This window comes from Patagioenas fasciata, chromosome 2 (assembly GCF_037038585.1).
Source record: "Patagioenas fasciata isolate bPatFas1 chromosome 2, bPatFas1.hap1, whole genome shotgun sequence".
NCBI lineage: Eukaryota > Metazoa > Chordata > Aves > Columbiformes > Columbidae > Patagioenas > Patagioenas fasciata.
Window position 1 is genome coordinate 34,859,397 of NC_092521.1, and position 288,358 is coordinate 35,147,754.

Sequence of the window (288,358 nt, forward strand, 5' to 3'; positions counted from 1 at the left end):
GGCACCGCATTGCAGATTTCTAGTGACAGGACCCAAGTGAGGGCCATGTCTCCTTAGGAAATACATGACGACAAAAGAACAGGCTCAGTCCCTTCCAACCCCAGCCAACAGGCTGGGAAGCCCTGGAAGGAAGGGCATTAATCAATAATTAATTGATGCCTGATCTATGGGCTTTCAGTGACAGTGCCAAAGTTCCCAGTTTTTGTTCTAGTGCAGAACAAAAATATGCGTCACAACCTCTGTGTTTCTTGCGAGATGCAGTTATGGTTTTGATTAGTGTTTCCACCATGAACTGATGAAGAGAAAGTAATATTACATTTTGCAATTCTGGTACCATTTCCTGAGGAGGAAATAGTGCTGAAATATTGAAAGGCAGCCACTTACTTGCATGAAACCGATTTGAAAATTCAGTGCGTATTTATGAAAGTATTTTCAGTTGTGGATTCTGTTGTGACCATAGATTAAGTCTGCTAGTATTTCAGTACTTGGATGAAAACTTGTAAGTGCTGAAAGTGCTCTTGGAAAGGTAATTTGAGTTATTTTATCGGGGGGAAGTTTACTGGGTGACAGGCTAAAAATGAATCAGCTCTGTTAACATCTGGTCATGAATATATCCATTAAAAGTTGATATTTCATTTGAAGAAAGCTACAGGTTAGAGAGTTAAATATGCAAACTCCTTTTTTTCAGATGATCAGGGCCTGGAAAGTGACTTGCTGTCACCAAAGATAAAGAAGGAATTTTTTTGTAGACACTCACCATTGCCTGTGCAGGCAATTGAGGCCTGTAGTCTGTGAGGTACTTTGAAACCTTTAAAAACCCAACCTGCTACATAATGCAATATAGTCTTATTCCCCCCCCGCCCCTCTGATTTTTAAGATAGAAGAATGGACATGGATTTCTAGAGACCAAAAAATGGTCTGAACAAATTTTACCGAACTTGTGATTTAGTTTTTTCTAGACTCAACGAAAAATTGCTTTCACAGAGTCAGCAGAAACATGTTTTAAGACTATACAGTAAATTAAGGTTTAACATAATGATACCCTGAATATTTAGATTGTTTTCTTTCCTAATAGTTGTATTAGAAATGCTTGAAGTTTTCCTCTGAATAGATTAGAGGGACACCTTTATGCTAACCTAGTGGCATCTCAGTACTTTGTCACTATGATCTCTATGACTTGCTCTGTTCCTGGTCTATCAGGAGTATTTTTTTCTTTAGGACACAGTCCCAGCTTTGCATAAAATAGTTTGCCTGCTTTCTAGCTGCATTTGTGTTTAGCCACAGGTCAGATTGCACCAAGAAACTTGTGCAGATTTTCTGTATTTTCTTGCTAGCATCAAGTCCATTCCTTTCCTAGGCTGTTACGGAGTTGGCATGAGATGCTGGGGTGCTGGATATTGTTTTTTAAATGAGCTCCACAAGAAAGAATAGAGGGAGAAGATGGGAGAAGATGAAATACCTCAAATAGAAAGATCTCATCTCGCACATGATCAAAGACGTTTTCATCTGTGTCTGAACTGCAGTGGTGTATCCTGGTCCTTTGACTGTTGCAACTCAGTGATTACTGGAAAATGCTCCCACTTTGTTTCTCCTATGTGGCTTAGTCTCCTTTCTGTGCTGCCAAAACTTGGAGGGTCAGAGGACTTACACAAGGCCCAGGCCTTGCTGCAGGGTGGAACCATGGGGCAGCTGGAATGTCACTTGGAACTGCAGTTGTGGAGTTACCTTTGGGTACCATGGAGAGATGTGTGGGCTGCAGGCTGCTTGGTTATTGAATAATATATAAAACTCAAAATTCTTTATTTCAAATGAATTATCCAGATCAACGGCAAGAGGAAGAGACTAGGAGAAGCAATAAAAAGAATGTGGGTTTTGTTTTTAAAGAAAGAGGAGATTTGGAACGTGTTTGAGGTAGGACAGGAAGATGGAACAAATTTACATTTATGAATAGTGCTTCACATTCAGAGAGGGAACCCTTAGATTAAAAGCTAAAAGGGTGAAGTTCTGCAGTGCAGTGAACTGTGTCTTGAGGTAAGTATAGCACCATGGGGTTGTGAAGCTAAAGCGTGCCTCTGAGCTCTCTCGTAATAACTATAATCAGCAAGCTCACCAAAGGGCCAAGTTTGGTCCTCCATTTTTTTTTCATTGTAACAGCATTCAGATATTGAAAATTAAAAATAGCTTTCTATTTTGAAAATGAGGAAATAATATTCCTTATTTTCTGAATGGTAAAGATGGTCTGTTGTAGTTGCATTTGAAGCAAAACTTTACCTGTAAAACAAGCCAGTTATTTCCATGACACATCTTGAAAGAGGAAAATTCCCAGTACAACTTTTATTTTCTGTCCCAGTTTTTGGGTTATAAAATAATTGGTCCACTTTAGGCAAAAAGGTGTTGGGGTCCAAGCTAGGTTGTTGTTTACTAGAAGATGAACAAGAAACTGGTTTTTATCTACCACCTCTGAATATCAGGCTGAGTTACCTTGGCTTGACTATCCAAAAAAGGCTACTAAATCTTTCCAAGCTTCTGCTTTCCGTTCTGCAGGCAATAATGTTTACTCACCCTTGTAAAGCCATTTGAGGTCTTCTATCTATGTCAGTGTGAGTAGTAATTAGCAGTAATGCTGAACAGAGAGGAAAATAAAAAGGCTTAGAAGCACTGTATTTCATTTTTTGTAAAAAATAATGGATTCTGACTTTATTTGCATAGCCAAATGAGTTATTTCTGTACACATTGTCTGCCAGAGATCCCTGTATAATATTGTCAAGTAATGAAATCTAAAGACACTATGGATTACTGCTTTGGTGTATATGCAATGTTCAATGTAAAGTGGTTTCATGCAGAGAACTGAAATGAGACACAGATGATTCATTTACACATTTATTTACTATCCTGCTTATTCTATCAGACTGAAATGGAGAACAATGCATTTATTTTACAGACATTTGACATAAATTAAACAGATATTTTGATGCTGAACAATTGTACAGACTACAACATGCATATTAATATGTAGATCGGTGCAGAAATATTTAGTTGATCAGCAAAAGCTAGTATGACAAAATAATAATCACATTTCCTTTTTTATGAAGTTAAAATGCAGGTGATATGGAGACATTGATACGAATACCACTAAATGTGAGAAGTTATTAGTCTAATGGAATCAGATGGTTAGGTGAAAAAATAAAGCTACTATCAAACAGTCTTATCTACAAAAAGAAATTAAATAAAAATGTTTCTAACAAATACACTAATAATGAAAAAAAGCATGTTTGATGCAATTACCATTGCAAAATGCCCTACTATTCCCTTGCCCCAGCCCCAGATACAAACAGCACATAAAGCAAAAGCAGCATATTCTCCCACAAGATGTCTGGGGCATTTTGTAAAGGCAGATGAATGAGATTAGACAAGACTTATCACATACGCTTTTATCTCCTAGTGACAGTTCTTTCAAAGAAAGGTATGTTGTTAATATAGCAATTTATGATGAAAATTTGCTAACTCTGTAAAATTGAACAATAGTGAAGACACTAGTATCGCGCCAAGAGAACTTGAAAAAATACTGTTGTGCTTTTTTTTTTGTTTGCAGCATTCAGAGCATTCACAGAGGAATACAAAGTAAAGTTCATTAAACTCAATAAAACTAATAACTGTCATGCTACTGTATCTATGAAACTAACACAGTAATAACATAAACATGAATTAGTACACATTTTTAGTTGATATTTACAGTGATCTTAAAGCAATAGGCTATGTGTTCGACTTTCAGGTTCTTTGTACACTAATCCATTCATATTTCAGCTTATCAGCATGGCTCCTTTGACTTTTGAAAGAGTTATATAGGTAAAAATCTGCATAACTCTTTGAAAATTTAGAGGTATAAATCCAGAACTCTGCATCTTAGCAGAAGTACCCCTGATTATCCCCAACAGTGCTTTTTCTTTTTTTTTTCACTTTGTAATACGTGTTACAGACTGTTCCTCTTGCCTAAAGCTATAATATATTGCTCCATCCTTCAGTTTTATACAGGCAGAATTCCCATTGGCGTTCTGCTTAAGGACTTCAAGAACAGGCATAAATGTTTTGTATTCTGAACTTCCACTGAGAGATGCTATCTGAGCAAAACTTAGAGCAAAAATAGCAGTAGAAGACATATGTCCTTCACCTTGAAATCATTAAAAAAGATAGGAATAGGCTTTTTGTTTCTTGTATTACCTTTAATAAGATATGTCCTAGACATCAGAGCAACTAAGCACACTATCAAAACCCTATGAGCCCCCCGATTTAAATAAATTTCAGCTGATGATCCCAATAGAAAGATACCTAGACATGATGGACTGGCACAAAATTCTCAGGCTGGGCTTCTGGTCCTGCATCACTGCTCAGCCATTTGCACAGCCAGTTGCTTTTATTCATGCCAGTATAAACGAAGAGTTACTGTTAAGTGAAACAGGGCTACTTGCAGTCAGTTTAATCATTCTGCCGATTTAATGATTTTGGAGTGAGAGTCAATCTAGTGCTGTCTGTACTGCCTTAATCAAATGTAACACCAACTTTGGAGTAAATTGACTATAGAAATACGCAGTGTTTAAAAGTGTGGTCCAAACTGCAAACCACAACCATCCAAGGGTTATAAAAAATTTATTGTTTAGGTGATTCCACTTGGGTTAAGATAGAGAACACACTGGGGACAATTTCATCTTTGGCTCTATATTGCTCTTTTTATGCAATATCACTGATGACAAGAGCAAAATTTGTTTGACTAAGGGATTTAGCAAGACTACATGGACTGTAGGTAATAACCATGGGAGAGATAGTCTATGTCTACATTAGCAAGTAGTGCAACGCAATAGACGCAAATTTGTTGAGGAAAACAGTTTGTGCTGACAATTTACCCCATGTATATCAGGGGTACTATTTGGGACTAGATCTAGTCTGGTACCAAGACCTGAGTGCTTTATACTGGTTGCAGCACAGGAGGTGCCCTCATGGAGCAAGTTTTCTGGTTCAGCTTCATCTAAAAGTAATCCAGTTCACATGGTCCAGGATTGCTCAGTGATGTGAACCGAAGCATGAGAAGCCGAAATAGCTGAGAGATTCACGTCAAGAGAGCTCTCCTGATTTCCACCATAATGCCAGTGTAAACACAGCCATAGACTTCCCAGTTTAGAAGTATACATTACTCCTGCTCATGTTAAAAAATTATTTAAATGCTTACTTGAGGTAAAAAATTACTCTAATGAAATTAATCACCTGGACTGCTCTTAGAGTCAGGGTTTACATTAACCACAGGACCACAGTCAATGTCTAAGGTAATGACATGTCACCTTTCTGTTTGGTTCATGCATATAATTAGGATAATCTTACCTTTTTGAATTAAATGTTAGCTAATAGCAGGTTCTTCAGCTACTTTTAATTTAAAAGAGCAATAATACCTGTGTGCTACTTCTTTGTTCTACAATGGGATCCATCTGGATCTGTGTTACATGTCATAAAAGAAAATTAAATAGCAATCAGTAAGAATATAGGACTATAAAGTATCGCTGTTGTTTTGAAAGAAATCTCCATTGCACTAAAGGGCAATACTTCTTAAATATCGTAACACCACACTTCCAAAAAATACTATCTAAACCTGCAACAGAACTAATACAAAGACAAGTACATTGCTCCACCTGCAGATGTCACATGGTGTATGATTATTGAACAAGAAACCATCAGATGATGAAAACAGTTTTGTCTCTGCCTGCCAGTCACTCAGCCTTTCTTCATAAAGGAAACCAATAGTGTAGCTGCGAAGGATCTGGCTCCCACAACACCTGATCTGTTTTAGAATGTGAAAGCGTTTCAGCTGGAGTTTAAACTGAGTACCACTAAAGAATAAAAAACATATTGGACAAGAGACAAATATTCACACTTCCACCTGTGGCTCTCTTAATAGCATTTAGCAGTCAACTGCTTTTACAAAAGCTCTTGCAAAAGCACTGAACAAATGCACTGAAACCTATTGCAGGTTGAGGGAGACACTGGAGGCAGTCGGACCATTAGAATACTAGAAGAGATGAAGCTGTGAGATGCTATGGCTGCAACAGTAACGGAAGGAAATGACACTCAGTTCTTGCTCCTGTGTTCAAATACAATAGAATCCACCTGGTCATTTCCACCAGACCACCAAAATGCTTTCCTGATAAACAAGACACATCAACTCGTTTGGTGGGTTGCCTTCTAATTGCTCCCAAGAAGAAGAGAAGGTTGGTGTTTGGAGGGCAATGAGAAGAGATCGAAAGACAGACAAAGGTTAGAACGCACAGTATCTTCTTTTTCAGGAAAGTCTTCTGAAAAATGATTACAGATTGGATGTTCATGTAGCTCACAAGTGGTTAAAAACATTACTAAAAATCTCAGTAGAGACCTGTTGATTCTAGGATAAAAATTAAAATGGAGTAGGACTGCAATTAAATAATTTGCTATTAGCTTTTTTACCTCATTAAGTGTGAGCAAGGAGTATTTTATATATGTTTTACTGTATCTCTTGTTTATATAGTATATTAAAACATGCCTTGTTTTCTGCCTTTCTTCCCCCCTTTGCTGTTTCTTGCTTGATCTATGCTCTCTACTTTGAAAAAAAACACATTTCTTGCTTTTTTTCCTTTTAAAATATTTTTTTTCATTATCACAATGTGAAACTTTATTCTCTATCCAAATGATTCAAAAAATATATGAATGAAAAGAAACAGTCAGGTAGGCCCTGGACATTTTTACCAAGCTGACTGTATTTGCAAAAGGGCTTGAAAAAGACAACTGGCTTTTGTACTAGACTGCAGTTTAGATATGAGGTTGAAGAAGTTAATTAAATAATTTGAAGGAAAACCTCATTTCAAATAGAGCTAAGGAAACAGAAGCTCTGTCTACATGTTGGGGAAGAGATTGACTTTTAAAAGAACTGGTTGTTTTTCACGGAATAAAAATATGTAGCCTGGTGTTACCGGTAAGGAAAAGGCTCAAGAAGCCAAATATCATTTTGATGTATGTATGTTATAGGCAAAAATACCATTTTCTGTACACACTTCTGGTTATGTGGTATTGTGCTATAAAGCTCTTCAAGTCAGTTGCTCTAGTGTTAGATCAGACATCACCTCTCTGACGTCACTAATGTTTGAATTTGAGACCAATTTTGAAGTGAGGACACAGTGCATTAGATTGCTGCATTAGCACAGAGGCTACTATGTTCTATACAATGAAGCATTAAAAGGCCTTTTGTGTTTTTATTTTAAAAAGTGTATTTTATATAAATTCTGTAGTGCAATGACTTCCCGTACCATGTTACATTCGTTAACGTTATATGCTTCCCCTGTAAACAGCTTTCCTTCATGAACTTCCTTTGCAGTTTGTGCGATATATTATTCCCCTCACCCTAGATTTGTATGACTGTGACTATTTACTCAAAAATTGTTCTGATTACTCTATGAACATCTTTTAAATGTATACATTTGGTTCCATCATTGAAAATGAATTAAAACTTTGATTCAGGATTTTGCAGTTAGTATAAAATATAAAAAATAGACTGATTGCAAAGCTATCTCCCTGAACAATCTTCATTTTCCAGTGATACAAAGAGTCAGACCCCTTTCAGATGCACAGGGGAGTAACTTCATCTTAAGATTCCTTAAGTTGTTTTGAAATTCTGCAGCTGTTGGAAACTTGACTCCAGAACTCAAAACCAACCTTCCCCTTACTCTGGTGAATGGGTAATAAGTCTGAAATGGCTTCAAAGTTTTGGAAAACCAGAAAAATACACTCAGGTAATTTTGCATAATTTGCTACATAGCAATTCATGATGAATGAAGTGATCCTGGACTGCACTTCTTACACCTGCTGCACTGTAACGAAAGCTTGGGCCAGTCCTGCAACTGCTCAAGTAAATATTTTGATCAGGAGTTAAACCTGAGCTCGGTGTTTAGGAGTGGATCCCGTGTATGCAGTCAAGACTGGAAAAAATGGATGTCTCAACCTGTGCTTCTGGAAATGATATTCAGCATAGTCAAAAGTATATAATGAAATTATACCAAAAGCACTTCTAAAGCTTGATCCTTTTGCTTCCAAGATTAAAAAAAAATACATCTGTTAATAAAGAGAATTGCATTTCCTTTGCCTGTAAAATTTCAAAATAAATGTGCTTCTCTGAAAACATTTAAAATATGGCAATCAATAAGGGCCTAGTCTTCTCATTTGATTTATATAGTTAAAGCTCCTGTTGATTTTAATCAAGAGAGAGAGACTCTTGCCATCCTCATTTGTATTTCAGTCAGTCCGTTTTTCCATCAGATTCCCATTGGTTTCAGGGGAAATTCATCTGCATAAGGATTGAGGCTTTGATTTTACCACTGTTGACTTGTTAGTGATTTTAATAGGGCAGAATCAGGTTTGCATAAAGTTTAGCTCAGGAGAGCTTAAGGAATCAAATCTCTGCTCCTGCCATACGTTCCCCATGGCTGGACTCCTCCTTTTCTACCAAGTGGCACAGATCTGAGGGAGCTTTTCCAAAGCATAAGGGTCACCTGGGGGTAAAAGCACATGGTAGGAACACAACACAGACCTCAGTCTTGCCAGAACAATGTCATTATCTTGAATGGGATTTTTCTGTGGATCCAGAGCATGGGATCAGATCCCATTTGGACTTAGTTTGGTCTTCTTTAATTCACTAGGATGTAAAGGCAGATCGAACAGGCCCATGTGATTTCCTAAAACTGCACATAGAAAATACAGACCACCACCTTAGGCATATAAAAATTGACTGGCATTTAGTTTTAGTCACTGAAAATATCTAGGAAGAAAAAAATAAAAATAAATATAGAAGATTAATGACTATAAAATACTCAAGAGCTAAGTTTTGGAACACTGAGACACAACATGATTGAAACATGTTAAGCAGAATGCCACAGAAATCGGTAAAACTGAATGCAGCAAGAAGTTGCAATGAACTGCAACAAAAGACAAAAAAAAATTTTTAGTTTGAGAATTAATGACCAGACATTGTTCAGAAAAAATAACATTATATTCCCAGTTTTTCAAATGACTGAAAAGACACCTCCACATTATCTTGTTAAGAAAATTAGAATACTTATGGAAAGATAGAGAACATTCTTTTGTTTCTTTGTTTGTTTTTTAGTTTAAACCAAAGGATTATGCTGGACTCATTGTTTGGCTTAGTCATCAGAATCTGTATTTTGGGGCTTTTCAAAGTTGCCTCGTTTCCATGGGCCAGGCCTGAGTGAGGTCTGTGGCATCAGCCCAGCCATTTCAAGCAGAAGGCAACATTGCAACAAAAATGCTTGCTCTTTGACATTAAATGCATTAGGTGCTGACTTTTACTTTTTTAAGTGACAGAAAATGACACATAAGTAAAAATTAACCTAGGTGCACTACACAAAGTAGAAGCCTGCTGTTACAAACCACATGTTGGTTGATCTAAAGTGCTTTTAAGGCTTCCATTCTTGCTGTCTCAGTGTCTTTGCAACAGCGCTGATCTGGAAGAAGCATTTGCCCCATCCTGTGCACGAGGATGTGCGAGGCCCCAACTCCAGCAACCAGCCTCAGGAGCAGCAGGGAACCGATGCCGGAATTTCTAAACACCTCCTCAGACTTGGAACTGCTGGACCCTCTGGTTGTCCTCTGTGAGGCTGGACTGATGCTCTTACAAAACTATTGTAAGGGAGTATCCAATCTCAGCAGAAAAACAGAGGACAGCAAAACCAGACCTGTATTCTGTTTTCCTAAAAAAAATATATATAAAAGTAACATTTTATAGGACATGCCTCTGTAGCAGCATACTTTTGCTTATGATTAGGATGATGAATTTAATAAACTTTTTATGATTTAAAGAATTAAAGCGATCTATAGGCTTTTTTGTATTATAGCATAGGAAGCTATTGGTGCTGGATAAAAAATTAATAGCTTTTTTCAGATAGTGGTTAGATGGCTGTAGTTCACCATCTTTCTTTTACAAAGCTGGAGAACGTCAGAGAAACCAAAGATGCTTTGGCAGGATTGACATTTCCCTTTATTTAAGCACAGGGGAAAGCCTATACTCTACGTTTGGAACAGCCATGAGCATATGGGTTGAGGCAAAGTTGGTGAGTCAGGTGATACCTTCTGTCAGTCCAAATGACTGAATTGAAAAGCACAGACAGGCTTCAGGGCATGGAAGACCTGGGGCAAGTCACATGTACTTGAAACCTGCTTTTTCCAGCTGCATGATCTGTGATAATACAAGGTACTGCTTCCCCCTACAAAGCTTGTCTCTTATGTCCTTGCACCACAATGGCTTCAAGAACATTGCCAGTATTAAAGTGTGGGCACTGCATGTAAAGAAAAGGGAAAGAGAGCTCAAAGATCATGTAGAACCAACTATTGTTAAATCAAAGGAAAAAAAGAATGTGGATTTTAAATACCAAATTAAAGAGATTGAGAAGTTTTGGATATGTCTGTATAGCCATTTGGCACTATTTATTGCCATAGAAATAACTAATTTTTTTTTAATTTTAAAATGGAATTTTTTCTTAGTTATGAAATGTTGGCAATTTTCTATAAAAATATCAAATGCTTCAAATTCTGGTCATTAAATCTTTACGTTTCCTTACAGGATCATTGATTAAATTGACAAATGCAATAACTAAAGCTCTGCAAATAAAAAAAAAATTCTGATTTACAGCACGGATAAACTAAAATACTCTAGTCCTTAATTAACAGATATACTCATGAGCTTTTAAACAGAAAGCAAGATACATGAGATGCTTTAAGTAGAAGTTGCAACTTTGCAACATAAGTCTGTACAAAACCTCCAGGCAGCACGCTGTGAAGGAAGTACCTGTGTCCCAGGAAATGCTTTTTCCATAAATCCTTGTTAACAGTAGCTTTCCCCCCAACCCCAAACTATTTACAAATATATGCATTTTGCAAGCTCAAAGCACCTTGTTTCACATCTTTATGAATGCATGCATTGACATTTCATCCTTTCATGTGCAAATTCTAAAATTCGTTGTAACCAAGAAAACAAAACAAGTTAAAAGAGTTCAAAATCTGTCTACAATCATTAGTGAAAGGATCAAAAATGTCAGATGTTGCAGAACACCGGCTCCTAACGGAGCTTGCTTTATTTTATTCACTGTTCTTGAGTAATTTTTTTCTTTTTTTTCAGTTTGTTACAAAAAGCAGTCTATTTTTTTTCTTTTAAATTAAACAGTATTTAAACTAAATGACTCTTCATGCCATGCAAAAATAACATTTTATGCACTTTTTTTTGAGGCTTTCCATGTTTTAGTTCATAGGCATTACTAACTGTGTTTTAAGAAAAGTTATTTTTATTGCTTTTGTAACTAGTCACATACTAGTTTCGCGTGTGGGACAGTAACCAGTTTCTCCTGGACTTGAGTGAATTTCTGGGGCAAATAAGTGGTTTTCCATTTTGTGACCTTCTTGGTTACTGTCTTTCTTTACCTCACCCCCAGCATGGTAAATGTCTTGGGTACAGTTGTGGCTCATGCTTTTGGGTGAAGAGCTGACCTGTGGCTCCTCTGTTAAATGGTTGCCATCACGGTGTTTATCCCCACAGCAATTTGTCTTGATATCCTGTTGCTTTTCGTGTTTTATACCACGTAACTCCATAAACTCTTCTTCTTCTCCCGTGTCTATTTCAGTGAAGCTCCTCCTCTCTTTTGAAGGGAAAGTGAAAACCTTTTGTCTGGGAAAGAGAGGGGATGATTTTTTAACAGGTCCCTGACAAAGTGCTGATGCGTCAGCACCAAGTAAAGGTCGTTCACCTTGGGGTGAATTTTCTTCTAGGAGAATGGTGCTGATGTGCTGAGGGGTGGCCTGGGTGAAGTCTGCTTCTGCCGTCACTGGCAGTGGCCTCGCAGTGCTCGGTGGAGTTGGTGGAGCACCAGCTCTATTGTCTTTAAAATTAACTTTAAGGGATCTAGATTTTAATGGGTTGCTGCCTTTCAGGGAACTTTTGGGGCTTTCCGTGGCAGTATCTATATGCAAATGACCATGCAAACCAGTTTGGGATCCACTGCTGTCACTGATAACAGCTCTGTCGATTGGATTATAGTCAAAGGTGACATCGGTTGGAGAAAACATTGTGTCTTTTGTGAATGATATAAATTGAGAACTCCTTACTCTTTGGTTGCCTTCCAGGTTAACAGCATCAGCTGGAAATCTCATTTGCAAGTGAGAGCCAGGAAACAGAGAAAGGGGAGACCTCTCCGTTTCTGTGAAGTCGGTTGCACAACTGGCAAAACTGTCAATACTGGATGTGCTTCTCATGTCTGTTACGATGTCCATAGGTCCAGTCGGCAACAGATCTCTCTGACCTGAAACTTCTTCCATTTCTATTTCTTCTTCATAGACAGGTGGCTTTGCTGACTGGTCTTGGTAACCAGCATTAAGATTAGGCTGAGACTGAGTTTTAGTAATTTCATTATACAACATCTCCAGTTTTTGGGCACTGAGGTGCTGTGGGCTGGAGGATGCTGCGGCGTTGTTTAATTGCTCGTGGGAGTCCTGTTGACTAACTTCTTGATATTTGTTCTCATAAGACTTGTTTGAGCTCGTTTCAGACATTGTCCTTCTGGCCCACTTCCACCGGCTTGGGGACAGGTGGTTGTCATCAGGTGTCTCCTTTGGATTGTCTACTTCTCCAGGTTTACCTGAATCTACTGCTACATCTATCATTTCCATGCTGCGAGCAAAGGCATCTTTCAGGTTCATGGAGACAATACTGCCATTTCTTTTAGCTCGCTCAAGTGCTTCTCTCCTTTTAATTGCCTTCTCCTGTCTTTTCTGCTCCTTATAAAACTCTGAGAAATTGTTCACAATAATTGGTATGGGCAGGGCTATGACCAGCACTCCAGCGATACAACAAAGTCCTCCAACTATTTTACCTAATAATGTCTTAGGATAAATGTCACCGTATCCTACAGTAGTCATAGTGATTGTTGCCCACCAGAATGATGCAGGGATACTGGTAAATTTTGTAGCATCCTCATCCTTTTCAGCAAAGAATACAAGACTTGAAAATATCATTATTCCCATGGCTAGAAATAATATCAACAAGCCTAATTCATTGTAACTCCGCCTCAGCGTAAAACCTAAAGACTGAAGGCCTGTTGAATGTCTGGCGAGCTTAAGAATCCTTAGGATCCTCATAATACGAAATATCTGAACCACACGTCTGACGTTTTGGAACTGCAGGACACTTTTATTGGACTCCGTGAGGAAAATGGTGACATAGTACGGCAAGATAGCCAATAAGTCAATGACATTTAACGGGCCTTTGAAGAACTTCCACTTATTTGGTGAGGACAGAAAACGCAAAAGGTACTCCATGGTAAACCAAGCAATACACACAGCTTCAACGTGTGCTAGCTGAGGGTTGTCATTTGGCTGCCCAAATTCATCTATTTCTTGAAGCTCTGGCAGCGTGTTAAGAGACAAAGCAATAGTGGACAGTACGATGAACAGAATGGACACAATGGCCAAAATCTGTAAAACAAAATAAACAATGTTTTGGTTAGACTGATACAGGTGTATTTGTCAGGGCCTGCTCAAATCCTTTCAAATGTGCATGAGTCAAATAAATTCAGAATGGTGGAAGCTGTTTTGGCCTCTGCATTCATTATTTGATTTTCATGTTCGGATTTCTGCACAGACAGAAAACATTAGAAGCATTTTAGACTGGTCAAAACCTGATGGTTTCACTGCCTGCAGTAAACCAATTCATTTCAGAAAGCAAGCCATGACTGGTCTTGCCATGTTTAAATTACAATGGGAGGTGCTATGAATTCTTGCAAGTTGCCGAGTGAAGAATATAAAGTTCCTGCCAATGTGCAGAACATTATTAGTTTCCTGCATTAAGTGTAATTATGTAAAACTTCACACAGTGTGGGGAATTGAGTGGGAAATACCATGTGCAAGCTCTCAATTTAGTGCTACATAGTGTACACCTTCCTAAATTATGAGACAAAAGTCAAAATTAAGAAGAACAAACAAGAAACATCATTCAGGAGACTAGTCTTGCCAAACTGTAATGTCTAGATAAATTTCAGGTGTGACAAGAATTGAAGGTACTGGCCCTGATTTGGGTTGAGAGAGGAAGATGTTGAAAAGTAAGCACTAGTATGAAGATGAACCCAGTTTCCCATCATGATTAAAATGTGCAAGTAGAGGAATGCTTCCTAGAAATAGCATTTCAATTTCTGTCTCAGGAGATAGGTTTTCTGAAATTTTTGCAGTGCAATTTGATAAAATTCAGGCACCTCCATACCTCACAGCCTTTCATTTTGCTTGGAATAGCTGGTCATTCTCATTTACAGAATCAATATTATGAGAAAAGAAATGAATGAATGAGAGAACCTAATGATTTTCCTACAAAGTATAGTTATTCATACTTGAAGGAATATGGGCAGCTTTCAGATAGCATGTGAAGTGTTGAAGTGATGCAAGAATTATTAAAACACTTTACTTGGGAAAATAATATTGTTTTGGTTAGGAATCCTAAATGAATCCAGGTTTCTATTAGAAATATTAAAAAATTGTTTTCTGTTTTAAAGATCAGTTTAAGCTCATTCATAAAAGCATTTGCTCTCATTTCTCAGAAACTGTACTGTTAAATCCATTTGGTGGTGTTTGGTGTTCTTCCAAGGACTTACTAAGTCTGACAAAATTGCTGTAACACCCAAGAAGAGCGAAATACAGCCAAGCAGAATGCAGGTGTGAGGAGTACCTGGGGAGAGATTGAGGTAGCCTTTCCATTTCTGGAGCTGTATCACCACTGTGACCACTCTAGCTTTGAGAAAAATGGCAGTGAGCCTGTTCCAGCTCTGGGTTACTAAGCACACATTCAGCTCTCTAAACACAATCTGAAATTGCTCATGGTCCCTATTTGGCATAATCTGGTACTTATGTGCTATCTTTTGGCCTTTTTCAGCTAATAATGGTACAGAACAGGTAGCATCTTTCATATTTTGAAGTATTCCAAACAGATTTGTATCTCTCCCTCTCTCCCTACCAGTGCTGCTTCTGCTTTTCTGCCTTTTTTTAGCCATATTTATTGGAGGAATAAAATCCATTCATTTCTCCTGCCAACTGAGTTGTGGAGTGCCTATCTTCATTCTTCAAACAGCCCACCCAGTAAACATACTCTAGTTAATCTACCTCATTTAGGAGGGCTGTACATCCCTTTAAAACAGCAGCAAAAGAATCCAGTCTTAGTAAAGAATGAAGGCAATAATACTGCATACCTAGGCAGGGCTGCTTAATTAAATTTGTGATGTTCCATAGCTAGGACAGAGGCAAAAAAAAGGCAACACTATCGGAGAGAAATAACCACCTTTCAAATTGTGAAAGTTACCTGTATGAGATTTCACTGTGAAAAAGTTTGAAGCTTAAATAAAATACACTAGCTTCTCCATTTCACTGACATTACCGTGAAATAACTAGTGCCTGCTTGAGTTCTCTTACATGCTCAAGAACATAATTATACTTTCAAAATGTGAAGAACGAATAAACATGGCACATATCTGAATTGTTGAGCTTGCAGTTTCTGTCGAACTGATGGCTTCCTCATTGGGACAGGCATTGGAAAGGAAATAATAGTATAGGAAAAAGCTGTATAATACAAGGACATGATTACCTGACATGAGTTTTCTTAAAAAAGAAAATCATGAGAACGTATGTATCTGCATGTCACCAAAGCAGCTTTGATTAGGAATCAATGGTGTTTTAGTCTGTCATGGGGAATTTATTTTATGCCTAAATGTTCACCAGCATACAAAAGATCCTAGAAAAGAGTCTTGAACACAAAACTTCCCCGTTCAGAGTTGCCACCCAGGGTGTTTTCTTGGCAACAACCATCTGTTTGTTCCAGCCATTCATTCATATGCTGGTAACATGCAAACCTTAACTCTGCCAGCTATTTCAATAACATATACAGGATAGCAGGCCTGGATTTTTAGTGTACTGTCTGTAAGCATGAGTCTGTTATTGGTGAGAAAAATTTATTTACAGCAAAGGAAAGTTTTTTGCTTTCTTCTAATGTAAGAATCCCAAGCTTTTATTTGTCTGGGGCTTTGTTGTGTAATTAAAGTTGTGCATCATTCCACACACAGTATGTTTTAATTATTGCAATTGATTAGATTTTACAACTCATTAGGCAAAGAATGGCAGGGGATCACTAGGAAGAAGAATAGCAACTATGAGAAAAAGAAGAAGAAAAAAAAAGGTTTCCATATTCTGAGTCTACATAAAGAACACTTTGCAGATAGTGCTATGCTGGTAAATCCTCATAAAACAGATGTAGCTTATACTAACAGAAGAAGTGAATTTATAAGAAAGGCCTGTAGCAACCTGCTAGATCAGCTATGCTGATACAAAAGCTGAATCTTTCCCAGAACAAATTCCAGTATTCTGGGCATGTTTCTGGAACTGTATTCTGGACTGAAATGCCTTGAAAATATTGCGTACTCCAGGTAATAAATCTATGACCACAGTTAAGCTATATAATTCTTGACATACTAGTTTTAATCTGCATTTCAGAATATGTACAATATTCTGTTTAAATGAGAGATTCTGGCAGTTTATGTCATTTAGCTATGGTTCTACATGGGCGGGGGATAACCTGATGGAATTTAACAAGGGAAAGTGTAGAGTCCTGCATCTGGGCAGGAACAATCCCAAGTTCCAGTATAGGTTGGGGCATGACCTATTAGAGAGCAGTGTAGGGGAAAGGGACCTGGGGGTCCTGGTGGACAACAGGATGACCATGAGCCAGCACTGTGCCCTTGTGGCCAGGAAGGCCAATGGCATCCTTGGGTGTATTACAAGGGGGGTGGTCAGTAGATCGAGAGAGGTCCTCCTTCCCCTCTACTCTGCCCTGGTGAGACCCCATCTGGAATATTGTGTCCAGTTCTGGGCCCCTCAGTTCAAGAAGGACAGGGAACTGCTGGAGAGGGTCCAGCGTAGGGCAACAAAGATGATTAAGGGAGTGGAGCATCTCCCTTATGAAGAAAGGCTGAGGGAGCTGGGGCTCTTTAGTTTGGAGAAGAGGAGACTGAGGGGTGACCTTATTAATGTTTATAAATATATAAAGGGTGAGTGCCACGAGGATGGAGTCAGGCTCTTCTCAGTGGCAAACAATGATAGGACAAGGGGCAATGGGATCAAGCTGGAACACAAGAGGTTCCACTTAAATTTGAGAAATAACTTCTTCTCAGTGAGGGTAACAGAACACTGGAACAGGCTGCCCAGGGAGGTTGTGGAGTCTCCTTCCCTGGAGACATTCAAAGCCCGCCTGGACACATTCCTGTGCGACCTCACCTAGGCGTTCCTGCTCCAGCAGGGGGATTGGACTAGATGATCTTTTGAGGTCCCTTCCAATCCCAAACATACTGTGATACTGTGATACTGTGAATCCAACTCTCATTAAACATTAAAAATACTTCCTTATAAACTGCAAAATGTTTCTAAAAGAATGGGTATAGTTAAATTGCTTCTTTATGGGCTCGATATGAGACATATGAATCTGCTGCTGATACAATGAATAATAAAACATTCCTTAACAATGCAGTCTTAACAGGCTGCTCCAGGTTTTTGTGGGGGGCAAGGACTGGTAGCAATCTCCTGAAAATGTAGTGGTTTGCCGGTATTCAACTGCCACTAAAACATGGCTTTTTGTTCTGTGCACTCATCTCATAATTCATTACTGCCAGAACTGTGAGGATTTCTGCATAGAATAAGCATACAAAATAAGGCAGAAAATAATGGTGTGATGGAATAGGCTTTAGATTGCTCCTTGCGTTTCTGCAATAACTGACATTGTGAAAAGGGTTCTGACATAGCTGTCATGCCAGTGTTATTGTTAAATGAAGCAGAGCAAAAGTATACATCAGGTTCACATAGCTGCTCAGGGGAAGTTCAGTTGAGCCATATCTGACAGCCAGTGCAGTATATTTGATTAATATAGGTAATCAGGTAAAGCTGTATTAGCAATGTTGTTTCCTTAGTTTTTGTTTCAGGGTAGGATCTGGACCATTTCAGTAACAGACAAATACAGTCTCACTACTTTTTAAATCTCTAGCCTTCACAGGCACTGAAGTATATCACACTGTTACATATTCTTCTCTTTCTGCATTTAAATATATGATTTTTATTTTCAAATAAAGTGCTCTGGCTGTAGAAAAAAACCTCAGAGAAATAGTCATCACTTAGCTTTTGAAAGACTTCTGATAGCAGTTTCTGGAGAACCGTATCAGGTTTCTTGGGCACTAAGCTATATATTCTCAGAAGCATCTGCTCTTGGGAAAGAGGTGTCTAGATCTAGTTTTGGGCAGATAGATGGCTAAGGTTGGCCTAGATTCTTCAGAGAAACCTGAGAGCTACCAAGTGTGGTAGCCAGCAGCTGTATCTTGCATGAAAGTGTCCTTAGCCCATAGCACAATGCTCCCAGCTTGCCCCCCGGCTGTTCACCCACTCAGAGTCATGCTGGCAGAAGCAGAAGGTCAGATCGTGGAGGTTTTCATATCTCTGAGGGAGCAAGCCCATGAAAGTGGAGGACATATTTGTAGGCTTGACGGGAAGTTTATGAAAATCATTTTACACCAGCAGCATCCTTTACTGGCAACAGTCTACAGACTGTGATACTGAGTTCACAATGGAACAAAAAGTTTTGCTCAACAGGAGCACTGTCTTGTACCTCTGCCTAAATCTGTCTGTGTTGTATTCTTAACACCTGGGAATATCTAAATGAGATGCTCATTGGAGCAGCAAAGATAACACTACAAATTGAGCTGCCCTCCAACCATAAGCATTATCACGCAAGCAGTTTCAAGGACAGTCAGGACATCAGTCTGGAGATATTGAGGGGAAGGGCCCCTTACACTTCCCTTCAGCAGTGCGAAGGAAAAACACATTCTTACATTTGTACAAACTGAATAAGTACATGGATATTGTACCAGCTGCTAGTAGCATGTATCAGTACAGCACCATAGCACTGCCTTCAGCAGCTGCCACTGCTGTTCCTTGCTAGACATTGCAGAAGAAGGTAATGAGACAGCATCTCTGTCGCTGGTGTCTTCATTGTGTCCCATCATTGGGTTCCTGGGACTTCCCAGTTACAAGCATCACCTCTTCCTTCTGGCTCAGCATTCTACATTGTGCTGCTCTGCAGAGAGGACTGTATTCAGCTCACACCTGCCTGCTGGCAATTCTGCACTCAAAATGTGTTCCAGTGTGTCACAGCTCCCACCGTGATCAGTCTGGCAGACTTAGGGTCTGTTACTTTGAATCTGAGGCCACAGTGACAAAGTTCAACAGAGGGGCAATACATTTTGGTACTGATAACAGGGTATGGCCCTTACTGGCTAATGCTTCTTATTAACATAAGGTCCTTGGCCAGGAGACATGAAAAAAGGAGACAAATAGTGACAAAACCTACTTGGATTTGGTCCAAACTGGAACATAATGGAGTTATGGCAAGTCTTAAGCATGCCAGTTCTTGCCAATCTTAAGAGTTCTGCAACACTGAAAATTATGGAAGAGCAGATGTCTTGTGTATGTTTGCAAATACTTAATGTCAGGAAAAATTAATTGCCAGTTACTAAAATTAGACTTAGGTACCAATTTAAAATGATCCTAAAACTATTACTGAGAAATAAATAAGACATCAGCCTCCAGTTGGGTCAGGTACTCTGACCTCAGCCCCCGCTTTGTCATTATTAGATCTGAATCAGTATGTGCAAGAGTGAAGACAGAATTTCTTGATGTAGTAAGAAAGAAGTTTGTATCATTTTCTCATAAAGTCTCAGAACAGACATCCTTGTAGTTACCTTACAGGGCCTGCAAACCATCATTACTAGGGGAAAACTGCCACTGCTTGTGCGCATCTACCCTTTCAGAGTACACCTGTCATCTCTTTTTACCTTTCTAGAATAACCTCTGATTGCAGACTCCTGGCACAGGTCTAACAGCTCCATATAGAATACAGTGCTTAATTTTTGAAAAAGAAGATGGAGGAGAGGGGAATAATTTAACAGAATAACATAAATTTACTTCAGCTTACAGCTCCATCACAGTTGCCCTTTCAGGAGCACATCTGATAATGGCTCTGACAGCATGTGTAATCACTGAACAGCTTCTCTCTGCTACTCTCAATCTCCTTTTTTGATGACATTATTTAGAATTCTGAACTTCCACTTCCATTTTTTCCTAGATCATGATTATTAATATTTTTAAGGACTCCATTTGAATGTTCTGCATTGATCTTCCAGGGATATTAATTAAAGCTGACATTAACCTCCATGTATGAGGGCAAAGCTCTTAGTGTTGCACTTATGCGGCACTCTAGTGATGCACAGTCTTTTCTTCCTCTTTGCACTCGAATGAATGTCACCTTAAAAGCTCAGAAATGCTCTTTTAGGAGGTTTTTCACTAAAGATTTCATGACTAGTTCCACAGACACTCCTTATCATATCTTTAGAGATAAGAAGTGGCTACTAGTTCATCAGTAGATGAGCAGCTGCTGCTCTGCCTTCAGTTCAGCTTGACAGCCCCAAGTTCCCATTAAGCCAGTGACTCAAGGACTCAGTGACTCAAGGACTACTGGATGTTTACTCATGGTTCCATTAAGTTCAGACTCTACCTAAGTAGCCATTTCTCAAGTGGCAGATGTCCAGGGATGTGCTGTCCTATCAAGATCACCCAGACTGGGAGCCAACAAGTACAGTAGTGAGGCTGAAGGCAGGTAATCAGACAGACTTGCCTTTGCTTGTCATGTGGTGTCCTTTGCTCTGTGTCTCAGGAGGCTCAAGGGGGGTAGTAGTTTGCTGCACACCAATTCCAGTACACATGGGACACTAATGGTGATAAAATCAGTATGATCATAATGATGATCAGTCTAGCAGAAGGGGTAATAACAGGTAGTTAAAGCTGAGATTTTATTGCTAGGTCACTCAAACTTCTTCAAGCACAGTTATATCTAAGCTGGTATTTTGAAACTGAATCTGGTAGATTTACCTGACCTGGGAAACTAATATGGCCTTGGCACATCCTTCACCCCAGACCTTCAGTCATAAAGCCTTTCTCTGTAGCTGATATCCTTCCTGCTTGAGAGCTCTGCGTGAACTCCTTTACTTTTTTCACAAAGCCCTTCCATACCTCTCTCTCTTCTACTTTGTGCTGACCTTCCTATTCCACAGACTAATATTTGCTTTAGAAGACCTAGACCCGCATGGGACATTAATCTTCTCAGGGAATGATCCCATGTTCTTTGAGGGCAGCCTGGTATACTTCTGATTTAAATTAACAGTAATATTAAATATTAATAAAATAATACATCTCTTCTGCATCGTGTTACAGGTAAATGACGGGTTTTTGTACTTATGCTATTAGGATAAGAGTAATAGAATACATCCCTCCTGCACTCTGTGGTGGCAAACTGCATTTGCTTAATGACTTGATTATTCCTTTCAGGAAGGATGACCTTGGGGTTTATACCACCTAGAATTTCAGCATCAGGATTTAGTAAAATGCGGGTTTGAGCATTTGATTATGGCTGAATGTGGCTTGATGGCTTGATGGAAGGCAATATTCCAGTGAATAATATAGGAAAAGGAGAACCCTGGGAATGTGGACTGAGTCTATATGAATCTGAGCATGGGGGCCCTTAAAATCTGTTAGAACACTAGTGGTACATTAGCTACATCATAAAAAATCAAGTACAATATTACTAAACACAGTATTACTAAATATTGTGACAAAAAAGTGGTTACAGAGATCCTGCAGACCAGAGAGATGGCACTAGGCACAAGTAAAAGGTGAAAGATTGCACATGTGGCTATTAACTGGGCCTCAGCACAGCCCTGAATCAACCTGCTGTAAAGATGTGAGACCTTAAGTAGTCACAGAGGAAGGTAATCTTCATGGCTTGGGAAGAGGCATATATATTCAGTTCAGCATGAAAGGAGTCAACTTGGAATACTATTTATTTAGCATAAAGCTAATGATCATTAATTTGGGCTTGTTAACAGATTAAAATCCATATCAAGTCAGTTCTAATATTTTTTTAGTTAAACAGCAAATGGCTATGTCAGCTGGAGACATGAAATCAATCATTTCATGATAAATAGCAAACTGCCCACTAGTACTTAATGTATTCATAGAAGAAATGGCAGACCCAGAGTCACGTTAAGTGAATGGCAATTGCTTTAATTTTTTCACGAAGAATTGGATAAGCCCATGAATTTGTCTGTCATATTATTGACAGAAGTGGAGCTATGACTTTTTTGAAATTAGAAGGCAACTAGTTCAAGCAATTAAATAATTTCATGTAACGTATGTTAAAGTGAAAATTAAAAGTATATCTAGCTAAAGCTTTTTACATTACAGATAGACATACACAAAAAAATAACTTAAAGAGGCATGTTAAAGGCTTAATTTATAAAACAGCTTTGTGTCTGCAGAGCTCTTTGACCTCTCTAAATACTACTTTTACATGAAAGAATTTACCCATATGTGTAAGAAAAGTCAGGTAAATTTATCAAAAATAAGTTAGATGTCTTCATTAAATCTGTGCATGTCCTCATTAAGAAGTTTTTCAAACCTTTTGATGACCACAGCTGGCATGTTTCTTATGTTTAGGTTGTGTTTTGCACTCACTGTCTAATTTTGAGGTAGTGAAAGCTGATTATTAGTACTTAGATGAATGTGCTAGGATCTTCCAGACTTCCATCTAAGTCATGACACAGAGCTCACAGTTTCCAACTCTTTTGCACAGCAGACCATAGACAAGGCCTGTTCTGCATTCCTTGCACACACAAAACATTGGCTACATGAGCACCAATTACACGTTAAGAACAAAACCCACACCACAAACCGCTACCCCACCCCTCAGCCCAGCGCGGAGGTTCCCGCTCTCCCGGAAGCGGCGGGTCCGGCCGCGGGAGCTGTCCCCGCCACGGTGCTGAACCGCGGGCCCGGCGCACCCCCGGTCGCTGCAGAACGTTTTATCCCATCACCTTAAACACACGAAGGTATGGAAGTGTGTCATTTATCAAAATAACACTCGGAAACAGAAGTAATGCTGGCACAAGATTTTTTCCTCTGGCAGAATACCATTGAAGTAGGCTGGAAAATGCCGCCAGAGGGGAGAGATTTCTTTTTACTGCTTGCCTTTAAATAAGTTATTAAAAATGCCCAGCAAATCATGGTGGAGTTAAACAAGCAGAAGCAATGAAAAATCAAAGCTCAATTGTTTAGCTCTAAAAAGTTCTAGTATAGGCTGTTGAATGGATGTAATGGGGACAATCAACACCCATGATGTACATATTTACTCATTTTGATATTAACATATCATATTAACTTAAAACAGAAAGCTGGATGTAACTGATTTCCAACAGAAATACTTTGGAAATTAGAAATTAAATTTATTGGTTCTCCCTGTTTGTACTTGGCATTTAGTTTTAACTGAATTTGTTTACAGTGGAGAGCTCAGATTATTAACCAGGACTGTACACTTAAGTCTAATTTGCTGACAACTATATTAAGATTATTGTTTAAACTATTCTCATTCTGTCATATTTTTACTGTTGATTGAGACTGTCTTTTAGTAATATAATGTAATGAGTAAGGATGACCTTCCACCTGAAGACTGCTGTTGTCTATCAAAGAGATGTGCTACTCAGCCTTATTTGAAATTATGACAGGCACAAAATTCAGACATAATCTTTACTCACACTTTAAAAATAACTTTTCTATCTTGGCTTCATGTAAATTTCTACATATATTTCAGAACTGCTGCTCCATATAAAACATCTACATCAATCTATAGGTTTATATAAAGCTTATGCCAATATTTCCCACACTTGTAGAATCAGAGAAATTGTTAGGGAAATGAAACCAGCCTGTTGTTTCCTCTTTTGCAATACAGTCATGTGCAGTTAAAGGCCTGCATATCTTAACTGTCTTCTTTTTACTAACTGTAAGGTGACTTTCCTTTCTTTCTCCCTTTTCCCTATAACCATTTTAGACTTCTGTTGGAAATATACATAGGGTCACGTTAATGACATTTAAAATATTAACTATAGCTTCCACAGAATGAACCTTTCATATAATATCACGTTTTAGGATGCTGTGAAATTCTAGCAGACAGTGATTTATTAGTTACACTCATTTCATGCTTCAAAGACTATGCCCATAAACATGGGAACTACGGACTTACTAAATGTAAATTAAAAAAAGAGAGAGAAAAAAAGAGAGAGATCAGGCTGAAGAAAATAGATACTTATCAGCCTTTAGGTTTTTTTGCATCTCTTGGAGAAATCGCCATCTATACATTTTCCATTCACAACCTCAAGAACTTAATTCTATGTGGGATTTTCAGGTCCTTGAATTAATAAAATGTACTATAAATATACCCCCAAAAGAATATTAATTCAACTTTAGAGTAGAGTCCTGACATATCATGTTTTTATTTTATGCCTATCTTCTTATAAATCATTAAACAATATTCAATTGCCTGTAATTAAAATTTCCTCTTTTCAGTATGTTTTATTAAGAAAATATTTAATATGCTTTAATTTCTTTAACAGTAAGTTTAATTATTCTAATTATGCAACAACCCTACCAAATCATATTGATAGTACAGTCATCAAATTCTATAGTACGATGATGCCTTGATAATCCATTCATAACTCCCCTAAGAAAGAAGGAACTGCCTAACTGTTATTTTAAAGTATCTTTTCTGTCCATGGTTCACTGCATATTGGTCTTGATTAATTTTTAAATTGTAGAAGCTCTTTACTTAGATAAAACTCTAAAAGTTAAATACATTGTTAGGAAAAGTTAATTCTAGGGGATGAAAGATGCACAGCAGTTTAAATAAGATTCTAGTCAATAGAATCAAGAAAGAAAACTGATTTGGTTAGATGTAGATGTGTTATAAAAATTTCAGTTTCAGTACCATGAAGACATGTTACTGAGAAGCAAATCTGACAACTTGAGAAAACAGAGAAGAAACTAAGTAGTTAGTAAAGCCAAAGTATTCTGTAAAAGCAAAGTGAAAGCTAGCATTCATAGGCTATGTCTACACTGCAGACTGAGGTGGAGTGGAGCCCTGTTTAGATTAGTTCTAAATAAACTACCAAGGACAGCAAAGCCAAAGCAGTTGTTGCAGCATGGAAATTGTGATTCTTACATAAAATATTTAAGCAGCTTAAATATCAACATCATCAGAAAACAGATGGAGAACTCAAGTGAGGGCTCTTTAGACTAACACCATAGCAGAAAGCAACCTGCTGAATAAACTCATGGAACTCAACCTCTGATTTCCCCTACCATGACCCAAAGCATCTGTAGAGCTGATTAAATTAGTTGGGTGAGAGTTAGCCTAACACAAGTAATTTGGATGATGGATTTTTTACAACATTTTTGCCTTAATCTTGTTTCTGTTAGAAAGGATGTAGGTCAGGAAGAATGGCTTTTGCTGCTGACAGCTAAAATGGCACTCCAGAGCATTCAACAGCTTGGTGGAAAACAGGAAACTTTAAGAAAGGTCTAAACTAGGCATGGGTTCAGAGAACCTCTGAAGATGAAATAAATATTTGTACTGAACATCCTGTCTCTATCAGATAATTTAAGGAGGTAATATAATCAGATCTTATTGCTATTACTGGTAATGAATCCGGTGATTAATAACTTCTAATCTTTAAACTTCAGCAGCTCCTGGAATTCCAAACATTCAGGAAAAGATGGGGTCACATTCTTTGAAAGCTGATGCCAATGATGGCCAACCTTTATTGGAGTCCTCCTATTTTGGACTCTTTATTTTTAACCCATGGGAACACAGTGCTGGTAGAGCTACCATGACAAGACTGATGGGATGGATCTAGGAAAAGAGCGACACATTTTGAGTAGACTTACTTTCCTTTTCAAGTTTGTCTTTCATGCGGGAAGAATGTCTGTTTTCTCCAGTGACTCTGAAAGCAAGGCTACTAGGAGTTTTATCCGCTGCTGTGGCTACACAGTTAAAATTTGCAAAGGTAGGCATTAGATTGAGATCAGTTATTTGGCAACAGAGTTCAGATCCAGAATTGGGGATAGAAACTCCTCCTTACATTAGATGTCCCTCCAGAATTACTTTCAAAACTTCATCTGCAATACTCCAGTTTCAAGCCTTTATCAAGGTGTGGTGTATTTTGTAACATATCCACAGAGTACAAATGCACTTCAAACAAATATATAAATGCCTTTACATCATATTTAGAAAGGTGAAACTGTAATTGAATCAAGATCTGGTGCACAAAATTTATCTATCTATTATTAAAATATTATTGAAAGGTACTGTTCATGCTGCTGTGAGCTCAAACTAACAGTATACTAGATAGGAAAATACCTGTAAGTTGTGTGAACCTTCAATTTTGGGCTGTAATTTAGATTCCGCTTTTAGCACAAATAACTTGGGCAGGTGCTGAAGAGGGTGTTCAAGGAATGCCTGTTTTCTCCTAAAGTGTGGATTGGCCAGAAGCAGGGCTGCATATTCGTTGTGCTACAGAGAAGACCATTTCGCCTGGTTACATCTAAACGCCTATAAGGCTTCAAACATTCTCAGCCTCCGTGTGTCACAAGACCTGGTTTTGTTCTCAGGGAATCAAAGGGAAATTTGCTGTTGCCTTTAACAAGAGTGCACAAGTGGAGTTTGAGTATCTTGATAAGCTTTGTCTGGAAGGTGCTGATCACCGGGGCAAGAGGGCTGGCTGTGTGAAGAAGAGCAGGGTTTGGACCTCAGCAGTGGAGTGAGGAAGCAAAGGAAGGAAGCCTGACAAGCCTTAGTCTAGTGCCCACAAAACACATTTGGATATTTCTCCTACTTTGTAATTTAACCAGTAGATGTCCCTGTTTTATCATGCAGTTGTTGACAAGGACACAATATTCCTGTTGTCACAACACATACTTAGCAAAAAGGCATTTGTTTCTCATGGAATGAATATACGTGATTGTAAAAATGCTGTCTTAATGCTCTTGGCATAGCCTGCTGGTTTTCTGACCAACCTAAGCCCCTGGAAGCTTTAGTGAGAGCTCTGGCTGATAAGCAACTTTAAAAATCATCCTTATGGAAATGTCCTATAGGATTTTAAAAGGACAAAAGAGGAACTGGGGAGATTCTATGCACGTTCATCTGAAAAAATAATAAATTTAGTACAGCTTCTTTACTACATGCGAAGGCTCTCTGCAGCAACTTACAGAACAGTATGGAGTATTTGATTTCTACACAATGCCTCAGGAAATTCCAAGCTGTGACAGATGAATTATCTTCTCTGCTTCATGAAGAAGATAATATTATTTCTGTATCTATAGCTATAAGGAGCAATAATGTAGATGATTTGAAACATTCGCACCTAACTGAAAATATAGTGTGATGCAATTCCATTCAGACATTTGTATTTCCCTCATCATTTACAAAAAACATATAGTCTACCTATATTTAGTTTTTCTAAAATCTTTACAGAAGAGATCAGCAGTTTCAAAATTATATTAAAATTATATTATTTTAAATACATATATGTTGTGTAATTTCAGAAATCATAACATTGAATTTTAGGAATTGTCTAAGAATGTGATAAGCTTCTATTAATTGTTTCTTGGCTTTATGCTTCTTGTCCTATCAAGTACTCCATACATTTAATATGGGGACCTAGTTTTTTGGCTGTTTTCCTGGTTATGTTTATATTTGACATCCTGGATTAACTCATTAGAGAGAAAAAAACTCTGGACTTGATCTACACTGAGCCCTGAACTGCATCAGAGCTTTTTGTCTGTGGGTTGTTCCATCCTGGTCAGGGTGCTTCCTTGGTAGAAATCCCTATAGAAACTGTAAGAATTTATGGTTGTGCCTCATGCTAATTAGATTTTGTAAGCATATACCTTAGAGGAGAAGAATGTTGCCTAGCTTAGATGACAGCTGTGCCCACATGAACCAAAGTGGTACATTGGGGCAATTTTTTTTGCCATCAAGACCCTGTATTATGGAGTTCCCCTGCATGTTCACACTTCCAGACACTGTGGCTGTTCTCCTACTGTTACATGGAGCCACAGGTGAGCTACTTTTTAGTCCACGTTTATCCTCCAAATGCACTGTCATGAGAGGTGTGGATGGCCAGTCTCTTAAGAGTCATTAGTCCCATGTCATTGGTTCCATCTCCTCAGAGGTGGCCATTTCTAGAAGCCAACCAGAACAAGAAGTAATAAAAGGAAATATCAGGCCTTGCCCGGAAATTACTTATTATTAGACACAGCTGTTCTCTAAATGTATGCACAATGAGGAGCTGATTGTAGAAGGGGAAACAGTGTCAAAAACAAGCAAACAAACAAACAAACAAAAAACCTAACAAAAAAAAAAAGAAAAGAAAAAAAGTGTCAAGTAGTTGCAAAAGAAGGACCAAATTGTCTGTTGAATCTTCCCGAATGTCAAACTGATGCCCAGGCCACAGAAACCCCAGAGGTTTCCAGGACTGGAGCTATACAGCAGAGTTTCTACAGCTCAATCAAGCTTAAGACAAGAAACAAACCTGAAAATAAATTTGTCAGGTATGAGCAGCTATAATGCAGCTATTTGCAGCAAGGTTATGGACGATAAAATTCATCTTCAAAGAACCCTTGAACATGAAACAAATACATTACACTCTGGCTATGCCTCAGGAAGTATATTTTGTAGCTGACAATTTCATAATACATATATTTTTTTTCTTTTAACTGCCAGCATCTGGCAATTTATGATAAAAGACTTGGAATGGAGGCTTTGGGGTATTTACTACTGCTTCTATCTGCACACTGATTACATCTACTTCCTGAAAGCCACACACTCCCCCCCAAGAGCCCCCAAAATTTGCTGTAAGGGCAATGTGATTCTTTATTTTGCACCATCTTGATGATAAGGGATAGCACTGCATGAGAAAATCATAAAGACAAAAATTTGTGTTATTATTTAGTCAGAAGCGCTAATGAAAACAAAGTAACTTTTTCAGAAGAATCTTTTACTGTGGAATACATGAAACAAAACCATGTGACTTCTAGTAGTTTACAGAGAATCTCTCAGCAGTATTGCAAGAAGACAGTATAATTGAGGGACCTGTCAGTTACAGCTGGAATAAACAGGAACAACTGTGTATAAGGAATATACATAATATTACTATATACTATTATGTATTGTTTCTCTCAGATGCAAACATATACCTATCTTTCAAATGATTATTTATTATTGATCTTGCTTCTGTTTTATTCTTTGTCCTTCATGCTCAAATATTTTTCTGTGAATAATCTAATGAGAAACACATTTTAATGTGAATACCCATTTTACTACACCTATAAGCTAACTGACATTAATGTAGTCCACTGCTATTAATGGAGAGACGGCAATGACACCATGGCTGCATGGTGTGCTCTGGTGTGGTTTTTTTGTTTGCTTGCTTGTTTTTGTTTGTTTGTTTGTTGTTTTGGTGTTGTGTTTTGTTCCATGCGCCCCCCCCCTCAAATGACTGATCTTAGTAGTCATGGAAGTACATGCTCCTATAATAGTCCCATGCAGCTTTGAAGGAATATAAGTAGGAGGGTGGGGATTTCTTGCCTTCAGTACAATATGTTTGACATTATGACAGAAAAGTTAATGTTAGTCTGAAAGCAAATAAGTGGCAATATTGCTTTTGCTGTCATATAAGATGCAGAAATGCATGTGACGGGGAAATTAAGGAGTCAAAACATAGGAATATTTGAGGTGCATTTCAAAACTAGGGAACTTGACTTGTGAAGTAAATTCTTCAGCATCTAAGAAAACACTTCTCATCTTTGAGCTCTTGTTTATATTTACCTCTAACAGAACCCATACTATCTCATCTATTTTAATGGCAATATTTCAAAAAGAAACTAGTTTGACATGAGATTGGGATTACTTAGAAATATGTGACTGTATTAACTCCTAGAGATTGAGGGAAATATACCATCCTCCATCAGCAGCAACGTCACTGTTTGTGGATCCATTGATGCTCAAATGATTCGCTCCCTGCTTCATCTCCAAATCCTGGTTCCTTTTCAGGCTCTTTTTGGTAGCAGGTAAACATCTGCCTCTGAGATGAAACCAGGTTTCTTGATAATGTACTCCATGAGATAGCAATATGGACAAAACTCTGAAATCTAAAAGCAGGAACAAGGAAGTTTAGACCAGATTTGCCCATGACCTCCAGCTCTGCCCAAGGCACTTTTGCTGTAGATGCCCATATTGGCACTTCCAAAATGGAGGGGACTGTTGAGTGACCTGTCCATATGCTCGGCCTGAGCCAGGACAGACATTTTCATCGGTGTCACAAACACATTTTCAAATGTATGTGTTACAGCTACAATCTGACATCGAATCTGATTTATGAGAGAAAGCACTCATATAGCAACTGTGTGATGTTACTGTGCATATTGAATGCATCTGCTGGGGGAAACATGCTATATGTAACTCAACAAGATAAAAAAAGCAATTTAGATGGAATTTTATCAGCGGGAGGCTTGTTTCAGAGCAGCGTGATTTGGGTAAGAAATTCCCATAAAGGCATGAAAAATTATAAAAGAGGAATACAGTTTCCAAATCTCTCTCAATGGAAATCAAGAGATCCAAACAGTCAAATGCTGCCAGTAAAAAGAGTAACAGATGCACTTTCATTGTCTGATCCATCCACTAACAGTTAGTCTTTTAATATGATGAACATCATTGCTAACATGAAAATGTGCTAATAAAATCACTTTGAAAGTATTAAACATCGGCAATGTTAGTAGGGTCACTAGCTACACACCAAATCTGGAAGCTGATATGAAAGGGATTGGGTTATTTTTCTTCACATCAAAGGAAAACATGTCTCCGCTGAAATACCCTGTCAAACAGAAAAAGCTGTAGTCACAGAGCACTGGTTTTTATTACAATTCTTTTAGTTTCTAACTCTGTAGCTGGAAAGAAAAACGATAATTTTTTTGAGTTGCCAATTGCTTTTGAATTTGACAAATGACTTAAATTATTTGCTTATTAGATTTAGTTTGGAAATGAATTGTATATTTTTTTCCAGAGGCTGTTACAATGGCCAAGAGTTTCATCAATTTGCCATTAATGTGTAAGTCAGTGATAATGACTGAAGCAGAGGCATGATATTAACCTCTTGGTACCAGAAGTTGGGATTAGCATATTAGCACTTAAGCAACATAAGCCTTGGTCCATTGGTGAAAAGCAATTAAACTGCAGCACGCTGTGCCTGCTGTGAATGAATTTACTATACCTGGTCTCACACTTTTTCTGCAGTGCACAAATCCTCTTCCAGATCCACAGAACTCAGCTGGAATATCCTCACTAACTTCATGAGCCAAAGGCTCATGTAAAGCAGGTGTCAGGGATCAAAATCCTACCTCAGTTTGCTGTGTCTCAAACTATCTTGAAAGACTGAGCCTTTATCTGTTTCTTAAGTTTTCTCTTTCTGCACTCAATACAGAAATTACTGTGGGTTTTTTTTGCACAGGGTGGTAAATCTCAAGTTATTTATATGCACTGAAGCATAAAAGTTAGAGGTAGACAGGACCTACTAAGGCATGTTGAATACAGCTCTAATAATGTCAAGTAAATTAAAATGCCTTTTGTTGGCTGACAATGCTGGAATTGACCAAATAGGAAAAATAAAAATATATTTCTATGTCTCTAATGTTACTAGAGTAATATATAGATTTCTGATCAATAATTTATACATCAAGATATGCTTCAAAATCTGATGACCCCAGTAAACCACAGTAAGAGCCCCATTGCTTCTAACTAAAATATTTTAAAAAAGCTTTAAAAAGTGACTTGGTAGAATTATGGTGGCAGCATCATAATTTTAAATTCAGTGACTTAACATATTTTTTTTCAGTAAGATATCTGGCTTAAACAGTTATCTTTTTTTTTTTTTTAATAATAAGCAGTAAATATATAGGCATAGGTACCTTATACAAAATGCCAACATTTTCTATTATTTATTAAACATGTCATAAGTTTCATGGGAATAAAGTTATGGAGGAAATTTGTTGTTCTGCATTACTATTGCCTTAAGCTTTGATGATCTGTGAGTTATCAAAACTTACAGTTAGGTCCTGAAATTGAAAACCAGGTGGCCTTTCTAGATATGAGATGTTAAATTTTCAGGAGAAATGCAAGAGCTCCCGAGGAAGGCTGTGGAATATCACATCTACTGCCTCACTTTTCCTAGATATAAATTTCCTGTTGTATGAAACTTCTACATGAAAAGTACTGCCAACTTTACGTTTGTCTTATGAGGATCAATTAATTATGTTTGGCATTCAATAAACTTTCACAGATCAGTTCCCATTTAAATCCGAGGACCTTGTCTGCTCTCTTCCTTACAGAGGAATAAAAGATGGGGTTGTTGTTATTGTTCGTCTCCTGCCACAGAAGCACTTGGGGATGTGCTGGCCACAGTCTCAGGACCTGCACTGATATTCTTACTATCAGCTTTTAAATGGTTCTAGAAATACTACCACGCTGGACAAACCACAACTGCATTACCTCTCCAAAGTACTGGATCGCATTACATGATTTTGTGGCACAAGATAATTTGTTATATTTATAATTTATTATTCACTATTTACATTGCATTGCTGGAAGAATGTAGTTTACTTTGAAGTGGGCTCTTCACAGACAATTGGCAGACTCTTGTTTGGATCTAGCTTAAACTTGATACTGAATGAACACAATAAAAAAAGTGGAAGGATAAGAAGATGGGAATGCTATCTTTACCAGTCAAAGCTTAGTACCACATATTATCTACTTTATATGGTTTTTATATGAGTGCCTTTAGAGGAAATGATTGCCTTTATGAAGGGGCACTGTGTAGCATTAAGTGTTCTTTACATGGTTAAAAAATAAAATTTATTATTTTCAATGACCACTACGTATCATTTATGTATACGTATCACATTTATGTTTACATATCACTTGTGTAAGGCCTTTTTGCAACAGCAAGAAAGGTAAAGTGCCCTTAGATTAAATGAGAATTGGGTTATCACATTAATAATATTTTTCATTTCCTCACAGTGCAATAAATACAATCCTCAAAGACAAGGGCAAAGCTTGAGACAGAAAAACTGGTCCAAAGTTTGTGTAGTTCAACTGGTGGGAGTGGCATATATTAGTACTGTTCACGTTTTCCCACATCTCTAACAAATATATAATAATAATAATAATAATAATAATAATAATAATAATAATAATAATAATAACAATAATCTCTTCCCTTCTGAAAGCCATTTGTTTGCAGAAGTTCTGCCAAAAACCTGAAAGCAAGGATAATATACTTATTCTATACATTTTCCATGGCAGAAAAAAAGCTCTAAGTATCCCATCTGAAGAAAAGCCTATTAAAAAACTGGAAATGAAAAAAAAAAAAAAAAAAATAAAAATCACCCTTTTCCTCCGCTCTCCACTAGCCTGCCAAGCTGGAAGACTGACATTATTAGTTGTTCTCACTGGACCATCTTTTCATTACATTTTGTCAATTCATTAAAATTCCTGTTGACCAGTGTTTAAGCTTCCCCTTCAGAAGTATGTATGAAGACACAGTCTGTTTGTGCCTGTATTTGTGTGGGGTTAGCTATCTTAACTACAGCATCTACAAAAGTAGAAACCTTAATGGCCTTAATGCAATCAGGAAAGGAACTTCTGAAACCTTTCAATACGAATGCCTTATTAATGGCTTTTACAGCTGATCTGCCCAATGCTGAGTTGAAATGTGTAAGAACAGTGGATATTCTGCTGATAGACAAGAGGTCAAATCTCTACAGGGTCACATATGTTACTGCTGAAAGCTTAAGCAATTGCTTGCATGCATGGTTATTTACAGTGTTGAAGAGTAAACCAAGAGTATTTGTCTCTGATCCATATCTCAGATACATAAAGCAAACTGAATGCCAACTGAGGGAACAACAGATGCCCACGAAGCTTGTCTGGTTGACAGATGTCATTTGAATAAAGTTTATTAAATATTAATGGCCACTTAAGCAGATTTCCTCTTCTAGTTTCTCTCTGGAACAGTAAACCAAATCCCAAATGATCTGGGCTGCATTATAGCCCATGAAATACGCTACTTCAAGGTCTAGAGAAGGTCGCATCTCAGTCCCTTCGATGAAGAACCTGCCTCTTTCTAAATCTTCACAGCTGTGGAAGTCAACTCTCACTTGGAGCCTGAAGGGCTCCTGAGTAGCTGTGGAACAGGGATCACTGGCTGCAAGCATCAAAACTTCATGGTAAGAATAAAACCAACTCCAGACCATCCAAGGTCCTGGTTAGATCAGAAGTTTGAGCTCATGCATTACTTCTATCGGTTTCCCTCTAGAACAATTTTAAGTTTGATTATTCTACTTTAAGAATGTTTCTTAGATGGAAACATATGGTCCTTGGTTATGAATAAAACAGTGATGAAAATATTATGCTTAGTTTATGAATAGAAGTAGGGGTTCTTAAACTGCATAACACTTAACTGAAATGAAAAAATGCATAAATAATGCCTGGGAAGCAAGCAGCTTCCTTCTGAGCAGAAATGTGACTGGGAACTGCTTCTGTTGTTCCCAGTGTTACCATACATGAGAAGAATAAAACTGGGGACTTTTGGAAGCCTTTGTACTTTGTACCAGATCAAACGACGACATTCAGATCATTGGGCAGCATCTCTCCAGGACACAGGCAGGAGGCTACACAGTATAGAAGAAGGAACTTTATGTATAACAAGCCATTTAGCATAGCAGATTTTGTGGTAGTCTCTCATAACAGAGTAAAATACATTCCCCAGTGTGAGCTTAATTTTAAAAGACATCTGCTTACAACTCTAAGTGATATTTTGCAGTGATAGGGAACATTTGAATCACAAGCTGGAGTATTGGCTGTGACTACCTGCAATTACCATTTCAGCTTTCTCTTATGAAGATTTCATTCCAGATCTCTAGAGCTGTTCATATATTTGTGTACTGTACAGATGAGGATGACAAAGATATCCGCTCAGACTGCTTACTTACTTACACAGTCTTTTAGATACTTAGAGTAATCTAAAATGTACAAAATGTACATCTAAAAGAGCAGAATACTGCCTCAAGATTACAGACTCTGCAGCAAAGTCACCAAATCTCAGATTTACTCTTACACAAAAATGCTGTTTACAAATCCCTAGATTTCACAAGAGAAGCAGATGGTGAAAATATATTTCTAACTCATTTCTGTTGCACACAGTGGGATGAATTCTTTTTGCTGTCCTAATATGTGTCTTTCCAATATGATTGAAACATTATTTGCAAAAGCTGAAATTGGTTATGAGGTTTGTTTTTTTCCCCATTTCATTTTGCATTGCTTTTGAAGGAAAGAACAAGTAAAGCTTAACTTCACTTACATTTCAAATCCAGCACCTGTCAGCATTCATATCTATAATATAACTATACACATGTATATACACATACACATATACATAGGTATCTATGTATGTCCATCTACACAGAGAAAGATCCCTGTTAAACATCTTCAAATCTGAAAGACAAAGGCTTAATTTAGGAGCATTTACAGTTGTGGGCTACATTGCTGGCATGGTGCTAAATGCAATTTACTAAGCACTTTATGCAATGTTTTATTACACAAAAAATCACAGATGTGCCAATAGTAACAAAGCGGATTGGTTTGGAAGATTTAATGAATTTATGTCAGCTCCAAAAGCCTGAGTCAAACAGCATATTCCTGGAGCTTAATTTTGATTGCTAGTGCTTTTTAAAGTAATTAAGAGCATACAGTTAGGAGACATTTGAACTGGGCTGGAAATACTCCACTGGAAAATAGTTTTGTTACACATCTTTTCTGCCTTGTGTGATGTTGGGTTCCTTTCTTTTTTACTGCATATTGCTTTGCCCAACACTTGTACTTCACATTATGTCAATGTTCTCAGCCTCCACTGATTCTTGCGAGAATTCCAACTTTGGGACAATGGCAAGTAAGAAAAGCCCCAACATAACAATGAAAATTCCTATGTTCTATGTTAAAAATCCATGAGCTCTCAGGATTTCAGGCAGATACTTGTACAATAAATGCATACAGGGTGATTCTTTGTTAATTCAAAATGATGAAACACCTGGAACCCCTGCCCTGGGGTTCTGTTGTGTTTTTCCAGAAAAATCAATTCACAGTATTTCCTGATTTGCCTCACCAACCTGATCTCATTTCAACAGTTGTCTTTGTGAGGAAGATGGAACAGAGATCTTCCAACACAGTCTGTTTGGCTCCAAATTCAGTTATACAGAAATGTTTTTATGTAATATTGTACTGTCATTTATACCCATTTAGCAAGGCCAAGCATTAATAGAATCAAGAAAAAGAGGGAAAGAATAAAATTTATTACTAGACCGTACACTAGACCTTTTCTTCAGAAAAAAAAAAAAAAGGTCTGAAGGCTGACTTGTATATTTGAACAGTTATCCCTATAATATTGATATGTCAAAACTAGGAGTATCTGCAGAATAATAAATAAAGCCTGAAGGTACTTCACCAGTGCTTTAATGTTCATTATGTATCATAAATATTGATCACTAGAACAGATGGGTAAGCATTTACTGAGGCAAATTTTGAGTGAAATGAAAATGAAATAAATGTTTTTTCCACACATTTTCTTCTGTTTTAATGGTTAAAAAAAAAAAAAAAAGTATTTCCCAGGGATTGAGGTGAAGCTGACCAGTCTCTCTTTTCTCCTTCTTGCCCTCCTTGAAGATATCAGTGACATTTTCTTTCTTCCAGTCCACAGGAAGCTCTCCTGATCACCACAACTTTTCAATGATAATTGAGAATGGCCTTGTGGTGACATCCCCCAGCACTTATGGGTACATCCCATCAGGTTCCATCGACTTGGGTATGTCCTGTTTCTTTAAATGTTCCTTAATCTGATTCTTCTCCACTGAGGGTAAATACTTCTTGCTCCAGACATCCCCGGGATTCTCACAGATCCCAGGTTGCTGATGTTTGATCTTATCAGCAAAGACGTGATGTGCTGGCTCAAGCTGCAGTTTCAGTGCTGCTAATATGAATTGGACAATCTGTCACTAGTAGTGGATCGGTTGGAAATAATTTTTCTTGACACTGAAGTTCTAAGCTCATTTTTTATAGCCATTAGTCAGAAGACCCTCATTTATCCCTACCAGCAGTCTTTTGCATATAGAACTCTCCAGCATTGAGCTGAAGATGTAGCATTATTAACCTCAGGATATACAGCACTCTGAAGCATTACTTCTTTGCTAAACCTAATCTGATGCTACCACGTCCTCAATGCTATTAGTTCTGAACTAACTACGTTACAACCAGCAATTTCATACATGCAACAACCTCTACTATTTTTCAGAATTCCCCTGATAAGCAGATAAAAGGAGGAGAGTGGCTCATAAATAAATAATATAACATGTAGAAAGCAGTTACCATAATTTTTGGTTTTATTTTACTGCCGAAAAACTTTCACTCTGAAGACCAGTTTTATGTTCCATGTAGCAGAACATCTTGTTACCACAAAGTACTGAAAGTCACACCTTCTGACTTGCTAGATATGGCAGAAATTGATTTTAGCACAGAAAGTAAAAATCCATAGCAAAATTATCATAACTATAAATTGTATCCGAATGCCACCATTTCTTTTTTTGTGTGCCAAGCGGTAATACAGATAATAAATTCAAAAACACTTAGGAATGAAACAATTTAGCAGATAAGATAAATAAGTATTGTAAGGGTTTCCTGGAATTGAGAATGACCACAGTGAAAATAAGAATGAAACACAATTATAATAAAAAAGAATACTGAGGAAATATCTACTGTTTGGAATTTCCTGATACACTTTTATAGCTTTTTCCATGCTGTGCTAGGCTGATTGCTAAGAAATTTTTTCTTCTTAGAGGTGCCTTTCTCGCACTGTTGTTATCTGAAATCTCATAAGGAGAACGTATTATACCAAGCAATGAAAAGTCTCCTTACCAGAAAATATTTCCCAAACTTTTGTTTTGAGCTTTTCTAAGTTTAAACAAGATAACAAAGTCAAGATAACAAACAAGATAACAAGATAAACCACTGATAAGCAATCCTCAAAAAGATTTGGGAGTGCTATCTGAAAGGATACATGGAAAATCAACTGCACACAGACTTTTTCAGCATGTAGACCCATAGCAGGGATCTGGGGCACCCATCCTCACAGTGCCTGCACAGTGGGGTTGTTTGAGTGGATGGCACAAAAGGCAGGAATGGGGCGTCAGGCTTCTGCATGGCCCCAGAAAGCTTCTCCCTCCCAGTCCTGCTGTCCAGCTCCAGCGGTCAATGCCAGCGGGTGACAGTGACTAACGCAGCCTGGGATGAGCAGAGGGATTGACTGTGTTTGCTTCAGGGCAGAGATAGTATGAGCTGGGAACAGATGAGGCTCAAAAGAGAAAGAAAAATAGGAAGAGATATGCTGGAGCAGAGAGACAGCGTATTTAGAATAATAGGCTATTTTTCTTTGAGATGTAGACAAAGAGGGCCTGTTAGAAAAACTGGGGGCTTGATGTGGCAGATGCACTCAACCTCCCCCAGCCAAACTTGATTAATGGTACCCTGTCTTTGAAGCAGGGCTAAAAGCTACTTGCTTAGCACTGTATTCACTAAACAGCTCCTTTTAGCAGCTTCTGGTCAGGGAAATAAATATCTGACATTTCTGAACTGTCATTGGTGCAGTGTGGTATTTCCCCATGGTATATGGACTTAGAAAGGAGCTTGCTTGACATTGGCTGGAGTATATACTTAATTTTCTGAGCCTTTCAATATATTTACATTGTAGGACCATCACTCTACAGCACATACCTAAGGCACCAAGGTCATTAATCATCTGATATGAAAGACATAAAGTTACTGGAATAGAACATTGTCACCAGACAAATTACAGTATATTTCTGACCTTGTGTCTTAAATATTTATCATTGGTATAAGTAGATTTGTTGGACTACTCTTTTTTAATAATATGAAGAAAGCTGCAATGAAGGGAAGCTTGCCACTTGTTCTATGAATAAATGAGGCACTTCAAGATCCATCAATCCAATGCCTTCCCAAAGCAATAAATTCAGTTTGGAAAGGAAAAACCCTTCCACCTTCAGTTGCAGGTTTAATTTGTCATCATTGTACATGTATGTTTAGGTTGGTGGTTTAAAGGAAATTCTTAGTGACATAATTTGGCAGTCAATAACATTAAAAATGATCTTTAAAAAATGTAATGCTGTGCTTCACTTTGAAATCTATGTTGTTATGCTCACATGTATTTCCAGACTTTATCGGGGCTCAACACTTCTGAAAAATACAGGTCTGTAATATGTCACATCAAGCCATCATAAAAGAATGCAGTTAGGAAAAAAGGAAGGGAAGGAGGGAGAAAGTGATGTTGGGCAGTCAGTGAACAGGGTGCAAGGGACAGTGTGTGGGTGTGTATGTGTGTCTGGGTGATGTAGTGAGGCTGTTGATGACATCAGGAGCAAGAGCAGGAGCATATTACCATGCACACCAAAGAGGCATTGTGTGTCATTTATATGTAACTGATAGAAGCACATTCTGTTTTGACAGCCCACACAAATGAAATGGATCTTCCTATGTCACACAGTATGTGATTCAAAACCACCCATAAGCAATGTATTATTAACAATCCTGAAGTATTATCACGGAAAGGATAGACATGCACAGTCAATGGAAGATACTTAGTCTCACAGAGTATCTTTACCATTCAACAGCAAGTACATTTGCTGGGATCAGACTTTTGTTTCCTCCAGACTTGCACCAAGCACGCCTGCAGCAAGGAGTTAGTCGCCAAACTGATAAGCTCTGTTTTTTGTGTCATACAGAATCAGAAACATCATCCTCTATAATATAATACAATGATGAATTCCCAACCTCATGTCGTTTGAGTAGTCCCTTTGTTGGTTCCCACCAATGAACAGCAGTATTCACAAGCACCTTAGTTGATGCATTTTTGTATGTGTTTGTGTAAAAACCAGTAAGTTATATACACTGCACTGACAGCAGTGAAACTCGTTTCCTGTGCTCTATTCTTGTGTGCTCTATCATAAAGTGTAAATACAAAAATAACTTAATTTCTAGGTTCAGGTAATAGAAAAAATAATTTGTACAGAAATCTTGCTTTACCTTTCTAGTACTACCTCTATCCTTTTAGGCTCTGTTTCTGGAGCTTTTAAAATCCATCCTCATATCCATGGTCCATGTTTGTTTTAATGGCCCGGTATCAAATGCATGGCATTTAATAAAGTAACAGTCTCATAAAGCCTAAAAATGGTTCTCTTCTAAAATGCTCTTGAAGAAACATCAGATGGTTTGTCATCCTGTACCAGCAAAGAATGAGTAAGTGCTAAAAGTGGCTTCACATCCTTACTATATATAGAAATCCTATTACAATTACCCTTAACTGTCCTTTGCCTTCCTGTAGTAGCTTCCTCTGTGTCCTCTGTACCTCCATAGGTAAATACAATAAGATGCCAGGGTTTGTCTATGTATGTAGAAAGCAGAGGCAATCCCAATTTAGTGTATAGTTTGTTTCCAAGCACATGAATACTATCCTCATCTTCACCTTTGTTTCAGACTTCATATGTGCAGTGACAGTTCTTTATGCTGTACCTATTTTTACATTTTTTTCCAACAGAACTGTTGCTCAGAGCATTCTCCATTGGCAGATCTCATATTAGGAGAACAAAATATTCAGAAAAGCGTTGGGCAGCACTGATACCTTCAGAAAGCAAATCTGTGTAGAATTCATGGCCTGTATAAGGAATGAAAGTAGACTTTAGTGAAAGGATGTTAGCACATGCCACAGATGGATAATGGTTATACTAATCATCAGTGCATCTAATCACACTTTTAGCAGTTCTTTAAAAGCCTTCTTTGTTGCCAAAAGATTTTTTTTCCCCTTGCAGTAAGTGCAGAGCCTGTCCCTTTCCTTCCGAAGATTAATGGTCAGTTAATGCTCACGGCTGAGCAAGGCTCATTAAAGCAATATTCTCTAATCATCCACAACACTGCCAGTCTCTCCTTATTCTAAGCATATAATTTTGTGGAAACAGGATCAGAGATTAATTGAGTCAATTAGCAGCTAGATTTGCAGACAGTTTGGGAGACCTGAGATTTCCCACTTACTGTATTGATTTGCGTGCAAAATGGCATCTAATTTTCCACACTTCTAGGACTGGCAGGCATCCAGTCTGTTCTTTTTCCATCCTAATGGCTAAGAAAAAGTCATGTGATCTTTGCCAATAAATTGCATTTATTTAATCTTCCTTCTGGATCCAATCACTCTATTTAGGTACTTGGGCATTTGTTTAATATGTTTTCCAAAAATCAAGCTCTCTTGCTAAAATACATGCCTGGCCAGTCTCAGATCTAAAACTTCAGCTGTAAATCAGCAAGTTACGTTGGTTTTCCAACTGAGAACGGGCCAACATTTGTACTAATTGATAACTTTTACATTTCTGGTGAAACCTTGCTTTTCATAGAAGGGGATTCATTAACATAAAATTCTTCAGCATCTATATATATTTTAAAAGTTTTGGCTTGGAGAAAATATGCTGTTCTTTTTCCAAGCTTCTCTCTGCTCTCTCCCCCAATCTGGTCTCTGTTATTCTTTATCTCAAGGCAGCACTGAGACAACTGACAGACAGCTTTTGGCCATAGACGGGGATCAGGACATGGGACTGGGTTTTGAGCATCCAGAAAAGCACTGCTACCATCTTCCTGCTATGCCTAGATGCATGCAAAAACAATTTCATGAAGTTAACCACTGCTGCTTTAAGGGTGAAAACTGCAGCAGAGAAAGTCCTTTGTATTTAATCTTTCATCTTCCATCCTAATAGTGCTTAAGTACTCCCCAATCATTAACAGGAAAAAGCTCTTACTATGTCTTTACAGGATGCAGCAGAAATCAACCATTTGATCTGTAGGCTGGTTTGTGAAAAATGATGGGGAGCTCTCATACAGCAGTGTATATGGCTTTGTGGCTAGCTCTGAAAGCAGTAAGGTTGTGGGTTCTTCTCTTACGGGGTTGATCTTCCTGGGCTGTGTGGGGCCTTTGTCTGCCTGTGCCTCTTCCTCCAGGCCAGTGCCAACTGACAACACTTGCCACAGGAGAAGGTCAGGGACCCACAAACCCAGCTTGTCCTTGGTTCAGAGTAGAAACCAGACCCTGAAAGTACTGGTGAGCACCCTGTTAAACTGCTTCTGCTGAACTACGTGGCTTCCTTGATTGCTGCCTCCTTTGTTCACCCATATTTCTGAGAAGCTCTGTTCTGCGCTGCCCATCCTGCCATGGATGCCCTGCTATTTGCTTTCTTTCTCCACTGAGAATCAGTTGCTCTTTTTCCCCTCTTCTGGGGTCCTGTTGCCTTCTCCTGCTGGAATTCAGAGTCTTCCCTCAGCAATATTTCCGTTGTCACCTGACACGCAAGGAAGAGCTGTTACCTCCCTCCTTCTTGCCTTTGCTCTCCTCACTCCCCCTTTTCACTCTCCCATATGAACATTCACTTTGCCTTCTAACATAATCAACCACTTGAGGAAAACTGAAAGACACTTTCCCAGTTCTCCGTAATCCAGCATCAGGCTGTCTCAGGGAGTCTATTAACGCTGTTATGCACAACTTACTAACAGCCAAGCTGAGACCTCACTGCTGAGGAAGACCATCCCAGACAAACCATAATCTCCTCTTGCACAGGCAGAAGGTGTACATTTACTGCTGACTCCACATTTCTGTAGACTTCTTTGACCTGAAGTCTCAGGAAAAATGGTTTTGGACACAACTTTTCCTGTAGGCACCAGAATATTTTGAAGAATATTTGAAGAATATTTTCATGTAGGCATCAGAATATTTTGAGCTTGTTATGTTAAATGAGTAAAGGAGTGGACATTCATGAAGGACTGTTACACTACTCCATTTATTTCTGTCTTAAAACAGGCTAGTGAAACAGAAATTAAGAGAGAAGAACAAACTTCAGAGTCTGATCTAGATAGCATTTAAGTCATTGAGAAATGGGTGACTGATTTGAATTGGCTTTCACAGGGATGAAGAAACCTAGACTACAGAACTGAAACACATCCAAAGTCACAGAGCATGGTCACCTGCCACTCCTGGCAAATGGAACTATGCTTCATGAGGCAATCAGGCTCCACCTACACCAGTTCGTATTCTTTGTTCCCACTGTTCCTGCTCAGAGGATATGCCTAAGCACTGCAGCTCTGATAGAAACATTCTTCTCGTTTTCAGTTAAATTCATTGTTAACAAGTATAGCAATTAGTTCTTATGCCAATGTAGATGAAGTAGCTTCCTTCCTCCTTGATATTTACTTCTGTTATTTGCTTATAGATAGTCTTGGAAGGCTAAGCAAACCTTTTTGAAGCTAGGCAAGTCCTTTAGTCTCTTGTGACAGAGTAGGTTCTCTATTCCTCAGATTATAATAGTAACCCTTCCTTACCCTTCCTTAAACTACTCTTGGCTTGAGCAAGGAATCAGATCCTCAGTGTCCAACATTTTCCTCTAGAAGCCTTGTGCTGTTCATGTATCTGAAAGGAAATTGTGAGGTTTAATTTGCTTGTTCAGCAAGGTTCCTGAACAGCCTCATTATCCACCTCCTCAGTTTTCCATTGGCAGGTACTACTATTCAGCTGAGTGTAGAAGGAACAGAGCTAATTGCTTTAAAGAAAGAAAACACAAATAATGCAAGATTGCATGAGCTGGTTCATTAGTGAGTTTCCTCTTCACTTTCAAAGTGCAATTCAAAGTTCTGGGCCAGTTATGCACTTAAGTTTTTGATTCCTGGGGATTATTTGGTGAAGATGCTGGGAAACATGCTATTGTAAGAAAGCTGTGAGCTTTACTTAGTAAGTATAACAGATTCTCAGCTACATTGTGTAATCAGATTTGCTTCTTTAGCTAAATTATGGTACCACATTAGCTTTAAAAAATATGTGAAAACTTGTTTCTAACCCCAGCGGTTTTCTGCCTTTTCCTCATCTGTTAGAAAAGATCACATGCTTGCCATTTTCCTTCCAAGCATACAATAGGAAAGCATCTTCTGTGACAGTTTCTTTGAAATAAGCATTTGTAATTGACTCTTCCTTTGTTTCCTCTTATTGGCAGGTATTCTTCAAGGTGAGAAAGCACTGTAAGAGGAGCACTAGGAAAATGGGAAACTTTCAGTGGGATGAATGAACCTGAGTCAGGTGCAGCAGAAGATTTGGTGAAAATTGACCCCACAGTTGTCATAGAACAGATAATTGAGTAACCACTTATTAAAAATAGCGTGATTAGCCTCTGTCTTTCTCAAACAAGAAGGAGAAGATATCTGAAGTCTTGACACTAAACTGAATAACAGCAAAAAGCAAACCTTTCCAAAATTATGCATCTTGTAATGGAAATAAGTTTCCTACTCATAGTAACCTCTCACGTACATGTTCTATTTTTCAGTACACAACAAAGTGAAAAGTTTTCTATTCAGTGAAGCTGACTGTTTTTCACAACATTAAGGGTTCTAAGGATCAGGAATACTAACATTCGATTTTGTATAATAATAGTATCACAATAGACATTCAAGATTACAAGTAGAGAAGATCCTTTAGGTAAAAAGACATCTGTGTAGGCATAAAGGTTTCAAACAAAGTACAATTTCCCCTTTCAACCTTCTTACTCACACCTTCCAAAATTGTCGCAAAGACCATAGCTACCTCTTTAAATGTTGTCTTTTATTTCTAAGAAAATCTTTGCTATTGTGCTTCACTTCTAATAGGGTACCAATTCAGTAATATATTGTCCTGGTTTCAGCTGGGATAGAGTTAATTTTCTTCCTAGTAGCTGGTATGGTGCTTTGTTTTGGATTTAGAATAATGTTGAATAAACACTGATGTTTTAGCTTTTGCTAAGGAGGCAAGGACTTTTCAGCTTTTCATAGTGGCCTGACAGCAAGAAGGTGGGGACTGCATGAGAAGCTGGGAGGGGACACAGCCAGGACAGCTGAGCCAAACTGGCCACAGGGAAATTCCACAACATATGTCATGAACTGTCACTATATAAACTTGGGGGAAGCTGGTAAGGGAGATTGCTGCTTGGGGACAAGCTGGGCATTGGTCAGTGGGTAATGATCAATGGGACTGTACATCACTTGTTTTGTATGGTCTTTTAGTATTATTCTCTCTTCCTTTGATATCCTATTAAATTGTCTTTATTTCAACCCACTAATTTTTTTCAATTGTCTCCTCAGTCCCACTGGGAAAGAGTGAGTGAGTGGCTGTGTTTGTTGCCAGCTGGGCTTAGACCACGACATACACTCGAGCTCTCGAATCAGTGAGATGTAAGGATTTTTCTGAAGTGAAACGAAATCACAAGTTTCACCTATTTGTACTGTGTATGAGAGTGAATATTAGTGGTAAACTAGAGCACATGGTTAGAGCCATAAGAAAGTACCTTCAACTGGATTAAGGTAGCTATTAGTCACCAAAGTCCAAAATATTAAAAAAAATGAGAGTGCCGCAATGTGCCCTGCAGTCCTGCCTCTCTGCCAGTCCTGACTGAAAGACCTACTGGAAATATTTTCCTGGTAGAAACCAAGGCTCAGGGGAGCTGTGATGCAGGGGAAGGGAAGGCTGCAGTCACCCTGGTCTCATCCCAATCCATAGTCAAGCTGTAGCTGGGATGCACATGTAAACCTGAGGGCAGGATTGTGCTTTTGCATCCCACAACTGAGGTGTAGTCTGAGGTGTGGAGCTGCCGGGCAGCTTTTCTTTATTCTAACAAGAGTCATCTCCTCTGATATACAAGCCCCATAAAGCAGCAAATGTGTGTCCAGTGATGTGATCTCTCTGTTTGAGGGCCTCCTGTTCAGGTGATGAAATGGTTTGGGGTAGCTTGACATGGCTCTGATTTTCTAAATGGAACCAACACAAGGAACACAAGGAATTCAAAATTCAGCTCAATTTATTTGCCCATCTTAAAAGGCATGCTGTTAAACACACTGTAATTTAAATGAGAGGAAAAATCAGCATATCTGACCACAGTCATTCTCCTAAGAGTGGTGTGTTTAGATACAAATGATTACTCAGTAATGAAATAGCAGCAGTAGTGATGAACCTATTTCCTCTGTTCTAATTACATAGGCTCCAAAAAGGTGTAAGCTATGTTCCCTGAAAAGCTAATTATTCTAGCAAGAGCACTTTCTGCATTACAAATAACTTAATCCCTACAGGAATAGCTGAGCTGAAGTAAATGTGACAATGTTTTTCCCATAGGGAAAGACATTCACTACAGAATTTTTAACCATTCAAATACAGGAAAAGCTCATTTTATCCCCTTGAAAATAAACACATTTTGGTGAACAATTCAGATTTTGCAAGGGTCTTGTCCTTTCTCTATTTAATGATTCATTCCAGTTACCATTTTAATCCCAGATTTTTCAGAAGACATTGCTTCTGATTTTCTATCTAAAGTTACTCATTACCTTTAAGGCACCTTAATAAATGCTTTAATATGATTTATAAAAGGACTTCTTAAAAAAAGTCAAATGTGCTAAAACTGCAACAGGTATGGGACTGAAGAGTTCTTCATGTAACCTAAATGTAGTAATAAAAATTAACAAAATAAAAATTATCCAAAGTACATTGCTGTGTTACAGTCTATTGCCCAGAAGTAAAGGAAATGCTTATCAAGAGTTCAAAGTTTCTACAAAGTCAAGAGGCACAAAGAGTAATCTGGCACTTGAGTTCCAAAACCTCTGTTTAGAGACACTCTGCACAAGACTGAGTGAAGTTTTAGGATTGCTACTTTCCAAATGATGCTAAAAAGCAGGCTGCTGAAGCAGGGAGATGTGTCTGGGGTCATACGGAAGACACTGACAAACCGACGTCTACAGAAACCAAAGAACGTTTTCTGTCACAGCTTGCTTCACTCTTGAATGCTAAAATAAGATATAATTGATTTTATTTATAAAGATAGCCTCCCTCTTTTAGCTCATATGCTCTACCCCAGGCACACAAGTGACTGGACAAAGTGCCATTATGTGAAGAGCCCGAGTACCCTTGCAGTGCCTGCTGAGAAACATCCTGGCAGCTCCTTCCAAACAGTGAGAGCAGTTATATATAAACCATCACCACGTCCAAATTCTTAAAAGAGATGCCTGCCAGCCTACTGAGTGGAGTTAACAGTTACCACAGAGGGAAAGAGAAATGGTTTCTAGTGGTGTGAGCTCAGCATGAGAAATAAACTCTGCACAACTTACAGAGTAGCTGCCACCAACCAAAGTCTCCAAGTGTCTGTTTCCCATTCTGCAGAGGACAGAGAGATATTCTTTTATCTATATTGCAGAGGTGCTGAAAGGACTAACTAATAAAACTGTTTAACAATCAAATATTTTTAAAGTGAGAAGCACAAGGGGACTTTATTCACCCTCTCAGCTATCATAGATGGTCTTAAGTTCTCTGATTAGGTCATATTGCAAATTATGAGTAGAGACTATTTTAAAATAAGCTAACCAGCTTCTTCGCAGCTTTTCTTCCTGGGGTACTAACTATGTATTCTTCCTCCTCTTCACCTCTTCCTAAGATGAACAGCAACACAAGTAGAAATGAAGGGAAGCCTTTGTGGCTTGCAGGACCTCAAATTTCCACCTCATGTCCTACTGCTGGGAAGATAAATGCACTTTGTCTTCAGGAACCTAAATGGAGAGGCCAATACATCCTTGCAGGGTCAAAGGGAATAATCACATTCAGTTCTAGCAACATCTTGACAGCCCGTTCGCTTTCTAATTTCTGTTTCTTTGGTTTCTCAGCTTTGTGTATGGAAGAAACCCACTAATTCTGGATTTAAGCATGATAGTCACAGATAGTACCTTCTTGTAGCTGAAAGGCCATCTTAAGATAAGCTTAAGAAACTTCTTGAGACAAATGCCCACCAACCCATCTAAAGTAGCATTCTACTGAACTGGTTACCCACTATAAAGTTGTCACAATATATTTTAACTGAGCAAGTTATAATATGATCAGAATGGTAAATGGATTCAAATATTTAAGCTTCAACAGACAGATTGAGAAAGAGGGCTTATATTCATTGGATGTTAAGATTTTATAGTATCTAGTTTTCGCACTTGTGTTATAAAGAGGATTGATAGAACTAATCCAAACTCTTCACATACAATTAAAAAACATGAAAATGAGAGGACATATGATTTATAAATTATGAAATAATGAGTAAAGTTAGAGCTTTATGCATAGGGTAATAAGCACAAGAAATACTAATTTCAAGTAAGAGGGCACAAATGGCATGACAAAAAAAATAAGATAATGAAAATATTTGGGAAAAAAGTTCGGTGCTCCATTGTCCCTCCAACATATAGTCCTTATGGATCTTTCTGGGACATTTAACATAACTGCTCATGATAAAGAAAAGGAATGACAGTTTGTTGAGAGCTTATAGCCTTTTCATAACATTGGCATGATGCATTTGATTTTTAATATGGCAATTAGACCAACCTAAAACTTGAACTGAGATGGATGAGACTTGTGTTTAGTTTTCTCTTTTATGATCTGATCCCTACTTCTTAACTGAAAAACAGTATAAACAAAGAAAAACACAGCAGTGTAGTTGTTTTGTGGTCCATTAGATGATGAAATATGTATGCCATTGGCTAGGTAAAAGCTTTCTGGGAACTAATGAATATTCAAGATTCAGTCTGGTGGTAATGAATCTTAGGAATACAACAAGGAAAGAAAATACTAAATGCAATGTGGAAATAAAAGACTTGAGGCAAAAGCAGAGAGAATTTCAAAACCGATGAACACGTTAGTGGAATGGAAGATGCAGCCTCCTGTATAAACAAACTTTCACTGGTCAAATATGAGAATGTATGTTAAAATAACTTAGAGCAGTGAAAACCTGTGAGGAAAAACATATTTTGACATACTTTAGATTTAACCCAACAAGCTGTTAGTTAAACTAGTGAAAGTTTTTGAGCAGACCTAAGCACCATGTTCACGATTTACACTCCACCCTCATCTTTCAAGCCTTAGTTCCCCACAGGCTCTGACAACAGAAATGTCTGATGTCTCCATAACAAGCTTTAGCACTGAAGGATGCCAGCTAGAGCAGGGTGCAGAGGCGTCACAGTCACTGCAGATGTGTCAAGCCTGACTGCTGCGCTCTACACTGTTCCCTGTACAATGCAGAATCAAGTGAGGGGCACACTCATCATCCTCAAGGCACCTCCTCACTGAAACTGAGTATTCAAAAGCTGACTTAAACACAGGGATGTAGACCACATCTGACAACTCTTCTCCTCAGGTGGAAAGGAATAAGACGGCTAAAGCTCATCTCTACAGAGAATACAGCTGGCACATTCACATATTTAAATAACAGTATCAGACACCTGCAACCTGAAATAGAAAACACCGTTCTTTCATGTTATCTTCTTACGAGGGTATTACTGAGTCTCTTAGCCAACGTATATGAGTTTTCAAAACAAAACTCTCAAGTACTTATTTCTATCTCTGGGGAATAGGTAGGAAAACAAACACTGCTTGTCAGTTATTAGATACAGTGCTTAATGCAAGATAATAAGGTATAATATAATGATAAACATACTCTAAAAACTTTTAGAGAGACAACAAAGAAGAGGTTAAGATGTAAAACTTGCCCAGAGAGGTGGTAGATGCCTCACTTCTGGAGACATTCAAGGCCAGGCTGGACGGGGCTCTGAGCAATCTGATCTATTTGAAGATGTCCCTGCTCATTGCAAGGGGGTTGGACTAGATGAGCTTTGAAGGTTCCTTCCAACCCAAACTATTCAATTATTCTGTAAAACTCTCAGAAGAAAATAAGATGCAAAGTTATTGGGATAAAGGAGGAGGAGGGCAGAGAGGGAAGAAAAATGTGAAGGAAGAGACTGAGACAAGGATTTTTAAATAGCTTCCCTGTGTTTTTCTGATTTTCTTTTCTCTCTATTCATTATTCTTTCTTTTAATTGACGCAAGAAGTATTTGACAGCGCAGAACATGGAATGGGAGGAATGAAGAGAAGTGCCCTTGAACAATATCCAGCAGCAGAAATCATCTACGTCTGTCCTCTGTTTTTCAGTATCACTTATCAAGAACAAGTAAGTTTGGTTTTTTTTTTTTTGCCACTTTTGGTTTGACAGTTCTATTAAAAATGTCTGGTTGCTTTCATAATGCAAAGTTTGCTTTCCATAAGAAAGGTCTGGATGGCTCTGAACAGTGAACAATTCCATCTTAACCTTGAATGTGTTTTGTTACTAGGGCAAAGCAGATTGCCAGTCTGGCATTACAGGGAAATAAAGAATTGTTCAACAAAAGAAGGCACCTCTTTTCCATGGTACTTACAAGGGGACCAGCCTTGACAATTAAGGAGATGGCAACTGTCTCTCGCACAGGCTAGGGGGAGGTAGAATTCCTCCCCAAACCCCAGCTTCTGCATGGCCAGCGTGCTCAGGGGCTGGGAGCTGCTCATCTGTGAGGCTGGGCTTTGTGGAGAAGATCATAACCTTGTGCTTTGTCCCTCTTTGCTATGAGGGTATGTAAGGTGATCTTTGGCTTTAGCCAGTGCAGACTTAGAAACGGATTCTATTATTACCAATAGAGAAATGACAGTGAGTGCATGTAAGATTTATTGCACACCATTAATTCACTTATATATGACTGTGTAGAAAGATACTCAACATTTTTTTAGGAAAAGACCAGCATCTCACCATTTGGGAAGATCTATGGCATTACACTGCATCTGTGAGGACCAGACAGATGAAATCTAAAGTGATGAATATTTCCCAACAAGAATTTATCACCTTAGAGCAATAGTTACTGAAGAACAAATGAGATAAGAGAGAAAATTATGCTGATTCATGAAGCAACTTCTTTGGAGGAACTTGTGATTCTTCAGAGGCTGAATCAGTCAAATAACAGAGATCCTGTAAAATCTTTATTTCAAGTCCTTGCTTCCACCAAATTGGGATAAAAACCTGGCAGTTAAAAGTTTACAGGCAAGTTTTAATGGAAGAACAGCCTCCCTTCTGATGATCTCACATTTTAAATTCAAGCTCAGTAGAATACAAGCAAAACTGAGCTGCCAAGAACTTTTCCTCAGATAACTGAAATTACCATTTCAGAGTGGCATTCATCTGGACATGTTCTGTTCTTTGGTTTCTTTGCACAGGACCAGGATGGTCAACAAGCCCCCGGAATACCAGGGAGCAGCTGCAGCCACGTTGCCTGGGCAGGTTTCTGCGCTGAGGGTTGTGCTGGCTCCATCTCCACTCACTTCTGCTCCCCTCACCCATTGCTGGAGCCTTCCCAAGAAGTTCCCCAAGCATCCCTGCTAGCACCAGCTGCTGGGAAACCAAACATTTTCATGCAATCTGTTCAATTCCCAGAGACTGTGATTCATTTAAAAGCACAAGGGTGAAGGGCCATTAGTGTTAGTGGTGACACTGAAGTGAAAATCTTCTGGAGAGGGAACATGAGGAGAGAGACACATTTTTGTCCAATATTTTTCAGCTACCAACACTATTTCTAGGTAAAAATAAGTGATTCAGCCTAAGCATTTTTGTCACTTGTTTTTTAAAGGGAATTATCATGGCTTGGCATTAGTTCTGAGGTATAATTCACCATGTTTAACATAATAAATATGTAATATCCTCTTGGAAAACAGATCCACAGAAAGGGCAAGCAGATGGAGGCCTGCATGCTGTATTGTTATATGTCCAGCATTACTTACATTTAGAATCATAGAATAATAGAATCATTTTGGTTTGAAGAGACCTTGAAGATCATAAAGTCCAACCATAACCTAACTCTAGCACCAAACTGTGTCCCTAAGAGCCTCATCTACATGCCTTTTAAACACCTCCAGGGATGGTGACTCCACCACTTCCCTGAGCAGCTTGTTCCAGTGCTTTACGTCCCTTTCTGTGAATAAATTTTTCCTAATATCCAATCTGAACCTTCCCTGGTGCAACTTGAGGCACAACTCTTGAAACCCTTAAGCTTTAAATCTGGTCTTTTAAAAAATACTGTAAGATTAGGGGGGCTGCACTGATCAAGTGCTAACATTAAAAAACAAGCCCATTGTGAAGCACCTCATGAAGCCCAAGTGGAAGACAAAGGAATTGCCCCAAATCCTCAAAGACAGACCTCGAGTACATTTTTCTCTGGTTAATATGACTTCTAAAATATCAAGGGAAAGGTGTTTCTCTATCCCTCAGCAACTCCTCCACAAGAGAATAATGCGTTAGCTAATGTCAACAAAAAGATCTAGTTCATTTTATCTCTTCAGAGTCTGTAGGATTTGCACTCAGATTATCTCTAATGCATTGTGAAAACAAATACTTGTTTTATTTTTTTAAAGCTTCTTCATCTTACAGTTGAGGTAGACTGAGTGACCTGGTTGTAGATGCACAATGAAGCAGAAAATAGCAAATGAATCTCTAATTTTCAAGGGTATCTATTAAAAGTGCAATTGTGAGTTGGAGACACAATTTGTTGACACATTTTTTTAAACATCACAAAGCATTTATCCACACCTTCCTGTGCCGAAATACCTTTGCCAGCTTTCTTATTTGCAACAGGACTTTTGAAGTATTTGGAGCTGGTTTTGTAAAAAATTCAGTTTTCATTCCTCAAAAACCTTTATTTTTGACATTTTCTAAGGAAATACTTTCATTTGGTATTTGGAACTTCAATTTTAAAATAATAAAAAATAGACAATGAGATGCATCTTTTTAAGGTGAACAAAACATCCTTTTCACTCATGATGACTGTTTTCTTTAATATTTTCAAGTATGAAATTGAAAAATCTACAGCTACTAAATTTTCTTTTCTTTTCTTTTTTTTTTTTTCCACCAAGTCCCTGTGACTGTATTGATATTTACATTTCTAACTTGCCTGGCTTAGTGGAAAATCTATATTATCTTTCTAAGTTCTCCAGAGATAAAAGAGAAAATTGCTTAGAGAAGTGCTAATGTTAGTTCATTAGAGACTTGTGACTGAAGGCCTAAAGCTGAAAACGTGGTACATTTTACCCTTGAAAAGATTACCCCCATATTAATAGAATTACCTAAACATCCTTTAAGGAATATCACTTCTATCACCATTATCTTACCTCTTTATTGAAGGCAAAGCCCATGAGTGTTTAAAATGAGGCCAATTTCGCTACATTACGAATAATGATTATCAGCTATATTGAGGATAAGACTATGCCACCTTATATTAGCTGCTTGAGAAAGAATAATAGAATTAACAAGGCTTCCTCTTCTGCAAGCCTAATTATGTCAATATAATATAACTTGATTTAAAATTATCATTTTTTTTAAACTTATGAGCCAGAAGCTGGCTGGGTGGCTGGCATTTGGAAGAAAAATCTTTAGTGTGGTATATATGCTATAAATGGGATGCACTGGAGCCAACAGGAGCTCTGTTACAGACTCAAATGAGCAGTATGCTCCAACACTCAGTAAAGTTCAAAGTTGTTTACTGGCCTCTTGGCTAGTAAATATGAGCTGGATTCTGCCATGTAGCAGGCCATAGCATTCAGAATATTGCAGAAGTCATCAAGGAAAAGAAGTACAGCACAGAATTTGTCATTGACTAAACATCCATTTCAGTTTTGGTTTAAGTATGAGCACAATTAAGCTGTAATTATTGGAACAAACAACTGAAAATAGAAAATTAAGATATTGAACCCCTCTCATCACTCTACTGTGCTTCCCTCACTACAAAATGTTCTGGGACTGGAAGTCAGCTATAAGCAAAAGTTACAAAGCACTTTATTTTTTTTTTTATGTGAATGATCATCAAGACATAATGGAGAAATCCCCAGAACATCTCCGCCCCTGGCATAGTCATTTCATCAGAATGCCAGAGGACTGATGGAAGATGGAGGTGAACAAGTCTGTAAACCCATTGTAGACTCTCTTTTGTCTTTCAAAGGTTGAAACAGAAATCAATGGAAAAGCCAAACGTCATCTGAAAGGCTGACACTTTGAAGGCAGGAGTATCCATGCAGCACAGTATTTTAGAACCTGAAATTATAAAAGTGTATTCTCAGTTCCCCATAAAAACCACTGATTTTCAGATGTACAAGCACTTTCTTCTGTCCCTTGCAGTTAAGAGACCTCAGTAGCTTTGAAATTCAGAAGAGGGGATTTTGTCTTGGGCATGAAATGTACAAGAAATGAAAATTTAAAACGCGGGTTCAGAAAAAGATCTTAGCAGGGCTGGATTTGAGACCCGTTTATATTAATTCCTGATTCAGAAACACATCTGTAAGACTGTTCTCTCATTTAAAACCAATGATTTAGAAGCAAGTGAGTGATGGATATATCACAAGAACAGTAACAGAAGGCCTTCCAGAGAGGTCAGCTTTCGAGCCTAGCAACCATGAAACTGTTGCTTTCAGCAGCAGGAACTATCAGACCTCTCAAGATATTCAGTGTAAAGATGCAGCTTTTGATGCCAGTCAGATACATGCAACTGTCCGAATTCACTGGCTTTTAACCTTCACAGTTAACAAACAGCTTGGAATGTGACATTCAGACCATGATTCAGTGACCTACACACAGGCATCCAGTATCAGTTTGGATGCCCTACAGGTCCCTAACTGGCCTCCAGCTGCTGCTCCAGAAGGGCACGGATCTTCTGTTGCTCCAGTGTCACATCTGCGAGACTCATGCAGATGCTCCAGATACCTCCCAGGGCATCTCAAACAACACTAGATAGCTATATTTAGGGAAGTGAATGGAGTCCTCTCTGTAAAAAGAATTTAAGCAAAAGGATCCAAAACAGATTCCTCAGATCCGTAATTATTTTTAAATCATTATAATTATGGGAAGCTCACCAGTGATTTCAGAATGCTTCAGCTGGCAATACTGGAGTATGCAAAGTGATTTTTCAGATGCCTGCAAATAATTAGCACTGGAAGTATTCAGCAAAGTCTTCCCTCCGATGAGCATTCACAGATGAGCATTTTGGTGCAATTCTTCCACTAACAGGCTGCTTAGGAAACTGCAGTGTTTCGTGCAAATTTTGGACTGACTGCTTCAAAACCTTGACAATATGTTTAGTCTGCATAAATGAGGGAAAACATATTTTGTTTTGTTCAGCATGCTCTGAACTTTCACAGTTACATAATTATCTGCTCAGATGGTCCCACAGTCTTATTTTGACTGAAAGGGAAATTGCAAATGTTGATAGAATAAATCCAGGCTGGAAGCTTGGCAGCTCTGCCATTTCTAAGAGAGAAAAAGACCCAGGTTGAGGACTTTCTTTAGCATGGGATATTTTTCACTGCAAACTGTTCTCTGACACAGTGACAGCTACTCTAAGGATATAAGAAATGGCTGGATTATGTTTTTCTGGCCTTCTCTTGAAGAGAGATATTATGAGAGGGTTGAGTTGCATTCTGTGGGGCATGCTGAGATGCTGGCATTTCCTGCTTCCCAGAATCTGAACAAAAGTGCTTGATCTGACTTTTAAAATGAGACATCCCTTGTTTTTGTTTCAAAACTTTAAACCCTCAGAAAGTCTTGTTTTCTCTTTCTCAGTACCTTGTATGTAAAACTACATTGATAATTATTTACTTTGCAAAGCACTTAGGTGATACTAATGCTATGGACTGTTTAAGATACATGTATGATGAGTCAAAAGGGACAGCTATGATTTGAGCCAAAACAAAACAACAAAATAAAATCGAAAGTAAACATTCAGATGCTTTCCTCCTGTCAAATATTTTGACAAATCCAGTCCATGTCCATGAAATACATTTCATATTTGCCCTGCGGGAAACTTTCTGCTGGGAGTTCCTTAAAAATTGTTGTCACTTGGTTGTTCTGCACAAGTCCATACATTAAGGTGTAGTTGTTCAGGAAATGAAAGCTTCTCCTCACCAGCTCTTTGCCTCAAGACTGGGTTATAGCAGACACAAATAGTTTCATATCAGCCAAAACAAATATGGTCTAAAAGTACAACTGTAGTAATTTTATACCGTAGCAAAGAGTGAAATCTGCTTCTGAAACTCTGGTTTTAAAAGCATTATCTTACATCCCTTGTCCCCAGGTGTAAATGCCATCACGGCACCCAAGGCAGCTGAGGCTTGCATCATTAATTTTTTATGTGTGCATCAACATGTCTAGTCTTGCGGCTTACACTTTCATTGATGAGCTCTTGACATACACCTTATTCACAGGAAAATCCAAAGCATCTCCTACTGAAGCAGCAATTCAGAGGTAGGCTTTAGGCAAACCAAGGAGGGAATGCAAACACTGTATTTTCCCTGCACATATGCAGTGGTGTGGCTGCTCCCTATTCATGGGTGTGGAAAGTACAATTCGATACAGACTTCTTAACTTCTAGGACTGCCAAAGAAATGCATGGCTTTTGGCTCCTTGCATCTCAGGTTTCACAGAGAAACTTCTCTGCTTACTTGAGATTCTGCCTGTTTCACACTTTCTTCCTTATCAGAGAGGCTGAATAAAACTGTAAAGGTCATGAGGTACCACCACCTCTGACTGTCCTTTCCCAAGCCCCTCCAGCTCCCTCACTCTCCTCATGACCCAAGACCCCACTTCAGCTCCTGGAGCTCCCTCTACCCTGCCCAGGGCTCCAGACTCCGTGTCAGCTCCCAAAGGCTCCTCTGCCCTGCCCATGACCCAGGACTCCAGACTCCGTGTCAGCTCCCAAAGGCTCCTCTGCTCTGCCCATGACCCAGGACTCCATGTCAGCCCCCTGGGGCCATCAGTCTCTGCCTCACTGACACCGCAATAGGGCTGGTCTCTAGCTCCCCACAGTCCTGCTATGAGCTCTGTTGAGCCAGGTCCACCCTTGGGCCCATGGTCCAGCCTGGCCTTGGCCCGTGATTGTTCCCAGAGAGATGCCAGACGTCTGGGTCTGGGGCTGCCTATGTGCCCCCCTCAGCTGCCCTGTTCCTGCTGGGGGTGGATGGGATAAGCTGCCAGGCCCTGCCCTGTGGTGCCCTGACAAGAAGCTCTAAACTTTTATTAGTAACTGAAACTATGACAGAGTGAATCTACACCTTCATATGTTATTTTTTTGGGGGAACTCACTCTGGAAATGGTTTAACACATAATGGTCCCAGTGGATAATCACTTCAGGCACATTGCTGGCACACCAAGCTTTTGTAACTGTTACTCCATCTCATTTAACTGAGCCCAGGAAATGAAGTTCACTTTCTCAAAACATTCCCTGTCCATCCACAGTTCCAGGAGAACACTAAAACTTTGGTGAAAACTACATAATGTTCCTGTACAAAGTAAACTAAAATTGTGGGAAATAGAGAAAAGTGGAGTCGGATGCCCTCTGGATATGAATTGAACATGTATTTCAAAGGCTGGCAGCCAGGTTGCCACCACATGACATATCTCTCAGTTGCTTCCTCTGGTGTATTGACTCTTCCTCAGATTTAACTTAGGACACAGAAGCTGTGCCCACCCTGCTGCAAGAGACCATCCTGTGATGGACAGACCCACCACAACTGCTTGTTAGAGACCCTGCCCTTCAGGCCACAGCCAGGTACAGGCTGTGCCTTAGACTGTGCTGACCACCCCACGGTACCTGCCAGCAGCTTTCCACCCTTCCACAGCTCTTCTGTGCAGACTTCTTACAATTTTATAGACCTCTGTGTTTAATATGAATATAAAGCTTTAAGATCTTGAAGATCTTAAAAGCTTTTCAGAAGTCAAAGTTTGAATATTTTCCAACATGTACCTCTGGAACCATACTGTGTCCTTTGTGATGATCAAAACAGTTAACCTTGAACACTAAAATGGAGGAACTTTATTATTAACAAGAAGCGCTCTGTGCTGAGAGCACTGACAACTTTGTGTTGCTCAGGACCTCCGCTGCTCTTCCTGTATCCCAGACAGGGCTGTACTTGCAGATATCCAGGGCTAAAACAATCATAATTTTGGTGGACTAGGGAAACCCAGAAAATGTTTTTCTGTCCCTGTGCAACCTGCAAACTGGTCTCAGTGGCTTTTTTATGTGAGATATCATGCAGGTCCAGAGGTGGTACTCCTGGATTGAAGAAACTCTTTTTCTTACATGGGCCTGGATTAAAGGCATAAACTTCTCATCTAGAAGTTTTTCTGTCAATCAGACACAAATGTCAGGGCTGTAGGAACATATCAGGACATGCTTTTGCAGGACACTGCCCTCTCTCCGAGCAGGATAAAGTTAACTTTAAAAATACAGTCTGTTGTCATACTGCATAATGCTTGTGATTAAACATGACTTGCTCGTAGCTGTTAAGAGCCTGGGGCAGTCACCAAGCCCCAGCTGATAAATGTTGCTTAAATGAAAAGGCATTTTTTTTGTTGTGCTACTGGCAATTAAATAATGACATGGACAAATCTCTGGCAGGGTTACTGCCAGACCCTATAGACTTCCAAATAGCATTTTTTTTCAAATGGCAAGATAACAATAGGTCAAATCACCGATTTTTGGCCCAGAATTATATCCCACAAGGAAAAAGCTAATTTCCTTATAATTCCCTCATGACACTGAACATCCTTCTGTTTGATTTTGAAAAGCATACCAGGAACACACAAAGCCGAGGTAAGAAATAGATATACAGACCTTGATATATGGCATGACTAGTGAGCCATCTTGTTTTCTGAAAATGCCTCAGGGCCTCTAACAGGACCCGTCCTGTGTTGTTAGGTGCTATCAGCATGTAGCAATATAATCACATCTGCTCAAAGATTTTTCAGTCAGAAAAGGAGTTTGCAGCATGAAGCACAATATAATTCCTATTCCACATCCTGATGAGTTACACCTAAGAAGTGTCTTAGGTAAGGGTGAGAGGGGGATAACTTACTTCACTTGTGTGGAGATTCTAGTATTGTAATTATATCACAAATGCCATGCCATGACACAGGATGTTATGTAGGCAGGCTTGCTCATATATCCAGTTGCTGGAACTGGGAAAACTCTTCTTGATAAGTAAGTTATATTCTTTTGCAGTTTCAACTTTTAGTATCAATCATAATGTTAACAGTAATACAGTTCACGCTAATAGCAGCATTCTATAATTTAGGGATCTAAATATAGCAATTTCCTGAGGCTCTGACAGTGTGAGGTATTACTCTTTCCAGACTGGTGTACTGAATGGGACTTTCTGCTGGGAGCGGTATGAATCATGGATTTAACATATGCAAATTCTTCCATCTTTCCATGGTTTACAACCAGGCTGCTTAGACTCATGATACACATTTGATGCAGCTGTAATAAGGAGTTATGCAATATTTTTTTATGATGGCATACCATAAAGGGAAAGGGCTGTTACATTACAGGGGAAAGGTAGAAATTACGTGCTCCTCCTTGCAATAAGATATTATGAAAATGAAAAACAAATGCAATCTCTACAGTGCTATCATTTCAAATTTTTGAGTCATTAGCCTTCTAGAACAATAAGGAATAAACATCATTTAATAGGCAAAGCATAAAAAAGGAATCTTGTCAATGCATGTTTAAGTGATTAAACAGCAGTGATCAGCAGGTTTCAAAATCAGAAATAATTAAAAATAATAATTTAAACATAATTGCTTCACTCATTAGCTTGACATTTGCATTTCCAATAAATGATGATTGACTTCCCAAAGAAACCATGTTTAGAGAAGATACACACACTGTTTCTGTCACATGAAAACTCGGAAAAAGAAGATGCCCAAACCTATGCCTTACATAAAGGCTGTTGCCTAGCCAAAAAAAGAACAGACTGTTTTTGTTACTGCTATAATGTGCTGTTCCCAAAGAGGTGACAGGAACATGTTTACAGAACACACAGCATGCCTGTGGAAAACAATAATCTCTTTTACTTCTTAATCTCAGGGAGAAAGCCTGGAGCTAAGAAGGCACCCTTAAATTTAACCAGACACAAGAATTTAATCAATTTTGGGTAAGTTTAGATCTCCGTCCATGTAATCTAGTGGCAGGGTGGTGAGACAGCAGCCTTATGAAAGGACAGGAACTACTGAAGTAACGAGTTGGTGACCACAACCTGACCTCAGACTGCTTCTACATAAGCAACGTTCTCTCCTGGATGGTGTTTTCTGTAACACAGAAATGAATCCAACAAATCCAACTTGCTGTTCACTGTTTCTAACTGAGAGCATAACAGCGCTTCTTACCATTTGGTCCCAGGGGGGACACAGGCACCATTGGGACATCCTCCCTGCACTGCTACCCAGAAGCTGCTCAGAAGCATGTCAGAGTTCCTCAGCGTGCCACAGACATTGACCTGTTCCGGGGTCCTGCTGAAAACAAACTTACAACCATCAGCTCAGGAACTGCACCACCTCTTTCTCCTTTCTTACATGCAGAGGGCAATTTCTTCATTCCCCTACATCCTTTTTTTTCCCAAGAACCTGACCCATCCTCACAGAGTATTTATGGCAGTTACAACATCAGGCATTAGCAGCTTTGCCTGGACAGTCTCTGGATAACAAACCACTTATAGGTCTCCTGCTGGCATGCTTTTCCTCCTTACCCAAACAGAGTTTATTCACAGTAGTTTAGAGGGAGGAAACGCATGACTCCCCAGCTACTAGCATGAATGCTAGCTGAGATGCCTGCAAAGCACAGACCCTACAGCCTGGTCAGCTAGCAGTATTTTTGTACCCCCTCTATGAAGCATTAGGACAGAGGATAGAGGAGCACTGGGAGAGCGGATATTACTCCGGGGAACACATGGATAAAATCTATAAAACAGTCTCTTATTTGCTGTTGAAGGATGAGCAATTAATGCCAAGAATATGTTTATTACCATATGTATAAAAGAGTGCATCCCGGTATCCTGTCTGCTCTCCAGGAGTCCCACAGAAGTGTGACCCTAACTACCGGTACCATAAATTATCCTGTTGCATAGTTTAATTAATATTTTCTTTATGTTTTATATGTATACTACATGTAAAATCATAGAAAACAAATCTTATACCAGCATTTTACTAATACAAAGAGCAGAAAAAAAGAATTAAAAAATCAAGATGAGGAACAATCATTTTTGTTATGATTACTTTTCCCATATTTACCTGCTTCCCTATTCAAACTTCAAACTATTAGCTTTCCTGGATAAGCCTGTACACTGCATGGGTGTACCTGTTTCTTTAGCTCTCTATAAGATAATCTAAACAATAAAGTTCAAAAGCATTTTTACTTCTGAATGGGTTCAGTCAAGTGAAAAGTTGAAACATTATTTTAGAATGATCAAAATAAAAATGCAGTGCTGGACTTTTGAAAACCTGAAGAAATACGAACTACCCAAAATCCTAATCTAGAATGAGTTTTGAGTGACGAGCCAACTTCTAGAAATTTCTGTTTCTTATGACCAGAAGTAAATAACAAATCCCCCTTTCTTTTAAAAAGGTCTTTTTTAAGAAAAAGTAGAAGGAGTTGCACAAAGTGCTTTTCTTTCTCCTTTCCTACAAATTCACCAGAAATTACAGAGAACAGTTTAGGTGGAATTACCTTTTTTTTTTATCATCATGATCATCATCATAATTATCCTCATAAAATCATTATCCCCATAAAATACAATGCTTTGTATCCTTCTGAGTAACATTATGTGAAGTTTGCAGGACATAATAGTGCTACATCAGTCATAACCCCAACACAAACATAGGAACTCAGTAAATTGTCTACTCTAATAACATAGCCAATGGTATTTTGCCTGAGCTACACCAGGAATATGTGTTATTTATGATTCAATCACAAACATTTTTTTCTCTTTTCTTTTGTCAGTGATGGGCTGAAGTGCTTGATAACTAGGATAGGACAGGATAGAATAAGAATAGAATAGAATAAGAATAGAATAGAATAGAATAGAATAGAATAGAATAGAATAGAATAGAATAGAATAGAATAGAATAGAATAGAATAGAATAGAATAGAATAGAATAGAAAGCAGTTTCTGAAGTACTTCTGGGATGGGGCTTGGCAGAAATAGCTGTGGAATAAAATCAAAATCTAATGAAGAGTCTATGAATCCAGTAGATTTGTGACTTCATATTAAAATCCGTCTGTTCACAGATGAGGACTAGCCCACCTTCAGAAACAGGGAAGCCCTGTGTGTAGGCAGAAAACGTGTGGGAAGCCAGCGCCTGAGAGAATGTGTCCTGGAGAAATAAGGCAAGGTGGAGAAAGTAGGAGGTTTGGGACAATGAAGTAGCTGATTACCTAACTTAGGAATGAAGCTCAGAGTACAAACATTCAGCTTGAAATCAGCCTCCAACTACAGCTTTGTGAATGGTTTGAGTTTTACCATATTCATTACTCTGTTTTAGGTGAAACCCTATGAAAGTCTTCTCAGGAGCTGTAGGGATCTAAAGTGATCAGGAGCCCAAACATGCGAAATAAGACTCCTGTATTTCATTAAGAATACACACTTCTGCTCTGTGATCTAATGCATCTCCATACATGTCATCCCTGACTTTTCTAATGCTGTTTTTAAATTTTAAATTAAATATCATAAAATTTTTAAGGTAATTTACTTCAAATATTCTTAGTGGCAAAACAAGAAAAATGAGGTATATCTGTCTGAACTACTCTATGAGTGCCATTAGCCAATGCTGGTAAGAAACAATAATCAGTTTCCTCTATTTCAAGTCTTATGGGTGATTAAGAATGGGTCCTGATGGTCTTAGGGAGAGGAGGCAGTTTCCTTTAGTTGTCTTATGAAGACCTGTGGCAGGACAAAAGAAGATCAGTCCACATGGCTGCTATGAAAGCTACATCTCCACAGACTATGCCATGAAAAATATAGCAAAACCTGTCATGTCCGGGAGGTAGGAATGTTTTTTAGCATCATTCTCTGAAAACATTCTGTGGAAGCAGCTTCACAGCAAAGGGGGTTTGCTTCTTCTAAATTTTGACAAGCAGTTTGGGGATGCAATTCATCCATTTGTTAAAAGACCTGCTCAAAACCCAGATATTCTTTGTTTACTAGAACTTTTGAGAAGAAAGCCCTCTGGTACCAATGCATCAGCCCTGTGTCCACTGCAATGCATGGGAATCATGGCCGAATGAGTTTTAGCTGGATCAACACGTCTCTGTGATGTCTGCAGAGAAGACACTTTATACCTACAGAACCTCAAGTATTCTCATCCCAACAAATGAGCTGTCAAATCACTGCTCTGCAAAGAAAAAGGGAGGCTCGGAAAAACAGGGTGCCTTTGGGCAGGGTGGCAGTGTACTGCACGAGTGCCCCAGCACTCATAGCTATTATAAGGGATTTTTAGGTTTTAATTACAAACCTAACAACAGCTTACTCCAAAGATTACTTGGGCTTTGCACGATTTCATCTAAAGCCAAACTCTCCCAGCCCAACCTCTCCTTTGGTTCTAGGAACAGCAACTTTCTCACATTTTCTTCTAGGCAGACAAAATGGAAGTGTCAGAGAATGAGCTTTGGAAGGAAGCAGTGCTGGCTGCCAAGAAGAAGAAATCCAGGAAGGAGAGGCTCCTCCAGCTGTTAAGCCAAGGTAGTCTATCTAGCAAATGCTCTTAGATTCCTAGCTAAAAGGGAACTCCCCCAACCCCAGCTCCACACCACTAAATCACTTTTTGTCTTCGTATAGTTTATTCTGGGGTATTACAACCCTGAAATCATTAATGTATTACATGACAAAGCAGTGGTGCTACTGTAGCTGTGACAGTCTAAGGATACATAGCTCAGAATTGCAGGGAGAGATGGTATCTTCTACTAGATCAAACAACACAGTGGGGAAAAAAAGGATAAGCTATGGAGTGAAAAAATGTTTTTTCTGATGACTTGATATAACCATCTTTTCAGCCTCTAAAAAGTGCTACAACTGAAAAGTATTTGCCTAAGGAGGATCACTATTTCTTGACGTTCGATTATCCTGTGGTCATACACTAGTTATTTTTACAGAGTGTTTAGTAATACACTATGTTTTAATGACAAGAACAAACATTTAATGAAACACTAAAAATCAAAGGGAATGTTGCCATTTATACAGGTATTGGCAAGATTTGACCCAGTTTTCCACTATTTTACTAGTTCCAAAGGATTTGTCAAATGTTTCTTTATTTTCTTATCTCACATTGTGGTTCACAACTGAAGGACCATGAAGAGAATAAGAGATCGAAAAGGGGAAGATAATATTTTTTGAAACACAAGTCAATTATTTGTTTGAGTCAGCTGTTGTAATGAATGATGTCACATATATCTCACCTAGCAACATAATCCAAATAGCAAATATTGTTCCACTGAGTGCAAAATACTGTAAATTGTGCAGATAATGAGTTTTTAATGACTAAGTTCACTTGGTGCAGAGTCTTAGAAACGTTCCAGTAAATGTTGTGCACATTAAGTAGAGTACAGTTTACCACTCTTTACTCACTCCCTGCACTTACAGGAACACCATAAGATTTGAAAAGATTGAAATCCTGTTGTAATTAACTCACACGGAAGAGAATATTTATATCAACATTCATTGCGAAGGGATATTTTGGTAAGAATGTAAAGTTAAAGCGCTACAAAAGAGCTTAGAATCTCCTAAGCATTTTGTCCTGCTCTTGAATAGAATAGGCTACAATTTAATTCTAGATTACAACTGGAATTGCAGCTAAATAAAAACCAAAACGTTTCGTTTTGCCTGACCTTCAATTTGCTGTTATAAAGCTAAAATGAACATTTAGTGCAACTTTTTAAGAAGCGAAATAAGAACATATATACAGAAATATGCACTGTGTTAAGAAGAAGACAGAAACATGAAGCATAGAAATAATTTTAAGTCACCTCACTCTGACAGCAACTCTCAGATAGTTCAGTCAATTTTACATGTTGTAACACTCTCACTAGGGAATTAACCAATTTTGTTTTCATTTCTACTTCTCAAATTTATAATTTATTGTATAAATTAAAAAATTTGAAATAGAACATTTTTGCATTAATGAAAGATGAAAAAAGTTAATTTGTGTTCTTTGATTTATTTGTTAAATCTGTATTTTTCAATGGAAAAAGGGTATGTCTGAAATTTCCTAATTAGCTTCAGTGGTAAATACAGTACATACAGTACATAAAAATTGCATAGCAATTAGTACTCTTTTTCTCCAGAAATTTTGCATGGCATGTCAATTTTATATTTCCTAGTATATTGAAGAAAATCAGAGAAAACATTTAATCCTAGTTACATTTCTCCCAGTAAATTATCTTAAATTTTACAAATATTTTTGTCTTAGTTCTTTATCACAACTTACATTCTGTATTAAATGGTTAAAATTCTTCCCAGTGTCTTGGCTTTCCTGGTCCTGGTTTCCAAAATTTGCTGTTACACTGTTTTCACATAGCCTTGTTATCCAGTGATCACAGGCTTCCTCTGCTGTGATTTTTCTTCATTTCCCCGCCAAGCTCGTTTATCCTTAGAGAACACTTCACCAGTGCTCATTGCCACTTTGTCAGCAATTTGCAAATGCCCATTCAAGCACTGAAAAGAAATTCAGAGTCTAAAATTTTGAATGAAATTTTCTCAAGTAGCTTAAAATGAGCAGTAGGGTGTCTACAGTGGCTACATAAAAGAAAATTAGAATTAACTCTTCATTGCTAACACAGTGACTAAATGTTTGTTAGTCACCCTTTCACCTCTACTCCATCCCTTTGGCTACAGCTGATTGCTTACTCATCAACCTTTTGAACCCAATCAGCCACCACAGTAATTATCAGCAGCCCTCACAAACCCCACTAACTTTGTAACAACATACTTGGGCCATCTATTACGGGCCTTGCAATGATGAGCAACACACGGAGTGGTTTTACCCCACACTTGAAATGTGTGTTTTTGAATGCAGACAATGTGATCCACAAAAGCAATTTTGTACATAAAATGCTGCTATCACATCAGTGGAGCGGAGAGCCAGGGCTACAGCAGGGATGTCACCTCTGTGCCTCTGGGTGACTTGGAAATCACCACATTCCTGCAATGGCAAACTCAAATATTGATCTACTTTACACTGGATGCTATGAAGTCCAGTAGGTTGAGGAATTACAGCTTTGTATTGATTTTCTACTCCTGTTAAAAGGCTCAACCAGGAGTATTAGTTTTATACCATCCTTAAATTAATGACATACTAGTTTTTATAGCCTGTTTCCATTCCCAACATAAAAAACAAGGCCACAGGAAGAACAAGCCTGTTTGTTCTATATTTCAGAAGCGGCTGCAGTCATTATTTTTGACTGGGTCTGTGAAGAATAACACAAATAAGATTATACAAAAAGCAAAGATGCCACTTGACAAGAAGGTGGTTTTGTAAAACAATACATGATGGGTCAAATCTGTTAGGAAGAAAAAGAAGTCACAAGAACTGGCTGGGGTGAAGGCTTAACAGCATCCACAAATTAGCTGATGCTTTAAATGTTGCTTATTATGCTCTATTTGTCAGCTTGCAGAGGCTCTCATTTTAATTTATCATAACATTCCTCCTCAGTTATCACCCTTCTGCCTCCTTTCATTAGATTAGAAAATTCAGTTTTGTATACCCTGTTCTCCCACAGAGAAGCAGGAATTTATTTTCCTCCTCACCTTTTGACTACAATATGCATTCTTGCCTAGACCCTCCTGACTTTTAGTAGTGCAATAATTTAACGGACAACTCCCCACCACGTCGAGGATGTGCCCATGAACAACATACTGCATCTTGATTTTTCTTCCTGACAGCAGAATATTGAAATCAATTTCAAAGCTAAAAATGCTATCCAGTTTGATTCATCAAGTGGAATAAAGCCCTCTTGCTGAGAAAGCCATTTGAATGCGGGTTAACTGTGACCTGTGCTCCTCCACAGTCCTTGGAACATCTGGCCATATGGGCTGTAAGCAGATTAATCCAGCGCTTTGCACTCTCCTCCTTTAAACAGCTTAAAGGTTGCTGTTTAAATAGCACGGCATGCAATTTTTTAAAAAAAGATCAGCAAATATCTAAAATAACTGGGGCCAGACAAATAACCCCTCTCCACAGGAAACGTGCAGATGACCTGAGGAAGCAAAATACTTGAAAATTCCTTGGTTTTGTTATTTTTTTGTGTCTTAATTCGATATATCTAAATTTAATCTTTCCCAAAGTTGTCAAATCCTATCTAGCTTACATGATTGAACCAGACATACAATTTCCACTATTCCTGCTTCTGACAATTGTAATAGACAGTTTTAAAGTCCAGCTAACCAGGGAGCTGCAGGTAAGAGGGACCTGTAGTCACACCATTGTGTCTGGACGAAGCCTTTATGCCTAGATGGAACATCCCTCCCAGGGCGCTGGTGGCAATGTACTTAACTTGAAACTTCAGCTGTAGCTCCTAAAAGCTGCAAAGTTCACCCTCACAGCACTGACCACGCAGCTGGAGCCTGTTGGTGCCCAGAGCTACAGAACCATCTCACTTGACATGGCCCCTGTGGAGCAATCAGGGAGACTGGGCTCTGGCCACCTACTTCACACTTGCTGAAGCTTTTGGTCTCAAAGAGCAATTGCAACCGGATTGTACTGATGCGCTAGAGGTCATGCAGAGGACACTGATGCACAGACTTTTTTACTACTTTTTTTCATAACAGCATAATAAATACTGTAGTTGCTCAAATAACTCATATTTTAATTCAACTGTCCTAATTTTTTTTTCTTATCTTTCCACTGATAATGGCAAGCTCCCTGCAGGTGGACTTTTGATTGTTTTTGAAAACAGGAAATGAAAATACATTTTACTTCTTTTAAAATTTAAGGTTTTCTACAGAAATAATTATTCTATAAAAAGGTCAAATTGAGAGCAAATTCAAATAAATGTGAAGTCAACAACTAATGCCTTCTGTCCCCATCTCTGTTTCTAGGATTTTAATTGGTAAATGCAGAAGCTAAACCCCGCCAGCACCAAACCTTTGATGTGTTTAACATTGTACTTACACATTGTGCATTGCATCTTAATTCATGTTTTCCTGTTGATTTCCAAACATTTAATCTCTCAGTTGTTGTACTTCACAGTTACCACACCAGTGATTCAGCCTCAGCTGACTGTGCTTTATGTGTGTAGCAGGACAAGTCCTGGCCACAACAGTTATTTCTCTATGAGAGTTTGAAGAAGTTTTCTTCTTCACAGGTGCTGGTGATCATTGCTGTTCTGCAGACGAGCTGAAGTCTGATCGTCTTGATTTTGTATAGCTACTTGTTTTAATGCTGTCCATCAAGATTAGTTCTGGGACTAAATCCTGTTAGTTACCAACCAGGATGAGTTCAAGAGCATTCCTCTCAGCTTTTAGAGAGGAACACCCTTGTGTAATGCTAGATACTGTGAGGAAATTCTGCTGATACACTTTGAAACAGCACTAGAAAACAGCTTGTAAAGTTGGAAATCTTATTAACATGCAGAGAAGCACACTGTGTATTATTGTGCATTCCTAGTTAATGGGGAAATTATTAGCAGACAGCACTAAATTAAGAAAAGGAATGATATTTTGATTTAGTTATTGAACTGGCTCTACATAAGGACTCCATCACTGTGCTGACAATCCCTGCTCCTCATTTGTTGTGCATCTTCTTGGAGGGGACTCAAATGAGAGCTGAGTGCCAAAGTGTTCACCTGAAGCAGATTAAAGGAGCATTGTCACAGCTAAGGTAGTCTTCTAGGGTCTGGAGCTCACCTCTTGCATTATGTACATCAAAAGAGCAGCTCAAAACAGAAAAATGACAGCAATTCACAAACTTTTGGCCTGATCCTGTTGTTGGTGATATTCCACCAGCCAGTTCAGGTCAGATGAGTATGTGATGCATGATCTTTATTGATAATTAACAACTGACTTTGTCAAACACTGAAGCAGCAAGTAATTGTTTCTTCAAATGAAATATTTGCAGCATTGGCATATGAATTCCCTCTTTCCTTGTAATTTAATTATGATTATTCCTAGAGCTTGGCTGAAGATAGTTTTCCAGTCCTTTAAGAGTTTCCTATTTTACATTTTTCCCATTCCATCTGGGTTGAAACTGAGAGCTTTCCAGTGAAAGTCCAACCCTCAGAATATCATAAGAGGTTAGGATTCTCCTCTAAAATGGAAGATAATCCACCTGAACTTACTTCATCTTGCAATTTCTGCCAGAGATTTTTATTTTAGCAGCTCAGTTGGGATTCCTGACTACTAGATTACCAACTTGGTATCTCTTGCTGTGCTCTAGTAACTGTTCAATTATTTAAACATGGAATAGTTCCAACAGATGCTACTGCAAGAAACACACTCTACAACTGAGCAGTCAGGGCATTCATCTGGGACATGGGAAACCAAAGGTCAAGTCCTTGTACCACAGAATTCTAAAATCTTTTTACAAAGAATTAAATTTATTCCAGACAAACAACAGTATTGCTGGGTCAGTGGAACATAAGTTCAAAGGCCTGTTCTGGGCTGCATCCTATCCTAGCAGAGAATCAACTCCATCTCTGGTTATTGGAAAAATAATTTATCTGTTGAATTTTGACAGAAACGAGCTCTTACATCTTGTATGACTTCATTTTATGAAGCAACAGTGATCCTCTCAGCTCAGCAATGAAAATATCTAATTGACAGTGTTAGAGATACTCTGATAACTGTAGGGTATGCAAAACAGCTATTTTGTGGAAGTACATAAGTTTTATTGAAATGATAAGATATTAAAGCAAAGTTCAGAGTTTTTGCTGATATTTCACTTTCTCAGCAACTCAAAAAGAGGGTTTACAGTGCAAGCTACAGAGAAAGCTGCCTTGGAACTGGGTATTAAACCCAACATTCCCATTGCAGAAGGGACCTCATAACGGACATAAGTCCCGTAAAGGTCCATGTATGTCAGTGGAACTTTGTGGCTTGACATCTGTTAGAAACCCAGCAACCCCTGGCAACCACAGTAATTACCCTAGAAATTTAGCTGTAGTAAAAACATCTTTGGTTGCACAAGTCTTCATCTTATGACGTGACTGCGACCACATTTCCACGGCCACTAGGATGTTTTGTGCAATTGGTCATGATCTCTTTTTTCTGAAACTCAGTGATTTTGTGGTATGAATAATTCTTCAACACTAAGATAATGTCTTTGTTCAAAGTAATATCCTGCAATAATTTATATAAACACTGTAAATTACATATTTGCACTGTATATCAATTTTATGTCTCTGCCCACTGATTTCTCTCATAAAAAAGAGAAATAAAACTTAACACACCTTTCAGATACATCACCAGCTGCCTGCCTGCTTTCTTAAAAGCGAACAAAAACAATGTAGGTGACAGTCAAGACAGACAAATTCATGCACTCCCAAATCGTATTTACCTTCACTGCCTTTTCTGATTCATCTATAATGAATATCCTCCTCTCTTCTTAAGATTCAGTTACTGTTTCTTTGTATACTGTAACATAATCCATGTAGTTTAAAAACACAGTTCATCTCCCTTTCGCTATTCCCTTCCCCTTACCATTAGTATAATTAGGATGAAACCTTGCCCATGAGACAGAGATTTCCCAGTAATTAGGTGTCAGAGGAGGTTAAAAGTGAGAGACCTTTAAGGCAGAAAGAAACATACCACAGCAGCTGTTCATTGAACAAGCCTGGGTTTTGTGAGGCTCTGAGCGCCTGCTGCCACTGCCTTACACATGAAGGACTAAATGTGATGCCCAAAGGCAGAGTAAGCGCATTTGATAAGGTACGATGCCTTCCCCCCCACTGCCCTTTGCTGGTTGCTTCCAGGCAGAAGGAGAAGCGGGGCCAGCTCCTGAAGGTCACATTGCAGCAGCTTCTCAGCCACTGCTGCTGCTGCCACCAGTTCTCAGGAGGGGACAACAGCACTCACAGTTCTCAGAAATGTCGCTGCAAGCTATCGGGTGCCACAAGAAAGAAATAAAAAGATTTGTACAAGAAGCAAATTGTACAGCTTCTGTACTCTTTAAAATAAATCTCTCACCCTGCACAGTGATTTATCTTTTCCGGGATTATTTCTGCAGCCATGGACTTCTCTCACTTCCTCCCTAAGTGAATATCCAAACTAAGACTTTAGTCCTAAGACATATAGAAATCAAACAAATTAAGAGTCATATAAGCTGGTGTCCTCTGGTTAACCTGTCGTGTGGAAAGCAACTTAATCCTCAGAATTTGGAGTGCATCCAGGCTATAAAAACACGTGGACTGGGAGGAGCACATTGAGAAGCAGTCTGGGCTGCAACAGGCAGAAGGTGCTTTTGCTGCTCAGCAATGCCCTGCAAGAGCAAACCCCCCGCAAGTCTGTGTGGTGCTTCCCCCTCAGCTGCTCCTTCTGTCCCGTTTTGCTTGTAATGAAGAAAGCTTTACAACAGAAAGAGCAACTCTGCATGCTGTGAGATCAGGAACTGCCATGGATAGACTTTAGTTAATGGCGAAGTGCAGACTTCAGGTCTCAATTCTGGTGCTGAGGGTTAGTGATGACAGAACAGAACTACAGCACATGTTCTGGTATTTTTCTGCCAGAAGTTCCCCAGTTTTGTACTTGGGGGAAAAAAGAGCAACATAATCCCGTATGAACAGTGAGCATCATTTGAAGAGTATTTAATAGGAACATATAAAGTAATGAAGTGATCCCCTCTCAGCAAAGTCTTGCACCTGGGTTGGAGCAACCCCCAGTATCAATACAGCCTGAGGGATGAAGGGATTGAGAACAGCCCTGCAGAGAAGGATCTGGGGGTACTGGTGGATGAAATATTGGACATGAGCCAGGGATGTGTGCTTGCAGCCCACAAGGCCAGTCGTATCCTGAGCTGCATCAAAAGGAGTGTGGGAGGTCAAGGGAGGCGATTCGGCCTCTCAGCTCTGCTCTGCTCTGGTGAGACCCCACCTATAGTCCTGCATCCATCTCTGAAGCCCTCTGTACAAGAAAGACATGGACCTGCTGGAGAGGGTCCAGAGGAGGTCACCAAGATGATCAGAGGGCTGGAACACCTCTCCCGTGAGGACAGGCTGAGAGAGTTGGGCTTGTTCAGCATGTAGAAGAGAAGGCTCTGGGGAGACCTTAATGCAGCCTTTTGAGTATTAAAAAGGTGCCTGTAAGGACGATGGGGACAGACTTTCTAGCAGGGCCTGTTACAACAGGACAAGGTGTAATGGTTTTAAACTAAAAGAGGGGAGATTCAAGCTAGACATGAGGAAGAAATTTTCTACAATGTGAGTGGTGAAACACTGGCCCAGGTTGCCCAGAGAGGTGGTAGATGCCCCATCCCTGGAGACATTCAAGGCCAGACTGGACAGAGCTCTGAGCAACCTGATCTAGTTGAAGATGTCCCTGCTCATTGCAGGGGGTTGGACTAGATGAGCTTTGAAGATCCCTTCCAACCCAAACTATTCTATGATTCTATGATAATACTTCCTGCTCTGTGTTGGTATTTTATAAGGTAGTCACTGCCCCTGCTCTGTTGCTATGTGCCTGTATCCTATCTTGCTTGCCACAAAGGAGACAACACTGAACTCAATCTCTGTTGACCACTAACTGACTGAATGAACCAAAATGCTGCTGTGAGCATCAGAGGATCATGCCAGAGACTAGCCAAAGAAATCTCTTGTAAAATGGCAGTACACAAGTCCTCTGAATCCATCTTCAGCAGCACCAGGCAAGTCTGCCCTGTGAGCCAAAATCAGCAGCACCACGAGGGAGATTTGCTCTTTGAGCTGTACAGCTTGTTGGCACATCTATCCCAGCCCAGGGGCCATCAGGCACAGAAACCAGAGCCAGGTGCCAAACACTATGTGAGCCAGACCTGGCAGCTGCTGAGGGATGTGCTGGTCCAGAGTCCAGAAAGGCAGGAGGAGACAAGTCCTGCCAGTCCTTTCACCAGGAGAAGCCAGTACAAGGATCAAGGAGCAGAAACAGGCGGGCTGGGGGAAGGATGAGGAAGAGGGGTACACAGCTACTGCCAAGAGAGACTGCAAGCAGGCAGGGACAGTTGCGCTGACTGCATCTTCTACCAAATCAGAAGGGCACACACTTTAGCTGGTTGGCTTTAGCAGTCCATTCCACCTGAAGAGCTGGGCTGCTGGGCTACTAGCTTGGGCAGAGCCTGTTACCTGACCCGGAGTTGGTGCTGCATTATCAGAGAGCTGATGAGGCAGTGAGGAATACAGCCTGAACAACTCAGGCAGAATATGGATAAGGTTTTTGTGTTTTTGGGAATGCTAAAGTATGTTTTCACAGAGTGATTACTGTAGGATTTTATGAACATGATCAGGAAGCTGAGGAGGAGGCTGAGAGTAAAGTGCCCATGACCCAAGTGTTTTGTAAACAGGCAGGTCTGGCTGGACCCACCACCAGCTCCATCTCCTGCCCGCCTTGCTCCGCAGCCCTGCAGCACAGTTTTGGTACATCGGGGGCTTCAATGAGGCCACGTTGCAATTGGCTCTCAGGAAATTATACTGGTGTGTGGACCAGTAGCATACAACTGCATTGGGACCAGTCTTTTTAAAAAAACTTACTCCAACTCACCTACATTTTTTGCCTCTTGATACCTAAAAAAACCTCACAGACTCCTTTAAACCCTCATTCCTGGTGCCATAAGTAATTTACTCTTGCAGGAGGAGCACAAGAAGGAAAATATTCCTTCATTACAGAAATCCAGCATAACACACTACATTTTAAATAGTTTTTAGGTAAGATATTAATGTAGCTGAAAATGGCTGAATTATATAAGCTCTAATATAAGATTTTTCGCATTTGATGGAAACACAAGTACAAAACAGCACATTTGTTATTCATGACATGAATCTCCATAAAAACCCAGTCATGTAAAATGTAATGTCAGGAAAAATCTGATTAAATGGCGCTGTCCTCCCTCAGGGAAAACCGACTTCAATTAGAAGAAATTGTGTTAAAGTCTGCATTTCCTGCTCCATTTCATCTTATTTATCATTTCAATAACTTTCTTTATGTTAGGCTAAAAATATGCAAAATTCAGTGACTGGCAGGTGAACATTAAAAATATACACATTTATTATGTTTACCTTTTTAGACTTAATGCTATTCAGTTGTCTAGTTTCTAAGCTTGAATACTTTCTTCAGGCTTAGTTTTGTCAGTTTGACATTTTTAAACTGAATATTTAGCTACATCAGTCTCTGGTATAGCTGAAGCTAATTTCTTTAACTTGGAGCAATAAATTTGGTCAAGAATAGCCCTTGAACTGGCTAGTCAAGGCTATTTTGAAACTACACTTAAGTTTTCTCAAGTATTAAGTGAGGGATCTGGCTCTTGATTAATAAAATTCTTTGATGACTTCACATTAATTGCATCATTATTAATTTAACTTTGATTTAGGAAGACAGTTTTTGTATTCTGAATGATTAGATGATTATGGAGAAGATATCTGAGGATTATCAGCTATAATAGATATTTTGTCTTTTCCTGCCTCTGTTTTGAGTTTGTGGCTATTATGCAGTTGTGAATTCCAGTGATTATGTTTCTACCATTCAAGTGAATAAAGTTGTGACTGTCAACATATAACCAGCTTAAAAAACATTACTAAAATTAATACCTTAGACCACTGACACATATGGCAGCAGTATTGAGAAATGAAGCATGATACTCAGCTCCTTAAAATACAGATGTTCACTGCAGATTTTCTATTGCACACAGTGCTCTACAAAGGAATATGTTGATGCTAGAATGCAAGGGAATATGTTGATGCTAGATTGCAAGGGAATATGTTGCACCATATGAAGTGTGTGACATCTGCTACAGCTAATCGATGTTAATGAGCTTACACATCTGTTCTCACGCGATTCATTGGGTTCACAGCAAAACCGTGAAGGCTGATGCAAAAGCAGCTTTCATTGACTACTTCATGTTCTACGTGCTGGAGGCAGCTTGGGGCAGATACTGGAGCAGCCCAGGGAAAACTTGGGTGAATTGTCTTCTGATGGGGTAGGGGACACTCTGCAGTCAGGTGCCAGTCATCATATCAATTTAGCTGTCTCAATCTGTCCTTCCTGATAACTTTGTTAATGTTTTATTGGTGATATTTTTGGTTGCTTTCTAGACTATCTGATGAATCAGGTGTAGAGAGGGACAAGGCCAAGCAATACCTGTGTTGATGCAAGTAAGACCTGTTTTGCAGGTCTTTTCTACCTTTGGAAGAATAGTGAAGGACTGTCTGAAAAACAACATTTTTTTAAAAGGTTCAAATACTTCTCTTTTCAGCTGATTATTCAGCAAACAAAAAACTACAAAAAGAAAAATGACACTTGCACTTTTTCTATCCGCTGATTAGTAAATATAGGAATTCAAGAGGAAAGCAAAATAACGTTTCATTCCTCACTTCTGGCTTTTCAGAAATTAACTTTCATCATGTCCAGAGAACACGGTGTTTGGCAGAATATCGCAATGCACTGTGCAAAGCATTAATACTTGTACTTTCAATAAATTTTTTTGCTGATGCACTGGATTGTAATAGGAACATTATCCTTCTAGATGAGACTTAACCTAAAGGAAACTTAAAGTCTAGAAAAAGACAGTTTTGGCGGAAAGCACACCCAAATTCAGTGTCAAAATTAAGGTAACAGTCAAAATAGAACTTCTGAAAATAATAAACAGGGCAGAAAGGAAGAAAACAATCAGTATACCACAAAGAGCAAGAGGTTAGTGGACAAGGTTATTATAATACATGGAAAAAATCTATAGATAAGTGACGAGAAATGAGGAAGAGGAATAGAAGAAATTTAGGAATGGCATAATCCATTTCTACATAGATGATATATAATTCCGTAGCATAGCCAGAAGTGTTTAACATGTTTTGTTCTGTTTTCACATGGCAGCAGAATGAAGTATTGTAGAAGCAAGAGGAAGTACTTTCTAGCACTTTCAAGAAGGAGATATCTAATAGCATGTACAGGGGATAAATATCTTTCAGGCCACAGCCCTGAAAAGCTTGCATCCACGAGTCCTTGTAGAGTTTTCTGAGAGACTTAAGTCTAACTTTCAACTTTAAAGATAGCCAAAGACATGAAAAGACCTGAAGTTGTGCTAAGATTAATTCTAAAATGGCAGTGGATGACATGATCAACTATACAGATACAAACCCTGAAAAAATTAATATAGACATCAGCTAGCAGGGAATTAAATGACAGGGTATCATGACAGACATTCAGTGTGGCTGTATATCAGATGAATCCAGCACAGCACCAGATGAGCATTGACTAAAATGTTGTTACATACATGGCACGATAGGAGCAGATCAGTAGACGAACACACTTGGTGCTGAGACCCCAACATCCTTGTCAGATGTAGCTGAAGAAATTTACTTTGAAGCAGAGTTTGTCTGGTTCCAGAGTCTGAAAGTCCCCACTATCCTGTGGCTCAAAGCTGTTCAACGACAGTAATTTTTGGGACTTTACCCCCAAAGCTGGCATGCTTTGATGGAGTGAGGGGGATTTTCCAATTTAGCTCCCTCCAAAAGAAATTTAAAACCCAGAATTGTCTTCCTAACTAAACAAGAACATACTAAATGGAGACGATAGGGGGATTTGCTTCTAACCAACCAAAACCCTACTGCAAATGTAAGCATTCATCTGAAGTAACAGAATAAGGGCAAAGAACTCCTTGCTGTGTCATCATCCATATCTCATTTCCACTTGTTCTGTGTAAACCCTCTCCTGTATTTAAGGAGGGAAATTCATAACACAATCAACGTGTTGCATGAAAAAAAAAAAAAATCAAGTTCTATCACTGTATGTCTCCTCTAAAATTCTCCACAGGATTAACTCTCATTTTGGCAAAGTTAGTTCCAGTTACCACCCCGTCAGCTGGTAGAGTGAACAAGCAGTTGTGAAGGTATCATGTGGCATGTCTTCTTCTGCAGTCAATCTAGCTGAAGGGGAAAGCAAAAGGTGTGAATCATTTTGTAAGGCTATAGTACCAGAGTTACGGCTGCTGCTGGAAAGCTTCACTGCCCACGAAAAAAGTGGCAGGCTACTGGGCTACTTTGACAACAAGGCTCAATTGCCTTTCAAACACCAAGGAAGATGCAGCTATGCAAACCATGCATGGTACCAGTGTACTTTGTAACTCAAACTTTCTGACAATGAGCATTTCTGGCATTTCCCTGTCAGATGGGTGTCTCCTGTTCAAATTTTGTTTGACTGATTCAGCACAGAAATTGGAATTTATATCTCTGTTCTCTAAAGACAAGACTCTAGCCATCAGACTGTATGTGTAGTACAGCACTGAGGAGTGTCCTTCAGTCTTTTTTCTTGAAGCTGCCTAATTTTGGCTAAATTACTGTAAATCAAGCTAAACTGAGTGTCAGTTATCATCGAGAGAGGGAAGGATACTGAACTTGTACCTCATGTGCTAATAAGGAGGGCCAACACATTTCTAGTTAAATCTAAAAGGTTTTAATTCATTTTCCTAACAGCTTTTAATTAAAAGCTTCCAGTGATGAGAAAGTGTAAGATTTTTTTATACAAAATATTCATACTTTCTTCCATGTCTTCCAACTAGTCCATAGGAAACACGGATGTCAACTTCCTCACTTGCATTTGTGTAGCAAAATTAGGATCAAGACTCTTCTGTGAGTGATCAGATAGATGCATGCAAAATGGAATATGTAAATTACACATTGAACATCAGTAACATAATCATCCGGTGAAGATCAGTAAGCTTCCTCAGGAAAATACTAGAGTTCTGGTTAAATTATTCTGAGCTGCAGCAATTTATACAGAAATGGGCACTTGCGTGTCCATGTATGTGTGTACATATAAATAGACACACACATCACAATCCCAGTTCTAGCAGGTGAATATGCAGATCTTGTCTCTTTACTCAGTGTTATCTTAATAAAATCAGAATAAAGAAATAAACATCACTTTCCATTTTCTACCTTTCCTAAAGTATATTTCATCACATCCGAGTATGGTGTATTTTTGAATCCTGGTTTGGAAGGATTACCCACCCTTCTAAACTCATAACTGTTTTACTTCTTTTCTGGGGAATAACTCTCAATTCTCCTCCACACATGAGGAACACAGTATATGCGAAAATTTTCCAATCTATGGACAAAAAGTTCTTATACCAGGAAATCATCTGCAAATTTCTTCCGTAGCATGTAGGCAACTGTTCGGATCAGCACTAAAGACTTATTTTGCATGTAACATTAATAGTTTGACTTGCTAGCACCTTCCATTCTAGAGACTGTAAATCATAATATATATACAGTTGGTAATAAGCAAGCGTTAGTGTATTTTTAGACACTTCACGCTATGTATACTGTATGTAAAGAAAATAACCTTAGGTGCAACTCAGACTTTGTACTTCACATTTAGTCCCATATTCTTTTAATACAGGATAGTCTGGCATATTTTTCTTCAACTATATGAAATTTCATGTTTTGACTTGCAAAGTTATTTTAAAGAGATTTATAAAGACAGCTCATAACATCTTCGGAGGCTGAAAACCTGTTATGTCTGTAGGAGGGAAGGAAAGATAATCTAAAAACCATTTTCTGGAAGGGCCTAATGGCTGAGAGCATGAGGAGAACCTGAGAACAATTTCAATGATATTTACAAGAATGCATTTTTCATTTAGCTCTTTGAGAAGGGTCTTACATAGGTCAAATGTGTCTTGGCAATTTGTTAGCAATTTGAGTTTGAAGCACCCTGAATCAAGGTTTCTACAGTCTCAGCTTTGTCCTGAAGAAGAAGATTTCATTTCAGTAACTGTAGACCTGATTCTCTACTTCCTGTCTTGAACCACTAATGGCACTGATTCAGTGACTACACTCCCAAAGTGAAATCAAAATCAGCTCCCGAATGCCAATACTAGGGTAGCTATCACCAGGACAGGAGCTACAGGACAACGGGGGAAAACAGTGGATGGACTTCTGTCATCTCTACACATGGGAAAGGACAGAGGCAAAAGCAGAGATGAGAGACAACCACACCTTAGACACAGACTTTTATTGTGTGACCCCTCACTGTGTCCTAGGCAATTTTGCTCAGTTTCGGGTTAGTCTCCAAAGGCAGCTGAATTTTGTGGTTGAATAATCTTATGCCAGCTGATCAGAAGAATTCCCCACCGAACAGGAAGTAGTAATGACCAGAAACAGCAACTCATGAAGGTGGTAGGAAATCCAGAAGCATTTAAATGCTGACAGGAAAGAAAACCTTAAAAACAGTCTTGCTCACAAAGATGATAAAACTCTTTACAAACTGCATGACAGTGGTACATCCACGACCCCTGTTTACACATTCCCTTGTGAAACAGCTGCTTTACAGACAGAGAGAGGATGTTGTCCATAACCTGCCATGCCTCACTTTCCAAGGAATCCATATGGCAATTTTAATGCCTGAGCCCCATTTCTGGTCAAATATAACTTCTGTGGAGTTTTAACGGTCAAATCCTAAGGAAGGACATTTCTCCCTGTTCATAGAAATTTTGAAGAACTCTTCTGAACAACACAGTCTGCTGATGTACACTGATGACAGTAGGAGTTTTCTACATAAACTCATGGCTGTATTTTACATACATCCATACAAAATAAAGTGCCATTTTTTTTTTTCTTAATTAAAAAGAAATAATCTTCATTTGACAAGAGCACCTAATAAAGTATTGCTTCTACTCAGAGAGAATAGGATTTAAGTTACATTTCTTTTTTGGTTCCATCAAGAAAGAACAATGACAAAGACTCTGTGAATGACATGGTATGTTTTAAGTTCCATACAACAATTCTTATCAAACTGAAAATAATTTTGCACTATTATTGACAACGACGGCAGGCTGTCTCAGGCACTTAAGAAAAAAAATAACTATGCAGTGGAAAGGACGTAGAGGTAAAATGCTATATTGGATAACACATTTAGATAAGGATAACACGTTTAAAATGCTGTTGTTTAGGATAAAGACAATCTCTGCTGAAAAAAAAGAAGAAAAAAATGCCTCTGAATGCTACTATACAGAAATTTGTTGAAGAAAAGTACTATTTCTCTAGGTCTCTGTCAAGCACCACTAGTAAATACATCATTACACAGAACACTGCAATTACACAGAACAGTGACTTCCACAAAACTCATTTTAGACTGGTCAATTCTAGTAATTTATGCCTACCACCACTATAAGCAAATGAGTTCAAGAACTCATTTTGTGATTGCCAGCTGAAAGAAGATACAAGAGTATAAGAAGTAATTGCCTGGATCAATATTTTATTTATTTTTTCCTCATTTATGAAATAGGTCTGCTAGTGCATCTGTAAAAACATAAAAATGGAATAACACAGTGCATTGACTACCCAATGTTGGCAAATGCTATGTTATAAAAAAATTTTATAAATGTCTATGTATCTCCAAGTGGTTAACTAATAAAATGCCTACAGAAAGTGCTAAGAATAAGTAGTGGATTTTCTAGGTTTTGTGAAATCAATAAAACTCCTCATTGCATACTGTACATGGGTTTTTCTTTGCAGTCCTCCACCTGGACCTGTTCTCATGCTCTCTATAGAAATGAATGGTTTGTCCAAGCTCACCCACAGATCACACTTAGAAAAGCAAGGCCTTCTATGGGATTTGGAAAGGTCAACAGCTCAATTTCCAATCAATGCATTGCTTAAGGTCAGGAAGTCTTTAAAGCTTGTTGAGCTAGTGTGATGCAGGAAGTTACACAAATAGCAAAGAATTAATGTGTAATTATTAAGATTGCTTATAGAATAAAGAACAACAAAGGCAAGAAAATTTTACTTGATAAGACTCCCATGTGAGTATCGCTTTCCCTGAGACTGAAATCTTTTCAGCTGTAATGTAGACAAGTGTATCTATTTTGAACAGCATGATCAACACTGCAAACTGGTTAGAGAGGAAGGAAAAACATTACACCTTTCAGATAACATTCTAGAGAGAATGCCATAGATTAGATGCAGAAAAGGCAGTTGATCAGTATCAGATAACCTTTTTGACTAATTCTACAATACTTTTAAAACTTCTTGCCTTTATATGCCCAGCTTCGAGACCTAGCTAAATCACTCACAGATATGTTTCTGAGTATGTTCTTTAATGTGGTCAATGACATTTTAACTAATGTACAATGAATACATTTGTCCAGTTCTCAGATAATTCAAGTGATTAAAAAGAATTGGGATTTGGCCAGGACATAAGAACTAACACAATTACTCTTCCAAAAAATGTTAAGGGATTTTTTTCATGACCCAAGAGTTACAGTACAGCTTCCATTCTGATTTCTGAACTTGTGGGGGAAGGTTAACCGGGTGCAGGCTGAGAGAACACAGTCTAGTGATTGATCAGAAGTACAATCTGTGGTTAATTACTGGTAATCTCCATTAAAGCTGCAATACAACTACCTTAAAGTGGGAGAGCTTGTGAGATCTTAGTGTGACATGTCAGTAAGGAATATGAGGCAGGTTTGGAAATATGAAATGTGGAAAATAGGCATGCCTGCACACTCTCGCTCCTTCATTCAGTGAAAGAATTTCATAAATTTTAATGTATCAAGCACTGTCTGCTCAGGAAATACTAGAATTAGTGGTTTCTATTCAGTATTTGTCCTTATTTACCCTTCCCCCTCAAGCATTAGAATAGTTTTTAATGACTTGAGAACATATGATTTTTTTCCATATGCCTCCTATCTCATTCAGTACACGCATTAAATAGCACTTGATGTTCTGTTTTCTCTTTGCTCAACATATTGTGCACACTTCAGTAGAGAAGTTATCTCCTGAATATAATATATACACTCCTGGGCTGCTCTGTGATACACACAGAACCATCAGGTGCTTTGCAATTCTTATTTACATATTTTCTTGACCTGTAAGGTGAGTGGATAGGTATCAGCACCATTTTACAGGTATGGTACTGAGGCAAATAGGGATTAAAGTTAAGAGTACCTAATAGTTTTAAGCTCTCATTTTGAGATGTTCTAGGACTGACTTTTCAGCACAGACAATATTAGTACCGTGGTTAATGTATTCTGAGAACAGCTCTCCTCCTAAGTTCAGCAGTGCCTGGCATTGCCCATACTTCTCCAAATTAGAACTGTGCTGCTCTCAGGCTAGGCACTAATGTACCCACAACTAAAAACTGTGCAAAGTCTGGTTTATATGATTTGCTCACTAAAGCACAAGGAAGCAGCAAGAACTAAGGAAACAATCCTATTTCCTTAGACCAGAGTCATGTTAACTACAAGAGCATCCTACCTTCTCTAGCAGCCTCCTGCCCCAGGCATGACACACCTCAGCTTTTGAAGTGATGGAAGGAGCAGCGTACAGACAGCATTCTTCTTATTACTCCCTTTGAGTGAATGGCAACAGGAAGTAACACTCCCTTATGGCAGTCCAAGAGGATCCCCCTACAAAGATCATGAACTTGGCAGGCCTAGTTTGTCAAAAGCTGCAAAACTGTTTTTCATTAATATACAACATAAAAATAAATTGAATAAAGTGTTCTAAATCTTTTAATAAATACAGTTACTATAGGACCTGATTATCTTACATAGTTCATGGTGAGTAGAGGAGACGAATGAAGTGGCAGCCATCTGCACTAAACAAAGGATGTGTGGTTCATCTATTTTGGCATGTATCTGTCTTACAAGTATGATACCCAGTATATGTGGAGGCAAGCCTTACCCAGCTTGGTTCATTAGTTCAGAGCATGTGAACTGACGTACTCACCCCCAAAATTACGATGATGTCAAGCAGTTGAAGTTTACCACTCACTTCCAGAAATTTCACTATTTAAAAAGAAAATTTTTTTTAACTTTATAACTTAAAGCAGTTGAAGACTGCTGCCGGCCTGGTTCCCTGTGTCTCACAAAGCATTAATAGAACTATTTCCTGAGCCTCACACTTCCCTAGTCTTAACAGCATAAATCAAATTATAAGCTCAAGAAACACAATCACAGCCTTGGTACCGCAGCCTAGCTAATTTTCTGCAATATCTGAGAACATTATGTTTTTCCTAAATACACTGGTAGCTTGTTAGACTTATCAGGTAAATGAGCTTCTTTTACCTTATGAGATGAATATTGCTCTGGAAGCCAATCAGTACCAAGCCCTGTTTAGTCACAACAGCAAAGACACCAGAGTATTGCTCTTTTTTCCTGCAGCATTTTATTCTGAAACCAGCGCCACAGCTTTCAGAGCTAATGGGCTGTGGTGGTGAGCATTGCTCTGTTCCCACACACCTCTGTGCATTAGGTGCTGCAAACAGGGCTGATGAGAGCAGGTGAAGTTCATCAAAGGAAACTCATGTTTCAATTGACATTGTATTCTGGTGCTGACAGCTGAAGGCTAAATTTCTGATTAATTAATTTTCCCTTCACTAGAAACATTTTCTCTTTTCCCCCTGAAGGTCCATTCAGTCTAGAAAACCGATGGCCTTTGGCAGTGCTGGTTATTCTTACGTGGTCACTAAATATGCAAGAGGACTTTGACTTGTAACTTCTTCCTGAATTTCCAGATCTGCCTGGACTCTGGTCAATGACTGAGCAGAAGCACACACTTTCAGCAAGCCAACGACTGACATATTTACAGCCATGGACAGTTCTGTTCTCTGATCTGTTTTTTGGTCTCAGCACAAGGAAACAAACAATTTAAGTGGGAGTTTTGCCTGTGTAATGAATATAGGAAGACTTCCAAACAGGAATAGGACGTGTGGGTAGCAACAGTGCAATAAATAGCCAACATTTTTTTTTCCCCAGCTATCTGCAGAGAAAGAACAGAGACAGGACTGAGCAACAGAATGTGGATCCAAATTCATGTTTCAAATCACCAGCAGAATGAAGACATTCTGATATAGTTTATTTCTGACCTCTCAACTCCAAAAAGACAGATACGCGCATTACATATAGAGGCTGGGAGAAAGCTACCACTAAGACTCTGAGACTCTGAGTCTTAGTAGCATTTTAAAAGCTATTTAATATGAATTTAAATTATTCACGGACACATGAAGATAGATCTCTGTTCTGCAAATGACAGGCATGCATAGAATTTGTATAGAAAAATTTCAGATGTGGAACCAAACCTTTCCTGGATTACAACATATTTTGTTGATATTTACCATTTCCCAGATTACTGGCTCATTTTTCTGGGTTTTGTTTTCTTTGTTTTGCCACTGAAAAAAATACTATGCAGTGAAACTGTTTATTAATCCTGAAAATGTGTTCTTGAGGAGAATAAATTAGGGAAAATGGTACTTATTAGGTGGACAATCAGAAATGACATAAATTAGGCTTGAGAGAGAGCAGGGGACAGAGCCATAGACCACAATTATGGGCTCTTGGGTAAAATCAGTACTTTTGTCTCTAGGAGTCTCGTGACTCCAGCCTGTTTTCCTGCAGGCTTTTATGGCAAGCACAAGAAAACCCGTGCTTCATTTTCAGTGGAAATATGTGTTTCCTTCAACTAGAAATGAACAGAACCAAGAATTCTGTCAGGGTGAGAAGATCTGAAATGTCTGTCTGTCATATTTATCTGTCTGGTGTTTGGTTTTGATCTGGACACTGAACAACAAGAAAAAAAATCCATTGTTACATTGCCTCAGTGAACAAGAATTTGATCCGAGGAAATTTTCACATTGTTTAATGTCACAGTATCCATGGTGGTGTCAGGGACTTAAGGTAAGGATCTGGTCAGTGCTAACCATCTCAAGCCAGTGCTTTCATGCTAATAAATGATGTTACGAGGCAGAGTTACAGAGCTCTGTTGATGTAGGTATCTAATCCTGGCCGCAGGTGAAGCTGCTGGTGCTGTGCCACACAGACAAGCCCTTGATGCTGGATTCAGATACTCAATGTGCATGTACTCTCCAGATAGTACTTTCCTCATTACAAACTTCACAAGGTGTTCCACAGTGCATGACAAGCCTGCGAACATCAGATCTTAAAGGTATGGCTGCTTAAAGCAAGAATTTGATTGTTTGGAACTAAAGCTTTTGGCCCATACTCCATGACTCTGTCCATTTACATCATTAAATGCTACCTTCAATGTAAGAACACATTATCTTACCCACTGAGCAGTCTTCTGTTAAGTATACTATGAACTAGTTGATAATATATTTGAAATAATGATGCTGTAAATAGAGTAAGCCTTAATTTTACACAGTCTTGAGGGACATCTGCAATCTCTCTGAGGTCAACACTCTACACAAACAAATACTGATTTCAATGTAAGTTACGGAAATACAACCTCGTATGAGCTCTCTTTAACAGACATATTAGAAATTTTGGGACCTGCACGTTTGGGGTTTATCTGTGAAAATACAAATGACAGTGGGGAGTGTGGCAAGTGCTAACAAGAACTTTAGGAAGCAGGGATCCTTGTATCTTTCCCAGTTACATATTCTTAGGCTGGCTGAGCAAAGCACTAATGTGCTGTCTAGACATTTATATAGAAGCTGATTTGATTTGTATGATGGTGAGTTATATAAATGACTAATTACCCTGTATCTTACATGCATGATCTTTGATTACCATATATTCTATTGAGATGAGTGTACTAAGAGGCATAAACTCTATACGGTAAATCCCAAAAAGTATCATGTAACTTAATTTTCATAGATAAGAAATGCAAAACAGTCTTTCCCCCGTACAATGATTTTCCTCAGGAAGTAAATCCATTAGAAAAAGAAAGCTTTCTAATGCAATGACAGAGAGCAGAGTCTAGTCATCTGCATGGGAACTAGACTCACAAATTATTGTTCCAGCTGCCACTGGGCAGCTCTCTTCATCAGATATAATTTACCTATACTTTGTCAAGCCATGTGAGAGACATCTTAATTATGAAGGGAGGGATTCATCCTACCTAACATTAGCTGTCCGAAGTTAGGCAGATGGTACTACCCTCAAGGCAACGCCTACAGTCAGAGGAGAGGGGCACCTCTTTGAGACACCTGTTGTGGGACTGAGTCCCTGACACTCTAGAGCCTTCCACCTCTTGTCGCTGTCAAGAAACCAGAGAGCTTCTTTTTAGCTTCCTGAATTGGGTGGGCTGAATCCCATATTTCACAGGATACTAGTGATGGAGGTGAAACAAAGGTTTACAATGTGCATCTGGAGACTAAGCGTTTCCCCAAATCAGGGATATGTTATACCTTTGATTTTGTTCAATTAATTACAGAGAATCTCACAGATGTTTAGACTGGTCCTAAGCTCAGTCAGAAGAACTGAAGAAAATGCCTCTGTGAGATATAAAACACACAGCTGATGTGACTGACTGATCCTAAGGCAGCTGAAAACATGAGACACCAACATAGGGTTTGCAACTTTGCTGGTTCTAATAGCTGGTAAGCACAAAATGTGACATGAGAACAATGGTACCAACCTACAAACAACAGATTTTCCCCCTTGTCAGCAGGAAGTATTCCAGAGTACATACCTCATATTTATTTGATGCTTTGCAACACAATTTTGAATCCAAATAGACTGAAATAACAACAATATGAAGGCCTTCAGGCCGTTGCCTAGATCACGCTGGATAACTCAGAATCAGCAGAGATAATGAGGAAATGATTGGGTGAAAACATGAAAAAATGTTTAAACATTAAATATAATTTTCCACAAGAACTTGTTGAAATCACATTCTCATCTGGCCTTCCTTGAACAGTCTCCTGCTTGAATTTTGCTATGCCCTTGAAACCAAACAGGTTGAAAGCTTCTTTAAAACACAAAGAATCAACAGCACTCAGAGATGCTATGGTTAAGATGGAAAGCAGCGCAGGGTACATGATGTTACCATCACCAGCCTGAATTAATGCATATACAAAAACACAAGGTTACATTCTATAATACTAGTTTGGTTAAATATATTGAGATTGGGTTTTGTTATTCCCAAATAGAATGCTCTGTGTGTTAAAAGTAAATGCACGCATTTTATTAAAATATTATATATTTGGGAGTATACTGACCAGCTTCAGTAAAATTACAGAGATTGAACTTGATGTGTGTCAAGCCATCTCCACAAAATGTTCTTTTCTTATATTTTCCATTTTCCTTTCCTTTAAATCAAGTTAATCCAAATACAAATAGTGTAAAATATAATGAATAACAGCTGTGAGGTCAGAAATGGGTCAAAGATGGATAAAGAAGAACTAATCTGAAGACCAAAGGCCATTGTATTTCAGATGCACAGGTTTAAAGGTGGAGGAGCTCTATAAATGAAATTTGTCAGGATGAGGCTGGTGTGACAGACATCATATTCTGGCCACCATAATCTGAATTTAGTTTGCTGCTTCACACATCCATCTGCATGAGAAACACTACAGAAGTGAAAACACAATGTGCAACATGGGAATTGATTTATTGTCATCATCCACAAGAAATGCATTATCTCATCCAATTTAATTAATTAATTTGATCCAGGTTCATTGATTTTCCTTAGTTTTCTGGGCTAGGTAGTAGTCTCACTTCACTATAACACACAAGAAAAGTAAATCCAAGTATCAAATAGCTATACAAAGACTGATGTCATGTAATATTCTCCAACTATGAATAATTGTGACACCTATTTTTAATACAGTGACAAGACATACAACTGCTTTTACTCATACCAGTATCAGGAATTCCTAATACGATTCACCTACAAAGTGCAGTTCTAAATACCTGCTGACAAAATGTAGCAAACTTATAAATTTGATTAGACCTTGTCAGAGTTCTTCTTGTCAGGTCCTTCTTTTTGACAAAGTTATCAGAGCCCAGTATTGCCTGCATTGCTAAAGACTACAGATCTCCTTCTCAGTTGTTGTTAGATACTCAGTCTTAGGACAGTAATAGCACATACAAAGAAAGTACGATCCTGCTGGAACACCGCTTACAGGGTCCGTGCAGGGGGTGAGCCACAGCTGGGTATTTTACTCTAAGCCAATTGCTGTACATTGATCCTAAGAAAGAACATAAAGGGAAAACTGGTAAAAGGCTAAAAATCCAATCTGATGCTCAAGTACACCCCCAAATATCTGTACTGTAATGACTTCAATTATGGAGAAAATAAATGCATTAGAGATAATGATGTTAATACAGTCTCTTCTTCCTCAAAAAGGCATTCAATTGACTTTCAGGATTCTGAAATTTTTTACAGAAGCTGATGTCCAATGTTTACCTCACACATCATTGTAGTACATGAGATCTTCTATCATAACTACTTTAAGTTTTGTGACTATCACAAGAAAATTTCACAAACATACCTACTTTTCAGCTTTCCTTTGCTGTGTAGTAGGCTGAATCACAGTCACATTTAAGGCCATATCTGGAGAAAGCTATTTCTTCTGCTTGGTTTTAGACCCCTAGATTTTAGAGGCTTAGCCATATCACTATTTTATTGGTAACGGACGATGATACTTGGCCCTGAAAATGAAACCCCAGATGAATGAACTTCAGCACACAAGTACTGGAACTTCATGTGACAGAAGGACTTCAGAGTTGTGGCCTGATGTTCTTCCTTGGCTGTGGTGGTGCTTTCAGGCATCTCCACAATGGCTTATCTGTCAAGAACACTCATCCTTTTTGCAGACGAGACAATCCTGTCCATTTGGAAGATCCTTCTAACACTCACAGAAAGTAGCCATGGGTAAAGCACAGGGTGCCACTGTTTGCCTGGAAGACGAAGACTCGCCATTTTTGTAGCACAGTATGTCCAACACAGGAGATGCCAGCCACACTCCTCCCAGGGACATTTATTAGCTCTCAGTAAAGTACTATCAGACACAACATGGCTCTAAACTGGCTTCAGGTCTACTGGTAGCTTCTGTCTAGCCAGTGTGGAAGATGAGCAGGAACGTTTTGGTCCACCCACTCCAAAGTGAGTAGCCAGCCCAGCCTTTGTGGGACTCAGATTCCGCTGCCCAAGCTTTGAGAAGAAGGAACCAGGATTTTGTCAGAAGTTTGATATTCTTCAGATTACTGGACTGGATCCTGAGCTGGTAAAAAGCAACATTAACCAAGCTAATACTTTTTAGTTAATGTACAAGGAGTATATGATCCATTGCATTCTCCAGTGTTGAAATATCAGAAGTAAAAGGATTAAAGTATTTGTTATATTGGTGTATAAGTTCAATTTGCTGCAGAGTTCTGACGAAGTTATAGAGAAGCTTCTCTTTGATCATTAAGTGACAGAGATAAGAGTGTCATTTTGAAAGTGAAGATGAAAATAGAAACTATACAAACCGTTCTGAGAATTTATACAGCGCCACAGAACATTTCTCCTGAATTCCTACTTAGGAGTTAGGGCTTGCTACAGTGAGTGAGCCCAGGTGCACTGGCTATGGTCCATTTGAGTAATTACATCTAGCTCAATATGAAGTTCTCTTTTCAGAGGAGCAATGTAGTCTCTCTTCATCCTGACACATTTTACAGCGGTGGTGCCTATTATTTCAAAGCTGCACCCAGCCTTAGAGACAGCTGCACTTTACTGATAGCTGAAACAATCCTTGTACACATAGTTCATATTCTCTTTCAGACTCTGTTCTGCTTCACAGAACAGACTTGCATGTTGTGCAAAAGTGCTTACCCTCTTTTGCAAACAGCTTTGAGAGGCACAGAAGAGCAAGTGAGTCACCTGGGTGATAGCAAGTCCTTCCATGACTCTAGGGAAGTGGGGAGGAAAAGACTTCAAGATCGTAACAGCCACCCTCGTCATACAAAGGCACCACTCTAATATCCCTTTGTAAGCTTGCCTGAAAAAGTAGAGAATAGCTCCCCTCCTGAAGACACCAGATTTCCCTCAATTCCTTTTCATGTCCAATATCCCACCTTCTTACGCAGCCTGTGCCTGCATTAGACAAACTATTCCATCACTAAGTACTGGCTAGTACCCCTAACTAATGTGTGGGTACCTGCGGGGACTGGACCTGAGGAAAGTCAAGCAGGAGGACAGGAGGGTGATACAAGAATGATCTTAACATTCATCACAGTTTTCTTTTTTTCAGTCTTCCACTTTGATTTGACATCCTCCCTTCCCTTTTTCCTTCATCAGGTAAAGCTTTCTGTTTGAATGCTATCATTTTTTTAACTTGGTTTCATTACTAAGGGAGGTTTGCTTCTAAAACCATAAAATATCTTAGGATGTTTAGCCACAAGGTGTGGAAAAGGTCACTTTGTTTCACCGTAGAAGTAGCAGCACTGCATTGGTGTCCAATGTCTTGCCATTTAAAACAACAGGCATGCCTCCATCCCTTTCTTTAAATCAGTGCCTCCACTTTTTAGTGTTTTCTTTCTTTTCTCTTTCATCTTAATTCATGCCTGAACCTGGTTCAACTTTTTAAAAATGACGTCAAGACAGAGCCAAATTCTGTTCTGGTACATGACTGGCTGCTAGTGAATCATTACATTAATTTTTACTTCATGAGGACCTTACTAGACAAGCTATTATTATAATAACAATGATACCATCACTGGGCAACACAAGTTTTTTTAATGAGAATAGCATACAGGAAAAGTTGCTCCTACACAAAAAAAACATTGACAGACTTATTTATTTTATTACCATTCAACACATGGGAGGGAAAAATAAAAGCAACAGTATATTTGCCAAATCGAAAAGGAACAAATTGGTTAGAGGAGAAAAAATATTTCTGAACTTCTGACAAGATTTTACAATTAACAAATAAATGTGAAACTAAACTAAAGAAAACACAAAAATACAAAATTGTGCTCTTTTCAACGTCATTGTTTATTCCTCTTGATAGTCTTGTTTACTCCTTTTCTGCCTCTGGATCTGACTTGATTGAGTTGCCACCCCTTTCTCTGGTTTTCATTGTAATCTCACACTTAGCCAAAGAACAGAGGAACTGAACAAAGCTGTTGATATGTAAATAACAGCTTTGAAGATAGAAGTACCAGATTGTTCCTAAAAAGAAAAAAATCAATTACTTTTTTTTTTTTTGACCAGATTAAAAAAATAACCTGATGTATAATTCAAATGGTGCCTGAAATCAAAGATTCCATTATCTCTGAGGAATAATTGTTTCAGTCAAACCGGGTTTTTCCAGAGAGCTGTGGAAATTGTATTAAGAGTGAAAAATGTTACATTCTAAATGTTTTCGGCAAAATTGCTTATTTCAACCCTATTTCATTATGAGTACCTTTTGATAGGACATTTTAAGAAGTGGGATGTTTTTCACCTACATAAAAACAACTGAAAGCCAGATTCTGATGGCTCAGCTCCCTCTGGCTGGTATCTGAATCACACAGTCACAGAGCTGGAAGGGACATCCGGAGGACACCTGGTCCAATCCTCTGCTCAAGCAGGATCACCTAGAGCTGGTTACCCAGGACCATGTCCAGACAATTTTTAACACCTCCAAGGACGAAGACTCCACAACCTCCCTGGGCAACCTGTGCCCATGCTCAGTCACCCTCACAGTGAAAAAGTGTTGCCTGATGTTCAGAGGGAAACTCCTGTGTTTTAGTGTGTGACCATGTACAGTTCCTCTGATCCCAATGAGACTCTTCCCTGAATCTCAGAATTTATGATAGGTAGGCTCCAAAACACACTGAAGTAATCAGGCAGTAACTTCTAACTTCTGGGCTGTAAAGAACATGTATAACCAGAAGGATGAAATTATGTTGATTCTTCTGCAACTGCTAGTCTAGTGTGCCTTATTAAGGTCATATTTCTGTATGAAATCTGTCCCTGGAAACAGGGATGACAGCTTTTTATTTTTCAGTGAGATACCCTAATACTTTAGTCCAAACATGCAGTTGGTGGCTTGTAGATAATATGCAGATTATGACTTGCACTTGCACAAATGTCATAGAATGAGCCTTAAAAATGCAATGGGCTTAATGCGTAATGGCCTGAAAAGGGGGTAATTGCTGCGGATGCATGCTGGCTCCAGATCTTACCCCAGAATACCACACTTGCCTGTGAAAGCTATCACCTCTGATGGAGAAATATGTTCACAGGTAAGAAGGAACCATTTGCAGTTATCGCATTGACACAGAACAAAGAGAATGCTTGTGTCATTCCAACACCAAGACCACTTCAGTGTGATGGTGTTGCCTTGATACCATGGTTTGCATAGTATTCATCATGCCTAGCCACAGGCACCTAAAGATGGTCCAAAGTCATAGCTGCCAATCCCTCCACTCTGAAGTGTAGGGCACCACTTTTGGTAATATTGCCTGCCTGAGATCTTTGCATAGGGATTTACAATTTTCTGGATATTAGGCAGGCCAGATGGTTGAACATGACAGACAAGTAGCTGATGCAGATGTATGGATCAATTGCAGTAAGACCAGAGAGTCTTGGAAGTGTCATAGTTGGTTTAAATAGACAGTTCATAGTACTTACCACTTTTAGATAAGCTCATATAGATCAGTCTTCTTGCACAGAAAAGGAACAAAGGTAGGGTTCTTGAGAGGGCCATGAAGAGCAGGACTGTTCCTCTTCCCACTGATGAACAGTGGGTCTTGGGTATCAGACCTAGCTGTGAATCTACGTGCAATAGATTCCTTTTTTTTCTGGGATTGCAAATATTCCCATGCTCCTATGCCTGTGGGCCTAAAGGTAAAAATAAGATCCTACTTTATTTTCTTAACTTTTACCTCGCATCCAGGTACCCTCACACTACTGTACCACAAGCATTTGTGTTTGCTTTCTTGCCATCCCTCTCATTTAGTCTTTTTATTGCTTCTGAGTTTTTCTAATTCAACACATCTTTTTATGAAAAACTGCACCCCTTTTCCCTCTGGCATATCTACTGCAGGTCTTCTACTAGCACTGGCATCCAAGATAGTTGTTCTTCTTTCAGGCAGCACAGAGATTTGTATTTCACTGTGGACTTCTTTGGCCCTCTGTGTTCACCCACTGAAGCAGCTCAGGACACTCCAGCTCAACGCAGGGGACAAATGCAAGGTGGAACCTACCATATATATATATATATTACCCTTCAAGAGACTGTTTGGACCAGAGCATCAGATTACACTTTTGTCTGAAGCTGCTGCAAAACTACATCCTCAAGTGCCAGGCTGAACCAGTGCCTGAAACGAAGTCTCCACCTAAAGTAATTCAGCAGCTCTCTAGTGGCCTGTTGGATTTTCCCATCTTGTCCCTGTGCTAGAAGCATGCCCTTGGCTACGACCAAGCAGTTCAGAAAAGAGCACTTCTCATAGTGTGCATTTGACTGAAACAAGAATTAAATGCTGTTCTTCTAATCTCAAAAACTCCTTGTTGTGTCCAAGTCCAGGATAAGAATAAAGAGTCTGAAGTCTATGCTTATCAGGGTAGATCTCAGTGAAAAAAACGGGAGGTCTGAGAAATTTCAGCTTGCTCACTTTCTTCCAGCGTGACCGGAGTTAAAATAGGCTTAAATCTCTGGACTTTAAATCTGTTCACTCCTAGAATACATGTATATATTTAATGACATATAATAGCAATAATCTCATTTACCTCCTTCTGCCAATCTACTGAGCTAACAGTCAGGTTGCAGCATCATACATGCCCTTTGTATATTCGAGGGCAAACAGAGCTCACTTAATTAAAGCACAACTTGGACAAATAACTTTTTCAGCCGGTTATTACTCACACATTAGGTTGTCCCCAGAAAATACAAAAATAACCTGAAAAAACAGTGGGTTAACTAAACAGAAACTATACAACCTTAGGCACAGACTGTATTTTTTTCTGTCTGCGGATGCATAACACGAAAGAATCTCAGCTCTAATGTGGCTTTCCATGCTACTATGAGATAACATTTACTACTACTATGAATATGATTTTACACATATTTACTTAGATTCACCCCAAAGCTATTTCTGCTATGGAGACTGGGGTCTGGATTATCAACTATTACCATCATCATGATACTACAATGCACAGAGAATACAGTAATTTTCATCAAAGGATCTCAAAATACTTATAATGCATTCATTAGAAACATTCAAATGTTTTTAACTGCTTATCTGCAATGGCACATCTGTGAGATTTTTATTCTTGATTAGATGGATTTTCTAGTGTATATATCATTCTATAATTGAGAGAAAAACATGAGGGATTCTAAACATTATACTTGTGCTTTGAACTTAAATCTTTCACAATAAATCCTTGCAAGGATCAAAAATGTGACTTATTTATTTAATCTAATCCTAATAAGTGCAAAAAATGGATGCAAGCCCACTAGTGCCACTTAACATTTGAAGAGAGCCTTTTGTGAACCTTGCTATTAAAATGGCCATGATAGTAGGAGGCAACTGTAATTTGGCTATGAATCATAGAGCTATTCGCAGGAAGGCTCTTAGCAAAGACAAAGGCCCTGCTGTCCATTATAAACCCATGAATTGCCTTCAGATAAATGCAGCTTGTCCTTCAATGCAAAGCTACTCATTGCAATCCACCCAGTAGCTTCCATTGTTCACCCTAATGAAAATGCACTCTGTAATGGAGAAACTGTCTAATTCATTACAGCAGAGACTGTTTTGTAAACCAACTGCTTTGTACTGAAAACCGTCAAAATCCCTAAAGCAGGCAGAAACAGACCTTTTTTTTCCTACACAAAATTTAACCTTCATTTATAAATGGCAAAACCTGTGTTTTCTTTAAAAATAAATAAGTAATAATGGCGGTCCTTTTGTGTGTATTTAGCAGAAAGGTAAATCTCAAAGAGCTTTCCTCTATGCCATCTTTAAAGAGAATCTCTTATTTCTGGGTTTTATGTATCTATGGAGGCTTTGAACATGAAGAGGCAATTTCTTTGGCTCAGTTTATCTTCCTCCTGGCTCCTTTCAGTTAATATTTGTCTAATATCTGTTAATTGCTACTAAAGATGCTGTATCAGGTAATGCATTTAATTTACCTACTGAGCCTGGCACCACAGGATGGAAAGTGTATCTATGGATATGCCACTGTAGAGTAGCAACAGTAGCTTTGGGCTACAGCTGCTAAAAATAACTTGCTCTGTGCTGCAACTTAGGTATGAGAGATTCAGACCATTCATGAGAACAGCAATTCAAAACATCAAATGGGATGGAAATACCCTCTTCCATCACTCTGGCAATTCCTTTTTGATGAATCTGTGCAGTGGTAGAAATTTTCTTCTGTTTTGCTTGTTTTGTTTTTCATGAAAGGCACAATATTTCTCTTGATTTCTTTGCTGGGAACCAGTATTTTTAAACAGAAGTGAGCATCATTTTAATTCCAGACAGATAGCAAAAAAAAAAAGAAAAGATAATTTTTTGAGGCCAAACAATGTTAGACTGTTGGCATTTTTTTAACAATGGAATCAATACAGTAGCCCTCATAATAAATAAAATCCCTTTAGCATTAATTTGAAATGTGGCCTCCTGCATACATTTAATTAGCATATTTTCCTTCACATAGTCTCTGGGGCAAGGTTCATCTACTCTTACTCATACTAAAGCATACATGCTTGATAGGTAGTCCCACTGAACCTGAAGAGATTGATTATGCAAGTAAAACTCTCATCAATTTGGTCTCATAATAAATGCTGCAAATGAACAGTCAAATGAAGAGCTGAAACCTTGCCTGATGGCCTTTCTGTGAAACTGGCCTTTAGGAAATTAAGTGAAGTGAAAAGCAGTAACTCAGAAAGCTGGAGCACCTCTGCTATGGGGACAGGCTGAGAGAGTTGGGGTTCTTCAGCCTGGAGAAGGCTCCTGGGAGATCTTACTGTGGCCTTTCTGTACTTAAAAGGGGTCTATAGGAAAGATGGGGACAGACTTTTTAGCAGCACCTATTATGACAGGACAAGGGGTAACAGTTTTAAATGAAAGGAGGGGAGATTCAAGCTAGACATGAGGAAGAAATTTTTTTACCATGAGGGTGGTGAACACTGGCCCAGGTTGCCCCGAGAGGTGGTAGATGCCCCATCCCTGCAGACATTCAAGGCCAGGCTGGACAGGGCCCTAAGCAACCTGATCTAGTTGAAGATGTCCCTGCTCATTGCAGGGAGGTTGGACTAGATGACCTCTGAAAGCAGCTCTGATGAGCTGAACAGTTGCACTTCAGCATCCAAGCATTTTCCTCAGCATCCATCTATCTTGATGATCAAGCCCCAGAGGCAAGTGGTTAATGTGGAGCTGGCATGGCTACTGGGTTGCAGCAGCTTTGGTTACTGAGTCCCAAGGAGCAGCGAACAGAGTCTGGCCATTGTCCCACACTTCAACAAGCATAGGCACCCATGTGCCTGAGCAGGTCCTTCTCCTTACACACAAGCCAAAGCCGGGGACTGTCCCAGGGATGGCAGGGAACATCCCACACCAAAGCAGGCCATGCTACCTGGCCAGCAGCCACCAATCTCCCTGCAGCCCTGGCCACAGTCCGCTGTGCTGGCAGGGAGCAGCTTCCATCAGCTCCAGCCTCACACAAGTTATTTGCCTCAGTGCTCAGTTTCCTCTTTACCCTTTTAACCAAGGTTTTGGCCTTTCTCTGCCTCTCAGAAAAGGGACAGAGCACCTGGATGGTGGTAGTAGCTGTTGCTTTACTGTTTTTTCTTTCTTCCAGTCAGAACAAACCGAACAATATTTCCCCTCCCCCTTTTTTTTTTCTGCCAAAATGAAACAATTTTCATGTCAAACAGTGTGGTTATTTTATTTTATTTTATTTTTTAATTTTATTTTTTTTCATCATAAGATCTCTTTAATCTGCAACAAAAGGTTTCAGCTTGTGGCAGATGTACAAGAAATAAAAGGGAATGAAGGACTGGCTGCATCTCTGTTGCTGCCACCTCTCCCCAGAATTGCCAGTGACGGGGACACTTTTGGGACCTGAGCTCCAGGTTCAAGTCCCAGATCTGCTTAAAGGGGTTTAAATTTGCGCCTCCTGCATAATGAGACAGCCATGGTCCTATGCCTTTCTCTTGCTCTTTACAGTGGATATTTTAGAATTTATAAAAATCTGTTTCAAAGCTGTAAATATTGAGGAAACACATACTGAAATCTTTTTTACCCTAATGGTTAAGGTACTTTGGTGAGGTGAGGGAATTATAGTTCAAATCAATGCAGGCAGCAGAAGGCTCTGAATGCAGTTCCCCCATGTTTTACTTGACAATGTTAATCACTGGACACTGAAAAAGTAGAAGAGACATTATCTGTCCCTCTGTCAAGGTATGTCCGTCCTCAGCAACCTGAACATGTTTGCAGCTGAAAACACTTGGAAAATTTGATGCAAGTCCATGTAAATTTTGAGCTGTGTTAAACCATGTTTTGCCAAATTTTCTGCTTGTGCTACTTGTAAATTTAAATCCCATTTTGCTACACTGTTGGGCAAGAGCAATCATTTACAAGGAGTCATTCAAAAATAAGCAGTATATTTATTCATATTTTTGTGAAAACTGAACACATCTTGCATGTGAAATATTTCCTGTGTTAAACTCATTTTCACAGTGCTGTTTTCTACCAAGGTTTTTCCATACTAATCAGTATCCAGTATATTCACCATATTCAGACTGATATATCCAGGATGATAGTGGTTTAGTACAGCTACTAAATTATTCATGTGAAAACATATGTTGCGCTAACACTGCCAAAGTGTTTATAAGCAATATGTCTGGAAAAAATAAAAAGAGGAGGGAGCAGGATGATATGCAAATTAAAAACAAGAAATCTTGTAAAATTATCATTAATAAATTTGGCACAAGATGTAGCAGTGCACTAATGAAAATTGCTCATTACACCAAAACAGGAGGCAATGTCCATTAGTTAAGAATGAAAATATCACACTGGAGGAAAGAGCTGAGCATTGTTAAAAAAAACGAGGGATTGCATAAAGGAAATATGGCAAAGCTGAAGGTTGTGTTCCCAGGTTGTCTATATGGCCAAATAAAACAAGGAGCAGGTGGAAGAGCCTGTGATTTATTCAGACAAGAAAGAGACAGCGGATGGAAGCAGGGAACCAAGCCATGAAGTGACATGCCACAGCCACACTTGCATCCTAGGCCAGGGGAAGCACCAATAACACAGAACTATGCAGCACCAGGCCAATGAGCGAGGATCTCACCGTGACACCATTTCTGGTGATCACATTGCTGTTACAGGACAGACTCTCTTGTAGATGGCATCATGCAGCCGTGAGTTTCCTTCTCAGGAACTGTTATTAGTCAGACATATTTTCATTAACTTCAAGAGCAAAAACACTGCCAGGGTAACCTGTTCTTCATAACATAGTTATCATGTAGTCAGGGGCCACTGCTGAGAATATTTTGTGCCATTTCCAAACTCTTCTCTGATCCAACTTTTTCAAGAACTTTTTAGGTCAGCAGAGAGCAACATGTGCAGCAGGCAGATTTAGTGGACAGATTACTTAAGTGACCTCAGAAAGGGAACAAAGTGTGCTACATTTCAATCAGCGTCTTTTAAAATATGTTAACTGAGATATTTGCTTTGACACGAGAGTTTGCTGCAAGAGTTTCCATGGTAATTCTTGACCTCTCAACTGTGGGGACAATTTCAGCTAGCTTCAGCGGGCAGGGTGGGCTAATGGATATCTTCCTCCCGTGCCCAGTGGCACTGTGACAGAGAGGGACATTTAATTTAGAAATTCCTTCCGTGTGTTTAAGTGACGCTACATCAGGAAAGAATTTGGCCATGCAGTTCATGTGGGGTTATTTTTGTTTGGTTTTGTTGTTGTTTGGTTGGTTTTGTGTTTTTTTGGTTGGTTGGTTGGGGGTTTTTTGTGGTGTTTTTTTGTTTGTTTGGTTGTTTTTTTACAGCTTTCCAGATGATTTGCTGCACAGACCCCAGGAAGAGCTGTGATATGATGTGAATGGGGAAGAGGATGTTCAGTAGCCTCAGCAGGCTGCAAGCCACAGGGTGCCCTATGGTACTAAGCCCATTTTTCCTTCCCATTGGTAAATCTACCTCCAAATCCACCTTTAATTAAATACGGGAGACACAGGACAGTGTTTCTCCCAGATTATGATGAGCTCTGTGTGCAGCTGGACCGCAACTCTGGCTCAGTGCAGCAGCTGGCTGCCAGCTCCAGCTGTGGGCTTGCAGCCCATTCTGCACAGGTCTCCTGGGACCCAGCAAAACCACTGCTCTTGGATGGCCTTCTGCTACTGACAGCAGGAAGGTGCCAGGCCATGTGAGCAAAATCCTTGCTTCTAATTGCCGACTGTCAGTTGCTCCTACAATGAAAACTCTTGTCTACCTTTCTAACCATCTGAACTGCATTTACTAGTACTGTTCATTTGAAATACTCTACAGGACAGCTATACAGAAATAACATCTGGTCACTGGTTTGTGCGACTAATCTGATTATATTTTATACACATTTTTAGTATTGAAGTGTTTTACTTCCCTGTAATTGGGAAGAATTGCAAATACATAAACCACAGGCCTATAAATATTATGCAGATAACAGTACTACAATGTATATATTGCATTTATTTTACAAGGTATTACATATAATAGGTATGATAATACATGATAATATATGTCAGTGGGCATACCCCTATATACATACAAAGATGTATACTTGTGTGTATATCTATATAAGAAGATTATGGAAAGGCTTTGAATTCTTGTTTGTTGTAATAATCAAGCAAGCAAACACTCCTTTTAATTACATCTATGATGCAGAGCGACACAAAAATAAGAGTCCTCCTTATTGTCTGTAAATGTTATGAACCTCTCTGCACCGTCGAGTGGTTTTATAGCAGCATGTCATCGTGACATATAACACCCCCAAATTTCTATCAGCATATTTCATACTGAACTTGCTTATACATCTATCAGTTTCTGGCATGTGGTACTTTCTTTTTCTTTTTTATTCTGGTGTTTTGAATTGAGTGAAAGAAACTCAGAACAAAAGGTCAGGGTCAAGTTCGCACAAATATTGAGTGTGTGCTGCAGAAAGCATTTCCATTTTGCTGTCATCAAGGCTGCTGTCAGTTAGCACAGGAGCACACTGCAGAACATGGATAACACCCAGCCTGACCAGGATTTCCACATGCCACCTTACAACTCTGATGGGTTCAAACTGCAGTTTTGTGTTACGGGATGTGGGGTTATTTGCACCCTCTACCTTTGGGCTGGATACTGAGGAGTGCCCTGCAGTAGGGGAAGGGGCAGCAATTCACATCAGACACCCCTTGAAGCAAAATCTGTCCTGACACATTTACCAACCTGAGCAGAACCACAGCGCTGTCAAACAGGAGACATGAACTTCTGCTAGACTAATGAACCAAGCCACATAGCTACAACTTAAAGAGGAACAAACAGTCCCTGCTTGGCTACTCCATCGTCCCATAGGGCTACCAGTGCCAGTCACCCTGCCGGTCCCAGGGAAGGTGCCCAGGATCACCAGCACCGCATGGCAGGGAGCACCCGCCTGGCTCATCCGCAGTGCTCCTGCTGACCTCAGAGGTGTTTGGGGCTCTCAGGGAAAGGTGATGCAGGGCAGGCTGAAACTGCTTCCCTCATACCTGAGACTGATTAAACTAAAGGACATGGTTTCCAAAATCTTACCTTTCTCTGAGATTCGTCTTTCTGATCTCTTTAATTCTATTGGGAGTAGATGAGCTGTGATTTGCTTGTGATCTTCACAGACTATCTTGAATAATGTATTTATCTGAGATATAATCAAATACGGTAGCCAATGGGACTCTCTTGCTCCCTAACAACTGGTGCTGGTTTTTTTTTTTTTTTTTTCTGTTCATGAGGTGAAGAGTTTATTTGGGTTATTTTCGTGAAACAAAGATCTTTTTTCTTCTGTTATCTCCAGACACGAGCTACCACATATTAAATAAATATTGATTCCTAAAGTCTTCTCTGAGACAAATCTCTTGTAGGCTTCAGTATGAGCTTTGTATATCTCCTACAGAATTATTAATGTACTCAAAGATTGCATTTTATCTCTGTTTCTAGCCCTCCTATTTAATTTAACTACTTATAAAATGAAAATGAAACTTGCAATGATCTTCAGCTGAAAGTTTGAAACCTTACCATTATGTCGAGATAGTTGTCTCATATATCCCTAAAGCAACACAAGGAAAAAGGAAAATAAACAAGTCCAACACACACTTGAAGGATGATTATCCCTAGAGAAAGGGATGCGAGGAAAAGCAGCCTCATTTTTCAGGAAGTGCTATGACAGACAAAATTAATTGTTCTTGGTTTTATTCCTTGTTGGAAAGAAACAAGAATATTTCTAGTTTGAGATGTACCATCATCTCCCACCAGGACTGTTCTTACTAATATATTTTAATACAAATAATTATTATTTCTTGTTTGAGAAATATTTTATTCTAGTTTTGCTTTGGTCACCTTTGTGGTTCCAAGGCAATAAAGAAATAGGACAATGAATTTACTTAACTTATCGTGAATGATGTTCTCCATCAGCAAAAGACAGACACGAGGAATAACCACACCAAATTCCAGCCATTAATCACATTGCTTTTAATTATTTTACCATTACTTATTGTCTTCTTAGATTTTGCAGAATTTTATGACAGAAATTTGTTTCTCCTTCTACCTGCTAATATGAGACTGAGAGATCACTGCAGCTACTATAACAGCAGTTGTGTTTAATGAGAACATTCTTGTCAGCTGGGGAAGATGGGACAGAAATTGGGTAAAGTTTCCATATAATATCTCCCTGGTGGAAGTAAATGCAAATAATTATGAGAATCTCAATTCCCTGCTCTAATCCCTTCTTCCTATGGTTGTTTACCATTAAGAAGGAACAAAAAAAATAAGACAGAGAGGGAAAATACCCAGATAGCGTTGATCTGAGGATGTACCAAAGGAAGAAACGGATTTGGACCCTTCCTTTGCTACCAACTACTCTGGGCTGCTCCTGTGACCGGACTGTGCTTGGGAGGAGCAGCTGTTTTATAGAATCCTCTGGGGTGCAGAAAATGATGTATTCCTGAAGATGCTAAACCTAGGTTTTCTAGGGGGAATAAAGAAACATCTGATCCACATGTCTTTATATTACATTCAATTATGTTAACCTTTTTGTTGCTGTGTTGTATCACATTCCAAAACTATATATTAACACCGGTTAAATTGTTGCTGGATCATATCTGGCACTGTATTGGAAGATAGTTCAGCTCGTACTATTCACAGCTTTATGAAGAGTGAAATTGATTTAGCATACGCACATATGTATCCGTGCATATGTATGCAGGTTTATATATAAAAGTGATCTATAACCATCCTGTTTAAAGAGACACAAAGGTATATTTGTGAGTATGCACTTGAACATATTTATGTGTTTGCATGTAACACAGTATATAGTATGTTCTCAAATACAAATGATGTAACTATTGTAAAAACTCAGTACTTGCACCAAATTTTGCCTTTCACTGGCAATTTATATTTTGTTTTGTAACTGAACAATGAAGAATGGTCACAGCACTGGTTGAAAAAATCACACCTCCTTTCAAGTTATTTTAGTGTGAGAAAGTATCTAATACTGCTTTGGAGGGATCTGAAGGCTGAAGGGTGGAACAATATGAGTAGAATGGCTAGAATATGAGTACAGGGAAAACTGAGAGGAGGATGATATAAACAGAAAAAAACCCCATCTGCCTTTCTCAGGCACTCTCGTATCTCTCTACAAGATGCATGGCTTACTGAATCCATGGGGATAGGAGAGCCAGACATAACTCCCTGGGAACAGAGAGAAAAGAAAATTCAATGAAAAAGGCTTTGGGGAAAAAAACCAAAACAAAACAACAAAAACAGTCCTCCAAAATATCACAGGTCTAAACAGTTCCATGTGTAAATAACGTATGTGTACTACTTGTCCAAGATTATTTGAATTTTCAGAATGGTTTTCGTCCTTAGGTTTTTCTGTTCAGGTCCCTGAAAGCTCAGTGAACATGTGTTATTAGACAAAACTTGGTTTAGATTCAGGCATTTCTGTCTCAAAATATAAACACCTTATGTAAACTTTTCAAATAAGGGTGAAAAAGCACCCTTACTTATGAGGAAAGCAAGCCTTATTTAGTTGTAGACTATTTCTAATATAAGATGTAATGAATGAACACAGGATACGTTTTCTTTTTTCCCCAGTCTGTAATTTCAGGGCTCTGTTTTGTCTTTGAACACAACACATGATTAATCTCAGTGTAGGATTTACAAAATCCGCTTTTACCCATAGGATACACTCAAAAAAGATGAAGTAAAATGTGGTTTGTGCTAAACTTAGCAGCTTTGGCAATTAATCAACTTTATTCATTGATTTACTCAAGTGAAATAGTTTGCTAGATAAGTATAGGAATTGTTACTGCAATATTGAATACTAATACATATCCAGGCAAATAGGCTTTAGAATAGAGAGGCCAGTGTGATTTATTTGTAATCCCTTTAGTTGCTTTTTTATTTGTTCTTTCAGATTGCAGAGACTAAAGAATATGATACTTACCCAAACCCTTGGATTATTTCCATGCAGATTTGACCTTAATGCTCTATGTGTGTAATAAAATCAGATGAGTTCGAATGATCCTGGTACAGTGACGCATTCTTGATACTGTCTACTTATTTGGAGCATGCAAGTGCGGTAAGTCAGGCCCACTTTTTCTCTGCCTGCACATGACTGGGCTCGTGCTCACCTTTAATAAAGGATGACATTATGGCAAGTCCTGCTTATCCTGGGAGCATGATCAGCAGGGGAGTCAAGGGTCAAGTCCCCTCTCACTGCTCTCAGGGTGTCTTTATTTCAGTATCTGCCTCCAGATGTATTTCAATTTAAAATTTCAGTGTCTCATTGGGAACATTCTCGAGCCCAATGCAATCCCTAAATGAGCCTTTACCTGCTCAGATCCCAGCCCCAACACCCTTTCCTTTCTCGTGCCACCATTTTGACCTTTAAGAGACCTGAGCCATAGACCTCAGGAGGAGATCTCTGATGAGACCACACTGAGGAAAAATCCACTCCCAATTGTGTCTGATATTCATCTCTTGGGTGTGTGTGTGTAAGGGCTCTAAAATGAATTTCATGCAGAACGGCATCTGAAAGGAGAGAGCACAGAAAGTAGATGGTTGGAAATAATGTTGAAATAATGACATTTTGTATAACATTAAGGATGAGGATATTAATTAAAATATTTGATGAATGTGAATATGCACTGAATGGGACAGCCAATATGATACTTGACTTTAAAAACGGGTTTTAGCAGAAGCATGCAAAGACCCTCAAATCTGAAGCAAATTGAAACCTAGGAAAGAGAGGCATAATCTCCCTATGCCTTCTGCCACGTCATATACTGAAAATGGTATTCTACATTTTAGAGCACACTTTTCACCAGTGGCTTTTAAACTATTTTACAAAGCATATTGTCATCACTGCTCATGTCTCACTGATAATATATGGCACCAGAAAATGAAATGGTTTGCTGAAAGTCACTTCATGTGGGAAGTGCAAGTGCTTTACCGGGTCTCCCCTGCCTGTGAGATTATGATTATATTGACTACCATTACCTCCTGCTACATTCTGCTGTTCTTGTCCTATAACTTAATGTGCAACAATGTACTCAAAAAGAAATGAAATGCTTAGGATCACCTGGCTACAAGACTGAGTAGCAAAAACTTCTGCATAAGATTGAAATGAAAAGTCTGTCTCGCAGTACACACAGACTGACCTGGCAGATCAACATTTACTCAAACTTACTTCTGATGTCAAAATACTCAGAACAAATCCAAATGCAAGAGCTAGTCAAGAGGATCACTAATATCAGCTGCAAGACGAAGACTGTCAGCATGTTCTCAAACACTGGAACAAAAATATCTCTCAGGAAAATCATAAATAACGGCTAACTTTGGGTCGAGTCTTACAGTCTCAATGTGCCTAAGCAATTTCACCCTGATCTTTGCAGAAGTATATATACCAAACTTGAATCCCTAATCCTTTTGATTTCCCCTTCCAAATGAAAAGGAGCTTTCAAGAGTAGTAATTAGCTGGAACCAAGAAGCACTGCACTTCGAACTCCACTGCTGAAAAATTTTAAACCAACTCTAACCACTTTTATTCCTACTAATTCATTTAATTACATCGAGGCCTGTGTTTTTTTTAATTATATAATTATACATAGCAATCCTGCAATTATACATAGCAATCCTTTCTAGGACAAGGTGACCCACTTTGTGGATGAGGGAAAGTCTGTGGGTATTGTATACTCAGACTTTAGTAAAGCCTTTGACAGCATATCCCACAGCATTCTCCTGGAGAAGCTGGCAGCTCATGGTCTGGATGGGTGTACTCTGTGATGGATAAAGAACTGGCTGGATGGCCAGGCCCAAAGAGTTGTGGTGGACACAAACAAATCCAGTTGGCAGCCGGTCACAAGTGGTGTTCCCCAGGGCTCAGTACTGGGGCCAGTTCTGTTTAATCTCTTTATTAATGATCCAGATGAAGGGATTGAGTGCACCCTCAGTAAGTTTGCAGATGATACAAAGTTGGGTGGTAGTGTTGATCTGCTTGAGGGTAGGAAGGCCATACAGTAGGATCCGGACAGGCTGGATCCAAGGGCTGAGGCCAGTTGTATGAGGTTTAACAAGGCCAAGTGCCAGGTCCTGCACTTGGGTCATAACAACCCCAGGCAGCGCTACAGGCTCGGGAAAGAGTGGCTGGAAAGCTGCCTGGCAGAAAAGGATTTGGGAGTATTGATTGACAAACAGGTGAACATGAGCCAGCAGTGTGCCCAGGTGCCCAAGAAGGCCAACAGCATCATGGCTTGTATCAGGAACAGTGTAGGCACCATGACCAGGGCGGTGATCGTCCCCCTGTACTCAGACCTCTCTTCAGCTTTGGGCCCCTCACTACAGGAAAGGTACGGAGGTGCTGGAGAGAGTTCAGAGAAGGGCAATGAAGCTGGTGAAGGTCTGGACCACAAGTGTGATGAGGAGCAGCAGAGGGAACTGGGGCTGTTTAGGCTGAAGAAAAGGAGACTGAGGGGAGACCTTATCACTGTCTACAGCTTCCTGAAAGGAGGCTGTAGCATGGAGGGTGTTGGTCTCTTCTCCCAAGTAGCAAGTGATAGGAGAAGAGGAAATGACCTCAAGTTGTGCCAGGGGAGGTTTAGATTGGATATTAGGAAAAAATTATTCACAGAAAGGGTTGTCAGGCATTGGAACAGGCTGCCCAGGGAAGTGGTGGAGTCACTAAACCTGAGGGTGCTTAAAAGGTGTTTAGATGAGGTTCTTAGAGACATGGTTTAATGCTAGAGTTAGATTATGGTTGGACTCAATGATCTTAAGGGTCTCTTCCAACCAAAATTATTCTATGATTCTATAAATTGGCTCTATTCTTCCCACCTCTTCGGCTAACATTTATATGTTTGTAAAGCATTACTGATTAGAGACCTGAATCTTGACCATGCATACTATGGCTATAAGTTTATTTTTAGATGCTATGCCTCAGACTGGTGTTAGTTTTATAACAGATACAACTAACTCTTTCCAAGGTTATCCACTAAAAAGAAAAAATAAAATTGTAAAAAATAAAATTAGTAAGCTATATAGCAGGAAGTACAGCATAAGCCAGAAAGAAAATTGCTTATTATGAAATGAAAATATTCAACAACCAGTAAGACACACTTAGGGAGATGGAAGGAAAGATGAATTCCACAAGAACACATAAACTGGTGAAATTAAGCAGTTTATTCAATACTTTTCCACTCTCTGAAAGCTACTGTTATTCTTGCATGTGACTAAACTTGGAGAAGCTGCAGCGTAGGTCACTATAAACCTAAACAGAATTGGCAGACGTCATCTAAAGTAATCTGCATAAAATATAATGAGGAATTGCTATTTCAGCAGTACATGCCAGTGGTTTAAAGGAATACCCTGTTACGTTGTATTATTTTGAGCTTAATGCTTTTGTAGTCAAGCTCTGGGCATCTCCTACAGTTGCTCATTTCTCATGGAACTCGCTAGCAAATGCACCATTTTAAATAATTCAGAAGTGTTCATGACTACAGTTTCACTTCCTCCATTACAGGGGTTTGATTTTGGGGATTTTTTTCTAAATAGTACCTAATGTTACTGGATAAGGGCACAGATATCAACACTAGTCTCAGTAATTTCCCTCAGAAATTATCCTGGTGTGTCCCAAAGGACTACAAGACAAATAGACGCAGCTCCCTTCTGTACAATTAGATACTCGGAGGAAACATCACCTTGCTTGCTTCTGACAGGGAGCAACATATACTAGTCTGTTTAATCGCTGCATGGAGATAGATTAAAGTTTGGGAACAGTAGCTTGCTCAGGTTCTTTCTGGAGTAGATTTGCCAGCTGGGACTCTTCTGAAGCAACAAAAGTAAGCATACAGACTTTTGGGTCTTCTAAAATCAGCAAAAAGGTTCACTTTTCATGAAAGTTGTCTGCAAATTTGAAATACACTGTTGGAAAGCAGTGGCCATGCGAGTCCCCTTTTCATCATGCCCTTCTGGGTGTCTGCAGGTTAAGCAGCAAGGGCCAGCGGGGCTCCCAGAGGGGACATACCACACATGCGGCTGCTGGTCACCAAGCCACCCAGCACAGCTGTCCCCACCTGCGCACCTTCTGCTCCTGGGGCTCAGCCTCTGTTATGTGGTGAGACCAGAGATCGGCTTCCAGCTTTTCTGTAGGGAACTTAGTCCCCTCTGGCCAGTGCTTGTGATAGCCTCCTCTATGAGGTGGCGTTACACTGATTAACTCAGGTCATATAATTTAACAAGTTACTCAATATTGCTGCTTCTCAATTCGAGCAGAGAAAATATTTTGCTATCTGAAGACAGATCAGAGAGTCTCACGTAAGGAAAAAATAAGATGGTTCCTGGATATCGTGAAAAAAACAAAGAAAAGTCAGAGCACTGTTAGGAGCTTTAGAAAACCACCCAAAACACTGAATAATAAATGAGTGCATTTATAAAAACTTTAAATTAGTGTCACATTTAATGTATGTGATCTATGGAAAGGACAGAGACTTATAAAATCCTTTTTACTCAAGACTTCTTTCAGGGCCACAGATACCGCCACCTGGAGAAATGCAGTTATCTACTACATACTGCTATTGTTATTTATAACATTATTTTTCAAAATATTCAAAGAAACAAGGTAATCCCAAATATTCCAGTATGTTACTACTCATCCTAAATCAAGTTAATCTTTTCTATAACTTCTCTGACTTCTCACGGTTGCATAAGAGAATAAAAGGGTCCATTGTAGCATATGAAATATTTTATAATTCGACCATTATCATCCCTCTTAAAAATTCTTCTAAAACATCTACATCAAATTCAAGAGGTGAAAGTGTCCTAGAACAGAACTTCAGGCTATAAAAATAAATCTACAACATCATTATTTTGGGGAACAACTGGCAATTAGGAAATATTAAATTCAAGGACACAGTCAGGCATTTTATGACTTTGCTAAAAGTCAGATGTATGATTTACTTTTTTTCTGTTTGATTAGGTCATCAGATAAATAGCATAATTAGGAATAATAATAAGAACCTTGAAGTTCAGTAGAGACACCAGCCAACTTTCTCTCACAAAGAGGAAACGTATGTACCTTTGAGCAATGTATAACATAAAATATGTTTCAGGTACCATATGCTATCTTTCCTCTTTGGATTCTATCATGGAACCCATAATCCCTAAAATACTTTTTCATCAATTGCTTCTTTGCATCAGTCATCCTCACATTTTTCAGTCATAAATTGCATTTTGGACACCATTTTTTGTCAGACATGACAGGGTCATAAAAGCAATTCCAATGAGCTGTGCAAAATTAACAGATTAAATGGTGTGTTAGGTTTGTTTTCACCACCATGATCATTAAGTACAAGGCTGGCTCATTATGGGGAGACAATGTTTAATCATCCTCCAAATTTTGCAGATGGATTTACGTCTGTGCATATCCTCTTCTGTGATGCTCAATAGCCAGGCACAGTCTGTTCCAATCGTCTGTAAACACGACACTGTTCAGCAGGCTGCTCTGATTTAGCAAAGCATTTCAGCATGTCCTCATGTCTTGTTGGTTTCAGAGGAGTTCAGGCCCATACTTAAAGCTAAATAAACCCACACTAAGGCCACATGGTAACGAAGATTGGCCTTGGGCATGTACATTGATGCTTTGTGAGCTGGAGTTCACCATGACCTATAAGGGCTATGCTAAGATGCAGCAATCCTGACAACTGCACCTTAATTAGCCAGTATTGCTACTGCAAATGAAAGGGTGGGAAGAACAAAAAACAGAAGAATCCCCAGAGTATCAAAAAGCAGGAACAAACAGCGCATAGCCATTTTCTTCACAAGATTAGAAGACATTCTAAGAAGAATTAAAAATATATATCAGCCGATGCTTACCATTTCCTTGTCACATTCCTGGCAACATCCTGAGGTTAAATTATACTTAAGGGAATCTTGCTTTTGGTCTAATTTCTCAGCACAATTATTTCCCTCCCAAAGGGATGATGTGTGGGGGAGGCACTGCAGAACTTTAAGGTTCCTTTCCTCAAAAAAAACAAATGAGCAATGATGCCCAGGATTTTGCCAGTGAGACTCATCGAGCCTTGCCCTTCAGCTTCTTGGTTGAAGAAATTGTGAAAAGTACAACAGGACTTCTCACAAAGAGAAGTCTCAGTGATGCTAAATATAGCACTGAAGTAAGTTTCCTAAGTTTTCTCTTACTGGTAGTAGATTAAAATGGTGAGTTTAGGAAAACAGAGGCAACTTGTTGGACAAAATTGTTGTCTGGTATAATTTTACTATTTCACAGCATCAGAGAATCACAGAATGGTTGGGGTTGGAAGGGACCTCTGGAGATCATCTAGTCCAACCCACCTGCTAAAGCAGGTTCCCCTAGAGCAGACCGCACAGGAATGTGTCCAGGTGGGTTTTGAACGTCTCCAGAGAAGGAGACTCCACAACCTCTCTGGGCAGCCTGTTCCAGTGCTCTGTCATTTCTATTGGAAGTATACAGAGCATGGAGTTAGTCTTCTTTATTTGACTACATTATTTATGAAAAAAATATTTATTTATTTATTTAAATAATCAAGAAGGAGTATCAAGAGTAAGAAGTCTGTTCTCTATCATCATTGTGTGCTTGACAGAGATCAGATCTGTTGCACTGCTATGAAGAAGAGCACAGCACCTGCTTAATGTCATGGCAGAAAGAGGACATCTGGCATATGGTTACCATAGCCAGAAAGAAGCAATCAGAAAACCCAAGCTTTCCAGAGAACAGAAAACGAACCACAGCAACAAGGCAAGAGACTCAGGTTCAGTCCCAATCCTCAATGCACCTGTCAATTTTCAGGTCAGTGAGGTCTAGGCAGTACTCATATGACAACTGCATCGTACAACTGATTGCTCAAATGCTTTATACCATCAAACTATTTATTGCAAGTTAATGCTTTCCTGAAAGAAAAACAACACTCTGTATGTTCAGAAAGAAGAGATGATAAAAGGTGAGATAATAACAGTGCATGATGACAGGAAAAAAAAAATCAAATAGGGAAATACAGTGGCTAAAGGTAATGTCCTCTTCCTGAGTACTCACACATTCCTGATCCAGGACTGACCATGAAGAACAATGATTCAGGTGAAGTACTACAGGGCCCTTCTACTGGCTATTAACAAAGAAATAAAGTCTGATCTATTTTTCACCCAGAAACAAAGGTTGTTTCAGAAACCAGGCTAGGATGTTGTTGGAGCTCACTGAAAACTGGGGATATAGAACAGACTGTCACTGGTTACAGTAAGAAAACCGAAAATGGGTATGTGTGGATCAAAGATTAAAATTTTTTCCTGAATGAAAAATGTATGAAAACCGATCAACAAAGGAGAACAAATAAACGATACACTATTATTTGTATCCTCAGAGGCTGGCAGATATGGAACATACCAATGTAAACACAGAAATCCTAGACGGATGGCAGTAAGATGATCCAGGTGACTCTGAAACTGGTACTGTTAATGAGACTTCTTGCTTTCTAACCTTGCCAAACTTAGTGCCAGAGCTAGGAGGCAACGCACCTTTCTCCTTAAATTAGTACTACACAGAAAACTAATTGTTTGTCTTCATTTTCTCTTTATTTATATATATACACACACACATATATATATAACCTACCATGTATTAAAAAAAAGGGAACTTTAACTGGATTATTTTTTAACACTCCCAAAAAACATGTTTTGAGGGCTTTTTCTACAAGGATAAAATTAAAGGAAATTATTCAAACTTTCTCCAGCTGAGCAATCTTCTGACAACTTGCTGTCTCATCTCTTTCCCTACATTCTTGAGGAAGGGACTATACACATTTAATTTGGGTTAGAAAACTTAGCAGGGACTGCACCTTTTATTGTTCTCCATTTAAGACACTTGCAGATGCATTGTCATGCTCTAAATACAAATCAGCCAATACATAAATAATGATGCATTATTATTTTATTATCATTAATAAATAATAGAGACAACAAGAAATTTTGCCTGAATCAGAACTCCACAGTTTGACTCCAAGACTGGAGTTTATTCTCTGATGGGAAGGGAACTAGTAATGATGGGATGATATGGACCAGATTACGAGAAGCACCCATTTCATACTGATAAGCCCATTTTTCCCAGGAGTCTTGATGCAGGAAAGCCATAGGCTGATGTGAGTATACCTGTGCTGTAGGTTCACTCTTGTGGACATGCAGCAAAAGCATGGATACAAGTTATATAGAATAAACACACTCTTCTACTCCCTCTCCCTCTCCCTCTCTTTGCAGGGAAAAGATGGCGTTTTAAACACACCTGAAAGCAAGGTTTTTTCATGCTGAGGGCAAATTCACAACAGTCGGAGAACAGTTTATAATGTGGGCATCTGATAGAAAGGTTTTGTTATTCAGCTGCAAATAAAAGTAGGGGATGGGCAACTTCTGTCCGGCTGTGAGTAAATTACAAGAAAGATTACTGGCCACAGCACAAGCTTGGAACTAAAAAGAGGATTAATGGGATGTTTTCCAGCAAGATGGCTTTTTTCCCCAAGCTCTAGAAAAGCTACATTAAGAGCAATCTAAGCTTTTATTTCTAACAATGCCAGGAGAAGGTTTCACAGCCAAGAATCCATTTCTTCCATCCTTGAGCATGCCAAAGGAACTTGCTTCACTTCCCCACACAGCACTGTCTACTGCTTTGCAAAACAAGTACCAGGTTATCAGATAGGGACAATAACTGGAGTTATTTCTGAACAACCACCACATTTAATCATTGGATTTGGAGGCGCACCTACTTTTGTATCAGGGCAGGAGAGTGCTGCCAACTCGATGACTACTGCAGCTGGCAGCAGCACTGATCAGGGGTGGCACAGGCAGAATTTGCTGTACTTCATGTACTGAGGTGCTACCGGCTTTTGCATATAAACCTGAAATGTCAGGTGCAGGTTAGGACTTAGAAGGTGACAGTCAGAGGTCAGATGCAGCTGAACTAGTGTGTGCCAAGGCCAAGTATCACGTGTTTCAAGACAAAAATCTCTCATTCAACTCCCACACAATATTGCTTTGCAAAAAGCTGTCCTGCAGTGTTTGTCTGCGGAGCTCATTTCACCTGGGGTGCTTCTTTATCACTGATGCTAACAGCAAAATGGCACATGTGGGACTGGTCAATGAGACTGTCAGTGAAAGTCAGGCTTCCACCTCAGACCTCCATCAGTGTTGAAGAGTTCACCTGGAAAGCATCCAATGTGAAATAGTTGTTGAGAAAAAGCATCTGGTTTCCACTGGACAGATGTCCTCTCCCCAAAATCCACCTCAATTTGGCTCAATACCTCAGCTAAAATGACCTCTGAAGGCCACAGTTGCTTATCCCAAAACTGCACTCCATGAAGCGGAGGCTATTGATAGCGCTGCTAGCCATGATGAAGATGTGCCATATATACAGAACTCCATGTCAGAAGACTGTGAATCAGCCATGTTCCCAGGCACATGCATAGTGAAGAGATGAAAAGTGAACAAAAAAAAGGACTTAAAAATAACATAATCAGGGAAGTCTAAGTTCTGGGAGTTTTGAACCAAATATAAAACTCTCTGAGTTGGGATACGTTGGTGCAGGACCATAATTTGGTGACAAGTACAGACAATGTACTTGCACAGAATGAATTTGTTTCCTGCATCGAGAGCGCGTTTTTTTAATAGAAAGGAAACTGAACACACTACAGAGCTCAGAGGAAGCTTAGAGGGGTTTCAAACATCATGTTTGCACTAATATCTTTGCATGAGTTCATAGCAAAAAAAGAAAATGAGTGCAACCCATCAGAGTAATAGAGAAAATGAATGTAGGAAGGAGAAGGGGAATTAATGGAATACCTATAAAGTTAAGTTGATTCTAAAACTGTACACTAATTTTGGAGATTATCCATATGATAAGAACAGGTTGAACACAACAATCTACACTGCAGTAAACTCATACTCTCCACAAAGATCAACATTAAAGACATGGATCCAGCACAATGACCATATCACTAGCGACACAAACCATATGCAGTAACTTTGTCCACATTAGAGGAAGTGACCTAGCAACACTAAGCTCGAAAGCTGAATGCAGACCAGCCCCAAAATGTTGAGAACTCATGCAAAATCTCTTAATCAGATGTTTTGCGAGGTCAAATTTCAATGAATGGCCAAGATTTTAAAAAGCAACTGCACTGTCTGATTGTAACAGAAACCCAGTGATCACTACTGCAGCGCTGTTCAGTTTATACAAGCAAATGTCGCACTAGAGTCTCAGGCTTATTTCACTGTGACAACAATTCTCTTCAGGCGGCTTGTTCAGTGTCTCCTTGGGGGAAATGGCAGGTTAAATTTGAAACTGTTCTAAATATAACAGTGCAGAAAAAGGCAAAAAAGTGAGAGGAGGAATAAAACCATAAATTAGGATGGTCTGTTTTCTATTACATTTTTTTCCAGGACTAATACTAGTGTTAGATCTCCAATGGTATCCAGTGATTTATCTCAGAAAAAACCCTCCTTCACTCCCTGGCTCTGGTACTGCCATGACAACCCGTCACCAAAATGGCGAGGGATGTGTAAGGGTAGATTTCCTTTCAACCAGCATTCATGGTTCAACCTTCCTATGCTGTTCTGCACTATCACCAGAGACGCTGGGACCTGAATCCCTGCACTCATCCAATTTGAAACAGGCATTGATAATTAATTTCCATTGAGGGTTACAAACCCTTTTGTACCTTTATTGAGCCTCGTCGTTACTTTTTGATAGACCATAGGATCTTTAGGCAGCTGAAATAGCCACGATTCTTCCAACTCAGCTGAACAGTGCTCCTTTGCCCCGATGAGCAATGTGGCAGGGCAGCTTCCTCCACATGCCTTTTGCTGCCTCGTCTGTGACGGATGCTGTCAGGCAGAGGAATATTCCTCATATACTTCAAGTAAAATTAAAGGGCTTTTACGGAGGATTGCAGCTAACCTCCTACACTAAGCTGCAAATTCTGAAATAAGCTCAGCTTCTACAAATGAAGAGGGATCCAGATGGGGAGCTCATTAATTTAGTACAATGTGAATCTGAGGTGGGTTTATGGCCATGAGGCTATTTTTTTTCTTTTTTGTGAACAACTTCTATCACCTATTGCACATTGACTGTCATAATAACAGACCAGGTTCTTCTGCAAAGAGCTAGCTAGATGTTTTAGGAGTAGATGGATTATTTGTGCATACTGCATTTTGCAATTCTTTATGTTTATGAGTTATTAGCCTAGTACTGTGAGAGATTTGTCATCCTCTCTTAGAAAAACATTATAAGATTTTACATATAATAACACATTTTGATAACAATCCCAGGCTGACTACTTTTTCAGAACAAATTTCTTCTCCAAAATATGAACTGAATTTTAGAAATGTGGCCATTTTCTTCTTTAAAATGCAAAGAACCTGCTGTTTTGCAAGAATATATATTCTAAGCCTTCGAAAGCTTAATGCCAGAATTTTTCCACCAGGGTCCTGTAATGACTTAATATTATTTAATCATTTCCTGTCGGTTGTGACTTGTCTCTAGTGCAGTAAAAAAAAAAAGCTTCAATTTAGGAAGCTTCTTTCATCTGTTTTGATGTGATTGATTTAAAAAATATTAAAGATGGAGGATAAAAAGTGCAGGACTAAGTTATTCAGGGCCAGATTCTGATCTTTTTACTCAGAGGAGTGAGCCCACTGAGATGGAAGTCATGGCTGAAGTAGATGTTAGGGCAGGACTTGAACTCTACTGTTCCTCAGAAGTCCTGGGACAGCATCCAGCACTCCCTGTCTCCATTAGAGCTTCAAATGTCAACATCCAAGATATCTATGAGGTGGTTCTGGCCTACTGAAGCTGTAGGTCTATGAATGTAAATAGATACAGAAATTTAATTTGTCGCATTTGAAATGCTTATTTGCAACAAGGCTCCAGCTACTGAAACTTCATCTAGTGCTGTGGCTTTCTCTTTCTCCTTTTGAGCCCTAGAAGCATCTAACAGGGCTTAAAAATTTCCTGAGAACTCCATCCCTAGAGAGTTCTCTGTCCCAAGGCCTGTGTGAAATGACTTGCTCTAGATCCTTTGGCTCAGATGCTACTGCTTCTGCTTTCATGACCTGGAGCTTGTGTTAGGTCCAACATAGTGTCATTTGGTGGATGTCAATACAGGCAAAACATTAATAAGTAGTCAGGAAATGGGAAGCAGGCACTTTCAAATATAGAATATAGCTCAAGATTTGACTTCCATCCAACTTCCTTCCAAACTGATCTTCTCAGTCCTGGTATGAAGCCTTACTGTTCAGAGTTCCTAAGGGTTTCATTAAAGAATGACAAGATCTTTCTTCTAAAATCAGAAACAATTCTATGTTCAACAGTCAGAGTTGGTCATCCTGTTTGGACTCCTCTTATACATAATATGTACTTACATACACATTGAGTAGACCATCTCCTTCGAGACACAGGAAATTGTTTTGAAGCTTCTTTTGAAAGAGGACTGGCAACACTTTCTCATGTTTACTGAAATGTTTGGAGGCTTTCCAGTGTGGGTGGCAGCTCAATTGTGCTAGCTAGCAAGTCTTTTACAGAACTTGGCACCACCACTACTAACATGCAGTGGTATGGAAGAAACATCAGTTAAATGTAATTCAGAAGCACTGTAAATACTGTACCACTTTGTTTGTAAACAAGCCTGAGCTGGTAGAAAGTATGGACTGGAGAAGTCATTCTGAGAAATCGGTCACCAGTGAGAAGACCTGGGGAGAAATCATGTGAGTTTCTGAGGATTTCTTCTCTGTGAACAGGGCCGTTTTCAGTTTGCAACTTCTAAACGTTTTTTCTTCAGCTGTCCTCTGTGCTCTCTTCACTTTCCCTTACTGCTTTTATTCTCTGCTTGCCTCCTGTTCCAGCCTTTTCGCCCCCTTTTCCCACCACAAGGCTACTTGGCTGCATTTCCACCATCTGCTCCCACTGCTCTTATTCCCCTACAATGATGTCGCCTGTGGGAGTCTGAGTTGGACTTCATATCACCTGGTCTCTGGTGAAAGACAGGGGTGTGACCCAAACCAGTCATCCATGCACCCTCTGTAAGAAATGGGGAGACAGACACTGCCAGAGCACAGAACAGTCCATCCTAAGAGATGGATCTATCCAAACTCTCAGATTAAAATAAAATCCTACCCAGAGCAGCTATGCTTCTACCACCTCCCACTCCACCACCTCGTAGCCTGATGCTACAGAACAACCAAAACTGGCATCAAAGGACAGTCCCCTGGGGCCAGTCTCTTGGGCCTCTTTACCTAGCCACTGGTTTCCATAAACTTCCAGGCACTCCTATTTCATTGGCAAATTTGTTCAGAAATTCTTTGCTGCTCTTAACAGCCATTCTCTCACAATTCCTTCTCCAGCACTTGAAACACAACCTGCTTGAAGTCTCACAGCCCTTCCTCATCCACTACTAATCCCTTAATGTATATAATTCAAATGTTGACGCATGTAGAGCCAGTGATGTCTGTTATCAAAGGGGTACCTTCATCCTGCATCTTTGCGCTAAACTCTTCAAAACCCTTCCATTACACTTAGTTCTGCTTGGGCTGCCATTTCCCACACCTCTTCTCTGTGCTCTTACTGTGTCCAGGTTTGGGTGCCAGGAGAGAGCAATACAAACGATCAGATGTTTGAAAACCAGGACCTATGAGGAAATGTGCATTGGTTTCTTGGTCTGAGAGAAGGCTGAGGGACAAGAGGATGTGATTTACATTAGATTAGTGAAAAAGGACTGCTGCAATCAGCTCTCCACATCTACCGTGGAGATGACAAGATGTGACAGCCTTCAATTTCAGCAAGGAGTACGTAGGAAAATCAGAACAGATTGTCTGGGAGGGCTGTGAAGACACCATCACTGAAGGTGTTTAAGGAAAGATCAGAAGTTTGTCAGAAGCAAAGCAGGTGTATTCGATCTGTGCCCAGAGAATTCACAAAGCAGTCTTTACATGTCTCTTCTACTTTATCACTCCATGACTCAAAGATAAACACCTCTTAAGTAATTTCATTGTGCTTCTTCAAATATCTCTATACGAACGTCATTGAATGTTATCCAGGAGAGAAAAGGACCAGTGCTTATTATAAATTGTGCTCTCATACCTACTCAGGCATATTAAGCCTTACTGTTTGGATCACCTTTTTCTCATCAGCTCACTGACTGTACTGTCCACATTAATGAACATAAAATTCCCAGCCCTACCTTGTACAGTACAAATGACATTCAAGAAAGACAACCATGAGTGGGACAGTAGTTCACCTTGAAGCCAGTCACATGCACTTACCAAAACAGGACACAGAGCATGTGGAAGCAGCAAGTCAGTTCTAAACCGCTCTCCAAATGCACTCAGAAGTGCTTGCTGTCCCACAGGAAAGCCTGGCTTATAACAAAAAAGGTGTGATTTACTCATTCTCAACTATTCATTAGAGTAAATTTTATTGTCTAACACGATGCCTGAGTTCAAGTTTTGTTGCTGGGATATTTGTTCTATGAGCTGTTTGGGGGAAATTTAGGAAAAAGTAATTACCTTTTTTCCTAATTTTAGTTTTTTCATTGCAAATGCAGTTGCAATAGCAGTGCTGTAGCAGTAAAGGACTTCTGTGGCCTCAAGCATGCCAGTTTTTTACAGCTACCATCATTTTGTCTGATGTAAGACATTACATCTCCCCAGAACTTCTACCTTTTCTTAAAAAATTTTTATTTTTCAAGCATATAACCAGAACGCTGCACGGAAAATGGACTTGAGAAGAAAAGCATTGTAATTCATGGAAAGCTTTTTACCATTGAGATTAGGACACAGGCTTTTGGGGATAACTTTCATATTGATATAGACAAAACAAACTAAACCACTCACAAATAATGATCTTAACTGACATTTCTTAAAACACTAAAATCTCCAGGATTCCTACCTTGGGTTTTGGGAACAACTGACGTATTTTTGCTTGGTGAAGCTCTGATGAAGGCTGCCTGGTAGGACACAGTAAGTTAAATCATCCGTCAATTGCCACGGATGCCAGAGGATGCCATGCACCTCTAGCACTGCAGTGGGCTCCTGTAGACACCAAGCTGTTGGCTGGTGGTGGGGTGGTGGTCGCGAGTCTCCAACACCTCCTCTCTCTCCAGCAAAAGCTCTATGATCTCAGCCCCAGTATGGGGCTCATCCTGATCTTTCTTCTCATGTGGTTGAGCCAGGTCTACTTGTCTCACCTAATCTTTTGTTACAGATAATATCGAGCCTTCTGGTGTTACTACTGCTTCTTCTACCCCATCCCTCCTTTTGGAATAATGAGATGATCTGGAAGAAGGGTGGTTTGGTCTGCCAACTAGCAGTGCTTCCTGGGGTGATATGTGATTTATCTCCTCTCCATACTAGTCCATATATATATTTACCAGAAAGAGCTTTCCTTCAGATGTCTTTGTTTTCTTTTCATGTCTGTCCATCATCCCTGACACAGCACTTTGAATGACTGAAAATTATAAATGCTAAAGTGACATTTTTACAGGACAGATAAAACCACCAGTTAAGACTCATCTTTGTGAAAACCAGAGAGAATGAGAAGAGAGCTGTTCTGGCACTAAAGCACCTGATACCATCGGGCTGCACAAAACAAAGTTTGTGCAAACACGGGTAATACCATCCCTTATGGCCATTAGCAGTGGATTACCTCCCATACTTCTTTTGTTATGATTTATGAAAACATTATGCATATATGTGCTGCAATGAAGGTTTTTTTGTCACTAATTTTGCTTCTTAAAATCTTGTGTTTGTCATTAACACGGGCTACTTTGGCATTAAAAAAGGGAGATGGTCACCTGAAGGGAAGAGTGATTTCGGTCCTGAACTGCAGCACGTCTGGGCACAATTACACACTTGGTCACTTTTGGGCACTGCTCCTTTGCCTTGAGGACCCAGCAAGAACTGGCTGCCCAGCACCGCTCCACTCCATAGGGCTTACCGTTCCCCACATTGACAAACCCACAGGAGTCAGCGTGGAAGACAAGGATGTCCTTCTAAAGCACTAAACTCAGAAGTCTGAGCTACACGGAGTAGCCTCTCATTTGCCTTATGTATTGACTACTTCATTAAAATGTTCAATGTTCAGATCCAAAATGGGGATACAAATAGAAGGATAATGGCTTTGAGCTTGTTGTGATTATGCTCAGTCTAGGAAATAAATTGATTGAACGAATGTTATCCACAGAAAAACTATCAAAAGGTGTTACAGAGCAAATGTCAAGAAGGCAAAGATGAAAAACCAGAAATCTGGACAGAAATGAAAAGAGTAGAGGTCACTAATAGGACTGATAGGACATTGATAGTGCTGCTTTGGGAATGACCACTGGGAATGAAGGAGCTGATGAGCAAATGAAGATGTGTGAAAACAGCAGCTGCGACATTTGAAAACCTTCCTCATTTGAAACAGTTGAACATCAAACCTCAGCATGAAGGGAAGGCTGGAGAAAGTTATTGTTTATTTTTGTCAGCTGAGGACATGTGAGAGATCCAGAGCTTTTCTGTTTTCTATGTATTTTTTCACCAAATGTTTGTGTAGTGACAGAATTAGTTGAGTTCAACCGAAATTTAAATTCCAGGTTTGATTTTGTACCATTCAATTTTCTACACTGTTTAATTTATACAGTCAATGGCAGGAAGAGTAACACGAAGTAAACAAAAATAAGACTACAGTGACATGCCCAGAGATGATACTACCAGATATCAGAGTGTTAACTAAGACTTGCTGGAAAGGAAATGCAGCCTACTTTTCTTATAAAATAAAGGAAACTCAAGTATATTGTTTTGTGTACTAAAAAGGGATACCTTAAACCAGAAAGGACTGAATACACTGTGTGAATGAGACAAATCTAGACCTTCTTGACTTATCCCTACCTGAATCTCATTTAAAGCCTCCTCAGTTTTTTCTTACAATTATTATATTCTTATGAATTTAAAAAACACTGCTATATGGTAGTGTCTTCAGTCTGAAGATCAGAGCTTTTTACGTTTGCTTTAGAAATATTTCCTAAATTTGGGTAAAACAAGTGTTTTATTTCTTTCCACAGAATCACAGAACCACTGAGGCTGACAGGGACCTCCTTAGATCCAACACCTTCCTGCTGAAAACAGCGTCTGCTAAAAAGGTTGTGCTTGACAATGTCCAGTTAAGGTTTGAGTATCTCCGGTACATAATATCTATTCTACCACTTTTCTTTATAGATCTCCTTACCTATAATTCTCTAGCTTAATGTTTGGTTTGTTTGGTTTCCTCTGTTGTTTGTTTTCCTTTGTGGGTGTTTGTTGTAGTTGTTGTTTTTTTTGTTTGTTTTTGTTTTGTTTTGTTTTTAATCGCATCTAGGAACAGCCACATGTCAGCTACCCAAGATCTAGACTGTGTCAGGGGACTCAGTCCATAACACAACTGGTAACACGGATCAGTACAGGACTGCTCCAACCAGTCTTTGACCAGTTGCTCCAGTAAGGGATCTACTGGCATGGCAAACATACATATTTGCCTGTCTCTGAATTATGGGTTTGGTAGTCTGAATTGTTATTTGAGAGCTTTTATTGTCTTATGCTTAACTTGCAGAGCTCTACCATCCGTCCCAAAACCTACCTTATGTAAATGTGTCCTTCTTGAATTCCTCTTATTTAATCACAGTTTTGAGAATATCAGCATATACTTTACAGTCTAGACACAACATTTCTACATTAAAGATAATACTTCAATTGAATAAAATATTGAAAGCAAATTTCTCAGTGAATCAAAACAGCTAAGGGCTGAGTTAAAGTTTATTGCTCTTATTGACCTACCAGATAATCTTATTTATCTCTTATTTGGAAAGAAATACTTCAGCTAGGTATGGGATGCCCACAAACAGCTTAATTTTATATAAAAAGAGGAATTGCATCCAGTCACTGCACTGATATTAAAATATGTATATTGATCTGACCAGAAGGTCCCAGAAGTCCTTGCACATCTTTTATTTGGATTCCATTGATTTGGGAACCAGACCTCAATGAATTGAAAGAGGTTTTTTCGCTATTTGTTGCACTGACTTGCATCTCTGAGTATGTGTTTTCTGCATCATTTTGTCACTCCAGTTAAATTAGAGAATAAATCTAAACACAGCTATAAGGCAAAATCCATTTCAGACTAAGGAAGGCATATAACCTCCCCTGAAGGCCTCCACATAATTATTGTGGATTTCAATTACAAAACAATTCAAACAACTGTAGAGATTGTTTTGTAATGGAAAATTTAAAAGAGCAAATAGAGCTAGCTTGGCCAAATACAGACTAAGTTATTTGTCTTTCAACCACTTCCACAGGAGAAAAATATTTAATGAGTCTGCTCTTAGGATTAGAATGAAATGTGTGCTCATGTGCCTGCAGGTTTAGCTTCCAGGATCTAATCCTGCAATTTTTTATAGAAGTATTTTCAATATAATCAGTAAAAATACTTCCTGTCACATAAGTCTTCAGAAACATATTCCCTAGTAAAAAAAAAACCAAACAAAACAACAAGGTAATGTAATGGTAACAGCAAACCAATAATGATGGCTTTGGGAATAACAATGTGGAAGAGGATTTTTAAGAGCTTATGACTAAGGATTGTGAATAATATTTGATGCACAACAGAACAAACAAGTAAACATTTAAGTGGGGATGAAGTTCCATTAAAACAGGGGGAGATGTGCAATAATTTCCCTGACATGATTCTAAATTATACGGCATTTCACTTGTACCAACAGTCATCAGATTTTCTTCTGCTGTTGATGCTTTTAGAAGAAACGTAGCAACCCAATGCTAACTACTGACCAGAGTTTTAATGGCAGTGTAAGAATAAAAACGATAATGTTTTTATAAATTACAAGAGGTTAAAACTAGCACAACTTTATGAAAATGAACCAGAATTATTATCAATTTATTTTAGTTTGTGTAGTCTGAGGTTTAATACTAAAGAACTCCTTAACATTTTTATTTTGAAAAAAAGTATGAGCATCTATGGCATCTGATTGATGGCACGTGAATGTGTGTGTTCAGAGACCGAAATATCATAATTCTGTCATGGACAACCCCTTTGCAAAGAAAAGGTAGGTTTCAGGTAATGAACTCTTCTTACTCTTCTTCTAATGTCTGCTTAATAATAAATGGTAAAACTTCTGCCTAAACTGGAAAAACAGAAAGAACAAAAGCTAAATTCTGTTCATGCCAGATCAATGTATATGGAAGTTCTGATGCCTACATAAGCCTTTTGTTTGACCTCCTATTTTTGACTGCAGAAAATTACGAGCACAATGGAGGCAGAACATACCCACTGAACAGGCTAAACTGAAGGTTTCTAATGCATGTACAGAAATAGCCTGTCTATATGTAAATAGCACCTACATACATACATAAAGCATTATTCAGGTTTCTTGCATCAGTGTTGACTTAATTAACTCCTAAAAATAACCTTGAAAAGCTTTCTCCTTACAGGAACACAAACAATACTATGACTGTTCTATTATGGGCAGAAGTAGGCTGGTACGCTTGTATAAGCCCAAAAGAAGCGGATGTGGCCTTTGAAATTTTCTACTCTAAAGACCTAAAACCAATAATTAATTTACAAAATTGTTATCTCAAGGAAAATAAAAGCTAATAAACAGTTATTTAACCCTCAGAACATCAGAGCTCTCCAGGCTGCCAGACTAATCAGTGCTTTGGAAAATATATGTTGACATCTACATGACATACTTACTATCCAAAGGGTTACTTTAAGTATTATTAAGCAAAACTGTCAGCTTGAATGATTGCAGCATTAACAAAGAGATTCTCTTTGGCAGCCAGGAAGCCTTATATTTCATGCCAAGATGACACCTGGCATTTATAATTGCTTGAAAAAGACAAAGACTCTTCACTATAGTGCTGTAAACTCATGCGTTTTATCTTTTACTCTGATATCCTGCACTTTGGGCTTTAGAGCTATTTACTTTTAATATATACAGAAAGTACTAAGTCTAGAAATTACAAAGATAGGCCTTGGCAAGGTGACAGTGACAACTGGTGCTTGCTCTTTTGCTACCGTTTGCTACATTTTTAGGCACAAAAAACTTTCAGGATGGAAACTCTCAGTAGGAAATTATGTCTTCCCAGCCAACAGAATGGTGCAATGAACACTGCCTTCGTTACTGGCAACATAGCCATGATCTAACAAGCTCTGACAACGCATGCAATATTGTCGTGTTTTCCATTTGATGTCTGTTGATCAGAAGTAACTCTCAAAAATAAATATTTTGGCTTCAAACCATTCTAGCAAATTAAAAAGAGAAAGATATCTGGACATATCCATTAAAAATAAGTGCTGTGTCTACAAGAAGTGGAAGAAAAGGAAACCACTCTTTTAAAATGCCTTACATATTGATGTCCATGTTCACACCTGCTTCAGAGGCCTCTGCAGTACAGTACATACAAATTAAGAGAGGCCTCAGCCGCTTTCTTCCACACTCACATCTGCCATTAGGTGTGAGCATAGCTAATGTGTACAGCCCAGTTTGTATTGCCTTCATTCTCAGTGTGCAGCTGCCTTGGGATGGAGGAAGATGACCAAAAAGAACAGTTCTGCCATTTTTTCTGCTATGTACAGACACTCCTCCAGCTGCTGTATTGCCCAGAGTTGACAAATTTATTCTGAAGGATTGCAGTAGAGCACTTATCCTGGTTCCCTGTATGCTACAGACATATATAATAAACTCATGCCACATGTCCTAAGAAGTGTTAGGACCAGACTAGAACAAAAAAGTATATGATAAAAATCCATACATAATACATATTTCCATGTAACTTTGCTGAACAACTGTATGCTAAATGTATAGTTTCATCCTGGATTTCTCTGTAGTTGCTTGGCTGAAGTTCTGCCCACAGCTTTCTCTGCTCCGTTGTGCAAGTTTTCTTCGCAATTAAACACCCTTCCGTGGTTTACCCAGGAGCTCAGTGTGATCACAGGCGGTATGACGATGTATGAAGGCCTGCATCAGACAACAGGTCTGGCACTTTGTTCATGGCATACCCTTAAGGATAAAAGCCTTCCCTGTTGGACTAATACTTTGGAGGACTGTTACAGAAGTGGTCTTCACAACTGTTTTGCTGTCTTCTTTGGTACGGTTTTTTCTGGTCCAAGAAAATTGGCAGTATGGATGTACAAGCTCAGTATTGACTGTCACTATGTATTATCATGTACCTGACTGCTGGGAACAGATGGGCTGCAGGAAGAACTGGTGATAAAGTTATATTCTGGGTGCTCTCTGATTAAGGGATTACTAACAACAGAGGTTTAGGTTTGAGGTTGTGTCTGGCTGAGAGGTAAACAGCCACCACAGAGGTGGCTGCAATTTTTTAATTTTCATTCAGTTCAGTGGTTACTTTTAACAGAAAACACATTAGCTAATTTGCAAAAAGCAGGGGTAATCCTGCTTCCTGTGACTGCAATTTTGTTTTGGAATTACCACAAAAGACACCCCCAAACTGATGACTTCTCCAGGATTTTTATTTCAGTTATATGATCTGAGACCTGCTGAACTTTCCTGTAGCTTCCACACAGACGATAATTCATTTCTATTCCTACTCCCTCTCCTAACAGCACTGATGTGCGAGGGGGAGATCTACAGTTGCTGGAAGCCTGTACACAGCCTGAATTCTCATAAAATAATAACAACAAATGAAAAATGCAATAAAAGACATGACATGGCTTTTACTAGATAAATCTAATTTATAATCCAAAAGCTTCCTTTAATATAAAATGTCACCACAACAAAGACATGGTTATAAAGCTAATAGCAAATGGAATGAAAGGAAAGAGAATCCAGAGTCATATGGTTCTGGTCTTGCCAGTCACTTATTCTCCCCATAGAACTATAGTGCAGAATAAAATTAGTATTTGCCTTAGTTTTGCTCATGTCATGGAAAATTAAAATAAAGGAAGATTTAAACGGTGGATTTTTGGCTCATTTTTTTGTGGAAGTTCACACTAGTGTTAGCAAGAGGAGGGATTCAGCTTGGTACCAGCTCACACCCCACAGCTGCCATAGCTACAGAAAGTCAGGAGCCAGGTCTTGAGGAGAATGCAAGTGCCTTAAAGAGGGCTTCGACAGATTTAAGTTATTAAAATTCAAAACTGCAATGCAAAAATGTCCATTTCACAGGCTTTGCAGGGAACTGTACTTGCTAGGCACCCTCCCTTTTTGCACATACCCAGTGCTCCCTCTTTCTGAGCAATCCCTGCAGTGGTGCAGACATGAGGTGATGTACAGAAACAATACACAACAGTGTCTCTCAGCTCACCCGAAGGTAACACTCAACACTCACAATATTTTCTCTTCTGAAAAGTGGTCATACCCGTGTCTCCCACCTCACAGAGCTACCCACCTTTGGGATATGGTGCTCTTTTCTCTTTCTGAAGAGGTCATAAAAACTAAGTCTCTGACTCCATGATTATTGATTGGCCCAGGCTACAATTTGAAGACTCGTCTTCTAAGATTGTGTTTTCTTTTGTTTTGTTAAAGAAAAGAAAAACAGGAAATAAACTCTTTTCTATTCATAGAGCACACACAGATCTCTCTCCTTAGGGGAGAGACTTAGATTCTGGCTCCTTCACAGAGCCCTGACTCAGGCACAGAAGCTCCAGAGAGGACCACGACTGATATCAGTGTCCAGGTTTTCCTACTGGTGAGCTCCAAATAATCACCTGTTCAAAATGGTGACATTTTGGATTGCTTTTCCAGATGTCTGACTCTCTCCACCAGTTCCATATGGACATCGGGGACACAACTCCTTTGGAGTTCAGGATTTTTAGGATGAGGCAAAGTTTTGTAATCTGCTCAGTGGAATAAACTGTGTGCCCAGCCTTCTTAAAATGGACAGTCACAGCATCTGCTATGGAGGCAATCTCCTTGAAGGACTTAGGAGGATTTGCAGCTCATGGGTCACTGTTAGAAGTTCTACTATTGTTCTGTGCTTCAGTTTCCCACCTGTGGAAAGAGGTCAGGTATATTTCTTTCACTTTTTCTCCATTTTATCTATTTTGTGCCATATTGTGACACTTTTATTCTGAAGAGTGAATTATGGTACTTCAAATACCACTGACTTTACAGAAACTATCCATCAAACTCCTTATCAACCTAAGACAATATCACTTATAGTTTATCAACTCTCTTAGGTGAGGGACAGTCTGTTCTCATGGGTTTCAACAGCATTTAACAAAAGAAAGACCTAATTTTCATAGGTTCATTTCCTGTGATCAAAACACTAACAAACCCTTTGCCCATTTTTACCCCAGGCACTCTTTCTGCCCTGTGTATGTGACTAGCCCTTGAATATCACTTTCTATAGTGCCATTTAAACAATTTAGGGTATTGGATTAAACTAACAGATCAGTTCTGTGGAGGTACAGACACTCAGTTGACGGGATGCACTCTAATAGAGACATTTCAAACTGGAGATGAGAGTATCCAGTCAAATTTATATATCAGTAGCATTTGTGTCTTCTGCCAAATCACTGTAGAGCTGTAGTTTTTATATCACTGCCAGATCACCACATGGTTGCTGATTTGATAGCACTGGCTTGTGTGTCTCAGAGCTGTCTTCATGGACTTCAGCAGGCACAAAGGAGCTATGGATTGCAATGTTTAGCAGCGGGGGATTAACGAGAAATGTTAGTATTGGATGGTAAATACCTCAATCCACAATTCCCCTTCACATTCACAGCTTTAGTATTCCAGCTTCCCTGAAAGTGAAACGTAAATTTTGCATAACTTCCCAAAAGCAACATACTTTCCCCTTCTTTCACTAAGTTGTTTGCCATGTATTAAGTTATGATCCTCTCAATTGGAGGCTGAATGAGAATTAAACAAAAGCCCTAGCCCTAAGCTATTGCAGATGTGAACTCTAGGAGAACAAAAAACATTTCAAAGCAGAGAGGAAAATCTTGACTCAGAGGTAAACATCAGTCTATCATTTCTGCTTTGGACTTCAGAGCGACCACTGTGAACCACAAGATCCTGCTCCCCAACTGCTTCTGTTCGTCTTGTGTCATAAATATTCTAAGCTGATGGAAGCAGATGTTCATTTTTACACAGAGGTTACATATAGTTTCCCATATAGTGCTTGTCATATAGTGCAAGGCAAAATGATCTGTTTTGTTATATAAACAGAATTGCATTTTATTGCTGTGTTTTCCTGTCTTATCACAGAGCTCAGGTACACACAAAGTTGAAAGTTACCTGTCCAAGACATATTTGGGAGTAAAATCAGGCTACGAATATGACTCTGTGACACCAGCTAACCTTTTGGAAGCCCCCACAGAATGGGGAAATAGCAACAAGTCAGGAAACAGCATTACAATGCAGAGTTGCAGAAAGATAACATAAACAAGAGAGAACATTTAAAGCCATTGACTGTCCTTTTCCTTGGTAAGTTAGCTGCAATAATCTCCAACAAAAAGTGCCCTGAATAATAAATGTGAAGAATTGGATGGTACATGGAATATATGTAATAGGGAGGGGGTGGAGATGCAATTACCGATAACTACTCTGAGACTGTACAGAATGCAGAGTGTAGGCTATTTGGGCACTTTGCCATGATTCTGAGTTAGCACTAAAGTTTTGCTAGTAAACCATGACAACCACTGTTTTTATTAGGTTCAGCAATGGAAATGTATCAGCTTGCCACACAGCATTAGGGCACTTGAAAATCTGGGATGCTGCTGCAGCCTGAGGGTGGGATGAAATGGCTGGAAGGAAGAACTGGTGCTGCAGGAAAGGAGGCTGTAACACCCTCAGAGGATTTTTAACACAGTGGTCAAGTTGCATGAGTTAGCAACTCTCATTTGGTCCTACCTGCAACATCTGCAACTCTCACCCTAGCAGCAGAGCACCAACACCTCTCTTCTCCTGGGGCTTATACACATGAGCAGAACTGAGTGGCCCAACCCAGCAACTGCAGCTGGCCCAGGAGGACCTTCCTGTGGGCAAAGGGGTCTCCACTCCTCCAGGGATGCCTGCCCATTGCACGGAGGCTACACATTCAGAGGCACCAGAGCCTCTGGTGCTTCTCTAACTCATTCCCCAGTGCATGATCTCAAGAAACAGGGACACTGGGAGGCCCTGTCTTGTTAACTGACATACGGGCATCTCCACTTTAAGTTCTCCACATCTGCTCTTCACCCAGCCTCTCCAGGGGAACTCAGACATGTTCATCCAGCCACGCTGCTGGATAACTGAAAGCATTTGCAGAGTTTCAGCCTGCCTGGAATATGCAACCTGAATGATTTTCACTTTTTAACTGTTGGACATGTATGGGTTTTTGCTTCTTATGGACAAAGCCAGATTTTCAGAAGAAAAGCTATTGACAGTAAGGTGCAGACTGAAATATTTCTCACTGAACCGTGTATGAATTAGAAATTGCAGAAACCAGTCTCATATGAAATACTCAGTAAGCCATTTCACGATGAGAGTTTAATTAGCATATATCCAGCTGACTACATTACAGGAACAGACTGTTTTCAGTTGACATGTATTGATTAGGACAAAATTCACCAATTAAATGACTATTCTAACTTGAAGCTGAAAAAAATTAGCCATGACAAGCAAATCAATGACCAGGCATATGCGATTTTGGGGGAGAGTAACCACAGATGATCCAGTGATTTTTGTAAGCAATACTGAATTCTCAAAAGTTTCTGCAAAGCAGGAATCAACAGCTTACCTGGGACAAAACATGGAATATCGCTCCTACTCTTTTCCAAAACAACTGGTAAGTCTTTCGAAGCATTAAAGTCAACCTATCCTTGCAGCAGGGCACAGCTAAATACTCTCCAGTTCCATTTTTGAATATTATAGCGCTTCCCAAGGGAAAGAGACAGACACTGTCAATCTGTACTTGTGCAGTTTGGGAGACAGAGACATGCCAGATAAGCTGATCTAACAGCTTGTTATCACAAAAGCCGAGTCCAAATGCACTCTTTCCCCATCTCTTCTGGTCCTGATTGCAAGCTTCTGCTGTTTCTCTTTACAAAGCCTGGTGTTCACTTGACCCCACTGTAAGCTGATTTCATTCATTATTTTTGGATGAAATTAGAATAACAGGGCAAAAGGAAATTAGGTTTTCTTCCAGGCTGGGTAGTTGAACTGGTCCTCCATAAGGTCTGATGAGGACTATAACAGAAAAAGCAGGATGGTATGGCTGCAAGCAGGGATAGGAAAAGGAGGGGAAGAGGATCAGATAAATAGGATTTCCCCTTTCAGCAGCAACCAGCCACCAGACCAGATGCCATCAGGTTGCTGGCTACACATTCAGTGTCTATTCAGCCAACAGCTCTGCTCCTGCAGCAGTTACTGACTTCAAGCATCCCCACTGACCAGGGAACTGCTAATGACCTTTAATTGCTGGCAGAAGTTCAAGTGTGAGTAATTCCAGAGCACAGGACCAAGAACAGCTATCATTTCGCCATCCTGGTGGGGGGTGAACCTCTGCTAACTCAGGTGGTTATGCATGTGCATGCCAAAAGAGGTTTAAGTTTTGGAAACAAGCTGTATATGGTGCTCTCGAGCATACATGGCTCTAAGGCACAGAGGCAAAGTCAGCTCTGGCATTCACAGTCCTCAGTACAGCCACTTTTTATTCCCTGACTTGCTTGAAATCAGCAATTTGCAGCCAAGCTGTGCACACAGTGATAAAACCCTGTAAAAATGACGTGGAGCACAGCATTCAGCTGCTTTATGGGGCCAGAGAAGCTCTATGAGCCGGGTCTGGGGTTTATGTCACAGGAGCACTCAAAGCACAAAGCTTTGGAAGAACCTGCTATGGAGAGGAATACGTTGTGTCATCTACTTGCCTGCAGATAGTGAAGCAAAGGGCACTGACTCCAGTTATTTCTGAGGACCCTTGCACTTTTTATCAGGATGCCAGTTGCCCGCATCCATTTGTACGCACCCGTACACTGTGAGGTGTTCAGTGGGAGTGCTCGTAAGCTGCTTCTTGCCAAATAAAATCTGCACTGAGATAACTGAGTGCATGGTGTACATATGCCTATTTCAGATGTTTCCTTAGATCACAGAAGCATCCATTTTATCATCTTACACTAGGAAAAGAACAGATACCAAACCTGAAAAGATAACTGCACTTCATTTATAGTTTAATTTGGAAGGTGCAATTAAGAAGTTATTGCTTTGCTATATACCACAAACACTACTAAACACTGACGCTAATTCTGGATTGGAAAGATCTAATAGATGCGTTATACAGCTTCAATTGAACAGCATCATTCCTATTGACAAGTCCATTACCAATGAGGAAATTAAGCCCTGTAACCAGCTACAACCAAGTAACAATATTTACATCATAATTAATTGGTTAAGGATGTGGGTAAAATTTTAAAGTGTCTTTAAGAATATTATTTCTATCCAGAAGGATAATCCCACTTATTCAGTTGGGGGCCAAACTTAAAATGAAGCAAGCTGCATGTTTTTTAGGGAAAGATGATTCCAGCAACAACTTCACATAATGAAGACACAAAATATGGGCTGCCACGCAGCAAAGTTTCACCAGATCCAAGAATGCCTTGTATTTAACATTAAGTAAGGTCAGACACATTCTGAAATGCAAGGTCCTTTCCACCCAGGACACACAAGTCAGTGTAATAGCGCATACTTCTTCTAATCATGATGTGCGTAATCAGGATGGTGCCTTATTAAGATACATCCCAGAGAACCTGTTTAGCTTAATGATAGTGAATGGTAATGACAACTGCTTAACTGGGATAGTATTAGCAAAAATTTCACTTAATGGGATACACGCAGATTGTGTCAGCGGGTTAAGTGGTGTTTAACTAACTGCGAAATTCTAAACCCATGTCCCTTAATAAAGAAATTGTCAAACAATAATTAAAAGAAGAAACTGTAATGAATCAAATTTCTAGCCTTGTGTTTACAGATAGGACTAGAGTCCTATGTACACAAAAAACGTACTTCAGAAAAATAACTTAATTTTTCCTTCCTGAACAGATTGCTGTTTTTCAACTGTTTTCATTATTTGAAGTAACTGATAGACAGTTTTTCAAAATAACTCTTTAGCTGAGGCTGATCTGACACAGTTCATTGCAAGAGTTAGCTGTTCTACATGTCAATGACTTTATCTAGATAAAGACACTGCATGACAGGTTGCTGGTCTTGGGCTGGATGAACATAATGTAGAACTGCATTCACAGTGAGAAAAGACAATATATGTATTTCATTATCTGATGATGCTCTCCAATATTGTTTTAAGACTTAAAGTGAATGTTCATCAGTAAATCTGTTTGCCAAGGACCCTCATGAGAGCAAAGCTGCACTGGCAGACAAAAGGCATTGTATTTTACACTTCAGTGGCATTTCACAGAAAATTGTTTCTAATATTATCTCAGGGGTCATTGCTACTCCATGTCTGAGGTAATGGTTGTGCTCCACACTGGGGAGAGCAGATATAGCACATCTTCCCCCTTCCCTCTTACCCTGCAGGCAGGCACCCATAGGAGGAGGACCTAGAGCTGCTCCAGTCTCACCACCCATGGGTGCAAGGTATCATCGCCCTCATTATAAAGCTGGTCCTGAGCATGTCCCTAAGCCAGGCCATCCACTGAATAGGGAGCAACTTGGAAACAAACTGTGACTGCTGCATCTGGGGTAGGGATCCAATGCCCTGCCTCATCAACAGGACTCATGGGGAAGCTGTAACACAGCCTTTCCTCCTAGCTCACATAATATTTATCTGACTTGGCAGCCTTCAGACTTCCTCTTTTACGGCTGCTTCAAATCAGGACAGCTTAATGAGGGACAACAAACGGTTGATAGATGCCCTCATTAATGAAAATTTAGTATACTATTTCTACTGTGATATGCCTTGCTTTGGTATTTTGCAAAAAGTTGGCATTTAAGATTGGCTGCTGAGTCGAAGACTCTAAAGATTCCCCAGCAAACTACTCAGATTAATATTACTGGGCTGTGTGAAGGATAGCTTGCAAAATATGTGGTTGAAATATTTCTTCAGTTAGCTGTTCAGCCTGTGTGACTCTCCCATCCACTTTAGAAGTGCTTCCATGTCGTACAATTGGTTGCATAGTATAATACAGAATCAATTTACACAGATGAAAGCATACTTTTGGAGACCAAATTCGATATCTGCTAGGGCTTTTACTGGCATAGCTGCAATGCTCAAGGACAAACACCCCTGAACATCACAGGCACTCGTAGCAGGGGCTAAGCTGTAGAAAAGTATCTGTCATGAGACATTTCTTCTCCTCCTTAACTGAATGACTAAACGTATCTACACAAGATCAAGGCTTCAACAAATTACCTTTTCAACAACAACATAAATATATGTGTGCTTGTTTGTTTGCTTGTCGGTGTTTGTTTTGGTTTTGTTTTTTTCTTAATTCCATGAGCACTCTTCGCTGAAGAAGGATTTCTGGTAAAACTAAATAAAGAGATTGTTAACTGATACTGAGGAAAACAAAAGAAGTTTGCTTTTCTTTAGGATTTTTCTGAATGAATATTGAATGTGAGTCTTCTAGGATTTTATATGCCCTAGTTATGATCATTAGCAAAATGAACTGCAACATTATTTTTTTGATAGGGAATACAAGGATGTTTACTTGGATGGGTCCAAAAATGCACAGTCTTCATTATAAAATTGATTTTCATTGATGAATTTTCAGGTTTATGTCAACGCAAATGAAACAGCTGCTGTGCATCATTCCTATTTTTTATCCTTAAATGGATAAAAATATGTGGATGAGGTGAAACTGTTTCATTCCAAATCCATCTAAGCCCAATTATTTTACATGGATTTTCTGATTCTATCAAAATATAATTGAATGCATAAATTATAGAATATATCACATTATAGCAATGTATAATTGCATACATTTTGATAATGATGTATTGCCAGTATTACACTGCTTTGAGATATTGCAATTTTGCTACTTTCATTGCTTTCTTGTTCGTACTTTTTGTTCAGAAAGAAATTGTTCTCTTTATGCATTTCATTCTGGTTCAGAACTTGAGAAATTACATTTGACTTGCCTGACTGTCTTTTCAAAATGTACAGCAGAGGAGTTATTTCTGATTTACCAAGCGGAAAAACAAGAGAAGTGGTGAAAAGTTCTGGCTGTGGAACTACTCCTCATGCAGCAGGAGATGTGGATGTTGCCTGTTCATCACTGGGCATTATGTGTCCCTCTGTGCTCTGGGATATGGTGGATTTGAGTTTACATTAGCCCTAGATATGAACATATTGAGCCTCTGACACAAAGCCTGTCTCTTTAGTGGGCAGCTGCAAAGACTAAGGCTAATAGCTTTGGAGCCTTCAGCTCCCAGTGTTAGCTAGGATAGCAGACATCGCAACAGTGGAAACTCATCCAGGAATGAAATGCATTTACTATGCAAAAAACATAAATTATGTATGTGAAGAGTAATGTGGATAATAGAACATTATTGCATAAAATAATAATTCACTGCAAACAAACTTGTGAATCCATGTGAATCCAATTGTTCCTTCTTCTGTACTAATTGCTTCTTATTGTCCTTACCAAGATAAAAGTGCTGCCAATTTTCTTGGTGTTATTGTATGCAAAGCATCTACAAGTGCATGTGGATACTTTCACACCACCACAGCCATATATGTGTCCACCAAACTGAATAAAACATCACACCAATTACCAGCTATGGCATGATTGTACATTGTCACATTACTTTTCTAGTATGCAAAATTGCAGCAAATAGATTCAGTCCATATGATTTTCTACTGTATTTTACAAGAACAAGACTTCTTAAGCCTCTGGTATGATAAATACAATAGGTTACAGTCAAACTATGGATTATTCAAGCATCCAGTCTATTTTCCCTTGACGTTTCCTATTGTAATGAGTTTCCCCAGTGAAGTAAACAAGACATGTCTCTTTGCTTAGACCTTTCTGAGGAATATCCTGAACCACCTCTGGATTGCATGCAAAAACCAAAACCAAAGATGAGATGGGAATGATGGAGAGGCACACACATCACAGTTGTGAAAACTCAAAAGCCTTGTAATCTACAAGAGTGCTCCTCCACGCTGGTAATCTTTGTTATGTGTTGGCTGAATTGCTTCATTCTTGGATAAGCCAGCCCTAAGACTGTGCTGGTGGAGGCTGGGGCCACAGGGGAGGGATTGGTCCAGCAGCCGACGCGTAAAGTCTGATTAAGTGACCTGCCGCTGGTGAAGTCCTTCAGTGACCTGCCGGCTATTTCCGTGCCTAAATCATCTGTGAAACAGTCCCAGCACGTGGTGCCCTTGCTGACACATGCATACGCCAACTGAGCAAGGTGGCCACCGGCTTTTATCTTCCAGCTGGGAAAAAAGGCCCACGCACACCTATTTCCTCTCATTTCTTTCTAATCCAAGGATTAAAAACGTCATGTTAGATTGGAATGGAAGCTTCATTAACAAAACAACAACAACAATAACAAAAAGAAGGGAAAAGAAACAAAGGAAAACTGTAGAGATTTCAAACTACTTTTTAGATTCTTTGATTAATTTGAAATAATTTCCTTCCCACAGCAAAACCGTCGGGCCATTTAAGAGAATCAAACTAACTTCAAATATTGCAGTCAATCTCTCTGATTTTCCACTGCTGTCTTGTGTACATTTAATGGAAATATCATGACAAAAGACAACCCATAGAATACCTAAGATTTCTGAACTCTGCTAAAGAAGATATTCTGGGAAGGAGAGGTCAAAAAATTCAGTTAATGACAACTTTTTTCAGTGCCACACCAAAAAGCTGTCCTTCCGTTCTCAGAAATGTGATCTATTGCACTGCAGATGATACAGTAGCTTGCAGTGCTTCATCTTCTCTTTGTGAAGTATTTATCTATTTTGGTATCGGAGTTGGAGTTCTGTAAGACATAATTAAACCACGACCTGCACATACAGAGTAATTCTTTAATGCAGAGTCTCACACTTGAAAGTACTAACACAAATTTTTGCTTCACAGAAAGGGAAAATGAATGCATGCCTTGAGCAGCTTTCATTATGTAATGAGATTAACATGATTCATTAAAAAAAAAAAAGTACTTTTTCTTATCTGAGTAAGCCACTAGCACCATCAGAGAAGTTTCCCAGAGAAGATTAACAGGCTGATTTTCATTATTCAGTGTGTTCTTCTGTCTTAAACAATTCAGCAACAATTATGCTCCCCATTGCTAGCTAAGCTGGGGGCATCCTTATGACAACGGTACCAGAGCACTGCAGTGATGTCACTCACGTTTCTGCCTGCCAGAACCACTGGCTGTGATGGGCACTGACAACGGGAGCAGCAATGGCTGTAAGCAGAGGGTTGGCCTGTGCATCCGCTACCACATATTGAAAATCCTTCCTCACAGGATGATCCGTTGGGCAAAATAAATATCCCTGTGGAGCAGCACACGAGAAAAACGTGATTCCTCATGCTGTTTTGCTTTGGCTACTCTAGCTGTGGCTTTTTTGTACTCTAATGTAGATATGGTTTGTTACCAGATTTTTGGGAAGCCTCTTGTAACCTTCAGAAAGGGTAAGGGGAATCCTTTCCAGTGAATAATCTCCGACTCCACATGGTCTACACTCAGGTGGTATTAGATTAGGTGAATTTCTAGGACTTGCTAAAATGGGAAACCCCTTTACTTCTTTGCCAGTGCCACTGCTAGGCAGGTCTCATACTGAGGCTATTTTGATGGGATTTCTAGGCACTGTAATGTAGATGGGACACGTATTCAATATTTTTAGCAGCAAAATTTCAAGCACAAAATCACACACACAAAAAACAAACCACGTTACAAGTCTTTTGGGACAACAAAAGGCTCATCTTTGTTACCACTATGCCCCTCACATAACTACAATCAGTAAAAACCATGTCTCTTTCTCAGACTACTAAGAGCTTTTGGAGCAATTATATGGCCAACTTGAAATCAAGGAAAGCCATTATTAATATTAAGTTTATATCAGGATGAAAGCATCAGTTCAGATCTGACAGAGCTTCTCTCAGTACTGCTCATTCACAGCAGTTTAAAGCTGGCAGGCACAGGCAATGCTCATGCAGCCAGGTCTACCAGAAACATAACTGTTTCACAAAAGAGACCTGATCTGCTTCTTGACCTCCTGAGATCTGACTTCACTCAGACTAATATGGGAATAGACATCTGTGTACAAAATCAGCACCAGCCTTTTTGAAAAGGAAGACTACTGTGGAGCGTGTTTTCATTAACAGCAGCCTGGAAATGGGTATCAGGAGATGCTCTCTAGGGAATTTTGGCAACTGGGACTGAGTTCAGCCTTCACAGAAGTCAACTAGAAGGCAGCCATGGACTTAACTGGCTATAGACCAAGTCCCCCCTGAACTGAAGAGGGTGGTCATCACTAGCAGGAGGGCAGTAAGATATCCTGTAGGACACCAAGCAGAGTGGATGGAAACTACATTTTATCCCAGGGATTGTTGATGACACTTATCCGGAGACTTCTCTTATCACACATCTATCAATAATTTTATACTGAAGAAAGCTATAGGTCTTTTGGAAAGTGAAATGAGAGCTGGGAGACAAGTGGAATAACAAAACTAACCTCTTCAGCCTCTGCTTCTCTGTTCGCATTAACAGAGTAGGTTCAGCAGCTTATTTCAAGCACTGAGCGTAAAAACAAAACAAGTTACAAGAGCAATTATAACACAATGAATTGCTTCTTTCTGTCCCTCCAGACAAACACACTGTCCTCACTCCTGGAGGGTATTACAGAGAAAAAAGATGCCCAGAGCCAAGATTTCTTGATTCTGGGTGCCCTGTTATATAGTGGCTACAGCTATGAAACACCTCCTTCTAAGTAAGCTCCTCTGAATAGTTAATCATTGTGCCTGCAAATTTCTGTACAGTCTGCCATTCTGATGATGGCAGACTGATATATTAAAATAACAACGTTATCCACAGTGTCACTCAAACACCTGACCAACATGGCTATCCATGACAAAATTTAATCAATTTTCCACCAAGGGCACCCTGAAGAATTAATTAGATACACAAATTCCATTAACAATCCCTTAAATGACTTGCATTCCTAATTTTCTGTACACCAGTAGAAAATGTATTCAAGACAGCAAATGACTATTACGTCTTCTGGTATCTACCGTAGTGCCAGTAATCATTCTGTTGGATTTTTATGTAACTATGAAATGTAATCCTATAGTCTCCTATAGTAGTTTAGTATCAACTAATATCCACTTCATGCTAAGTACTCCTTGACTACTGAAGATAGATTTGAGATGTACTAGATCACTCAGAAACAACAGTCAAAAATTGAGGGAATAGTTAGGTGCCAGGCTGTAAAAGGTTGAAATTGGAATTCCTAGCAATCAGTTTTTAAGAAATGTGAATGCTATCATGGTCTGTCTCTAATGCCACAACTTTTTATGTACCACCTGTACAAGAAAATACACATGGACATCACCATCTCAGAGTACTTTCAACCACTCTGCAAGTAGTGACACAACCAAATCAGGCTAGTTTATCTAGAAACAAACCCTGTGTCTTGACTTTGCCCAGATTTTTCCTTGCTAATGGGTTCCAGGTCTATGAGGCCACAAGCAGCTGAAGGAGACAGAGCTGGGGAAAAAACATGTTCACCCATTTCATATCTGAGTCCTCTGAAGAGCAGGCAACTAGTTGTCTAGGCTTCTCTATAGTTAGGGATGATACTCCCAAAAGGCATTTCATCCTTATTTTAGAAAAAAACTACCCTTTACAGTGGACCACTGAATATGAGGCAACAAATTCCTTTATTTACTTCTTCATCCAGAAGGAGATAGATACCAGAGTCCCAAGATTTCTGCTTCATTCTGCCTTGTTCTTTCGAGAATTAAGTAACTTACATTCCCAGACTAATTAAGAAGCACAAACAAGTTAATATCAACGTTTGCATGAATGCAAAAACCTTCTTCAGGAAAATGAATTAAAAACCACTTTTCCCAGATTTTCAGTTTAACTGTGCTAATATAGAAAGAGCATTTGTAGCTTTTCCTTACTGAAGATCAGGGATCCAGGGATGCTCGACAGATTAGAAGGCTGACCCTGAGACAATTTCACAGGCATCCTCTCAGCGTTTCACGTGCCCTAATGGTGACAAGCAGTTGGAAGTCCATAAGAAATCTAATGTTAAAGGCAGTCTGCATCAGCAGGGGTGCCAGTTTAAGACACTTCTTCTCATCTTACACACGAAAAGCACCTGCATCTGAGACTGAATGCTACAACAGACTCCTTTAAGGGACAGGGACTGTCAACTGGAATTATACTGGATTATACTGGTTGAAGTGAGTGTTACCTCAGAAATGACTCCTTATGCTTCTTAAGATTAGATCGGCTGATTGTACACTAAGAGAAATAACTGTAAAGGAAAAAAGAAAGGTTTTATTTGAGGATGATGGAACCTTAAGAAAGATGCAGTATGAAATTATGAAGAAAATGTCCTATGCAGACTTTATTACTTTGTCAGGTAGATTAATAAAAGTAATGAATGAAGGGAGCATGGCAGATGCTATTCAAATTTTAGTGATGCATTTCAGAGTCTCTCAAAACAAGTCTTACTTTACTAATTAATACAAATTACCCTGGATATAAACATGATCAGGAGGATTGAAAACTGGCTGAAAACACAAACAAAAGGTGATGATGAATGACAACGTATCAAGAAGCGAGAATGTGTCTACTGAGGATTACAGGAATCAGAGCAAGACATGGTTATGGGTAAGTATCTCCATTAGAGGAAGGAATTACTTACAGTAATGAAATTTGCACATAATGCAAAACAGAGAGGAGTTGAGTCTCCAAGTGTTGATAATAAAGTAACATAAAGGGGTCTATAAAGATTAGAAACATGAACAGACTAACAGTGAATAATGATTTACTGTGGAAAAATGCAGAGCCATACATGAGTAAGTATGTACTTTAAGGCTTGTCTACATGTGAAAAGTTGCCTACACAGTTGTACAGAATAATTAGATGGGGAAAACTGCCAGGATACGCCCCTTGTGTAGCCATCCCACTCTGGAATAAATACGATTTCTTCACACTCAAATCAAGTCACTTTTATTCCAGAAAACCAGTTCCCAGGAGAAGTTGTGCTGGAGTAACTGATGCAGCTGTGCTGTGCACGGGACAGGGTAAGTGGGCTACAGCAGCTCTGCCGCCAGCACCAGCGGGATGCTGCAGCCGCATCAACCTCCCCACAGCGGACTCTGCATTCTCCTTAGCTATGCTGGCAGTTACCCTCTTTAGAAAGTCCCTAAAACCCAGCAGGAGAGAAAGCCAGGAATGCAGAAATGCTAAGGGGCCTGCAAACACCATAGCCAGTAGCTCAGACATGATTTTGCAATGCAAAATTGCAGCAAAACTGTGTTAGGGGGTACACAGGAATTGCAGTAGGAGAAAGTGAGGTAGCCTTGTGCTCCCCGTGGTGTTCTTTTTCACAACCGCTAACATGGCTGTCCCAGCAAGGTGGCCCCGAGCTTTGGGCACTGTCAGAAATACTCAGTGCAATGGAGGGATGCTTGAAGAGAAGCAGTTGAAAGCGCTGACTCACAAGGAGATACCAGAGGAGTTAAATATGTAGCTGGCTAAAAGCAGGCTGAGTGGGGAACCCTGTAGTACTTTATAAATATATGACTCTGGAGATGAATTTTCTTGGAGTGACACTAGAAATCATAGCATGCAGCTAAGAAAGGAAACATTTAGAGTAAGAGCCAGATAAAACTTCTTGACAAGGAACAACATTAGCCTTGGCAACCCCAAAGGGAAGAAGAGATGAAACCTCACTTAATTTGTGGGAGACCATGTAATCTGATTTTGCCGACTTGAAGGAAAGGTGAATTCATAGTAAGTGCCACATCAAGAGGAAAGCAAAAACACACAATATTTGTAGAGGTCATGAAGGTGAGCCAGAAAATGGCTCACAACGGAACATGGAGCAGAGAAGGACAACAGAGAACATAGGGAATGAAGATGGGAAAACTAGCTAAAATAGGAGGAGTGTATTTACATAAATTTGCATGGTTACAACGCAACAGCAAGCAAAAAAGAAAGCTAAGGTGCAAGTCCTTTCCCTTTAGCTTCAGGTGGGTGTGCAGACACTGATAGTTTGAGGAGCCCCTTCCCCAGAAGGGCCACACTGTACCCGAACCTCTCCCAGAGTACAAGCAGCCCAGGGGCGCAGCCCTGGGGCACAGCCCTGCAGCAAAGCCTCATGCAGAGGAGTTTCATTCCCACCACCTTGCATTATTTAATGCCAAATACCTCGTGTGGAGACAGTTCTACAATGCTCAAATGCATTGAAAAGGATCAAAGTTTAGACGCTAGCTGCTATTTCTTAACTGAAAAGCCCGGATGACCCTTGAGACAGCATTACCGCTGTCAGGAGATAAACTGAGCACAAAATCCTTGTGCTGCTCCTCAGCTTTACGTACAGGAGATACACAAAGCAGGGCAGTCCTCTGCTATGGCAGATGCTAAACTAGGGGATTACACCTACCTGGATGATAAAGTGGCACTTTGCTCAATTTGTCTTGCTAATATTCCACTCTGCAGCATGGAAACTGTTCTCAAAATAGGTTTCTAATTTCTGTAGAGATTAAATGTAACCAAGCTACTTTACTTGCTGATAATTTATCTAATACCTCTTAACTGTGCCGTCACATTCACTACAATGAGTTAGACAAGGAGATATCAGGTGTCCTGTAGAAATTCACAGAATTACTAATAAAGGAGCAGCCTGCTTGGATTAGACATACATTAGTACTGCTCTTCCAGGCTGGCACCTCTAAATCCTTATTCTCTCGCTGTCACAGCTATATCCTGCCCTGCCTGTCAGTATCCATCTTGTGCTTGTTAAATTCCTGTGCCACATAACACCTTAGCTTAGCCCTCCTGAGAGAAAGGGCCAAAATACATTGTGAAGGATCGGGGTTCCTATCACTGTAAAGAAGGCAAAGTCTACTCCAACCTTCCCAAGGAACTAGCTGAAATGTTGCCTAAAGTTAAGCTACAGGAACCACCAGGAAAATTTTCAGCAGAAAAGACAGAGAAATAAAGTTTTGTATGACTCATTCAGTGGATCCATGATCTTGTCCTTACTTTGTGGGCAGCAGTGAACTCCTTACGCTCACAGATCAGAACAACATCTGCTTTGCTAATGGCATCCTTGGGTGTATTACAAGGGGGGTGGTCAGTAGATTGAGAGAGGTCCTCCTTCCCCTCTACTCCGCCCTGGTGAGACCCCATCTGGAATATTGTGTCCAGTTCTGGGCCCCTCAGTTCAAGAAGGACAGGGAACTGCTGGAGAGGGTCCAGCGTAGGGCAACAAAGATGATTAAGGGAGTGGAGCATCTCCCTTATGAAGAAAGGCTGAGGGAGCTGGGGCTCTTCAGTTTGGAGAAGAGGAGACTGAGGGGTGACCTTATTAATGTTTATAAATATATAAAGGGTGAGTGCCATGAGGATGGAGCCAGGCTCTTCTCAGTGGCAAAAAATGATAGGACAAGGGGCAGTGGGATCAAGCTGGAACACAAGAGGTTCCGCTTAAATTTGAGAAAGAACTTCTTCTCAGTGAGGGTAACAGAGCACTGGAACAGGCTACCCAGGGAGGTTGTGGAGTCTCCTTCCCTGGAGACATTCAAAGCCCGCCTGGACACATTCCTGTGCGACCTCACCTAGGCGTTCCTGCTCCAGCAGGGGGATTGGACTAGATGATCTTTTGAGGTCCCTTCCAATCCCAAACATACTGTGATATTGTGATACTGTGATTTCTTTACGGGTACTTACTTCCGTGAGGAAGAATTATCTTGCTTTTAGGTTTAAACCCTGCAAAACAGAAATACTTCTTTACTAGTTTATACTCTCAAGTATATCTGCGTAAATGAGAAGTAGTAACATTTCTACTTCAAAGCTGTTACTCTGAGCCCACACAACTGCAACTGGGCTCAGAAACAAGTTGCAAAGAACTCAAGAAATTAAAGCTGGATGAGACAAAAAGAGACTCGGTAAATATTAAATTGCCTATTGTATTTCAGAAAACAAGGAGCATCCCCAAAAGAGAAGTACTTATCTCAGTATCTCAAGTATTGGCTTCATGTCCCTACCATTGAGAAATATAAACTAGAAGAAAACAAACAAACAACAAAACCCACCAAGCAAGTAGATACTTCTAGTTTGTTTTGCAAAATGAATGCATCAACACAGAAAAATGCATTAACAACCAAATTACAGAATTCAATGACAGAATTCAATGTCCAGAAATCTACCACAGAAGTTCTTCCCTGCAAAAAGTAATTCAGCTACCGATGCATGTTTTGCAAAGTGCTGGAAGGAGTTTGAGAGACCAGTAAAGCCACTTGGGTCAAGCCCTTTCTGCCCCAGCTCCTGCTGGTGGGGAATCTCCACAGCTGGGGTGAAGAAAAGAAACATCAGGTAGAACTAAAAGCCCTAGAGAGCCTTCTGTAAGTCCTTAAGTGGAGATGACAAAACTTGTCAGGAAATCATGCTTTTTTCCTTCTCTGTTAAAAGCACTGCATGAATACCGTTACTTATTTTTCCTCTGAATTCCCATTGCTCCTCTATTTCAGCTATGAAGGAAATTTTCTATCTAGTCAGTATGTTACTTTCTGCCAGAAGTGATTGAAGTTAATTTGTTTTAACGTGAGAGAAGCAGCTAGAGATGCTTCTGAGCCCCCTTGTGTAGAGCAAGGCAGATACAGGTAGAGACAAGAAGTGAAGAATGCAAACTATGAGAACTCCATGAGGCTCATAATTACTTATCACTTATAAACAGCTGACTGTATTGTCCTTTAATTCTATTTTTATCTGGCTTATCCTAGTTATTATGGTGGACTTTATTATTCTAGGCATTTCACACAGAGAGCAAAGACACTCTCCCAGTAAGCAGTCTTTCTTGCTTACTAGGAAACAGTGATTATTTCAAGCTAAAATGGTGCTATTAGTGATTTAGAGAAATGTGAGCATTGTTGGCCAAAGCCTGCTTATACAGTAATGCCCAGATAAGGTGATGGTCTGGTGATAAATACTGCTTGCCACAGGCCCGCCTGTTTATAGAATAACAATAGAAATATTAGAGGGTCAGACGTGTCTGGAAGCGAACACATGCTACGAACAGATGCTTGCTAGTAAAGACTGGTAGTTCATTCATTTTGAATTAAACTGTAAATCAAGGAACTATGGAAGTGTGGGAGGAGTGGATTAAAAATTTAACAAAAAAGCTTTTGGTTTCTTAATTCCATGATCAGTCACATCCCTCCATCTGTGCAAAATGTGTGGGTGTTGTACAAAAAAACCTGAAATGGTGGGAGGTTAAAATGGTTTACACTGAGGTTGCTGTGCAGCGTGGCTGACTTCCATGCTTCCCAAACAGCACTGTTTCAGAACACCTCTGCTATTCTACAGAATCAAGCCAGACATATTTATCACCAATCAGACAAAAAGTGATTTAAATAGCTGGACTGCAAATCGAAATAAAAGCCTTATCATGTTTGAAAAATGCCATTTACTTTAAAGTGAGGTTTTCTACTTTGTTAACACTAATCTGAGTAATAACAGAAAATGATACTTGATATAAGATTCTGCCAGTTTGCATTCAGAATCTTAGGCAAAGTCCACCCTTTGAGAACCAACAAGAAAGACTGATTACACAAGAAGTATCTGAAAGAAAAATGATAAATGATTCCAAGGTTTTATTTTTAGTTTTGCTCCAAGAATGGAACGTGCTTTTGCTAAGCTCCAAATATTGATCGCTACACATTTGAAAAAATGGTAAAAGGAGGCTGGTCATGAAAAGTGCTCTCTGAAGTATAGTGCCTGGAACTCGATAAAATTAAGTGAAAAGTAAATATATTTAACAGTCAGAGGAATCGTTTTAAGTGTAAACCCCTGAAATAACATAACAGAATTCACATATCTTCCTAAGTTGCCTGATCTGTTACTTATTTTAACTGTCTGCCTACTCAAGCACAGAGACATACATCAGAAAATACAAAGTGGTTCATGCCTAACTATAGTGCTTGTCTCTGTGCAGGGAAAGACCATGGGAAAACTGCTCTCAGCTTTGAACACAACATGTTTTGATGCAAAGCAACTGGCATCAACACAGCTGGCTGGAGCAACCAGAGTAGCACCAGCAGCCATAGCAGTGCAACAGGTTCCCACGCATAGCTCTTATGCCACGCATGGTCATCTCCATGTCCTGAACAACAAACCAGCTGGATCAAAAGAAGGAGGGAGTAAAAATCATTATTGTGTTGCAGCAGTGCAGAGCCAAACCAAACTGACCTATAAATTCTCCCTACTATACAGAGATCAAAGTAGGGATGATGTGTTGAAGTGTCCTCTCCTGCTTCAGAGAACGTGTATCTCCTTATTAATAAAGAAAAATATTACTAATTGCTATCTCGTGCTATCTCCTAGGTCAGATAATTCAAAATTCCCATCTGGCTGTTTTTTGGGAAGTTTCATTAAGGGTTTTTCATATTTCTGGTGTGTCATTATCTCTGGAGGAGTTTCTTACACTATTGGCAGCCATTCCAGCTTGTGTCTGACTGGGAGACTACTCACAGCTCCAAGGAGGGAGAAAAATAAAATAAAAACCCACTCAGCAAACATGAATGATGATAACTAGAAGCAGCCTTCTCTGAAAATGAGAAAAGGAAGAATCATTTGAGATGTGGGCTGTCTGTGGGAAAGCCTGGTCCCTGGGGACCTCACTGGCTGGCTGGAGAGTGGGGAACTGCAAAAGGATACCTACAAGAGAAGTACAGGAAGAATCAAATGAGAGAGATTTTTCATGAAAAGGGAAAAGCAACTATAAATGCAGATGATAATTCCATCCCTTCTCCCCCTCTACCCTTCCTCCACCCTCAGTGTTGAAGATGCTCTCTCAATGCCACAGATACACCTACCTTTCCTGCTCTATGAGTTGGAGCCAGAGCCTCCTGGAGCCACTGTTTTCAATGAGGTTTACTAAGCTTAGGGGGGGTCTAGAATCTGATGACCCTGTTTTGCAGGAAAATCCTTTCCAATCATAGAATAATCCCATGAGCTATCAGAAAAGAAGGAAAGGAGCCAAGAGCCCACCATCTTCTTTCTTCTTGCTACATGACAGAAAGAGAAACACATAGTTCTCTTTAGCCCCGACTGTACAGACCAAGATCTAAGACGATCCGTGGAGATATATGGAAATTCCTATTATGGATACTCTGCAGTCCCTGTTAGGTAGAGGGGACAAAGCTTAATCACCTTTTGCAGAGTAGCTGGAGCAGCATCAAAATTGTCCCAGGCTGCAAAGCACAGAATCACAGAATCAAAGAATGACTGAGGTAGGAAGGGACCTCTGGAGCTCAGCTAGTCCAATCCCCCTGCTGGAATAGGGCCACCTAGAGCCAGTTGCCCAGGACCATGTCCAGACAGCTTTTGAATATCTCCAAGGATGGAGACCCCACAACCTCCTTGGGCAACCTGTCCCAGTGCTTGGTCACCCTCACAGTGAAAAAGTGTTTCCTGATGTTCAGAGGGAACTTCCTGTGTTTCAGGTCATGCCCATTGCCTCTCATCCTTCAATTGGGCATAAAATGGGCAAAACCCATTCAAGAAGATGAGTAAAACGTGGATACTGACAATTTGAGCAATGAATTGCTGTATCTTCACTCCCTGCAGTTCTTGAACTAGTTAATTTAAATTTAGCCTGGGTTTGCATTTAATACATCCTAGTGTTATGGAAGTCTAAGGTCCATAAGATAATATACTTTTTTTTTGGTTCTCTCAAGCAGTAAGGTAGATTACATATATACTTCTTCTGATCATTACAGTACTTCAGTGCAGTATTATAAGTAACAGGAACCCCACAGTTACCTCTCAGTTGCAGATGGTTTGCAGACAGACAGGTATAGCCAAAAGGTATTATATAATAACTTTACCTATGAGAAGACTCCTATATATTTCTACTTAATGCCTGTGAGTCAGTGGCTCTCTCAGGTATATTTTTGACCATAACAGCAGCAGCTTTAAAAGGAAAATGTTTGTGTTTATACTATGTTCATGAATTTGTTTTCCATTATGTTAGCAGTTTGAAGCTTTCTGTATCTTGTATCCAAAATATTCTTAATAGGAGAAGTCAGGAATATTTATATTTTAATTAATAAATATTCCAATAAACTGGGGGTTATTACTGGAAAAAAACAGGAAAGGAAGAGCGGGTTACTGCTATTTAATTTAATGGCACCAATCAGATCTTTTCACTGTGGCTTTTCTACAAACAATTTACAGCCTGAAAGTATTTTTTTGTCATGCAAATCATTCTGAACTAATAGTATACGAATTTATTCACAAAAGACTGCAAGTGCTTTTCAGAACAATAATAAGCTCTAAGTGGTTTATATCAGAAATGGTTTTTCCAAGCTTGGAAACCACTGAAAGGAGAAACAATGCTCAGAAAAAGTTCAGTTCAACAAGATCAGAATCTGAACAAAATGGGTCTAATTCTCTTTGCCTTCTGCCACCATGGCAGTGTTAATGTTTCCTTAGCATTACTATAAGGTACATTCCCAGGATCTGTGAGGCTGCCTTCTCACATGGATGTTGGGTAACACAGCTTCAATGTAAATGCAAATCTCTTTCTTCATGTTTGTAAATTCCCAGTAAAATCCGTTTAGTGAAAAGGAAAGAAGAAAATGGATATCCTAGTATGGTGCTTCTGAAACCTTTTGTTCCAAAGAAGAAAGCAGAGGTAGAATTGGTAGAGGTAGCACATCAGGTTTGAATGATGGAAGGAGGGGAATGCTTCTTGAGAAATGTCATCTCACAATATCGATTGGTGAAAGTATCTCACAGGGCTAGCATTTGAAGCCTGGTCCTAATATAGGACATATAGATGCAAAATGTATAAGCCAAGCCAAGTGTCTGAAACCATCTAACATAGTATATAAAGTAGGGCTGAGGAACTCAGAAGGCTATGAGAGCTCTGAGGCCCCCTGAATGTCCAGGCGGTCTCCCCTCAGCCCAACAGCTGTAAGAAGCACTAACTCTCCAGTCCAGAGGAGTTCACAGCCCAGCAGGAACCAAGAGTGGAGATACTTTCCTTTCTCCAATGACCAAGTTTTCCTCAAGCTTGTGTCAGTCTTGTGCAACGTGAAACATGAGCCAGTACACTGCCACAGGAACCTGGGCTGAAAGGTTTACAGTAAACAAGTGAACTAAGGACCTTCAGGCTAATCCTGTATTGTCATCATATTGCCATGGGAAACAAGAAGGTAAGCAGTTATCTCAGCCCTCCACAGGCAGCTTCAACCTGGAGAAAGGGAAACTTGGAGTTAGAATTGGAGAAGTAACCAAGTTCCAGAAAAACCTCTCAAACTTCTTCTCAAATTACTAATCAGAGAAGAAATTAAGCAGGTCTTAAACCATATTTGTTTCATTTATTTCTGTGTACACTTCCCACTATTCCTACAAGAAACTTTAACTGATGTCCCTCAGGTCCTCTTTGGGAAGCTGTAAAGAGCTTCGTGTTTTCTCCTCAAAGACCCTCCATTTGCTGAGGGTTACTCAGAATAAGCCTGGAAACTGCTGTGGTAAGAATTCTACAGACACTAATGATTATAGTTCCAGGATCAAGGCTATTTCAGTAGAAAAGGGAACCTACCTAAAGGAGCAGACAAGCTCCACTCAGAACATGGGATGCAAGGCACGTACACCAGAACTTAAACACGTCTAGAATGGCTGGTATTGTATTTTCCTGCTCAGATCTGAGTTTAGAATAGCCACTTTCCCCCCCACACACACTTAAATCAACTTGCAAGTTAACCTCAAATCCTTCCAGAAAATATAAGATGGGCTTAAAAAAACCCACCACAGTTTAAAGAAAATGGATTAGCCTTCTGACTTCTATGCATTTGGGCCATGCTTTTAAGATTCTTCCCACAAACATGACAGCTAGGAAAAAATTTAAAATTATCACACAGATTCTAAGTATCACTTGTTTCTGAGATTTTCACATCTGAGTATCACAGGGTCTGAAACCAACTGTGAAGATGTGGCAACTCTGTATGGAGCATGACTTCTGGATTTCCCCAAACTTCCCTGATGAGTCTACAGATTCTTTGGTTCATTCCTTGAAGGTGCAATAGGCAGAAGGTCCCCAGACTTGCGTGGATTACAACTAGCTGTCTATACTTTCCAAAATGCTTTCATGAGGAGAGGCAGTTCAGTGCCCAGAACAAATCACTGCTTCCGTAGCTAGAAATTAGGCAGGAGAGAACAATCTACCACTCCAGCATGGTGCTATGCAGTGTAACACATATTTTTCAAAAGCATCACCTCAGCAAATAATGCCAATCATTTAAATGTACCATTAAACGGTTTTAAGTCAAAAACTTTGTGAGAAAAGTTTCACATGCTGAAAAATTAGCTGAGAGCATGTGCAGGGTTAAAAGCTCAACTACAAGAAGCATATGTGTGATTTTATATAATGGCTGCCATTTCATGTACAGTAATAATAGCTGAATTACCAAATGGTCAATTATACATCTAACTGGTCATTTGCATTTGCAGCAATTATGGCTACAACATAATCATAGTAAACTAGTTTTGCTCTTGTCTTCCTGTTCGGTTGAAAAGTTAGGTCTACAGCTTTGTATTTTAAAACAATCTATGTGGAAATCAGGACGTTATTCACCCATCTATCATAACTTTGGTCCAGGGATCATGTATTTCTTTTACCACATCTGATGCTGCTGTTTACACTAATGTAAAGTGACTGGCTTGAAATATTTTTGCCTGTCATGATGTATTGCAAAAAAAAAAAAACAACCTGGAAAGCTTTTTGGAAGAAAATTAAGCTCTTTATATATACTTGGAGGACTGCCATTCATATATATTTGGAGAAATACAGTACTCACAAAGAATAGAGCTTCATTGCACATTCAGTCATATTACTTCTTGGTTATTAGACATGATAAAATGCAACGCCGGCATAAGCTCATAGGAGGCCATGGAATTGATTCAAATTCCACCAGTGCCAATGGAAATGTTGCCATAGGGCTTTGGGAAGCTTTGAGTCAGATAACAAATGCAGAGTCAAACCAGCACCAATGTTTGCTTTATAGATGTGATGCATATGCTGCACTACAGGGCAAGGTGGCAGTGAGCAGACCTCCTTCAACTTTTTAAATATTATAGGATCCTGATTTTAAAAAGAAGAGCACGAGGAGTGTTAAGTGGGAAGAAAAGGACACTATTTATTTCTTTTTTTTCTTCTCCTTTACACAATTCTGTATTACTTGTTTTTTGGTTTTTTTTTTGTTTGTTTGTTTCTCCATGACGACTCTCATCTCCTAGGTCCATAGCAGGAGTTTATTAAAAAAAAATAAATTAAACGTCTTAAATATTGAGTTTTCTTTCCAGTTAAGAATATAGAGCAGCTGAACTTGACATTAAAGGGCCATCCAAAACCAGCCACTGATTTTCTGATAGTAGATGGGAGCTTTGCACTCAGAAAAATGGCAGTGAGACCACAGAAATATAAATGTGATATAGAAAGGATTTTGTTATTTTTCCTTGAATATTAAGCAGCTTTGGAAACTGATGTTGCTTTTCTTAAAACCACAGGAAACAATTTAGTCTATTTTTTTGTTTTCATAATCTTCTGCCATACTATACAAATTTCAAACTTTTTTGCAGTTTTATTTTTGGTGCTTTCATTTTTTTTTTTTACAGAATTCTTCATTTCCATTGAATCTGAGAACTGCATTTAAAAGATGAGGGACCATTTAAAATACATTTTTACTCAAGAACTATTAAAAAACAAAGTCTGAAAGAGCTCTGACATTTTGCATTTTCCATTTTCTTTCAAATGCTTCAGCTAGTTCTGATGATAATACAGCACTAAAGTCGCTAATGACTTTCATTAATGAATGCTTTGATAAGGCCAGATGCAAAGAATTACGGTGAGTGCAAATAAGTCTAGCATAGAAGTTGTATCAATTATTTTCTTTTCCCCCCATGCTTTTCCCCATTTGAATCTTTGCATCCTTTGAGACTCTTGCATATGTTGCATATGTGCCTTGCTGTAGTAAGGGCACTGTGCAAAATCATGACTCTACACTTTTTCAAATATCTCATGAGATGACACCAGAAGATGCAACACTTCATGAGATGCTTTCCATAGAGAACGGGTCAGGTCCATATTTTTTTAGCTCTGTGTCTATAAGGCATTGAGGTACTCAGAGATACTCAAAGATGCCCAGAGATGGCTGGAGGAAAGTAAAAATATCTGGCTTCTGTAAACTGTCAAACACTGCATGGATATGGGGTGATCCCGCACAGCTCCCTTGGGCCATGAAGGGGAAAATATTTTTGCACTGGTTCAGCTCCTGACCTGCAGATGAAACTGCCAGCCCTTTGCACTCTGGTGTTTCTGCCTGGGGCTGCAGGTGAGGAAGAAATGCCCTTTGCTCCTCAAATCTGGACTGGCTGGAACGTGACTGTCTACTCCCTGGCTGGTTAAAATACTGGCTATTGATAGCTCGCTCCTTTTGCAATACTAACAGCTTCCAAGCCTGCCTTAAAATACATCTAAATGGAGCCAAATAAATCTAATGTCCTAATGTCCCAGTGCCTCTGAACTCTGATATCATGAACGTCAAATAATAGCAAAATGAATTGCATGTTGCAATTCAAAGTTTTATTACAAATAAATTTCGAAACAATACCCTCGTACAGCCCATTTTTTAATATTGCCTGGTTTAATTTGGCTTTTAAATTTTTCTCATGAATCTGCCAAAAGGCCAGTTTTACACAGTTACCTTAAAGGGGTCACATATAATTTGAGCAGAAGTTGGGAAATGAATTATAAGTAAAATAATATATTTGGTATAATTAGGCTTAAAAAAATTACTCTGGTTAAGGCCTTTTAAAAGATATATTTTATTATACAGAAAATATCCTTGCAAAATGGATTGCAGTCATCTGTGTCATATAAAGAGAAAATGAGTGTATTGCAAGGCAGGTTGGAAGGAGGCTGAGGGAGACAGAGAAGATTTCTGAAGACTCAAAAGAACTTTAGTTTAGCAAGAGAACTGAGTTCATAGTTACTGAAGAGACATTTTAGTTATGACTGGAGAAGTATGTCGTACTTAGAAATGCTGAAAATCACCATCTTTTTATGGACATTATGCAATTACTGTCCTAAACCACATCTTTCACTTCTACTGCATTATTTACTAGGCTGGTTGTAAACTCTGAAATCTCTTCTTGTGTAAATTATATTTAAAACTTGCAAACTTGGCTCTATCATCAGCACCACTTTACCAGTGGTGAAGATGGAGTTTCATCCCCCTCTAGGAAGTCTCTGAAGCCCATGCATACAGAAAAGCTGCTGCCAGAAGGGTGCTGGATGGCCTCAGCCTGCACTGAAGTGCCTCCAGCTGGGTGCTGAAATGCCTGAAATTCAGCTTTCTTGTCCTAGATTGACAGTGCTGGGGCTGGGGGTCCAGGCAACCCCCTGTCAGGGTGAGCTGGACAACTCCCAAAAACATATGGATGAGAAGGCACTCCCCAGCAGTTCATGGCATTCAGGTTTATCTGCGCTGGTGCTGCAGTCAGTGGGAATTTAATTATTTCGTTAGGTTTATAATATCGTGTAAGTCATCTTATGCAGGGAACTGCCTAACTAAGCAAATCTACTGGGGTAGTACTGGCGCAGCATCCCTGCCCTGGGGAGGCACCCAAGGACTTCCAGGATGACCAGGGGAGCTGCTGGTACCTCGATGGGCTTCCTGGGCCAGATGCTTGCCAAAGTGTTAGTGTTCTGGGCTTCCTAGGCAACAAACTTCCATTTTTGCCCCCAAAAGAAGTGCTCTTGGTTTGCTTCATCAATCCCAAAGCAGAAATGATAAGCATTTCTATCTGTGTGCATGTTGGATGTGTTTTTTCCTGAATAAAGACATAAATGTATTTCTATATTAAATATTTATATATTTGAAACTTACAAATATTTTAAAAATGTATAATACATGGATATAAACATTAAATGCATACATCTATATACATGCATTTTTATGGGTATACATTTTTTTAATACTGCCTTCCTGTCAAGAGGACTATTTTGCCAGGATTTTTCTAATCTCTAATAAAGTATGTATACCTGACAGGCTGTGTCTCTCACTGTATAGAAGGACTGTGAAATTCGGCAAGAGCTGGTAATACGCAAGCAATGACGTTATTTTTTTTTCTTATTTTGGCTAAGATTTCTCCTCAGCCAGTATTTTTTTTTTCCCAAAGCTTCTAATTTACAATATTTTCAAGTCTAATTAGTTCAGATTGTGACCTGTCATATCAAGAATTTATTTACATATGAAGCAGACAGTAATGCATCTGCTTAAGAGCAAGAATCCATCACTGTTTCTTCAAACCCAAAAGGGAACTTCATTTTTTTTTCTGAAAATCTGCACACAGGTCACAGCTCAAAGGCTATCAGGCTCAGAGTAAGTTTTTTACATTTTTTTTTAACTATAATATGAGACTTAAACAGATTAGAGTATTTTGAAACAGGGCAAACTCCCTTTCTGCAATCCACTGGGCAGCTGGGTACATGACGAAATCAAAGGGGAAATCCAACAGGTTTCACCAACAAAACAAATCAAACCCATTTGTGCCTGGAAACCAGGGACAGAGCAGGCAATTAACAGCCCAGGGAAAAGCTCAGCAGGCCCCAGTGCAGGGAATCTCAGAGGTAGCTGGGATTGCTCACCACTGACATTGGCAATCACATACTCACATAAATAGTGCAGTGACTTCAGTAAAATTACTCGTGTGAGCAAGAGCTGGTGTGTTGGAACAGGGCTGCACCATCCAGCCCTGCATCAAACATATGAACATCCTGCACCTTTCCAGCATCTCTTATTTCAAGTTCTCGAACTCAAGTACTTGCAATGCTCCTGTTATCATCAGGTACATGGCATCTGGAAATAAAATCACAGCTGATGCCTCTTCATTTATTGTGAGGAGCCTGTTACTGAATTGTGAGAGTGTGAGCCTGGAAGGCTACATCATTTAGCAGAGCCAGGCCTTAGTATCTTGTTGCTTCATTTTTGCAAAGCTGGGCTCCTTTCTGGGCTTGTGTTTGGGACTATTGCAAATCCACATGTGCTGGGTGGGCTGCAGTAGCCGGTAGGGTGGGACTCATAGAGCAGCTGGATTTGTTGACTCTCCATCTCCACCAGCAGGATTTGAAACATCTCCCTCTGAAAAATAGGACAGGTTTCAGTGAGAATACGCTTTTCTCGGTGAGACAAGGGAAGGAGAGGGAGTGGGGAAACCCCGAGGCAGGGGGACGTGCGTGCCTGCCGTTCCTTCAGAGGGAAGTCACAGTCATCAGAAGCCCTTTTAGGCTGTCAAGCTGGAGTATGTAATGCGTTGTGCCACAACTGGGTTGGCGTTGTCATTACTCTTTCATGTGGCATCTTCCTTCCCGCCCACGTGCTGGTGTGTTGGCTCGTTGGGATGTGCTGCATCAGCTGCTGATTTGCAGGGGACCAACAAGCACCTGGCTTGGGGTAGGGGTGGCCAGAACCTCCTCTGAGGCTGAACTGCCTGCACAGGGCACAGCTTTTACCCAGAGGATGCAGGGGTGAGACACAACGCAGTGACCTCCCACTGTATGTGTCCTCGCTACAGCAGTCTGCTCGTAAAGGCAAACCTGGGCTGTGTTTGGGAAAGGCCAGAAACAGCTCAGCAAGTCCTGCGGCTGTGTTTGAGGGGCTGGGCTTTGCACCGGGTAACTGAATAGGCTGAAAAGCATCTACAAACGAGTGAGGGCAACTGCATTTAAAAATAGGCTTGGGATGGTATTTGAATCTCTAACCTACTTAATCAAAATCTGATATTTGCGTATAGTAACAACAACAACAACAACAAAGCATTTATAAAGTCTTTTTCTGACTCTTTCAGACTTGGAAAGCCCATTCTAAAGACAACTAAACATCATGAGAAATGCACAGCACAGCACTCTCTTGTTTGGTACCAAGACAAGCAGCAGTTAAGAGAGTTTCAACTTTGATGTCACTTGCATGTTTCTATGGTTCGTCCAAACCCAAACCCAGCTGACAACACACTTCCATGGGTCCTTGTAAGGAGGTACTGCAGACTTCCCTACACCGCTGCTGTTCCCAATTTTAAATGCACATCTCCACCACACACTCTTTTTAAGCAAGTATTTCTCAAACTCATGATGGGGGTTAGATCTAAAGTGCTGTGAACCGATTAAAAATGTCATGTAGTTATTTTAAAATTGTATGATGTTGCCAGAGGAATGGCTGCATGATGAGACAGCAACTTCCTCCATGTAAAAGTAAAAATTATCAAGAACTACTTGTGCTGAATATGAAGTACTTCTTGAAATCTGTGAGACTGTCTCCTGCATATGAAGATAGCCAGCAAGTTCATACTGTTCATGTACCTTCATGATGGGGGCAGGTCACACACAGATCCTTCTGAAGACTCCTGTCACCCCCAAACACCAAGCCCATCTTTGCATCAGGGCAAAGTCTAGAAATCAGGAGACTGGATAATCTCTGTATCTACTGATGTGATAGAGATGCTGTAGAGACACGAGGAAATGAAATTAGAGAGAGACAGGGTACAAGATATGAATGACAAATAAGGTATGGAAAGAATAAATCTGACTTAGCATAGAGTTGGGGGTAAAAAAAACCAAAGGGGTATGGAAACTCTTGAAAAAAGGCAAAGAAATAAGGTGTTGCAGTGCTGGAGGGAAGACAAGAAACTGGGCTGGTAGAGGACGGTACAATGTGAAGAAGGAGGGGAAAAATAAACCCTCAGGAGATAGTATAAAAAGGATAATAGGAAAAAAGTGGTAAAATATATGGAAAAGCTATACTGACTAATGCTTGCTACTCAGTGTATGTCTCCGTGACTCCTCAGTGAATGTAACTGCTTTCTGAGTGCGTGCTAGACTTAATTTGCCATGAATGATAGATTTCAGAAGAACTTTAGATTTCAATATGTACTGTGAAATGTTCCCTGCTCAGCCATTCCTGTAGAGTGGGGAAAATGGCAGGAAATCATTATGAACAACAGCCAGTGTTATTTTGAGGGAGACATAATGGCTTGTTTGGTTTGACATCCAAAACAGATATAACTGCGAGAAAAGCATTTAAATGCTAATCTGTCATTTACAGCGGGTAAACAAAAACTAACACGCATAAAATCTGTGGTGTTTGTGAGTGAGTGCTCTGGAAGCCTGAAATACTGCTTAATTTAGAGAAGACAGGCATCTCTTTGCAGGCAAAATTTATACCTGAAATATATGAATGTTGAGAGCAAAACTGAGGTACTCAAATCTCTGTTTCCTGGTGGTGCATTTGGATCATACTGTTCAGGTCACAAAAAGGAGTGATTTTTCATTTTCAGTGTATTTCTCGGAGATGAAAATATGCAAACAAATATTTTCCTGGAGCAGTTAACATCGCTAAGAGAAAAGCGGCACCCTAGTCCTATCAAAATATACCTCACATGTGACCAAATTCAGTAGGTTACATAGAGATCCTAAATTCATCACTCTTTCATGCCTTTTGAACATCCCCGTGCTTACAAAGCAATGGTAACTGTAATCGAGAGCCAAGGAAGTAAAAGGCAGTTCAGGATGAGTCTGGAAGAAACGTGTTTCCTTGGTCACAGGCCAGCCTGTTTCCTAAGACACTTCCCTGAGCAACTGAGAAAAGCTTGGAGAATATTTCTGAAATCACAGAAATGTTGCCTGCCACCAGCCTCCGAAGTGTCACACACAACCAGGGGTCACTGGGAACGATGCTCCTGTCAGATGGCTCACTGCTCTGCAGAGTGATGGACAGAAAGGGCAGGCATTGTTCCACTCTGGGGTGAGTCTCCTTAGGTCAGCAACTCTAGAGCCAGCCTCCACCATACTGCAGAGCAGCAGGTCTAGGCCCTCAGACATCATCTTGCGATAAAGAAAAGGAATGGACCTGAGATTTATGTTAGTATCGCAGGTATTGTCTTTGTTTCAAGGAGGTCTCTATGAATTTATAGTTTCATTAAAGCTTGTAAAAAGACGAGGAGAACAGAGAGGCAAGAGTAATTTATTGCAATGTATCAAAAACTACCTTGAACTCCATACTCAGAGAAGACTTCCATTAACTTCTATCAGGGCTGCCATGACCACAGCTTTTAACTAACGTATATATGGATAAACAGGCAAAGAGGGGAAAATCTCAGATTGTGTTGTGCACAATGGAGCTTGAGAAGGAAATACACAATTTAAGATTCACCTAGTAGTTTAAAATGCCCTTGAAAACTGTATTAGTTTTGCTGCTCTTCCTGCCTTCCTCCTATAAAGTGTCTTAATTATTCTATTCTGTCCAAGTTTGTGATTAGCTCCACCTACATCTGCTTGCTTCTTTCTATTATTCCTGCTTTGATGTGAAAGTCTTTGATACACACATAGACAAATAACGTAAAAAGGTTCTACAAGGGACAAAATGTGATCATACAAGTAATCTCAAGCAAGCAGACAAAATGACAGGAACAGAAAGAAACTCAGTCACCTGCTCGTTCTCCTTGTAACATGGTGTAGTTTATCTGCTTATGAACTACTCACATGGCTTTTGTCACGCAAGTCTATGAGCTCCTCATAAATGCTGAGTAACTTGTACAGAAAACATGCTTTTACAGAAAAAAAAAAAGTATTTAAATTTCCAGTTGATGAGTGGTTGTCAAAATACTCAAAAATGAAACCTAGTGTAGTTAATATGACATTCTGTAATGTCTGATCTGAATGTGACCTTGACATGGTCAGATTATCTGTGGCAGAACTGGTTTTAGTCACTGGCCTTCACTTCTTAACTTTCCTTTGTCTTTTCTCCGCAGACACTCTTCTGCAACACAGGGAAAACTATGTGTCCTCTTTGTATGAAGAACTGCACTTTCTTGTGCCCTTAACATGTCCTGTTTTACAAATATGCAATATTTAACCCTGGAGTGCAAATGTGAAACTTCCGCTGAGCTGGCAACTTTCCCAAGCCCCTCAAATGGACGGTCATCTGCTCTATGCTATAAGGGGGGGCTGGCTCATGGGAGGTCTCCTTCCGAACATCGATTATCCAGTGCTTGCTCTTTCTGCTAAGACTTTAAAGAGTGAAGAAGTGAAGGCTATGCCTTCCCTATCCAAAGCCTGTGTCAAAATGCACATTAGAGACATCTTCCTAGAAATCTTGGATCACAGGTGATCAATTCAGGACCAAATCATCCCCACTTATCTTGAAACACTTATATACAGGAGAAAATACAATAATTTATTTGACAATCATCACTAAAATTGGATGTTCTTTGTGGTATTCTATTTGTGTTTATGTTACCCATTTGAAAGCATTGATAGGAAAAAGATCTGCAGAAACTTTCTTATCCAAGAAAGTTTCCAGCTCAGTTTCAAGTACAGAGTTTCAAGGTATTCTAAACTATTCTGTAGGATAAAAAAAGCCAACTCAGTATACAATCTTACATTGTGAGAGTCTGTGAAATAACTATATTGCTTGGAAATGTTTAATTGTGCCTGTGTGCACTTTGACATTGCTCTTTCAACTGACGAACATAATCTCATAGTGTGTCTAAGCCTCTCCACACAGATCTTACAAGCTTTACGCTGTTGTCAATATCCTGCCTTGCGTTTCATGACCTAGGTTCAGTGAATACTTCAGGACATTCAGCACATGGCATCAGACATCTTGATGACACCAAACCTTGCACACTGCTGTTTAATGACCTCTTGTATTATTTTTGTCGGTTGACTTTCTAAATCCATCAAAGCAGATTACAGCCACTTACAGTGTTCATGTCTTCTGAGTCCTCTGCTCAGCTTAATTCAGCAAGAAAATCACCTTATCTGTCAGATATTCACTGTACCCCAAAATCTCTCTAAAATACATCATAATCCTTCAGTTGGACTAAGAAAGGATCCACTTTCGAAGATAATTACACAATCTGTTTTAAACATCTTTTTCATTCTGATATACATAAAAGACCAGATTTTACTTCTTTCTCATGCTATTCCGTGAGCAGTTCCCTGATGTCAGTGCTGTAAAATGGGAATGCATACAGCAGGCTATCACATTTAGTTACAATGTTCTTCTTTAAGGCCCCACATTTGTAAAATTACTTCAAGGCAATGCAACATAATAATGCACAGGAACTGAGCCCAGGCAATGCAGGTGCCATGTATTTCTCAGACACGATTCTCGATATTTTGCATGCTTATACCTGGGATGAAATTTGCTGTGATGAATACAAATGTGTTTGTTTTGCTTTGGACAGTCCCTTCTTTTTTCATAAGAAAGGTGTTTACAGCAGGATTTGCTGAGAGCTGTTGTTGCCCTTCCACCCTCTTTTGTTGCCCTATCTCAGGCGAAGACAAATTATTAAAAATAAGAAATTAAGGTGGTAGGAAGGTCAATGCTCAGTCATCGCCCAAGTATTATTTCAGAATACGTGATCAGGACTGAACGGGACAGTAAGGAAAATCCAATAAATAATTTTTTCCAACCCTTTTGCTTGGTCCTATTTTTTTCTACAGATGTATACTCTGTAACCATCAGTTCATACTAGCGAAGAGAAACTGAAGTTAAAGAAATCTTCTTCAAGGAATAGTTGATGTTCTACATTAGCAAAGAGGTTAGTGTGAGTAGTGTATTTAGTTGTTTTGTTTTCTCCTCAAAGAAAGAGGACATGCTGCATTTATGCAGGAAAATTTACTGCCACCTAACTAAAATTAGATAGTCCACATTTATGCTTTATGTCATTATCCCGGGAACAGTGTGGGAGTTTAAACCTATAATCTCTGAATACACAGGGAAAGGATGAGGACTATTTGGAATAAATGCGACAGCCTCAGAAATTAAGACCTTAGCATTTTTTAATGAACTTAAAGCATAGGTGCTGGAAAGCAAAAATGGAGTGGAGAGGAAGGACAAGTAACCAAGCATACCACATGGGTATTTAATGTATCTGCCAGCCTGCTGTTTGACCACTCTGGAGTCTTGTAATAGTATTAGCTGACACAGACGTGTGACCGTGCTTATCAGACGTCACTGATGGGCTAAGAGACACACTGGGGAGGTAAGCCCCAGCACTCCAGTTTACATTGCACGCTGCAGCTCTGAGTGGGAGACGATTTAGCTCCTGCCAGTCATATTTTCAGATGGCCAGCTACTTAAAAAATAACAAAACACTACTAAGTGTAACAACTTGTCATAGATTTTCTGATTTTCCTGAACTTCTGTTGACAACTTCTGCTTCACTGTGTTGACAATAATACATTCTAAATGAAGCTCGAGCCCAGAGCTTTTGCAGTCTATAGCTGGCATGCAGTAAGAGGGGGGAGGGAACAGCAGCTCTTAGTAAATGACACCAGCTCTCAGTAAATGAGTTGTGTGGATTTGTCAGACGACAATTTTCAGTTCTAGCCCTCAGACCTGTATTTCCATAGCAGCTTTGCATATCGCAGCATATTGTGTACTACCTCTGCTTCCTACAACAGGCTGTGAATTCAGAGAAGCAGGAAGTAAATACCTAGTCCAAACCCAGCGTCAGTGTCATTTTGTTTGGATCCTACTTCACTGCACTCAGCTGCACCATGTCTTTCCAGCACTGAGCTCTTAAAATGAGCTCATGTTATAAGAATGTGTGCAAGGGAGTATTACAGTTTAATGGAAAATATTGTTTTTTCTTTCAGATGCCTATTTCCCACCAATCTGAAAAATTAAAGTACTTTCTCACTTACCTGATATGTCTGTCTACACGTAAACCTGATATCCTCTGTTTCAGATCTATCATAGGCATACTGGTTTAGATCATGACACAAATCCATGACGATAAAGAAATCCCTTGAACAGCCTTAAGAGCACCTCATGAGCCTAGCACTTTTTTTTATTTGCTCAAATTTCTGTGCTGAATTCTTAAGAGAGAGTTCAATGGATGAAAGAAAGTTTTCAGAAATTCCTGAGGGGCTGGATCACATCTTACAAAAGGAAAAGCAACTATTATCCCTGAGAGCATATAACAGAAACCATTCATCTAAAAGTCAGAATGCATCAAGAGTCCATTATGAGGCCAATTTTTATTTCATTTTATTTTTTTTAGCAAAGCCCTGGTTTCTCCTTATTCTAGGTTATTTCTCCATTATCTTTCAGTCAGCATAAAACCAAAGTCAACCAGGTACAAGTGTTCCTTTGTTTTTCTACTGAATTAGTAACTAAACAGGCAAGATAAAAATTATGCATCATTTCTGTACACATCTACAGTTGTGTATGCATGGCAGCAGCTTTTCAGTACAATTAACAAAGTGAGCCCTGCAGAGCTAATTACTTTTTACTGCACAATACCTTGGCAAAAAGTTCTCATTTCCTCTCCTTTAACAGTTTGGACTTGAATTTGCTCCATTTCTGTCCAAGTCAAAATGTAGTTTAAGTGTTTTTAGCCATAACAGGAATGCTAGTCCCCAGGGAAGAGGATTTTTCTGACTCAGTGATTCAGTGCTTTGGACCCATCTTTGACTGTGAGGCTGGTGCAAGGTCAGAACCATGTGCTTGAATTAAGCGGCCAGTCCTTATCTAGCCAGAAGAGCTGTGAATAAGGCAACTTGCAGAATGTAGTAACTTTAGTCCAGAATCAGAAAAAGATACCATTTCCGGGATTCTTCTGCAGTCAAACCAATTGCCATTCTTTCCTCGTGTGAGATGTCCTTTGATCTTTGTCTATTAATCTGTCATTTCCCTTAGCACAGTATTTTTTTTCCTCAAGTTAGGTCTCAACGTCAGAATATGACCACCGTTTTCTAGTTGGAGTAGAACCATTTCTTCCATATGCCTTATACAACCAGTTTAATACACAGCATATATTAAGTGTTGAGAATACAACTGATCAAAACTACCTCATAGCTAATGAAACAAAGTTATAGCAATGTGATTCACTTGAGAAAAATATAGAACACTCTCTGTCCCTGTGTTGCTCAATAGAAACAATAATGGAAAAGTTTATGCAGACTGGCAAATTATTCTCACAGAAGAAGACATATTTAGAGACTCTGAATTAAAAATGAGCACATATGCTTTTATTCCTGGAAGCATGACATGCACAGTATTGGCAGTGTGGGACCCAATGTAACAGATTCTTAAGCAGTTTCCAACCTTCTGGAGTACCAGATTAATTCTCCACAGATAAATATGGTGTAAATATGAAACACTTGGCTCCAGCTTGAAGCAGTCAAAAGTGATTTGCTGACTATCCCACCAGCATTTCAGTAGGCTCTGAGCTACCTTATTATTCCTGTCAGCAAACTCTCAGACGGCCAATGTGAAAAGCTTCTGCTCCCTTCCCAGCAATGTAGCAACTGTTAGTGAGATACTCAAAACAAAACTGACCAAAAAAAAATCAATTAAATATAGCAGTTTAATTTCAGGTTCTGTGACACTGAATCAAAGTCAGCCCCCTGAGGGGATGGAAGACCTGGCTGTACTCTTAGAGTATTTGAAGCGCTGCATCCACATTGACAAGTAACTTTGAGAACAGCTGTAATCAGAAACAATGTTGTGCAGCTGTGCTGCCTACCTGGTGTATGTGCGATGTAACTTTTGAGCAGTAACTGATGAGAAGAAAAAAGCATTTTCTTCATTTCTTCTGGCAATTCATGCATTGATCAATAAAAATACCCTGCTAGCTACTTCTGGGTAGGGTAGATTCATTTCCTAAGTTGGCCACAGAACATGAAGTTGGGTATTACATGCCTGATACAAATGAAGCACTGCAAAAAATGACCAGGGTGTAATGTCACCAGTCTTACAGGAGACCGTTCATATATATGAAGATCTGGGCATTTTTTCCCTTAGGTGTAATGTTTATCACATTGTTACAATATCTTTGAGTCTGTTCTAATTTTCCCAATAGTGTGATAAAACTTCTTGACTTGTTTTCCATTTCTGTTTCTGTGCCTGTACAGACAACTATTTAACAGCACTAGTCTCCTATTTGGAATAATTCGGCATGTTTTAACTTAAGTTTGAAATTTGAAACATTCTTATCTTAAAGGCAGATGAATCACAAAATCTATCACATCTATATGAAACTATAAACAGAACTGAATCTGACCTGAGTGAGATTTTGAGGATTTGGAAAAGAGGCGGTTCACTGTTTGCTTATTTCACAGGAGGTAGATCATGAGACAAAAAAAGTGCTGTATTTCACCTGTTTCACCAAACCAATCATTGTACTTGAGTACTGAATTTTAAGAGCAGATTTGCAGTTAGGTACATGCTAAAGTTCAGACCAAATAATACTTACAAAATATAATCCAGAAGTAGCATAACATGATGAAAAGAATAAGGTATTTCCTATGAGTTCCACAGATGGTGTCATCATGAATTTTAATATTAGCTCTCATGGTTTCAAGGAGAGCAACTACAACAATTTCTATGAAGTGGTCCGTTGCATGCATTTCATCAAATTTACTGTTTTTTTGGTATACTGCAATGGGGCAATTCTTGGGAAGGAGCATGCCTTTGTGTCATTAGCTACAAACTTTTTCTTCAGAAGCTAAGGGCAGTTTAAAATTAAAAACAAAAACAAACAAAGCAAAACAAAACCAAAAACCAAGGCATAAATATTTCTTTTGCTGTTTTCCAATACCTGGCTAAGTTGGTGGAACACGCTTGGTTTGCTGCTTTGCACTTAAGTAAGACATTGTAGCCCATTAAGTGATGGATATCCACTGAGACAAATTTAAACTCCCATTTATTTCAGCACAAATTTAAAATGCTGTTTACAAAGAATCCTCAAAGCTTTGTGCCAAATCCAGCTCTTTGCTATAAGTATTTTGGAAAAGCTGCAGCTTCCGTCCAAACAGAAGAGGATGGGAGAAGCTATGCAGAGAGCTGACCTTGCTGCCTCACAGAATGAGAAAATTGAGAGGTCTCGACTCAATACAGTGAACATGGAGCAGGACACCAAACCTGCTCTGTCTTCCCTTTCTCCTACCTCTGGTGAAGTCAGGCATGCTGCTGTTAAGGTTTTGAGAGCTGCATTAGTTGATGCAGCACTGATAGACAACTTGGCAAATGCTTACCCATGCCATACAGATGGTCTCTCTGAGGTCCATATTGCTGAACTGAGGTGCCTGCCTGAGCCGTGAGCTCCTTCTGCAGTCAGTGAAGAAGGGCAAGTTACCTAAGGTCGAGCTCAGCTCCACTGAGCTCCTGCTTTCCCTGACTATGAGTGGACCTGGAGAAACCCAGACTCCTGAGTCAGGCATCTTGTTTTGGGTGCTGGAGGCAGAAGGCATGAACCCTTAGATCTCCTGCAGTGGGACTGGGTCTGGAGAGACAGTTCAGCTCCAACTAGCAGGACTCCTGCCAACACAAAGGAGGGCTGAATTCTACCTTACACTGCTGCAGATTTTGTATTTAGTAATGTTGCAGAGTAATCCCACTAAACCAGAATTTTCTAAAATATATGAAAAGCCTTAAAATTAAAGCTCAGTACCTAAAAGATTTGATACCTGAGTAAAATTCAATTAATGTAAAACAGTTCAGTGTGAGTTTAGAAGGTTCACCTCTTCCTCTTCTATTATTTACACTTTCTAACAAGTGAAGAAACAAACCTTGGAAGAAACACTCTTTCCACAGACTGCTATCTCAGCAGCAACTGAAAAAGCTGGGGTAACAGGAGTTCAGCCACCAAGCACTTGATGAAAAATATTACAAAGTGGGACATCTTGGGATTTATGTCAAAAAGCATTTCTGAAGGAACTGCCTATGCTTTCCTCTCTATAAGACAAGCACTGGAAGCTGCTGACAAGGATTATGTCTGAATCTATACGCATACATACAAGCACAAACGTACATATACATGTGTATAAAAAGACAGAACGCATGGTTTGAAAGCTGTACCCGATAGGAACACATGGTTCATGCCAGGGCAGGGCTGCAGCTTCTCTCCTGGGCTGGGGCTGTGGTGGCCACCAGTGAGATGTTGCTCAGGGTGTTGGTCAGGTCACCCACCCCAGCAGCACCACTGCAGAACTGAGACCGTGCTACCGCTCCGCTTCTGGGCTCGCTGGTGGAAACTTTTCCTGCCTTCTATAGCTTTTTTGTCTCCTGAAATGATATATAAGATCTCAATGAGGGTTTTTCTGGCTTTATCCAATGTCTGCAGGCATTGTGAGACTGTAAAATATTGGTGAATGTGATTGCTCCCTATCACACAACCTGCTGACACTTGAAATGTTCTTTTGATTTCCCTTTTATTTGCACAAGTTGTTAAAGAGCCAGACACCGTGTCATTTTCCTTCACACAGATCACCGTATTTCCTATTGTTAGAGAAACTAAACCACCACATACTATGTCAAGTGACATTTCTTAAACGCCATAAGATATAGAAAAAAACATGTTCTTTTATGTTGTAGATTGATACCCTGACTTCTGTTTCATTTCATTGCACTAAAATACTTAAGTCTACTGGGTAATAAATATTCCCTTACTAACCCTTCTAAAATTTGCTCTGAAGACATTTGACTCTAAAGGACAAATAACTGAGAGATTATTTTTCTATAGCAGATTTCCTAATCACATACCGTGTTTGCTTTACTAGCTGAGTATATAATGAAGTACTCTAACAACTGCCATATTTCAGTGTCTCTACACTCCTGGAATGGATTTTTTGTGAAATCAGTGACAAGAAAGAAAATTTGAAATACAGAAGTCCAGTTACAAAAAATACGAGTTCCAATTACAGTATTTCAAGTGTTGCCATATTTCTACCTGTACATATATTTCTATACCAAGTACAAAAAATACAAATTTTATTGCTGAAACCATTTTTTAAAATTGGGGGGTTACCTCCTGGTATAAGGAGTGAAGGGGGAATTTACTAGACTGTAATATTGTCTCCAGTCTTGAACTTGCTCTCTGTGGTTGTCAACTTTTATCCAGTCACACATCTGTCTGAGAAACTGCAGGGATGGAAGCAAAGAGGTAATTGCCTTCCAAATGAATCTTGGTTTTTAGCTATTCTCTAATGAAATTAGCATCCGCAGGACAGAACAAGTGCTACTGCACAGTACAACAGGGAAGACTTCCACATTAGCCTTGCCTGAAAGCAGATCTGACAGAAGACACTCCCTAACATGCGCCTGCTCAATATTTGCTTTCCACAAAGACTCTTATGATTAATGAGGGCTCATTTCTTTGCTATTTGTCAATGATTCGCACTAGCATTCAAAAGAAAAAAAATTCTCCTTTATTTCTCAATGCAAACACTTTATGACCCTGAGAGAGCCTAGTAGCTAAATGCTTTCAAGTCACAAAAATAAACCCCACAAAACAACAACAACAAAAACAAAAAAATACCACCACCACAACAACAAAAAACACACCAAAAAACCCCAACACAATAGACTCAAAGATCAAAACCTGGCTTCACCAAAGAAAAACAATGGTATCTTGTGTAGATACAAGGATGTAGCAGAGATGGTGACCAGCTGTCACGGAGCAGCTCTGCATTGTCTTCCGCATTGTTGGAAATGGGCCCCAGCTGCGATTTGTCTCTGGCCTCGGAACAAGGGGAGTTGCCGTGATTTGGGGGAGGACGGTGCATTTTTCTTGACGTTTCCCTTGGGTGTCTTTTTTCTAACCACATTTCTGCTAATTAACATCTCTGCTTCCCCTTCAGGTTTCAGAGTGACAAAAAGCCCCTGCAGTCGCACCTTGTTTGATCAACTGTTTGGGTATGAAGAGCACAAGGACACAGCTTGAATAAATAAACTCAAGGAACCGAAATAGCGCTGTTAACCACAAAAAAGCAAACAAACACAAAACTCAGCTCAGGGGCCATTTGACCTTGAGATATCAGCAATGCCCTCTTGCTCAGAAAACTCCTAGCACACTGCAGCAGTACATGAGGAGGAGGATGAGGATGAGCATTCCCATACGAACACACACAAAAATGTCCATGCCAGGACAGGGCAATGGTTCATCCAGCTCTTTATCACACATATGAAAGTGCCAAGTGCCAGGGAAAGAGTATAAAAGGGAAGAGCTTGGGCAGATTTTCCTATGTGCACCGAACCTCAGTGACCCATGGCTGGGGACTTCCAGAGCTGGAGGCTGAACCCATCTCGCTGCCTACAGCAGCATTTGGCAGCTCTTTCCTTGAGCTTATGCTGTCTGTTTTTCTTGTTTGGACATGAATTCCACTTTCTGAAGGCTTATTTATTTGCAATAAAACTCTTCAATTAGCTGTTTCACCATGCCAGCTAGTAGGATTGACTTTTTTAGTAAGTGCTAATATAATTGCACAAGGTCTTCCCCACCACCACTGTATTTGCTTCTTTAAAGTTGATTTCAGCAAATTTCCTCAGCTTCATGGAATCTTTTTTTTTTTTTTCAATAAGTATTTCTATAGTGGGTCCTTTTTATTTCAGATTGTTAAATTATGACAAATTTCCAAACAATATGTTCATTTTTAATAGTGCTTTTATGGTTATACTTTGAAACATAAATTTATGGGGTCTAAACATCTGCTCTTTATATCACATCCTATTGTGGTTTTTGCCTTTCCTTCAGCTTTTCACAATCCCTGTCCTCACCCAGGTGAAGCAGAGGGTAGTACAGTTGTAGGATTTCATTCTTTCTGTTTATATCTGGGATTTTGAGTCCCTCCTGATAGTGTGAACCTTTCACTCTTAATGTATAGGAGCTTTTCTCCAACGGTGGGACTTACTCTGCCATTCATACATACTTTGTCGCTTGATATTACAGGTTGATGGGTTTCCTTCCAATAAGGCTCTGAAACACTTGGCAAATATCCTCAAATAAAATTCATCATTCCACTGCATTTTCCTCTTTTTAATTTGAGTTCTATGATTTACGTAGCACCTTGACATGTATTGATCTGTCTGGTTTTACATATCTGGCTTAATTAGGACCTTGCCAGCACTGGCTTTTTATTGATCTTTATCCTATTTTTAATTAAGGAAAGAGCTTTTTTTAACTTCTCTCTAGTGGATGATCACCCTGAGTTTGTATGCTTCTTCACCTGCCCTATTTATCCTACTTTTTGTTTGAAAAAAAAATAATCTATAATGCCTTCAATTCACTTGTTTGTCATATAGAGAAATTACTAAATGCAATGTTAGGTGAGGACTTTATCCAAGGTTACCTACTGCATTAATTCTCTTTTTCAGAACGCCCAGCTCAGCCTTTTTCTGAGCCACGCAAGAGTGAGAAATTGGAACAAGGTGCAGATAAAACTAAGGAAAGTTAACTCCATTCACAGAAGATTTATGCATATTGTCTAAGAAAACTTCAGGCGCTATTGAACCTGCAGAAGCCCAGCTGGCGTGCTGAAACAGCACCAACCCGTAATCACGACCCTGCTCAACTCCATTTGCCGCACCCACGTATTTTTCCTTCTTCCTGCCCATCACCTACTCAGCCCTCCAAGCTCCCTGATATCAGACGATGGTGATTCTTTACTGGCTGCCACAACACTACTGTAATGAAGATTAATGGTGACCACAAGTCATAGTGGAAAGAAACAAATGTCCCATCCAGACAGCAGCTGCAGGGTAGGCCTGACAAATTATATACTGTTCTGAAATGTCAAAACTGTTGTCTTGTCTCAATATGCAACAGCCTTAGCCCTTCCCTTGTCCAACTGAAGTAAACTTTGTTTCTTCTCTTTCATAATATGCTGAACAAAAAATTTGGAAGATGCAGATCTGATACTGTGGAACTTGGTGCTGAGATAAAACCTCACTGAGCATGCTGGTCTGTTCATAATACACAGCAACATTGTGGCTGTCAGCATAGCCCTGCATCCAAATTAATAAGCCTTGCCTCTTAACAAGATGAATTAATACAAGAGTATTAATTCACCAAAGAGTGATGCAGCAATCCAGCTGCTAGTCCTGGGTTAGACCAACTGGAATTAGCTTAGGAATTTTTGCCCTGCATCCTATTTCAAAATTTCAAATTCTGAGGAAAATTGAACATAAAATTTTAAACCATGAAAATGCCATGGAAATTGTTTATCATTTTATCTCACTGCTTTCCTCTCTCTTTTGGAAGTCACATGGAAGTGATGCTAGTGGTGTTTGTTAAGTACTACTACAGGCTTACTGCTTGACAAAATCATTGTTGTTATTTTACAGCCTCACATCTTGACCTAACATTACACAAGATTTGTTTTCTGTATGTAATGAAGCTACATCAGCCTCCACAGTGAATGTTAAATTGCTTCAACATTTTCTATATTCACAGCTGTCTACTGGTTAGTAAAAACAATCCCAGCAACATAGCAAATGCTTCTTGGATGTTGACCAAGCCCTGGAAGCTTATGCTCTTAACAGTGGGTAATTTCACTTCCAAAACCGGGAGGCAAAGGGACCATCTTCTAGGGCCTATGTTTTATTATCATTATGTCTCTCAGAGGAAGGAAAAGCTGGCAGCTCTGGGCCTTTCTGATGGGTAGTCATGACAATAACAACACCTATGCTTTCCACTTGGAACCACAGATGAGAGGAAGCATTACCGGAAACGTCTGATGAGCAGGCGAAACAAGAAGAGTCTGATGTAGTCTCACTAATTTCTTTCTCTCAGAGTGCAACAGCTTCAGCTTTGCTATACAGATATGTCTTTATACTTATAAGTAGGTAGTGTCAGGTAGTCACACCTAAATATTGCTGTTACATCATGGGTCCGTTACTGTTACATTATGGGTACAGTGGGTAGAAACAAATGGGAAGACCTTTGTGCTGGCAATTCTTGCATCACTGCCAAATCTCACACTTGAATACCCAGTTTGTGAGACCATGAAGAGACACCAGGACAGGCTGTGCCTCCCCCTCAGAAAAGGGAGCATCCAAGCTGCCCATGGGTCAGACCAACATCAGACACTCCCTAAACGCTGGTGTCCTGCAAAGATTACTTTAGCCAACAGCAAATGATCTTAATGCAAAAGATAGCTAAGCAAAGGTGTGAGAATTGCAGCAGGCTGAGGATTGGAGACTTCTGACATCTGCTACTAAACCTAAATATTTTCTTTCTCACTGGAGGCTGACTGCATAGGTTATAAATTCAGCTTGTCCAAAGCATAGTGGAAGAGTATGCAGGTTGCAGCCTCTCAGAGGAAAACAAAAGGAATTTTCAAGCTAAAAGACCAGGATAATCCATGATGATGGATAAATATCAAAAGCAAAGTCTGGATGCTTCTGAAGGCTTTCTCACCCTTTCATCTCTTAGCATTCCTTTTTGTTTTCCAACGCATAAAGTATTTTTATTGATTTTAAATTAAATATTAATTCACTTTTCAAGTACACTGTAGAAATCTGATCAAAGGCAAATGGCTACCGGGATAAGTAGCAGTTAAAATTCCATAAGTATAGTGTAATCTATAAATTTTATTTTAAAAAACAGCATTGAACTAAACTAAACTAAACAACTCTCGGATCAACTGATCTTTCACAATGAGAACAATCAGCCACTAGAAAAATCTCCCCAGGGAAGTGGTGGATTCCCCAACACTGGACACTTTTAAGATTCAGATTGACAGGGTACTGGGCCATCTTGTCTAGACTGTGCTTTTGCTGAGAAAGGTTGGACCAGATGATCCTTGTGGTCCCTTTCAATCTGGTGTTCTATGATTCTATGACCCTGTGATTCTATGACATGTATACCATTCGACAGGAACAACCACAATATATTGGCTAAAATAGCTTTTTCCCATTAGAAGGGATAGAAACAAGACATCTGTGTCCCTCAGGCTTGTAAACTTGAAAATCTCTGCCAGCATTATTAAATGAGAGCATTATTTAATTAGTAACGGTAGGGGTAGATAAACTCTGTCTAAAATATGTAAGACCAGATTGATACAGAAAGATAGTCCAGATGTAGGGGGCTGTGCAGGACATGAAAGATTTGGATCCAGCTTCTTGATTTGCCATGGACTTTCTGTGTGACCTTAAAGTAGCTGCAGAGCACCTCAGGTCCACACTCATACATTCTCTGCTCTGTCAAACAACTGCAAGTCTGAAATCAACCAATACTACAAGGCACTCAGTACTAAAACAAGGACATTGGGGACAGATGAGAACATACATTACTTTTCTGCATTTAATTTGTAAGCAAGGCTCATTAACTTTACTCTCCACATACTATAAAATGTTCATGCTTTCTTTAATAGATGTGTTTTCGGCACAGAGGTGAGCTTGTGACGCTCAATCTTTACAAAGAGCGATTTATACAACAAAAAAGCTGACAATATCATATTAAATTTTTCTCAAGCACAATGTATACCCCTCTCTGAGGTGCCTTGATTTGGGCTGGTGTGGTGACATGCTTATATGACTTAGTGCAGCTGCAAACCACCTCACTTTGCACAGTAACTTTTGTATGCACATGCCTAACACATACAGATGTTCTGTCAGTAAACATGAGGGAGCAGCTGTCTTCTGCGTAGTCTAAAATTCTGTCCTCCACGGTTGGAGAAAACACTGCTTTGCTTTCACAGAATAATCTCACCCATAAGTAGGTTGTTCGCCAGACCTCCTCTTTCAGTAGATATCTGTCACTATGATGAAAATCTGTGCTATGAATTAAGACACACCAAAATGAAGAACCCCTGTATGAAATCATATGGCCACTACCTTACCCTTTTGACCAAAAGCTCTGACAATAGAAACAAAAAGTTAAGTGAGATATCAAGCTAAGGGTTTTTAAGAAGAATCGAGTAATAAAACTTCAGCACATTTAGATACTTGCCGACTATTTTTCTCTTACTGCCTACCTTGTCCTTGGTCTTCTTTTCTGATGATCTCTTCTAGCCCTAAACAAATTATCTGGTGATTTACACTGCCTATTCCACTTCTCTTGAACGCTTACCACAAGAAATAATGTCAACTCTACAGCTCAAATATTAGGTGATTTACACAGGACGCAAACATAGTTACCTAAATTGTATATGTTATTCCAACCGACATGCATCTTGCTGCTGATGCAGGTTTCCTTCCCTAATGTGGGTTTTCTTCCTTTGACACATGACAAGCCAGCCAGTGCACTGACACCCCGCTCTGTCGCCAGGGTAGCTTGTCTCCAAAACAGGCTGCAGCTCGGCTGCCCCAGAAGGAAGCCCTCAACTAGCCCCACACCTTTCCATGGCAAGGCCATATGCACCAGCAGCTGCTGTGCAGAGGCTGAACTCTCAGCATCACCAGCATCAACGTCACTGTCAGTTTGGAGAGCTTCCCATGGTCAAAGGACTATATTAGAGATATACAGTATTGTACAACAGAAACAGCATTCAGTGGCACAACTGCAAATGCAGGTTTTGCATGGAAGAGGAAGACAAGACTGCTTTTGCTGTTCAGACATACCCTGGATCTGTGTTTGACTTCTTCATTTTGATCTATTATCTCACTCCCATTTTTTTAGAGCACTGTAAATCTCTTTTAACAGCAACTGTGTTTCAAAATAGCACCCTTAAGCCCAGGAAATCTACCTTATCTGGAACAACTCACAAAACAATGAATGCCAAAGTATTTGACATCATTGTATAAATTTATTAGGGTATTTCATCCACTGAAAAACATATTTTCTTTATTTCTTATGTGCTAGATCAGTGTTATGGCAGTGCGCACCAGAGTCAATGGGTGTAGCCTTTCTGCTATAAACACCTCCGGAGACGTAGGTGAACATCCCTCTGGAGGGAAGGTTTCACTTTAGACAAGTTTTACCACAACTTTTACAAAAATAAACATTTTAGCAAAAATAGTAAAAATATTGTGAGATCCTTACATATAGACCTTAAGAAAATATAACAACAGCAGTGTGGGTTTTTGCTTGAGTCCTTTCTGAATAACTCCTTCATGCTTGTATAAGAGGGAAAAGAAAACTGTATTTATACCGGCGTGGGAAATGAAAAGCGTAAATCCAGTAAAAAAACCTCCATTCTCCTTTTGAGTTTTACTCATGTACCTCTGTGCAGGTTCAGTGTCATTTCTGTGACCGCAGGTGCTGTTTGCCTATGACAGAGCAGTGGAGGATGCGCGGGAGGGAACTGCTTCTTCCATCCATCATCACCCAGGTAGAACAAGGAACAGTAGCCATGTGTACTCCTGTGGGTAAAAATGATTTGCCACAGTGTTCCCCCGGTCAGCACATGCCTTTGAGGCATTGCCCCTCCTGACAGGACCGCTCTTGAGCTCAGTCTAGTTCCCAATGGATAACACCCCTTTTCACAGAACTGGAGCTTTTGAAGGTTTTCTTCCCTTTCAAAGAGGGAGGGGGCAAAGGCGTTTAACAGATGTGCAGTTGTGCCTCCTGCTCACAGTGACTGACACGGGCTCTCCTGCACTTTTCACGCCAACTTTCAGCTTGGCTTCACAAGCAGAAGACATCTGTGCAGCTGCACCCTCCCTTTCCAGATCAGCCCTGGGGGAGGATGCCTCAGTGAAAAGATTGGCAGCAAATAAAGCCCAGGAGCAACTGTGCTCTGTGAACCCCTTCTCTGTCACACACAGTCTCCTCTTCAGGAACACAGGCTTAGGGAAGGGTTGAGTTTTGGTTTTAAATCAAATCAGGGAGAAAAACAATGCCGGAGTTACAAATGCTGAAGTCACGTTAATGTAAATGCAGTTTTCCTAAAACGTATCAGACACAGATATTTCCAAGGTTAGGCTTGCATTTTCTACTTCGTACTCCTCTAAACTAAAAAATTTGTTTTCAAATAATGGCAGACGGAGAGAAGAGGACACATGTGAGTCAGACACACCAGCTCTCTTCAAAGGGAATTCATTTGCTTTCAGAAAAGCAAAGGGAAGTATTTCAGAAGAGCTTGTTCTCCATACGGGCATTACTAACATCAGTGACACAATACTGTAGTAAGACTTGTCCCACCATCCCATCACTGCTGGTGTTAACGAGAACTAAGAATGCTTCCTAAAGAACACATCTCACTCTCACCTATTCTCTCTATAATACACTTATCAAGCAGATTGTCCTTCAGTATAAGATCTCTCTATTAGCTACTCTAGTTAAAAATCTCTCTCCAACATACTTATTTCATCCACAGCTATACATTCAAGTACATAACAAAATGCATTGCTTCTTCCTGAATTCAACAGACTGAAGAAGCTACTGAAAAGCTAAGAGGAATTATTCACCATTTCACTGTTATTGCAGCAGCTACAGCATTTTGAGTTAGTTTTCCATATGGAGTTTAGAACGAAACCCATGCACACCAACCTCACCACTGGGCAGCAGAATGTATCAACCTAAAATTCCAATTACAATAAACTCATATCAGGTTCACTGAAGCATAGAATCATAGAATCATTTTGGTTTGAAGAGACCATCAGGATCAATGAGTCCAACCATAACCTAACTCCAGCACTAAACAGTGTCCCTGAGAACCTTGTCTATGTGTCTTTTAAACACCACTAACGATGGTGACTCAACCACATCCCTGGGAAGCCTGTTCCAATGCCTGACAATCCTTTCCGTTAAGAAATTTTCCTAACATCCAATGTATAAATATTGTCCTAAGAGTCGAATATTGGTTAGCAAAAATATTTAATAGAATGCAATATTTACTATAAAAACCAAAATGCAACTAGAAATTCAGAAATTGCTCTTATCTGTATGTCTGAGATACTGGGTTGAATTGTCCCACTTAAAAAAGGCCAAACAGAACCATAAGAAATGTGAATGATTTGATAAGGATCACATTGGAACAGACTTTGGACTGGCTGAAATGCGCAATGGGTATTTTTTTTATCTAAAGAAATTTTCTATTAAAAGCATCTTCTTCCCCTTCCTTCCTTCCTTCCTTCCTTCCTTCCTTCCTTCCTTCCTTCCTTCCCTCCTTCCCTCCTTCCCTCCTTCCCTCCTTCCCTCCTTCCCTCCTTCCCTCCTTCCCTCCTTCCCTCCTTCCTCCCTCCCTCCCTCCCTCCCTCCCCTACTGTTTTTCAGAGCTTCACATCTTCACGTTCTTCTCTCAGTGCGATTCTTCAGTTCATTCTTCATGGTGCATCTACCTCTTCTTATGAAAATACAGTCATGAGGAAATGCAGGAAACTCAGTGCATAAAGCTAACATGGGACCAGGACAGACATCTACTACCAGAGTTGGTGAAGTGAGGATATTTCTGGTGAAAATATTTAATTTCTGAGTACTCATCTGGATCTCCTAATATTCAGCTAAGGGGACAGGGGGACTTTTTCACCAATAACTCCATCTAATCTACCCTCTGAACACCATGTCTATTATAATAACCGGCACATGAAGAGAAAGGACAAGTATTTACACTGCTCTCTCTGTGATTTCCTAACAGGCCACACCAGTGGCCTTATAAGTCAACTTACAAACTTTTTTCCTTTTGTTTTACGGTTTTGAAAAGTCCACTTTTAAGTCAACTTAAATAATATTTTAAAGACACAGAGAAACTGTTACTTAGCATTGAGTTCACAGAATTTAGCTTATATACCTTGTAAAATAATTAGTGAGCTCTGCTCAGCTTTGTTTCCCATAAAATTCATTGACCTAAATCAGAATAAACAGCAGAACTGTAGGGATTTCTTATTCTATTTTTTGTCAAAAATAACTGTGATTTTTCTGAGATTATCACGTCTTTTATAATGAACTTCACTGCAGCATGAAACCACATCATACTTCCATCTGGTACTTCATCTACCGTTTATTAAAGTAAAAGAACATCAATCTAGGTTTCTAATCCTGTCTGGAAAAGAATTATTTCTTCCCAATACACAAGTTGCTCATCAAGACAATCCACAGGACCTTCAACCTCACGGCTTATCTCCTAAGGAATCAGCTCTCTCATGGACCTGATGCCACTCTCATGACCTCAGCCAAACACTGTCAAACACAGCAAATTGCACTGCACAGACCTGAAGTTCAGCAACAGGTCATTAAGAAACAGAAAATCCTGAGTCATAAAACGCAAAAAAGTGCTGACCATATGCAGATCTTGGGCCAAAGGGAAGTCATGGGAAGCCACCTGTGCTCAGTTTGAAGGGTCACTAAGTGTTCTGCCAGGACACAGAGGAAAGCAGCAGAAGCATCTCAAAACGACTTCAGGCTTTCGGATTCATGAGCACGGCCTATCCATCCCCAGAGCTGTAAGTGGGTTTCCAGCCACCTGAGTTGGAGATGCAAAAGTGGCTAGTTATAATTCCTGCCACGGTATTGCAAGTGCTCGCCATTCCTGCAATTACCTTATGTATCACCGGTGAGGAGACTAAACTGTACCATGTTGGCCTGAAGGGCTGGTCGGTGCGGAACAGACTTCTGATCAGATACAGCCTGAACTTACAGCCGCAGCTCTAAATTATGTCTATGTCGTTTGCCTCTCCTGCTTGAATTTTAAAAAAGGTTGTAGGGTTTAGTCAAACAGGGCTAGACATATACCCATATACTCTTTTCATACCACACATTTTGCCTTTTTGTACTAAATTCTTGTAGGAAAGGTCTCAAGTGCTTTGAAGTCAATTCCAGTCTTTTAATAGTATTCAGAGGCATTAGCCAGGTTTTTCTGTGCTATAATCTCACAAAATTTATTTGAATACATATATGGACCACAGACCAAGATACTTTTGGAACATTTTTTCAAATGGCATTTAACTTCACAGAATAATTAAGACCAAAAGTGTTAGAAGAGAATATATGAAAATATAAAGGCTTTGTGAAAATAATAGAAATGGAAATGAGTTCACAGTTCTTCTCAGAACAAGTCTGTAATACTTTTAGATAATCTCTTGTAGTCTGCAAAAGAATTACCTTAACTACTTTAACTCAGCAATATCCACTGTCCTCCAGAAAAACCTCTCCCAAAGCCAAACACAGCAGTAGGTGCTTCAGTAAAGCAGAACAGACAGATCACCCAAGGAACCTTCATAAGCAAGCCAAAAGGAGATCACAGTGCATGGGAAGGAAACTGTGTGAAGGTGAGTGTGTAAACAAAACTTGATACTATTGTTGTCCATCACAGAAGTACAAAAAATGGGATCATCTCGTGACAAAAAATACCATCTCTAACAACACATGAAATCAAGGCAAGCTGGACTGTCCCAAAGCATGACAGCAGCCACCCCTTCCAGAGGGGCATTCTGCAAATGTCAAGTGACACCCAAAACTGTCACTGCAACTTGGCTGTCCTTGGGACAGCTCTGGCGTGTGCCATACCTGAGCTATTTAAAGCAATATCTAAACCCTGCGGTTGCATCAGGATGGGCCCAATGAAAGATGAGTGAAGACACCGAACTCTGGGTAACAAAAGTGCCCTGGCATTCTGAAGCTCATTACTGCCTTGGAGAAAACAGATCTCCCTTTAAGAGCTGTTCTGTGAAGAATTTTGCTTGTGTTGGACTTTTATTTAACTTGCCTTTTAGAGGCTAGAACAGAAAAGCTTAGATAATCCTAGCAGTTTTTTTTATTAGTCCAGTGAAGTGTTGGTTCTTAGGCAGGAGCTTCAGGGAGCACAATACCATTTCCCACAAACAGAAGGCATAAAAGGTTCTCCGTGAGGAATGAACATGAGCCTCAGAAATGGGTTAAGACTCGCCCAACCTCAGGAGTTCACCTTGTCATTCAGGTAGAAATTTCCTCGGACTTCAGGTTTGCATCCCATGTTCTGGCTCCTGCCCTTCCGTACATTTTAGACAAAATCCTATATGAATATAACAAGTAGCTACAAGATGACTTGAAAATTCAGCAAATATGATTCAGGCAGTTTGTAGGTGCTTAAGTACCAAGAGAAAACCGTTGCTCTGATTGCTTCCCCCATCTCACATATTTTTTCTTTGTACAATATCATGAGGGGGTTTTTTTTAAAAAAAAAGAGGTTTATGTATCAATATCTGTCAATTACATGTAGGATATACACGTCTAAAAGCTTCAACACCATCAAATACACTTTTTTGAAATAAGGGCTAGTTTGTTAATATGTTGACTTATCAGTTACAGTGCCTAAGCGTGCTTTTCAAAGACAACTTGCCCCTTTCCACTGTTGCTCAAAATCACTAGACAACCTGTCTCAGGTGGGGTATGTGGAGTGCAGGTATTCACACACTCATGATGCCATGACATTCATGTGGAAAGGACATTGTACACTTCACCAAACAAGTTCAAGTGCAGGGCTGTTTTCTGGGTCTCAACAGGTGAAAATCAAATATACTTAAATGAAAATACACTTCTCCCACCTGAAAAACTGGCCTTATTGCATGCCTCCCCAAAGAGAGAGTTACCAAGGCTTTCAAAGAGCAGACTGTGGTGGCTTGATAAAAAGACTCTACTGGGATCCTTTTTTGAAAGGGTCCACTTTGAAAAAAGGTGTGCCAGTGTCATGTGCTTGTTTTCAATATTCCCTAAAAGGACCTGGGGTTCAGTGCTATGCATCAAATACTCATGTATCTTCATCAAAGGGAAAACTCATGAATCTGCCATATGTCAAGATAAATACCATCCCTTTTTTTTTCTGAAATAACTAACATGTGGAAATCTCTTTGGCTTCCTGGTCACTTGGGAAAAGCTTTTTGCTCTTCAACATCTTGCAACAAAATCAGAGACTCAAACAGAAAGGTCAGTTTGCAGGTTATCATATAGATTTGTTAAGTTCTCAGCTTCACAAAAGCAAGACGGATCCTGTTCATCCAGGCATTAAGTGCAGCCCTTTGCTTCCAACAGCTTTAATCTGGATAACCCTTCGAATAACATCACCTCCACATCATTTAATTTATTAGTGTATCTCCCAGACATCTGACTGCTTCCAAATATCTTATGTGAGAGAAGACAATGCACTGGCAGCTGCTTATGAAAGCACAGAACGGAAATGCAACATTTTTAGGACATATGATCTGCCTCTGGGTGAAGGGAAAGGCACAACACCCTGGTCTCGCCACTCAGGCATGACACAGCTTAAGTGACATGTCACAGCTGAAAATCCAGCTCGCGAGATGCCTCTGATGTTACTGAGGGGCATGCTGTAATGCACAAAACATTACCATCCTAACTAGAAATACTGCAGTACATATTTTAGAAGATATATGGAACTGATGTTGGACTGCACTTAATTTATGGTAACAACTATAAAAAAACCAGGATATGAGCAGTGGTAAAAAAAGCAATCATTGTAGAGTTAAATTGCTCTCCTACCTTAAGAAGCACGCATGGGGCTGGGGTAAATTGGAATAATGCTCTCTATCTGTTATGGCAAAGGGCCTGCTTTACAGAATGGCTGTTCTCATACAGACTGTACCTGCTGGTAACATGCTGTAATCTCATATATTTTAAACCCTAGCCTGTTTCTCTCTGTGGTCCTGTGGAAGGTGCCGCAAGTGCTGGCACAGTCTAGTTGTTACTTTAAAACTTGTTTTGCAAAATGTTATCATTTCCAAATATGGAGAACGGATTTCCCCAATTTTAAATATAATTATTCTCACCTTTTTACCTCTTCAACCCAACTCATGAAACCTCCTAATTTTCTTTACGTATCCATAAAACCAGAGTCAGTGAGGTGCTTTCTCAAAGCTCCAGGAAGGCAAGATGCCTTCCCTCTGTTCGTACCATGAACGGGGATATTCCCTGGTGCCAGCGCTTGAAGCCAGTGATAGACTGTCTGAATATGACGCACTGCCTCTTTGCCCCTGGCACTGCTTCCAAAATTCAAGCATCTGACTTACTGAGAATTAAGTGTCAATAACAAACGGGTCATTTCAAAGGACATTTTACTCATTTTATGCCAATAGTAGTTTTTAGTAAGTTCTTTTAATAAGTTCACAGCAAAAGCTTTCAGCGCACCACAGATAAGATGTCAGGGCTGGAGGCAACCTGTATGTAACGGAAGTATTAAACACCTCTGGAGCAAGACAGATCAGATGGGAGCTCTGTTCCCGTGATACTTAGGCTGATCAAAAATGCTGAATCATGGGTTATGTGATACTTCACGTAAGAAGTATAAAGAAGGTAAATAATCTTTTAATGATCAACTCGGCAGTGAGCATACACAAGCTCTTAAAACAAAATCAATTAACTACTGCCACTCTACCGTGTTCCTTGATACAATATCTATTGGAAAAACGATATATTCACTTGTCTTTCAAGACATTAAAACAGTTTAGTTATTAAATATGAATGACTAGGATCAAATATAATCTCTTTGACTTACAGTCACATTGACTGACTTTATTGTTTGACAGAAAAAAATATCTTCACCTTAAAAGCAAAGAGAGATAATAAGAGTCCTGGTCAGAAACGATGGTGAGATTAAAATAAATGTATATTACCAGTGACCATTCTCTGTGCTTTACCATAACTTAGTTTCAGCAGCCATTTGACTTCGAAGTACTGGGAGTGACAATGCAAATATAGCTTACTTGGTAGTACATTCTGACAAAGGCTCATAGCAGGATTCCCCGAAAAATAAGTTGAAACCAGAGATCAAACAGAAGTTCAACCCACATATCAACTAGAAAATACCACTTATCTTCAATGAATGTTATCATGCTCTGAGGTATGCTATACACAATACAAAAACCTGTGGGAATTAAAGTAGCACAAAAGCCATTCCTCACACTTTAAAAAAGAGACAGTCTGATATCTCTGTCATCCTCATCCTTGGTGTACAGTTAGAAGGGAAAGGACATAGAATATAAGCTTTCCTAGGGGAAACATTAACAAAATCAGGATGACACAGAACACGTTAATCTGAACTGAGAAAAGGAACTAAGCAAGAAGAGAGTTTTTTTCATATAACATGACAAAGGATGTAGACATGAGAAAAAGTATTTCTTTCATTTGAACACTTTAATATTCTTAGTGCAAACATTCAGCTGTTGATAGACAGTTTTCTTATGTGTTATAGCTCTTCTTTGCAATACAACCAACCAGCTAAAGTTTTCCTAAGGTGTTCTGAGCACAGATGATATGTTCTTCAACCCCAAACAAATGAGCAGTATACCATTAATCAGCGTTCACCCCTGAATGAACACTGTGACAATCTAGGAGATAAATTACAAAGATTTGCAAAGGAATACTGAAATATCTTACACGACACAGCTCTATTCTGAAGTCATAGCTCTGGTAATCTGCACTTACCTGAAGAGCACTCTAATGTGGTTCTACAAAGTCTAAATACGCATGAGAGTCAGTGTGAATTACATATAAAACAGACTTATTGAAACGTATAATAGGTGTGTCCTATCCTGGGAAGTCATTGGAGCAAGACTGGCTATAATGCACCTGGTAGCTAACCAAATATCAGTGGCCTGAATCTTCTCTTTCATGCATTTTCTTCCCAAAGGAATTTTTTCACCTAGGGGATTAGTTACTGAACGCAGCACACAAACTCCTCACAATTGCCAGTTGGGCTTTGGATAATTATACCTTCTATAATCCACAATCCACTAGTTGGCTGATAAATTAGTGTGCTTTTCATCAAGAAGGAATACTCATGTTACAATCAGTAATGTAAAGCAAAAAACCCAGAAAACAAACGCCAAGAAAAAGAAATCAACAAAATAAGGACAAATGAGCCATGCAGTGAGACAAACAGAATTAACAGAGAACACTTTCAACCCCATCAGGTTTCACATAACTTTAAAGAAGGTAAACCCCGTGCTGCAGAACCACAAAGGTCAATATTTTACCCTTCTGTGTATGAGCATTAACAGGGGTTATGCAAAAAATCAAGGACAGAGTATGACTGACTAGCAATTTTTTTAATTACTTTACTTATTTATACTACCTTTTATACTTGATCAGTTAATAGTCACACTGAGATTTAAGGAAATACTCATGTGAGAAAGAATGACTTGCACAAGAAAGACCTGTAGAATCAATCCCAAGCAATTACTTTCTAGTGATATCCAAAGGGCCAACCTGTGATATAAAATACTGAATAGAAAATCTAAGTGATATTTATTGATAATACTTAAAATACTCTTGTAGATGAAAGGTGATTGAGTCAGTATATTTAGGCAGATATATGCTCTCCATTTCTCCTAGAAATTTCACTTATTTCTGACCTCATTCACTCTGTACTGGATCGTCTGCACTAGAAACATTCCATACTTATTTGAGTCAAATTAGTTTCATCAATATAAAACAAGTGTGAGAAAAGACTCAGGCTCTTAAAATTCGATAAACAAGAATGAAAGGAAGAGCTCCTGCACTAACACTTTGAAAGAAACATTGAATTTATGGGTTCTTTTGATCTACAGTCACTCCAAAGTAAGGTTCCTCTGATTTTAAGTCCACTGCACAGAACAAGGTAACAGCGACGTAGTTAAAAAGGCATCAGCTCAGCCAGGTTCATCCTTAATATCCTTGCTGAACTGTGATCACTGATGACATCCAGCTGCAGACAGTTCACATCCACTGAAATCAATTTTCATCCTGGTATCTGTTGAGGACTTTGATACTACTGACGGTATACTGTCATACTACTGTTGCTCAGATCTGCTATTACGCTAAAAAAACTGCTATAGGTTCAGAAACCATAATTAGAAGACCAAATTATGACTTCTTTTTACTTCCCAGCCAAAAACTCCAAGGTGAAAGAAAAGACGTTTCATGAGAAAAATGGATGTAGCATGATCTCACTCTGGAGAAGGTCTATTCTGCTTCAGACCTCTTTGCCATAAAGTTTCAAACTATTTTTGTTTTGCTTCACTATGCATTTGTAAAACAAGTTTGGTTTGTTTGTTTTTTGGATGGAGTTTTCACAAAATACTGGTTATACAATAAGTACAAGCAAATGCCCGGTCTAAAAACTCAGGTGTTACTCTGGAATCAATGCCAGAATCTTGCTAAACTCTGTGGCTTGGGGCTTCTCTGGGATGTAGGACACACAACACTGCATCTCATTTCATACCTCTGTGCATGTCTGAAATGACCAAACTTCTGTAAGTCTGTGTCTTAATCCTACTTAAAAAGCTCATGAGTGAGAACACAGGAAAATGGAAGCAAACCCTGTATTCCTCAGTTAAAACCTCTGAATTCACAGAGATCTTTGTTGAGGTGAGGGCTGAGCAACAACTGCTGTGCCTAGGTGGTATTAATCGGTGACTGAGATTAGGTGCATGCTTGCATTTACTAAAATTAAAAAAACCTCACATAGCAAAGTGTGCCTGTATTGTGCAACAGTACTTGACTTATAATATTCCTTTTTTACTGGTTTTCACTTTTTGCAACTCATGCTTCTTGCTCTCTCCTATTTAATGTCATAGACCCTGTGAAATACCTGCTGTTCATACAGTGTCACCTTGCTGTAAACAAAGTCAGTAGCACACCTTCGCTGGCCTCAAAAGGAGCAGGATTTGGCCTGAGGTGCCTAATCCAAAGTGGGACTCCCCCTTAATTGAGTAAGCTTTGGATCAGACCTAGAAGGGATCTTAGCAGAATCAAGAAGTGGCAAGACGCAGCCACATACTGAAACCACACCTGAGTGTTTATCTCACATTCCTGACCTTTTACGTGAAAGGGTTTAAAAGGCAAGCTGTTCCTGTCAATTGCTTGGGTGCTACGCAGGATCTGAACGATTGAATGGCATCTGTAGGATAGCTATGCACATCAACAGGATTTAATCTCTTTCTATGGAAGTTCAAAAAGGAGCAAACACTTGAATTTGAGGCTTCACGGTAATATTTCCTCATTTGGTTCCCAGTTTTCCACTCTCAAAATCCCACCATCCTTTCCACTCCTACAGAGGAAAGAAGGTGGTTCTGCCTCTTATTTCAGGTCAAACTAGCAACTTACCACATAATGGAAGACAAGAAATCTGTTAAGTGATGTTATGCAAACATTCAGATAAAACCTTGCCACAGAACCTAACACAATCTGTGATGGTTCCAGAGTGTTTGGAGGTACATCCAACTGATTCCAGCATATCTTGTTTTACATGCAATTCTGCTTGTCTGCTTATGTTCCCCAAGTCTGAATATGCTAAGACAGTTTTGGTCTCCTTTATGTCCATCAGTCAAATTTCTACTGCCATCTTTGAGATGCCATGCATGTATCTGCCTATAATTTTGACTCATATATATATATATATTTATGTATATATATATATTTACAGACTAAGGGTTGCTAGAAATATAGTGGCTTCCAGCTGCTAGAACCACAGAAATCACATCAAATGGCATTAATTTAGACAGAAGGCAATTGAAATAATGAAACCCATTGCAACATGTATATAAGCGTAACGGGAAACTCCCTGTAGCAAGAAAGCACAGAAATGTAACATTCAGTCAGACCGGGAGATGAGTAAAAAGGGAAATAAAAAGGGAAAAAATAAATATCTAGATACCTCAGGAAATGAAAGTAATGGCCACATTCATTTGCAAAACCTGGGGAGAAATCTGGCCTGAGTGGTCAAAGTGGGATTTCTTTAAAAGCTTAGAGTTGGCCTAACTACTTTCAAGCAAATCCACGACAGGGCACTGTAATCCATGAGCAGAGTTCAGTCAACGGCAAGCACTCTTGCAAGTTTATCCATCTTATGTTTCTGCATCCACCAAGCAAAACAATGATAGAATGCTAATCAGAGTCGCAGGCAAAGAACCTAAGAATCACTATCGGAGTTTATCCCTATTCATCTGGCCCACCTTACTGTTGTGTTGACTCCTATCTAGTCTTAGGAAAACACTAATTAAGCATGTGTCTCAAGCTCCATAGGCAACCGGCTTCTTTTCTGTGTTTAAAATAAATAAATAAATAATAAAATTTAAAAAAAAAAAAAAAAAAAAATCACTTGGGTTTCCTTTGCCCTCAAATCTGCCTGCAGGGTATGGTGTGGGTTGTAACTGAGGTGACCACACAGCTCACATCCAAGGTGTCCCGGCCAAGTTGTGGCTCCAGGAGCTCTTCCCTTGCACCTCCAGGAGGAGGAGAGGTCTCTTGTCCCTTACAGACCACATCAGCCATGTTTCAAGCCGTGCAGGACTGAGAAGCTGGTCTCTGAGTCCTGCAGGCTGCATAGCAGCTGTGTCACAAAAGTGCTGGAGGGGCTGATGGATGCTCGCTTGTACCAGGGGATCACGGTGTGTAACACGGCTTTTCTGAACGCTTTTTGGCACAACTTATGCCCATCTGCTTCCCCTCTGCTTCTTCTCCTGGAGAGGAACATATGGCTTAGAATATGTATCTCAGAAGCGGGAAATGTATTCATATCATTTTCTAAAATATTCTAAATACCATTTTTCTTCTCCTATAAGCTTTTATTCTAGTTATGAACCTTGCATTCCAGCACAATAAATATTTTGTTTCTACAAAAGTAAATCAGTCCTTGCTTAAACAGTTACGCAGTCCACCATGAAAAACTAAAATAGAAAAAAAAAATGTGTATTGCACCTCACTAGTAAGAAGTTGCTGCTGCAAGAAAAATCTTTGCCAAGGTTCTGGTTTTTGTCCATTCCGCTATCATAGTTTGAAACTTACCTCAGTCCAATAGTGTTGCATCCAATAACAAATCAACAGAAGAAAACAAAGCCACAGTTAAGCTTGAAATGAACATCTATCTAAACACCAAACATTTTTGCTCTGAGCGGTTCAAACTGGAGACAAACTTTCACAATTTTCCTCACATTTAATAGTACCTCACATCACAGAAGGAACAATAAAGTGCCTCAAAAAGCAAGAAAATCTTTCTTTGACATAGAAGCACCAACATCCATGTGTGCAGTCCCACTTCCCTAGTAAGGGTAAACTTTTCCACTGTATCAGTGGGACTTTTTCCAACTTGCTTGTTTGAAGACGGCAGTACTGGAACAAGGCTTCACCTGAATGTCTCCTCATTTCTGCCTGAATATATACAAATTCTACACACATATATACGCATATATATATATATGCGTATATACTACATACTTGTTTATATACATACGCATGCACACAAACAAAATTGTATGTGTATATGCTTTAATAATATATGCATATGTATACTTCCCTATTTTAATACTTTTATATAGAACAGTCTAATTCTTGATTGCAAAAATGTAGTATAAGAGAAAACATACTGCAAACCTTGCCCAATATACCACCATGCCAGAGAGCGGCTGTTGACGCTATTCCTTGACAACCCATCCAGCACACCTTATGAGACACTGATACCACACCTATGCAATGCCTGTAATAAAACAAGTAGCAATACTGAAATGTATGTTTCTCATAATCAAATACTTTTCTAATAAAAATGCAGGTAGTGTTCTCTGGCCATATTTTCATTGAAGAGTTTAATGTGAAATCCATTAACAATCATACAGAAGTTTCAGATTTTATACAACTAAAGTCAAGTCTAGCAGTTGCCTAAAATCAACTGGACTCAACAGGATACCTTTTGCTGATTTCAGTGTGTTTCAGGACAAATTTGAGTGTAATTCACTTCATGATATGCAGATTTTTATATTCTTATTTTCTCTCTAAATATTTAAGTGAAAGTTGTTGATTCATGCCTGTCAGATACACGGGTCATGACTCCACTTTCTACTTTTTTTGCATTAAGCATACTGTTAATCCTACCTTTGCTGCCACAGATGAATTGGGTTTCTCCAGCAAGTCCCAGAGCTTCTTCCTTTTCTCTGGGCAGCAGGTATTATCAAACTCTTCCCCTTCTCTCTCGCGCATTGTTTCTGCCTCCCTCCTCAGCTCCTCATTCATCTGCTCTTTCTTTTGATGGTATCTTGCCTGGCAGCAAGATTCTAAATATATCTCATCAATCCCCCAGTAATCGAGCTCCTGGCCAAAAGAAAGAGCACACATTTCTTCCATCATATGTAGTTTCCCTGTCCTGTAGAAATTCAAAATGGAAGTGAAAGCCCCCGGGTGTCGATCAAAAAAATATTCATTTTCATTTAGATTATAGTCATCACATACTTCTAGCAGAGATTCATGAGTATTGCAGTCTCTGAGTTTTCCTAATCGTGTCCTTGGAAGTCTGTCCAAAGTCCTCCACAGCACTTCATGGTTGAGTCCACCAACATTTATTTTAACTCTCCGCGAGCAGGCTTTGCTCCTAATGATCTCCACTGGTTCTGGAGGCAGAGAAAGGGTAGACCTTGAAGACTTTTTGTTGATCCCTGGTGGAGCCTTCTCAGCCATTCTGGAAAGGATGCAGTTGTCTTTAGCAGAATGAGCTTGGAGACTACAAATACTTGGGGAGAGTCCTCTTCAGATAGACAGCTCCATTCCTGAAGCTAAAAAAGACAAAAAAATTAGAATATTGCAATGTACAATATATTGCCCAATTTCTCTCTGTCTCTCTCCTTCCAAGCTTTCATATGCAGATGAAAATTTAATGATGGTAATTTGCTCTCTCTACAGTGAGACTTTTTTGCAGTAGTGCACAGAACCACTGGAACAACTGGAACAGTTAAGAGCAGTATGTTCAAGCAAAGGAAAAATTTCCTGGAATTTCTGCATTCATGAAAATGAACTGTGACAGTTTGTACAGAAGACTCGAGTTTTTTGTTGTTTTTTCAGTGTTGGGTTTGGTTTTTTTAAAAATCAGTTTCTGATGAAGCCATGTTAGTTTAATCTGATTACTTACCAATTAATTTGTGAGGTGTGCTAATGAAAGATTGCAGGGATATCCATAAGGAAAAAGTGAGACAGAGGCTAGATTCCCTTTTACTGAAAAATTCAAATCTGCGAGATATGTTCTGAAACTGAATAAAACAATTAGAGAATATGAAAATATCCCATGAAGCCAAACTGCTTCCCTTTCCTCTACTAATCAAATCCTGATTTGCTGTATTATTTAATAGCCAAACATTATTCACCAAAAAATTCAATTGCCATACTGACAAGTCCAATTTTCCAGCACCAAACAGTGCTGATTTCTTTACAAATAGGTCAAAATAATCCTAACCCTTCTGCAGCCAAGTGAACAGTAATACATGTTATATAGGCAAGGACTATGCGTACTGTTCCCTGCCTCCTCGGAAAGGCTCTTCTCTGTTCCATTTGTTCACCTGTTAAGTCGCTGCGGGGACATGATTGCATGACAGCAATCAGCAATCTCAGTTTTAATAATCCACAAGTGCATCCTCACTCACTGTGCCTAGTGCTTCAATGCACTCTGAAGTGCAGCTGTTCGTCACCAAATTCAGAATATCATTATCAAACAGGAAGGAAACCCACCCACTGTCTTTATGATGGTCAGTTGTCTGACACAGTGCTTAAATAATAACCTAGCAATGGTATCAATGGTATCACAGCCCAAAGATAAGAATATTAAGAATGCTTAGACAAGCTTCTCTTATGAAGTAGGTAAGTCCTTTGTTTTCTCTGAGTTGATATCTCCTCCTCCCATTCTCTGTAAACCAACAATTCAACACTGCTCTTTATTTTGAAGTGAAATAACTCCAGCTTTAAAAAAGTATTTCATGTGAACAAAAATGTTATCCTCTTTGCAGAGTAAGCATGAAGGTTGTGATGGGAGCGACTGTTACCTAAAAATACACCACGGGCAAACAGCAGGGAGGGAGGAGAACTACTCGTACTGCAGCACCATGATGGCACAAAAACAGTCGGGTACAAACTCACAATGAAAAATGGTGGAAATTTGAAAGGGAATTAGAAGGTCACAAAGACCAGATCCTCGCCAGAGCAGTGAGAATCTAGAATAATCCTTTAATAAAAGTATCAGCAAAACCAAAGATTTCAGCATGTCATCTGATGTGCTTATGACAGGGTCGACTATGTTGCTAGTATAAAATTAAGACTACTAGACCTCATTATATCTAAACTTTAAAAGTTTAAAAAGGCTCAGCCATGTGTGATACAGGTATTAACAGACTTGAATGTCCAAAAACATCAGGAAAAAGGAAAATTACACACCAGAGTACTATTTACATTTACTTTTTTCTTTTTTTTGGCTGAATGCATAACTAACTCTCTTGTTAACCCCCATACTGGCAACAGCCCAAATTACCATGTTACCAGTTTCCTTGTGAAGCTGAACCTACTTCAAAAACACGAGGGCGAAAATATTCTTCTGCTTCCCATTCTGTTTCCAGCACCACGCTGTGAGGCTCCCTCCTGATTTCTCAGTGCAACCCAGAGCACCTCTGTGCCTGTTTACGTGAGGGTTTACACACATTTACCTTCCTTCAAAAAAAGATAATCTGATTGATAACTTCACTTGCAAAGATAAATGTCATAGCAAAATCAAGGCCCTGACATCATTAGGATTACATAATAAACATCCCTTTATGTTGTGTTTGTGTTTTGCTTTTTTTTTTTCTTCTTCACCTTAGGCTTATTTTTTTTCCTCTGGTTTTACCCTCTTCCTCGATACCTTAGATGCAAGGGGATTATGAGGGGACTTCTGAGAAGGGTGGGACTCAGGTTTTCACAAGGTCTCCTCACTTAAGCATCTCCTAGTGGTCTGTGATGCATTTATCAGTCTTTTGACAGAGACGACACATAGACACTAAGCAGTTATGAGAGGATATTTCTCCACAAAGGAAATATTTACAAATTTTTTTGAAAAAAAATCCTTTTAGACTTTAATGTACAATGATGTTTCTCCTTCAAAGGATGCCTTACATAACAGAACACAAGAATTTAAGAAATTCATAGAGAGGTTCTGTCATTCTCCATGAAATCAGTCAAGTCTTCAGGCAATTTCTAGAGATGTTCACCAGTTTATTCACTACTGCATTTCAGAGATTTATTTTTTTTTTTAGTTAATTCACATTCCCTAGCATTAGCAATACCAAGTCAAACACATTAGAAATCAAGCAGTTGTTTCAATTAATCTTAGGTTAACCATACCCTCATTTGCTTTTCTTATTACAAAACTAAAGATAGGCAAGACTATGCATTGTTTTAGTTTTTATGCAGTGTAGTTATCACACAGATTTGTTAAACAATGCAAAATTATAGTGTCACCAAGACTAGTTTAAAGCTGATAAAACATTTTCTGATTCGTCAGTATACCTATTGGCTGCTTCTTCTTACTTGAGGTAACGTTTTTTTTTTCCAAAAAGCTTTGAAAATCTGCTTAACTGTGGTCATACTGAAGTCAGCAGTGAGATCCATTAGTTTAGTGTTGAGAGGACTGCATACAAGGTGCTCTGTATGTATGTAGGTATCAAAGCATGAATCAGAACTCACACCATGCAGCACTCCAAAAAGGTCAAAAATAAAAAGCATTTTCCCAAATGAAGAATCCTGAAATGTGAGGGCTTTTTTCGCCTTTTTCTAGAGCTCCTTTCATTGAAATATATATATGAGCAGTAGACTACCTAACTTAAAAAAAGGGTTTTTAGTTTGCTTCTTAAGTGTCTTTTTTCACACTTTATTGTTTTCTGTGGATAATTTTTTAAAATCTCTTCCCGCACAGCTTTCCCAAGCCTGGACTACAGAGTCTGTATTTAAATGGGCCTTTTACAAAAATATAATCAATAGTTTCTACTTCAACTACATAAAATCTTGTAATTTCATAATCCACATTAGAAATGTCACACAAAATCACTAGATCTTTCACTATACCAGAATTATGCAAGTGAGGTTACCTTTACAATTCATTTGTGGATTTTAGCTACTGCAATTAACTCTTCAGACACTTCAATTTTTTGTCTCTAGAAAGCTTAAAATTTTCAGTTTAGTTTACTGCCTTAAACTTTGATCTATGTACAAGTCCACCAATCACTTTTTCCACCATGGGCTAGTGAGAAATGCAACCACTCCTCGGCAAGCAGGCAAAACCAGCCAGCTGCTCGCCAGCACTGCTTAGGGATCAGCAGAGAAAGACACAAATTCTAACCACAGATATAGAACAAGAGCAATTGCAGATAAAAGTGATTTTCTTTCCTTGCAATAATAAACTTACTTCATAGGGAAATACCTATAATATTGAATAAAGTCTTCCAAACCAAAGCAAATTCTTCGCATCGAATGAAAGTTAAAACTGCAAAGGCTACTACTCAAAAAGCTAGGGAAAGCCAGAACAAAGGTTAAGTGTCTTCCCCAACACCACATGCATACAGCTTTCAATGGTGCGATTCCCAAACCCTTCTGGATTAAGTGAATGGCCAATTATTAACCTTTTCTTTTCATCTTTCTCATTCAGTATTTGGCATCTGATGTTATTTAGCATGGGCAAACCCAACTACATGAAAAGTGATTAATCTCCCTCAGGGAGTTCTTGCTATCCCACCCAAGCTCTTCCAGGCTGTCTAAGAGTTTCCCTTCTCAACATCACTAGGAAGCCATTATTACCATTGCTTTATAATGGAGAAACGAAGATCATACATGCCTGAAGTATTCAATAATTTTGGCTGCTCTGAGATTTTTTTTTTCAGAGTCCTCAACATTTTTATCACATTGGATGGGCATGTCTACGTGAGCAGATTAAACCCTCAAGTAGAGGAACTTAGTTGCCTGTGCTGACACATCACCACAGCATCACCAGCTGCGGCACAATTAGGACTCTACCAAATAATTTGCGGGGTTGGCTGGAGAGTCAGAATGCTTCAAGGTCTGCTCCTAAGAAGTGGTTTGTCCACAGCCATCTGCTGTGGAGCCTCAGTGAGTTTAACCCTTCACAGAGGGCACCGTGCCAGCTGACCCAAGCAGTGCTGGCCGCTTCCATGGACCGGCCCAGCTGTACCCTGCATGTACAAGACCTCGCTCCAAACAGACTCACATCCAAGCCACTTTCCATGGCTTAAGTCATAAATATTCCTCCCAGTTTTTGCCATACAAATTGCACCAAAGAAGGTAGAGATGCTGCACAGGCACGTTTCGCTGTTGGTGCATGTCCTCACTGTGCTTTTAAAGCACTGTGAATAAAAAAAACATGTGGTATCGAAGAAAAGTCTGGATCATAAGAGCCTCAGGAAAACAAAGTAAATTTGCTTTGTTCTGACTTTCAAGAGATAAACTTTTTCCATTTTTGTCAGAAGATGTCCTTTTGTCAAAACTTGTCAAGTTGTTTGCAAGGAAAGATTGTATTTATTTCCTTGCTTTGGAAACAAATGGATTAAGTTTTCAGAATTTGTTGAAAGTCTGTCTTTGATAGTTTTTAAACAAAATCTAGATTTCTGGTTCTAAATGTACTGATGTTTAATTATTTTTAATAGTTAAGAATGCTCTGGATCAAAATGAGACATTTTGAATTTATTAAACAAAATAATTTGTGTGATCCCATTCAATATTTTTTTTTTCAGGTCTGGAAAATCTTTTTCTTTTTTCCAGGTAAAAAACACTCACTGAAATCCAGAAAAATCTGGGGAGGTACTTATTTTATTAAGTATTAAAAATGACTTATTAAAGTGTAACAAAAATCAGATATGCAGTCTGGAAAAACTAGCTTTAGGTTTTTGTAAGCATAACATCGAGGGAAGTCCAGATTGGACTTCAGGAAAAGGTTCGTCATTGAGTGGGTGGTTGGTCACCAGAACAGGCTCTCCAGGGAAGTGGTCACAGCACCAAACATGTCAGAGTTCCGGGGTTATCTGGACAACAGTCTTAGTCATATGGTTTAGTTTTTAGTTTTAGGCAGTCCTACAAGGAACAGGGAGTTGGACTCGATTGTCCTTATGGGTCCCTTCCAACTGGAGATTTTCTAGGATTCCATGATTCTAAAAAGCCTGTGCCCACCTCAACATCTGACTCTTAGAGCCTATAACCTAGGATACAGTAGGTTAATCGAGAAAAGATAGAGCAACTTAGTTGTGACAAGCTAATACATTTCTACTGAGTAAACAAATTTCTAGAGCTCTATAAGGCAGTTTGTATAATTCTAATTGTATAATTTCTAATTTTTTTGACTTCTGCTTTGCTGTAATATCTCTGCTACCACATTTCAGCTATCAAACATTTGTTCTTTGTTCCAAAATATTGCAATTTCTTAATGGTGAGCTGTGGGATCTTTATTAATAGTATTTTCTCTTAATTTCAGTTTTCTAAAAAATGGCTGAGATGATAGCTAAAACTCTGAAGAAAAACACTTCGCTTGAGCGAGGTGCTCATTATTTCCATTTCATACCTTTACAGAAGTCACATCTCATACAGCTAAGGATTGGCAAGCTGAAGGCAGGAAGTGTCGGGAAACATGTCAAAGTATTCCTGAGCATCATTTGTATGTCTCAGATTCATATCCATATGCAGAAACACATGCATGCATGCACACGAGGGAAGTAGCTGAGCTTTGATTGTTCAAACTACCAGTGACAGCACTTGGGCTCAAGTCCTCAGAGCCAAGTGTCTGACAGCCCTTGAAGCCACATGGCTTGAAAGGGCGAAGATGGAGCCTGAGCCTGTCTCTCCTGTGACAGAGCTTCTCTATGAGCAATGCCTGGCCTCAACCATGGTCAGAGCCATCACTGGTGGGTGGCAGGGACTGTAAGAAAGCTGGGTCTGTCCATGAGCTAAGACCAAATCACACCTTCAGCCTTGAGAGCTCTGCTTACAGCTATGGATTGGTTGGTCTATGGAAAGTAAGATTTTGCTTGTGAATAAGCCCCACAAAACCAGCTCTTAGGTCATTACTTCGGTTAACTGGTCTAAAATGATGATTATTTCTATTTTCATAACAAACCTCAGGGATTCTTTATTTCTGGTATGTTAAAAATTAAATGTTGGCTGCACAAAGTCTCAGAGATCTGCAGGAAACACTCAAAAAAGATGGGGCATTTTACAGATGAACTTTTCAAATCGACTAAATCCATCTGTCTGCTAACTCCCTGTTCTCACCATCTTGAGCACAGAAGTGTCTTTTAGATGGATGAGCTGAACTTCACCGAAGAGCAGCAGACTCAGAGGCTTTATATATTCCCTGGATAAGAAAAGCCGGACAGAAATAGGTAAGGAAACAGAAGACAGAAAAAGAGAGACAGAGTATAACTGACAAAATGTTTGTAAAATCTTGCAGTCACACAAGCTTGGCAGTTTTGCCCTGAGTTTTCCAACTCTCCCAGCAGCACTTGCAATTACTTATTGGAGCTCTTACTCATGGGTTGGCTCTAGACTCCACTACAGGTGATGTGGACAAGTTTACACCAAAAGGCTGAATGCCCTTGACAGCATTCAGTGTAATTTTACCTCAGGATTCGTATGGCACTTAGGACTCGAGTGGCCTTTTTGAGTAGGACCTCATCACAACTCTGGAACTGAGAACTGCGTTTGGAGCACCCCCTCAGTCTACACCGAGGTCTCAAGAGAGAGAGTCTGTCCCAGCGCTGAAGCAAGATCACCACCAGCCTTTATTCCAGACCATCTCTGTTTCTCTGTCTTTCCTCATTAGCAATGCTTTGCTGTTGGTGCCTGTGGCAAGTGTGGCTATATGATCCTTACAAAACAATCCTGATGTGTTCCTGCTCGGTTTACAAAAACAGTCTCATTTCCATTGCAGCCCACGTTGAAGCATCTCTTGTTTAAGATGCAATTGTCTGTGGTGTCTGCACTATACTATTTATGTTTACAATTGGTTGCTAAGGGCTGAGTTATTTCTTTTGCCAAAGATACCGTCTTTCACTGCATATTTAGCCTTCCCTGGAAATTTCAGAGGGGATGATCTGTCACAGCAGAGAGATACATGGCTAAATGGCAGATAATTTTCTTTAATTTCAGACAAACAGATATTACAGAAATGTGATTATGTAAGTTTCTCATTTCAGGGCTAAATCAGACTACATATTTATGTCCTGGTTAGCATCCTGGATCCACAGTTTTGATTGATGCTTCCATGTAATTATTTGAGAACGTACAGACACTACATATACAGGATACAGTAATAATAGTAAATACATTAATATTAATAAATTAGAGCTTTGAATTGCAATTTATTCATCCACTAGTTGATTTTTTTTTTTCTAATTGCATTGCAGTGCATTAAGATGATGGAGGAGATTGTCAACACATTATTTGTTCTTTGAAGAGACAGATCTTCCATAACCTTTCAGTCTTCCACTGCTCCCTAACAATAACATTGCTGCCAACTAGCTGCAAGTGCTGAAGAACTTCACAGATGTCTTTTTGTTCTCCTGAACAAAAACTTGCACAGTGTAGTAATGAATGATGATTCTAGGTTTCTAGGCAGGGAGATATTACAGAATATATAACATTATGCTATATACACAAAGAATGATGTCTGAAGCAATAAGGCACACTGAGAGGGGCCAGATGTTATCCCTCTGAATGAAACTGCATCCTAAACTCTGGCTGTGGCACTTTGTCCAGAATCCTAGTAAAATTTTCTAATAGACGATAAGCATACAACCCCACCACCCCAGATGTACAATTAAGGAAAGCATGGTCATACTCTTAAGTGACTTCTTTGGAAATGAAAACATTTGGATTCGATTTCTGCCTCTGTCAAAAATTTCCCTTTGAAGTCTTTCTGACTGGACTGTTCGGCAACTCAATCAAGGAAGATGGCAGGCCTAGACCTACCTAGACAACAGAAAGGAAGAGACATGGCCAAAGATCTCAGTTTGACATGGGCAGATTTGCTCAAGAGATGCTTGTCTCAACCAGTGACTCTACCCAGCAGGACTACAGTTTACATCCCCATCTCTGGTGCTTCACAGAAGCACTAATGCTGGAAGGAATGAATCAAGACTTTGATTTTTGGGTGACTCAACTCTGACAACCACCTTTGTACACAGCTGGAAATGTCTCTAAGGTCATAGCATCAGCAAGCCTTCACAAAAAGCTTTTATCATTAAAAATTAAGGCAAATTTCATCCTAGGTTTGATTTTACAGAATCCAGCCCTTCAATATTTTGATGTCTTAAATGATGGAGTGCCTAAAAAAAAAAAAACAACCCAACCTACTACTATAAATTGTTGCATGGGGCCTATGACAACCTGTCATCTTATTTTGTCCATCTGAGAGAAGTAGTCACCCATAAAGCAGAAGACTTTGCTTCTGAACCTTATCTAACATGTTTTGGTTCCACGTCACACACAAAGGTAGAGCTGGTTTGGATAAGGGAGTGTCATTCTTGAAACCCCAGTTTAACACCATAGAGAAGAAGTTACACTTACTTTTCTTACTGATTTTTAGTTCTGCCATGAGTGGAGACAGCATAAGTTTTGGAAAGCATTATGTCATGCCTAAAGGCAGCTGATACAAGGAGTACTAATATTTTTGAACCTCAAATTGATCTGACAATAGAAAAAAGTAAGGACTCGCTATCATGCACAACCCCATGCTACTGTTGCTGTAATTCTAAAATCAAGACAGGCTAAAAGCAAAAGTTTTATAAAACTGACACTATAAATTAATTTCTTTATCAAACCAAAATGTACTTCTTAAAGCCACAGCATCCTCTTAAAAATGTGCTTCATCATAGCCATTAGTTCAGGGTTTCTAATATTAAATATGCACAACCTAAGTTCAAAGAAAGGTATGGGAACCTCTAAAGCAGGATCAACATGATACCTTGTGGTCAGAAAGAAGATACTCTGAACTCCCATCCAGGCCTAGTGCATAGTCAGGATCAGAAGAGACACAAAACACCCACATGATATTCTAAGCCTCGAAACCTCCTCTTACAAGAGGCACATAAAACACAGCCCTTCAAAAGAAATGAACAAAGTCCACTCATTTCAAAATGCACCTTAAGGTGATGGTAGCAACCCACTGATGTAATTGCCTGGTCATTGAACATTCATCTAGGGACCATGTTCATCCCTGGGGACTCAAACCTGTGGTTTATACTTTGTAAGCTACTGCTGCTACCAGTATTCCTCAGGATGGCTGCAGCGATGGAGACCACCCTCCCTGAGCAAGAATGAGGCAGTCTGTGCTCAAAGGGCAACAGGCATGAGTCTGTAGCTGGAGGAGTATGAGCAATCCTTTAGTTGGAGAGAATCTTGGATTGACAAGAGGTGAGATATTTGTTGGCATTGTGTTAATATAAGAAAGGCTTAAAAGCTTGACTTCCTACTTCTGGGTGAGTACCCTAACCACATTTTTGCTTCTACTAGGTGATCTATAAATATGTCCTCATTTTCAGAGCAGCCTAACATTCTCACCCCTTCCTTAATTCAAGGGGAGCAGAAGATACCAGCCCTGTTAGTACTACTTTAATGAAATGCCTAAATAGGGACTAAAACAACTACCAGTAGCCAGGCTAGTCCTGAATATAAAGGCCTACCCAGTTCAGAAGTCTGCTCTATGTCAGCAATAATGAGAATGAAGAAAGCATGAGATGGAAATACTCTAGAAGGCAAGACCTTCTAGATGGCACCACTGTCAAGGTAGATCAACTTTGTGTGCTACTAATCTCAGCAACCACTGGGTGAGCATGTACAACAGTGTAATTCATAGCTTTGTGATTTCAAGGCTAATTAGGCCAGTTCACTGCTTTGAGTCTGATTAAATACATTAGCAGGTTTCTTCTAGCTGCTGCAGCCTGCCAGCATTTTCTGCTCAAACTGTCCCAGGATCTCTCTGATATATTCAAATTTACACTCAGTGTACGACCATAAATTATAACAAGATTATTCAGTCATCTGAGAGTACATTCAGCTGAGATGGGGTCATCAACCTTGTAGGGAAACCAAAATCTCACACTTAAACAGCAAAAGACACAACTGAAAGCTCTGTAGAATGCAGCGCTGTGGCCTCATTTTGAGTTGTTGAGTTTGGTCGTAATTTTAATCTCTATATATTGAAAACACAGCTAATTTTCTAAAAGTTAAGTATTGATGAGGTACTGTGAAAAACTATGTTATGAACTGCCTTGAGATGCCTTATTAATGCTCTGAGGCAAATTTATTCTGTATTTGGATTGTACTGTCATAATTGATTTCTATTTCTTAACTTGTTAGGCAATCAGGGAGAAGCTCATCTCCAGTGTCATCAAAGAAGATTACGTTTGAGAGCTTTGTTCAGTTAATTATCAGCACAGCTTTGCATTCGTTTCCTTGTTATACGGTTTTACCTAAAGAGCTGATGTTTATTTCCTAACAAGCTAATATCTGAGTATAATGGCAGCATGAAGCATACCCTGCAATAGCAAACACGACTTCCCAGGGAAAAGCACTGACCCGCGTGGAGGCTTCTCCTGCATCACGTGCCGGTGCTGTGGTAACAGAGCTGCTCAGCCCCTTCATCCACGCTCGGACTGTATCTGCCCTTGCACAATTTCAATGTACCACGGTCCCCCTGTCATGGTATTATGAGAGGTAAATTGGTAGATTGTCATTGTTCCTTGTAAAGACTACAATTGCTGCTTATCACAGCCTACTCCTAAATGCTCAGAGCTGCATTATGCCAGCGTGACATATATTATTTATTAGCGAATAGATTGTTGGTTCTGACTCTCTTGCTGCTGCCAGCAGTGATGCTACTGACTACTCTTTATAGTCATCCGGTAGAGGAATAAGTTTGTATAGAAGCCAGACACCTAAGTCACAGCTGATCTGCCATTACAGCTAAATATAGATTTCCTGCATTAGAAACAAATAAATTAAAAATGCCACAGATTTCAGCAGCCTAAGACTTTCCCATGTTCATGCAGTCATCATAAACCATGAACAAGTACATTCAAAATAATATTTATTAGTTACTGATTATGCAGTTAACATCACCATATTTTCCATAATGGTGAAAAAAAGTAACTGCCCAGTTTAAAAACTCCTCAGTTTACTCCAGCCCTCCAGCCTTGGAATAAAGTGATGTATTGCACAGTAAACAAGTGAAACTCCAGGAGGATGTCAATGTGTGACTTGCACTGAAGTTTCTGCATGTGCTGTAATGAGCACCAGGAAGGAAAAAAGCAGAATAACCTTTGCAGTCCTGCCAGCTTCCATGGAGAAACAGACAGTTTTAAGCTTAATAGATTATAAATACCTTGACTGATGCATATTATATCTAATGCTTTTATGGTGTTTAGTGATCTGGGAAGCTATACTGGGACCATCTTTATGCCTATAGCTAACCAAGATAAGAAACATCCAAGTCCTTTTCAATAAAAATTGAGTTGTTCGGCTTCTCTGTTCACTTTTTATATTTAATCGTATGATCTAACACATATGCATTTTATTTTGATTGAATTTGTCACTAAGCAATCTATTTATTATAGCATGAAGTACAGTATCTAAAACTGTGTAAAACTCAAGAAAAAAATTGAAATCATCAAACTCCAAATCCTTTCCACATAGACAGAGAATTATAGTTAAATAAACATAGGAAGCTATGGGATTGCACAAAAATCTATGTTTACAATAGGAAAAAAAATCTAGTCTATAATGTCCCAGGCAATTTATTCTCACAGTATCATATAGAACACTGTTGTACATCTTAGCTATCTCTGCAATTAAAAATTGGAAAGTTTACTTTGATTTGCAGTTAAAATTATCATTAGGAAGTAGACACTAATTTCTAAATGTGAGTTAAAACAACACGTCACAAATATTTATTATAAAATCCAAGAAACTAATTACCCAATGCCATTACCTCAGTCATAACCATAAAAGAAGGATGCCAGTTACTTATGAGAAATCAAAAATATTTTCTCTTGGAGTGTCCACATCCTGGTAAGAGTAGAAACAGAAAAACCCAACAAAGTAAACAACAGTCTGGTTTTATCTTGCATCCAAGTTTATAATATTCAGACACCAATTAGGTAAAAAAACTTATTTATAAAACTGAAAAAATATCGCATAGCAATACGACAGAAAAAAGGGAAGTCATTTCAGAGGCAATCATTATTTAACTCCAAGGGCTGTGAGCATGCTGTTGCTGGGTCAGAAGGTATTACACAATACCATTATGAGTTAATAGAAATGAGTCCTGAAAACATAAAAAAAATCATTTTTAGAAGGCACGTATGTCTACTGTGATGAAGCTGAAGTGTCTCACAACTTTAACTTTTCAACTCCCGGCTTCCCCTCCTGGGCTCTGCCTGTCAGGAGCAGCACATCTATACTCTGGAAGAGCAGGCACAGTGAGAGGGGTCTGCAGGGGGATCCCACAGTGCCCCCAGTCACTGCCCCCTTCACCACATACCTTATCTCTCATTCACTAAGTCTCCCTTGCCCTAAACCATGCCGACTTGAGACCAGACAGCCCCTCCCGAGCATGCTGTTTATATAAGAACAGATGGGAGTAACACAGTGACTGAAATGTCCTCCAGCAGGTAGCTTTAAATATAGTAGCACCATGAAAAATATTTTACCTGTGCATGTAGTGACATGAAGCTCAAGGAAGCCACATAAAATCAAGATTTTCTTCTAAAAGTCACAGTACCAAGCTGTTTGGCAAAATCCCAAATGTTGGCAAGAAAGCTCTTGCGAATCTCAACTCCTCGCCTTGCCTTGAATGGCGAGGCAGAATTTACCAATTAACTTGCACTTAGAAGAAAAGGCCAAGCATGAATAAATAAATACATATGATATAGCATCATTACAGCAGTGGGACATTTCAAAATCCTGAAGTCAATGGAAATGTTCAGACTGAAGCATACTGCTCCAAACAGCACTCCTCTCTTATCTCGAGCTGAAGATGGTTTTTACTGTCTGTACATGTCTGAATGAGGCCAACCTGTTGAGCCGCAGTGACAGTGACCAGCTGAGAAAGGAGGTGAGACCAGTTCAAATGCTGTTGCAAGCACAGACTGTGGAAGCATCTTTTAAAAAAAATAATAATAAATAAAAATCCACAACAACAAGGCATCTCTAAGTTCCAATACGGCTGAGCTAAGAGCTGGTTTATCAGTTGTTGTTTGAATGGAAAAGATAGCGGCATTAAGAACCAGCCACAAACTTTCTGTGTACTGCACCTCATCTCTCTGGCAAAGATTTACAGAGCTTTGGTAGTACATCTCAGGTGATCACAGAGCAAATAAATCTCACAAGCAGCATGTAATGATCCTGCTCCCCTGAAAGTTTCTAGTAAAACTTCCTGGGAGGAGGATCATGCTCCAGGCTTGGTAGGACGTTTAGTTTCTCAGAGCTTTTCCAGCCTCTGAGGCTCAGTGCTAGCTCTGCACTAACTTGGATACCTCCAAGCTGACCAAACTTGAACTCTTAGTGTTTTTAAAGCAAAACCTCACTAGACAGGCTTTTCCCACTCCCAAGCCTGTTCAACCTCGCTGCTCTTCTTCCTCTTCTAAACCAATCCTGGCAGCTCTTCAGAGCCACGGCATGGGGTCACTGAAATCCTTCACTTAGGTGTCCTTTTAATAGCAAGGTCTTGATGACTGAGTATTTGCAAAGGAATGTTGCCTCCACTTGATGCTATTGACACTTCCTTTTTTACGCAAACATTTAAGAAGTGACAATTTTGGCAGTGATGCTTGAGATAGTCTCATCTGCAATGAATTAAAATGTCCAAGAAACTGCAAATATACTGCTTATTTATATCTTAATCATTATGTAACTTGAGTTGAATGAAGTCCAAGACCTGCTATAAATATGGACAGTACATACATAGGGTATAAACAAAGGTCTGCCTTCACCCAGGCAGTGAAATTCTGATTAGAGAAACATATTGAATGGTTTGTAGAAACCGTGCAATCAACATGCCTGTTTATAAATAAACTTAGGTTTTTAAATCCAGAGGACTGACAGCATGCTACTTATCTAGAGAAAACATACATGCCAATATATGTTAGACTAGCACAATACTACAGTTTTCTTTTACAGGATTCTTCAGTCCCCGGGTACACGGGGTAATACAAATGACAGCTATCTACCGAGAACGCTGAGGTTTTGTATCATCAGGTTCCCACAAGCGCTATTAGAGCATCGGAAACAAATGACGAGCCTTTATCTTTAAAGCTCACCCACGGCAGGAGGTAGAATACTACGAAATTTAGCAGCTCTGAAGGAACAAAAATACAAGCCACGGCTCCCAAAGCGCTCCAGCATGAGGGCTGCATTATTTTCCTTCAAACTGATCCAGGCATACGGAGAGACAACCCAGTGTCGGTCCAAGCCCGCCGAGCATGTCCCCTCTCCCGAGGGGCGCTCCCCGCCGCGGCCGCCGCTGCGCAGCCGAGCGCCCCCGGGGCACCCCGCGGGAGAACCGCGCTCCCGTCCGGCGAGGGTGCCCCGGAGCCCGCCAGGGGCCAGCCGGCAGCTTTCGCCTCCCTTGCAACTCCCATCAGTGCCATCGGCGCGGATGACTCGGTCTTCAAACATATATATATATATACACGTATATATATATATGCATATATATATATATACACAAAGAAAAACAAAAGGCAGCCCTCGGCGGAGAAGAGATGCCGATCCGCTTACCTTGCTCCGCGGGCGCCTGGGGCACCGCCGGGGGCTGGGGGAGGGATTCCCCGGCACTGGCAGGGGCTGCTCGGGCTTCCCCGGGCACTGCGCGGCCGCCGAAGCCACGACGAGAGGTTTGTTTTGGTTGCTCCTTCCCGGGGAGGGTTTTGCTCTACATTCCCGGCACCACATCACCGCCCCCCCCGGCACGGAGAGGACTGGGGGTGGAAAAACCACGACAAAGGCATCTCCCTCCTACCCCCGGAGACGAAAAGCCGCCGAACAAGCGGCGCGGCGAGCGGCTGGGGTGGCGGGCGGAGTGCGGGCTGGAGGGGGGGAGCCGGGGGGGGATAAAAGCCGAGCCCGCACTGCCCTCGCCCCGCTGTAATCCGCGGCTGCATGCGAGCTGCCGGCTGCCGGCGCGGCCGCCCGTGTCTGCGGCTGTGCGCGGCGGCGGCGGGGGGGACACGGCCGCTCCCGGCCGGGGTACGCGGGGCTCCCCCCGCCTCCCCCGCGCCGCCCCCCGCCGCCCCCCTCCGGCTGCGCGCACACCCGCGCAGCGCACACGCTCCTTGCCCCCCTGCATACGCACGCACCTCGCACGGCCCCCCAGGCAGGGGTGCACACCACCCTCCCCCGGCATTAAGCCCAGGCGGGGGATGTACACACACACACTATAACGATGCCACAGGCAGCCGATGCACACACACCCCCAACACACGCATGTACACGCACTCCCTACACCAACCCCTTCCTTCCCAGGTAGGGAATCCCCCTCTCAGAGGAGGGTGCTCCCACATTAACACTTCCACACAGGGAATGAGCACACCCCTCACACTCTCCGCACACCTCCCGCCCCACACACTTCCCTCCCAGACAGGGAACGTGCACACACACACACACACGTACACCCCTCCGTACACTACCCTCTCTCACACACCTACACACACACACACCTACACACACGCCACCTTTCCCTGGTCAGTGGTACTCTCACAGCCCCATCCCTCCCATCCTTTCCCCTTCCCCAGCCCGCGCAGGGCTTAGGCACACAACACCGGCACAGGGGTGTTCCCCCCAACACACCACACAGGGGTGTTCCCCAAGTCCAACTGACAGCCTGACAGCCCCACACCAGCCTTGGCTGTGGCCTGCTGGGCACCTGTTGAGGGATGAACCCCATGGCAGAGGTGCGTTGTCTGGGGAGTCGGGACCCTTGACGGTGTGGGAACTCACACACTTTTGCAATCAAGTCTTGATGGAGTAGCAGGCTGAGATCAAGACTTCTGCTGTTCCTGCTGCCTCTTCCTCTCTCCCATAGGGTTTAATAGTTCTTCATTACTTTTTAATGGAAAGTCCTTTACCATTCTCGATAAGGGGAATAAGTCTCGCTCCCTCATTCAGTGATGACCTTCTATATTTTAGGTATTGGATTAGAAAGCTGTTCTCCTTTTTCAAGCTCTCCTCTCTTTCTCAGGTTTCCTAACAGTTCCTCTGTAGCTTTGCGCTCTGCATTATGTTGCTCTGGCTTCATCTCCTCCTATAGCTCTAAGATTCTGCGTTCAGTGTTGCACATTTCACTGTGGGATGAAGGCTTTCCCACAGAACACTTATTAGCTTCCTATTTATGTATTTATTTATTTATTTATCTTTAATTCAAAGGCCTCCTAGATGTTTTGAAAGCCATCCAAGGAACAGATTGGGCTGTATTGCCACCATTATTTCAATTACAACCAATTAAAAATTAGGTTAAACTTTAAATGCTTTTTACTGTGTTAATTTCCCCAGTTTTATTTACTTCCTTGCCCACTGGCTTGGGAACATACAGATGTGTGATTTTTAAAAAAGGTCAACCATCATCTCCCAGCCTACCTTCCAAAGTTTGCAGAGTGGGTACCACACCAGTGGAAGTCCTAAGTGGTGCTTGTTTTCAAGGTTAGTTTTCTATGGAAATAATGATTCATGTTGAAACCTCCAGCAGGATGCACTTTGTCTGACATCTGGATATCTGTGAAGCAGACATCCATGCTTATCTACTTAGCATAGTCTACCCTTATGGTCAGTCAGGGAAATTCTGTTCCATATCTTAAATATGATAAACGAAACTCCGTAGCAACTCATTCCTCTCCGCAACCACTCTCCAACTGAAATGCAGGTATCTATGTATTCCATACATTCCATCCCTTGTGTGTCTACATGTGTCTACATATCTCATTAATACTTTTTGAACCCGCTGATTGGTTCCAGCTGAATGTGACAGATAGGCAGAACTCTCAAAGACAATTAAATTCCCATGAGTGTAAGAAGAAGCAGTTGGCTGAAGAGGCTTGCTATGTATCCCTTTATGCCCAGAGCATAGCAAAGGTGGCATTAGGAGTTCATGTGTTGTTACATACCACAAAATCTGCATGTATATGTCAGTGAGAAAAATTCAACTGGAATTTGTGTCTTCTTAGCCATTGCAGCCAGTAAAGCCCATGAGACAGAGCTGTAGGAAAACAGAGTTCATTTATTGAGAAGCTTATGAAATAGTAGGTTCTCAGGAGCTCCAGTGCTCCTCTACGGTTTTTCATGATGCAGTGAGTGGTTTAGAAGGCTGTGTTTTATAAAAACAGGCTGTGTTTCTGTGACATGTTAATATTTGATTCTTTTGTGTTTTTGATAAAGGTTTTTTTTACTTCTCATATGCACAGACTCATACACTAATTGGACTTCCTCATTGGGAAAACTGGCAGAAAAAGCAGTCAGTAGGTTAGTTTCCACAGTTCTCTACCTGTGCTGGTGTGCCTGCTGTGTAGACACTGCTCCAGAATAACCAACTGATCTGCTCTCAAAAAGGAGGAATTATTCTGGAATTATGCTGATTTAGTGAGCCTGTAGTAAAAATAACTTTATTCTGGGGAAGAAATTTTGCGCATAGAGGTATATTGTCATACCTAGATATATGTGTACTTCAATGCATCTACATTATTCAATTTTCATTCATAAACAAAACACTAACTGTTCTTTACTTGCTCCTTTTCTAGGTTTGGGGCTTTTCTGTTCATGAACACTCATTTCCTGCCCTTACACCACGGTCTTTGGAAGTTGAAATGAAGCCTTTGTGGTTCCTCCATTTAACAGGAAAAAAGAGCAAAATGGACAGCCATGCTGATGACCACTGTCTTCCAGACCACATGGAAAAGATTTCCTTCAGGGGAGTTTTGTTTCAGGTGGTCAGGTAAGGTGGAGAAAGACAAAGCTTGAATGAAAGAAATCTCTTTCTTATCAAGCTTTCAGTTGCATGATCTTTCTCCCTTGTGACAGCTGTGTTCTTCAGAGCACCTTTGATAAAAGTCTGGCCTTGTAAACATGCTGAACCTCTTCCTTCTCACTTCACGCCTGGTTTTCATAGATGAGTCTACTAGATCTCTATGAGGCAGTGCTGCCCAAACACCTCCCTGGAGTGAGAGGAGAGGGTGGACACAAGAAGGTGTGGATGGAGAAAAACGGGCAGACATTTGGAAAGGTACAGTTAAAGCTTGATACGGAGCAGGAGGACCATTCAAAGTCACAATCTAACTGCTGCAAGAAACAACTGTCTTCTCCACTGCTGACTATCTTGACCATGCTAGTGAATTCATGTGACCCACACATTTGCTTCCTTTTGAAGAAAGAAGAGTGGATTTGTGTTTGTCAGGGCCCTGAAGGCACTTCCAGGACTGCTGGTCCTGCCCAGCTTATCCTGGGGGTTCACCCAGCTCCCCCTATGGCCCAGGACCCCATTTCGGCTCATGCCAGGCTGCCCCAGCAACACTAGAGACAATCACCTGTGGAGAAGGGAATGATTGTCATACAGGCTGGCTTGATGGCAGTCCCTCATTTTCAGGAGGAGATATTGCAGTAAGTACCAGCAACAGGAGAACTTCTGTCATCAGCGTCAAAGTTGCCTGTCTGTCTAAATAAATAGTTGATCATTTTCCGGACTGTCATCATCTTAGTTACTGCAATGACAAAATGTAATGTCAGGTGATCTGGAAATATCTCCTAATTTCACAGTGATGAATCCAACAAATGGCAAAAAGAAAATAGTTCTGTTCTAGGAGAAGAGCAAACCCCATCCCAGTGCCCTTTCTATCACCCAAGATTTCCAGATAAAAACAAGTCAAACAAAGGCTGCTTGTTGGCCAAGTCTAATATTCTCTTAAAATAAATCACATCGGAAATAGCATCTGGCAGTAGCAGAGCCCGCCACAAATCAGACCAAGTCTGGTCTGGATTAGAGGCTTCCTGAATCATGGAATAGCTTTCCATGCTTACAAACGAGGGTTTAGGGGTTTTCCCCCCTCTTTGTCAGGTTCTGGTTTCCTTTCATCAGCTTTCTGCAACTCAGAAGAATATGTTTTCTATTCCTCTTGCCACAGATCAGACTCCACCACACTTTTTTCAGGGCTTGGGTTTTGGAGGGGCTCCTGGAGGGGGCTCCAGTTCTTCCACAGGATGCAGTGGGAGAGCAGTCTCCCCAGCGTTCAAAGGCTACTTTGTAGATACATCTGGGAATGGTGTGCTGCTGCACACTGGGGCATCGGTGGCAGCTTTTTCCTCTCTCACACAATAGATGGAAGACTTCAGGGCTGGGTATCACAAAACCGGCAGTGGAGCTGAGCAAGAGGAAGGACAGATCATGGACGAGATGCCATTGTTAAATTAGCTACAAGTTGGATGGATTTTGAGTGTGGTTTTTTTTTTTTGGTTGTTTGTAAAAATTGATTAATTGTTCTTTTCTTCTCTGGGTGTTGGGGTTTTGTGTGTGTGTGTGCGCAGGGGTGTTTTGTTTTGTTGTGTTTTTTGGTTGTTTTTGGTGGGGTTTTTTTGTGAGTTTTTGTTGGTTTTGTTTGGTTGGTTTGGTTTTGTTTTGTTTTGCCTTTTTTCTTCTGGACAAAGCTGCACAAGAATATAGTAATTGCTGTCAGGGCTGAAATAAATTCTAGACACAGCATAGCACAAGCAGAAAATGAACTAAACAAAGTCATATCAATATTATTATAGTTGAATCAAAATTGTACAAACTGATTTATTTTAAATTTGGGCATCTCCTCCTGTCTAGAAGTCAAATAGATGAGATTTACTGGCTGGCTTCTTTTATAAAGCAGACAGAATGCCGGCAGAGTGGCTCCTGAAGCTCCAGCCTGCAATATTTGGATATAGGTCTCTCCTTTGTGTAACATAAGATGATTTCCTCAAACACAAAGGTCTTTTTTTTTAAACTGTGATGGTTACTCTAGCTCACATTTTGATAAAAAAATAAAATCATTAATCGTAATGTAATCTGTTTTATTTTTTTAAACATGAGCTGAATGTTAATCCTCTCTGTCAATTAAAATGTTGTCCAGTGTTATTCACAGACCTTTAAAGTGAGATCCCTTGTTTTGGCCCAATGCCAGGTCACAACCTGAGAAATTATTCAGCTTTGATCACGAGTCCCAGGTAGGGTATATCCCAGGTTTAAACTTGCTCTACTGTTGCTTTCTAGAAGTTGCAGTAATTTTGTCCAAGTTTATGACAAAAGAGCAGTTGACTAAAACACAGTCTTGTCGATCTAAAGACCTGACATTTCCTGATTCTGTTCTATAGAGGGAGCCAGGGGATGCTTACAGCCAAAGGTATAATTAGCATGAGGCTTGACTAGGTAATCTAATGTTGCCTTCTAGCTTTGAACTTTGCAAGCTCTGCAATGCAAAAATGTGTTTCCTTAAATACCATCTCTGAGGAGATGGCTTTCGTGTCTTCCGAAACATCCGCTGCCTCTTTCACAGCCACTGGCTGCTGCGGAGCATTGCGCTGAGCGGGCAGGTCAGGCTGAGAGTGACAGCTTCTCCCGTGTCCCCATGGAGGCAGAGCCACACAAATGTGGCTCTACATTCCCCGGAGGGCTGTCGTGGAAGATGTCCTTTCTGAACTCCTTTGACCATTTGCAGTACCTGCTTGGGATTTATGTAGCAGGTAGCAATTCGTCTGCCTTCCCCCTGTCTGGAGAAGTGGGAGTTAGAATTTTTAGGCTTTTCACTTCGGATTATTTCTGCTCTATGTCAAATATGATTTAATGATAGATTAATTAGAAGTAATCTGTCACAATAGTTTAGGCATAAGCAGAAGGCATTTTCTGTGCAGGCTGAAGCTGAAGGAAAACAGCAAGGACTAGAAGGAGGGATGTTCAATGGCCTCTCAGAATTACTGGCTAAATACCTCTCTTTGTTAGCAAGGGAGAATGAAACACGCAGAGGCAGAAGATTTTGTCAGGGGAAGAAGACAACTGCGAAGAGAGGAGGATCAGACTGTGATTAGTTGTTAGAGGTATAAAGCTTCTAATTAGAAGGGCAATCTCCATGCTGCTCCCCTGCAGTGGGGTAGAAGAGGACAGAGACTCTGAATGGAGAGACAGGGCCAGGTATTTGGGAGGAGAGCTTCTTCCACAGCTCACACTCTTCACAGACTCTTGGGGGAACTACAGGGAACTTAATTTTCCTGAAACACAGTTTGAGGCTTTCCCTGAGCAGGGCCATTCTACAGGTAACTGGGCAGTGAGCACACACAGTTTAGTCGTGATCTGACTCAGGGAGTGGGCTTCCCAGAGACCAGACTGAACCTGCTGATAAAGTTGTGCTGCTGGTAAATATGATAAATTAAATGTGTATAATTTTTAAAAAAACTTAGTGTATTCACAAGTGAAGTGTTAGGCCTTGTAGCTGTCATTCCCATCACTATTTTTCATTTTGAACTTTTCCCCCATGGAATAAATCTCAGGACTGAGACGCAGAAAACCTGAGGACATTACCATTTTAGATGAAATGTCTTGATATTGTCGGCAAACCCTGACCCAATATTAAACCCGTGTTTCTCTGTGAATAACACATTACATAGTTCTGCTTCTGACTTGCAGCACAAAACAACAAGCAAGCTAAAAAATTCCACAAATTACTTTCAGCTATTTTTTGGGGTTTATGCAGACTTTTTTTTTTTCCTCTATGGTATTGCATATGAATCTGATAGAGTAATAAGTTAGCCTAATTGCTTTTTTCTTTATCCTTCACTCCCACCAGTTCCCCATAGGCTTTTTATCCTTTATAATGTCTGGAAGAGAGTACTGTGGTGATGTGTAAATGGGGCACCTAGCCCAAGTGGAACCTCGTTGAAGACAAACAATAACGAAGTTGTTGCCAGGTAATGGTTTCAATTTGTAAACTATTTTTGAGAAAGATGCATATTTTTTTCTTGAAGCTGTCTGAAAAGCCGTTTCCTGTTCATGAGAACTTTTGAGTTTTCCAACCGGAGTGGCAGCAGCTCAACTAACAAAAATGCCAGGGCTCTCCCTGGCTTCCACCTCACTGCTGCAAAACTGGAGGAAAGCCATGATTAGGTGGATGGTTCCCAGGGTCCTGCCTCAGAGGTGTCTGAATGTAGACCAGTACATGGGGGTCAGCCCTGGTGTGGGAGACTCCAGAAGCCTACCAAGCAGATTGCTTGAGACATGGCAAGCCAGGCTCCAGAACAGGTTGGGTGATCTTTGGGTGAAGTGGTCCTTGAACACCAACAATGTTCCTGGTTCCAGGGCAGCCTGCCAGGAGGTGGACTTTATTTGGAGCGAGACTCTGGGATGATAAAAGTTCACCAAAATGAAGTAAATTTAAATTAACACCTTGATATTAACACCATGGCTTTGCTGGAACATCACAAGAAGCCCTGTGTTCATAACTAGCTTTGCAAGTAACAACCAGTAAGGCACTGACATTTTGAACTAATTTCCTGAATGATGCAGTTTTAGAGATTCTTGTTGTCCAAGTATGTATTGCTGCTCTGCTTTAGATTCTGCATACCTGGAGATGCTGGGTTTGTGGGGTTTGATTAATACCATGGGATGCTATTTAAGTCAAGGAAATCTAACTTTTTTAAAATTACTTGTCAAGTCCTCAGGCTTCCCTGCAGTATATCAAATCTCACTTGGCAGGTTACATGCCATAATCTGTTCTGAAATATTTAATGAGACAGTTTTATAGTTACTGTAGCTGGTTTTTAAGTTCCTGTAGTGTAGGATAAATGGCATTATGTTTAAGAGGAGTGGGAGGAGTAAAGTTACGTATTTACATTTTCATAAATTGGCTACAGCACATTTCTCATTGTTCTCATTAAAATAAAACAAAACAAACAAACAAAAAAAAAAACCAAACCAAACCAACCAAACAAACAAACAAAAAAGAAACAAAACCAACAAACAAACAGGAATTCTGTTAAGTCCTTTGCAAATCAGTGGAAGAATACAAAAAATATTGCATAAACACCACAGTGAAACACGCTGTTTTGAGGAGTATGAACTAACATGTTGACAAATGTGGAAGCTGATTCAAACGGGAAGCACAGTCATAGAACATCATATTCTTACTGTAGGTTAAACAGGTTGTTTTCAGAGTGGCTCTTGGTTTATGTTTTAGTGACTTTTATCTCTAAATACCTTCACTTATACTGGAAATTTATTCCCAGAAGCTCCACCTCTTCAAACTCCTGAAGTACTCCTTGTCTTACACAGATACACCAAGTTTCCTTCATCCATGGTGTCCCATTCCCTGTCTGCTAGTGACGTATGCTGTGAGTGATTCTGAACTCTATGCTCTGAAAGGTCAGTGTTTCCATTAAATTAAGCAAATAACAGTAAAGCTGTATTGCAGCCTCAGCAAAGACACTGATGTGGGTTCCTCTCATTTCACTATTTCATGAAAGTTGAGAAGATGTTTTGAAATGAGATAATGGATTTAGAAGTGATGGGGGAGAGATTGCAGAGAGAAAATGGACCTGAAAGGCAAAGACATAGATTTTTCCCTAGGAAGCCAGGCTGAGCTTTCGTATGTAGAGCTGAGCAGGCAGGAACTTTCAGTGGACCCTCTTGCTCACTGCCATTTGAATACTGTCTCATATCACTGACAAGTGACTTTGAAGAACTTGGAGAATCCTGCAAAATCTGATTTGAAAAATATTATACACATTTTGTATGGACAGTTATGACTACTGAAGATGCAAGTAGCAGAAAATCGGGCCCCTTGCTTTGCTGGTGACTTGTGCACAGATAGACTTGTATGATTATTATTAATTTTCTTATTAATTGAATTTTATTTGTAAATGACTTAGACAAATATCCTAATCTGTGAATTGTTTGCCTGGTGCACAGTTCTTGCTTTAAATGTTCATTATTCATATTTGCTATTTGTAGTGTTCTGGGATTGTGGCAATACGTTGTGGTCTCCTGGTATAATTTCAGTCCCTCACCAGGCGATTTTCAGATCTGCCAAAAACTCGGGATGTCAACATGATCCCTGCACTGTAACGTGCTGCTTTCTGTCACTTTTCTGTCCGTCATTTTCATGTTCTGTTGTTGTTCATTTTAGAGCATAGACTGCCCTACTGACTGTTGTCATCACCCTGGTTTTCTATCCTTCAATTTTCTGCCACATATTTTCCATCAAAAACTCCCCATCATATTGGAGTGTGCCCAGTCAGCTGTAGTAGACATCACAGAACAGCTTTAATTCATGGATGACACATGAATACCTGCATGTTTATGTTCTTTTCCATGTATTTCAGTAAATGCATGTTTTCTTCCAATATAATATTTACATAAAAATAACCGGTGTAAATGCAAATACAGTAGTCTGAAGTACCACATTTTTGACCCTTCGATGATAAATCACAGTACTTAGATGTCATGCATGCTATCAGAAATGCAGAGGGCATGCTGCATGTAGCTATGAAGCATCAATCCATTTGCCTTTGCTCTTTATTCACACCACTGGGAACTCACTTCCACTGTCACTATGATTTTAACTGAGAAACACCTGGGCAAATAAGTCATATCACAAGTTCAAAGCATTCCTTGAATGATTCTAGAAAACATGTTGCTAAGAGGCCATGTAAATTTATTTTTAAAGTTAATTTGGATGTACTGTGTTTTGTTGGTTGTGAGCATGCAGTTCATGTTGGACATAGCTTGCTTGGTCTCCAGCTCTTGTGTGCACTGGTTATGGGAGTCAGGACTGGGTTCATAAGAGTACCAAACATGTCACACCATTGTTGCCAAAGCAAATGAGGAGGCAGAGAAACCCTGTAATAGATAAAATGGTACATTTGCATTTGATCTGGATGGAAGACCTGAATAAAATGACTACGCTAGTAATTCACCTCGTTGTGACAGAGAATTTGTTCATTTGAGGCAGAAGGAGACCATGACTGTGGAGGAGACTTATGACAAGTCACTGCTAGCTCGATCCACCCACAGAACTTGTTGCAAAGGGACAGAAACAAGCCGTGGGGGAATATAACTCTTTTTCTCTGCTTTCCCATTGTCATTCTTTCCTGGCTGTTATAGTGAATGTAATCTCTTCTATATTCTCAAGGACAGATGTTAATATCAGATGTGTGCCTAATCTATTAGAACAGACTCTTGGACTTGAATCTTTAATTTTACAGGAAAACACAAGATTCTGACAACAAATGGGTGTTACTATGGGTACTGCCAATTGGAGACACATAATCTTCAGGCTGATGAATGGCTGCAAACCAACAAGCAAGAAACCATTAGGTCACGAACTTGTGCAATCAAGTTAGGGTATTCTGGGTGAGTCCCCAGCATAAATTCTCAAATGGACATTTCTATCTCTCAAAGAACCACTTACTTAGAGAATTGGACCATTATTCAGAGAAATTCCTGACATAATTTAAAGATGTGTCCATCTGTTCTATAAACTGAAGATGAATTGACAATTTTTGAGGTCAGAAAGTACTTTCATCTCTTTCTTCTCCCACATAACAGACTGACTTTCTCTGAAATAAAGAGCAAACCCAAGCAGACCAAGAAGCAGAACAGTAAGAGCTGTTTCGAATGCTCTAAATCAGAGATAATTTTAAAGTCCGCACTTGTTGAAAACAGCGATGGATTAGCTGAAGTCAAAATCTACAATACTGGACTTCCGGTTGGATGCCTCTATCAGTACACAGTCCTTATCTCCTCTAATTTCCTTGTTATTTAGTATGACTAGGGGCAACATTTGAACTTCTTTATAAGAAGAATGCTTCCCAGAAAATACTTTATCTTTTTCAGTTATTACTATTGAAAATACCTAGTGGTTCTCACCATCTGAATATTTTAAGCAGGTTCACTCAGAGTAATGTAGATCTGCATTATTCCATTTAGCGCTTTTCAGCAGAAAAATCCTTTAGTGAGTGAAAAGCCTTAAGGCAGCAGCTGGTTCCAATTTTATAAGAAAATCTTGTGGTTTTCATCAGGTAGTGGAAAAAAAATCTGTAACTATGGAAAAAGCTGCAGTGTGAGCTATTAGGCAGCAGAGAATTCACCCCAGAGAAGCCCTTATGAATATCCAAGTTACAGAAAGGACTTCTCATGAACAATTTAAATTCACTACTGAAGATCAGATGCAGATCTTCAGGAAATTTGGCTTAATTTGTTCTGGTGTTCGAAGAATTGCTGTTTGCTACTTTATCTCTAAGTGAGAAATGTGCTGAATGCTACTCATGCTTTTCTTTCTGATATAAAACAGAAACGCTTCTAGTTGTCTCTAGAAGAGCACTTACATATCCAGTTTCGCTAGTGTGCAGGGATTTGGCATTGAAAGCTACGAGACATCTGGGGCTGGGCTCTTGTACAGACTGAGTCCTGCATGAAGAAACCTTCACACCCCTCCACGCCTGGTAGCACTTGCGTTCATCTGAGATGGGACTGCACTGGTTTTGTTTCTCTCACTGCACAGACCATCTCATTCCCACTAGGACTATAGCTACATAGGTGCAGCAAAAGTGCCAGGATCACTGTAGCCACAGTGCTCATCTGGACAACTTTCAGTATGGGCATAGCTCTGGTATTTTATATATGTATGTGTGTATATGTACCACACAGCTATAATCTGTAATGTGTAATCTGTAATCTATGTTCCTGCGTCAGGATGAGACTCAAAGGCAAAATCTTGAACCACAGTTCAAGTAATGGTGTATTTATTTAACAATTTATGTTTTCAGTGAACAAGGCTGTCCTCGGCAGAATACACCACCACACAGACATCACAGCTACTGTCATATTGTAACTGAGGCTGCCACCAGTGCTAGTCAAATTAGAACTACCAAACCATTTATCAGACCTTGACTGATCTGCTCGATAAGAAGCATTACTTGCCTGCCTTCCTTCTAACATGCAAATTAAATGTTTTAGACATGATGAAAACACGTATTTTTCCTGAATAGTTTCTCAGCTGAACTGTTTTGTTTTCAGAAAGAAATGTGCCCAGAAGTGAGAACTATATGAGCAGGACAGAACAGATAAACTGGAACAAATGAACAGCTTAATAAAATATATTTAAATTTCATGATCATGATTAATGGTTCTCTAAGCTTTCAAGAGTACCCTGATAACCATGTATTAAATCAAGATTTTTTTGAATATGCTATATTGGCAGATGTTCGTTAGAAGTGTCCAATTATTAAGGATGTATGTATTTTCTCAAGTTTTTTGAAGATTAATGGTTACACATATGCATCTGACATCCTAGAGATAAAGCCTCCTTATACTGCAATGATAAATACAGTTTTGGTGTGCTCAATTTTGCAGGCTTCTTGAGTTGGCCCAGTCTCACTGCTGGACTTCAACCTACAAAGAAGGGTTATGCTTTTCTACACTTAGATAAACAATTCTGCATAATCTAACTCTCCTCCTACATTACCTACATTATGACTCTTTCGAGCTTCCTTATCACATTATCAGCCTAATGAACTGTGCCAGTATGTTGGTTCAATTGGACACTAAATCAGCGCAAAAATTTGCTAGCTGGGGCCTGAGCCATTGGCTGTGCTCCACCTGAGTTACATCATGTCACACTACCAGCTCAAAGCCATTTTGCAAATGATAGAGGTAGACACCGCTCAAGGACAGCTTCCAGCGAGGGAAGACTGTCATGCTGTGACAGGCAGTGGACACACCATTGAAGGACAGAGAATGTGTGTAGCATGATACACCAGAGATCTCTTGAACCTCTGGATGAGCTGCATAAATGTACATGTGTCTTAGCAACTAATGTAGTAGAGACTGGAAGCATGTAGGTTTCAGCTGCTAAAATCCATGCTGACATGCTCATGTGTACCTTTACTAGAGTGGTGTAGTGTAGTCCTTGGACGTAACTGGGAAATGAGCTCAATATGTTTAGCTGGGCATCTACACAAACATTAAACATTGTTGTGAATAGTAGATTAGAACAAAATGCCCACTTGAAACCCATTTTATGGATTTTTTTATGAGATGTGTGAAACAGTTGAGATATATGAATATGAATTTGTGATGGATGATATGGTTTATGATACATGAAAATCTGGATATCACAGGAAGAAATGGAATCAGGTCTGTGATCCTTCAAGGTGATTGGTAAGTGGCTCCTAAACTGTTATAGGTGCTTTAAAATTCCTTTTGTTTTCAGGAAAGAGATCTCTTAGTACCACCTATGACCTTTCAACCTGTTTTAAGACCTGCATCTTGGTCCTTACTGTTAAACTCAATTATCTGAAGAATAGATAGACAATATCATGGCACAGAAAAGAAGCTTAATCACAGAGAGCTTAATTCGTGGAATGAACCCTTCTAGCCTGAAAGCAGAATAATTTGATTAATTCTACTCTCATTACTGTGGCCTTACATGTGTAATCTACATGCAAATGTAGGTGAAATCTGTGAAATGGCAGGTACTGATAAAGATCTCAACTTCATTAGCTGAACAATCTAAGAGTTCAGGGTTAGTAATGAATCATTTCCACCATGATTCTTCACATCCGCTTCTTGGAGTTTAACAGGAAAATTAGCCTCTCTTTGAAAGGGAAAAAAAAAAAAAAAAAAAAAGTCACAAAAATAATCCTTCAAGAATCACCAAAATCGCCTTTTTTCCCACTGATGCTCAGAAGAAGCATCTCGTCTTCCCATTCACATCTATTAGCTCGAGTCGGGATGTTTATGAGGAGTTCCTTTTGTTGCTCTTTGGACTTGATTTGGCATGGAGGAATGTATCTCTACTTTCCCTAAGGCAGAACCTGTTGCATATGTGCCTTTCTTGGTGCTGTTAGTGTTACATTTGTGTCATAATTGTTGCATAAAGCATAGACTGCTGTGTGGTTTTAACCATTTTACTGCCGTTTTGTGTGAACAGTTATACACATTTTCTCTCATTTTAAAACCTTGAAATCGGATTGCAAGCAGCCAGCTGAATTTGCAGAGGCTGGTGTTTTGTACATCTATGCTCATGGCTCATTTTTTCATAAGTGTGGGAAAGGTCCCTTTTGGGTTCACTTTATAGCACTCACAATGCTGTCTTGGTATCAGACATAAGATTAAAATGCAAGAGATGCTTATCATGTTACTCACATCACATAATAAATTAGGGGAATGATTGGTGCTTGCCTCCAAATTAGGTTCGGTGGATCAAAGGAAAAATAAAAAGGAGCCAGCCTGTTATATTGTGTAATTTCTAGGAGTTAGTCTGCAATAAAGGAGATGTTTTGCCATGGAAATTTCCCCTTTTCCTTTGAAAACAGGAAGATGATTTTCAAAGGTTTCATAAGTTTTACATTTTCCTAGTTGCAGTGAATATTTGCTGGTTTCCAAAGGAAATAAGTAATGCCAAGGGAAACCATGTTTTCAGATTCTAAGAGACAGATTATTGGACTGTTGTCACTGTAATAAAATTCAGTACATCAAGTGAATGACTTATTGTTTAGTGAAACATGGCACAACATCGATTGAAGATACCCATTAAGTCAAGACATCAAACATACCCTTGTGACACTGTACTAGGAATCACTATTGAAATTGTGAAACTTGCTGGTAATAGCAACTGAGCTCAAGATAAACATTGTCCTTAACTCATGTCATAGTGACATTCATGGCTTATGATATCACACAGTGATCAAAGCGTTCTGGGAAGACACAGACGCAAAGGGACAATTTTCTTGGTGATCTATATCCATTTTTTTATCAAAGAAAGTACACCACATTAGAAATTGGATGGATGTTTACTTTAAAACATCCAGAGAAATTCTGATCTGTGGGCTCTTTTATTGTCTTTTAGAGCTTCTCAGAAACCTAACCACTGATGGGTCTAAACACAAGAGCTATGAGAGTATTTTGTCAATTAACTATGATATCAAGGAAAACAAATGAGTACATTATTATTCAGTACTACTCAAACTGGAAGAGTTTTTCTGAACCTACGTTTGTAAAATGCATCCATAAATTAAGACTCTGATCATGACCCAATCTGTGAGCCTTATTTAAGTACTCCTTTACACAAAGTTTCTGCTTGTCGTAAATATACATACACTACATCATCTCCTTACAGTCACTGAATTTAAAGTTGTTCTAAGTAGGAACTTTCTTTTTTACCTACCAATATGACATGGAGGTCCAAATGTTCTATTAATTTAAATCTGTGATAGATAAAATAAGCCTTAAATTCAGTGGGAGAAATAAGCCTCACATACGATTCCCTTGTTTATCTATATCCAAAGCAGTCTGGAAAAGAAACTGTCCCTTATATTTCCATAGAAGTGCCAAGCACCAAACTTGTCTGATGGTACCACACTTCAACTATATTGGTAATTTCTACAGATACTCTATATCTGTGACACTGCTCAAGTAATGTCATATTTTTGTTTGCAGTCTTGTCAGCCTTTATTGTTGTCTCATTTGACATTAAATATTACTATTTATTAGTATTGTCTAAAGACCAGTTCGCTAAGGAAGAACTTGGAGCTCTTCAAAATACTTGATTTCCTCTTGCAAACTGGAAAAGCAAATGTTTGCACAGAAATATTTGTCTGGAGGCAAAAGCAGTTTCCGAGCACCTTACTTTGATACATCATGTCTGGTACTTGATAATAGCGAAGTGCAAGAGGGGCCATGAGAGATACTACAATCTAAATGAACCAAGGACAAGAGCAGTCTGTAGGGAAGCAGCACAGTAATTAAGACCGAGCAAATTCTGACATGCCCTTGAGCAGCTTGTGAACTGGAATAACCACTCTGTTTTCTACATGGAGCTGAAGAGACGCCATCAATGAAATCAGATAATGAAAATGACATCACATCACCCATTCAGAAACATTTTTCAGTACTGGACCCTGCAGATTACAAGCAAGCCAATGGAAAAGCATTTCTAGCTTTGGAGAAATTTTTCTTGAGGTGAGTACCTGTCTGCATTTTAACTACTTTTTTTAGTGTCTTCCCATCTTCCCACCACACACGCACACACATGGTGATTAGTAACAAATAGCTTCATGCTATTGTTGTTCAAGCAGACCATGAGTTTAAAGAATAATTTATTTACACCTGCTTTTTCTTTTCATGATTGTCACTTCCACAAATAGTTTTCTTATTTTAACACACACATGCTTTAATGTACTGAAGCATTTTGAAGGCACAGCCAGGGCCCAGTATGAAAACAAACTCTCACTGAGTAATTTCATCACCACCAGATACCGTAGTGGTAGAAAAACATCACTGGCCACTTATTGCAGTTCATATTTTTCTGGGCTTTATCTAGTTTTTGCTGAAGTCATTGCAAACGTTTCTATTGACAATGAGTAAACTGACACTCCAAATTATCATCTGGGAGCTGCAAATATTACTTTGGAAGGAAAAAACACCACATCTTGGTTATATTAAAATGCCTCCAATTGGCACTTCAAGAAACTATAGAAGTGCTAGTGATTATCATATCTGGAAGATGGCTAATACTTTATGGCATAGAATAAAATTGCAGAAGAAAAATGGAAGGAGATTGTGAACTAACACCTTTGAATGGCAAACTGAAGATATAATCTATAACACATATGTAAGACATGGAAGTGTTTTATGAAGCACTGTGCTTCTGAGAATGTTTTATTTAATGCCAGATCTTGAAAGTTAAGGCTAAAACACTAGAGGCTTTAGGAGGAGCAATTCTTCAGTATTCATATAGTATTAATTCTTTGTCTCTTGCTTAGTAACCAGAGCTTAGCTACGTTCTCTGGCATTATGGGGAATCAGCTCATCGGTGGGGCTCCTAAAGTTCTGCCAAAAAGCCATTTGTTGTTGTCTCCCTTCAAAATCAGTAAGATTTTTGTACCAAAAATTATACATACATTAGAAGACAAGGTACATTTTGTGCATGATTACCTTAAAAAACTATGAACTCAAATATTTTTTTCAGAGACAGTAACTTTTTTTTTTCCCATTTCAAAGTATTTTAATATGGACATAAAATACCTACATTTAAAAATTTTACTACAAAGCCATAGAGAATGTCTCCAACACCTTGTCTTGCTGATCTGCTCCAGAGAATTAGCTTTCACAGTGCATCATGCGAGCTGGATTGCTGTTTTGTCTGAAAGTTGTAATTTTGCACACAAAATTATGGAAGATAATGTTCAGAAAATAAGATTTTCCCTAAAGTTTTCCACAAAAATTTCCAGTTGACTCTAGCGTTCACATCATCATGGATCATGTTTTGGGTGAGAACTTGAAGTGTCCTACTTCCTTCAAGGGAAGCAATTAATATTTTTAATATTTTTGGTAATGGATATAATGCATCCATAAAATACACAAAATCTATTTCAATAATTTCAGATTTTGACTGGCTAAAATGAGACTCGCATTTGGCCCATTATTATTATCAAGTAAAGAGGAAAATAATGCCTTATGTTGTCATATGGCATTATATCAAATTGTTTCTTGCTATCAACACTGAAATCAGCTGCATCCACAGGGATTTGGCCCGATGCTTATTAAACAGTAATATTTTTGTCAACAGATGGATTTTATATTTCTACCTTAACCAGTCGCTAGAATGAATCTGAAGATTCCCAGCCATAACACTATCCTATTTTAACCTTGGTTATTTTTAAAAACCCAGTTTAAAAAACATGACAAGCATTGATGCTTAATGCAAATGCCTAGCAGTGTGTGTTACCTGGTAACCAAATGGATGGTATGTTGGAGAGGGAAGTGACAACAGCAAGTGAACGAATGCCAGATCAGCTCCTAGCAGATATAGAGATGGTCACCATGGATTTTACCACACTGAAAGAAACGATCATCATGACCTAGTATAATTTCATGAGAGAAAACAGAATTTTCCTTTGACAGGCTCCTATGAAGGCAGAGGACATTCATAGTTACTGATATCAGAAGCTGCTAGAAGTGCCACTTTCATCTGTCCATGAAGGAGAAAATTTCCTGCAAACAGAAAAGAAAATGTACCACATTTCTCCAATGAAAGAAGCTTTGAAAAGTGAACTGCAGCATTGCAGGAAAACCTGGCCACGCTACAAGGTTCCTGAGTGACTAGCAACACTTGTGACACTTTGTTGGCCAAAACAGAGAACTATTTCTTAGAGAGATCAGGATTTATTTTCTTTTAGTGGGTTCGAAGATCCATTTCTTTGCCCTGGCCTTTTTTCAAAAATAATTGGCAAACTTGACTTGCTGGAAATTCATCGTCTCCAAAACACAAGGCATTTCTTTTGGTTGGGAGAGGCAACCTGAGAGCTCTGTCATATGGGGATTCACCAGGGGTCACATTCTAAAGTTAAATAAAATCTTGAGGTATGATCACCATTTTTATAAAGAAAATTTTGCTTTAAAATGTTTTTAATAAGATTGTCAAAATAGTCTACAAAATAAGTAGAAAGCAAAATGAAGTAGATAGGAACTAAAATATCAGAGCATCATGAAAATATTTCTATTTAGGGAGGCATCGGTGTATGTTTTTTATTTCCCAGTGATATACAGGACAACCACAGTTTATGCTGCCTTTGAAGTGTTTGGATTTGCAAACCAATCTTAAAATAGCTTCCAAAAATGGCTCGTTTTCTGAAGCTATTCTTGGCTCATGCCTTATGTTGCATCACTTTAGCGCTGGGAGCAGAAGTGTCAAAGGCCTAGGTGAAGGAAAGAAAAACGACAAGTGCCAGACAGTCTGCCGTACCTTTACAGAAGTTACATGCAGTTCAGGACTTGCATAGTTCATTTCTTAAGTCTGTACCAAGTGGCATAGTGTATGCTTTCATAGGAACTGCAGAATCTAGCTTGTCCCAGGAACTATGGTACATTTCTAATGATCTTTGTTACTGGGGAACGTGCTGCAAACAGGCTGCTTAGCAGTACTCTGATTTCATCTATGAATCTTCAGGCTTCAGAAGGAAGAATGAAGTCCAGCTGTTAGACAGCACTAAATTGGATCACTAGCACAATTAGCAATAATTAGAAAAAGGACAAAGCCTGGAAGAAGAAACAGTGCCCATTCCCCGAGGAAATGTCTCTTCACAATGGATGCTTTCTGCTTCTCCCACAAAACCATGAGAGCACAGTTTGTGCTTGTTCAATCCACAGTAGGAGGAGCTTACTTCGTTAAGACTCGTATCTTTCTGTTCTTCAGCTATTTTCCAAATTTGTCAGTCTGGCCCGTTTATTAAATATATCCCAAATAACTAATCAAAAAGCTTTTAAGAATGTTTACATGCAAAGATGAGAGATAAATTATTCAGTATCTGAAATCTAATCATACACAAATTTCTGGACAGTACTTAACTACATGCTTACATCCTTCCTCAAGAAAGCAGTAGGCATTCACCAAAGAGGCATGGGTTTCGTGCCATCCAGCTTTGCTGTACCACCCCACCCTGGGAATGACTTCTATGCAGGTAAATTGCTGATTTCCAGATAGACTGCCCAGGGAGAGAGAGGCTGCAGTTTGCAAAAGCCACGACATCAGATGTTGTGCTCCATAAATCAACATACAGAATTTCTCCTTCCCTGGCCTGCTCGTGTGTGTCCTTGTAGATGGTCACCTGATAAAACTCAGAACAAATCCATGGAGGAAGGGCTTGGAAGCTTTCTCTCCTTCCTCCCTCAACTGCTTTGCAGTGGTACCGTGCTCCCGTACATCCCTTTCAGCCTCCCTAGACTCTAGGAGCACTTTTGTCCAGACTGCCCTGCCACCAGTCTTCAAGGGTCCTCTCTTGAGCATGTGAGTTACTGATTCTATCACCACATATTCTTGATTTAGGCCTGGCTGGCACCTCTGGCGCCTAAGTGATCAACTAAATGCCTTTCTAGGTACATGCTTGATAATACTTAAGCACTTGAAACCAAGCTTGTGTCTACGTCAAGCCCTGCACTGAGTGAAATGCTATCTGTTCTTTGGTTTTAGGAGGGAGGTCTGAATTATGGACCTGCCAAAAGAGGGCATCTGCTGATGGGAAGTACATAAAAATAATCAGAATTAAAAAATAGGTATTACTTTTTTGCCAACATTTGTAAGATCAGCACAAGTATTTTATGTTATATATATTTGACTAATAGTATGATGACAGTCCTAAAAATGCTTGCAATAAGAAGCAGAGAATATTTGCAAAACCTTTTATGACTGGCATCTGCAGATAGAGTTCTTGACCTGGTAATTATACAGGGAAGGTCTATGTGCATGAAGCATAGCAGTTTCTAAACATGTTCCCAGTGTCATTTAGGGAAACTGTGTTACAGCTCCACCATGGTTTACTGAATCTGTCTGTACAGGGGGGTGTTTTTTTACATGGCAAGTTAAGTGAATGGAGTTGCTTAATATTTTTTGCTGATGAGGACACCAAACATTAAGCTTCCACTGGAGCCTTTGGCCATAGGGATTTGTTTCTAGCAATGTATCATCTCCAGTTCTCAGTTACATTGATGACATTACTCAAGTAACAAAAATAGCAAGATTATTGCTCATGTATGTATGCATTGGAGTTATTTGCATGAGATTGACAGGGAATGCCTGCCTGTCCTTAAAAACAAGCCAAAAAAGGAAAATACTGTATGATGTTGCAAAATGGCACGTGAATTACCTCACTTTCTCATCTCAGTCTGTCTCTCACTACGACTCATGTTATAGACACAGTGGAATACTCTAAAGCTCGAAATGAATCTACCACTTGCAGCCAGAGGACTGTTTTAAGCTTGCTAATCCGCTGGAAAAATAGCTCATTCCTTTGACCAGTGGACACTATCAACAGAAAACAGTCTCAACAGTGAGATTTTATAAATTAGAACATAGATACACATACAGAAATATACACATTCATATATATGTATGTTTCAATGTTTTATATTTGTACATACATAAATACGTGTGTATATATATTTTGTGTACATGTATATATTTTATATATACATACATACTTACATAAAGAACCAAAAAAATATTCCTACAAGATAATGCAGTTATGAAGAAAAATCACTTTTCTACTATAGTTGCAACCAAGCATTATGGAGCTACCAGGAGGAAAGTTAAAGTAACTATACAGAGGTAAAAAAACTTTCTTCATCTTAATAATATCAAGTGAGAGAAAAGCAAGGAAGTAAAAAAACCAGCAGGAACCAAGATATACAATTTTATTTATAAAGTACCTACCAGTTAAATAAAGCTGTGCTTGCCATTGTTATCACATACATACAGTCCTGCCCTCTGAAAGGTTGAGTATCTTCTGTGAGAAGTTCACAAGATACAATATTTAATGTCTCACTATAAAGGGAAAAGAATCTAATAAATTCCAAGCATTAGCAGAGTTGGGTGCATGCCTACATGGATGTGTATGGGTGCGTGTGCATATGCATACACAGGAGAAAGAAAAGTAGCAAAGTATCTGAATGATCTGGCCAAAGGAAAGATATGCTTGTCTAATTTTTGTTTAACTGCAGGTTGCTGGTAGCAAAATTTACTAATAGTCTTTTGAAGTCAAAGTCTAAAGGAGTCACTTTCTGACAGATGGCAGCGAGAGCTGAAGCCTGGCTGCTTTCTCTGTGAGCTGTATTTCAGTTGAGGTCATGAGAAATCCAAGCCAGTAGTGAGCATGAATGAGAGGCTTGCTGGATGTTTACGAGATCGAGCTCACAGCAGTTGAGGAGAAGACAGAAGGTATTAGCACAGGAATTATTTACCAACTTCTCAGATAGTTTCTGTTGTGGTTCATTTCTGAATATTCCTCTGATTCTCTTTATTTTAGCTGTGTTCTCAGTGCAAAATAGAAAAAAATCATGAACATCTGATTGCCTTTCCATTTCCTTTTGAATAAATGAGACGCACAGGAGAAATAATTACCCTGGGTCATCTCTTCTGTCCCCCACTAATCATAAGTTTCTGGAAGGTTGTTAAGAGCACTGAAAGATAAATGTAAGGTTTCCTTTGGGTTATCTCTGTAATTGTAACTTCTCAGACGTAGCAGTTTTAAAGGCTTAGATGCAAGACAAGAGCATGCTAACACAATCTTTTATGGAAATCTATTAGTTGAGTATTTCCTTTCATGCCCTCTGGCACATGAGACTTCGGCACATGCATCAGTTTATTTTATCCTTTCTACAGCCCACATTTCTAAATAACAACTGAAGCGGTACTGAAGGCAAAGACTTTGCAAGCTTAAAAAATGTAGTAGATGGTTACACAGGCAGCCAGAATAGCCATTTATAAAAACAAACACTAAGAAAAATAAAGTGGTTTAGATGCATAAACCCCTCAGGTTTTATAGCTCAGTTGTAACAGTATTTATCAAATGATCTGATAGATTGTCTTAGAATAAGTTCTGACTGTTGCTTGCCCATGAGCAGATTACAGCATCCTCCTATCCTCCTCTGTATCTGCCTACTCCTCACTTCTAATGATATATTTACTTCTCTTAATGGCTTGGAGACTGAGATGATTTCAAGTGTAGATTTTTATGGGGGAAGGGAGGGCGAAGAGACACATAGTGGTGAAACAGTTGGGATGTAAACATGCAAAAATGGTACTGGCAAGGACAGGCACAGTCTGCTGTGTATATTTTTCCAAAGTAAATCTGAATTTCTCTTCGCCGACATTGGTAACTTAGTCAGAAATGCTTTGGTAATGTGACAGGACATGACATTTGTAATTTAAAAGAGATCAGTGGTACCAGGACCTTGTTACTCACTCTTTGGCGCTGACCAGGATAACCCACTTCAAAGGACTGCAACATTAGTGTATTCCTGGTCTGTTGTTAGCAAAAGAGTTGTGATCCTTCACCTGGGACCTTCTAAAGAAATTATGTCCATTTTTATTTATACACATATGTAATCCTACTGCTTCAGGCTCATTTTCAATTTGTGACAATGTGCCCCTCAGGTCACCAAGCCCCAGCCTTTGAGTTAACGCAACTGGTTATGGAAACTCAGAGTTTTTTGAGCTGGGTTAGGGGAGCACAGCTTTGCACATTGAATAAACTGCTGCCTATTCTTGTCCTCTTAAAATCCATTTCCTTTCAATTTCTGTGGATGTCTGCGCTTGTATATGTCCTTATGTAACGGTCATGACTGATTAGTGTAGTATTACAAAAAGAGCAGTTAAGCAATATGGTTTTCCTACAGGAAAAAAGGGCTCTTCTAAAGCCTTTTTAAAGGAGCCTCAGACACTTCAACACACGTTGTTAGAGAGTTGTTCCTGACCATAGGTTACTCATTTTACTGGCTCAAATGTGTTTATACACCTGGACCACCACATTTGGAAACAATGATCAGGGGAAACTATGAGTGAGTTAATAATGTCCTGCCTGCCACCCATGACATCTTAAATACTTCCACTGGACACTACAATTTTCAGATTACATACAACATGACCTACTGTGGCAATTACCTGTGATTTTACCTTGCTAGAAATACTGCTGGTATTTGAGAGATTAAATTTTACATAACTAGATACATAATGCAATTAGGTGTATTATAGTGAGAGTTTAAAGTAACAAATACATTTTACTGGTTTGTTGTTAAGAAGCTTTTTCAATGATTTATTTTTAAACAATTCCGTGGGATTTTTTTCCTGACTGAACTGATAGATCAATGCTGATAAGAGTATTAATCCAATTTCATGAGCACTAGCTCCAACATTTCAGTATGAATGTCTGATTTCTTAATGAACTAGTCAGTTTATTTCCATGTAGTCTGACAGAGATAATTTTCAGCAAATACTGTTCCTGCAAGAATCACTTATTAATTTTCTTTCATTTTCAGATAAACAGTGCTGGAAATTTTAGAAATGATAGAAGTATGTCAAGTAGCTCAAATTCTTCCAGAAGTCTCCCTGTTGATCATTATTTTTGTGACAATGTTATGTGTTTGTCTGAGTCATATGGAGTTCAATTAACACTCTACATACATAAAGATTGTATTTTATTTTAAAATTAAATTCAACTGGCTTGTGTGTACGAAGACATGAATTACAAAGAATTGTTGAAAACAGGTTAAGCTCAAAAGCCACAGTTAACACACTAGTTCTGGTAACAGTTTTGTTATTGTGTGTTGCTGTTGTATTTTTCAAAGCAATTCAAAGGCTGTTGTCCTGTGATAACCAGCCTGGAAAAATATGCCTTGAGTAAGTTTCTTATAATCAGAATCCTGAATAAATCCTTATACAAGAGTAACTGCCTTATGTTTGAATTCAATACCATAAAATTAATTGCTATAGATGGCAGATACGATAAATACTATAAATTCAGCACTATAATATGATAGGAGGCATCTCACTGATACTTACTGAGGAACCATTTTGCTTCAGCAGCCCTGAAAAGTTAGAACTAGTTGTTTGAACCTAAGCCTATTCTGGTTTTGCTGCAAAGCTGCTTTTTGGGCTGGGTTAGCATTCATCATGTGCTGCTAAATTAGACGAGAATTTCCCCTACAGTAAAAAATCAAAACATTGTTTTCAACAATTTGTTTTTCACCATTCAGAAAACACATCCTGCAAATAGGAGCCAGCTGGTGAGCAGCACCAGTTCAGTGCTCAGGAAAGCTACTGGAGTGTCAGAGTTCTCGCCTGTGTCTGTGATCCTCGCGGCAGCCAGGGGGTAGGTGGGGTCTTCAGGCAGTGGTGAGGAGGTCTCAGGCCACTGAAGAGTTTAATGGTTCAAAGCTGCTCCAAGGGAGGCTCAGACTTGATATTAGGAAGCATTTCTTTACAGAGAGAGTGATCAAACACTAGAACAGGCTTCCTAGAGAAGTGGTTGATACTCCAAACCTGTCAGTGTTTAAAAGGCGTTTGGACAATGCCTGTAACAACATTGTTTAACCTTTGATCAGCCCTAAATGATCAAGCAGTTGGACAAGATGGTAATTGTAGGTCCCTTCCAAATGAGCTATTCTATTATTCTATTCTATTCTATTCTATTCTATTCTATTCTATTCTATTCTATTCTATTCTATTCTATTCTATTCTATTCTATTCTATTCTATTCTATTCTATTCTATTCTATTCTATCCTATCCTATCCTATCCTATCCTATCCTATCCTATCCTATCCTATCCTATCCTATCCTATCCTATCCTATCCAGTTTGATTCACTAAAGGATATTAGGGAATGCTGATATTCAGGGTATATTTCATCGCTGCTAGTTTCATGGTGAGACATGGGTAAGAATCCAAACTAGCCAGAGCACAGAAGTCTGGGCATTGATTTTGATGAGTATCTCATAACCATCCTGTAGGTTTAGCTTTCTGAGCAGATTCTGCTTGATTCCACCTGATAAGATTCCAGTCACACTACAGAAAAATTAGTATTTAGAAACACAGCAGCAGTGCAGATACTCAGATTCTAGTTCTCTAGGGTGTGATCTGCGGTGTCACTGAAATTCGTGAGAAAGGGATTGAAACCAGGTTGTGATCCCTGCAGATGCCATCTTGGGTTACCCTTCAACTTGTAGAAAATAAGCCAGTCTCTTTTAACATCCAGAAACTGCAGATTTTAAATGAATATCTATATTAAGCATGATATTAGAAAGGCAAGTCTAGACAATATTGAACAAAACCAGACCTTTATGTACACCATAAAGGAAAATGGGAGCTGTCTCCTAAGGCTACAACAAAGTATTAAGTATGACATATGAAAAAATCTCCATTAAAATGAAATTGTGCAGTGGACTGCATTATTAATACTGAAATTAAATGTGAACAAATAAGACAAGGAAATGAATGAATAAATAATCCATTTGAAAAGGTCATTTTAATAGTTCAGAACATCTCTATGGGATAATTTGGGAAGGAGAAAATATTTCATTTTCAAGCTGTATTGAAATAAAAACATATTTATAGCTATATGAATGATAACTTTATGTCAAAGTGTAATGCTGGAATGCAAGTTATGGTGTTAATAGGTTTGAACTCCCTAAAACTAGAGACTCAAGTGCTGGCAAAGTAAGCACAGATCTTTTATCTTTCCAGGTCAGACCAGTTAAATTCCTTACAGTTTCCCAGATGAGATGAGACTTCAGAGACTTCAGTTCTTGAATTCTGGCCATGATTTTGATACTCCCCAGTGCCTGAATGCATGTACATATTTCATTGTTCTATATTTCTTATTGCTTTTTCTGTAAGAAAAATAACTTTATACACACAATTAAAACCACCCTTACAAAGTACTGATGAGTGAAATTTGTCTCCTGTGTATTTAAAATGTAAGGTAAAGCTGAATACCTCTGTGATTCAGCACATGGTATACTGGCAAACCCTTCTTAATAAATATATGTGCATGTGTGCTTGTAAATTAATATCATGACAAGAACATTTCTAAGTGGTCCCATAGTTGTTTGGTTAGTCTAATTTGTAGGTTGGAGTGGAAGAGTCGGACAGAAAAAAAAATCAGCAGTTTTTTGGGAGTTGTGGAGATCATCTAGTATTCAGACTAATTAGTCTAACTTCAGTTACAGAATACCATGAAACCAAAAACATTTTTAACACACTGTTGTATCTCTATAAAGATTATTCATTCACAGCTCTACCTTCTGTTTCCATTTTGCTACCATCTTTGGGTTACAGGACCTTACCAAGGAATCGCTGGTTGGGTTCCCTTCAGTGAAAGTAAGCTGACTCATACCACATGATTTCTGGGGCATGAAACATTATGTTTTACCTACACAGGGATTCATCCACCTTACCAAATTGAACCTCTGCTTCTGGTGGCAGATGCAGCCTGTCCTGCAGTGGGCAGCACCCTCTTGGGCATCTGGAAATCCCAGCAAGGGGCTGCGGGGCCCACACGGGGCAACTCAGTGGTCCACACACAGAGAAGCTCTTGTTCTAATATTTATGTTCTCCAGGATGTGCGAGACTACCTGTTCAAGCAAACAATACGTGAGAGCTACCATTTCCGGACCATATGATGCCAGTAGGTCTGCATCAGCATGAAAATATAACTGAGCTTCATTCAGAGGTTACTTCTTTCAAGAAGAGTCAAGTCTTTCTTTGCCTTTGATATGGCCATGATCACATTCTTATACAAACTTGATGTCCTAATGTTAGCTAAAAATTCATGTTAATTTCTTGAAGACAATATTTGTCCCCATGTTCCAGGATGCCTTCAGAGTACCCTCCAAATTAGGGTTACCTTGAAGACAATTTACAAATGTTGTAGTCTTTTCTTCTTTTGCAGATTGGCTTCCTGGGTATACCATGATAGGTACAATCTCCTCTTCATTGCTGTCCTGCCATAAACTCTGTATACAGTTCAATTGCCAGAGGCCCAAAGCTGGCTACCGCTCTGACAAAAAAAAACATTACTGATACTTCTGCCAGCTTCAGTCCTAGCGGATTAGATAACTGTGCCCGACTCAGTCTGAGGTTTAGAAAGTTCACATCGGTTTGCATATGGAACTGGAGTCAGGCCTTGACCTGATATAAATTGTTCTATACATCTAAAAATACCTCCTATGGACCTTTTTAATGGACCCTCAAGCTTCTTAACATGCAGATGTTCTCCCATAATTGATCTCAACTGGATGAACAACAATGAATTGTAACGTTACGTTGGAAAATTCTTAAAGCACTCCAGATGGTCGTAAATTAGGAAAGCTGGTGTTGACTGCTGGCACTGAAAGTGAATATTTGACTTTAGGACACAACTTTAACCTTTTAAATCCATGTATTAAATAAGAGTAAACTCACCCAGACCATTGGGATTTTGATAGGCTCAGAAACTTCTCAATGTTTGCAAAGCTCCTTTCAGATTTTGGCAAGAAAATACTCTAGAAATCTAATGCGTTATATTATAATGATATCTTGGACAATTTCAGGTTCTTGAGTACCTAAAATAGTTGATGAAGATGAATGAGCTGATTAAACAAAGGGAAGCTTAATATAGCTCTATGGTGAACATCACCAGTATGGAAGAGGAAATGCACAAAAGTACATGACATTTTAATTGAATGTTTAAAAAATATACATTTATTAAAAGATTATTGTGCCTGAACATGCCAATGTTCTTTGCAATTTGTTATAGCTTTTGAATAGTCCTCTAACAAAGGAGTGTTATTGCAAAATGCTGTAAGAAAAGACAGCAGATTTAATCGATTTTTTGTGGTCCCCACTGAAGACTACCCATCATTCTGGACAAATAAGAGGGGAGGAAACAGGCTGAAGAAAACAAGATGAAGGACAAGATGTTCTATACTTTTAAGTTCCAAAGATACTGGCCTCTGTTCTGGGCAGGTTAAAGAACCCAGCGAACTATCAGTGGGCATCCATTTTCAGGGATTTTTAGGTTACAGTTTAGTTTCTTTATTCCAGACTGACTGTGTTATTTGAAGATGTCATATTTTTTAAAATTAAAAAAAAAAAAAAAGAAAAAGGCAAAAAGCAGTCTGTTGTCTCAGAGATTGCAGCTGATTTTGAATTTGTGTTTTAGGCCAGCAAGAGATAAAACCCAGAAGCAAATAAGGAGGCCTGTGGCAACTTGGTGGGACAGAAGACAACTGCTACCTGAATGGGAGTGGATCCATCAGATGGGTCTGATGCAGCACAAGGAGGAAGAGCTTCAAGAACAGAACATCTGGTTGTGGCAAACACAGCTGGCAGCCCCAGGAAGATGGACTATCATTCTTGAGTTATGAAATGGTTTTTGCAGTTTTGATGATAGATGATAGTGGAGTGAAAGCAGAGGTGCAGGAAAGAACTCTGGTCTGCAACATTGAGCAACGATAGTCAATATCCTCTGAGATATAACTTCCCTTAATTGCTATATAATGTGAAGGAAGCAATGCGCTGCATATTGTGCACCTCATATGTATAATTGACATGATAACCTTATCAGGGATAAAAGCGGTAAGAAAAGTAGCAAGTTTTATCAAATTATACTTTTTATGCTTTTAAAAATATAGATATCATGCCCGTATCTGCAGTGTCTTAATTCTTTTTGATATCAAAGAACTACCAGTGGATGCATAGCTACTTGAATAGTCATTGTTTTCCACTAAAATATTGAGTGAAAAGGAAACAAACAAGCTAATAAATAATGATCAAAATGTCATCTCTGCAACAAAATATTTTCTTTATGATGACTTCCTTCTTCTGGCTTTGATTCAGCTCTGTTTTTCTGAGTTTTCAAAGATTTTCCCAACATGAATTCCACCTTGGTAAACTGTGAAAAGCTTTCTCCATGTGTGGAAAGTGTATGGTTCTACTAAATATTGCAGATTTTATATTTTTTTATTGGGGCTTGAATGTTTTTCTACTCTGAGATTATGTTGTCATAATATTGTCATGTCACAAACGTGTAATTAAAAATCTTTTATCTGTAGAGGAACACATTCTACCTTTCCTTTACACTTGTAATAATTTACTATTTTTGGCAGCAGTCATTGAGATTGTTCCAATTTCCATTGGTGTAAACCAAACAGAATTTGACCTAATGGGCCATATTTATTCCTTCTATAATTCCATGTAATTTATTGGCTTAGTTTAAGGGTGAATTTATCATTAAATATAGTAACATATGTTTTTTTCTGTAGAGCTGAATTTTGAAAAGGTATTCCAAAAACAGTGTTTCTTTTTTTAGAGCAGATAGTAGCTGAGATTTCCCTAATACGAGAAATAACAACAATTTTGCTTGTTCTTGCTTCATTGCATTCCAGCTTTAAAACAGCTTTACTCCTCTCAGAAGATGTCCTTTTCATAATTTGACTTATAGTGATTCCAGGCACTTGACTGAAAGCAAAAGGAGCAGAGGGAAAGGAAGCAGAGTCTGCAGGGCAAAATCAACAAGGATTCAGCTCTACTTATAAACAGAAACACCATAATACGATTCCTTCATTGGGAGTTGTCTCCTTGCTGAAATGACATTATGACCAGTTACAAGGTTTGAAATTAATTATAAAACATTCAAAGGAAATTAGCCTTCACTGGTCCATTCAACTAGATCGGTCACTACAGCATTTTATTTCTATAGGGTGATCTATATAGTAGCTTGTTCTTGTAGGATGAAAGTGTTAATGACATTGCTCATAATTTTTAACAATGATGTGCTCCTGCCGTATGTTACAAACTGGATAGGAATACTAATAAAAACCTCTTGCTTGGCATTCTTCACCTTTCAAATGCTGTACAAAGAAAAAATCCTGAATTCTCACAATGCTTTTGTGAAGAAAAGAAATACCAATTACACTATTCCAGGAAAAGGCTGTAGCTGCAACTACGTGTATTTTTATGGTGTGACATTGTTAACACTAGTGGATCCTTAAAACACCTCCTCCCCCCAATTATCTATGTTGTTATCCAGACAATGGTTCAAAACCACAGGAAAATACTTAAAAATACAGAAGAATAGAAGCCTTCAGAAGCTTCATATGTGGCTGTCACAAATCGTCTCTAGAGGATTCCAAAACCTAGCTATAAAATATTAGTCTTTTCTTAGAAACAAAATGATAGTGTATATAATACGGAGTGTCTAAGCTGTAAATATAATTACTACATTCATAAATGTACACACTGATGATTTTGTTGCTATTACTACAATTAAGATTTTAACCATTTCCAAGCTGCACATAGAGCATGAAAATTTTTCAAAGCAGCTCTTTACTTGTGGAACACATTGTCTTGATATTGTCTGGTTTCTCCCTCCTGAAAGGGCAGACAGACAGTAGTAAAAGACAAAAAAGTAGATCTTCAACAAGCTCAGGGTCATATTTTCAAATGCTGTAGATGCATATGTGTGATTAGTATCTTTTTTGGGGATGTACTAGGACAGATCAATTCAGGCTACAGCATCTTGCCATCTTTATTTATAGCAAAGGCACAAAGACAATTAAAATCACATCAATACAGAGCCTGCCCTAATAACATCAAAGGTATTTCATGTGTAGGAATCAGATGGGAGTCCAAATGCAGACTGGACACTGCCTTAGCAGGAATAAAAAAAGGAAAACACTGTTTGATTTGGAAACAAACATTTACACCTTCTCCCACTTTTTTACCTGGGATTTGTAAACTATGAACATCTTTCTCCCTCTACAGACTGGTTCCAGGCATACCTCCCATCATGAGGGTATTAGTGAGGCAAAAAAAGCCCCAACGCAGAGAGAAATAAGAAAAGGAGGAGAGGAAGGGGAGGAAGGAAGGGAGGAAGGGAGGGAGGGAGGAAGGGAGGAAGGGAGGAAGGAAGGAAGGGAGGAAGGGAGGAAGGGAGGAAGGGAGGAAGGGAGGAAGGGAGGAAGGGAGGAAGGGAGGAAGGGAGGAAGGGAGGAAGGAAGGAAGGAAGGAAGGAAGGAAGGAAGGAAGGAAGGAAGGAAGGAAGGAAGGAAGGAAGATGGATGTGTGAAAGAAGAAAAGGTACCCAAAGTAGTGATCAAGAAGATAGAGGAGATTGTTTTATACAAATTTTTAGCCTATCTTATATCATCTTGAGACCTGTTTGAGTTTTCTAGTGAAAAAAGGGATTAAGCATGCATCGCACTAAAGATTCTTGGATTCAAAACAAATGGAATATGTTCTAAGTTAATCCCCAAGAAAATAGCCAGAGAAATGCAGACATCTGCCTATCTGACTGCCTCACATATCAAATATATTGGCTCTCTAAATAGTGAAACATAACATACTCATGAACAAGCTGCTGTATGAAAGTCACTAACAGACCACTATCATAGCCATTCCAGCATTTAAAGTAATTTGTGGTAACTTTAGTTGATAAAAGAAACTTCGGATGGATTACATTTATGGAAAATAATATCCTTTCAGTATTTCATATTGGTAGAATGGAATATTAGCTATTATCACACAAAATACTTCAGAGGATGTAAGCACAGATATAAAAGTGTTGGGCTGCTTTCTTTGTCTTTTCCAGAGATATATCCTGAAAATGGATGCTATGTCCAAGCATGCTGTTCTGGAAGAAGAAACACATTTTGTATATATTAAGACTTGAAATTTCTCTGTTTCCCCTTAGAATATAACATATGCAAATCTTTTTGCCCTCTTCATGCCTAGCATGGCAAGCACATTAAGCATTTGTCTTTATATTACAGAATGCAGCATAATTTTCTAGTTGCAGCATAAAATACAGCAACTCCTTGTTAGTCAGGCTGCAAATCACACATTCGGGAAAGAAACACAGCAACCTTTAGGGATGAATCAATGCTTCTGGTGCTAGGGTATTAGAAGTGCAGTCAGTATAAGATCCCTAAACAATTCTGTGCAGACCCCAGATTTTTTTCCTTGAGTTCCTTACAGTTTAATAGCTTAATTCTAAGACTCATTGCAATCTAGTGGGAAAGAAGTGACATTTAATTTGTGCATCCTGCTGGACACTGCAGTCCAAAGATTATAGGGGTAAGATAGACATCTGCCCAGGGAAAAAAAAAATCATGGATATGTTTCCAAAAAAAAAGGAGAAAGGCAATTCTCAATTCTCAATGCCAGGGCCACGGTCTCCCAGAGGCTGTGGAACTTCCCTTTTTTCCTTTAGGAAAGGACTACCTCTATCTTTCTGGATATTTTATCCTGTGAGTCCCCATGCCTTCTCTCCATTTATATCTGCATGTAGAAAGTAATTGATTAAAAAAAAAAAAAGAAAAATAAAATTTAAAAATGTCTGAACAGAAGAGAAACAAAACAGGAATGGAATGAGTTAGATTTAGATTAAACAGTTACTGTACTGAAGCAGGGAAAGTTACAGCTGTGACAGTGTGCAGCAGAGAAGAAGAAAGCCATTTGAAAGTAATCAATAACTATAAAGTGCAGAGCTGAAGTCATGGAGAGAGAGAAGAAGGATACTTCCTATTAGGAGCTGTAGCTATAGGTACACCAGAGACAGTGACTATCCATCAACAACTTGCTAATATGGTAAAGAAACAAAATGGTTTTCTTACATGCAACCAGTTCCAGACGAAAGGCCGTTTGGGTTTCTCATTACAAAACCTGATTTACGTGATAGTAGAAATAATTTGCACATGCTCAGGAAGTGTCTAATAACCAGAACTTTATGTCCCACTCCCAAAGCAGACTGGAATCTCTGGTAGGAGACACATCTGAGGCACTGCCAGTAACTGATCTGGGGATGGGGCATGCCCCTGGGGATCATTTCCACATTGGTTTTAAATAAACCCCTCAAATGTTGAGTAGTAAACATTACTCTCAGATGGGCATCTTTTCAGGGCAGAAAAGAGTTCAGCTGAAACTACCAAGTAAATCAAACCAGGTTTACTAACCTGAAATAAATGACATATGTGAACAGAATCAGGTGAGAAGGAAAGAATTATACACCAAAATGGGCACCTACTGTACTATGAGCAGTTGTAGATTTTGGGAGCTTTTATAAATTATAGTATATTGGATTTCAAACAAGGTCACCAGATGTACTCAGCACAACACTGATGAATTCAGCAGGAAATGAGAGATATTACTGCAGTGCGAAAAGCACTGCAATCCAACCTGCACAGACCTTCCCCTTACATGGAGCTGATTGTGTTGCTGATTTAGTAAATGCATCTTAAAGCAGTGAGCCAGGTGTCACACTCCCACTGAAAGTACCTCCCTTAGAGCCCTTTGACAATACAAACCCTAACAGTTAATGTGGCTTTATTTGACAAATACCCTTTTTGACATGTTTTGTTGGGTTTTTTTTCCCTGCTGATTTCTGCTTGCACAATCCTCATCTGATTGTGTTACAGCTTCTGCTTTCAAACCTGTTTTCATAGCTGATCGAAGGAAAAGCACTAATATTACATAAATGGAAACTGCAGGTATTTCTTCCATTTACAGTGTTTGGCGTGAATGTGTGTAATAAATACCTTACAAGAAGGAATGGTTTGGATAGTACTTTCTTGTTTAATTCACAAGGCTTGATTTGGAGTTAAGGGAGACTAGAGAAAGGGTTCTGGTCAATCATTTCTTGTTTTTCTTTATTTTATTTTTTATACACTAAAAATAAAGGTACTAACAGCCTGAAGAACTTAATAACTTAAATAGAATCAACTATGTAACTAAAATTAAGACAACTGTGAAAAGTGCCCCAAACCTAAAGAGGTGACAAGAAAGCAATACAGAAATGCTGTGTTTCAGTGTGTTTCTGTCTTTTTGATGGCCAGTTCAGAGCTCTGATAATCTAAACAAATGGAACACAAAGGGGCAGTAACATTAAGCCCACTGTTGGGTGCGTGTTTCCACAATACTTGTGCATGTTGCTTTGTAGATGATGATAGCATCAACATTCATACGCAAAAGACAGGAGTGCTTACTCTTATTTTTTTTTTTTTTTACAGAAGATCTGTACGCAAATTGGAGATTTTTCAGTTTTTCTGTGACGTGGACATTGTTATGAGATGTTGGAGATCTATTTAAGCCTTGGGCACCAAAAAGAAATTATTTACAAATTGGGAGTCTCCTCCAGCAGGGAAGAAGCTCAGTATATGTGTGTTGCATGGTTAATAGTCCATGATCAGGAGAGATACCTATTCTTCTGAATCCCAAAGGCAGCTCTTCTATTCATCTCGGCCTGTGCAATGTCCTAGCCAGAGAGGCAGCTGTGCACAGAAGTGAAGGCAAAAAGTAATTACAGTCCTTGTTACACTAGGAAGTGACAGGAGGTTGCAGGGCCTGTCAGCCTCCTTTGGTGAGTCAACAATCACGGTGGTGCTCGACAGCCCTGCTCATTGCAATGGACTGAGATCAAATGCCAAGGTGCTGCACAGCCCACCCAGCTCTGCTCCTGAGTGACATATTCTGCAACACCAGTGGACACGCAATGCCTGTCTGCCCTAGGAAATACCCTGTGCCTTGCCAGATCTTCCCCCAGAAAGCAAGTCATCAAGGCTCACATAAATACATTATTTGGAGATCACTTTTGTGGAAGAAATCTGTTTTGATCAAACTGAATTTTTTCTTTATGATGTACTAATTCACAGAGGTATTCTGTTTTGTCTCAAGATTTTTACTCTTCATACATCATGTTCTTCAAAGATTACTTTACAGAACTCTGTTATAAATGACCTAACCTGCTTTTTCTGGGTGACTTTAATGAAGCTCAGTGAGAATATCTCTTCACATATACCTGACCACATGTAGCCGTCTGTCTGGATTTTCTGTTCAACTTAGTTTGGCATGCAGAATTTACATGAAAAGAAAGAGTTTCTTGCCTTTTTATCAGACCCCTAAATCACAAAACAACTATTAAACTGCAAAAGGTTAATGAAGACCAGACTTGTCTGTCAGATTACAAAGTGGGAAAAAAAAATGTCAATTGCTGTTACTTAAAAATGTCATTAGCACACCTGTTTAATTATGTATGAGGGACATGGTTATCAGGCAGCCATAATGTGAGCAAAGGAAAATTTTTAAGAGTGGCCTTGACTAACCCCCTGATTCTGCTTGCTGCCTCACTTCCATGCCAGCACACAAACACACATACACACATCATGATTTTTATTGGGAAGTTTGAGTTAGAAAGATATACATAAAGTGAAACAAACAAACACAAAGACTAGGTGATCTTTCGAGGTCCCTTCCAATCCCTAACATTCTGTGATTCTGTGTGATTCTGTGTGATTCTGTGTGATTCTGTGTGATTCTGTGGGGTAACATGGAGGCATGAACTGAAGAGTGTGCAGATGAGAAAAAGGGAAAGAAACCCAAGGAGGACCAATGCTCGAGAGAATATGTAAGGAGAGGGGATTGGTTCTCCTCTGCTGTAGCTTCCGAACCTCATCGGCCTAAAACTAGACCTGACAGATGCCAGACCCTTCCCCTGAGCATGATGAATATGTATAATTTCCTGAGTTTCTTGAGAGCTACCTGGGCCAGCTCTTTCTGTTGACAGCTACTGGATACCCTATTGCACAGGAGGGACACAACAAAATCATACAAAAATGGTACTAGACAAAGCAGGGATTTATAGCCATGCCTTTATGGTCAGTCATTTATGAAAAAAGTCAGATATGTTTGGAAAATTGCTGTTCAAAGCTAGTGGCTGGAAATGGCAGTTCCTCACAATTTTGCATCTGTTCTCAGAATGTTATGTGGGGATAATGAACCCACCGGGACTAAAGCAGAAAAATACCTACCTACCTCCTTGATCCAGGTAATGTTCCTTCAGATTTGTCTGCCTTGGTGCACATGGGCAGTCAGTACTGCTTCCATGCAAGACCACTCACTGTGCATAGCAGCATTAGGCTCGCAGCTATTGATGGGGGTTTCTGTAGAGGTTGAGTGTCCTACTTTTGCCCAAAGCAGGAGGGCTGCATTTCTGACTGACATGACATTTTGCAAGCAGACCGCTTTTGTTTTTAGAAGCTTTGCTATTGAACATACTCATCTTGCCTCACTGGGTACCCTATGAAAACACATATTGGCCTGTTTTTCATTCTTTTCCATGTACCAGCTCTTACCCGTTTTGGCTATGTTTTTCTAAGGAGAAATTTTATTGTATAGGATTACATATTGTACTGTAATATATAGTATTATTTTAAAGGCTTCTGTTTCCAAGTTCCACCCATCCAGCATATCTTTACTTTTTATTGGTAGAAAATATATGTTTTGCACTTTTGTAAAATCAGTATTTTGTCTTTTGAAGCAAATTTGATGGTGTGTATATAAGTGAGTATTCTTAAGCAGAAAGTTAGAATCTTTGAGGAACTAAATTTCTGCGAGGTTAATACTTGATCCTTTGTTGAAATGCGTTTTCAGTCTGAGAGATCAACGTAGGGGACAGAAAAATGTCTTAGGCAAAGGTGGAAAGAACACCAGTTGCCTGAATATCAGATTTCAGCAAGGAAAATATGGGATATAAACACCAGATCCTCATTCCTCCTTATCACTAATATAGTATTATGCACTGCTCAATAAGAGATCTCACAGACTTCCATGACAAACAGCATAGATCTTGATTGATGATAACATTTAACATAAATTGTATGCCAGTCATCAAAAACAGTAGTTTGGGCTCTCAGTGTTTCAAGATTTTATTCCTTGATTTCTCTAGGAAGTTCAATTGTTAATGTGATTGTACATTGAGGAGGGAAATTGTGACTTGTGTTTTTCTCATAATTCTGTGTCTTCTCATCTCTTGTATTTTCTGGGAAAGCTAAATCACATGATAACTGCGGCAACTCCTTTTCAGCAAGAAAGGGTCCTTTTGAGATTTCATAGTCAAAGCATACAAAGGAGCAGTGTGCTGAGTGTTCTCCTCTTTCCATCTTCAGTTACTATATTTGTCTTCTCAAGTCCTTTGGATATGAACATAGTAGAAGTAAAAACTTCTAGAAATAGGCTTTTCACTTTATTAACTCAACCGGTGTATGATAATATGTATAGGTTGGGTGTAAGTCCTTTTCTTCCCTTCAGTGCTCCTGTTTGGGGAAGAAAATGTTCCTGCTTTGGGTAATAACTATTTTGAGCTCTGGCACAGAACTCAGATTCTTAAGAGATCATTTATATTACAAAGGCTTGCACTGTACTTCCTCAGTGCTTGGAGGCACATTTCAGCTTCCAAACCAGAATCTTTTTATGGTTTTTGAAAATAAATCAGGGGTTTTACTTAGACCCTAAAAAAAAAAAAAAAAAAAGCAAAAATAAGTACCATTCTTTCTGAAACACAGAGAAAGATGGTCCATCCTTCTCTATTTTTCAAACTGTTCTCTGAAACATATTTGACCCTCACACAGTGCCTGTGTAAAAGGGATTGTATTTCTTAAAGCCAAATGGGAAAATGATTCATAACATCCTATTCAAGATGACAACTGGGCTTATGGTCTAGCTAACTACATATCTATTTCCAAATGTACTAAATTTAAATGGATGTAATCATAGTATTTAGTACATACGTGATGTCGCATGATGGCTAGACAGATTAGATGCATTCTTGCCGTAGATGGGTCTAGCACATGAGGCTGCTTTCGCTCGTACAGTTTAAACCCTCGTTTGTTCAGCCTTTTTGACTAGATGTTCAGTCCACTTGCAGGCCAGGGGCTGTTCTCAATGAGGTCAATGAAAAATTCACTCAAAATTCAAGGGTGCAATACAGTATACATCTCTTCATATTATGAAAGGGTTTTCTATTCTATTGCCTGAAAGCAGAATTTTAATCTTCTATATTGATTTGGTAAATTTGCAAGTATTCTATTTGACCTTCCATAAAAGATGATGTATTTCTCTGTTTGAGCTGATGTGTTATCAAGGTGCAAGTCTGTTTGTCCTTCTTAAATGACCAGAGGAAAAAATGAACTTCCTTTATTACAGATAAATATAGTTAAATGGGACAAAAATAGCAGGGACGAAAACCGTTTGGAAGCATTTTAAGACAACCTTTCTTTTCGGTTGTTAGTGTTTGATTCTCATTATTTTAATTGACTTAAATAATTGATGTGTGTTCAGTTTGATGCTTTGAATTATGTTTTTAAAGTTCTTTCTTGATGCTTTTATGTGCTCTCAATTTTTGAGAAAGGCACTGACTCTACCAGTGAGTACCCTGTTCCCAATGAACTGTGTGAGCTATATTTGCCATGGACAACTGTCCCTCAGCAAGCAGCAAGCCCTGCTGCTCTGCAAGATGTGACTGAAGATACAAGAAGGAAAAAGCAAGAGCAACACAAGAAAAGGAGAATAAACCACCCAACAGCTCTTACATATTACCCTGGGGAAAGGTGCTTAGGGAGGAAACTGAGATGCTGCAGAAGCCCTTTCAGGAGAAGTGAATCAATGGAAGTGATGGATAACTTGTCTCCAATCTATATTTAGGAAAAGACAAAGTGTACAGATGAACAGAGAAAAAATTTGTAGGAGGAAATTAGGCCCTCTATTTAAACTGAAAGTTCACATCATAGGTTTGACTTTGCCCCTATTTGCTGTGGTCAATAGCTCCTTACTTTGATTATCCCATGAGGTTTAGTATGACTGGAACTCTCTGTGAACCCGGATGGCCCAAGCAGTTCTGTCTAGCGGGTGGTAAGTAAAATGCCACATACCATTTTGTATTTTGCATGCAAATAATCAGAATCACTTTGCCAACCAGGAGACAGCTATGAGTAGGAATATTTAGATGTTACACAAGAGATTTAAAGTAAGGAATAGCCTTTCTCTATATCAACATACACCTTTGTCCATTTCTCAGGAGATTTTTAAATAATACAAAAACTATGTGTTCTTCTGGGAAAACGTTTCTTACTATTTTCGTTTTCTACATCTATTGTTTAAGTAGTTCCTACCCACTATTCTCATGCATCTTGAGACCTGCATGTGTGCAAGCCAGGTTACTGCTGGGGCAAACCAGCACATCAGATGCCTGCAGATCCTACTAGAACGGGCTCTATACTTCCAGCTGAACCGGACTGAAAGAGGCGTGAATTATGTTTCTAATATTATTACTTTGTTGACTTCCACTTGGGAACCGTCCATTGGAGCAAGAACACGTGAATGACAACAGAGGCTGATCTGAGAACTACTACCAAACCTCTGCAAGAAACTGAAACAGTATCAGTTGAAGAAATGTACTGCTGGCAGGCACAAGGTGTTGTAAAACCTGTGCCTCAGAAATTTGTTAGTGATTCAAATTTATGGCAGGAGGGAAGCGACAGTGGTTTTCCAGGCTATAGTGCAGAATTGTCAAAAATTGGTCAGGAAAAATGAGTCTGTTTTTCTCTCTCTGTTTCTGTTTTGGGCATCTGTGTGGGCTTGCCTCCTACACACACAGTCCTTGCTGCTGCTGGTGGCTAGGTAGGAAACACAAGTGGAGGCACCTTTGTGTGAGAGATGGATGCAGCTGCAAATGTGTCACTGCTGAACCATCTGCACATGACTCATAACTGCTTAAGCTGGAGGAAGTTTGGAAAGAAAACTCTTGGTGCAATTTATAAATAAAAGGATTTCCTTTTTACATTACTCTTCTCTCACTGCTTTGGTGCTCCACAGTTCTCCTTATTCTGCATGTCAGGGTCAAAAGGTGTGCTGGGGGCGTTTTCCCTTCTGAAGACAGCAATTTATGTGTGAAGTGATCTGAATGAAAAAGTCTCATTTTTGTTAGGATTTTGATACATGGATGTTTTGCCTTCCAGTGTTGGTTTGCAGGTATCCTGAATTGTTTCTATCTCAGTTTTGGACCATTTTATGAAATGAATTAAATGAAAGAGGTCACCTGGATCACAAAGCCATCATCTAGCGTTTCAGATGTGCAAATTCTGAAACTATTTTAGAAATATGTATGGTGGTTTAGTTTTTGTTTGTTTGTTTGTGGGTTTTTTGTTGTTGTTGTTGTTGTTTTTTTATTTGGTTGGTTGGTTGGTTGCTTTTTGTTGTGTTTTTTTGTTGTTGTTTTTTTGTTTGTTTTAATTTCAGCACAGGTGTAGAGTACCTGTGCAAATGTCTCTATGGTATTTGGCAAGACACCTAAACACTGGCCAGTGCAGATCTATTTTTTAAGATTACTGAGTCCCTAGAGCACAGGCTGCTATTTAGCTCCCAGTGTATGGCTTAAAACTGTGGACACATATTTCTAACCTAATAGGAAAAGACTATAGGGAAAAAAAAATTTTCCTGTAGCAGATATGCTCCAAAAACTGTGACTGCAAAATACCTAGATCTCATTTGTGTATTGATATCTGGCCAAGATGACAATGTGAGACAGTGACTTAGAGCAACATGACACTTTACACTGTTTCCTAAGTCTGAAAGACAGACCTGTGCTCACCTACTTCTAAGTCCCACCAATATACATTTTGTCCTGCTATTAGGATGGTCCATCTGTGATACTATCTCATGCACTGCTAACAGAGAAAATGTAACTGTAATCCTGTGCATCAGGTGAACATTAACTCTTCTGCACAATCCACACAAATAAAATGTGGCATATCCTATCTCAAGTTAGATATGTCCTTGAAACATTGAGGTCAGTAGCAATATTGCTTTGTGTTTCATGTATTATCAGTGGAGAGGAACAATCATCTGCAGGAGACAACTCTGGTCTTCACATCTGAATGCCCTACAGAAATACTTGTCACTCTCATTGCCAGCAATTTAGGTAATCCTTTTCCAGAGATGGTTCTTCAAGAATTTGGAGGCCAACATGACTATAAAACCTGAGGTGCTGTTGTGAGTGGAAAGGAATACCAGTGAAACATATCTGAAATATTCAGTATATTTTCAGTGGCTGAAGCCTGAGAATTGCAAATATTTTTTTCTAAATGGCAGAAAAAGACTCAAATAACTACCCCCATATTTCAAGTAAGGTGTCGTCTCTTCCCTTAAAAAGTCCTTTCACGCTGTTCTTTTTTCTGATTTCATTGAAAACGATCATCTGAGGTACTTCAGCACAGGAAGAAGAAGAATGAGGTGCTCACTGTAACACATTTAAATGAAGATATGCTAGATACCTGCTTCCCTCAGTGATTCACCTGTAGCTGTAAGAGAAAACACAGGAGACATTAGTGAGAAAACACACAAGAGATATTAGTTTCTCTGTACATCACTTTTATACTATGATGTGTTACCTATGTGATAGGTCATTTGAATAACTGGAATTTTGTCTAAAGACCTGTTCTTGAATGATTTATAGGAAGGTATTAATGGTTTCTTTGGCACATTGTACTGCTTGCTGTGTGCTTCTCATGTTGCAGGTTAGGGAGCTGCCGAATCTGGCAAGCCAGCAGAAGTGAACCTGCTGCAGCTTCGTGTCCCATGCCCAACCAGTGACGGGGATGAGCACATACTCCCAGTAGACGCACACACAAACAGCACACATATTCATCACATATATGCATATATACACCGCCACCCACACAGAGAACACAGAAATGTCTCTGTGTCCCCACAGGCCGGGCTCTGCTAGACCCTGTGTGCCTGGGGTGGGCGGCAGGGCAGTGTGAGAGAGGCAGCACTGTGCCAAAGGAGGTTGGAGAGAGGGTTTCAACTATCAGGGTGTGAGATCACAGAATGACAGAATATCAGGGGTTGGAAGGGACCTCAAAAGATCATCTAGTAAAATCCCCCTGCTGGAGCAGGAACACCTAGATGAGGCTACACAGGAATGTGTCCAGGCGGGTCTTGAATGTCTTCAGAGTAGGAGACTCCACAACCCCCTGGGCAGCCTGTTCCAGTGTTCTGTTACCATTACTGAGAAGAAGTTTCTTCTCAAATTTAAGTGGAACCTCTTGTGTTCCAGTTTGAACCCATTACCCCTGTCCTACCTTTTGTTGTCACTGAGAAGAGCCTGGCTCCATCCTTGTGGCACTCACAGAATCACACAGAATCACAGAATGTCAGTCTCCTCTTCTCCAAACTAAAGAGACCCAGCTCCCTCAGTCTTTCCTCATAAGGGACATGCTTAGTCGTCTTTGTTGCCCAGAACTGGACACAATATTCCAGGTGTGGTCTCACCAAGGCAGAGTAGAGGGGAAGGAAAACCTCTCTCGACCTACTGACCACCCCCCTTCTAATACACCCCAGGATGCCGTTGGCCTTCCTGGCCACAAGGGCACAGTGCTGGCTCATGATCATCCTGCTGTCCACCAGGATCCCCAGGTCCCTTTCCCCTACACTGCTCTGTAATAGGTCAGTCCCCAACTTATACTGGAACCTGGTATTGTTCCTACCCAGATGCAAGACTCTACACTTGCTCTTGTTATATTTCATTAAATTTTTCCCCACCCAACTCTCCAGTCTGTCCAGGTCTCGCTGGATGGCAGCACAGCCTTCTGGCGTGTCAGACACTCCTCCAAACTTGTTGTCATCAGCAAACTGTGATGGGTCTTCAAGTCTGATGGCTCACCCTCACCTATGTTGTCATCCATGCTTGTTAAGTAACCAGCTACTGACCTCCTTTTAGCTCTTATTTATTTTGTCAGCACTCTGACAGGGATTCTAATGTGTGAGGAGTCACACAGACCATGCAAAGATGAACTGAACAAATAATAAAAAAATAGCTTAGGAGACTTTACTGAACAAGAGTCTGCATAGTCCCTATCTGCCCTCTTGTTATTCATTGCTTATGTATGCTCTAACAACTGAAAATGTGGTATGTATAAATATTTTAAGAAAGCAGATTTTAGGCTTTTGCTCCTGACTACTAATATCAAGGAATGATTCCGTCATTCACCTTTTGTTGAGGCAGAAGTAAGGTTTTTCAACAATTTTGTAACAATACTTACTGCTGCAGGTGCTGAAGCTTTGCCAGTGTGAGAAGCATTATCTTTTATTTCAGTTCTGATGCATGAGGTGCATCCAGAAAAAGGAAGGCACTTTCCAACGTTGCCAGATGAAATATTTGCAGTCATACCTTCAGTGATAAGGCAACATCAAGTGACTTTTTAATTGACTGTCCACAAAGCAGAAGTGCTTTGGTTAAATCCATCTTTGATTAAGCACTTGAATAGTCATCACAATAAATTTATGAATAATCCAGGGATCAAAGAGAATCACAAATATGATTGGTTGAATCCTTCCAAGTAATGAATATATCGATATAAAGCAGGATCAGGAAGAATTTGCGAACAGAGAAGAGTGTTGAATCTGTCTGTTAACTGGTCATAGTGAGTAATGTGACCAGCTCCAATAAAGGAGAAGAGATGGAGCTTTTTCAAAACAGAAAACTCCTCTTTTTCTGCACGATCTGAAAGACATCTAAGAGAGTTGCATTAAAAAAGCATTGTTGAAACAACCCTGTGAAGAACATATCAATCCTGATACCAACACTGGAAGCTGATGGGAATTACTGGGCTGAGGTCAGAATTAGGTAGCTGTGCTGCAATGAAGAGCTGCACGGCAAAGCTGCCAGGGGACCCTTCCTAAACAGTCCCATGGTTGCTCTAGGCAGATTTTGGGGCTGCCCTTTAGACCTGTGGAGCGTAATGTGAGGCTTTTGGAGCTTTGCTTTGGTTCACCTGGACTTAATTTACCCTTAGTCAGTGCTGTTTCTTCCTTGCGCTCTTCCTCCAGTCTTACCTGGATTTCAGGGGTAATGATTAGTAATGAAACTTAAGGACTGAATTTCATTCTACAAACTCCTCAGGCATTTCCATTGCCATAGCGCAGCACAGGACACCCAGTGCAGTATGAAGATTAGAAAATCAAGGGCAGAACAGTGTGTGTGGGACAGAGGCAGAAGTGAGGCATTTCTAACTTCTGAGCTGATTTTCAAATTGGTCAGTTTATCTGGACTATCCACAAACAACATTGTCAAAACTTCATTTTTTTTTGCAAACAAACCCACTTCTCACTCTAACAAGAAACATACAACCCACGAAATAATGAAAATGCACCACCATCCAACAGATCATCCCAAAGAAACAACAAAAATCCCAGCTCAAACTGTCTCCAAAACAAGTTTTACCCCAGAAAGAGAGGAGAGCCAGAGACACCACGAAGGCCATTAGGGCATACTTTCTGGCATATGCAAGCATGCAAATAACAGCTCATGAGCTCTGAAATTGCCAGCAGGTATCTCTGGATGATATCAGATACCACTGAATGCATAATACTTCCGGATGAAAGCGTATAACTACAGAAGAAATATGTTCCAAGATAGATCCCTGGCAGAACTTCGAAATTACTTAGCACTGGAAACGCTGTAGGTATTTAGACACTGAAACAAAAGCCTCAGGTCAGATGTCTAAGATGCCTTTGGGAGGTACAGCTGTATGAGGTTAGGAAGGAAAAGTAAATCACTGGTCAGCAGTTATAAACAGATTGCTTTTGACCGCACCGGGACAGTTTTACTGCTCTGTTACAAACCTGGGATGAGCTCTTGTTTTTATTGTATGTTTTGTATTTTTAAGGTCTAGGTTCAAAGTTTGCAATTGTAGTTTTGTCAGAGCCAGAAAGACTTCTGGAAAAAAACATAGGTGAATTTCCTGTTCCTGGCGATTGTGAGAATCTATTTTATTTCTGTAAAATTTTTTTGAGTCTCTGAACAGTTAGTTATTCACACCTTCCAACCAAGGCTAATTGTACCCTGACAAAGTTTTTCATTAAAAGGAAGGATAAGTAGCTCCTTAGCCTCCTGTTTGTTTCCACAGATGCAGCCAACCTGCTTTTCACTAGGCTCTTTACAGACTTCCACTGGCATCTTTTGGCTGCTATTGTACCTCTTCTCCTAATGAATTCTGCACTGCGCTTGTGCCATTTATTTACAAACAGTCTCATTTTGCTTAGTGGCAGTGCTTTCCCCCCAATTAAAACGTGTGAGACTGACGAGAAGGAAGCGCTGCGAGACTTGAGTTACTTTCTAGAAACCCTTGTTAAAAGTAGAATGCAAGAGCTGGGAGAATGAATACATGATTTCCTTCAATTCTTAAAAAAAAAAAAAAAGGATTGCTTTGCCTTGCCAACAGGCTGAAAATTAAAAAAGAGTGTGAGATGGTGTGATTAAGTGTCTGCCGTAACTCATGTGGTTCAAAACATGAGAGTCGTTACAACCTGACTTTTTAGTCAGAGAATCAGAATGCAAAAGAGAACAGAAAAGACCTCCCAGACTTCAGTAGTGAGTATAAAGGTTTTCTTCCAGATACAGGAAGAAACATATGTGACTGGGTTTGACACACTAGAACTCAGAAGTCTCTCACAAAAAAAAATAAGAGGCTTTTTCTGTATATGAGATTTCATTCAACTTGCTTTTGCTTGCTCTAGGACCTTCAGTACCATTCAACTTTAAAACTGTGTTCTCCCTCCCTTCCCAATCCTTCCCTGCATAAACACTGAGAGGAGCCTGAGGAGCATGGGAACATGGCTATTTTTGTGTTCATAAAGACGTAGGTAAGGCAGAATTAAAATGTGCTGACATACGCATATCATAGCAACTGCCTTCTCTGTGTGATCCCAACATCTCCGTTAGCAATTTTTGACCTTCAAAGGTTTAAGCGCTTTTATCAGATTAAGAATTATCCCCACCCAATGAAGGATTTACATTATGAAAGGTTTATTGGAGTACAGACATACTTTCTGTGAGTTTGCCATATGTTATGATACTTTGCTTTCCTGGCGTGTCAGCTCAGCTCTAAGGAGTCACCCACGTTTATCATTATGTGATTTTCACCTTCTATCTCTGTTTGAAGACAGACATCTTTAAATTTTTTTTTTTTTTTAATTGAAAAATAAGCTTACGTGACAAAATCTTAAAACCATACCTTAAAGCTGCATGTAGCTATGCTAACTTCTAATGGGATTCACATTGACTTTCAGGAGCTGCGAACAGGATGCTTTGAAACCTATTTCAACCTCTGTGCCAGTTGCTCTTGAAGCCCTTTGGTGACTCTGTACCACCCTGACTTTCTAACTCACTTTGAGAGGTCCTTTCTGCAGGTGCAAATCCACATCAAACAATAGATTGCAATTGCCTTCTTCAAAGCACAGCTCAAACAAGTCTTGATTCACTAACAGGATTACTTTCCTTTTAAAATTTGTGGAAAATTTCACTTTGTTTTTGCCTCTTCACCTCTGCTGGTTACCAGGATGATAACATGATTGCAGATGTGTTTTGAAATCTGCTGATTAGGCTTGACTTTGCCTCTCTACCTCTGTTTTACATTTCTTTGCAATGCTTTCAATGTAACCAACTGAGTAAATTGTGAAAACAGAGTGAAAACTGTGCAGGAAAAGCACAGAGTCCCACAAACTTTCTGTGCAGAAAAGGCAGAGTCCCACAAACTTTAGCTTAACAATATTCATAGCAACAAGTCTTATTAGCAAATATAGATGATTGTTGTGAGAGTAAATTACATTATCTTCTTGATGAGGATTTTTTGGAGGTGTTTCCTTAGTGATCCTATTTTAACTACAGTCTGAGGATGCTGACATCTGAAACTAGATAAATACCCTGTCTGATGCACTTTGCTTTGTAATTAATCTGTATAAACATGCTGGAGTCGAAGCAGGCTCTGGTTGCTCCTAACTGTGCTATCCTGCCACATTTGTATTAGCTTCAGTTCTAAAGTCTACTCTTTTATAGCCATGTGAGAAGAATTAGATTAATTTCTGATCTAGGGAGACTGAGAATAAGATACTTAAAATTTTAATTAATCCAGTTTGAATATAGAGCAGAAGAGCAGAAAGAGCAAAACACATTCTTATTTCTGCGACACAAAAAAACAAGGGACAGAAACACTAATCTAGGTATGGCATTACATTTGGAAAGAAAATGGAAACTATTGATCTGTTAATAATATTTTTTACCTTAGAAATGCATTGAGCATAGATACAATTACATACCTAGTATTTCAGTTCACTACCATCTTCTTCACTAATACGAGTGCATCTAAATGAAATGAAAGAACAGTAACAAAGTTTGTTCACTGTATCTGAGTGCTGTATTTGCTATCAACACAGCAACTCTCAGAAAGACAAACCATGACTTAGTGGGTAGCATCTTAGATGAAAGATAGTAACAGCCAAAATAAAGACATCCAAAATCCAGTGTACAGTGCATACCCATAGCAGCAAGCATGACTGCTACGTTATATACCTAAAATGCTCTGTCTGCTTTACTGAAATGGGCTAAAGTTCCTTGCTAATTTGGGAGATAGCAGTATTTAAAACATTTTTAATGTTTGTTTGTTTGGGTTTTTTTGTGTGTGTGTGTGTTTTTTTTTTTTTTTTTTTAATGACAATATATAAGACAAATTATGTGAGCTAGTTTTGTAAATTAAAAAAAAGTCATAACCATGAGAAAATCCTAACTGTTTAACTAATTACATGAAATAAAGAGACATCTGTAAAATGTATAGTGTTTTCTGCGGTCAAAGAGGTTCAAAGAGGTTTGAAAATACACACATTTAAAATGAAAAATTATCAAAGAGGTTGAAAATACACACCTTTAAAATGAAAAATGATATCAGCAAGAAGGAGAGCAGAGTTAGATTCAACTATATCTAAACTAGCCTAATAGATTTAGCAGAAATGTATTCAATTCCTCATTACCTTGCAAATTTTCCTTATCTATCTCTCTATCTCTCTACGTGTCACATGAGCTGACCATGGAGACTTCCAGGATTTTCAGTGTACTGGCCATCACATCAGATAAATAACATCAGAAAAATGACATTGCCTTTATGTAGACACACCTCCAGACTTAAACACGCGATCAACTTCATTTGGTTTACAGAGCTATCATGTGTCACCTCAGCTCCAGTAACTGACTGCATCTGGGCTCTTCCAGAAAAATCAAGTTAAGAAGTACAAGCTTAAACCCTGCGTGAGGATAGAGATACTCTGTGTGGAGAAGGGAAGTTCCTCACATACTAACATACACACCTGAAAGACCATATATGGTAAAAAATTCAAAAATTTGTATCCTCAAGAGATATTTACAATATTCCTGGAAAGTCATATCAAACTCATGAAAGTCCCATGAATGTGCTAAGTGTTAAGCTGACCATGGCACTCTGAAGCTCTTGGTAATGTGGGAATCAGCCTGGTGTCCAAGGTGAGTTTGCTAGGCTCTGTCAGACATCACCGGTGGCAGCTTTTTGCATGATGTCAGCCTTTTGCCTCTTGGAGCACTCACCAGGACATGAGAAACTTCAGCTCTTAGACAGTGACAGTGTGGAGGCAAAAACAATGCTTTCAAGTTTACAAAATTCTTGTTGGATCTTGGATGTTGGTCATCTAAGAGTGGCAGACTCATCCAGGAAGGATAATACGTTTTCAGTCCATTCTACCTTAATTATTCCTAGTTTCAATTTATGGGAGAAAGTTGGTGTTTGTAATGGTAAACGCGCTCTGCTGTATTTTATTCTGTTCCTTACACTGCCCTCATCAGCACTATGTCTGAGCAACAGAAGTGCATCCTTTGGCACAGTTCTGACAGTCACATGTGATTCCTTTTTTCCCAGCTGGTCCCTAGGGAAGAACTGTTTGCCATGTCGTGTTTCGTTATATATTGCTCCTCCTTCTAATGTACATTTATCTAAGTTCACACACTGGAGCCTTTCTAAGTGGTCAAGTTCGTCTTAGGTAGGTTGGCATATGCCAAAGTCACAGGATAAATATCAATCATAAAAGTGCTGTCACTCAAAGTGTTAACACACTTGATACGCACTGATGTCATCTTGACAGGCAGGTATTAACAGCCAACACTCTGTAAAAACTGGCACATTGAATAACAAGAAGCTGAGCTAATCCTTGCATAGGCACTTGAAGTGATTGAATTCCAGTTGCTTACAGCAGCATCAGAGGCAACCCAGGAGTCACACCGACATTGGCACTCCAGCCCTGCTGCCATCTGAACCCAGGAGGCTATCATTTTTATGAAAGTGGTGGTGAAGGACAGCCTCAGTGCCTCAATTACTGAAATTAAACAGATTATCTTTGTCTCATGTGCTTATGTGTGAAAAATTTGCTGCTCTTGAGTCTGGTGCTTACAGTACTTAGATAGGTAATTTCTAATTTAGCACCTATAATTTGCAGATATCTAATTATATCAGCAATAATCATTCCTGAATCTCTGTTATTTCTACCTTGTTTGGCGGGTGATGATTGAATCAGTGCCTTTAGATTAATTAATGAAATACTAAAACTAATCTTTATAACAATAAGAGTTATCTAAAGAGGCTTTTATAGGAACATAAAAATTGCAGAGGTTCTGGCTTCAAGGTTGATTTACACAATGGGGAGAAAGAACTGTAAAGAACAGCAGCCACTCCCAAGGAAGGTCAGTGGAGTTGGTAAACGGGGGTGAAACTGAGTTTCAGAGTGAAGCATTCAGGCTGTGAAATGGGCAGTATGCACTGGGACAGAAACCATGGGCTCTCTATGCCTAAGCATATGTAAAAACCCTATCTGGGTTTCAGCCCAAGGACAAGTTTAAGCTGATACCAGCTGCAGAGGGGAAGGTGAGGGGCTCTTAAAAGACTTCCTGCCTTTCCTGGCAGTGGAGAGATCTGCAGGCTGACACAGACCTTCAGATAATATAGAGCAGCTATAATATTTAAGAGGCCACTGTATGAATGAAGGCAGTCTAGGTTGTGCAGGACTTATACCTTCAGGGCCTCCTCAGGTTTTTAATATGCACCAAAAACCAGTGGTCAACCAAGCAAACATTCCACTCCAGTTAGGTTTCTGGCATATTAATTCAGGATATTTTTGAGTCTCTTTGTGTCACTGAGGCACAATTTATTAGAAAAAAATAAAATACAGCGGTTTAAAAAATGAGATAAAAATGACCATGCTATTTCTTAACACATTAGAAATGTGTTGAGCAGGCCTGCACTATGGAAAAAGGGTATACAAGTATGTCTGCATAGCAGAAGATGTAGTTACCAGGGGTTATTGAGTATATGAACCCTGCAGCCCTGCAAAGTAATGTAACAGAACTGCAGTTTAAAAGGAAAAATATTTTTTGCAAGAAAGAAACATATTTCAAATTGAGCAAGCCACTTATCTTCCACTTGAGTCTTATTATTTTTAGCTAACCTTGGTTGTCATTAGTCACATAATAAATTCATCTATAAACATAGCTAAATCTGCATTTGATATGGATTGTATCTATATAAGGCTCAAGAAGTGATGTATTTTCTTCCCTCATGATGTATGTGTCACTACACCGATTTCGAGATTGCTCTAATGCAGTTTGGGTATAGATTTGAAATGCGAGACAAGTGGAAGGTTTTTTTTCTTTCAGGGAATACTGCACTTTTCTATTTGGCTTCTCATGCCCAGGGAGGTAATAAATTAGATGGATAGACTCTCTTACCGGTAGTTTCCTCTCCATTTCTCCAGGCTAAGTGCTACTATTAGCCGCCCGTGCCACAACCTCTTCCCTTGGCAATCCCAGCTAATCCGGGAAACAGCAGCTGATTTAGTACCGGACTGTCAAGTGCAGAGTGGACCCAAGCTGGATGTGTTCATCGGTGCTTCTCCTTGCGGTGCCCTGCCAGCTACTGAACAATTCCCATCCTGCTCCTGTAGCAGCTCCTGTTGCTGGAAAATGGAGTGAACTGAGATTCTAGTGCATTTCTCCAAGTTAAAGAGAAAGCTCACAGCTTGGGAGGTGTCTTGTTTTGTGTGTCTGACACAGAGCTTTTGAGGAGGTGGCTTTGAAGTACTTTTTTTGATAATTTTTCTTTTTTTATTTGTCTTTGTTTCTGAGTTGAACTAATAGTCAACCCTAGCGACACAATGACAAGACAATGCCTGTGATTCGGGTTTTTTAAAGTACTTTTAAAGTTAGTTTAGATTTTTTAAACTATTTGGACAGATAGACTTTGATATACATAAAACAGTCTTTGAAACTCCTTTAGTGTCTGAATTGCTTTGTTGCCATCAAGTGGTTTAAGGAGGCATTTCACTGCATCACACTGATAAGCCAAGACAATTGAAGTCACCGTATGAACCAAAATTAAGAAAGGTGGATTTTAAATTAAAACAACTCATGTTGTAACTTTTCTGTGGAGTCATACTGAGTGGTTTGTTTAATTATTTATAATTACGAATCAGGCTTGTCAAACAGATGTTGTTAGAGAAAATGCCATTTATTTATTTATTTATTCTTGTTTCCACTTTCTTGGCCAAGCGTAGTATATTTGTAGGTGAATGTTGTAGATGAATGTTGTTGCCCAGCACTGTAACTAATTCAATGGTTTTTCTGAAATATCACAGTGTTTTGCTCAGCATCTGAGTTCTGTTAAGGCAATGCTGACGCCGTTTATGTTTTTAAGGAGCTTCTCCTTTTCTATTGATAACTGTTCCTTACAGTTAGTCTTAACCTTACTTCCAATCTTCTGTCATTTTCATCATATTTACAAGTCATGCTTCTGGAAGTGCCATATCCTCATGATTTTTTGTATTGCCTTACCTAATTTTAAGTACAGAAGACCTTTGCTCACTACAGAGATAAAAAGATTCATATTTTCAGATTGTAAAAGCCCCTTTGAAAAGCAACAGAAAGGCCTGTCTACTTGTCAGTTTTGTTTATTACTTTCCAGCTCACAAATGAAATTTCTGATGGGGTTTATTAAAAGCATTCAGTGGTAAGACTTCTCTTTCAGTATTTCCGCATTTTTCCCCAAATAGAGCACAATGACAACTGCTGGGATTTTGCTACAGATGGAACTGGGAGCAGTCAAACTTACAAGAGATGAGACTTAAAGGAAAAAATAAAGTTCTTAGTATAATCCAGCTTTAGACTTTATGTAAGCACCTCACAGACCCAACTTAAAATTTTCTATTTATACATAGCCTGACAAAGAATGACACAAAGAAAACCAAAGGAAAATGATGTACCTCTAATTCTATTTAAGTCATTTTTATAGAGATACAGTAAAAGAGCTGAGGATGACTTTAGAAGGCTGAATACTTTCATTGGCTGAAGGCTGGAAAACTAATTCATGCAGTAATATTTTATTTAATACTTAGGCACTTTTGTGTTCATAAATTGGGTGCTAATAGATCCAATGAAAGAAAAATCGGTTTGCAATTAACTGCATTGATCTGTAGAGTGCTTGAAAATAGCTATTTGTGAGTATATGGTATCTGATGTGTATTGTTTACTTTGAACAAAAAGAGCAAGTTTGTAGTTGTAGTTTCTGCTATCTGGCAGTTTGACTAGATTTGATTAGTAGAATCAGATTTCCAACATGAGGAAGCCAATTTACAAGGCCTAATGACTTCCCAAGAACAGGTACTAATAATTGTCTAATTTTTATTCATTTATTTTTTAATCTGAATTCATCCTACTTTGCTGGAAATGAAATGAAGTGGTCCAGATGGAGAGGTGGCTCATTTAATTTTGCAATTTTAATAAAAAATATAATGTTTCTGTAAATTCAGGTTACTCTGCTGTTGGCATGAGAATTACCTCAAGAAGCACTTGCTGGAGTAGCTGGACTGTATATAAGTGACTTGGCATTGTCATGTCCTGAGACCACATAAATGCTGCCTTCCAAACTAAAGAGACTTCTGACTAAAGAGAAAAAGCAAAATACAAGAGAATTCTCTTCACGATGTTTCAGAAGAGTCCATTATTTTCTCAGCAGTACATTAGATGAATTAAATAACAAAACAGTGAGGCGCATGCTTAAAATCTTGAAGCTAGGAACAGGAAAATATGTTCCGGGACTCAGATTTTTACAGACATTTTATTCCAGTGGCTACTGCACATACATAACCTGTGATACCTAGAACATTAAGATGATCCCTCACTTTTGAAAAGGCTATAATTTGGTACATTTTTATAGTATAGCTCAAATTCAAATCAATCAGGATTGATTACAACTTTTGAACTACTTATCCATCTGTCCATATATATGTGTGCATACATATACACATGCTCTGCATAGAATTACACATGCTCTGAAGAAAAACCAAGCCTAAATTATGGCAAGTTGAAACTACATGGGCATTTCCATTCACGGTAGATTACCATGGGACCCATCTCATGCCAAGGCTATGCCCATCTCTGAGATGCCACAGGATGTTCATGTGAAATGTTACCATGGCCTGTAGCAGTAAAACAAGGGGCAAGGGTCTTAAACTAAAGCAGGGGAGATTCAGGCTAGATATAAGGAAGTGGGTTTTTTTATGATGAAGGTGATGAAACATGGGCCCATGTTGCCCAGAGAGGTGGTAGATGCCTCATCTCTGGAGACATTCAGGCCAGGCCGGACAGGGCTCTGAGCAACCTGATCTAGTTGAAGATGTCCCTGCCCATTGCAGGGGGTTGGAATTAGACGACCTTTAAAGGTCCCTTCCAACCCGAACTATTCTATGATTCTGTGAAATAGCTTTTGAATCCATTGCATAGGTTGTTCTCAGTTGGTCAGGGGAAGACTGGCAGACCTGCATTGGGGAAAGGCTTGCGATTGCCTCCAGTCATTTTCTACACGTACAGACTTAGTTTAAAAAGTGGGAAAGTCTCTAGCCTAGTCCTCTACACATACTCTTCCTTATATATAGTGGCTTACACTGTTACATTCATCTTTCCTTCTTGAATTGTATTGTAAAATATGACTAATAATACAGAACAGTTTGAAAGTTATTGAATGCAGTAGAAGATGTAGAGATTAAATATATGTTTAAAGGATAGACTGGTGTAAACAAATAAGGGGATGATACTTATATATTGAAAAGACAAATATATTTAAAAGACACATATATTGAAAAGACAATGTTATGAAGAAGGCTGACTAGCTACTTCTGATTAATCTCCTCCCAATTAATAAAAATGAGAGGATTTTCCAAGTCAAAGGTAGCGTATTTAAAATGAAAAAAAAAAAAAATGAACCAGGTGCATAAACAAACCCAGGTGATCCACTGCCAAAGAATACCGAATAGAAAGCAGACCCCAAAATTCTCTAAGTCCATTCTCAAAGAAGGATCAGCTATTCATAAGACAGAACTGAGGTAATTGATTTAGCCAGATTAAAAGGGGGATAGATATTTATCCAGATGACAAAATCACTGCCATTTATGTTTGCATTTTAGAAGACCAGTAGGGACAGTCTTGTGTTGAATGCTACGTTAGTAAATGCTAATTTCCATTTAATTTTTATTTTAATTTATAGAGCAATGAAACTGGACTATTGAAGAAAGGCACTGAAAGGTGGAATTAGTGAAAAAGAGAGATTAGGCAGCTCAACTGACAAATAGCAGATTATTTTTAAACAAAAATAATCACCTGCAAAAAATAACACGATTTTTTTGGGGCAGATCAAAATACTAATGAAATCAAAAGAACTGTCTCCTTCTGCCTGTCATCCCAGAGCATCAGTGCAGAGAATGAGACCTTTGTCACATGGTTAAATACAGACTTAACATCCCTCTCAGTAAGATGAGGCACATGCCTGGAAATACATGGGTACTACCTAGGTAACTAGTAACTACCTAGTACCTACTGACAAACAAGTCTCCAGTCAGGAGTGGTGTGCTCAAACCTATTGGTGCAGGTATCACTTTGAGTTTGATTGCTGAGACACAGGCTCCATAGAGCCACTGAACATGAATGGCTAAGTAGGGGCTGAATGGGCTGGGAATAATGGTTTTAAATGAGAGGGTGAAAATTAAAACTTTAATTTCAGAAGTAGTCAGAAGAAAGAAGAAGATTGAGTGTAGCGGGCATGGGATTGGTAAAAAGCATCTGCCGGGCTGCCAATGGAATAGGCACGCTGGGGACAGGGTTGAAGAGAGGTAGAGGGGTAGTGTAATGTATGGAAGAAAAAGTAAGATGTGTTTTGGCTACCATTTAGTTGTACTGATTAATTGGACTAAGCTGCAGTGCTGGACAAAAGGCTAAAACAGGAGTGCATACTACTACTGCTGCTGCTTCTACTACCGCTACCATTAAAAGGTCCCTTATGTTTTAAGATGTGATATGAATTTTTTGTATCTCTACATGGCCTGAGAAATTAAATACGTAAGAGAAGGTCCAAATAATCCAGAATCTTTCACCCAAGGTTTTCAGTGTAGTGGTCCTCAAGGATTATGCAAAACACAGAATAGTTGTGTGAGGCCTGTAAATTACAACTGAATGCACAGAATCAATGTAGCATGGCTGGATATGTTTTTCCAATCAATCTGTATTGTTCACTGCTCTGTGATGGTCAAATATTGTAGGAAGACCTTGCACATGTGTGAAAGATAATAAAAATGACACAAAACAGTGTGATTTTATTTATGTAGTCATTTAAAAACTGTAGTAAGCATTTGTATTGCATATAATTAGAAATATACATTACAAGCCTACTATAAGCACAACAGAAAACTTCAATACAAGCAGTGATAGCAGTAGATGGATTAGTACAATATGGGAGCAATTTCTTTTAAATTTTTAGATTTTATTTTACCACATTAACATTTCTAATGCCTGTCTATAAAAGGCTCTGGAAAAGGAAAGGAGATTTGAATCACAGAATCACAGAATGGTTGAGGCAGGAAGGACCTCTGGAGATCATCTAGTCCAACCACCCTGCTCAAGTAGAGTTGCCTAGAACCAGTTGCCCAGGACCAAGTCCAGATGGCTTTTGAATATCCCCAAGAAGGGACTTTCCACAATCTCCCTGGGAAACCTGTGTCAGGCTCGGTCACCCTCACTCTAATGAAGTGTTTCCTGATGTTCAGAGGGAACCTTCTGTGTTTCAGTTTGTGTCCATTGCCTCTGGCCCTGCCACAGGGCATGACTGCACTCTCCCTTTGGGCTTTCAGGTATTTCTACACATTGACAAGATCCTCCTGAGCCTTCTGTTCTCTAGGCTCTACAACCCCAGGTCTTTAGATCTTTCCTTGCAGGAGAGAAGTTCTAGTCCCTTTGTCATCTTAGTGGTCCTTTATTGGACTCTATCCAGTATGTCCATGTCCCTTTTGTACTGGGGAGCCCAGAACTGGAACCAGAATTTCAGGTGTGGCCTCACCAATTGTGAGTAGCGGTGAAGGATTATTGACCTCTCTTGACCTACTGGCAGTACTATGTCTAATGCAGACCAGGATACCATTAGCCCTCTTTGCTGCAAGGGCATGTGAGTGTCTCATGCCCAACTTGGTGTCCACCAGGACACCCAGGTCCTTTTTTGCCAAGTTGTTTTCTAGTTGGGTGCCCCTTAGCATGTGCTGGTGCCTGGGGTTGTTCCTCCCCAGGAATACGGCTTTGCACTTCTTGCTGAACTTCATGAGGTTCCTGTTAGCCCATTTCTCCAGCTTGTTGAGGTTTCTCTGGATGACAGCATGACTCCAGTCAACATACATGTTGTGCTCTGTCTCACCATCCAGATCATTAATGAAGATGTTAAACAGGACTGGACCCAGTATTGACCCTCTGGGATACACCACTAGTTACTGGCCTCCAGCTAACCTTGTTCCACTGATCGCTACCCCCTTGCCCAGCCATTTAATCACCTATCAATCCACTTCACTGTCTGCTCACCCAACTTGCACATCAACACCTTCTCTACAAATATCTTATGGGAGACAGTATAAAAGGTCTTCCTGAAGTCTAGGTAGACCATATCTACTGCTGTCTCCTCATCTACCAGGCCAGTCATTTCATTGTAGAAGCTTATCAGACTGGTGAAGCTTGACTTCTGCTTTTCATTAGAGATGAAAAACCTATTTTGCAGCCGGGTAGATCACTGGAGACTTGCTAGTGTGGGACCATTACATAATGTTTCCAAACTATTCAACAAATAAAGAGGTAACAGGGTATTACCCAAATTAGGCAAATTTTTCACTATGCAGGAGTGTTCATGCTTATTTATGCAAGGTAAAAATAACCGCCTTACATCTTTCATGGCAGTAATGAACATGGGGTCCAACAGAGAGCCAAGCCTAGAGCCCAGTGTTACCATGGCATGAATTCCCCTGACAGGCAGGCTGTTGCATAGTACTGCATGTCTCCAAAAAAAAAAAAAAAAAAAAAAGCAGAAATGAAAATTCCAGTTAAAGCATTACTATAAAGAAAAGAGTTGCCTTCAAGAAGAATCAAAAAAAAGGGTGCAAGACTAACTAAATTTCACAACACAATATGCTCTGGCAATCACTTAGACCAATAGTAAAATTAAGTATTAAACATAAGTATTATTTCCAAATGTAGTAACAATTGGATTATCACTGATGTTGTGAAGCTGTCAAAACTCTCCGTGAAAGTGATGGGACATTCTTCGGTCTAAAGGCAGCTTCTACGGCTGTAGCTGTTGGAGGGAGATCGGGACCTTATTTTTTATTTCACACATTTCTTGATTTTGGAATGTGTCTCTTTGGATTAAAGACCTCATAGGGAAAACTGACAGATTGCAATACATGAAATACATTAATTTGATCATGAAAATAAATGTCTTTTTTTTTTTTTAATTGGAAGGCATATTTTATCATATTTCAAATATTCTTCCAGACAGATGCAGACTTTCTTGAGAGATAATCTGATGATCCTTGTTCTGTCTTTCCTCTTTTAAATACAGCTCAGCTGATGAGTCAGCTGTTCCATAGTCTCTTTTGCCATCTGTTTTGATTTAGAAATTAGTTTAAATTACAAATATAATTTGGGTCCATTTTTCCTTTTTCCTGCTCTTTTTAAGGGAATGTGTTTCTAGTACGAAAGGAAGGAAGAGAGAGGACCACTTGATTAAAAAATGTCAGTAAAAGATGCCATGATTCACTACTGTCAGAACAACAAAATTTGTCTTCCTCAGTTGGCCTTAGAGGAGTATCTGGCTACTTTTGATTTTATAGAGAGTAATTGTTGAGGTTGTTTTTTTGGCTCAACTAGACAACTGTATAATAAATGAGATAATTCAGAATGAATTCTCAGTTTCTAAAAACTCGGACATTCAGAGAAACCATCAAAACGAAAGGCATTTTTCCAGTATACTCTTGTAGGTGAAGAAGATATCATTATACTTAAGGAAAAGCAATTCTTCTCACAGTACCTAGCAAAAGCAGCATGATGAATTTTATGATGAGGATTAGTTTTCACTATGCCACCAAATTTGGACAACCTACCACCAGAAGAGCTCCATGAGGTCTCATGGGCATGTTTCAGGCAAAATGCCTTCTAAAAGCAGCAGCCAGTGGTCGCACATCAATGGCACGAAGCGTTTGTGTTCACACACCTGTGTGGAGAAGCAGTAGATGAAACAGAAGAGGTCTGTGCTCTCAGTGTTGTTTTTTCTGTGAAGTTGTTGCAGTTACTGGGTTCAAACAGAACTACACCTTATTCCCTCTTCAACATGCATGAAGAAATAGCATAAAACGAAGTCCTAAAACTGAGTCCTATGCTTGTGCTTGCAATCTCACACTTTTATTAGATATTTGTTAAGAACTGCAGGTTTTGCATGGAGAAACTCCGTGTTTGACAGGGAACTATTTCCCATTTCAATTTTGAAAAAAGGGCACATACAGCTGTGAAAATATGAAGGCAAACGATGGAAAAGTTGTTAGTTCTGATCTTCTTACAAGTCTTATTTGTATTTCCAAAATATAATATGTGTCTAAGGCTCATGGCCATACAAGTTTCATACACAAACTTCAGCATTTGTCTGACAGGTCTTTATGCTAGAATGTCACTGTAGATCAAAAAAATTACTGACATGAGTAAGGATAAGAATCAGAATCTTAATAAACTGATTGGTGATGCTTTGTACACTTTTCCACTATATTCCCTGACAGATTTCAAAGCTGGAAAGACCATGTATTTCTGTTTCCATTCCCACTCATTTCTTTGCTGATGATTTCTATTAAAGTTATTTGTAATAAGCACATCTGTTTTGTTGAATACTTGCAAACTGGCAAATCTCAGAAGTTTTTGTTCTTCTGGACAAGTACATACAACCACAATGATGTTTTTATGGTTTGAAATAACTTAGAACTGTAAATTCAGGAACAAGACAAAAGGTGATGTTGCAACACTGATTTTCATGGCCATATGTCTTGTAGAAGCACTTTAAGCTTGTTTATAGTATTATTTATTTTGGAAATAGATGAAAGAAGAAACAGTAGTATTAACTAAAGATCACCCAGTAGATAAAGAATATGTCCACAATGCATAAGTGAAAAAAATACTGACTGATAGTTAACAAATTCTTATGTACAACACATCATTATTTATGGATGAGAAACTGTTCTATCAGTTGCTAAGCATTTAGTTGGCAGCAGATGAAAAAGAAGTCTGCTGTTGATTCTGACACAGAAACCTAATGTTACTCAGCAACAGTTATGAGCATTGTAAATAGTGTGTATGGAAAAACCTACAAGTGGCTGTTTGGGTGTGTAAGTGATTAAAATTCCCTATACTTCATTGTGTAAGGTCAGCTGTAAATACTCATTAAACTTGAGTCTATGTCATATATCTCAGCTTCTTAGCCCTTGCTTCTTTACTTGGAGTATCTCCTCTTATTCTTTAGAGCAAGAATCATTTAAAAAGTCCTGTGATTGTGTCCTGGTAGAGGTCAGAATCTGGTCCTCAGATTATCAGGCCCTCCTGTCTCACTGTTACCTGCTCAGATGGCAATGGTCCTGTCTAGAACAAGAAATGAACTGAATTCTCAGATCAACAGTCATGGTAGCAAAGGCCATTTGTATCTCAGTCACATGAATGTCTGTGTATAGCATGTGTGTCTTTGAGCGTCATTTTAAAACAGAATGTGCTGAAGATGGCTGTGAACGTAGGTTTATCTTAATATTGTGAGGGTTTTTTTATTATCTGGGAAATGAAAAGAAAGAAAAGGATGGTGGAAAACAAGATAATTCCTCACTTATAAATAAATAAATAAATAAACAAACAAACAAAAAAAAAAACAAAATTTACCCCCTTATGGGAAAAGCTCCAGCTGATTTTGGCAGGGTTGGGATTTCTACCTCTTTCACAAACCCGGACACCCCCATCCAGAACAGCTGCCAGCAGCCTCAAATCACAGGGACACCCATCCCAGGGAGCTCCATATCTTCTGCTGAGGCTGCCACCGCCACCAGCCCTGCTGGCCACTCACCACAGCCCCGTGGCCCTGGCTGCCCTCTCTCTGCCATAGGCAGCTGCCACTGGCGGGGCTTTCCCCAAGCTCATGCCTCGTAAAAAGGAAAAGGCTGCCACTATGAAGTACCTGTAACCAGGGCTTGCACTTGCTTCCTCATGTTTCCTCTTTTTTTTTTTTTTTTTTTAAGTAATGTGACCTGCATTTCTTCACCCCTGTCATGGGATTCCTCTGGAAGCACCCAAGCTGTGATTCTATGGCCAATCCTGTCATTAGTTAGTAACATATCATTGCTTACATGACAAATCAGCTATAAACATTATACCCTCACCTGAAAATTAATTTCAACTTTGTGTAATAATCTCTAACTGGAGTGGTTTTATAACTGAACAAGGATGTATTTCTCTTTGATTGAAAGTTTAAGCTAAAAGAAAACATGCTAAAATTCTCTGAAGGGAAGAGGAAAGTATAGGGCATCTGTAGCAGCCATCCTAAGTCCCAGCAGTGTGCGACGCTGCCTGCTGCCAGCAACCCTCATAGCCACCCCACTAAAAAGTAGGTAGCAGCACTTACTATGGAAGACTACAGGATATAAAATAAAGTAAAAGAAAAAAAAAATATGAACACTAACAAGTTAAGATCATGAATTAATTTCAAGCCTGCAGTCATGGTACTGGAAGAAAAGCAGGTTTAGCTCTGATATAACTAGTGGGAAATGAGCTGCTACACAGGATGGATCTGTGAACATATTAAACAAGGTAGACACATGCATGACCAGGAACAAGTCAATCGGAAAAATGACTTGAGTGGCTCCAGCCCATAGGAGAGTTACAACTGAGGCACAGGGATAGGGGAAATGCTGTGCCACTATTTATTAGTCAACCATTCTGCCCCTGGCAATGGCTAACACTATGTGCTTCAGTGAAAAGAAGCTTGGAACAGGGGATCACCATGCCAGAAAGAAAACTTCTCTCCTGTCGTGAAGTATGAGTGGCCATCATGGAATAGTAATACTGTCTTATGAAAGCATACATATTAATCTAATTCTGTGGACTATTCTTCTATTATTTCAATTAACATTTACAATTTAGTAATAGAGTAGCATGACATATACAGCTGGATTTGGTTTCAAACTTCTTCCACAGCACCTGTTCCCTCACACACATGAGAATATCCAAGGGTTTCCAGCTCACAGAAAGAGCACTGATCTCAAAAAGAGGAACATACCAAGTGTTATCACAGCAGCTCAATAGGCCATACATTTTATGGTTCTGTTAGCTTTAACTGAATTTGCCCTTTATCAAATGAGCATGTAACCTAGTTATTATTTCAGACTTTCATCTCCTCCTTTCCTGTCTCTTCCCCACTACCTGCAAAAGTTGTTAAAGGAAATATGTATTCAATTCCCTTCTCAACATGTGGTTAGTAGCTACCTCCAATTTTCTGGTGGGTTCCTTCAGCATCTAGAAGAGGGGCAGATTTGGTAAGGGGTGGAGGACAGAAGAACCACTGCCCATCCTCCCAGGCATTCCTTACCCAGAGACAAGCATAGATTACAAAGCTCACTGTATTTTGCAACCAGGGCACCCATTGCGTGGTGACAGTGAGAGGGAGCTGGGTCCCCATGCCTCCTCTGAGAGCTACTCTGCCTCCTGCACTGGTTGATAAAGAGCAGGTCATGTTGCGAGGCGGGCCAAGGCTACGCGTGACAGCTATGCTGGCAGGGCACTGAGGGGGCACTGTCCCCCCATGTCCAACTGAGAGAGCAGAGCAGGGCCAGTGATGGGGACCAGGGATCCCAGCCAGGTCCCTCATGATGGAGGAGGTCGAAGCTGCAACAGGACCATGGTAGGGCACAGGCTGTGTGAATCATGGGTCCATGACACATCGGGCAAGTATAAGGCCAGTTTGTGAGCGAGGCAAGGATGGACCAGGTGTGATTCTCACAGCTCTCTTCCTCCCATGGCTGGTCCCACAGCCACACAGTAGCAGGGCTGGCCCTGAGCACAGGCAGCCAGAGCTCTTAGCAGGGGAAAGAGGCTATTTCAAGTACCTTGGTGCTCTAATTTGTCATCTGGCCCATTGCCTTTGGTGCTGCAAAGCAGAACTCCCAATGTCACAGACATCCTTCCTCCTTCTGCACTTGCCGAGCTGTTTCTGGGGCAGGATGATGGCTGGGGACCAGCAGGACAGTCTCCTACCACCTACCCTTTTTCCATGTATCTGTGCCTGGCCAGACATTATTTGCTCCGAAATATTTGTTTTGCAAAGTGACGTTGGTGAGATGACACTGTCTGAAAGACACTGCTGTATGCACTTCAGAGTAACTTGCAGAATATTACTAAGAACTTAATTAAAGCTCTTTTTGTTAAGTAAAGTAATACATGGAAAGCAAAGGATAATACAAGAATAATCAAAAATTAGAAAAAAAAATCAAAAGACAAAGCTTCTGAGCTTTTTGTAATGTGTAATTAACCAGGAAATCCTTTTTTTAAATAGTATTCTCCTACTGCATAACTAAATTGTGAAAATACTGCCATCATCTGGATGACTAAAAATATAAACCTGATCTTTTTGCTACTGATCAGCAAAAACCTTTAAGTAATAAAGCTGATTTCTTCCTAAATAAAAATTGTGCCAAATCACAACAATGAATAAACAACTAGTTTCAGGGATAGAGGACTTCAGCTGTAACTATGATAGTCTATGGATGTGATGAGGCCAGGCTTATAGATGCATTAATGTCTTGAAGGGGTATTTGGGGAGAAGGTGGGCAAATAACCTTCAAGGAGCTGAAAAAGTGCTTGTGTGTCGCAAAAGCTCTTACAGAGCTTGTCTGTTTTCGAGAGAAATTCATAACAAAGGTATGAAGCTTCATAGTTGTCTCCTGAATGTAAACTTACTTTGGAGTAATTTGTTTTTTTGAACTTGGAATCTAACAATTAGATTCCATTTCCTTCAGACTCCTTTGCTTCCTTTATTTCTTACTTCCAATGATGATAGCAAAAAAGTATTGTCACAGACGTAAATCTCATACGAACTTTGGGGCATAAGACTTGTAAAAACTAGGTTTTCAAATATTTGTAGGTATTGTGCAAAACTTGATTCTGCTTATTATTTCTATATTCAGTGAGAGGCAGTGTTTTAATTCAATTTTAAGATACGAATGATTTTTTCACGCATGTACTAGAGCAAGTTTGTTAAATGAACTGAACCTTCATTGACTTTTTAAATTAACAAGCACATAAATTACTTGGAGAAGGGAAATCAACCTTATTTTTGTCCATTAGAGAAAAGCACAACCTTGCCACATTAAAAAATAAACAGACTTATTAATTCCTTAATATTTGAAGTCAATCCAAATGGCATAGTGAAAACACAGATAAAACCAGGAAAGTCCATGTTTTATATTTATTCCTACTAATCTAGAAAATGTATTTGTCTCCAAGGAGAGCTATGAAAATGTCTTGGAAATACCAAACAGACGAACTAAGTAGTTTTAGAACAAATCCTTCCACACAGGGACCCAATAATCGTGATATCCTGAGACTGTCAGCAAGCTGCAAAAGACCAATATAGGTCTTTCTGAAACTTGTGGTTCTTAACTGAATTTCACCTGTTATATCTGTACTTAAGTATACAGTATATTTCCTATATATTGTATACTGTATATTAATGTAGTATAATATAGGAATAGAGAGGAGAGAGAAAAACTTAAATTTAAAAGGTCCATGGTTCTTGCAGGATGAAACCTGTGAAGGTGATTACAATCATTGGTCCTCATATGTAGATACCACCATTTGTTATTGCATGCTCTTTTAAAAGGAATCTTCTTACACATCTATATAAATTAGGCAGCCTGAAATACCTAATCCTTCTGCATATGTAGAACAATTAGGGAATGAGCAGTAGCTAAACAGTAGGAAATATAATGAGTGTATTTTTCTAAAAGGTGATTATGCAGTCCAATACAAAATTATGGAGGTGTTAAACACAACATATAATTTCGATGAGGACAAAGATGGCATGGATAATGTGTATATAAGCTTGTGTAAACCCAGATAAGATAACAACTATAAATGATATGAACTTTCTTGTTCCAGAGCCAGTTGATCAAACACCACCAGAGTCTGCAAAGCTCAGAAAGCAAATATTGGGACCTGCATTTAGTGGTGCTCATAGATAAATAGTTGGCAAAATTCAGAAATAGAAGCAGAGGACAAACTATGGAAGTGAATTTTAGAAATCAGTATGCAAAGCCTCAGCTTGGCTTTGCAAAAGGATGTGAACTTGTTAATGTCCTGCTCAAGGACGACATTATGCCAGGTCAGGTGAAATAATGTGTTAGAGATGTTGGAAACAATGTGGTCCTGGGCTGTTTCACAGCAGCTGTGTATGTGGGAGTAGGTGTGATGTGACATTGGAGCAATAAAGGCAGAGGCTGGTGATGGTCTGGGAAAGAACAAACGTCCCCTTTTATTCTGTTAAAAGCTGTAAACAAAGATTTTGTGTTCATATATCTGTAGAGGATTGCTTTTTTTTCCAATAAAATTTATTTTTTGCAATAAGTATTATCATTTTGAATGATAAATTGTTATTTTGCCCTTCAAGAACCAAATTTGTCATTGTTCAGAGTTCTTTAAGGATCTTCTTTATTTTTTTTCTGCCTGGCTATTGCTGCCTGTGGATTTCAGAGACCCAAAGTCTGGACTGACTGCCTTCACCAGAAGAAGAGAAGCTGCACAGTGGTGAGGGGTGAGGAGCACCCAGGGCACCTCCAGTGCCCTCTTCGTGAGGAGGAAGAGTACTGCTGCCCCATCCACACAGTGAACTCAGGGCACAAAATGTTGCTGTATCAGAGAGAAAAAAAAAAGGCTTTCAGCAGGGATCCAGGCAAGTGAATTGCATAGATGTTTTACTTTAAACTGCAGGGTTTTTTAAAGGATTGCCGACAAAAAGCAGTTGTGTCTCCCTCAGTTTGAGGTGTCCATCATTTCATTTTATTAGTCTTTTAGAGTGAAAATGAAAAGTTATCCAAATACTGATCCAAAACTTTTTGTCATTCAAATCTCACATGGTCTGAATTTCTTCTCTTCCTCCACTGACAATGTTTAGGATTGCTAAGCTTCCAACAAATCTATCTCAATTAAAAACCTAAAGTCTAATGGGGTGAATTCAAACCTCTGTTGATGTAGCCCACCTACTAGTGTGTTTTCTTTATATTATGAAATATTTTATACTAAAATAGCATAACCAGCTTTTATTTCCACTATTTTATGTTCCATTAAGCTTACACCAAACATGGGGCAAATATGACTCTGATTACAGGCAAATAAACCTTAATTTCTCTTACTGGCTCTTCATGGAACCTCTACGTTTGACAGTGAGATCCACAATTTAACAACTCACTTTAACAGGACCTAAACAGAGATTTTTCGAGCTGTGTCTGTAGGCAGTATTCAGAACTACATGGTGTCTGAGTCATGCTCTTACATCTGTCATTTAAAGCCAGAACTGCTTGCTTCGATAGAATCCCAAGTCTTTTGGTAACCTGTCACTGCAGTTCAATGCTGTACTACAAACCTTTGATGCTTTTGCGTCTCAGGAACAGGAATGTACATTGAGGCATCCTGAGGCCCAAAATGGAGATTTTTCCACATGTGTAAGAGAAGATCTGCATAAAGGACAGAAGGTTTTATTTTCCCTATAGCAGATTCATTTAACCTTGATGTGGTAGCTAAGGAGCTGAAGATCCAAAACTCACAGATTTACTGTAAGCAAATACTGTCAGTTTGGAAATGAAATTAGAAAAAATTCCCAGTGAAATGAGATTTGTCAGAAAACATCAATTCATCGACAGGGAAATGTTTCAAGAAAACGTATTATTTTGTGACAGCTTTCTTGGAAGCTGCTTAACTGCTGTCTGTGTGCAGCCTTACCATGAGAATGGTATTGGTGGTGGGGACTCTGGAGCTCATGTGTGCCATTTTACCCCACAAGCTGCCCCACAGGCTGGCCCATGGGCTCAGGGCCTCCTTGCACTGCATTGGTACCCTGAGCCAGTGAGGAAGGGCCCTTAAAATCCAGAAGAGGGGGGACTTCTAAGCTCAATTTTATTAAAAAAAAATAGTGTACACTAATGCTTTAAAAACAATTCCTTTCTGCCGAAAATGTCAGTATTCTCTACCTCTTCTTTTGGTGTTTATCAAGGGCTGGAGGGGAACAAATGATGTATTACGACATAAACCATTATAAGAATGATACATCTGCAGCTATCTACTCAAATTGTAAAGCAGTATTATATATCTTTCCTGATATTCTACTAGTTCTGGTTTTTCCAGTAAAGCCTGTGTGCCCCAAATTAAAGTTATGGTGGTTTTGTTTAAATCATTTCTTGGTGGTTATTCACTGTTTGCTGAAACAGGATATTTCATGTAAACTGTGGCTGACAGTTTTGAGCAACTGGCAATTCCAGGAATCAAACTGTGATCACAACGAAAACATTCAGAAAACATTATATCCTTTGGATTCGTTGCAATGTTGTGCATTCATAGGGAAATTGTAAAATTGTTGTTCCACAGACAGAAATTGCTGTTATAAGTAAGTCTTAAAGTTGTCTCTAACAAGTGTGAGACCTGTCAGAGCCCTGGGACAAAATTGTTCAGAGTACTGATGCTGGAAAGTATGGTTTGTAAAGGGACCACTTGAGGTTGTGAAAGCAGGAAAGCTGAAGGGAGATGGGAAAAGAATAACAATGCTTAAGGCATCCATGAGTAAGTGACATTCTTACTTAGGCTCCAGTTCATCAGTACCCAGCTGTGATTTATGTCACTCCAAGCAGGTGCAGCAAAAGCAACCTGTCTCTGGCATCCTTCCTAAATATTGTCCTGTCTGCCACAATGCACTTCTCCAGGCCTTATAAAGGAATTAGCCCAATACATACTTTTACTTGATTCAAGTGTGCTTTCAATGCAGAGGAGTGTTTTGACTGTTCAGTGCATTAAGACCTGAAAACTGGTAGAAAAAATTCATTTTAATACAGTGAATGCATATTTTAGTGGACCTAGTTAAAGGCTTTCTGAGAAGGCAAATGGATTGTATGCTCTTTTTTCTTAGTTTGCTTCAAATATTCCAGCAAAGAAAAATCTGGCTTTATTTCACAGGTCTATATGGTTTTGTCTTTGTCTTGCTAGGCCCACTTAGCATGTCTCACTCTCACAGCTCACTCACAGCAGACTAGAATTCATTTGGAAGTTAATGCACTGCTTTGAACAGAAAGAGTCTTGAAACTAATTAAACCTGTATAGATTGGTATTTGGGGAAGTCTAATTTATTTCTAATTTTATGCAGAGTATGTGGGTATATGTCCCTGAAAATAATACTCACTTTAAAAACTAATCAAAGCTAATTGCTTTGAGTATTGTCCTATAACTTTGTCAAAATCTTATTGCTGTTTCTCTTTCTCACCACCATAGTTTGGCATAACAGAGAAGAAGAGCAGAATAATAGAAAAAGACTATCAAACACCCAAAGAAATTTAATATTTCTATATAGTGGTTTCTCTCTTTGGCAAATATGTCACCTTTTTTTTTTTTATGTGGACAGTAATCCCACTTGATATATAAATGAGCATGGTTTGAAGATGAGCATGATACATGTATAACCAACATGTGCATTATTTTTAGCTTTGAGTTGTATTTTAGTGTCAACAAATCAGTAAAAACTGTTAAATAATAACAGTAGAAATTTATGCTGTGTTTTGTTTTTACAGTTCTCTGAATTTATTAAGCATCAATGATGTAAACTTTGCTTTGAAACTCTTCTTCATTTTTTGGATTAAGAGGCAGAAGGTAAATGTTTATATAACTTTTTTTTTTTTCTATCAGAACTCTGGAAAATGTCAGGAGTTCATGCTGCTTAACATTTCCATTTCCAGAACTGAGCTATGTTTGAACTGACTGTACTTTTGGAAAACCAGCTGAAAACAGAATCTGACTCTAAATCCTATAACTGGATGATGATGTCCCTTGAATGGAATTTCTGTTTTTCTGCAGAAAGAAGAAATGCTGGTTATACCTTTAGAAATCTGTTCTGAGGACTAGGAATGAAACATACAGAGCCAAATCTCCTTATATAAAATCTGTTTAAACTAGTAGAGTTGTGCTGGCTCATACCAGTAGTTAACTGGTGTATCTTTTAGAATTATTTGATAACTAGTTAGGATATCTTTTCAGTAATACACTTGTTCTTGTAATAGAGAAGTAGTAGGAAAATGTGCACCTACTATCTGGCAGTCAGGTCTCTTGTTATTTTGTCTTTAAATCCTTAAATCTCTTCAGTGAAAAGACAGGATACTTCCCAGTGCCAAAAGGAATTTAATCCAATGTAGTCAAGGTCAATTGTGAATGTAAGTCACATTTTCCTGAGCATTTGTTAGAAATATGTGAAATGAACTGCTGGTCATTTCCTTTTTCTGCTGGACAGATGTGTTTACAAACTACTAGAAGAAGGAATTGAGTTGGCAGGAAATCTAACATGAAGACAAAATAGTGAATGTGTGTGGAGATATCCTAGGGCACTTTGGGGGCACAGCAGAAGCAAATGAAGAAAGTTGCATTTCTGAATTTCTGTAGCTTTTGAACAGATCAATATTGAAATTGTCTCTGAATTATTTGTGAGTTTACTCTTTATGTATATTTTCTATAAAGTACTATCCTGTTACCATCTAGACAGTGTGTACGCAGACTGATCTAAAGAGATGGGCAGAAAAAGGATTTGAATAAGGATGCCGTTAATTCTTTTAAAGGTTTTATTAGCATTTTACATTTCTCCTTGTTATGAACGATGGAGTTACATTAGGAGAAATTAAAAAAAAAATAAAGAGAAGAAAGAAGACAATGATAAGCAAATATAATAAAAATTATTTCAAAATAATGAATGAGATGGAGCTAGATGCAGGATGTAATGCAAAAGACAGGCAAAAATGCAACTTGGGCTCATGGACAACACAGAGTATACTGGTGGGATATTTAAAGCTACAAAGGTAGTATGAATGAAAGAATCATTAGGCAGATACTTTGCTCAGCATGCCCCACACTAACACTGCTGAATCACAGCATAAGAACTGAGAAGAAAACAACCACATAAAAATCCCAATATACTAATAGACAACATTTCTTCAGACTTCTGTATTAAAATCAGATCTTTTTATCTCACATCTTCTTTCTTTATAATTATAGTTGCCATAAACGTATGGGGACAGGCTGAGAGAGTTGGGGTTGTTCAGCCAGGAGAAGACAAGGCTCCAGAAACACATTATTGCAGCCTTTCTGTACTTAAAGGGGACCAATAAGAAACATGAGGACAGACTTTCAGCAGGGCCTGTTGTAGTAGGGCAAGGGGTGATGGTTTTAAACTAAAAGAAGGAAGATTCAGGCTAGACATGGGAAAGAAACTTTTTACAATGAGGTTGTTAAAACACTGGCACAGGCTGCCCAGAGAGGTATTAGATGCCCCGTCCCTGGACATTCAAGGCCAGGCTGGATGGGGCTCTGAGCAACCTGATCTAGTTGAAGACGTCCCTGCTCACGGCAGGGGGGTTGGCCTAGATTATCTCTGAAGGTCCCTTCCAACCAAATTATTCTATGATTCTATCAAACCACTATTCAGTGATGAGCTGAAATAGAAAATCAAATACAGGTTCTCCCTATCATATCTTTCCATATTAAAGTAACTTTTAATGTCATAAATGACTAGTGTTGTCATCTTTTATTGAGGCCAGATAGAACATAAATGAATTACATTTATGATATTGAAAATCAGCCCCTGCCATGATCCTAATTATTTGCAGAATAAGTATGTTTTCTCACTGCACAAAGCAAGGATTATACCCAGTAAGTTTCTAATTTTTCTCTTCTCTATGCAGAAGTTCAGACACCACTTACTTCTTATACAGTGGAGGAAAAAAGGTCCAATCAGCTCATAACTTTCACTTAAATTCATATTTTTTGCCATAAGGATGTTGTTGTTGCTTGTGGTAAGAGTTACATTTCTAAGTGGTCAATAATGTTGTTTCTTTTTGTTGAAGGGTAGGCTAGACATTTTCAATATATTTCATTTTAAAGCATTTTAAAATTGAAGCAAAGTTCTGTAGTGCAGCAAGTATTCTGCTTTATAAGGAGTTCATTGGCAATAAAAGCTTCAAGAAAGGCATTTCAAACTTGCACACTAAAAGCAACTAATCCCAGTATTGCCTCAGAGAACTGAGGTTTTGTTTAATAGCTTAGGTTGACGGTTTCAGCCACAATTAGAAGTGTCTTCCTGACTTTCATGACAATTACAAACTACTTCAGGAAATGGTTCCTTTTTGAGTGGGGGAGAAAAAATGTTTAGAAAGAAATGTACTGCAGAGTCCACAAAATATTGTCTGTTTGTAGAATGGGAGAGGGTCAATAAACCAAAGGCTTTAGGCACTTAAGTGCATCCTATGTACAAGAGAGAGAATGTCAACATGCTCATCTCACATTTAGGTGCGTCGCAGGACTTCTGCTCATACGTGTGCCCAAAACAGCTGTCCCATTGTCCCGTGCTGAGGCGCTCACCCTTGTCTCTCACATAATCTTTCTTACAAGATTTGGTTTAAATATCTGTCCGCCTGTCTGCTGCGGCTGACCCAGTGCAGGAGATAAGCTTGGACTGTTCTCATAGCTTGCTACCTTGGGTACCTTACAAAGTGTCACTCTCACATCCCATTTCATTTGAAACAACATCTGTTTAGCTTGTGCTGTATGTATTACACTAGTTTTTAATTAAAAGATTTTCTGATTAGCTCACCCATGCAGGAAGTGAGAAGCTCACATTTAGTTCTCTCTTCATGCAGAAGACATCTAAGGCCATATTTCATACTTGATGAGTGTGCCAGCCTGCTAAACCAGAGGGCAGTTAGTACACAAGTATTCTTTGGGGAGATGGAAATGAAAACATGGAAGGAAATTTAACAGCTAAGTAGAAAGAAAGATTAAAGGGTAGCATATTTTGGCTGTGCCTCTACCTCTACTGATGTATGCTCTGCCTCACTCGTACTCAAGTGTGTATGAATCAGTAGGTCAGTCTCCTGCAAATGGGCTATGTTGAAATAACATATAGTAAAAGGAGAACAGAGATATTTAGTGCCTTTCTTATTCCACCATAGCCTATTAGTGCATCACACCTGGGACTAAAGTAAATATTATAGTCTTGTTGTATTTAACAAGACATTTTGAAGTATAAATATGAAGAGAAAATATGCAACCAGATGTGTAGAGCAGTGACTTATTTTTCTCATTTAGAGGCTGACTCTCAAACAGCAGGTGTTTTCCTTTCTTTATAGCATTTTTTTTCCTTTCTTTATAGTTTTTTCTTTATAGTTATGGTAAAAAAATCTATAGAATAATAAAATTAATTAAAATTAAATTTTGATATCAATTAAAATCAATAAAACAGTTTAATTGACTGTGCACTGGACTGAGAGCTAATACTGACGTGAAACACTATTTTACCTTTCATGACCTTACGCAAGTTTTTTGACCTCCCTGTCCTCTGGCAGGTGATTTGCAAAGCCCACAGGGAGAAAAACAGCTCATTACTTCACTAAGATATTTTATTTACTCAGTATTTGTAGATTACTTTGAAGTAGAGATCAGTCAAGCATGAATACAAGTCCCCATCAGGGGCAGAAGATAGCAGCCTTCCACTGCCATAACTTCTGGGGTGAACCTGTGTCCTCTTCCACTCATACTCATAACGGCGTCATCATTTTCTCTTTTCATTCACAAGTGGTCTCTTTGGTTTATAAACGGTGACATTTTGTAAGTTCCTTTGCATCTCATCTACAATAGAATTATTAATTCAGCTACTTCAGACATGTTTTTCCTTCTAAGTAAGTATTTAAGTAAATTATTTTACAATTCCAAGTGGAGGAAAACAGCAATAACCATCTTTGTTCACAGGTAGTTCAAGTCCAATTTTACAACAGAAAGCATTTTTTTCAATTTTTCCATCTACACTTGTTATTTATTTTTTTTAAAGAAATGGTGGGAAATTCAGAAAACATATTGTTTATAATCACAAATTTTATTTTTTTTTGGAAGATCAAAACAGGATATTTTCCATTCTGAAGTGGGAGGTCTCTACAGTCAGATTGATTATTTCCCAGATTTCAACGCTGACATGATGGAGATTCAAGAAACTAGAGCATTTGAGGTGTATTTTACTTGCTGAATGAAAACCAGAAGATCTTCTACCTTCTCCTTACTGCTCTTGGTTTCCCTATGCAAAACCAGTTGTTTGTTTGCATGATAGCGCTTTTGTGCTACTAACAGTGTTGCAGAGATAGCAAAATTTAGGAAACGATCTAGCCTGGGTTAGACACTGTGGAATATATTGAAGACAGAAAACTTGTCTGTTAGCTGGGTACATCTCTCTTTGCAATAGTAGGGAAGGGCACATCAGCATCACCACAGGTTCTGGACAAAACAGAAGGGTGATTGTAATTGGACCAGATGCCTAGGAAATTCTGACAGCACTGGAAAAAGCCCGCAACCAGTGGTAGACTGTTCTGTTTTCCCAACATTATGAATGTACTTATATATTGCTAGTGCCATGTATTGAGTACTTACATATTACTAGCCCAATATATATTTTTCATTAATTTTATCTGCTTTTTTTACTCTGGTTCTGCAAATTACTAAACTCTGTGTTTAGTTTTTCACTTTGTTGAAAATTGGTTGTAATGTTGAACACCAAACCATTATTGGACAGACTTCCTACATCGTGCTTTATGTTAGAAAGCCAAACTGAGTTAACAACAAGCAAACAAACCCCCAAACAAACAAACAAAACTAAAAAAACCTACACACCATCAACCTTTTTACAGTGTATGGAGGAAAAGGCAGCACTTTTATAACTTACATTATGTTTCTCATACGACCTTATCAGAAAAGCATGTATTTAAGTATTTTCTACCAAATCACAACAGACAATAAGAGACAAGACAGTTTTGTGATGGTGGGTCAGCAGACATTTGCTTATAGCGGGACCTTCACGATTTCATAGGCACTGCAGCTATATAACATTTTCAGTTGCCTTAATAATCAGTTATTCATGACCATTGTCTAAACACACCAGCAGCTTCCACAAATACCTGTTCCTTCTAGTTGCAAATCATGTGTGGTATTTTTCCACCCAAGTCTATGTCAGCTTGGCCTCAGTAATGCCAGGCTTGAGAGAGCTGGAAGAGGACATTCTCCTCGTAATTACACAAAAGATGGTAAGCCATGCTGTCCTAGGTTGTATTCAAATTTTCAATAAAACGAGATTTAATGGCCAAAGCTACTTTCAAGTTACTGTAGAAAGTATAATAAATATTACATTTGCTCACATCAATACCTCAGAATCAGTGTTTAAATTGCTAAAATTACTTAGAATACCTAGTGGGAAAAACATTGTAACATAAAACAAAATTCTCAACTACTTGGAAGTGCAGAATGAAAAACCTGGAAGAAAAGGCAGCAAGAATGTGTTTTGAATCTACTAATGCTGAATGCTCAAATGTTTTTCAAAATAATACATAAGAGTCATTAAAAAAGTTAATAGCTAAAGTTCTGTGGTTTATTCTTTATTATTTATTACATTAACTGAATAATGCATGAGACAAAGACCCAGTTCCACCACATATTAGGAACATAAGGCCATTCCTAACTCCAGTGATCTCACTTCGAAGCCAGTGTGGTGTTAGGTGCAAAACATTTTCATGGATTTGGGCTTCAAACATTTTGCCATTTGTGAGTTATGAGCTGAATTTGGCAAGGAATGCAAAGAATAATAAAGGCTTCTACAGGTACATTGGCCAGAAAATGAAGATTAAAGGAAATGAGAAATAAGATAGAGCTGGTGACAACCAACATGGAGAAAGCTGAGGAACTCAACATTTTTTTTGCCTGTTTTCAATGGTGATCACTTTTGCTACATCTTTCAAGTCCCTGAACCTCAAGACAGGGATGAGTGCAATGAATTCTCTCCCATTGTAGGATAAGGTTAGGTTTGAGACAGCCTGAGGAACCTGAACATTCGTAAGTCCATGAGACCAGACAAAATGCATCCAGGAGTCCTGAGAGAATCAGTTGATATAGTTGCCAAACCACTCTCAATCATATTTGAAAAGTCAAGACAGTCAGGTGAGGTCCACAGTGACTGGAAAAAGGGAAGCATCACACCCATTTTTAAAAATAATTAAAAGGAAGACCCTAGGAACTACCCACTAATCAGCCCTGCCTCAATGCCTGGTAAGATCAAGGAACAGATAGTCCAGGAAGATGTGTCGAAATATGTGAAAGTCAGGGAGGTGATTAGAGGGAGCCAAGATGGCTTCACCAAAGGTAGATCATAGCTGACCAATCTAGTGGCCTTCTACAGTGGAGTGACTGCATCAGCAGACAAGGGAAGAGTTAAGGATGTCATTTAACTAGACTTCTGTAAGGTTTTTGATGTGGTCTCATACAGGAGCTTACAAGAAAGCCTGTAGTGACAGGACAAGGTCTGTAGTGACAGGACAAGAGGCAATGGTTTTAAACTGGAGGAGGGTAGATTTAGATTTGGTATAAGGAGGAATTTTTTTATTATTAGAGTGGTAATACAGTGGAACTTATTGCCCAGATAAGTTTTTGATGGCCCATCATCAGAAGTGCTCAAGGTCAAGTTGGACGGTGCTTTAACAAGTGTGATCTAGTGAAAGATGTGTCTGTCCATGGCAGAGGGGGTTGAACTAGATGATCTTTAGAGGTCCTTTCTAACCCAAACCTTTCTTTGACTCTATTAATATGTAAAAGGGCACAAAGATTTCAGGAGAGGAATAAAAAGACTATATTATGACTATACTGTAAGCAAGCACTCGGATCCTATTTTAGCCAATCTACAACTGTTTTAATCACCTGAGGATCTCCTTATCGTATCTGTATTATACCTTTCATTTGCATTACAAGGTAATTTTCATCCCAGCTCTCACAGGCAGAATGTCACAAATATAGAGCTGTATAGTTCTATTTTTATGCAAAGAAAAATCTGTGATGTCTCTAATTGTCCTTTCTGGCCTCAAACGCAGCTATATCAAGGATTCCTAGCTGTTTCACTAGGCATTGTTGCCTGTAATGGCATCAGCAAGTCCCACCAGAGACAGCAACAGCCACTGTTCTGGGCTCCGTGATGTTGCAACATGGATTTTCAAACGGCCTGAGTGCTGTTATTTATACACATAACCACAATTTGTATTATGCTAGCTGACAATGATATATCTCTAAGGCTATAAGACATGCAGATTGTTATTGTGTGCTTAAGTCAGGAGATGAGAAATTACAGCAGCTGAACTCCACATGTTTCTCATGCAGGCAAAGGCAGTTGACCCTGAGGCTAACATGGCACAAAGAGGAGGGAAGGCAATAAGCATTTGCAGAATCTTCTGAAACTAGTTATTTTTGGCAAAACTAGCTCTCTGTCTATTTGATGGACTTATGTACCTGGGGGAACCAATATTCCTGATCCTAAGAGCTACCGATCAAACCCATTGTGTAGCCAGGAGGCACAACATACACACTGAAGAAGTACCCAAAAAGATCAGCAAGCTGAGGACAGTCACAAGTGAGAAATGTTTAAAACTCCCCTGGGGTTAAACGTTTCAGGTCTAAATGTCTGGGGGATCCTGTGATATGCTAGTGTCATACTCCAGGATCAGCAAGATAAAACAATGGCAATTTTAAAAGCCCTCAGGGCTTGGAGTCTCTGAATGACTTGCATTCATCACTTTAGGGAACCTCTGGAAGAGCAGATGGCTGAACTTAGATCCTTTCAGTAACAGGCATGTGTCCAAATCAACAGATCATTTTTGCTATCTTAAATCTCTTGTTTAAAGTTCTGATGTTTAGCAGAGTTCACATTTAAACACGCTGTTCAGGAGGTACTGATGTTGTGAACCTGTGGAAAAGTTGTAAAGCTGCACAGAACTTTCATTTTCATAAACCTAAACCAGCCATGGGCATGTAGTGCACTGTGGAAAAATCTATTATGGCTTTAGCTTGAAAACAAAAATATAACACTTTTGGATAGAAAAAAAAAAAACAGTCATAGATAGAAGAAACAGTTTTAGATAGAATATGTCAGTAAAACCTTGCTTGTTTTTCATTGCTATGCCACACACACTAAGTGAACTGAATAAAGCAACTTTATTCAGTAACTTTATTTAGCAACTTTAAAATACATATTTAAATATAATTAGATATATTTTGTAAATGTTATATATATACATATATATATAATTATGCATGTGTCTATTTCTAAACTAGAAACTGAGAATACTGCCATGGCAGAAGACAGTTAAAATCACTAGCCTCAAATTGGATTTGGCACTACCCACAAAGGTTCAGCTCTGTTCTCTCTCCTGCTACCTGTTGCATCCTACTAGATTGCAAGGCAGGTGAAGCGAGATCTGTACCTCTGTTTTGCACAGGGTTGAGGAGCCCTGATTGTCACATCTGACTGCTACCTCTAAACAAAGACTGATTGCTTGTTGAATTTGTATATTTGTATATTGCCTACAGTGAATTGCGTGTTGTATTCACGTTGTCCAGTCTCAAATCCCCCTGTGCTCAAGTATCTACTTGTCAGTAGCCTGACCCAACCGCACCCAACGGACTCACAACTCAGCATATAATTACCTCATTTTATCTAGATTTAAAAAAAATATATTTTATTTTATTTTATTTTATTTTATTTTATTTTATTTTATTTTATTTTATTTTATTTTATTTTATTTTATTTTATTTTATTTTTCTGACATGGTGTGCCTTTGTCTTCTCTAGCACACAGCAACACAACTGATGGTGAAATTTCTCAACCCAGTCCCTTTTGCAGGCACAGACTTTGGTCAGCTGTTGGGTTACCAAATCACAGCAGTGTTTCAGCTACAATTTTCTGCTGATTTCTTCTTATAAAATTCAAATCTCTTCCATCTGGATTGTATTTCCCTTCCCTTTCCTTCTTGAGGTTTTCTTCTGCTTTTCTGGAGAAATTTAAGAATAGCTTTTTATATTTTCTTAGAAGATCTTATCACACAGTTTGGAACTGAGTACTTTCAGATCTGTATAGCTGCACAACATAATATACATCTTGACCCTATTTAAAGCAAAAATATGTCTCTAAATATAAACTTGTAAATGCATACACTTTGAATGCTATATCTTGAGTCATTTTAATCTCCGGTCAACATACAAATGTCAATACATTTTTGATTAGCCAACTATAGTGGACATAGTTCTCATCTGGTGAGAAGCACCAATTGTGATTTTCTTCTCTCTGAACAGGAATCAACCACAAAATGCATGTATTGACATCATATGGCACAAAATCAAGAGGTTTAAAATGGATTTTATATGGAAAGACTGAGTACATTTGCTAAGGTAAGTGGTACTGACAAAGAATTTATTAGATTACACACAGTATGTTTGGGATTGGAAGGGACCTCAGAAGATCCTCTAGTCCAATCCCCCTGACAGAGCAGGAACGCCTAGATGAGGTCACACAGGAACATGTCCAGGCGGGTTTTGAATGTCTCCAGGGAAGGAGACTCCACAACCCCCCTGGGCAGCCTGTTCCAGTGCTCTGTCACCCTCACTGAGAAGTTTCTTCTCAAATTTAAGTGGAACCTCTCGTGTTCCAGCTTGATCCCATTACCCCTTGTCCTATCATTTTTTGCCACTGAGAAGAGCCTGGCTCCATCCTTGTGGCACTCACCCTTTATATATTTATAAACATTAATAAGGTCACCCCTCAGTCTCCTCTTCTCCAAACTAAAGAGCCCCAGCTCCCTCAGCCTTTCTTCATAAGGGAGATGCTCCACTCCCTTAATCATCTTTGTTGCCCTACGCTGGACCCTCTCCAGCAGTTCCCTGTCCTTCTTGAACTGAGGGCCCCAGAACTGGACACAATATTCTCGATGTGGTCTCACCAGGGCGGAGTAGAGGGGAAGGAGGACCTCTCTTGGTCTACTGACCACACCCCTTGTAATACACCCAAGGATGCCATTGGCCTTCCTGGCCACAAGGGCACAGTGCTGGCTCATGGTCATCCTGTTGTCCACCAGGACCCCCAGGTCCCTTTCCCCTACACTGCTCTCTAATATGTAATTTCCCAACCTACACTGGAACCTGGGGTTGTTCCTGCCCAGATGCAGGACTCTACACTTTCCCTTGTTAAATTTCATCAGGTTATTCCCCGCCCAACTCCCCAGCCTGTCCAGGTCCCGCTGGATGGCAGCACTGGCGTGTCAACCACTCCTCCTAGCTTAGTGTCATCAGTAAACTTGCTGATAGTACACTCAATTCCCTCGTCCGAATCGTTAATGAATATATTGAATAATATTGGCCCCAGTACTGACCTCTGAGGCACTCCACTAGATACTGGCCTCCGACTAGACTCCACACCATTGACTACCACTCTCTGGCTTCTCTCCTTAAGCCACTTTGCAACTCACCTCACTTCTCTATTGTCTAGACCACACCTCCTCAACTTAGCTGTGAGGATGCTGTGGGAGACTGTGTCAAAGGCTTTACTGAAGTCAAGGCAGACCACATCCACTGCTCTGCCATCATCCATCCACCTTGTTACAGTCTCATAAAAGGCTATGAGATTGGTCAAGCATGACTTACCCTTGGTAAAGCCATGCTGATTGCCTCTAATAATCCTCTTATCCTTGATATGCCTTGAGATGGCACCAAGGACAAGCTGTTCCATTACTTTCCCAGGGACAGAGGTGAGGCTGACCGGTCTATAATTACCCGGGTCCTCCTTCTTGCCCTTTTTGAAGACTGGAGTGACGTTTGCTTTCCTCCAGTCTTTGGGCACCTCTCCTGTTTCCCAAGACTTGGCAAAGATGATGGAGAGCGGTCTAGCAATGACCTCAGCCAACCTCCTCAGCACACGCAGATGCATCCCATCTGGGCCCATGGATTTATGGACATCCAGACTATTTAATTGCTCCCTAATCCAGTCCTCATCAACTAAAGCAAACTCCTCCACTGACCTGGCTTCATCCGGGGTCTCAGGGGTACAGGGCTCCCCAGGACAACCTCCAGCAGAGTAGACAGAGACAAAGAAGGCTTTCAGTAATTCTGCCTTCTCTCTATCTTCTGCTACCAGGGCACCCACCCCATTCATCAGTGGGCCTACATTGCCTCTGGTATTAGTTTTATCTGCTATGTATTTGAAAAAGTTCTTCTTGCTGTCCTTGACTCCTCTCGCCAGCTGTAATTCTAAGGAGGTCTTGGCTATCCTAACTGCCTTCCTACATCCTCAAACAGCAGCCTTATATTCCTCCCAAGTGGCCAGTCCCTGCTTCCATGACCTGTAAACTCTCCTCTTCTGCTCGAGCATACCCAACAGATCCCTATTCAACCACACAGGCCTCCTGGCTCCCTTCCTCAACTCCCTACGTGTGGGGATGCTCTGATCCTGAGCGTGGAAGAAGCAATCCCTGAATGCCACCCAGCTATCTTGGTCCCCTTTTCCTTCAAGCAGCCTTGCCCATGGGATTTCCCCCAGCAATTGCTTGAAAAGGCCAAAGTTAGCCCTGCTAAAGTCCAGGGTTGCAATTCTACTTATTGCCCTGGTCCTACCACACGAGATGCTGAACTCCACCATCTCGTGGTCACTGCAACCCAGGTAGCCCTCAACCTTTACCGCTTCGACCAGACCCTCCTTGTTAGTGAGGATGAGATTGAGCAGCATTCCTCTCCTGGTCGGCTCCTCCACCATTTGCGTGAGAAAGTTATCGTCAATGCACTGGAGGAACCTCCTGGACTGTGGCTGGCTGACTGAATGGTCCTTCCAACAAACATCACGGAAGTTAAAATCCCCCACAAAAACCAGGGCCTGAGACTGTGAGGCCACTCTCAGCTGCCCATAGAAGGCCTCATGAACGTCCTCAACCTGATCCAGTGGCCTGTAATAGACACCTACAACAGCATCACCCCTGCCAGCCTGCCCCTTGATCCTGACCCCATACACTCTAAACTCGCTCCTCATCTGCTCCTGGGCAGAATTTAGTACATTGTAGCTGCTCTCTCACATAGAGAGCAACTCCACCACCACGCCTGGCTGGTCTGTCTTTCCTGAAAAGGACATAGCCATCCATGACCGCATTCCAGTCATGTGGGCTGTCCCACCATGATTCACTTGATAGGTGGGCTGTCTGGACCTATTTTTCAGGAATTCTGTGAGGAGACTGTCATGTTATACTGTTTTTTTCTGAGTGATTATTTCACAACAACCAAAGTTTTACTCTTGAAACTGGACTGCATAACTGAGATTATTAATTGAGATTATTTTTTTCTATGACTCCTCCTGTTACTTTCTAGTTACCTCACTTGTTTTCCCTTTTTCATTCAGTTTGTCGAACCCATGAGCATCATCTATAATGACTATGCTGTTTTCACGAACTAATAAAACATACCACTGAACTCAGGTTCATCAGCTTTATTGGCCCAAAGGTGATAACTGGTTTAGCTGTGTAAGTGGCATAAGCAGAGTGATGGATTTGTGCGCTTGCATGTCAGGTTTTCTGTCGTTAAAGAAGTGCAGAAACAATCTGCGCATATATGCTGAAAACTTCATCAGCTGCAATCTGCTTCTTGTTGTATTGTTTCCAACAATATTTTTTTTTTTTTTTTTAGACTGGATAGGGAAGTAAACAAAGTTACAGTTTACCCTGTTTGTAAGAACACTATTAATATCCAAACCAATATTTACAGTCCTGATGCAATCCACGTAATAAAGTTTCTACTAACATTATAAACACAAAAAAGGGACCCAATGTAAATATTTAAACTACAGAGAGCCTTATCCAACATAGGATAAGGTGTATGGAGGTGGCAGCTGCAGGCAGTATTTCAAGTCTTTCGGCCAGCTTCTGACACTGGCAAGGCATAACCTAGCTCTGATGGAGAAGTCATGCAGCTCATTTTTCCATCATCTGGTTTCTTAGTTACTATGACCCAGTTGAAATGCTCACAGCATTTTCAGACTTTCAGCTTGTATATTCAGGAGTCTTGGACACACACATCTTACAAATCTTTCTAACACATTCCTATTTTTCATCAGATCTCAGTTATGTTTTCTTTTTTGATGGCAAGATATTTTTGGCTGGAGTGACTAATCAGCTTGGTGTTGTTTTAACGATACTTTTAGAGAAACAGTTATTTTTCAAATGGCTTACAACTCTCAATAAACAGAGTGAGTCACATTAACGGATGTGGTACTACCTGTTATCAGACGTAAGCACGCTGCTATCTTGTGACTTCCTATGTAACGTCATTGATTGGCATATGGCTGCCATCTATTTGTTGCTCGATTTAAGTAATGCAATCACTATGACCACTCCAAACACACATTTGGAAGTTTAATGCAGTGGGAAAACCTGACACAGGGTAAATCATTTCAGAGGGTCTAAGAGAGTTACAAATCATATTTTAATAGAATATTTACTGCTGTGGAGATCTTTGAAACATCCTAATAGGAAGCAAAGTAAATTGGCTACTGTCATGGATTTAAAATTACGACAAAAGTTCAATCCAGTCGAACTATTTATAAATAATGATATGTACATACAAATCAATTTGTTTATTGCCAAGGAGAAAGAGACAGTATAGAAGCAGTAATGGCCAAGAATTCTCCTTTCCTTCCCCTGCCTACCTTCTTCTTCCTTGGCCTCCCAGATCTTCTTTCCTCCATTTTTTCCTTCCCCTTCTTCCCTGACACAAGGTTTTGACGATTTTTCTCTCTCATTGGAGAAACATCCAGAATTATACATACAAACTCAGGTTCTCTACGAACCTGTGAAAGACAGAAACTAGACTCCCTACTAGTTTTGTGTAATTCACATGTCATTCTGTGAAGTTTCTGATAAAATGAAAAAGATTATTCGTAGTTATTTCAATAAACTATTTTATCTAAAAATCCAATGTCATTTCCATGACAATGATGAATAGGATGCACTATAACAGGACCTATTAGTTTTTCCAGCCACTGAACAGTGACTGTTGGCAAAATCTGCAGAGTTTTAATAAATATTTAATAAATAATTACTTAAGGCTAATGCATGTTTTTTCTTTTATAAGCATTCCCATAAAATCTGCAGGTTTTGACAGTGGCAAATATAATAGTTAATAATATTGGAAACAGCACCTCCTTGTTTGTCTTAAGATAAAGCATGATTGAAGCTTTTCTGAAGTTCTATTTTCACATCATGTTTCATCCAGATTAATACATACATATATTTTGACATTTCTTGCATCAAGCTGAGCACATTTGTAAAGAAGATCAGATAAAACAAGCTGATTGCTGTTTTTAATTCCTGAGTATAAATATAGAATCTGTCTTGAGACTCAGTATAGTATACTCAAGAAAACCATATGAGCTGGTTAGACTAAAGAAGAAAAGAAAGTCATGATAGCTCATATTTGTTAAGCACTGAATATGGGATATTTGAAAAATTCGACTCTTTGTCAAGTCCTAAGGCAATTACAGAACTGAGGAATAAATCCTATCTACTAGCTTGAATCTCTTTAGTTTTGGAATCAAAGGGACAAGTTTTTTCATTGAAAGCATCCCATTATGCCTTTCTGGTTTTGTGAAACCACAAAAATACAGTTGACATAGCTTTTATGTACCCAGTATTTGAGAATCCTATGCTAGGAAAGGAGTGGCTCGATGCCATCCCTCTTTCCCAGGGCAGTTGCGAAGTGTGTTAATGTTCTTGGTGCTGAACCAGTAACTCAGAGACTGGTACTGCCAGTGTATTACTGGAACAATTTTAATGTTCTTCTAGTATATGCCAGAAACCTCAGTGTAGAAGAAATGAAAGATTTTCAACTTGTTTGAAAGATATCTTCTGGTTTGGCAAGAATAGATGAGGTGATTAATAAGGACTTGTATTGAAGTAGTTCTGTCGAAGGGTTTAAATTATTTGAATTTCATACTAATGCTGTAAAAAAAAATATCTATCCAAGAAGCAAGGGTGTAATAGATTGTTTGCAGTGTGACATTAACTTCTATATTCTAATTGAATGAAGTGGTAACGAAATATGCATTCATTGAAAACATCGCACAGTGCACACATTAAGCTTTAATTTAATAGGTGTTTTATCTTTAGATATACATTCTACATTATATTAGCAATCTTAATCTTCCTTCTTGCTTTGGAATCCAGTGCAGTGGAGAACAGAAATTGAGTCATAAGGCAGAGAAAATGTAGACAAAAAATCAACAAATTTTCCAGGGTATATTCAGATGGATGCATGTGAATGGTGTTTCTGATTAAAATCATCTAATTGTGAACCTGCCAAATGATTTCATCTTTTACAGTGCTGAGTACCTGGTGTGTTTTGACGTTATGCTTGAGCCATGCATATGTTTTCTCGTCTTCAGCTTATAATGACTCTCATTAAAGCGCAACTTGCCTTCAAGAATGAAAACACTTGAATAGTATTTTACTCATTTCTCAACTACTCTCTACTCTCCCTTTCTCACAGTACCATCATATGAAGAGACCCTCCAAAAACCCCTTCTCCTGCCTCTCCATTTTAGCTCTTGACTCACTAGATGTGGTATCTAAAATCTTTCCTTTGACTTTACCACTTCTAGTCCTTCAAACCTTCTCCATTCTATACAAGGTATTTTCACTAAAATATCTGTGCTTTTTTTCTTTTTAATAAATCATTGTATTTGCTTTCTCTGCAGCTCTTATTTCTATAATAACATATAATCTTTTTCTCTAATATGGTGTGCTTTGCTATCCTTGTCTTTGTAGATATTAACACCAGTTATCACATGACTTAGGGAGCATTGCCAATTCCTTCGCAAACTCTCTCTGACTTGTATCCCTCCTGTGATGGAGCAACAAACTTTTCACAGGTAGTCTTCCTAATCCTTCAGCGTCAGTATTAGAAAATGAATTCTTAAAATAGATGACTCAGGTTTGGATCCTTGTTGTATTTAAGCATCTAATTCCCTTTCATTTAATCAGGATCTATTTTTAATTTGGTAGTTAATGACTTCTAAATGTTTGGGAATTCTTTCAATGCTTATGTGATGAGGTCTTATAAAAGATGGTGCAAAGTTTATTTCCACACTGTGCGTGGCCCAGGCACTGCTCTGGTTGACACAGTTGCATACTGGAGGTCTTTTCCATCAAATTACACCATCTCTTCCTTGCTTTTTCTGGAAGTGGGCTATCTAGGAGCTAGGGACCTAGATATCTTTGAAGCATGGATCCCAGTGATTCTCAGCTCTCATGTTTCATTTCTAAATCTCAACCCTTCAAGATATATGAGATAAAAATGCAACCTAGCCATCAGGAAAAGAGAGGGAGATGTCCTGGGAACACTGTTAGTCTGTGTTTGAGTAGTCAAAAGCATGACTTCACTCTCAGTTCAGCAGAAAGGGTTACAGTGAGTTTATTAGTCCCATTAAACATTCTGAAATTAAGTCCTAATATATACCTGGAATTCTTGAAAGTACTGTTACTCGTGTAGCTGCCAGTTTTAATATTTATAGAAGAAAAAAACCTACAAATTGCTATTTGAAAACAGTAAGAACAAACAGGAACAGGTCTCAGAGCCTGTTAGGGTTTTGAGGAAGATGAAAGAATAGTTTAGTTTGCTGAACCTGACAAAATTAAGGCTACAAAGGGCTACCATTTTCCTTTTCAGAGTAAATCAGAAGGATAGATACCATGATGAGGGAAGAATAGCTTGAAGAAGATGACATTGTTAACCAAGACAAAATGGTTGTGCCTAGATAATGAATAAATTCATTTTGGCAGTTACAGAGACATTTCTAACAATGAAAGCAGTAAGGTACTGGAGAAGGCTTATAGCAAGAAATATAAGTGCCTTATGGTAGCATTTGCTCATCTGATGAATGACGTGGTGTGACCACTCAGGTTACCAGATGGTTGAATTTAGTGACTGCAAGGATCCCTTTTCAGAAATGCTTCATTTTGAAGTTTGCCCGCAAAAAAATTTCATGGTGATTTGAACTTTTGTTTTTGGGAAAATTAGGTTTTCTGGCTGAGAATCACTACTCAATAACCACAAAATTCCAACCATGTCCGTATTTATGAACCAGTGCGCTGTATCATCTAGTTACCTGCTGTAACAAGAGTCTGTGAACATGGCACATTTCATGGTTTGAGCACTGTATGGCAGCCCTAGCAAATAACTCAAAATACACCAGCAAGTCCATGAAGTCTGTCAAGAAACCTCCTTCTCAGGTTCTGTAGTTTAAAGATAAACATGTCATACTGTAAAGCTTCAACTATCATTTAGACTGGTTTTGTGTATGCATCTACTTTGTATTTACTGAGACAGAGAATCCATATCCTGTGTGTGCCTCTACTTCATGTTTACTGAGATTCTATATAATAAAAACCCCAGATAAATAGAATTATGTAGTGACGGTAGACAACTTTTGTATGGAGAAATGTCCAAGTTCCTTGCTTGCTGAGAGGTTAGAAAGCTGTTCTTCATCTGTCTCTTTGAGTCACTAGGCTATTCTGATCACAAACAGAGCTAGCATGGCCAAGTTACCATGCTTGGTGGGTTTTATCAGGCCAGGGAAAGGTGA

The 288,358-nt window shown here is 39.3% G+C and overlaps 1 protein-coding gene across 1 annotated transcript; it reads right to left on the minus strand.

The window, feature by feature from the left end:
* Positions 1-2,867: 2,867 nt before the first annotated feature.
* On the minus strand, positions 2,868-202,388 carry KCNB2 (potassium voltage-gated channel subfamily B member 2). The gene is made up of 3 exons (XM_065831631.2): positions 201,967-202,388; positions 186,277-186,950; positions 2,868-13,542 (listed from the first exon to the last, which is right to left on the minus strand). Exons 2-3 carry the CDS (start codon positions 186,853-186,855, stop codon positions 11,380-11,382), a joined length of 2,742 nt encoding a protein of 913 aa, XP_065687703.1. The 5' UTR covers positions 186,856-186,950; positions 201,967-202,388; the 3' UTR covers positions 2,868-11,379.
* Between the last annotated feature and the right edge of the window lie 85,970 nt (positions 202,389-288,358).

Coding starts and splice junctions, on each gene's coding strand:
- KCNB2 (XM_065831631.2), bottom strand. CDS start 186,855: ATGGCTGAGAAGGCTCCACCAGGGATCAACAAAAAGTCTTCAAGGTCT. Junction 13,543..186,276: donor ATTCATCTGTGGCAGCAAAG/GTAGGATTAACA, acceptor TTTGTTTTACAG/ATTTTGGCCATTGTGTCCAT.